Genomic DNA, 288,358 nt, shown 5'->3' with positions numbered 1-288,358 from the left:
TTGGGAGAGGGGAAATAGTAAAGAATGTAGTGAGGGATTTACATTCTATTAATTAGAACTGTCAACATTGCCTCTGTGGCCTTGAGAAAGAAGTTTCCTCTGTCTTCTGGCATCACCACAGAGTTTACAAACTAAAACCAAAAAGGTTTTGAAATCCATGCGTTTGTAAGTGTTGTCCTGTTTCCAAATCCTGTTTGAATAAGGACTGCTCTCATACTAAAGAAAAATATTTGCCATATGTGGGAGGCAATTTGTCATGTAGCTAAAATCTTATCAAATTAGAATCACAAAATAAATTATTAAACCAATTTCTTATCAACAAAGGGCAAAAAGAGACAGAAGAAAGAAATATAAAATACAAACAGTTCCCCAAACCCAAAACCTTAAACCAAATTACTTTTTCTGTCATATGCCTGTAGAAATGTAAGCGTTCTCCAAATCAAGATTACAAGAGATTTGCAGGGGTGTCCACTCTTTTGGCTTCCCTGGGCCCCACTGGAAGAAGAAGAAGAATTGTCTTGGGCCATGCATAAAGTACACAAACACTAACGACAGCTGATGAGCTAAAAACAAACAAACAAATAAACAAACACAAATCACACACACACACACACAAGTCCCATAATGTTTTAAGAAAGTATACGAATTTGTTTTGGGCCACATTCAAAGCCGTCCTGGGCTGCATGCAGCCTACGGGCGGCAGATTGGACAAGCTTGGATTACAGCATCATATTGGAATAGCAATGTTTCCTATATTGATAAAATGTAAGACTGCCTTACTATTGGGAAGCCAAGCCAAAGGACTTATAAGCTAATACTCGATTGGGTATTGGAGGCTATATAGAATTACCTTACCTTAGAAAACTCCACCAAAATGCTGTCAGGTAAATTTTGTATATTTCAAGGACTTGCTGATTCCTAGTTTAAACAGAATTTCCATTATTATCATCATCATTATTATCAGTAGGCAGGTATTTTATTTAAAAATTCATTTTAATCTGTAATATATAATTTATGTCCAGCTCTAATTACTGGTATACTTGAAAATATTAAATATATACAATCTATAGTATTACATTACTTAAACAACAGTTTGTATTTCCATACTACAGTCAGCATCTTGAGTTCCTTCTTTAATTAATATTAGTGATGTTTTAAAGCCCATCATCCTTTGTTGAATATTATTTGAATAATAGTGCTCTATGAGGATAAAGATATATTAAATTCCTATTGGGTTCAAAGCTGTAATATACCTTGTGGGACTCTTTAGGATAATTTATAAGTAATTATTTGACTTAATTTACTAGAATGTGAATTAAATATAGATATATATAATATATCTATTTTAGGTAACTTATATATTAAATATATGTCTATTATTAACAAGCACAAATACATTTGAATATATTTTGCTTAAAAAATCTACAGTTTTTTTAGTGTTTCATTTGTTAAATGTCTATGGCATTAAAATGTTGCTCTGTGAAGTTTTTAATCTATGGTAAACAGTGAGTAAATATTGTGGCACTGCATATACAGAAAAAATTCAAATGCATTAAACATACTGGTATGCTATGAACCTATTTAAAGTCTTAGAAAAGTGAAGACTTATTTTTATGCTGCTCAATAGTACATTAACAAATTAACATCTAGAGAAGTATAGCATCAAAGAGATAAAGGACCTAAGCTAGAAATAAGCTTTACCCAACAAACAGAAAGAAGTTTGATCAACTGCTTTGAGGAATAAAGCAGCTTAATGAGCTTATGAAGCTCATTCAGTCAACGAGGTCAGAGCCTAAATAAATGAGATGAGAAATAGGAAATTTAAGAAAAAAATATTAAGAGTGAAAAGATCACAACTGAACTCATAAAAAAGTTAGTAACATCAAAGGACAGAGGGTTAGTAACACAGGAACAAGGTTTGTGGTAACTATGGGGGGGATCACATTTTTTTTTTTTGAAAAGAAGAAAAAGTGCGACACAGATGTATTAAGAAATAAAGATGGTGAATCTTCTTGAGGAATAAACCTCAACAACTAAAAATAACGACGATGACAACAACAACAACAAAACACTAATACAACAATAAAACTAATATTTACCAGAAAAAAAAGAAGATACTACTTGTGTTCATAGAGCACTTTGAGTTTTAGGTAACATGCAGGTGCCTTTTAAATCTTCAAAAATATGGAGGGAATACTTCAGATAATGGAGCAGAAGGCAGGTCACTTACAAGGTTGGAGGTTTTAGACTGGCATTAGACTTCTCTGCAGTGACATTCAATGCTAAGATTACAAAATTCAAAGAAAAAAGTATAAACCAAAAGAGAGGATTGTTCTCAGATAAGAAATCATTGTAAACTATAAAATTCCAATTCTTGGAGCAAGTGTTATTGAGGATTACTCATATCCAATTAAGAAGTTAATCAGTACATATACTTTCCAAACTAGAGAAACCATAATCTCAAAAACAGGTCCATTCAAATATAGAACAAATACTTTTATATTTAGTGTGTAACAATTAGATAAATTATAAAGTAACAAACTAACAGATTAAAATATTGGTCTATATTTCATGTATCTGTATTAGAATGGAAGAGAGAGAGCCAATGGCCTATCCTTTATTGAAAATATTCAGTAAAAATTGTTTAAGAAAATATGTAGTTAAAAAATAATGTGTTCCACCTGTTAATGTCTTCCATAATATCTTTGTATAATCTTAGAGTTTTTGAAGATATATAGTGTAAAATACAGTTTTTCAAACTTTGAATGTTTTCAGCTATACCTTAATTTCATCTTTTCTGATATTTCAGGTAAAACATAATATTATTGTATATTTTAATTAGATTATATGTAGAAAGCAATCCATTTTTATAAAAGTTTGTATGCTTTTTTACTCATTATGCTTGGATAACTATCTGGAATCATTTTTAGCTGAAAATAATTATGTATGTAGCTGAGAAATGATATGTGTGATTTTTTATTAATTTTTTCTGTACTTATTAGCATTGGGTAAAATTTTCAGTCATAGTTTTGACATTATGCAAAAATTGTAAATGTAATTGTTATTTTATAATATGAATTATATGGTAGTAATATTATTATTATGTTAAAAATTGGTAACTTAAAAAGAGAATAAAAATTCACATCCACTCCAGCGAATATGTCCAAATTTGGAGAGCATAAATTATGGATTTATATATGATGATAGTTTACAACAGCAACTGTAATTTAATAAAATAAATGAACAATTTGTGAACAGAATATAGTGTTCCCAGATTAAAACATGTAGTTAAAAATGAGATAATTTAGCTTAACAGTGTTGAAGAGTGTCAAAGATACAGTAAGCACTAATACCTGTGTGAACTAAAGCCTATGCATGCATATGAATACAAACTATACACACACCTTGAAAGATGTAATATTTTCTGCTAAATATATTTGAAATATTAAACTCCAATTTTTGGTTATCATGTGTAACATGCCAATGCTGTTCATCTCTTCTCATTTATCAGTTCATAATAGGATTTTGTTGTTGTTGTTGTTTGTTTTGAGACGAAGTCTCTCTATTGCCCAGGCTGGAGTGCAGTGTCATGCATGATCTTGGCTCATTGCAACCTCTTCCTTCCAGGTTCAGAGATACTCCTGCCTCAGCTTCCCGAGTATCTGAGACTGCAGGTGTGCACCCATGCCCAGTTAATTTTTCTATTTTTGTAGAGACAGGGATTAGCCATGTTGGCCAGGCTGGTTTTCAATTCCTGATCTCAGGTGATCTGCCTGCCTTGACCTCCCAAAGTGCTGGGATTACAGGCATAAGCCACCTCACCTGGCCCATAATAATGTTAAAAATGAGAATTTTTGGCTGGGTACCTTGGCTCATGCCTGCAATCCCAGCAATTTGGGAGGCAGAGGCAGGTGGACCACTTGAGTTCCGGAGTTCAAGACCAGCCTGGTCAACATGGAGAAATCCCGTTTCTACTAAAAAATAGAAAAAAATAGCCAGACGTGGTAACGGGTGCCCGTAATGCCAGCTACTCAGGAGGCTGAGGCAGGGATAATTACTTGAACCCAGGAGGCGGAAGTTTCAGTGAGCCAAGATCATGCCACTGCACTCCAGCTTGGATGAGAAAGCGAGACTCTGTCTTGGAACAACAACAACAAATGAATTTTTATACCACTGATGTTTAGAATAGTGGTCAGTTAATGAGTACATCCCCTGCCACCTCAAAAACAAATATTTTACACTAATTGGACACAAACAAAAGCCAAGAGTTAGAAAGACAATGGCCTGGTAAATACAAGAACACTGAAAGATTTCATCTACTACACAACTGAAGTATTTTGTATTTTTTGTTGGCACATAATAATTGTATACATTTACTGGGTACATTTGATATTTTGATACATGCATATAATGTGTAATGAACAAATTAGGGTATTTAGGCTGTCTATCACCTCAAATATTTATTTCTTTTTTTGTGCCGGGAACATTTCAAACCTTCTAGCTATTTTAAAATATAAAATAAATAATTGTTAACTATAGTCACAGTACCGTGCTACTGGACACTAGAACTTATACTTTCTATGTACCTGTCTGTACCCATTAATAAGTTTCTCTTCACCCCCTCTCCCAATCACACACCCTTCCCACCTTCTGGTAACCATCATTCTACTCTCTGCATCCTTGAGATCAACTTCTTAAGCTCTCACATGAGTGCGAACAGGTGATATTTGTCTTTCTGGGCCTGGCTTATTTCATTTAACATAATGACCTCCAGTACCACCCATGTTGTTGCAAATGTAAAATGTCATTGCTTTTTATGGCTTAACAATAATTCTTTATACATACTTTTATTTATCCATTCATCTATTGACAGACATTTTGTTATTCCGTGTTTCAGATTTTGTAAATAGTGCTGTAATAAACATAAGAGTGCAGATATCCCTTTTAAATACGAAGTTTCTTTACTTTGAATAAATACTCAGCATTGAATTCCTGGATCATATGGTAGTTCTATTTTTACTTTTTTTGAGAAAGCTTTATACCGTTCTCCATAATGGTTGTACTAATTCACATTCTCACCAACAGGATATGAGTTTCCTTTTCTTCACAACCGTGCCAGTCTTTATTTTTTGTCTTTTTGATAATTGCCATTCTAACTAGAGTGATATCCTGGTTTGATTTACATTTCCCTGATGATTAGTGTTGTTAGCAAGTTTAAACTAGACTTCCTGGGACTGGGCACGGTGGCTCATAACTGTGATCTCAGCTTTGGGAGGCCGAGGCGGGTGGATCACTTGAGGTCAGGAGTTTGAGACCAGTCTGACCAACATGGTGAAACTTCGCCTCTACTAAAAATACAAAATTGAGCTGAGTGTGGTGATGAGTGCCTGTGTTCCCAGCTACTCAGGAGGCTGAGGCAGGAAATTGCTTGAACGTGGGAGGTGAAGGTTGCAGCGAGTCGAGATCGTGCCACTGCCTGAGCAATAGAGTGAGACTCCATCTCAAAAAAAAAAAAAAAAAAAGTACACACACACACACACACACACACACACACACACACATTTGTTGGCCCTTTGTATGTCTTCTTTTGAGAAATATCTGTCTAGATCTTTTTCCTAGTTTATATTTGGATTATTTGGTTTTCTTTATGCTGAGTTGTTTGGGTTTCTGACATATTCTGGGTATAGTCCCTTGTCAGATGAATAATTTGCAAAAATTTTTCTTCCATTCAATAGGTTGTCTCTTCACCCTATTGATTATTTCTTTTCCTGCACAGAAGGTTTTTTGAATTTAATATAGTTCCATTTATCTATTTTTTCTTATTACCTGTGTTTTTGTACTTTTAATTTATTTTATTTGTAATTATGCACATGCTCTGCAACTATAACTTCTAACAACACTACTGAAAGTATATCCTAGGGGGAATGGTAGGGAGAGGCTGAAGCTGACAATGCAGATTTACCCACCTACTTAAGCTCACAAGACAGCTATAAACTCTCAGAATGTCAATGACCATAGTCTGCTCATTATAATAACATGAAATGAGAGTGAGACTTGGGAATTTTTTCAAAGGCTAGCAACACATTTAATTATAGAATTCACATCTCTGTAAAGGTGGTTTGTCTTTATGAACAAAAGTTAATCCAACAAATAACATTCAAGAGGTTTTCTCTATATGCGTATGTGAATACAGATTGGAACAAAAATAATTCTTCCACATGTTTATGCAGAAAATAGGTACAGATTGATAACATTGCTCATAAAAGCCCAGATAAGAAAAATAAGGCCCCAAAATAAATCGAAACTTGAAAAAGAAAAAAATAAATAAATACAAACATTATATATAAAAGCGGAGAAAAACCTGGTTTATGTGAAAAAACTGATGAGTCATGCAATCATGAATCAACAGACCCTTTAAAGCTTCTTGTACTTTCTCATCTTCCTTCTCCTTTCTTCTAACACTGCTATCAAGGCTTAGTGTCAGAGACTGTAGTGACACCTAACAGGACACCACTCTCCTTCACTAAGTTTGACAAGATCATCTCCTTCATCCTGGAGATGAAATAACCAAGTTTGTAAGGTCTTTTCAGGTCACTGGACAAGGAGATTCTAAAGGTCTCTACATTATTTTTTATTAAAAGTACAAGTCTTAGTAACTCACTTGGGGCTGTCTATGGTGCCAGGGACCTACTAGAGCCAATGATAGTTATTGGGCAAAACTCAGCAAGTGGGATCTCCAGTGAGTTTTGGTACCATCGCTGGACAACAGTAGCAGCTAGGAAATTGCATCCCAGGTTTTGTTAGAGCCCCTTTGTTGAATCTCTAATCAGACCCGCCTAGCAAGCTCCTTGACTATCACAGATGCAAAGGATTGGCTGTGCAGCAAGTGTTGTCTAGGAAGGGCAGCTGTCCTGAGAGAGACCCTCCAGGTAAAGCCTTTGTACATGCCTATGATCCAGGTCAGAAAGATCACAAACAGATTTTGGCCAGGAGTGATACTTTTCAACAATTATTTAATTTTTGCACACCACAGACATTTTTAAAACTGAGATACAAATACTGTCCATAAAATACGGTAATCTTAGTGCACTGTCCAATTGTTTACATATAATTATACAATCACTGATTAAATCATGATTTAGAACATTTTTGCCACCCATGACAGTATTTATTTATTTATTTATTTATATATTTTTTAAACGGAGTCTCACTCTGTCGCCCAGGCTGGGGTGCAGTGGCGTGATCTCGGTTTACTGCAACCTCCCCCACCGAGGTTCAAGAGATTTTCCTGCCTCAGCCTCCCGAGTAGCTGGGACTACACGTGCCGCCAACACGCCCGGCTAATTTTTTGTATTTTTAGTGGAGACGGGGTTTCACCATATTAGCCAGGATGTTCTCGATCTCTTGACCTCGTGATCCCACCTCAGCCTCCCAAAGTGCCGGGATTACAGGCGTAAGCCACCGCGCCTGACGCCAACCACAGTATTTTTATGATCCTTGTCAGGTAATACCGCCCCTGAGGCACCCAGTAGTCTCAGTTCTATCACCTTATGATAGATTTTGTTGTGATTGTTGTTGTATTTAATTGTTGTTGTTGTTGTTTGCTTGGTATTTGTCATACGAAAGGATAATAAATGTGTTCTCCTTTTAACTGACTTTATTCAACATACTATCTGTGAAACATATCAATGTTGTTACAGTTTGTTCTTTTTTATTACAGTACACAGTGCACATAAAACAGGGTATGGGTATAACACATTTTTCTGTTCTACGATTATTGTACACATAGTAATTGTTTTCCATTTTTGGCTAAGTTAATAAAACTGTTGTGAACATATTCATTGCCGAGATGAGCACACTTGTTGCAGAAATGAGCATATTCATATATTTGTCTGTTTAAGATTTAATTTGCATTTCCATTATGAGTGATTTTTTTAAACATGGTCACTAGCCTTTTGGATATTCTATTTTGTAAAATCCCTGTTCACATCTTTTATACGTTTTATACTGGGTTCTTAGTCCTGATTTATAGATATTCTTCATAGCCCCTGCAAACAAAATTGAGGTTTTAACTGTTATCTCTGGAACTGATGGAATATGAAGACAAAAAAATAAATATATCAAGTGTTAACGAAGTGGGAAAAATGAATGAGAAAATTTCTGAAAAATTCAACCTGTGATATACACTAAGTGTCTCATTCATGCACATCTGTGGTCTTGACTTCACCTGAATGGCAAGCTATGTGAAACGGTATTGCCATTGTAGATTCCAAATGGGGCCTCATGCTCCTTAGATGGAGAAGAGGGACTCCAGTGTGAGCAGAAAACATGGAGTACTGTGTCAATTACTAGAGCTTCTCAATGGGATGGTTCCTTGTTTCAGCAGTTACTTCCTCCCTAATTTTCCAGAGGCCATTTCAAGTACCCGACAAAGACATCCAGAATTCCGGAGTAACAAGTGAGGTGGAGAAAGACGCACTTTTAGGGAAATATGATGACTGGGGTTTCACAGTGCTTAAGTGGGAGCTACTTGTCATGGTTAAAAACAAAAATAAACAAACAATAACAACAACAACAAAAACAGCCTGCAGCAGCAGAAAGGGCCATGTGAGTTAACTGGAAAGCCAGGCACCTAATAATAGTAGTTGTGCTAATTAGACAGCAAAGTTTCTACCTAATTTTGGAAAGCCAAAACACTGAGAAAAATGCTGAGAAAAACAGTGTCATGTGGTTGCCACCAACGATTCGGTTGGTGCAAAAGTAACGGTGATATTACTTTTGCTCCATTCTAATATATCACAATCAAACAATGTTATAGAGATTACCAAGTTGTGTCTTAAAATTCAGTAAGCAACATAAATATTGGACAAATGTGGACAAAATTAACTAAAGATGGTATTATGTACCTAAAATTAGGACACTAAAGTAACATATGTTAAATATGTTACATATACTTGCATGTATGTCTATTAACATGTCTGTACATACATATTTCCCGTATAATCATTTAAGCAATACTAATTTAAATACAGACAAATTTACTTATATTGACTATAAACAGAAATAAAATTTCTAATCAATATAAAATATTTCAATGAGAAAAGCAAGTCATTTTGTTTAAAAGAATACACTAGATAATGTTGCAACAGTGTCCACATTAATTCTAAATTATTACACAATTGTAATGCAATTTTATTTAGAATTCAAATGTATTGGATTTTATTACTATATTTGTTTTATAGTTTTTCCTGAAAAAAAGTTCTAACTATCCATTCAGGAAAATTTTTGTTAAAATTATAAGGTCTATTTGGAAGAAAAAATATAGTAGTAGAAGATAAACCCTATAGGATATTAACAATTAAAATAATGTTATTATATTTGGAAAGAATAATATTGATCTAAAATGGACAGAGTAGTGGGAAAATGGTAGAACAAAAACATATCCAAGAATATATGGGAACTTAACATTAAAGGTAGTATTTTACCTCAGTAGGAAATAGGTGGGATTATTTAGTAAATGGTTTGGGGGTATTAAGATGTTACAGGAAGAAATACGCTTAGATTTTATACATATTTTATATGAATAAATTCTAGTTTTATTGAAGATATTCACACAGAAATAATATTTCAATATTGAAAGCAAATACAAAGCATCCTTGTGCAAACTGTAGCTACAGATGTTTCTACAGTAGAATGAAAATGAAGAAGCCATGAAATAAAATATTTAATTATGTTAAAATGTATAAAGTATATAAAATACCAAAAAATCATATAGTGTCAAAATGACAACCAGTCAAATGAGAAATATTTGGAAGCCTACATTCCAAAGGTGGCTGAAATGACTTGGAATGCTTCCACATTCTATTTAAAACAAACTTACTACTCAATCAGCAAAAGTAGAATCTCAAATTTGGTCTTTGTATGTCGGTGAGAGACAACATTTCTAAAAAGAGCCATTTGAAAGGAGAAACTACTGACAGTTTCTGAGCAGAAAATGAACTTAAGAGACAGGAGCTGCCATTAAATTTAAGGAAGCCAAGAAAGAAAGTAATTAGATTATTGCAATAATTCTGCTATAATGGTGACTATGATTAGCTTTGTCCAAAGTATGTATATACAATTGTGCAGGTTGTTACTATTTAACCTCAGCATTATTGAAGTCACAAACTTCAAACTTACACGAAGTGCCATCGGTGATTTGGTGATGGCAGTGTAAATGAACACAATGGAGATGATGATAGATGACAGATAAAGATAGAAAGGAAGGAAGAAAGCAAGGAGGGGAGGAAGAAAAAAAGGAAGGAAGGGAGGGAGGGAGGGAGGGAGGGAGGACAGGGGAGGGGAGAGGAGGAGAGGGGAGGGGAGGGAAGGAAGGGAAGAGAGAAAGAGAAAGAAAGAAAATACAGGAAGAAAGGAAAGAAAGAAAAAAGAAAAGACAGAAAGAAAGAAATGATTAAATAGATGTTATGTATTACATATGTATAGCTGCATATATATGTCGTCTATCCTGCTTTTTAGGCTTAAAAAAACCGAAATTATACTAAGAGAATAAAGTGGATATGGCGTGATTAATGAGTAGAGTGAATAAAAGTCACCACTGAGGATTTCTGCATGTGCAACCAGTTGAATGATTTCGTCAGTTGTTTTCATATATATATATATATATATATATATATATATATATATATACATATGCCCTTTCCACAATACAGAATGTTACATACTTATTATTTGTCTCCTGCAACCAGAATAAGGGACCATGAAAGCAAAGATTATTTTTTCTTTTTTATTATTTTCCTGTGTCTGTCTACCTATCTATCTATCTATCTATCTATCTATCTATCTATCTATTTTTTTTTTCAAAAGGTTTTTGGACAACAGTTGGGATAACATGGATAAGTTCTTTAGTGGTGATGATTGCAATTTTAGGACACTCATTACCCGAGCAGTATATACTTACCCAATGTGTAGTCCTTTATCCCTCAACCCCCTCCCTTCCTTTCCCCCGAGTCTCCAAAGTCCATTGTATCATTCTTATGCCTTTGCATCATCACAGCTTAGCTCCCACTTATGAGTGAAAATATACAATGTTTGGTTTTCCATTCCTGAATTACTTCACTTAGAATAATGGTCTCCAATTCCATCTAGGTTGCCGTGAAGGCCATTACTTTGTTCCTTTTTATGACTGAGTAGTATTCCATGGTGTGTGTCTGTGTGTATACATATATATACTACTCAGTATTACATGTGTATATACGTGTATATATACACACACATATATATCATATATGTATATTTATCTACTATGTATCTATGCCATATTTTCCTTACCCATTCATTGATTGATGGGCATGTGGGCTGGTTCCATACTTTTGGAATTGCAAATGGTGCTGCTATAAACATGCATGTTCAAGTATCTTTTTCATAAAATGATTTCTTTTCCTATGTGTAGCTACTCAGCAGTGGGATTGTTGAATCAAACGGTAGGTCTACTTTTAGTTCTTTAAGGAGTCTCCACACTGTTTTCCATAGTGAGTATACTAGTTTACATTCACACCAGCAGTGTAAAAGTGTTCCTCTTTCACCAAATCCAGGCCAACATCTTTTTTTTTTTTTTTAATTTTTTGATTACAGCCATTCTGAAATTCTAACTCAAATCTGGTTTTCACCTGACAGATACAGATTGGTAAATGCAACTATTTATTCAAAATCTCCATCTTATTATTTTAAAGGCATATCGAACACTATCTGAAAGAGAATTTATGATCATCTCTCTGTGTTTGATCCACAGCCTTTTCCCCATTTTGTTGAATTTCACACTGTTCTCTTTAGCTTCTAATTAAAAAATAATCGGTTTCTGCTCTCTCTTTTCTCTCTCTGTATATATATATATATATATGTGTGTGTGTGTATGTGTGTATCTATCTCTCTATGTATCTATGTATCTATCTATCCTGCCATTTGTCCATTTGTTGAATCCTAAATATATATGCTAAAGTAATCAGAATGCTAATGTTTTAATTTATTATTATAAAAAAATAAAATTTAAAATTGGAAGGAATCTATTCTCTCTTTCTCTCTCTGTACTAGAATAACACTTAGATGGAAACATTTACATAGTTAACAGAAGAAAGAAGAAACAGAAATATATCAAATTTTTAGTAAAGTATTTGATTCTAAAGCCACTTGCAAAAATTTACAACCCCAGATAGACAAAATAAATTCCGAAAAAATTAAAGTAATACATGAAGACTAGATCTAATGGATACTAAAATTATTATATATAAGGCCAGAAAACTTCACAATGTGATACTAGGAAGTGAATGCACAGGATAAAAATCTAAAAAGAAAAAAAAACTCTGGTGGATATGGTGTATTATACATAGTGCATATATGTTGGTGAATGCAAGATATAATATTAAACACACGATTCGATAACTTCTTTAAAAAATGAAGATTTTTTTTTAAAAAGCATCTCTAAAATGTTTCATTTACAAAAGAAAATTAAAAAGCAGAGCCCTTATATATTTATTTATTTTTATTTTATTTTTTTATTATACTTTAAGTTCGAGGGTACATGTGCACAACGTGCAGGTTTGTTACATATGTATACATGTGCCATGTTGGTGTGCTGCACCCTTTAACTCGTCATTTACATTAGGTATATCTTTTAATGCTATTCCTACCCCTTCCCCCCACCCCACGACAGGCCCTGGTATGTCATGTTTTCCTTCCTGTGTCCGAGTGTTCTCATTGTTCAATTCCCACCTATGAGTGAGAACATGAGATGCTTGGTTTTCTGTCCTTGTGACAGTCTGCTGAGAATGATGATTTCCAGCTTCATCCATGTTCCTACAAAGGACATGAACTCATCCATTTTTATAACTGCATAATATTTCATGGTGTATATGTGCCACATTTTGTTAATCCAGTCCATCATAGATGGACATTTTGGTTGGTTCCAAGTCTTTGCTATTGTGTATAGTGCTGCAATAAACATACGTGTGTATGTGTCTTTATAGCAGCATGATTTATAACCCTTTAGGTATATACCCAGTAATGGGATGACTCAGTCAAATGGTATTTCTAGTTCTAGATCCTTGAGGAATCGCCACACTGTCTTCCACAATGGTTGAACTAGTTTACAGTCCCATCAACAGTGTAAAAGTGTTCCTATTTCTCCACATCCTCTCCAGCATCTGTTGTTTCCTGACTTTTTAACGATGGCCATTCTAACTGGTGTGAGATGGTATCTCATTGTGGTTTTGATTTGCATTGCTCTGATAAGCAGTGATGATGAGCATTTTTTCATGTTTATGTTGGCTGCATAAATGTCTTCTTTTGAGAAATGTCTGTTCATATCCTTTGCCCACTTTTTGATGGGGTTGTTTTTTTCTTGTAAATTTGTTTGAGTTCTTTATAAATTCTGAATATTAGCCCTTTGTCAGAGAGGTAGATTGCAAAAATTTTCTCCTATTCTGTAGGCTGCCTGTTCACTCTAATGGGAGTTTCTTTTGCTCTGAAGAAGCTCTTCAGTTTAATTAGATCCCATTTCTCAATTTTAGCTTTTGTTGCCATTTCTTTTGTTGTTTTAGACATGAAGTCATTGCCCATGCCTATGTCCTGAAGGGTATTGCCTAGGTTTTCTTCTAGGGTTTTTATGGTTTTAGGTCTAACATTTAAGTCTTTAATTCATCTTGAATTAATTTTTGTACAAGGTATAAGGAAGGGATCCAATTTCACCTTTCTACATAAGACTAGCCAGTTTTCCCAGCACCATTTATTAAATAGGGAATCCTTTCCCCATTTATTGTTTTTGTCAGGTTTGTCAAAGATCAGATGGTTGTAGATGTGTGGTATTATTTCTGAGGCCTCTGTTCTGTTCCATTGGTCTATACGTCTCATTTGGTACCAGTACCATACTGTTTTGGTTACTGTAGCCTTGTAGTATAGTTTGAAGTCAAGTAGTGTGATGCCTCCAGCTTTGTTCTTTTGGCTTAGGATTGTCTTGGCAATGCATGGTTTTTTGGTTCTATACGAACTTTAAAGTAGTTTTTTCCAATTCTGTGAAGAAAGTCATTGGTAGCTTGATGTGGATGGCATTGAATCTATAAATTACCTTGGGCCATATGGCCATTTTCATGATATTGATTGTTCCTATCCATGATCATGGAATGTTTTTCCATTTGTTTGTGTCCTCTATCATTTTGTTGAGCAGTGGTTTGTAGTTCTCCTTGAAGAGGTCCTTCACATTCCTTGTAAGTTGGATTCCTAGGTATTTTATTCTATTTGAAGCAATTGTGAATGGGAGTTTACTCATGATTTGGCTGTCTGTTATTGGTGTATAAGAATGCTTGTGATTTTTGCACGCTGATTTTGTATCCTGAGACTTTGCTGAAGTTGCTTATCAACTTAAGGAGATTTGGGGCTGAGACGATGGGGTTTTCTAAATATACAATCATGTCATCTGCAAACAGGGACAATTTGACTTCTTCTTTTCCTAACTGAATACCCTTTATTTCTTTCTCTTGCCTGATTGCCCTAGCCAGAACTTCCAACACTATGTTGAATAGGAGTGGTGAGAGAGGGCATCCCTATCTTGTGCCAGTTTTCAAAGGGGATGCTTGCAGTTTTTGCCCATTCAGTATGACATTGACTGTGGGTTTACCATAAATAGCTCTTATTATTTTGAGATACATCCCATCAAATCTAGTTGATTGAGAGTTTTTAGCATGAAGGGCTGGTGAATTTTGTCAAAGGCCTTTTCTACGTCTATTGAGATAATCATGTGGTTCTCGTCTTTGGTTCTGTTTACATGCTAGATTACGTTTACTGATCTGCGTGTGTTGAACCAGCCTTGCATCCCAGGGATGAAGCCCACTTGATCATGGTGGATAAGCTTTTTGATGTGCTGCTGGATTCGGTTTGCCAGTATTTTATTGAGGATATTTGCATCGGTGTTCATCAGGGATATTGGTCTAAAATTCAATTTTTGTGTGTGTGTTTCTGCCAGGCTTCAGTATCAGGATGATGTTGACCTCATAACATGAGTTAGGGAGGATTCCCTCTTTTTCTGTTGATTGGAATAGTTTCAGAAGGAATGGTACCAGCTACTCCTTGTATGCACCTCTGGTAGAATTCGGCTGTGAGTCCATCTGGTTCTGGACTTTTTTTGTTGGTAGGCTATTAATTATTGCCTCAATTTCGGAGTCTGTTTTTGGTCTATTCAGGGATTCAACTTCTTCCTGGTTTAGTCTTGGGAGGGTTTGTGTGTCCAGGAATTTATCCATTTCTTCTAGATTTTTTAGTTTATTTGCATAGAAGTGTTTATAATATTCTCTGATGGTAGTTTTTATTTCTGTGGGATCAGTGGTGATATCCCCTTTATCATTTTTAATTGCGTCTATTTGATTCTTCTCTCTTTTCTTCTTTATTTAGTCTTGCTAGCAGTCTATCAATTTTGTTGATCTTTTCAAAAAACTAGCTCCTGGGTTCATTGATTTTTTGAAGGGTTTTTGTGCTCTATTTCCTTCAGTTCTGCTCTGATTTTAGTCATTTTTTGCCTTCTGTTAGTTTTTGAATGTATTTGCTCTTGCTTCTCTAATTCTTTTAATTGTAATGTTAGAGTGTCAATTTTAGATCTTTCCTGCTTTCTCTTGTGGGCATTTAGTGCTATAAATTTCCCTCTACGCACTGCTTTAAATGTGCCCCAGATATTCTGGTATGCTGTTTCTTTGTTCTCATTGGTTTCAAAGAACATCTGTATTTCTGCCTTCATTTCGTTATGTACCCAGTAGTCATTCAGTAGCAGGTTGTTCAGTTTCTATGTAGTTGAGTAGTTTTGAGTGAGTTTCTTAATCCTGAGTTCTAGTTTGATTGCACTGTGGTCTGAGAGACAGTTTGTCATAATTTCTGTTCTTTTACATTTGCTGAGGAGTGCTTTACTTCCAACTATGTGGTCAATTTTGAAATAAGTATGATGTGGTGCTGGCAGAGCTTTATATATATAAACAGATAAAAAGAAAACAAAAATAGTAAGAATATATGAGGTTTTAAAAACAACAATAATAGTAACCTTAAAGCTTTGACAAGTCTAAATATTACACAAAACCTAAAAACAGAAAAAGGATGAATATTTCACTGTTATGTTTAATTCTAACAGAATAATCTCTATATCAGGATGCAGGAATCACAAAATATTTGTTTAATTTATTTGTCAATAGGAAATCACTTTAGTACCAGTTAAATGATACATGAAATATGTTTAAAATATATTATTGCCTGAAGGTAAGGTATCTGTTATATAAGGAAATCCCACAAGTTAATTACTAGGACCTTGCCAAATCTAAATGGGAAATCAGCAAACAATTTACATAGGAAGTTCACCAAAGAGGACATAGAAAATATTAAAATTTGTTTAAACTTATTCATCATAAGTAATGTATAAATTTAATTGGCAGATACCATTTTTCATCTGTCATCATGGCAAAGATAAAAATTGCTGATAAGATATTGCAATGTTACTATATAGGAGATACCAATACAGTCAACTTCACATGTGGGTATATAACTTTGACAACTATTGTTGCCAATTTGCCAGCGAAAATCAGAATTACAAAGCCTGATGGCATAGTGTGTTTGCTTAAATCCTTAAAGCGATGAATTGAAGTGTTTTTTCTTCTTCTTATACACAAAAATGTGTTTTGCCATGCACACACATGAAATTTTATAATACATAATTTGATGCATATATGTTCAATTACATTATCTTCTCTGTGACAATTATTGACATTTGTTTTCCATCATACTCCCACAAGGAAATAAAATCAGTTCTCATAGGGGAATTTTTTTTTCCGTAATGTCTGCTTATCTGCTTTTATCACATCGTTAGCCCTTCATCTAGTAATGTCTTTGAGAGGAATTCTCAAGCTTGAGTTCTCTCTGCTTCTGCAGAGAATTTTGTAGCCATCCTGATTTTTCCCAATAATGATGATTAGATATTTGTATTTATAAGATCAAAGGATTTTTTTTTAATTTTTCAAGTACATTTATTTTTAATATGAGGTAATTTCGAGTATTCCAAACCCACACCTTTGGCAATTTATGCTGGTAAACAATGTTCCCTTTTCTCTGTAGATGCGAGTTTATTTTTGGATTTTTTACTTTCATTATGACAAAGATTGTTCTGTTCTATTCAATTTGCTCATTTTGGTCCTTTACAAGTCATATTATAAATATACTGGAGTTGCATCTATCTTTCTGTCTGCCTGTATACATATCTATATATCTACATTTATGTAAATATGTCTATACATATATTTTGTTTCTAACAATTTTTTAAAACTCTGTTCATTTTCACCTCATTTTCTTGGAGTTCATAAGCCAATATTTTATGCTTCTAATGTTTATAGCCCTATTTTCCTTTTTCATCATTTAGAGTGTGATATCTTAATTTTTCCTTGTAATTTCTTCTTAAATTCTGCCAGTCCAGAGCTCTCTTCTCCTGATACTTGACAGTTTTTAAGCTTTTGTATATCTCATTTCAGCTGTCAGCTACACTGTTTTTTGGTTTGTTTAGGAAGTTTATTTAATCTACTATTTTTGTATTCTATTTCTTTCTTATGTTCTTCTAGTTTTTGTGTGTGCTGTTCAAGTTAATTTTTAAGTATAATACATTGTTTAATGATACGAATTCTTTTCTGACCAGCTATTGCAGAAAACATGTGACGTGTGGAGAAGGCAGTATTCAAGGTGAAAATGCTCATATGTTTGAATGATTTAGTTTAGCTCTTTATTTTCTTCAAGTCAAGAGTTTTACAATTGTAGAGATGTTCTCAAATTAGAAACTTCCTAAATAATAGACTTGCAATAATTTGTGTGTTTCCCTATTCGCTGCACTACCCCTCCTTTCTCTGTTATAGCAACAGAGAATAGCCCATGAGCTGTCACCACCAGCACTTATGTCATCGCTCTTGTGTTAAAGACAGTTTTTTTGTTTGTTTTCCCTCTCAGTCTATGCCACTTGCTTTAGAGAACTGTTCTCTTTTGGCTTACCCCAAGACTTGTTCGTGAAATCATCCTCTTTAGTCATCTTTCTGAAATCTTATTGGTTACCAAAGACATTCTGCAGCCCTTCCTCATATGTAGTGGTGTAGAATCTCCGGCTCTTGTTGGAAGCTTAACTTTTTGTTTCCTTCTTCTGGTTACGATTGCATTATTTGTTTGACATATAAGGTATAAAAGAGTCATCTCTTTGGTACCATTTATAAAATAAAATCCTTTTAATGTTTATCTGAAGGCTCACAGCTACAACTTTAGTGCTAATCTAACTGCATTGACTTGCCTCAAAATACGTCAAATACCAGAACTAGCATATGTCCCAGTACAATTTCATGTCGTATTCAAGTTTTTATGTATTATAAGCACATTTCGTATTATTACATGTACTTGGTGTAGTTAACAGAAAGTCATATTTATTTAAATTTTATTGACATTGATGCATCATTTGTAAACGGTAAAATTTGGAGGCTTCTAGGTTTGGTGCATCTTAAATTTCACGCAAGTCTGAAGGTTGCATGAATACCTGCTTTGCTGATGAATAAATTTTCGGGAAGGTAAGCCATCCCAATTGCTTGATGCTTATGAGACTATGTAATCTCATAGTCATACCCTTCACAGAAGTGCTCTGAGGAATCCATTGTGATAAAAATATGAATTGACCATGTAATATACATATTCACCATAGTTTCATTTGAGACTCTCATAAAAGCTATACATGTTACATCCACAGGCTAAATTAAATGTATAAATCATTTATACAACGAAGTGTTTTATGTCTGAATTCATAGGATTTCTAAGTGCCTAGAATACTAATCACAAGAAAGGGATTCCTATGTCTTAGATTTTGATGTCTTACATGAAAACATATATACAGGCTTAAAATACACATCTACATTAGAACTTAAAGTATAATAAAAAAAGAAGTATAAGTCTTAATCACCATGGAATATAACAATAGACATTAATTACATTCTAGTTCAATGGTCGAGATTAAGTGAGATCTGCCTTATTTACCTTCATGCATGGCTTTCAAATTTATAGGTTAAACAGACTTGCCTTATTTGTAATAAGGTGGAATAATTTTAGGTCTCAGAAAATGTCATTTTGAAAGTTACCATAAAATGGCATAGTTCCTAAGCAATTGATATTTCCAGCAAAACATCTGTGTTAAAGTCATTAGTAAATATCACATATCAAAAAATGTGTCTAGAAAATAGAACCTTTAAGAAATAATTAAGTTCTAGAAAGTAAGAGGTTTAGAAATATAGCGATGTTCAAGCATTTAAAATCAAAAGTAAATTTATCCTGTTCTAATTCCATCTGTTTTTTTATTTTCTTAATATTTACCCTCATGTCACTATATCATGGAGTGTTGTCTCATTATTACAATAGAAACTATATCATTCACTCTTGTCTTTATACTGCTCACAAGTAACAAAGACTATTATTTCTTAATGTATTACACAGAATTTGAGTTTGAGAGCTAATAATAAATTTATCTATGATAGCCCTAGGCTGAACATTAAATTTTTGTTACCATCCAGAGAGTTCGTCTTTTTTACATAAACAGGAATAGGATGGAGACACTATTTTATTTCCTCTCAAAGCCTAAAATAAATCAAAACTAATAAATAAGTAACTGATTAAATAAAACAGTAAAAACCATGTTTCTTGTATCTAAAGAGGATTGAACTCCACAAAGTCGTAATCTAAAGTACAAAATCATTCAGTCTCCAACAGCGCATCCTCCTGTTCTGAGTATATTTGCATATGGATGTGTATTTATGTGAGCACAAAGGGGCTTCACCTAGGACCTATACCTCTGAAATTATGGTTTCTATTATTACCATTATTATTAATGCCTTATTTTGAAATAGTTTTACACTTAATTAAAAGTTTCAGAATAGTACTAAGTATCCCCATCTACTCATCACACACATCACTAAGCATAGCTGTTTCCCACATTTGCTTTTTAAATAATGTATCTTTTCCTCAAATGTTGAAATATTCCAGAGTAATAGACATGATGTCTCATTACCTCTAAATGTGTCAATACTGATAGCCTAATAATACGGAAATTCTCTTACATCAATAAAATGTAATCTTTCTTTGTACTTCATAATCTTCATATTTTCTACGAGTTCAGGCCAATAAGAAGTTGATCAAGGAATGAATGGACGGTATGTGAAATGAAAACAGGAGTCGACCTGAAGTATTCCCATTAGCCAAACTGAGGGCTATTTGAACATTAAACAAATAATAACAGTGATAGACTATAACCTATAAATAAAATCAGAATCCAGGAGTTCATACTGATGTCAATAAAATGAATAAATAAATGTCATAGAATGGAAAGTTTCTTTTTATAGTGTAATTTCTGCCTAAAAATGCAAAAGCAATGATGAAAATAGGACATCACAATTTGACAACTACAATAGTTACAATACATGCTTGCAAAAGTCATCAATGCCTGCTAAAAGCATCAAGAATGTGATGAAAAATAAGATATTTACATAGTCCCAAATTATTTCCTGCAGATCCTTATTGGCGCAAAAGCATACAACAACAGTTTTGTAATGGAAAATCTTAACAGACACCACCTTAACCAGGAGATAAACACTATCACCAACAATGACATGTCAAATGTTTTAAAATAATGCACTGAGAAGGATACAGAGGCAGTTTCATGATATTCTGAATAGACATATGTAACAAAAATTTAATAATGAAAAAACATAAGAAAGAGCCATATTAAGGAACATTCTTCAAAATAACTAGTGTACACTCTGCAAAATACTCTCATTTTTAAAAATACATATTGGTTTTGTTTGTTTTGCCCTTTTTCCATGGTGGAACATATCGTTATTCCTGGTTCTTCACTGTTATTTTTCCCTTCTCATTGTATGTATTATACAGAATTGCTACACATAGCATAATGCACTCTAGATGTCACTGTGTGAAACTGCATTAATAGACCCCAATTTCAGCTCAGTTCAAAAGGTATTTACTGTGTGAACACCTAGGTTACAGACAATTTATCTTTCCCTTATCCATATAACAAAAACTCTTTCTTTGGCCTATCCATTACATTCAACCTTATAATATTATGATGACAATGATTCATCTCCCTTACTAGATTCTTCCTGTTCCAGTCATGTGAAATGTGAGCTCTGCTTCCCCTTCACCTTCCACCAGGATTATAAGTCCCCTGAGGTCTCCCAAGAAGTGAAGCAGAGGCCAATATCATGCCTCCTGTATAGCCTGTGGAAGTGTGAATCAAACCACATTTCTAAGGAGTTCATCCATGGTTCACTCACCTTTGTATTCCTAGTGTGCATAGATGGTAAATAAATTGAATTTTCAATCAGTGCCATATTTTTAAGTCTTGACACTTTCTCTTTTGTTGTGTACTAAAGCAGGACATGGGTCTTCTCATCATTTTTAGGGTCAGTTTATGTTTCCATATTATCCCAACTGCACTCAAAAGATTTACCCGCAGATCTAATTATTTCATCCCTGCAGTTGTAAACTAAGTTTTCGAAGGGAAACTCATGTGTATTTATCTTACCATTGATCATAAAGGCAGATATGCAAATATAGGTCAAAGAGGCATTCAAAGTTGGCCTCCCTGGAAGAGCTCAAAGCAATTCTTACAATAAATAATGTGGTACATGTAGTATTTTAAAATTGAATGCAAAAGCAAACTGGTTTTAAAAAGATAAAGAGCCCCATCTTTCACAAAGTTCCTCTAGAACATGCCTGAGATTGCAATCTCTTTAGGCTTTCTTCTCCTAAAGTAAGTGAAACATTTTTTTATTATGTGATTTTTCACTCTATTAACTAGTGATCAGATCAATTATGTACCCAACCATTTTTTTTTTTTTTTTCTGTTTGCAAGAAGAAGAAATTGATCCATTATTCTGTCTGGTTTGAAAAAAGGTCTAAAATAAATTTATATTTGGGAGTTTATTTTATTGTGCTGTTTTCTATAAGAAAATGCATAATTAGGAGGAAAATGTGCTAACAAAGATTCTCATGTAATTGTCCATATGAAAGGCTGATAATTAAGCCCAATACTGGTTACAGCTCACTTTTTCCAAAACCAAGTCCCTAATACAAGAGGCAATTCTGAGATACTGATTTTATACTTTAAGATAATAAAACTAGGTTCTAATTATTTCAGTGCCACTGAGTGGTCTATAGTGGGCATTAAAACTCATTATCTGCATTCATATGTTTTGTTGGTTGAAATTATCTTCCCTTATCCTCCCTACAGGTGTAAGTAACAAAATGAAGCATCTAGAATTTCAAAATTGTTCTGATTTTTAAAATAAAAATTAAACAATTAGAATAAAACAAGTAGTATTTTATAGAGATTAGTAAGTATGGTTATTCAGGGGTTGCATAAAATTAGAAAAATAATATAATAATATTTATTGATGAATTGAATTGTGTATGACATGGCTAACACAGTATCCATACAAATAATTTTCAACCTTGCATGTCCTATTGAATTCAAATGGATTCAGCAAGCTACAATTCGTGCGTTAAATACAGCCAAAAGTCCAAATCCAGCCAAGAGGCCTCTTTTGGCTTGTGATATGGTTTGAATCTGTGTCCTCACCAACACCAAATCTCATGTTGGGTTGTAGTCCCCAGTGCTGGAGGTAGGGCCTGGTGGGAGGTGACTGGATCACTGGGCTGGATTTCTCATGAATGGTTTAGCACTATCCCCTTGCTATGGTTCTCCTGATAGTGTGAGTCATTCTGAGAGCTGGTTGTTTAAAAGCCTGCAGCACCTCCCTCGGGGCTCTGTCTTCCTCCTGCTCCAGTCATGTAAAGTGTCGGCTAGACTTCCCCTTCCCCTTCCACTATATTTGTAAGTTTCCTGAGGCCTTTCCCCAAGTCTAGCAGAGGCCAACTTAACGCTTCCTGTACAGCCTGTGGAAATGTGAGCCAAACCTCTTTTCTTTATAAATTACCCATTGTCAGGTACTTCTTTATACTCATGTGAGAACAGACTAAAGCATCTTGTTTTTATAAATTAGTTTTTAGGATAACAATCACATCCATTCTTTTTGTAATGTCTATGGTTGCTTTCATGCTACAATGACAGAATGGAGGTTTTGTCATACGGACCAAGTGGCCTGCAAAACCTAAAACATTTACCATATTACCTTTAACAGAAAAAGTTTTCTGATTCCTGTATTAAAAGGAAATTTTCTGGCAAAATAGTTTCTGATGTCTGTAAATAGGTTACAGGTATTTGTTGATGATATGGAAAGCTTGATATAGATGCCAACTTGGCTTACATTTTCATAATAAGAAAGGATCTCTCTATTGCAACTTAGAAACCAATGTTAAACTAAAGAATTCCCATTTGATAGTGTAACCCATTCTCAAACTGAGTTAAGCAAATAAAACATTGCCACATGGGTATTGTTATTATATATGTAGAAGTAAATAAAATATTGCCAAATGGGTAATGTATATTATATATTTTCTAAAGGCTTGATCTTTGCAAACAGTTCCTTTACCTTATTTTTGCATTATGGACAATGCGATAGTTTAACTCACTGTAAAAATTTTAGTGCATTACTATTTCTTTCTACGCTTTTTAAAAACTAGATTTAGCTATATAACTTTTCAGTCACTGATGTGCACACTTATTTAGCAAAATCAATTATCCTTTCTATTGTAAATAAAGAGTGATAATCAGTTCAGGATACCACAAAGTAGGATTCCTGAAGAAATATCTTAAATATAAGGCCACTACTGAGGTAAGCCCTTGTACATTTGTGCTGGGGTTAGACCAATATCTTTTTCATTCGTGGTCATTAATTTTTATACTAAGGATTGAAAGTAATTTTTCTCTTTATATCTATAATGAAACATCTGCATATGAAAAGCAGAATTTAGTTTTTCCATTTTAGGGATAAAATACTTTTTGCTCATTGACTTTATGTTCAGTGTTGTAGTTGAAATGTTGGAGATTTTCTTGAATTTTCTAATTTGCTTTAAAATATAAATGTAACCTTATTTTTTATTTCATTTATATGCTATTTAAAGCCTTCTTGAATACTCCTGTGGAATTACATTTGAGGAATTGCTAATTAAACCCAATGGTTTCTCTAACCATCCATAACACTGAAACCGGAATGTGTAAGTGACTTCACTTCTCTTTGTAATACTCCTCTTTTCTTGAGCTGCTTCTACTAGTTACACAGTATTTGTAAAAATGGTACCTAAAAGAATAATTCTATTTTATTGTAAATATTTCTGGGAGTTTCCAAAACAATTGAGCTTGCACTCATTAGGTTGTAGAAAGGAAACTGAGAATAGAAAGTTTAAGATTACTTTTTTTTTAATCAAAATCTGGCTCGTTAAGATTACACAGGAATTTAATGACATTTCTTTGTTCCAAGTTAGTGCACTATCTTGCATATTTAAATAGGATTACAAGGACTGTCAATGTATTTGAACTGCATAACTAGTGCAATGTGTGTGACCTCCAAACTTATTCAGTTAATTTAATGAAATGGGCAAAATTAATACTACTCGATTAATTAGACATTGAGCACATATTTGTCAGCTTTTTCTGAATCAACTTGTTTCTTGTTATTATTCAAGTTACAGAATGTAAATTTAATAACTATTTTATTTGTTACTGGTTATATGTGTAAGAAGAGTCACATCTTCCAAGTAGAAAAATTTCACTCAAAATTAAATCACAGGAGACTCTATCTCAGCCTCCTTTAATAAAAGGCCTTCAGGTATACATGTAAATCTAACTTTTAAATAACGCTTTTTGGAATTTATAATTTTATTTTAGTTTTAAATTATTGCTTTGGTTTAGCTCTGGGATTTTTCTTCCTTAGAGGCATAATTAACTAATGAAAAATTGTTATTTCTCAGAAAGTAAAAAATAAATATAATATTTGCATACAAATGAGAAAATATGAAGTCAACAAGTTTAATAAAAACAATGGATTTAAATTACATTAGGGCAGCTTTACATATAGAACCTTCAAGAGAAGAGGCAAGAATTAATCATTGTTTAAAGGTATACAAGATTATTCAAATAATTTAACAGTATAAAGTAGTTTTTATTATAATAATTATTTTTTTCATGACTCCAAAACATTCCTTTCAATTACTTCTTAGAGCTAATATCTATATATATTTGTCAATACTTACAAAAATTCCAACAATTTGGACTCTCTAGTCCTATTTTATGCCCAACTTTTTAATTTTTTCTTTTCATTATGATTAACACTGCGTTTTACAAACTGCTTAAAGTGGAGGTTACCAGACTTGATTTTTCCTTCTTCCTGAATTGCATCACCTTTCCCTGTTGCAAACCTTGGAACATGGAAATCACATGGAACATTAGAAAACAGTCAAAAGTGGAGAGAGGGATAAATGAATTTGTGCCAATGCAAAAACGATAAACTTTATTTTTCCATGGATGCATCAATTTGGTAAACACACATATCGTGACGATGGGGTAGTGTATTAGGGATCTCAAGATATATATATACACACTATTAGTTTTGTCCTGCTAGAGAACATATATATATATATATATATGAACCCCCATATATATAGGAACTCTCTATATATAAGTACTCTCATATATATATGAACTCTCTTATACATATATATATAGGAGTTTATTATTAACTTACCCTATGACAAGTTTCCACCAATAGGCTGTCTGCAAGCTTGAGGAGCAAGGAGAGTCAGTCCGAGTCTCAAAACTGAAGAACTTTGCGTCCAGTGATCCAAGGCAGGAGGCATCCAGTACTGAAGAAAGATGTCGGCTGGGAAGCGAGGCCAGTTTCTCCTTTTCATGTTTTTCTGCCTGCTTTATATTCGCTGGCAGCTGATTCAATTGTGCCCAGCAGATTAAGGGTAGATCTGCCTTTCCAAGCCCACTGACTTAAATGTTTAACTCTTTAGGCAACACCCTCACAGACACACCTGGGACCAATTATTTTGTATCTTTTAATCCAATCAAGTTGACAGTATTAACGATCACAGGTAGTTAATTTTATATGTCAATGTAGCAGGCCTATGATTCCCAGTTGTTTGGTCAAATGCTAATCTAGATGCTGCTGTGAGGTATTTTGTAAATGTGATTAACATTTACAACAAACTTAACTGTAAAGAAAAGAGCTTATTCTCCATAAAGCAGGTGGGCCTCATCTGATCACTTGAATTCCTTAGTGTGTCCAGAATTGGTGGGCTCTTGGTCTCACTGACTTCAAGAATGAAGTCGTGGACCCTTGTGGTGAGAGTTACAGTTCTTAAAGATGGTGGGTCTGGAGTTTGTTCCTTCTGATGTTCGGATGTGTTCGCAGTTTCTTGCTTCTGGTGGGTTCGTGGTCTTGCTGGCTTCAGGAGTGAAGCTGCAGACTTTCGCAGCATTACAGCTCTCAAGGCGGCACCATCTGGAGTTGTTCCTTCCTCCCTCCGGCGGGAGTTGTTCCTTCCTCCCTCCGGCGGGAGTTGTTCATTCCTCACGGTGGGCTCGTGGTCTCACTGGCCTCAGGAGTCAGGCTGCGGACCTTCACAGTGAGTGTTACAGCTCATAACGGGCGGCATGGACCCAAAGAGTGAGCAGCAGCAAGATTTATTGCTAAGAGCGAAAGAACAAACCTTCCCCAGTGTCCTGAGCAACCTGCCACTGCTGGCTCTGGAAGCTTACTTTTATTCTTTCATCTGCCCCCACCCTCATCCTGCTGATTGGTCCATTTTGCAGAGAGGTGATTGGTCTATTTTACAGAGAGCTGATTGGTCCGTTTTGACAGAGTGCTGATTGATGCGTTTACAATCCTTTAGCTAGACACAGAGTGCTAGACGTAAAGGCTCTCCAGGAGGGGCTCATGGGGAGGCTCCAGCATGGGGGGCTGCATTAGGTGCGGAAACTGAAGTTTCCCAGGGAGCAAGGAATTCCGCCTTAAAAAGGTAACATAGAAATCTTATCTGAGTTTGCAGCCTGCCAGCCTGCCCCATGAGTTTGGATTCAAGACTGTGACTTCAACTCTTGTCAGTGTTTCCAGCTGGCTGGTCGGACCTACAGATTTCACACTTGCCAGACTCCACAGTCCCTTAAGCCAAATCGTTATAATCTCTCTCTCTCCCTTTGGTACACAAATATCCCAGCTCCTTTTCCCAACTTTGTTTGTCTACCCAATTCCCAATGAAAGAGTTTATATGTAATTTTGTTAAATACAATCGAAGGTTTTTTTGGCATAATATTTGCAAGTTAGAGTTAGGAAAATAGTTAAGAAAGATATCGGATAAGTGATGGAAAATAGGTCATACTCATGGATAATTGATTAAGTAGAAACACCAGAGAGGATAATAAAAATTTGACATTAACAGTTTTTAAATACCTTAAAATGAAAGTCTCTGATGAATATCGGCAATAGTCTTACTTAGCATTCTAAAATTATTGTCCAGTGGCAGGGAAGTAGAGCTTTCTGGGGGAAGTCCAAGACCAGGGCTTGGGTAGAGTTGGCATGTGGTGAATAACTACTTCTTGGTTCAGACATACGTTTTCTCATCCTGTCCTCACATGGCAGAGGAGATAAAAGATGTCTCTGGGGGCTCCTTCATAAGGGCACTTATCTCATTCGTGAGAGGTCCACCCTCAGGACTTAATGACCTCCCAAAGTCCCAAACTCCTAATACCATCACAGTGAGTATTAGGTTTCAGCGTATCAGTTTCGGGGAACATAAACATTTTGTCTCTAGCACCCATACAATTAAAAGCTCTTAGAGGTTTTCAGTAATGCTTTAAAGAGATCCTGCAACAAATTCTTTGGAGAGCACAAGTGTAGTGTAATTTTCTAATTAATGTATAAAACTTAATTATAGTGCAGCCTTTGAGTGTGTATATTTAGTGGGAGAGAATTACTAACACGTAGGTGATACACATTTCTATCATTTAGTTTCAAAAGTTTAAACTTTTTTCATCTTAACTCTTACTTTTCATGCCACCAGATCATACCACCAGATTAATTTGAAGCAAATTCTGTATATTTTATATGTATATAAATATTTCTTTCTTACAATTTTTACATTGCGATTTAATTTACCCTAAACATTGCCTGTTTAAATTGTACAATTGAGAGGTATTTATTTAATTTGGAGAACAGCTTTCAGTAGATATCTGTTTTTATATTCTGTATAAATCTTCCACCCTGTGAGATTACCAAATTTGTCCTATGTTTGTCTATTGAACCCCAAATAAAGGATCTGATTATTTGTTTGCCTTAGAGATTTTCATCTATGTAATGATTACTTTTATGTTACATTATCTTTTCTTAGAAGCTAAACATTTTTTCTGCAGCTCTTACTTAAATGTTGGTCAATCTATTTGGATTAGAGAGATCGACAGAGTTGAAACTATTATAGTTATTTGAAACTGTTCAGGTTGTGGTGGTGGTATCAGGTCTGTTGAATTTTACCTGTGCTATACAAAATTATACTCTTATTATTCTCTTACATAGTACTACAGCTTTTAGTAACTCCTAGATTTATACACAGTTTATAGAAAAATTAGAGAGTTTAATGCAATTAGTTAAGAGAGTGTAAATAATAAAGAAGAGAGAATACATTTAAAACCGGGTGTTTTGGAATTGAATTAATATACCATGTAATTCCCAGAAGTAAAATTGTTTTAAATTTTTAGTAAATGTTTTTAAGAGATCATCAAGCATTTAATATTAAATCCAGCAGGCAATTGCAAAAATTTAAACATGTACACAAAAATAAACATGTACACAAAAAGAAAATGTAACAAGCTGCACATTTCTTTCTTTCTTTCTTTTTTTTTAGTCGGAGTCCCCGCTCTGGCTCTGTCGCCCAGGCTGGAGTGCAGTGGTGCGAACTCGGCTCACTGCAAGCTCCGCCTCCCGGGTTCATGCCATTCTCCTGCCTCAACAAGCTGCACATTTCTATCATTTCGTTTCAAGAGTTTAAACTTTTTTCGGCCGGGCACGGTGGCTCAAGCCTGTAATCCCAGCACTTTGGGAGGCCGAGACGGGCGGATCACGAGGTCAGGAGATCGAGACCAGCCTGGCTAACACGGTGAAACCCTGTCTCTACTAAAAATACAAAAAACTAGCCGGGCGAGGTGGCGGGCGCCTGTAGTCCCAGCTATTTGGGAGGCTGAGGCAGGAGAATGGCGTATACCTGGGAGGCAGAGCTTGTAGTGAGCTGAGATCCGGCCACTGCACTCCAGCCTGGGTGACAGAGTGAGACTCTGTCTCAAAAAAAAAAAAAAAAAAAAAAAAAAAACTTTTTTCATCTTAGCTCTTACTTTTTATGCCACCAAATCATACCGCCAGATTAGTTTGAAGCAAATTCTGTATATTTTATATATATGTGTGTGTGTATATATATATAACAATTTTTATATTGTATTTTAATTTACCCTAAAAATTGCCTGTTTAAATTGTACAATTGAGGGATTTTTATTTTATGCAAAAAGGTTGTGCAATCATCGCTATTACCTAATCCCACCGTATTTTTATCACCCCCCAAATAAATGTCATACTCATTACGGCAAATGCTATGCCTATCTACTTTCTTTCTCTATAAATTACCTAATCTTGGCATTTTATATAAATAGTATTTTTGAGTCTGGTTTCTTTTACTTAGTGCAGTGGTTTTACACTTTATCCATATTTTTCTGTTTATGAATATTTCATTACTTTACGAACAAATAATATTTCATTGTATAGGTGTACCCCATTTTGTTTAGTCAGTTCATCAATTGATGGACATCTGTGTTTTGACAGTGTTTTGTCTGTTATGACAAATGCTGCTATGGAATGCAGTACAATTTTTTGAATAGGCTTATGTTTTCAATTCTCTGAAATGTGTACCTAGGGTTGCATTGCTGGTCATAGAATAACTCTAACTTTCTAATGTACTTTCCAAAATGACTGAAGCATTTTAAATTTCCATCATCAATGATGGAAATAAAGTCATATAAATAAGTACTTTACTTAATATCACAAATATTTACTTCTCTGTTTTCTTCTAGAGGTTTATCATTTAAGCTCTCACGTTTTGATATTTGATTCATTTTGCAATTTTCTTTTTGTGAATATGTATAGTGTAGAGTAAGGGTGTAATGATTATTTTGTATGTGGATAGTCAGTTGTACTAGCACTATATGTGGAAACCGTTTCTTTCCCCATCAAATAGTCTTAAAAACCTTCTTAATATATGAATTGATCATAAATGTAAAGGTTTATTTATGGATTCCCGACTCTATTCCATTGATCTATATGAGTTTCCTATGTGTGTACCACACTGCTTGTATTACTTTATGACTTTCCTAAACTTTGTGCCCCACTGTTTTTATTACTATAGCTTCATAGTAAATTTGATAATAAGGAAAAGTGAATTATCTAACTAAATTTTATTATGACTGCTTTGGTTCTTCTAGATTCTTTAAATTTCCATGTGAGTTTTAGGATCAGTTTATAAATATATTTAAAAAGCCACTAGAATATTGATAGAGATTGCACTGAGTTTGTAGATCATTAGCAGAAATATTAGTTATCCAAGGACATGTGATGTCTTTTCATTAATATCTTTAAATAATATTTTGTAAAATTCAGAGTACAAGTCTGACTCTCTTTTGTTAAACTTATCCCTAAGTATTTGTAGTTTTGCTATTGTAAATGAAATTATTTTATCTTTTTCAGTTTTGGCTGTTCAGTCTTAGGTGCAGACATACAACTGATTTTATATATTGACTTGTACCCTGCAAACTTGCTGATGTTGCTCTAATGGGTATTTTGGATTCCTTGGTGTACATATAAGATCATGTCATGTGAAAAGAGATAGTTTTCATTCTTTCTAATCTGAATGCATTTTACTTTACTTTCTTGTCAAATTGTCCTAGATAGCACCAAATGTACAATGGTGAATAAAAGTGGTGAGAGTGAATATCTGCATCTTGTTTCAGTTATTAGTGAGAAAACATTCAGTCTTTTACCAATTAACATTAACCCATTTATGCCTGAGATGGCAAATTTTGTATTTTTGCAATCAGACCTTGGTGATAACCTTAAGCAGTAGGCTATAAATAACTCTCACATCCTTAGCATTCCAATAATGGAACACTAGGCATAAACAGGGAAAGCAATATATTAGTAGAGAGCTTTTTATACTTGTCCTTTATTTGTTTGCAGGAAATTTCTTCTATTTCTAATTTGTTGAGTTTTCTTTTACCATGAAAATGCATTATATTTTGTCAAATAAAATTTTCTGCATTTATTAAGATAATAATGCCCTTTGTTCTAACAATATGGTATATTACATTGAATGTCATCTTCTGAGTCAACTTTGTATTCCTCATGTCTGAGAATTTCATGGACCTGGTGCACAAATATTTTACTGTACTGTTGGATTTATTTTGCTAATATTTCATTGAGAATATTTTGTATCTTCATAACAGATATTGGCTTTCTTTTTTTTGTGATATTTTTGTCTGGCTTTAATGTCAGAGTAATAGAAGCCTCATAGAATAAACTTAGAAGTGTTCTCTCCTATTCTGTTTTTGGAAGAGATTCTTAAGAATTGATGTTACATATTCATGATGTACAATCTTTTCAGTAAGCTGTTGGATATGTATTTTGTTGAGGATATTTGCATGTATATTCATAGAGTGCATAAGATCTGTTGTTTTCCTTACTTGTGAAGTCTTTGGCTTTTGGTGATAAGATAATCCTAGCCATGTAGAATAAGTTTGGAAGGGATTACTTCTCTTGTTTTTTTGGAAGATTTTTGAAAAAGATAATTGTATATTTTCCTTTAAATATTTTATAGAATTCCCCAGTGTAGCCATCTGGTCCTGGGCTTTTCTTTGTTAGGAAGTGTTTGATTATTGACTTAGTCTTTTCGTTTTCACAGAAGTATGTTCTGATTGTTCAAATTTTTTGAGTGATATGTGTTTCTAGGAATTTGACTATTTCACCTATTTCATCTAATTTTTGGTATGCCACTGTGCATAGTATATTTTAATAATTTTTATTTCTGTAAGTTCTGTCATATCGTTGCCACGTTAAATCCTCCTGTTAGTAATTTGAATCTTTATGCTTTTTTCTTAGCCAACTGAGCTACATGTTTTTCAGTTTTATTCATCTTAAAAAAATTTTTGTTGATGTTTAAAATTATTTTTCTATTCTCTATTTAGTTTATCTCTAATTTAACATTTAGTATTTTCCTTCTTCTTCTACCTTTGGGTTTAGTTTGTTCCTCTTCTTTCTCTGCATCATTGCCAGCATTTGGTATTATTATTGTTATTATTATTATTATTATTATATTAATTTTCATCATTCTGTTAGGCAAAGTGAGACATGTATTGTGGTTAAAATTTATATCTCCTGTATCATTGATGATGTTGAACATATTTTATATGTTTATTTGCCATGTGAATGTACTTTTCAGTGAAATGTCTGTGTCTTTTGCCCATTTACCTTTGTACTTTTTGTTCAATTACTGTTGAGTTTTGATAATTAAAAAAAAAATTTCTAAATGCAAGTCTTTTGCTGAATATATTGCTTACAAGTATTTTCTCACAATCTGTGGCTTTTCTGTTCATCATTCAACTTTTAGCACAGTAATAGTTTTTAATTTTAATGAAGTCCAATTTATCATTATTTCCCCTTTTATATTGTTCTTTCAATGTGAAATCTAAGAAGTATAGATTATCTTCCATCTCACCCCACTGCCTCCAGAAGTTTTATAATTCTATATTTAACTTCATTATGCTTGCATTTTGAGTTCATTTTTTAAATTATACTTTAAGTTCTGGGAAACATGTGCAGAACGTGCAGGTTTGTTACATAGTTATACACGTGCCAAGGTGGTTTGCTGCACTCATCAACCTGTCATCTACATTAGGTATTTTTCCTAATGTTATCCCTCCCCTAGCCCCCCACCCCACAACAAGCCCTGATATGTGATGTTCCCCTCTCTGTGTCCATGTGTTCTCATTGTTCAACTCCCATTTATGAGTGAGAACATGCATTGTTTGGTTTTCTGTTCCTGTGTAAGTTTGCTGAGAATTATGGTTTCCAGCTTCATCCATGTCCCTGAAAAGGAATGAACTCATTCTTTTTTATGGCTACATAATATTCCATGATGCATATGTGCCACATTTTCTTTATCCAGTCTATCATTGATGGGCATTTGGGTTGGTTCCAAGTCTTTGCTATTGTGAACCGTGCTGCAATAAACATATGTGTGCGTGTGTCTTTATAGTAGAATGATTTATAATCTTTTGGGTATATATCCAATAATGGAATTGCTGGGCCAAATGGTTTTCCTGGTTCTAGATCCTTGAGGAATCACCACAGAGACTTCCACAATGGTTGAACTAATTTACACTCCCATCAACAGTGTAAAAGCATTCCTATTTCTCCACATCCTCTCCAGCATCTTTTGTTTCCTGACTTTTTAATGATCGCCATTCTAACTGGTGTGAGATGGTATCTCATTGTGGTTTTGTTTTGCATTTCTCTAATGACCAGTGATGATGAGCTTTTTCTCATATGTTTTTTGGCCACATAAATGCCTTCTTTTGAGAAGTGTCTGTTTATATCCTTTGCCCATTTTTTGATGAGATTTTGTTTTGTTTTGTTTTGTTTCCTTGTAAATTTGTTTAAGTTCCTTGTAGATTCTGGATATTAGCTCTTTGTCAGATGGATAGATTGCAAAAAATTTCTCCTACTTTTTAGGTTGCCTGTTCATTCTGATGATCATTTCTTTTGCTGTGCAGAAGCTCTTTAGTTTATTTAGATCCCATTTGTCAATTTTGGCTTCTGTTGCCATTGTTTTTGGTGTTTTAGTTATGAAGTCTTTGCCTATGTCTATGTCCTGAATGGTATTGCCTAGGTTTTCTTCTAGAGTTTTTACGGTTTTAGGTCTTATTTTTAAGTCTTTACTCCATCTTGAGTTAATTTTTGTATAAGCTGTAAGGAAAGGGTCCAGTTTCAGTTTTGGCGAACCAGTTTTCCCACACCATTTATTAGATAGAGAATCCTTTCCCAATGCTTGTTTGTGTCAGGTTTGTCAAAGATCAGATGGTGGTAGATGTGTGGCATTATTTCTGAGGTCTCTGTTCTGTTCCATTGGTCTATCTATCTGTTTTGGTACCAGTATCATGCTATTTTAGTTACTGTAGCCTTTTAGTATAGTTTGAAGTCAGGTAGCATGATGCCTCCAGCTTTGTTCTTTTGGCTTAGGATCATCTTGGATATACGGGCTCTTTTTTGGTTCCATATGAAATTTAAAGTATTTTTTCTTTAATTTTGTGAAGAAAGTCAATGGTAGCTTGATGGGGGATAGCACTGCATTTACAAATTACTTTGCACACTATGGCCATTTTCACAATATTGATTCTTCCTGTCCGTGAGTATGGAATTTCCATTTATTTGTGTCCTCTCTTATTTCCTTGAGCAGTGGTTTGTAGTTCTCCTTGAAGAGGTCCTTCACATCCCTTGTAAGTTGGATTCCTAGATACTTTGTTCTCTTTGTAGCAATTGTGAATGGGAGTTCACTCATGATTTAGCTCTCTGGTTTTCTGTTATTGGTGTATGGGAATGCTTGTGATTTTTGCACATTGATTTTGAATCCTAAGACTTTGCTGAAGTTGCTTATTACCTTAAGGAGATTTGGAGCTGAGATTATGGGGTTTTCTAAATATACAATCATCTCATCTGAAAACAGAGACAATTTGACTTCCTCTCTTCCTAGTTGAAAACTTTCATTTCTTTCTCTTGCCTAATTGCCCTGGCCAGAACTTTCAATACTATGTTGAATAGGAGTAGTTAGAGAGGACATCCTTTTCTCATGCCAATTTTCAAAGGGAATGATTCTAGCTTTTTCCCATTCAGTATGAGTTAATTTTTATGTAGGTTGTCTGACTTTAGATTCTGGGTTTTTTGTTTTTTTTTTTTCTTTTTCTTTTTCTTTTTTTTTTTGCTTGTGGGTATCTCACTGCTTTGAGCAAATTTGTTGAAAATGCTATCATCCTCAGTTGAATTGCTTTTGCACCTTTGTTAAAACACTGTTTGACATAGTACAAAACTATTTCTGGCATTTTTATTTTGTGCTATTGATTTAGGTGTCTATCCCTTTTTCACTACTATATTCTTTTATTTACTAGAGTTGGCCTTAATATTGGGTAGAGTGATCCCTCCCACTTTTTTTCTGATTTTTCAATGTCATTATAATTATACAGATCTAGACCTTATATATAAAATTTAGAATAAACTTACTCTTAAGAAAGAAACATTGCTTGAATTTTGATAAGAATTTTATTTATTGGCCAGGTGCAGTAGCTCACGCCTGTAATCCCAGCACTTTGGGAGGCCGAGGCGGGCAGATCACGAGGTCAGGAGTTTGAGACCAGCCTGACCAACATGGCGAAACCCCGTCTCTACTAAAAATACAAAGCAAACAAACAAAAAAATTAGCCAGGCTTGGTGGCGGGCGCCTGTAATCTCAGCTACTCAGGAGGCTGAGGCAACAGAATTGCTTGAACCCTGGAGGCAGAGGTTGCAGTGAACTGAGATGGTGCCACTGCACTCCAGCCTGGGCAACAGCATGAGACTCTGTCTCAAAAAAAAAAAAAAAAAAATTATTAAACATCAACATCTGCACCATATTCCATCCTCCAATACATAAATGCACTATGTCTTTTCATTTTTTTTAGCACTTCTTTAAATTGTTAGCAGCAATTTATATAATTTGCAGTATATAGATTGTATTCATGTGTGGTTAAGTTTATACGTAACCTACATATTTGATTTTATTTGGAACAATTATAAATGCTATTGAGTTTTAAATTTTGGCTTTCATATGCTCATTTTTAGTATGTAGAAATGTAATTGATTTTTGCGTATTGACCTTAACCCCTGCAACCCTGTTGAACTCACTCATTGGTTCAATGAGGGATTTTAGTTGTTTTTCTTTTTAACATAGGAAATCATGACATCCTGAAATACTGAGTTTTTTTTTTTCCATCTTATTGCATGAAAGTTTTTTTTTGTTTTTCTTCTTCTTCCTCTTTTTATAGACAATCATGACAACTTCAAAAAATGAGAGTTTTATTCCTTTTCTTTAGTTACAATATCTTTAGTTTTCATTTATTTTTCTTTCTTATTACAGTTGGTAGGACTTCCAACATTGTGCTGAATGAAAGGTTACATATTTGTCTTGTTCCAAATATTACAAGGAAAGCATTAAGTCTTTTATGCTTAAGTATCATGCTAGTTGTAGATGTTTTGTATGTCTTCTTTATCAAGTAAAGAAAGAACCCCTCTGTCCTGGTTTGCTAAGAGTGTTATAAATGAGTGTTGATTGTCAGTGCTTTTTCAGATGCATTTATATGATCATATAATATTTTTTTCTTTAGTCTGTTGATGTGGTAGATTCCATTGATTGTCTCTCAAAGGAGGGACCAGATTAGTATAAATGGAATAAATATACTAGGTCATGAAATGCGGTTCTTTTTAAACATTGCTGTATCTGATTTACTAATATTTTATTGAGGATATTTGCACACATTTTTGAGTTTGCCTACTTTCTCTTAGCATGATACATTTGAGATTCTTTTTTGTTATACGTGTCTGTAGTTCATTTCTTTTTGTTATTTTTATTTCATGGGTAGATAGAATTTGTCTATTTTCTGATTTAGGGACATTTGGGTTTATTTTTGTAGCTATGAATTAATGTTTCATAAACATTTGCATAAGGTTGTGTGGAAACCTTTTTCTGCATTAAACATCAAGCAGTGGGATCCGTAGTTCATATGTTAAAAGTATAATTAAATTTTTAAGGAACTACAGAGTATTTTCCAGAGTTGACGTGCAATTTTGCATTCTTTCGAACAATATGTGAAATTCTCAGTTGCCTTTTCATCCAGGCCAGCTTTTGATACTGTGAATTTTGTTTGTTGGTTTGCATCAATTGGATCTATTCTTGTAGGAATGTCATAAGAGATTCTATTTTGGTATTAATTTGCATTTCCATAATTCCTAAAGTTGTTGAACATCTTTTGATGTGTTTGTCTTTTCGCTGCAATTTTTTAATTGTTGTAGTATAAATCATATATTTTGGTCCCCCTTTTATTAGCTTTGTTGCTTTATTACTAAATTTTGATGTTTCTTTCTATATTTTAAATACAATTATTTTAACAATGTTTTCTCCCAATCTATGACTTGCGTCTTCATTTTCTTAATTTTTTGAGCAGCAGAGGTTATTATTTCTTATGAAATCTAATTCACTGATTTGTTTTTATATAGATTATTCTTTGTTTTTTCTAAGAAGTCTTTGCTTTCCTCGAGGTTAGAAGCATTTTCTCATATACATTGTTCTAGAAGTTTTATAGTTTTATTCTTTATACTTAGGTATCTGATCCATTTTACATTAATATTTATATATATCATGTGAAATGAATTGGGGTTATTTGTGTGTGTGTCAAATTTATATTTACTTCGTTCCCAAATGCATAATATATAATGTATGTAAACATTATATATTACGTGAAAAATATAGTAAATAATAAAATTACTTATGATCTAGCCTCTCAAAAATCACCAGCTCTTGACAGAACTGATTTGAAAGTATCCTGACAGAACCTAATACAAGGACTTTCAATCAATGTTATCTTTCATGATGAGCGCTTCCGGGCTGTTCTTTGCTGCAACTTGACCACAATGTTTTAAAGATCTCAGGGCTCTGGCCACAAGACTTCTATTTTTTAATTATTGTTTCATAATGATCTAAGGTTGACTGTTATGTTATTAAATTTTTAAGCATTGTTTATAAACTTGATGTATCTACACATTTATGTACTGTATTAAAAATTGATTAAGACTTAAGGAAGCATGCATTTTTGTGTCCATTTTATTTTAAATTTCAAATAATTAGTATATTCAAGATGTCTCAGCCTAAGGCTTTCTCCCACCCCTAGTGGCTTGATTATGTATTCAATAATTTAAAAGACAAATCTCTTTAGAATTCTGGGTAGTGTAATACCAAGATTAAAAAAAATAATAATAAGCTTTTCTATGCAATTTAGAGATACAGGTATGGGGGTGTGTGTATAATACAACTATTTAAAATATTTAATACTCAAGTGTAAAACTAAAAGTAAAGAAAGTTTAGCACCGACAAGGCACATGTATACATATGTAACAAACCTGCACGCCCTACATGTACCCTAGAACTTAAAGTATAATAAAAAAAAAAGAAAAGAAAAGGAGAAATTCCCCATTCCTCATGTTTGGGTATGTGTTTTCAAATTTCCCATTTCTCATGATTTGTTATGTGTTTTCTTCGGAATGTAAATTCACCTTTTGGGGGGAATTAAGTTTCGGGCCACCAATGCCATATTTAAATTGTTTATAAAGAATGTTATTTATAAAAGAATAAAAAATAAAGCCCTGAAAAAAAAATAAAATAAAACATAGTTAAAGAGACAAGAGAGGCTGCTAAAAGTATCTATATATTACAATATTCAAGTTGGACCAAAGGCTGACAACGATCTAACAAAAAAAATGCTAATGAAAACTGTGTTTGCACTATCATTTGCATAGGAAGGCTTCTAGGGAATAGACTTCCAATGTAACAGAAAAGAATGTAGGCATTAAGAATAAGAGCATATCGTTATTCCAAAGAAAAGCTGACAGAGGAGAAATAGCAATTGTATTATTAGCCTTTGTAAATTATGACATTCACTGAAAAGTTAATATTTTCCTCTAATTCAAAGTCGCAGTTTTACCTAATACATTTTTTCTACTACACTTTTTCTTTAATCAATAACTTGTCTTCTGCTCATTGATGTGCATATCTGTTGCTGAGCCAACATCAAAATGATTTAATTAATGAAGATTTGTAAAACTTTGATATTATTTAGGCAAAGTTTACACAAAATATTTTATACATTTTATTTTTCATATGAATTTTAAATTTAAATTTAAGACTTATGAGGAAATACAATATTCAAATAAAATTATGCTATATGACTAGGGAAAATAGGGAAATCTAATATTTTACCACTTATTGTTTCATTTGCAAATTATTCATTAGTCTCCATTTATGGAAATAAAATTTTAGTTTATACCTTAGATTTTTTATATCAATAAACCACGTTTATTTTTGTTAATTAATTATGTGTTTATTATATAATTTTGAATGCTACTGTTAAAAGTATCTTTAATTTTCTGTCTTATTATTCTGAACTTATTATTAATATTAATCCACACTATTAATTCTAAATAGTAACCTCATAGATGGCCAAATGACTGTGCACTGCTATTTGTTTTCAATTGCTGATAATAAAAAAATAAAAACATCTATTTCTGTGAAAACAGTTAAAACATACAAATTTTTATATTAGTTTCTAAATAATCTATAAAAAGTGAATACTTATCCATTCAACCAAATGGATATATTTTAAGGTTGACTTAATGTACAAGTGGTCATGTATTTTTAAATATTTTATTGTTATTTTAAAATTTCATTTTTATCATGGTAATGCCAACTTTATTAATGATAGACGAGAAATTATTTTTCAACATGAGGTGTAAACCACTTTATTTTATCAAAATAATTGATGAAATGTTTGTTTGCTCATTTGTTTATTTTCAATTCTCATGCTCACTTTAAGTTTTGAAAGTCTTTCTGAAATATATCTTATAATACAGGCACAATGGAGGATCCCTTTATATCTCCCCACTGAGAAATAAAATCGTGAATAGGGCTCTTTTAGCTATTCTCGGGTATCTTATAAAAATACAGGTGCTTTACTGATTGTTTTTCACTGTTACATTTCAAATTAAACTCCTTATTATTCAAAAAGCAGATTCACCTGTGTGTTGCCATTGACAGACACATCTTCTCATGCTCCTCTTCCAGGCCGACTTTTAGGAAGTCAATGGACTAACCAAGTGATCCTCTGTCTTACTTCAACTATCACAACTATATCCACTTTCTTTCTTCATGCCCAAAATGAACATTTGCCCTAAATAATTTCATGAATTTAAATAAAAGTACAAGTGAATTTCCTATGAAATCATTACTTTTTTCCACTATTCTCATTCTGCAAAACATTTAATAAAGGTTCAATGTAATTATAAAATGCAGTGTTCTGTCTGTATAAACCAGTTAGCAAAATCATAGAATTAAAGAAAATGTGCACTGATTTCAAAATGAATTGTCTGCATTAATTTTCCTTGAGCAATTAACTCTATGTGCCTTGAATATAGGAGAAAATAATTAACAAAATGAGTAGTAAATATATGTGTATGTATTTCTGTTTGTATACCTATTTTATACATTAATAAATCTAAATGTAACACTAATAACAACATTTTGATATTGTTTAGGCATTAGTGGTTGAGCTGTATCCTAAGCTGAATTTTGTTCTTTCTATATACTTGTAGATTATTTTACAATGAAAATGTTATTCACACTTATCCCATAGATCCTGATAACAAGTCAAAGATAGCAACTTACTTAATATCAAAAGAATGTTAAAACTGAAATTTTGTCATGATATGGTGCAAAGAGTTAGGAGAACAGCTAAAAAAATGGTTATACGGAATGAATTAAAAGAAGTTAAAAGTCACAGAGGTATCTTTATATTTTGTTTAATTTTAACAAAAATATGAAACTGTTACGGAAAGATTCTGCTCTGATGAGTACCATCTGGTCTTATTTTGTTATATAACAATTTGCATAAAATCTATTAAGTTTTCTGTATTGCATGCTTCAGGAATTTAATAACCCAGAATTATGGATGATATATAGTACTTGGCAACAAACGTTAATAAACAAATATTGTATTTCTAGCTAGAAATGCATATAGAAACTAATATGTAATTTTAGGTAAAATGAAGCTATGGCAAATTGTTTTTATTATTTTTAGTAATTAATTTGCTCCAATTAAGAAGGTGTGATTTGTATTTCTGTGATTCTAATTCTTTAGAGTACTAAAGAAAATGAAGTTTCAACATTAACTTGGTAACTTTTAATGTGTATCATATAATTCTTCTTAATCTCTCTTATTCTCTCACTCATTTTCTCTTCTTTAAAACATAATGAATCCACATGAAATTCTCTATTAAATGTAAAATAAAAGCAAGTGCTAAAAAAGAAATTATATATACAAAGTATCTGCAGTGCCTTGTGTATAACAAAGTTGCTACTCCTTTTCATTCTGTTAGAAAGTTATTATTCTCTCTCTGTGAAATCTGAATTATTCCTAGATTTGGCTTCTTCTCAAGTAAAGAATACTGAAAACATATTTTCAGTGATTTTTTTTTTCTTTTTTGACAGTGTCTACCTCTGTTGCCCAGGCTGGAATGCAGTAGTATGATCTTGACTCACTGCAACTTCTGCCTTCCTGATTCAAACGCTTCTCCTGCTTCAGCCTCCTGAGTAGCTGGGATTACAGGCACATGCCACCCTGCCTGGCTAATTTTTGTATTTTTAGTAGAGACAGGGTTGCGCCATAGTCACCAGGCTGGTCTCGAACTCCTGACCTCAACGATTCACCCATCTCAGTCTCCCAAAATGCTGGGATTACAGGCGTGAGCCACCACGCCCGCTTATCACAGTGCTCTTTTAACATAATACCTACACATCAGATACATGTATGCTGTTTTCATATCGTACTAAAGGCAAGGTTATTAAACAATGCCAATGTATTCAGCCTTTTTTATGAGATCCTCTACCTACAAATTGCAAAGTTCTCTAAAATCTATGTGTATCTACTATCAAGATGATAGTACAGTACTTAAAAACATAGATTTTGGATTCATAGATCCCTATACCCAAGTCTGCATTTCACCTCAAGTTACCTGAGGGAACTGAGACAAAGAGTTTCTTTCTAATTGTATTTTTTTTTTTTTTTTTACAATATGAAAACCTAATACAAATTACTATGCACGGTTAATGTGTAGATTAAGCAGAATGGAAAATATGTTGTTATGCTTGGTCCAGAGAAATAACACAAACAATACTAGCATTTTTAAAGCCATTCATTTTTGTGTCTGTTCAAAACCGTGAAGTATTCTGTCTTTATAAACTATAACTTGTGGAACCAAACAAATAGAAATATTTGTAATATTCCTAAGACATATAACAAGTTTATACCATTAGAATACTTTATTTGATCAAACAGTGGTACAGTGAGAGGGTGTGTATGTATGAATGTGTGTGTGTTTGTACATATGCTCTCCTTTGCATCTGTCATACCCATTAGCAATAAATAAAGATACGTTACACAACAACAATAAAGTATTTTTCATAAATTTTTGTGATTTTGAATCAAGCAAATCTCATTATTTCAACCCATTTATCTTAGCTAGAATTGTTAATTTTGGAAAGTCTAATATAATTTCGCTTTTGTTTTTAAAGTTTTCTCTTAATTATTCACGTTTTATTCACTTTTGAACAGAATTTGAGAAAAATAGCCTCAACCAGCTAGTCGGCCAGCCAATCAACAACTCTATATTGAGTATCTGTTATGTGTCAGACACAGATGAGAACTCTTCAAGAAACAATAATGAAACAGTCATGGTTTCTACCTTCAAGAATATCTAAATTTAAACAAATATGGAAAAGTAAAGAAATACATATGGTGCAATAATATGACGTTCATATAAAAACTATGTAAAAGACATCAAGAGAACAGAGAGTAAGTGACTTTAATTACTGATTTAATAGAGATGTGATAGTCAATATAGTCTTTGAAGTATGAACAGGAATTCACATGGTGGAGAAAAATATGTTGTCTTTTTGAAATAACAACAACAACAACAACAAAAATAGAATGACAAGATTAGAAACAGGATGATTTCCAAATGGTAAGAAATTCTAATATATCTATACATTTGGTATTTTTTTCAAAATAGTAATTTATTACTCCAATATTAGTATAATATTCTCTAGAATGTTTACTTTTAGAAAAAATAAATTGAGAATAGTAAACTGTATGCAATAAACATTTTATAATATTATAAAAAACTACTAAATATTGAGTATCCTCATAGGATATTTGATAAGTGTTACTACTGTTTCCCTAATTTACATGTGAACATTCTATAGTATATGAGAGTATTTTATCTGTGATTATATAACTGATAAATGGATACAGGTGTATTCAAATTAACATGTGGCTTACTAAAACAAATGCATTTTCCCTTTACAATATACACTTCCAGATCTTTTTATTTAAAATTCTTTCATTTTATTTTCAGAGAGTAACTAACTTGATGGATTGGACAGGACTATTTATCTATATGACGTTCAATTCACTCACAGCAAATGTAGTGGCTGTCTATTGTCAGTGGCATTCCCTGGTTGTGAGCGATATTGCAGAAAACTAAGCCACTCCTTCCTTTGTAAGATAGGTTAGTACACAGGTAATTACAATGTGTAACCTGTACAAATGACCGTATCCTGCCTGTAACATAGTTAGTCATATTTCTCCTATATCTCTAAATTAAGCTTCAAGTGTTGAAACCCATTGTCAAATCAAACATTTCACTGAACAAAGTGAAACATGCATGAGAGACTTTATTCAAGAATGTTGCAAGGGGAAAGGGAACATAACTCACTTTGAAATTAATCCACTGAAGTGTAAGGCATGAGGATTTTTAAGTGCTAGTGTGAGTTATGGAAAACATATCCCGGAACTTTAGGGAGAGGTAGATCAATGGGATATGTTAGACCTATTCATTTTTTTTGGTTTGCAAATGTTTTTCTCTGTGATTAGACTTTCTGTATTTGCCAATAGGTACCCATTAAAGTTACACTTGTACCCTCCTGCAGACAGGGGAACTATTTTTTTGATGACTATATTTCAAAAGGATGACTTCCAGCTTCTTTAAAAATTATTCTTGAGTAGTAAAACTGGCAAGAGGTTTTTAAAAAGATTTACATCTCCAAAGGGCAGAGAAAAAAATTTACATATTTTCTAAAGTAAATGCTCTAAGAAAAGGGAGGTCAGGGCTGAGAGTCAGGGAGAAGCCTGTCTAAATTTTAGTCAAGCTGAGAAAACATTAAGCCCTTCTTGGTCTCAAAACATGTTAAATTGTCGGTAGGTACATTTCCAACGTGCTGTTTCTTTCACCCTATCTCCCTTGTATGACTTAAGACCCTTGGATACCTAAACCAAGCTCTGAACACTCATGTGTAGAAAAGTTTTTTTTTAATGCATTTTATTTAGACTATAAATTGTTGACCCATATGGTATATAAAATAAATATAGGGCCCTTTTTCAATTTGAGAAATTCCATATATATTAATATTTCTGGGTGTTTTTGTTTGCTGCCCTTGAAAATTGGGAAATCTGGTTATAGTAGGCATTTGTATTTGTAACTCCTGTCTTATATAATCTTATGAAAAGTCGTCCAACAACTCATAAGCAAGTTGTGGAAAGCCCTGGTGACTAATAGTCCATTGCTGCCATTTCTGACATTGATCCACTCCGTCATGTGGTGTAGCTGCTGTGTATGAACTAGATGCCTTTAAGTGTTCTTTGGTTTTCTCTATACCCACAACAGTGTGGTTGTGCAATAAAAAATCCAGTGATAATGTCTCGCACTCCCATTAGCCACAGTGAATACATCTTTTCCAAGTAGGCGTACCTGTGATCAAAACTTAGTGTATCTTTGTTATAGATAACTATATTTCAAAGTATATTTTAAGAGCCTTGTATATGAGAGGATATGATATACACCAGATCAGGTTCTTACTTGAAAGAGAGGTGCTTCTAGTCGAAAAACTGTTGAATAATGCACCAGTTTTATTTTATTTTATTTTGAGGCAGGATCTCACTCTCATTGCCCACGCTGGAGTGCAGTGGCAAAATCATGGCTCACTGCAGTCTCAACTTCCCAGGCTCAGGTGATCCTCCCCTTTCAGCATCCCAAGTAAGTAGACTTACAGGTGCACACCATCATTCCAGTCTAAATAGAGATGAGGTCTCACTATGTTGCCCAGGCTGGTCAGAAACTCCAGGCATGAGCCACCGTACTTGGCCATGGGCCAGTTTTTTATTGTTGTTGTTGTTGTTGTTTTTCTATTTTAAGACAGGATCCAGCTCTGTCGCCCAAGCTGAAGTACGGTGGCACGGTGCAGCCTCAACCTCTTGAAATCAAGTCATCCACCTGCATTAGCCTCCCAAATAGCAGAGATTACAGGCATGTGCCACAACACCCAGCCAATTTTTTTTTTAATTTTTTGTAAAGACGAGGTACCACTACTTTGCCTAAGCTGGTCTTCAACTCCTGGATTCAAGCTATCTGCCCGCCTCCACCTCCCAAAGTGCTGGGATTACAGGAGTGAGCCACCGTGCCCTGCTGTGTTTTAAATGGCACCATAATATGAAAGAGTTCCTCACTTATTATGTTTTGTATGATATTTTATGCCATGACTTACATGAAGACAAAAAGTTTGATTTTACAACCTTGGCAGAAGCTTCCAAGTTGTTCAAGATAACTAACTTTAATTATGTATACGATTGTATTGGATTAGACCTCTTTGTTAGCATCTACAGCAAGACAAGTTAATAGCTTCCAAGTTGTTTGGGCTAATTAATTTGACTTATTTATATGGTTGCATTTGATTAGACCTCTTTGTTAGCATTTACAGCAAGAAAAGTTAATAGAAGCCATTGTAACATAATTTGTGGCCAGTAAGCAGTCCACATGAACAAAAAGTCTTGGAATTTTAGTTAATCTACTGTAAGGTTTCGCTTCCTGAAATAGGCAAACTTATTTACATTATTACCTGATAGTATTCAGAACTGATGATAAAAACAAGCAATTATTCTCTAACATTAGTGAAATTATTTCAGTGGTAGTAAGGTAAGCATGGAGGCAATCTTTTATAAATGGGATCAATAGTTTACAGTATCCTGGAGTTATATATAATTATTAAATAGATCAATAAATAAATGAATGCAGAGGCATAATTATAAAAAGTCTCAAAAATTTGTGATTCAAGAACAAAAATTATTTGATAATAAGCTTATTCCTATAGAAAATATGCCTGTATTTTTAAATATATTGTCCTTAAAATAAATGAAGTATTCTCTATTTTTAAATGTATTGTCCTTAAAATAAATTGTGTTTTCTAGAAAATATTATTTTACATTTAAGCCTATGTTGGAGTCACAAAATAATAAAAATAAAACAAATATGCCAATATGCTGGGATAAATTGATCTGCGATCTATTACAAAGAAAATTTGAAGTCTTAATACAGCCCACTAAATTAAGCTGAGAATTCTATGATTCAAAATCACATAGATAATTCTAAATATAAATAATTTCTTAGAGTCTTCATATATAGGCAAAATTCTTTCATAGTGTATATAGTAGCCATTTTTAAAGCTGTGTATGGGGAAATCAATAAAAATAAGATTCAGAAACTTTCTGTAGTTTAATTTTAACCCAGAGCTTATAAGATTAAGCCTAATAAAATTGGGAAGACAAGAAAAAATTAAGTTTGTGAAACTGGTTCTTAAAGAGCGGAGATTTTCTGAAGCTCAGCAGGTATGTGATAGGATTATGATATTTTCATAGCTAGAAATATGATTCAAAAAATGTTTTCAACATGAAAGTGGGTATTATAATTGTCTAAAAACTCAGGATTTAAATATTATTCTAAAGTTATACTTTTTAAAGTGATATTACAATTTTGTATCTATGTGTTGGTGTTCATACGTTTCCACACAAAATGGGACACAGAAAAGCTACCAGAAGTTAATTTAAATTAAGTAGCATGGAGAAACAAAACTCCAAACCAGGATCACAGTCATGCTGACTCTGTGGTAGGGTATGAAATAAGGGACAATCAAAAAATAAGCTTTTCTATTCACTCTCATTTCTGTGTTCATTGTGTAAATCAATCAAATGGGAATCCTCATGTTCAAAGGTTAAAATACGGGTATAGTAAGTTTGTAGAAAATCTACTAAAACGTCTATGGTCATTATCAATCTTAGTTCTTCAAAATGCAAATGACAGAAAACTCATATTGGCTTAGGATAAAAGAGAATTTGTTGGATTAAATAACTGAAATGTCCCAATATGGGTACAGATGGATATTCAAAGGATTTAATAAAAACATGTGCTTATCTCTATCTATTAGCTTTGTTTTCTATTGTGCTTCCTACACTCAGACCGAGTCTTCCCACACTGCCCTAAGCTTACTGTCTATGATTTTGGCAACATCAGTAGAAGCAGATTGCTTATATTTACAACAGTTCCAACAACAGCTCTGAACTAAGTCCCACTGACCTAGGGTTGCATACTCATCTCTATTAGTCAGACTAGATAAGGCTTGCTGCAGTCGTAAATACTCAGCAAGCTTATCGTAGTTTAACATGAGAAAGCTTTATTTGTTGCTCAAGTCATGTCTGATGCAGTCATGCCATCTTCAACTTACGACTCATGCCCTTAAATGTCTCCACAGCAGACAGGAGAGAGGAACTACAGGAAAAGCACTGTTTACTGGTTTGAAAAGGTTTCAATCAATGGACCCTCCTGAATACAGGAGAGATGGCTAAATATACTTTCACGTGTGCCAGGAAAGAGGAAAAAGAACAGGGCTTCTTCCTGCCGTGTGTTTACTTTCCTAATCACTTTTCACAGAGGTTTGATACGCGAGTGAACCAGACTAGGGTAACAAATTCGCTCCTGAATGTGGGCAGAGGAAGGAGGGTCAACGCCATCGGCATTACAGGGTGTGTGGTGATAGGGAGAATTCTCAAAACAAGAGTAGCTTATTACTACTACAGAGTAGCTTTTCTAGCTCAGTGAGGAAATGGAGGCAGAGACATTACAGAGATTGACAAACAAACTGCCCAGATATATACAAGTTGTCTAGAGAAATATTACCTTCTCATTTTTATCAAATGGTAGCACAGTTTGTCACATTTCAGTTGTTGTGTTCTTTCCATCATCTCATCTTCCCCAACCAAATATTGATAATAAAGTTGATGGCTAAATAACTAAAATATGATTATAAAGATGTTCTGATGCTATACTTAATGATGCTATATTTCAGTAGGTATAATAAAAATGAATTTTCGCCAAGGAGTACTATTTATTTTCCAGAGAGCTGTACCCGATGTGTATATTTGATAGATTACTATAAACTACAAGTCATTTTTGAAGTTAAGAAATAAATACGTTTAGCTGGGCGTGGTGGCGGGTTCCTGTAGTCCCCGCTACTTGGGAGGCTGAGGCAGGAGAATCACTGGAACCCAGAAAGTGGAGGTTGTAGTGAGCTGAGATTGTGCCACTGCACTGCACTCCAGCCTGGGTGACAGAACGAGACTCCACCTCAAAACATTAATAATAATAATAATAAAATAAAATTTAAAAAAGGAAGGAATAAGAGGTATCTGAGTTACTGATATATATTCAAATTTGTGAAGATAACTTTAGATATTTTCCAGAATAATATGTTCCTAGAATTTTAAAGTTAAAAATAATGTGTCTGATCTGATCCACCAGGAATCTTATGTGTGAATGCGTTGTCTCTGACTGCATGCCACATGTATTGAATATTTGGTGACTGCAGTCTTTTTACATTTAGATTCAATCCATATACCAAAATATTAATAGCTACCACATTTTATTCATACGACTATTATCAGAGTTTAATGAAAATTGAGTTTCATCCAAAAGTTCTGATGAAATGAATAGAATGTTCCATTGACACCTAACAAATGTGTTGTGCAGACAGAAATCAGAAGTTCTGAATAGTCTTATATGGAAAGCTAACATCACTGTTTTATTTTTGTCAGGTCTATTATCTTGCCATTTTAATTTTTAGGTACTAAGTTGAATTGATCTGCTGTCTCAAACAGGGAAAATTTCGTCTTAATGCATTATGCAAATTATTTGCTAATCCATCATAGTCTCATTTAGTTCTTTAAAATACTATACAACAGGCTTATATTAAAAGCATGCACAGCTACATTCAGTCTGGATGTGCCTGATGTTACCACTTTTCCCCTGCCTCTAAATAATTATATATAGAAATGAGCTATCTGGGATCCTAGGGAGGCAGATTGTTCAGGGCCACCCGGGAGGGGATCCCATTGCCTTTGCTGTGAAGATATGGCATGGCTGATGCTGTGTTGTTGCAGGTATAGGAGAATATAAATATTTATAACATTTACTTAAGAGAGGTGCAGAAATTAGTAGTGTAAATCTTTGAAGAAGATGCTGCAACCTGAAGTATAAAAAGATTGTGGAAAGACAAGAAAGTAGCAGTGTTTCCAACTCTGACAAGACATTACCCGTATGAAGAGTGTCCCCAGATAGAAACGGAAGGACAGGCCGGGCATGGTGGCTCAAGCCTGTAATCCCAGCACTTTGGGAGGCCGAGACGGGCGGATCACGAGGTCAGGAGATCGAGACCATCCTGGCTAACGCGGTGAAACCCCGTCTCTACTAAAAAATACAAAAAACTAGCTGGGCGAGGTGGCGGTCGCCTGTAGTCCCAGCTACACGGGAGGCTGAGGCAGGAGAATGGCGTGAACCCGGGAGGCGGAACTTGCAGTGAGCCGAGATCCGGCCACTGCACTCCAGCCTGGGCGACAGAGCAAGACTCCATCTTAAAAAAATATATTTAAAAAAATAAGAAACGGGAGGACAGAAAAAACCACACTAATGTATATTCCATTTACTTGTGCTCTGTACAGACGATTACTACATCTTTGGTTTTAAAAAATTAAGAATAAATGTGTTTCTACTGTCTTTCCCCACCAATCATATTATATTTGAAAATTGTCAAGAGATATTCATTGACTTTTCATTTCTTTTAAAGCTTACTCCTGAAGGTAGTACACTTAATACCCTTTCTTGCCTTGTCTGAAAACTCACAGTGACCTCATCAGAGCTTCCTGAGCCTCTATATCTAACTTTACATTCACCAAAAACTTAGGCAATATGTTAGATGACACCACGAGGATGAAATAATTCAAATTCAGAAAGTGAGAAATTCTGAAGAATAAATGAGCCCATTTAAAAAGTGAATGAATAAATAAAAGGCATGAACCAGATTAAATGAAGAAGAAGCTGTAATAAATTAAATGATGGACCCCATTTGGATCTGGATTATATAAAAATGCAACTTTAATATTTCAAAAAGATGAACATGGACTTATTACAGAATACGAATGGACTATGTTTAATCTTTTAGGTTTGATAACGATACTATTATAGTGAAATCCTTATGTATTTGTATAATAGATGTATAATAGATACATAATAGATATAATAGATATAATAGATATATAATAGATATATAATGTATTTATTGAGAAAAAGAGTGCTTCAATGATGCTCATCATTTTGTTCATGATAATGTCATTCCTCAGTGGCAAAAGCCATGTGTAGTAGTACTTAACTGAGAAAAAACAAAATTATTCTTGATTATATCAGTCAATGTCACCACTGTGGCAATCGGAAGTGTTTGACAGGTTCAGTTACATGCACCAGTTGTTGCTATATTTCATTTCTATGAATAAAATATGTAAATATATACATGTGGATATATTGACACACATGCATACAGAGACATACATATTTATTACTTAAGTTCATTCCTTTTCATTTTGACTATTTCTTGAACATTGAAAAGAAACAGAAATTATTTGAATTGGCTACCTAAGAAATGCTGCTACAAAGTCTACAGGAAGAAACTGAACTTTGAAGTTTTGTCCCTGTTTAGAAAATTTTAATCCCATAAGGCTTGGGAGGATGTAGGCCACATTAGAAAAGCACAAAGAAAGAAAAGAAAGTGGAATTTTTACAACTTTTAAGATTCCTCCAAATTTTAATAGCAAGATGCATAAATCATATTGGAGGTCTATTTGTAGTGCAATTATTTACATATTAATCCCATTAAAATCCTTGAATATTTGTAAATAAATAACTAACATATTTGATACTTTAATATGAAGTTCAAAAAACACCCAGTATGTAGGTACTTTTAAAACCCTAAAAAAGCTTTAAATAAATGTTTAGACATTATGGGCAAGACTGTACCAAATGCTATGATTAATGTTACTAAACACTTTCTATTACAAACTTCTGTTTTCAGAACCTGACATTATTCTGAAAAAGTCTCGGTTTGCACGAAAGTGTTGCATGTTTTGCTTTTTTCACAAGGTGATTTTTATTCTCACATGTGGGAGGAAAATCTGTTCCTCTTTTCCAACAAGTGAGAATGGGGAAAAATATAATTTTTCATTGTAAAAATAATTTGCTACCTATTTTTATTGAAAGTAGTTCAAATGATGTGCTTATATAACTATTATAAATAATTTTGCACTTTTCATTTTGATTTTAAAAATTATACATAATCATTGTAAAACTATTTAGAAACAGAGAAGCATTTACAGAAATACAAAAACCCACACATAGAAATCACCATATTTCATATTTTTTTCTAGTTCTTTTCAGTCTTTAAAGATATATACATATATACTGAATATGTTAAGTATTGGAATACATAAATATATAGCAGCAAGACATGTTTTAAAATATTCTAAATTGTAAGTTTTAATGATTCCATAATTTGTTAATATAAGAGCTATAATTATTTAATTAATAATCAACAGTAGAACAAGTATTTTGTTTCCAATTTCCCATTATAAAAATTAAAATATATCATCATCTGCACCTATATTTGTGAGACTCAGTGTTTTTGCAGAAACTATTTTGAATTGAAAGACTGCTAGCTGCCAAATGATATATATTCTCTTATTTATTGATAATAAAACTAGTTTATTTTTCCCATCCTCCTTTACAATTAGGAATGGTCATGTGGTTAATTTATATTCAATCACAGGTTAGAGGAATTGATGGGTACCCCTTCCAGATCTTGTTCATAAATTCTCCCATGTATGATACTCCATGTTCTTTTTCCATCTCAAATGACTGGCCTGGTAACAATCAAAGTGACCTTGGAGGCATCTGTTGAATTTCATAGCCGCTGTGGGCTTAGATTTTGGATGACAAGGTGGAAAAGTATTCTGCTGGTCTATATACCTACCTAGAACTTTTACTTAAGAAAAAACCCTCTTGTCTTTAAGCTACTAAATTTTGGGGTATCTTTATTGAATTACATATTTTAGCCAATTTATTATGATAGGATAGACATTTTAAAAGCTGTGGTATTTAATGTCCCCATCTCAATGAGTTTTGGGATAAGAATATGTCCATGAAACCATCACTGCCATCAAGGTCATAAACGTATCTATCTCCTTGAAAAGTTCCTCTCACCCTCTTTATTACTATTTTCTGTTTGTTTGTTTCACTTTGTTTCTTTGTTGTTGTTGTTTTTATTTTTTAACAGATCACTTGATATAAGATCTACCATCTCAGCAAATTTGACATAAACAACATAATATTGTTAGTGATAGGCACTATGTTCTATAGATTCCCATAATTTATTTATCTTGCATAATTGAAACTTCACAGTCTTTAATTACTACCTCCCCATTATCTCTACCTGAGCCCCTTACAATCAGCATACTACAATCTGCTTCTATGAGTTAGATTCCTCAAGATTCCGTACATAAGTGAGTTAATGTGGAGTGTATTTTTATGTGTCTGGCTTATTTTATGTAAGATAATCTATATGATCTGAAAAGGCAAAGTTTTATTTTTTTAAGGCTGAATAATATTCTATAGTATGTATTTATCACAATTTCCATATCCATTCATCCATCTATGGACTTTTATTTCATTTCCATACCTTTGCTATTAATGAATAATGCTGCAATGAACATCAAAGGGCAGACCTCTCTTCAAGATCCTGATTTCTATGGTCAGAAATAGAATTTCTGAATTACATGATAATACTGTTTTTTAAGTTTTAAGGAACCTCCATACGCTTTTCTGCGATGTCTATAGCAATTTTCCAACATGGTACAAGAATTCCTTTTCTCCAAATCTTTGCCAATATTTCTTGTCTTTTTTTTTTTTTTTTTTTTTTTTAATAATAGGCATTCTAACAGGTGTGAGGTGATAGCTCATTATGGTTTTGATGTGCATTTTCCTAATGATTAGTGATGTTGAGCACATTTTCATATACCTGTTGGCCATTTGTATGCCTTCTTTGGAAAAATGTCTTTTTGGATACTTTACCCATTTACTAACAGGTTTATTGGTGGATTTTTGCTATTTAGTTGTATAATTTCACTGTGTATTTTGGATACTAACCCTCATCACATATATGATTTGAAAATATTTTCTATTGTTTACTAGGTTGCCATTTCATTTTGTTAAAAACTTTCTGTGTAGAAAGTTTTTACTTTGATTTAATCTCACTTGTTTACTTTTGCTTTTGTTGCCTGTTCTGTTTGTGATATATTGAAAAAAAAAAAAAAGTCATTGCCAAGACCAATGTCAAGGTGCTTCTCGCCTGTTTTCTTTGAGGAGTTTTATTGCTTCAAGTTGTGTATATATAAGTCTTTAAATGATTTTAGTTGATTTTAGTGTATGTTATCTTATTTGTTTGTATGCAGATATTCAGTTTTCTCAACACCATTTATTAAAGAGACTGTCCAATACCCATTATATATTCTTGTCATTCTTGTCTTAATTAGTTGGCTGTATATGCACGTATTTATCTCTGGACTCTCTGTGCTAGTGCATTGATCTAATTTTCTGTTTTATTCAGTACTATACAGTTTTTGATTAGTATGGCTTTGTAATATAATTTGAATTCAGTAAGTATGATGCCTCCAGCTTTGCTCTTCTTGCTCAAAATTGGTTTGGCTATTCTGCAGTTTTGATGGTTACTTCCATATAAATGTTTCTATTTCTCTGAAAAATGCAATTTGATTTTTTATAGGATTGCATATATTGTGTATATTATTTTAAGTAGTATGGACATTTTAACAACACCAAAGAAACACAAAATGTCACGAGAGACTACTGAGAAAAATTATATGCTAATAAATTGAATAATTTAGAAACATTGATTAATTTCCTGGAACATATAGCCTACCAAGATTGAATCATGAAAAATTAGAAAATCCGAACAGATTAGTAATGAGTAAAAAGATTATACATAAGTAATAAAAAATCTCTAAACAAAAAGAAGAGCTCAAAGTAGATAACTTCAAGGCTAAGTTCTACAAAACATTTGAAGAATTAACATAAATCATTTTTAAACTCTGCCAAAAAATATAAAGAGGAGGAAACATGCCAAACTTATTTGTACAAAGCCAGTATCACCATGATATCAAAACCAGGGAAGGAAATTGCAATAAAAGAAAATTTTATTCCAATATACCTGATATACAAAATGCCAAAATTCTCAACCAAATGCTAGCAAAACAAATTTAATAACACATTAAAAGCATTATACATAACATAATCAGGTGGACTTTAATCCTGGTATGCCAGGATGGTTCAACATAGGCAAAACAAAAAATGGAATATACCACATTAACATAATGAAAGATAAAAATCATTAGATCTTCTCAGTAGATGCAGAAAAAGCATTTAATAATTTAAACATCTTTTCATGATCAAAACTCTCAATAAATCAGACATAGAAGAAATGTACCTTAAGATAATGTGGGCTGTATATGGCAAGCCCATGGCTAACATGATACACAATGGTGAAATTCCGAAAATTTTTTCTCTAACTTCAGAAACAAAATGCTCTCACTAATTCTATTCAACAAAGTACTGTAAGTCCTAGCCAGAATGATTAGACAAGATAATGAAATAAAAGGCATTCATGCCCTACGTCCACCAGCACCCACATGTGAATGTAGGCCCAGTTGTCACTGCCCCAGTGAAATGTTTTTGCCAGCACTCACCATCAGATTGTTGTCGTCAGGGACAGGAACACCTAGGCCATTCCAGTGCAGCAGATGCTTAACTCTCTCTATGCAAGATGACCATCTCAAAGACACGTCGTCATCAAATTCACTAAGATAAACAGACACACAAAAATATCAAAGACAGCTAGAGAGAAGAGACAGGTCACCTACAAAGCAAACCCCATCAGGCTAACAGCAGGCCTTTCAGCAGAAAACCTACAAGCCAGAAGAGATTGGCGACCTATATTCAGCATCCTTAAAGAAAAGGAATTCCAACCAATCATTTTGTAACCAGCCAAACTAAGCTTCATAAATGAAGAAGAAATAAAATCCTTTTTTTTTTTTCTCCTTCTCAACTACACGTGGCACATACACTAAAATCAAACACGTGGCCATAAAGCAATTCTCAACAAATTTTTAAAAAATGAAATCAAACCAAGCACACTTTCAGACCACACTACAATATAAATAGAAGTTAATGCTAAGAGGAGCTCTCAAAACTATATAACTTCATGGAAATTAAACAATCTGCTCCTGAATGACTTGTGGGAAATAATAGAATGAAGGCAGAAATCAAGATGTTTTTTGGCAGGGCGCGGAGGCTCACGCCTGTAATCCCAGCACTTTGGGAGGCCGAGACGGGCGGATCACGAGGTCAGGAGATCGAGACCATCCTGGCTAACACGGTGAAACCCCGTCTCTACTAAAAATACAAAAAATTAGCCGGGCGCGGTGGCGGGCGCCTGCAGTCGAAGCTACACGGGAGGCTGAGGCAGGAGAATGACGTGAACCTGGGAGGCGGAGCTTGCAGTGAGATCGCGCCACTGCACTCCAGCCTGGGTGACAGAGCGAGACTCCATCTCAAAAAAAAAAAAAAGGAAACCAAGATGTTTTTTGAAACTACTGAAAACAAAGATACAACATACTAGAATATCCAGGACACAAATAAATCAGTGTTAAGAGGAAAGTTTATAGCACTAAATGCCCACATCATAAAGTTAGAAAGATCTTAAATTAATAACCTAACATCACACCAAGAGAAACTAGAAAAACAAGAGCAAACCAACCGTAAAGCTACAGAAGATAACAAATGACTAAGATGAGGCTGAACTGAACAAAACTGAGGTAGAAAAATCATTTAAAAGATGAAGAAAACAAATTTTGGTTATTTGAAAGAATAAATAAGACACATAGACCATTAGCTACACTAATAAAGAGGAGAGACGATCCAAATAAACTCAATCCAGAAATGACAAAGGCAAGAATACCACTGATCCCACAGACATACAAAAAACTCTCAGATACTATCACGAACACCTCTGATGCAAACTCGAAAACCTAGAAAAAAAGGTGGATGAATTCCTGGAAACATACAACCTTCCAAGATTGAACAAGGAAGAAATTGAAACACCAAACAGACCAAAACAAGTTCTGAAATTGACTCAGTAATTAAAAACTTACCATCCAGAAAAAATTCTGGACCAGGCCAATTCGCAAATGAATTCTACCAAATACATAAAGAAGATGTGGTACCAATCCTGCTGAAATTATTCCAAAAACTCAAAGAGGAAGCATGCCTCCCTTTCTCATTCTATTGGACCAGCATCTTTCTGATACTAAATCCTAACAGAGCCCCAGTGAAAAAAGAAAACTTCAAACTAATATCCTTGCTGAACGTAGGTACAAAAATCTTCAAGAATATGCAACCAAACCAAATCCAGCAGCACATCAAAAAGCGATTTCACCATGATCAAGTGGACTTTTATTCTGGGATAAATGGGGATTTAACCATATGCAAATCAATAAATGTCTTTCACCACATAGACAGGACTAAAAACAAAACCACATGATTATCTCAGTAAGTGCAGAAAGATTTTCGACAAAATTCAGCCTCACTTGATGTTAAAAAATCCCAGCACATTGAAGAATGTACCTCAAAATAATAAAAGCCATCTATGACAAACCTGCAGCCAACATCATACTAAATGAGCAAAAGTTGAACGGATTCTGTTTGGAACCAGATCAAAAACAAGGATGCCCACTCTCTTCACGTCTATTGAATACATTACTAGAATTCCTAGCCAGAGCAATTATTCAATAGAAAAAATAAATAAATTGCATTCAAACAGAAAGAGAGGAAGTCAAGCTATCTCTCTTTGCAGACAATATGATTCTATTCCCAGAATACCCCATGGTATCTGCCCAAAGGCTCCTAAGTATGATAAAAAACTACAGCAAAGTTTCAGGATACAAATAAATGTACAGAAATCAATAGCATTTGATATACCAATAACATCCAAACTGAGAGCCAAATCAAGACGAAAACCCCATTAATGATAGCCACAAATGAATAAAAATACCTAGGAATACAGCTAACCAGAGAGGTGAAAGATCTCTACAGTGAGAATCCCCTTACAAAACACTGCTAAAAGAAAGCGAAGATGACACAAGCAAATAGAAAAGATCCTATGCTTATTGATAGGAAGAATCAAAATATTAGATTGGTGAAAAAGTAACTGTGGTTTTTGCTATTACTTGCAATAAAAAAAAGACACAATTACTTTTGCATCAGCTTAATAGTTAAAATGGTCATAATGCCCAAAACAATTTACAGATTAAATGCTATTCTTATCAAATTACCAACAGCATTTTTTTTTACAGAATTAGTAAAAACTATTCTAAAATCCTCATGGAACCAAAACAGGACCTAAATAGCCAAAGCAATCCTAGGGAAAAAAAAAGAAAAGAAAAGGAAGCTGGGGGCATTATGTTACCTGACTTCAAACAACAATAGAAGGCCAGTGTAGTGAAAAGAGCATGTCACTGGCACAACAACAGCCAAATAGATCAATGGAATAGAATAGAGAACTGAGAAATAAAGCCACACACCTTAAACCATTTGATTTTTGACAAAGTTAACAATCACCAGCAAGCAAGAAAGGACATCCTATTCAATAAATAGTGCTAGTGTAAGTGGCTAACCTCATGCAGAAGATTGAAACTAGACCCCTTGCTTTCACAATATATAAAAAAATCAACCCAGGATGGATTAAAGACTTATATGGAAGACCTAAATCTATAAAAACCTTAGAAGGAAACCTAGAAAATACCACTCTGGACATAGGCTGTGGCAAAAGTTTAACAGTGAAGAGTCCAAAAGCAGTTGCCACAAAAACAAAAATTGACAAATGAGATATAATTAAACTAAAGAGCTTCTATACAGCAACAGACACTATAAACAGAGTCAACTGAGAACTTATAGAATGGGAGAGCATTTTTGCAAACTATTCATCTGACAAAGGTCTAATATCTAGAATCTATAAGGAATTTAAACAAATCAACAAGCAAAAAACAAACAACTCCATTAAAAAAATGGGCAAAATACATGAACAGACACTTCGCAAAAGAAGAGATACAAGTGGTCAACAAGCATATGAAAAAATGCTCAACATCACTAATCATTAGAGGAATGCAAATCAAAACCATAAGACACCATCTCATACTAGTCAGAATGGCTATTATTAAAAGGTCAAAAAGTAACAGATGCTAGCTAGGTTGCAGAGAAAAGGAAATGTTCATACACTGTTGGTGAGAATGTAAATTACTTTAGCCATTTTGGAAAGCAGTTTGAGGACTTCTCAAACAACTTAAAACAGAACTTAAGCAATCACCTTAAAACAACTTAAAAACAAACAACTTAAAAGTATTTTATTCGACACAGCAATCCCATTAGTGTGTATATACCAAAAGGAATATAAATTGTACTACCATAAGGACACATGCATGTGTATGTTCATCACAGCGCTATTCACAATAGCAAAGACACAGGACAATCTATATGCCCATAACAGTGGACTTGATAAAGAAATTGTATCTATACACCATGGAATACTATGTAGCCATGACAAAGAACAAAATAATGTCCTTTACACCAACAGGGATGCAGCTAGAGACCATTGTCATAAGTAAATTAACACAGGAACAGAAAACCAAATACCATGTATTCTCACTTATTTGTTGGGGCTAAGCTTTGAGTACAGATGGACATAAAGAAGTGAATAACACTAGGCCTTCTTGAGGATGGAGGCTGGGAGAAACATGAGGATGGAAAAACTACCTATCAGGTACAATGCTTATTATTTGGGTGGTGAAATTTTGTATATGAAACCCCAGTAAAACAAAATTTACCCATATAATAAACCTGCACATGTGTCTCCTGAATCTAACATGAAAGTTGGAAGGAAAAAGAAATATTTAACTCTACAAAGAAAAGAAATACTTCTAATAAAAGCACGACATTATGCCTTTAAAAAAAGAAGTAAAAAACATCCAACTCAATCCAAATCAGAAAGGAAACAGTAAAATTTGTGTTTGCAGATGACATGATCTTATATGTCAGTCTTGAAAGTTTCCACAAAAATAGTGATAAAACTAATACAGGATACAAAATTGTGAACAAAAATATCGACATACAAAAATCAGTAATGATTCTATACGTTAATAATACACTATCTAAACAAAAAATTAAGAAAATAATCCCATTTACAATAGCACCAGAAGGAATAAAACACTTAGGCATGCGTTTAACCATGGAAGTGAAAGACCTGTACAAAGAAAACTATAAAACATTGGTTAAAGAAATTGAAGACGACACAAATAAATTGAGAAATAATCCATGTTAATAGAGTGAAAGAATTAATGCTTTATTATCACAGTTTAGCCTAGCCCTACTAATACTTTCAACTGAATGCAAATGATCAAACTCCCCTCTGAAAGCTGTGTAGTAATTTATAACTAATGCAATAAGTTGTAATATTACCAAATCAACATTCTTCCAAATATTGTGTAGCTCATCGATCAGAACTCGGGTAGAATAAAGGGAATACAGAAAGATTACATAAGAATACTTTGCTCTGAGTTTATTAAAATACTGTTTACAATGGTATGGGGCACGTATGAGGAAACTACTAGAGATAGAATACTAGAGAGAGTAATACTTGTGCTTTACTACCCCCTGAGGTCTGGAAAGACAAACGAGGGAGACTCTTGCGATCTGTGACAGAGAAAACTGTGTTGACTAACTGTTTAATAGAAAGCCAGAAAGCAGAAAGAGCCAATTTTGATTTCGTTCATATTCCTCAGATTGGAAGGACACGGAAAAGAAGGTTAACAAGTGGATCTAAAGAGATACTCAGCAATACAGTCCTTTTGCCCACTGCACATACATTTTTATTTGTTCTGCTGGTTAAGAAATACATAAAATCTCCTCAACCTCTCCATTGTCCAGTGGTGGTGACATTTGGATCATAATTAATAAGTAACCTAAGAGGTAATTCACTATTTTTTTCATAGAAAATAGTGTACAGCAAAGAAAACATAAGCAAATAAAATAAAACAAGGCTACTTCTGTAACTAGCCTTTCCTACCCATTGGGTTCGCAGTGTGTCTGGTTGGGGGTCCTTTACCTAGGTGGGTGAACCTCAATGCTGTGGTTCTGTGCTGAGTTCTTGGTAATCACACCCCTAGTATTTACTGGATTACTGCAGTTTTACATTGACCAGAATTTAATAAGACAGTAATAAATGACACTCCAATTTCCTGGTTTCTGAACATAGTCATCATTGCTCTGATTTTGTAGCAGTATTCCAGTCTGTTGGGTGATTTACTCTGGCCTACAGGGGAATCCAAATGTCTGACTATTGGTTAATCTGCACTCTGAATTAAGCTGGCCAAGAGAAAGTCTCTCTTCTGCAACACAGGAGCTAGGGGGAATGAAAACTTAAACCTCACTCTTTTCTCTTGCTTTAAACCTCAGTCAATTCCCCATGCTTGCCAATGAGCTAGAAACCAGAGAGCAAATGTATCCTCTGATAAAGGCCTAACAGATTAGTATTTGTGGACAAGGAAGAGTGAGGTGCGAAATATAGATCAGAAGGAACAAAATAATGATAGAGTTGGCAATACTATTTTTAATATTCAATTTTAAATGATACTACATTCCTTATTTCATGTGCATTTCTTCAATTTTCAAGTCACAAAACTATTTTTCATTCATTTGTGAATCATTTTTCTTGGCATCTTTTAAAAATATTATTTTTGCAGTAAGTTCATGCTAAGGGACTTTCCATTTTGAAGCATTCCCTAATTATCTGGTCCATAGTGTCCAATATTTCATGAAATCAGAGGCAAATATTTTTCATACTCAAATCTACTTGTTTACCATTGTAGTTTTATTGTTTTGATGAATGAGTGCAATCTAGTAAATGTGTTTTCCTTGATTTTCAAAAATAATCCTAGACATCTCTTGGAAGTACCATAGGCATTCATCTGAATCTAAAATTAATATATGAATGACTATTTTCAATAACATGAGAGTACCTGCATTTAAGGGCTGAAGACTTCTCAGCGTAATGAACTGTTCCTTCATTATATCTCTCATTTGCTTCTTTTCTATTTCTATATAGCAGATTAAATATCATATTGTGAACTTGCCTGTCAGTCAATCGAGGCAGGAATTATAAGGCAGGTGCAAAAGTAATTGTGGTGCTTGATAATTTATTGTTGAATTATTAAATTAATTTGTAATTAATCGTAAGATGGACATAAACATGACTATGTTTTAATCAAACATTTGTAGAGTTAGTTCATGGATTCTAGAAAAAACAGCATCAATTTTTTAGAATATGTGAGTCTGTTTCCAGCAATATGGAGTGCTCTAATTTTAAGAATACAATCTGCCTGTCTAGAGAAAAATGCAATTCAAGTAGAATGATATTATTCATTCTCTGTCAATAGTTTGATGGAAAAATGTCCTAAAAGATCTCGCTCTAGACCTACTTACTAATCTAATTTGTAGTTTCAGCTTCTGACATGCAGGGAGAGCTTTAAACCAATGATTGGCAAAATTTGGCAGTTGACATATATTAGTCATCTTAAATTGCTAAACTGGCATTTTGGTTTATGTATTGGCCTCTTTTAAGTTTGATTAGTATTATTGTAAATGCTTTAACCTCATTACTTCTTGTTTAATGAGAGAACTTGAAGGCAGAATTAAGTCCCTCAAAATAAATCGCCAAATTAACCAAGTAAATAGTATCTTCCCTAGACACAAAATTCTCCTAGAAACCTGGGACCACTTATTTTCATATCTTTCTTTGTATCTTTTTCTTTATCCTTTTGATCTTACCTTTTCTCATTATTCTCATACATAATACTCTTAGGATGCCAAAAATCAAATAAAATTCATTTTAGATAATAAGATAATAAAATGTTCTGATTTTTTTTTCTTGATCTTTTTGGATTTCCAAAGGGAAGACATGTCATTCTTAACAACTCAAATTTTACACTAACACAAGCTTCAAAGAAAGGTAACTTATGCGTCTAAGGTAGACTCATGGAACCATTAAGACTTTCTTGGTCAAGTCTGGAAAATGTCTGCAGAGTATGTTCTGTTCTTTCTCTGAATGCTTTTAGCTTAGTTGTTGTTGTCAAATGCATCCATTACCCAGAATTTTAAAACTCTCTGGACAGCAAAAATTTCAATAAACGATTAAAAAATAAAAACAGAGTGAAATGATGTTGATCAACTTTCAAACTAAATATAGGATCTCTACAAATGAACATTATCTTCATGGAGAATCAACACAGAGTTGAATATCTGGACAACTGATGATGGCTTCCCCCACATAATAACTAAGAAAGAAAAAGGAAATCATACTTTTTAGAAAAGACTGAGTATTATTTGTCTACAGTATTGAGCAATCATAAAAACCAGTTTATAACCCATTACAATTCTATTAGTCAGCTGAAGCTGCTATAACCGAGTACCACAAAAGCTGCAACAAATATTTGTTTTCTTACAGTTCTGGAAGCCAGACATCCAAGATCAAGGTGCCAGCATGGTTGGATTCTGGGGAAGCCTCTCTCCTTGGCTTGCTGACCACTAAATTATCTCTGTGTTCTAAAATAGTTTTTATTACCTTGTTTCTTATCTGTATAGAGTGGCTAAAAAATGAGAAAATGCTCACAGTCCTTTGGATGATGTTTAGTATATATTTGTTTTGCCACCTTGAAATCTGCAGACATAATATGACATGTGTGCTCATACACAGGCAGGAGAAAAATAACTACATAGTTTTAAGTTTTCTGTCTTCTTTTTTTCTGTTCATCTGGAGAAAATCAATTATGGTTACTTTATATAAAGGTGTTAATGAACATAGATTATTGAGACTATGTAAAGTACAATAATTAAAATGAATATAAAATATGCTCATAATAAACTTTCATATCTTTCAGGAGAACTTGAAGTTCATTAAGATGTCATATTCAATAATATATGTTTGTATTATTTTATTTATTGGACATACTGATTATATTAGTTTTTTTTTTCAATTAAGGTACTGAAAAGTTACTGTCTGCTTTCAAGTTACTGTCTGCTTTGATAGTTATAATTATTTACATTACACTGTTTCATATTACATTATTTTTCATTATAATAATTTATAAAACAAATACAACATATATCTTAGTTTAAACACATATACGTATAGTTTAAATACATATAAATACAATACATATAGTTTAAATACAAATTTATATGGAGAATCTTGAGAGTAGTCTTAAAAATTTATAAATGTAAAATTAGAAGTAATATTTTACAAAATAATGAAACTTTAATATTACTTCATTTGAGACTTTAGGCCATAATTTAATTAAATAATTTAAAGTTCCTGATATTTAGAAAATAAATATTATTTTTTATAATTATTGATGTGCTTCCTGGTTTTAAAAATATTGCCTGTAACAATTTCTTATATATCAATATTTATTATTTATGTTCATATCATATCCTTTCTTAAAATTAGTTTTTAAATTTTGCCTTTCACAGATTAGATCTTCAAATTCAGATTAATAAGTTTGTTTGTATAGTAAGATAAGTAAAACTGCTAAGATTCTATGGCCACAGGAAAAGCAAACATTTACTTCTCTTTTACATGTATGTGTGTGTGTGTATATATATATACATACACACATTACACACATCTCTATATATCCATTATATGGATGTGTGTACATACATACACAATATGAACCAAGTAAATAGCATCTGCCCCGATACAAAATTCATATAATAGGGATATTATTTGTTTTTGTTAACATTCTTTAGAATTTAACTATTTCATATTGATTGTGAGAGCTGTTTTGTTAACTAAGACAAAGATTAGAGCAAATAGATATTCCAAAGAGAAGTGAAATCATTCTAGGTTAATTACATATAATGAAAACATCTTAATATAGCTATGTTTGATGTCTGTGTATTTCTCAGGTTAAAAGAAGTATACTCCGGTTTTAGGCATGGTCTGGCATAATGACTGTCAACAGATCAACTTTTATATTTAAAAAAACTGAGAAATACCTTTGTCAATCATTGACATCCATAATATATTTCACAAGATAAATTAAGGCCTCTGGAGATTTGTGAATGTCCTCTGTCACTTTCTCTCACATATCACTATCCATCACTGTTAACACTCTGAACCCAGTGACTCCTTTAGGGAAATATTTATGCCTAGTACAGACCTTAGAAGAATTTTTTGGGATAATCCTGACTTCATGTTTTATGTCGATGATTCATACCAAATGGTTGTCAAGAAGACTGTAAAATCATAGTTATAAATTCACTGTTTAACATTCAAACATCTTCCAGAAATTAAATCAATTCATTTGAATAAATTGTTCATCCTTACCTAAACTTTCCACTTAACAAAAGATAAAAATGCAAATATTTGTACAGATGGTAGGTATGCTTTTGGGTTGGGTCTTGATTATTTTCTTTGATTATTATTATACTTGACATTCTGGGATACTTGTGCAGAATGTGCAGGTTTGTTACATAGGTAGCATACATGTGCTATGGTGGTTTGCTGCACCTATCAAACCATCATCTACATTAGGTATTTCTCCTAATGCTATCCCCCCCAGCCCCACACCCTCTGACAGGCCCCTGTGTGTGATGTTCCCCTCCCTGTGTCCATATGTTCTCATTGTTCAACTCCCACTTATGAGTGAGAACATGTGGTGTTTGGTTTTCTGTTCCTGTGTAAGTTTGCTGAGAACGATGGCTTCCCACTTCATCCATATCCCTGCAAAGGACACGTATTCATCCTTTTCTTATGGCTACATAGTATTTCATGGTATATATGTGCCACAGTTTCTTTATACAGTCTATAAATGCCCAGTGGTGGGCATTTAGGTTGGTTCCAAGTCTTTGCTATTGTGAATAGTGCTGCAATAAACATACGTGTGCATGTGTCTTTATAGTAGAATAATTTATAATCCTTCGTTTATATACCCAGTAATGTGATTGCTGGGTCAAATGGTATTTCTGGTTCTAGATCTTTGAGGAATCTCCACACTGTCTTCCACAATGGCTGAACTAATTTACACTCCCACCAACAGTGTAAAAGTGTTGCTATTTCTCCACATCCTCCGCAGCATCTGTTGTTTCCTGACTTTTTAATGATCATCATTCTAACTGGCATGAGATGGTATCTCATTGTGATTTTGATTTGCACTTCTCTAATGGCCAGTGATGATGAGCTTTTTTTCACATGTTTGTTGGCTGCATAAATGTCTTACTCTGAAAAGTGTCTGTTCATATCCTTCACCCACATTTGATAGGATTTTTTTTTTTTAATTTGTTTAAGTTCCTTGTAGATTCTGGATATTAGCCCTTTGTCAGATGGATAGATTGCAAAAATTTTCTCCCATTCTGTAGGTTGTCTTTTCACTCTGATTGTAGTTTCTTTTGCTGTGCACAAGCTCTTTAGTTTCAACTGCATTTGTCAATTTTGATTTTTCATGCAATTGCTTTTGGCATTTTAGTCATGAAGTCTTTGCCCATGCCTATGTCCTGAATGGTATTCTGTAGGTTTTCTTCTAGACTCTTGATCATTTTTAATGCTTTGACAAAATAGGCTTCCTAACCCTATAGGATCACCAACAAAATAGGACAAACAAATTAAAATACATTTTAGATGACTTGCTGTTGCATAAGCCGCCATAGTGAAAGTGGAATGTCATTCAAAGCATACTGGCTTAGAATCCCAGTATCCTCTAGCTGATGGCCCCTTAAAAAGGAGTATTAAACAAACCAGTCACTTTCAGATATGCACCGTAATTATGAACTGATTTATTAGCTTATTGTCAGTATGGGCTGAGGTTTTTCCTTGCCGGGGAGTTATTATTTTAACCATAGCCAAAACCAAAACTTATTCATTAATTTTTTTCTAACCCGGAGAATTTCAAGCTAACTTTCCAATGTCAAGGATACAAATATCACTGGGACTATCACTGAATAACTTTGCATAGCCTTGCTTTGACTCAAAGTATCTATCTTCCATATCACACTCAATCCACACAGATTAAGGATACCCGGAAAACTCTAAAAAAAGGCAAGTGTGCACTTAGAACAGCTCCCTTGAAGAATTATCCTACTCTTCATGCAAGCTGAATGAGTTGCAATTCCAATTGTGGAATAATGCAACTAACAAAAGGGATCAACATTTTGTTTCTGATAATTATTTTTTGTCACAAATGAGCATAGGTCTGCCCAAGAGGCCAAATGAGCAGTTTATATCCATTACTCCATGTTGTTTTAGACAATCTCTTGGACCCTGATTTTTCCTTGGCTTGAGAATACCTTCTGTTGAACCTCCTGAAAAACCAATGATCAGGTAAAACAATTTATGATTAGTTTTATGAAAATGACCATGTGCCCCTGGAACAGGCCTAGATATTTTTTGAGATATGCTTTCCTGATCTATGTTTGTTAATTTATGTCTCTGCCTTCAGAGTCTATTATTAGGACTCGTAATTATTTTGCATCTGGAGATTGCTTGTATTGCTTTGTTACAGAAGATGATTGAACAACACATCCTACTGTCAAAAAAAAAAAAAAAAAGATAGAGACACTTTCCAGGGCAGCTTCTCATCTACATAATTCTGAACATTTATGGGATTAGACCATGTAAAATAAATTATGAGTTTTCTCAACCCTGGCCACCAACAGCAAGTAGCTCGGTTATTACTAACAATACTCAGAGAATGCACACAAAGATCAACAAGGCCCCTTTGTGACCACTTTGTGACCATCTCTGAAATAAAAGAGATATAAAGACTCTACATATTCAAAACAATGACCAGTCTTCATCTTCTGACTACTTCTCTTATACTGACATTAGTCAAGCTTCTTCTTGCTTTCTACATTAAAAAATAACAGGATAACCGATAACCTCATTGTCTCTGCTTCCGGCCAGCACTCAATCTAGAATGTGCTTGGTTTCCTTAAACCTTCCCTGTAAACACACAGCCCAATTCCGAATCCTATAAATAATCTCTCTAATTCTCCTCTTCTCAAGAGTGTCCTGGTATATTATGGGAGATAAAACAATTTTTTTCCTCATTCATTATGAGGTTCATGACTGAGAACCCTAAAACAAAAGACAGATGAACAAGACAAAAATATACACATTGATTCAATATACATTTTAGGTGACATGAGGGCTTTAGGAAATGAAGAACCATGTATTATTGTGGATAGTCATGCGGAGGAAGTATGACTGAAGGACAAAAGGGTATTATGTAACAGTAATAAACTGGGAAAAACTCATCAACGCCTATTTGCTCAGATTCTTTTCTGTGTCTCTGTGTGACATTTCTTCCCATCCCGTATAGGGCAGAACACCTGTAACATGAGGTTCTTCAAGAAAGAAGAAAGGGAGATTGTCAGAGAGTATCCTTCCTACGTTTTATAGTCTGTTTCGGGAGAAGGGGCAAAGGAAATTCCAGGTTTTTCATTTGTTTGTTTGTTTTTGTTTTTTTGTTTTGTTTTGTTTTGTTTTTTTGCTCTTTTCAGGAGAGGGGGAACAGGAGAAGCTCAGAGAGACCTTTCTGCTTCTGTAGTTTTCTCAGCTTCCTTCAGCTTAAAATACTTAGAATGCTAAGGTGCTATATTTGGGTGGTACCTTGTTCTGAGCTCCAACTTATACTGCTTTTGCTGCTGAAACCTAACTAGGTCTAACTTTAAATATAGTAGTGTTCTTGGTGATCTTTGGCTGTTGGACTTCTATATTTCTTAGGGCCTTTAAATGTTTTCTTTAAAATATTATATTTCATTTACTATTTTAAAAATATAAAACAAATAATACCTCACTAAAGACATGAAACCATTGTGCTCTTCATTGTGGTAAATATGAACGTCAAGAATCAACTTTGGCCACCAATTGGTAATTTTCTCAGGTCTAATAATGTAAGCTCATTTTCCATGTCTGTTCAGGTCTGTAATGCTTGCAAGTCCTCAAGTTTTACTCCTCTCTCCAATATCACCCTCTTCTGTAATCAATGCATTTCTTTACTTAACTTTACTCAGTTTTGTCAAAGTCCTTTGAGTTCAAGGACATGCATATTGAGGTGAGCTGTGGAGGTCATTTCAACCATAGGGAGCACAGAAAGTTATTTACAAAAGAATGATGTTCATGTGTAATCTTTGTTAAAAGGCAAAATACATTCTTTTTATTTTACTTAATATGTAAACATCTTTTTCTATAAAGGTATGGAAACATTTCACTTTTCTTTAGACGAATGTATCTAAAGAATGGTGTTAAATGGTGAAAAATACCATGCAACTTGAATGCATTCCATGACTATGAAATATACTCAGCTACACAATTTTGGAGCATGTTCCCCATATTGCTAGCTATGCTTGTCATTTCTTTTCTGATTGCAATGTCTTTTCTCCATCCTCCCTTCAGTCTGATGGCTAATTTGCTACACTGGCTTTGGCTCATGTGCTATCTCCTCCAGATATCTATCCCTGACCTCTTTAGACTGAATTAGTCTGCTCTTTCCTGTGATTCCACGATACTCAGTACAAATCTATCACCCCTTATACTTGCATTATTTGTTTTTCCTGAGTCTGATCTTCCCATGGTTAATGGGCTTCTTGAGAGAAATCTTACTCATTTTTGTATCTGCAACACCTAACTCAGTGATTGCAAAATAATCTCCCAGTAAAGGCATAAAAAATAAAAGAGTGGTATAAGCTCTTCCTATTTAAGAAGTAAAATTTAGTAGAGACAACCAGGTGCTTCTTATTTAAAATACATCATTTTGGAAACCTGACAAATACTCCCATATTTGCTATTATGACTGATTACGTGTTCCCTACAGCATATAATGATATTACTTTCTTTGTATTGAAAATGATTCTGTTGCACTGTTGAAAAAGTATCAATTAGATACTAATTAGTCTTGCTCTCTGCTTGTGGAGGGCTTGAGGTAAATGGGTGTGGAAGAGAACGGGAGTAATAATTAAGTAAACATTTAGGCAGTTCAAACCTTGTGCTCCGTGCAGATAAAAATGCAAATCGGGTTTGGAATATAACCTCCATACAGACAACCAGGGCAGATGCTAATGAATCTAGCATGTTTGTCATGAGTAGTTCAGTTTTAAAACCATTGATTTCTTTACAAAGAGAAGCAGTGAAACATAAACTAAAGTTGCCATGCTGTACCCAACCTGAAAAATTAAACGCTGCTAATGGTCCTTTGTAATACATTGTGAGAATAATGATTATGAAAAAGCTCAGCAGTTTTGATGAATCACTCTCATCTGCAAGAGGTCTTGACTTATTTGACAGAAGGTGCCTTGCATAGATCATTATAGAGAAGTGAGAGATAACAGCTATTGTGTTACATAATAGTGTAATAATATAACATTTACAGCATTTTAAAGTGCAAGTGAGAAATAATAAAAGTGAAGAATTTCTCAGTTAAGGAGAAAACATACCAGTCTGCCCTTTAGCACAAAGTCACAACCCACAATTAAGGGACTCATGATTCAGGGTAAATAGTGTGGCTGCTTGTTCAAAGAAACGGTCTGCACCAATTATTCAAGTCTTATAATATTTCTTTTGTTTTCTGTTAGTTAGAAATACGCAGTCTTTATGATGCCAGGATAACAACCCTCCTTAAAGCTCGTGATTTTATTTTCCACTTAAAAAAAACATGTCGGAAAACAATCACCAATCCTGTGAAATGTAAGCACTCTGGCTCAGCTGTCTTGTATATTCGAATCTAAGATGCCCCATTTCTCCATGTTTGTTTCCCTCTCCTCTCCAATTGCACCCTCTACTGGAATTATTATCTCCTTGGTTTGCAAAAGTCCTTAAGAGCTTTTATTTGCATGAGTCAGTCTCTCCTTGGAGTTCCTTCTCTATTTCCTATGTTTAACTAATTCATAATATATTTTCAAGTCCATCTCAAGTCTTATAAGAATGGTATTTTTTTTTTTTTTTTTTTTTTTTACTGAATGCTGGTTATGTGCCAAAATGATCTGAGAAGTTTGATGTATAGTATATTATTTAATCCTTACAATATCCTTGAAGAGGTCATAATAATTACACCATTTCACAGATGAGGAAACTCAGAAAGAAGTTACATAATGTCCTCTAGGTCTAATGTCTGGCAAACAGCATACTTTAAACTCCACTTTGATGGACCAACTACAAATATTCCCCTATGTCTTCCTTATGAAATTGTTAACATAGACTGGGAATTTAGCTTTTAATTATCTTATTACTATTTTCAAATAAATTAATTATATATCCAAGAGCAGACTACAAAATGGAAGAAATCATAATTTTATCTTTCTGAATTTCCAGAATATTAAAAATGTTTACTAAGACATGTTGAACTAAAAGGAAAAAGCTGCAGCATAAAATATTATTTTAAGGAGTTTACTTGAGACAAAGTGAGAACAGATGCTCAGGACACATTTCCAAATTGCCTAGGGAAGTGATCGATTTCACCTTTGCTCCAAGCAGATTTTTAAAGGCAAAGGAGGACAAAGAGCAGGTTGATACAAAGTTGATTGAAAGGAGTTCTCACTGGTTTACAGAAAAAAGGATGATTAGTGATTGGTTATACATTGTTGAACTGTAGGGCCTGAGTTATGACGTCCAGTGCATGGCATTTTATGGCTACTTAGCACTTCTTAGTCTGGAGTCCATATAGCAAGTAGCTTCAAGAGGTAATTATTTAGCTCAAGGTAGAGGCAGATGTGACTAATCATATTTTAAATGCTTCTACAAATCTGATAATTTAAAAGGGATTAAATTCCTCAGATTTTTTTTTAAAAAGCTTCCTTCTTTTCTCATTTTTCTTCCTCAAGTTTCTTTTGATCAAAATCTTTCTTCTCGAAAGCATTGATGATCAAAGTTCAAGTGTTAAATTGTCCTTCATCGCTGCAAAGGCTCACTCCTGGATAGTCCTGTCCCACATCAAGAAAGAAGAGAAGCTATCTCAATTAGGTATTTTTCTAGTGTACCCTGAAGCTGAATTGAGATGGCGTCACAGATTGACAAAAATGACACTCACTCAAGTCATTGATTTATATAGCTGCTGTCACTTGAATTATCTTTAGTGTTTGGAATACCATGATTTTAGTTTCCTTGGAAGAAGTAATACAATGAGTTATCCATAGCATCAATAATTTGAATAGTAGAAATATAATTCACGCATGAATTGCAATTGAAAAGAGACTTTGTAGGCGAGAACAAACCAAGAACCTATCCATTAGGGAGCCAACTAAAAATAACATGAAGAAAATTCAATTTTGGTTCTTCTTTAGAGACTTGTAACCAAAGGGCTTCTCTTACATTTTTTTCCAGATGAATTTCTGCTTCATAAGAAGTATTTATGTGTACACAGCAAGTATTGCCCCCCATACGTATGCCTCCTTGTTTAGCTAATATATAATCTAAGGCAATGTGATTTTCTAGAACAATGTTAGCCAGCTAATCAATAAATATTTGTTGAGCTGCAGTGGAGGCAGCAGTTTCATCAGCAATATTTCCCGAGGTTACAAAAATGTTCCTCAATATTGTTCACAGGAGAAACAACACCCCACAAGGAAAAACTGTTCTCCCAATAAAATTCATGGAGCTATTTTCTTGATGATCAGGCAGATAATTAGCAGATTTTCCTCCAAATAGAATCTCTGTCTAAAGTACATTGGTGGTCATGCTTACAGAAAAGTTCGAGGAAACCAGTACAGTGTTGAGTCTCTTCAAAGCTATACATACAGAGAGTGGTGACCAAATATCCTAAGAGACAGTGCTACTTGTAATTCCATGCCTTTACACACTTATAGACCCATGGACGGTGATCTCCTCCACGAGTGAAAATAAGTCCTGATGGAGGATAGATGAACGTATTATATTTGAGTACATATTTGGGGGCATTATTAAACCATGGGTTAGAAACATTAGAGCAAGGTTAGATTGAATCCTCCTAGCAAAAGGGATTGTTTTTCTTTTAATTTTTAAAAAATTATGATTTTTTTTTCACTGTCATTTCTGAGTAAGAACACAATCATTTGAAAACAAGATTCAGATAAGTTAAACTGAAACATAGGACAAGCGGGTTGGGATGAGTCAGCCAGATTCAATAAACAGGTGCTGCTTTGTATGGCTTCTAAGTCGTGATATGAATACAATCAGTAATACTGGTGAAATTTAGAGTAGGACGTACCAATGTGTTACTGTGGTTAAAAGTGGTTTATGGTTTATGGTAGCAAGCCCAGCATCTTGTCAAAGTTCCAGAAGTTGCAATAGTTTCTAACAATTATTCCTCCATGATGTAGTCAAATTTATTAGGGAAAGAAAACACTGAAACCTGATTATAGGCATTTGCCTGTGTATGTACACACAAACCATTAATAGGCATTCGTATGTGTACATATAACATAAATGTGATTGTAGGCACTTGCATGTGTGTATATACCATATGTGTATATACACATATATATCATATGATATCATAGTGTATATAAACACAAACCATTGCCATAATAAAAGTATAGTATATATTAAAAGAATTATATATGAGACAATTTTAACAAAACCCCCAAGAGAAGATAACCATAGTATGAACGAGATGCAAAAGCATAAATAATTCAAGAATAGGACACCAAATATTTCAGTTGTGGTAGGCATTAAAATTGTGAAGAATTGGTTATACAATCCTGATCCAGTATCTTGGGCAGAGGCAATTTAATGTAGATGTCAGCTGCTTGCTATTCTGGTCAGGAAGACTTCAGGTCAGCTTCAGTTGAAGATCTCCGGGGATGGCAGATGTCCACTCTGGTACGGTTGCCTTTTTTAAAATGAGAAACACGAATCCATGAGTCAATTCCCTTAAGTTCAGTGACACAGAAATTGGCTGACAATACCTGATATGGTCCTTCCAATGGGATTGAAGAGAATCTTATTTGATGTCATTGCTAGTAAACAAAATCTCCAGGTTGTAGGACATGATTTTTGTAATGGCTTTTTCTTCATGGAGCTAGCTGTTCAAGAAATCTCTTATTCATTTGGAGTTCTTAGTGAGAAGTTTTGTGAGACTTTAGCAATAAAAAAGGGATCACCTTTAAAGAACATGGGTCCATAAGCTTCTTTATCTAGAGATATGGGCCTTCCTATTATTCTTTTAAAGAGAGAGAGCTGGTGTTTTCCAAATGGGGTGTGTATTAGTCTGTTCTCATGCTGCTAATAAAGACATACCCAAGACTGGATAATTTATAAAGGAAAGAGGTTTAATTGACTTACAGTTCTGTATGGCTGGGGAGGCCTCACAATCACGATTGAAGGAGAATGAGGAGCAAAGCCACATCTTACGTGGCAGCAGGCAAGAGAGTTTGTATAGGGGAACTCCCCTTTATAAAGCCACCAGATCTCATGAGACTTATTCACTATCATGAGAATAGCATGGGAAAAACCCACTCCATGATTCAATTACCTCCCACCAGTTCCCTCCCATGACACGAGGGAATTATGGGAGCTACAATTCAAGATAAGCGTTGGGGAAGGACATGGTCAAATCATATCAGGATCAATCACAGGTTGAGGAGATCCAATGGGATAAACTTTGGCCAGGATAGGTTAATGACTGCTGTTATTTCACTAATTGAATTTTTTGAGTGTTTATTACACCATTGGTGTTTTCCCCAACTCCAGAGGATTAGAGGTGATAGGCATAATGGAAATATTGAAATATAGGCTAAATGTTGTAAATGGATCAAATTACTTGACCAGTAAATTGTGTGTTCCTTGGTCACTATGGAACTCAAATGGGATACCTCATGAAAGAATTGTTTCCTAATAACAATGTACCAGCTGCTTGGGTCATGGCTCATCAGCATGGGAATGCTTCAGCCCAAAGAGAGAACATACAAATTAGCACCTGAACATATTTGTAACACTGAGATACAGGCAGCTGGATAAAGTTCAACTGCCCTATCACAAAGGATCCTAAAAGTAAAGGAAGTGTTTCTATGAAGCATGAAGGGATTTTCCAGGATTATGTTTAGGACAAGCAGTACAGCAAGAATTAACCTTTGAGAAACAGTAGGGGATTGTTTCTAATGATATTGTTTTCCCTATGCTATCATTCTGTCTGTTTTCTAATAAGTCAGCTAGCAAACATACTGTAAAAGGGATAATTGTTTAATTTATTTGTAGATTCTGGATATTAGCCCTTTGTCAGATGGATAGATTGCAAAAATTTTCTCCCAGTCTGTAGGTTGCCTGTTCACTCTGACGATAGCTTCTTTTGCTGCGCAGAAGCTCTTTAGTTTTAATAGATCCCATTTGTCAATGTTGGCTTTTGTTGCCATTGCTTTTGGTGTTTTCGTCATGAAGTCTTTGCCCATGCCTATGTCCTGTGGTATTTCCTAAGTTTTCTTCTAGGGTTTTTATGGTTTTAGGTCTTACATTTAAGTCTTTAATCCATCTTGAGCTAATTTTGGAACCAACTCAAATGGCCATCAATGATAGACTAGATAAAGAAAATGTGGCACATATACAACATGAAATACTATGCAGCCATAAAAAATAATGAGTTCATGTCCATTGCAGGGACATGGATGAAGCTGGAAACCATCATTCTCAGCAAACTAACACAGAAACAGAAAATCAAACACCACATGTTTTCACTCATAAGTGGGAGTTGAACAATGAGAACACATGGACACAGGTAGGGGTTCATCACACAACAAGGCCTGTGAGGGGTTGGGGGACTAGGAGAGGAATAGCATCAAGAGAAATACCTAAGGTAGACGACGGGTTGATGGGTGCAGCAAACCACCATGGCACGTGTATAAACAAACTTGCATGTTCTGCATATGTATCCCAGAACTTAAACTATAGCTCTTTTTTTTTTTTTTTTTTAAGTGTAATTTAAGCCTTCAAGGAAGAATTGTTCTATCATAAGGTCCATAAAGTAAGCCTGTTTCTGGAGAAAACTTCCCTCCTTTATCTTTTCAGAGGTCTATTTCCTTCTTTAGAGCTCCTGCTTATGGTTCTTTTAATAACATTTTAAATGAATAATAAGTCTGTAAGGACATTTCAAGACATCTGTTTTCTTATGTAACCTTCAAGGCTGCATCGTTAGCTACAATGTCACCAAAATGATTACCCTTGTTCTCTGGAGTATCAAGTTTTAAATTACCAGGAATTTTGATGATAGACAGAGATTTTTGTTTTTGGATTGTGTTTTGAGTTCATTTGTGTTGCTATAAAGTAATATCTGTATTTCAATGACTTATGTATTTTAAAAAACAGTTTATTTGGCTCACAATTCTGCTGGCTTGAAGATTGGACGTCTAATGAATGCTACAGGCTACTTCTATTCATGGCAGAAGGTAAACAGGAACTGGCATGTAGAGAGGTTACATGGTAACAGAGGAAGAAAAAGAGAGGGGGGAGGTGCCAAGTTGTTGTTGTTGTTGTTTGTTTGTTTCTTAAACAACTAGCTCTTCTGGGAACTAATAAGAGCAATAACTTACTTATTACTCCAAAGATGTTATCAAGCCATTCTTGAGGGATTCATGCCCATGACACAAACACTTCCCATTAGTTCTTACCTACAGTATTGGGGATCTAATTTAAACATGAGTTTTGGAGAACAAACATCCAACCTGTAGAAGAGTACTTTCAAGAGGTCAGAGACTTGTTTACCAGTTCTGATGGTTTTACCTGAAGTGGTCAGAAATCCCTCTTGCACTCAAGCATCCCCAAATCATAGCATGTCTGAAGGCATGCTGCTGTCAGTATAAATATTAGTTATGTTATCTTTTGTCAATTAATAGGCATGAGTTAGTGTGATCAATTCTTTCTGTTGAGATAATTTTATATCTGGAAAGTATAACATATAGAGTATAATATATAATCTCAAGTTAGAAGCACTATGGTCTACTCAGCCCAATAATTTTCAGATTCATCTTTCAAATAAATTATCAGTGAACCAAATTACAAATTACATCACCATTATCTATATTTTTAGGCCCTGTCTATGAGTGATAGTTTTGTCAATTAAGGTGATGTAGTCATGATGTGGCATCTCGTTAATAGGCAAAGAATAAAGAATGGTTAGAACCACTGACATTCTTTACAAAATTAAAACAAAAACATTTTAAAATTTATATGGAACCAAAAAGGATCCTGAAGAGCCAAGAGAATCCTAATAAACAAACAAAACAACAACAACAACAACAGAAAAAACATTCACGCCATCCAACTTCAAATTATGCTGTAAAATGACAGTAGCCAATATAGCATGGTACTGGTACAAGAACATAGGTCTAAACAAACAAACAAAACAAAACAAACAAACAAAATCCATGCCACCCAACTTCAAACTATGCTATAAGGCTACAATAAGCAATACAGCGTGATACTGGTACAAGAACAGACACGTAGACCAAGGGAACAGAATAGAGAACCCAGAAATAAGACTGCACACCTACAACCATCTGATCTTCGACAAACCTGACAAAAACAGCAATGCAGAAAGGAATTGCTGTTCAATAAATGGTGCTGGGAGAACTGGCTAGTCATATTCAAAAAAATTAAAACTGGACCACTTCCTTACATCATATACAAAAATCAACTCAAGATGGATTAAAGGTTTAAATGTAAAACCCAAAGCTATGAAAACCACAGAAGAAAATCTACCCAATACCATTGACAACATAGGCATGGGCAAAGATTTCATGACAAAGACACCAAAAGCAATTGCAACAAAAGCAAAAATTGACAAATGGGATCTAATTAAACTAAAGAACTTCTGCACGGCAAAAGAAACTATCATCAGAGTGGACAAAAAACCAACAAAATAGGAGAAAAGTTTTGTAATCCATTCATCTGACAAAGGTCTGATATCCAATGTCTATAAGAAACTTAAACAAATTTACAAGAAAAAAACAACCCCATTAAAGAGCGGGCAAAGGACATGAACAGACACTTCTCAAAAGAAGACATGCATGGAGCCAACATATATACGGAACAAAGCTCAACATCACTGATCATTAGAGAAATGCAAATCCAACCGTCATGAGATACCATCTCATGTCAGTCAGAATGGTGACTATTAAAAAGTCAAGAAACAACAGATGCTGGCAAGGTTGTGGAGAAAATGGGATACTTATACACTGTTGGTGGGAGTGTAAATTTGTTAACCGTTGTGATAGAAAGTGTAGTGATTCCTCAAAGACCTAGACCAGAAATACCATTTGACCCAGCAATCCCATTACTGGGTATATACCCAATGGAATATAAATAATTCTACTATAAAGATACATGCATATATATGTTCACTGAAGCAATTTTTGCAATAACCAAGACATGGAATCAACCTAAATGACCATCAATGATAGACTGGATGAAGAATATGTGGTAAATATATACCATGAAACACTATGTAGCCATAAAAAGGAATAAGATCATGTCCTTTGCAGGTACATAGATGAAGCTGGAAGCCATTTTCCTCCACAAACTAATGTAGGAACAGAAAACCAAACACTGCATGTTCTCACTTATAAATGGGAGATGAACCGTGAGAACACATGGGCACATGGTGGGGAATAATACACACTATGGTCTGTTGGAGGGTTGGGGGTGGGAGGAGGAAGAGCATCATGAAAAATAAATAATGGATGCTAGACTTAATACCAAGGTGATGGGTTGACATGTGCTAAACCACCATGGAGTACATTTACCCATGTAACAAACCTGCAAATCCTGCATGTGTACCCCTGAACTTAAGAGTTGAAAATAAAAGCAACGATTAAGATCATTACGTGGGAAAATAGTTATGTTAAGGTGAGGAATGAAGAATTTCATGGAGGCCGGGCGCGGTGGCTCACGCCTGTAATCCCAGCACTTTGGGAGGCCGAGGCGGGCAGATCACGAGGTCAGGAGATGGAGACCATTCTGGCTAATAAGGTGAAATCCCGTCTCTACTAAAAATACAAAAAAATTAGCCGGGCTAAGCGGCGGGCGCCTGTAGTCCCAGCTACTCTGGAGGCTGAGGCAGGAGAATGGCATGAACCTGGGAGGTGGAGCCTGTAGTGAGCCGAGATCGCGCCATTGCACTCCAGCCTGGGGACAGAATGAGACTCCGTCTCAAAAAACAAAACAAACAACAACAAAAAACAAAACAACAACAACAAAAACAACTTTAATGGAAAGTGAGTCTATTAACAGAGTAATGTTGGGTATAATGTGAGTTCAGAATGGTTTTCGTTGAGTGGGAAACGGATGTGAGGTAAGATTTCAAAAACTATTTCCTCAACAGTTTTAAAGTGAGGTGGTAGCAGAGATCACTCTTAAGCAAGGTGGCATTTCTCTAGCAATTACCTCAGCTTATTGGCTATAATATCTAGAAGGTCGATTTCCCAAAGCGTTTCTCTGATCTTCATAAAAGAACAGGGAAAACAGAAAGCTGTAATTGGGATTCCTTAAGGCAGGGGCAGTTGTAAGACTATCCTTGATAATTTGTGTAGTTCTCAGTCTTTCTGGAATTCAAAAAAGAGGTTCACGCTGATCCAGTTTCAGGAGGGTGATTAAAGGCTGTATTATTAAAAATTTGGTATCCAGTTATGGCAGTATCCAGTCAATCCAGATATCCTTTAAATTGCCTTATTGTTGAGGGCTTAGGGAAGGCTAGAATGCCTTTAATTCTATGTGAGTTTATGAACAATCCTTCCTTAGAAATCAAATGTCCTAATTATTTTATCCAAGTCTGGCAAAATTAGAGTTTCTCTCCAGAAACGCTATGTCTCTTATATGACAATTGTTTTAAGAGATCATGTTATCATTCTTACAGGTTTGCGTATTCAGGGAACAAGGGAGAAGATCATACATATACTGGATGAACATATATCTCCCTAAGAAATGTACTTCAGCCAAGTCGGATTTCAATACTGGAGAAAAATAGGTAGGGCTCTCAGTGCAACCTTGTGGCACCGTCTAGAGGTACTGGTGGTCATCCCAAGTAAAAGCAAACAAGTATTAGCTCTCTAAGTCTGCTGAAAAACTTAAGATAATACTGTATAAATCAATCACAGTAAATATCTCACTGTCAGTAAGAATTGCTGTCAATAGAATATAGAGGTTTTATGCCACTAGATGCTTTGGGCATCCAGTCAGTATCATCAATGTTGTTTATGGGTCTGAAATCTTGTACAAAGTTTCAATCCTCCCATTCTGAGGGAAGGATCCGGGTATTATATGAGTACAAAGCATAATTATATCCTTTTTTATATAATATTTTATTATGGGTTTGGTTCATTCAATTGCTTCAGGCCTTAACAAGTATTGACTGATATTGGATAAATGTTTATTTAAGTTTGCTTCCACTTTAACGAGGTTTGCTGAATCTATTGTACCAATATCAGTGAAAGATAAGGATCATAAGTGGTCTTGTGAATTTTTAGTAAGTCATCAGTGTAATTTGTTAGTCCAAGTTTAGAAAAAGAAATTGTTGGATATGTGTTTATATCCAACAATTTTGCTGGTGCAAAAGTAATTGCTGCTGTTTTTGCATTGTTGAAATTTGCCGTTTGCTGTTGGAATACATTTTTTAAATAAACGTGTTATGTTGTACATCATTTTAATGAGCATTTCTTGCTTTAAGTTTTTTTGCTAATAATTTATTGCTTGTATATTTTATATTTATTTTAGACTATGGAAATGATGTTAGACAAAAAGCAAATTTGAGTGATTTTCTTGTTTGAGTTCAAACTGGGTCTTAAAGCAATGGAGACAACTCGCAGCATCAACAATGCATTTGTCCCAGGAACTGCTAACAAACATACAGTGCAGTGGTGCTTCAAGAAGTTCTGCAAAGGAGATGAGAGCCTTGAAGATGAGAAGTGTAGTGGCTGGCCATCAGAAGTTGACAATGACCAATTGAGAGCGATCATCAAAATTGATCCTCTTACAATTACAAGAGATATTGTTGAAGAACTCAACATCGACCATTTTATGGTCCTTTGGCATTTGAAGCAAATTGGAAAGGTGGAAAAGCTCCATAAGTCAATGCCACATGAGCTGAGTGAAAATAAAAAAAAAATTGTCGTTTTGAAGTGTCATCTTCTCTTACTCTACACAACAACAATGAACCATTTCTTGATCGAATTGTGATGTCCAACAAAAAGTGGATTTTATACGATGACCAGTGATGATCAGCTCAGTGCCTGGACCAATAAGAAGCTCCAAAGCACTTCCTAAGGCCAAATTTGCACCAAAAAATATCATGGTCACTGTTTGGTAATCTGCTGCTGGTCTGATCCACTACAGCTTTCTGAATCCCAGCAAAACTATTACATCTGAGAAGTATCCTCAGCAAATGGATGATATGCTCTGAAAACTGGAATGCCTACAGCTGGCATTGGCCAACAGAAGGGGCCCAATTATTCTCCAAGACAATGCCTGACCGCACACTGCACAACCAACGCCTAAAAGTGAGCTTGGAAGTTTTGCCTCATCCACCGTATTCACCTGACCTCTTGCCAACCAACTAGCACTTCTTTAGGCATCTCAACAACTTTTTGCATGGAAAACACTTCCACAACCAGCAGGTTGCAGAATATGCTTTCCAAGAGTTCATCGAATCCTGAAGCATGGATTTTTACACTACAGGAATAAACGAACTTATTTCTTGTTGGCAAAAATGTGTTGATTGTAATGATTCCTGTTTGTATTAATAAAGATGTGTTTGAGCCTAGTTATAATGATTTAAAATGCACTGTCCAAAACAGCAATTATTTTTGCACCAACCTAACGTTTCAGTTTTATTATCATTTTGTAGTAGTTTTGTTTGCTCCTTCCGTTCCAATTTGAATACATTTCCCTCATTGGGGGGTCAAAAAATGTATGCATGGTAAAGTTCCAAAAATTCCTTTCCTAAAAGTATATGGGAGCTGAGGGAATAAGCAGAAAGAAATCAAGGCCACTAAGTGAGCCTACCTGGGATTCTAAGGATTTGGATTTATGTGAAGTCATAGGTTGATTAGATAGCCCTACCATTTGTTTTGTTTTGTTTTAAACTTTAGTTTCTAGAGACAGAGCTGGAACCCAGTGGCAGGATCATGGCTCACTGCAGACTTGAACTATTGGACTCAAGAGATCCTACTATCTCAGCCTCCTACATAGCTGGAACTACAGGAGCGTGCCATCATGCCTGACTATTTTTTGTTGGTCAGGCTGATCTCAAACTCCTATCTTCAAATGATCCTCCTGCCTGAGCCTCCCAAACCACTGAAATTATAGATGTGAACCACTATGCCTGACACCCCTACCATTTGTATAATCTTTTTACTTCATGAAAGGGAACAGTTTAAATGATAGAGTTAAGAACAGAAAGGCTAGCTCCAGTGTCCATAAGGGAGTGTGTCTGCTCTTTATTTGTTAAAAATGTCTATTACTCCTTGGATATTAGTCAGAAGAAACAGGTCCTTGGAACAACCCTCTTCACTTGCAGGATCCTGTCTTTGTGTTTTTTCTGCAGTCAATTAATTGTTCTACAACAGTTTTGGAAATGGCAAGGTTTTTGGCAATAGAAGTAAACATCTCTTTTATCATTAAAAAGGAGGCACCTTTCTTTTCTTAAAAGGTCTGGTTTGACTGTTGTGGTTTCAAACACATAATCTTTGAGGACTTACTTTTTTCTTCTTTCTGAATAGTTTTAGAAAGTTTATCTGCCAAGATTACAAATTCATGGGTTTATATAGTTACCCAATCAAGCTGATGTCTTTAAAAAAGATAAGCAAGTCCTCAAGTAAGCCATTGAAGAAAGTAGAATTTATAAGGAAATAATTCAGATAACATCAGTGCCATTCTGGAATATCATTTAAAGGATTTTTCAAACCATTCAAAATAATCAAGCACATAATCGCCTGGTCTTCGAGTACATTGTTGAATTTTCCTCTAATGTATATTTTTAGGAAAGACCTGGGGAATGGCCTCATGAAGAGACATGGCTGAAATGTAAATCCTTTCATAGTCTGCTTCATTCTATTTTTTTTTAACCCTATTAAGGATTATTTAAATTAGACTTTTTTTAACCATTTAGTGCCCCTGCTTTCTGATATCAGCATATAAACTATTTAATAAAGGTCAGAACAAGTCCAGACAATTAAATCAAATATTTTGGAAATGCTATAGATCTTGAAATGAAATATTTTAGTTCAATTTTTTTCCAGGGGTTATACAAGATAGCAAGCTCACCTCTTCCTGTGGATTTTACCTTGAACGAGGCTGCCAAAACAGAAATTTCAGGGAAGTAGCAAGATACTTTGGGGGTTTCCTCTGATAGTGATTATAGGAAAAGCAAGTCAAGACAAGGGAGTTTAGATAAAAGAGAGTATAAAAGCACAGAGGTAGAAGGAGGAGCAGTTGCAGGTGGAAGAGAGAAGTCCTTTAGTATCATAAAATTCAGAAATAGATTCAAGTATTATTGTTTACCTCTTGAATAAGCAATTTTCTCAGAAAATTTTTAGAAACTTCTAGGTGCCATTAGAAGTAAGGGTCTTACTCAATTTGTCTGGCAATAAAGCCAGCTGTTTATAATTGTGCACATAAATAAATTATTTCAGGCATTTGAAAAGACCCTCATTTTCACCATTTCTGCCTGTGATTACCCCGGGTCATGTGGGTCTATTTTCCTAGATATTTACAAGAGGATGCTCCAAAGTGTTGTACATAAAGCCAACTGTTGTTTCTAAAGGAGGGTGTATCTTATAAGGCCACTCATATTTTGAAACTGGATTTTCAGAATAATTTAGGAGCTTTTCGGCCGTGACAATGTCCTGGAGTCTATTTTGGGTGGAAGCGTGCTGCCTATGAGCGTCACTCTTTTGGTGTCAGCCAAGAGTCAGAAATCATTCTCTGACATGTCTCAGACTGCCTCTAATTGCCAGAGGGAAGAGGCATTGCCTAAGTTATGGGGGACAAGTCCTTATATTATACACACCTGAATGAGGGGAAAAAAAAAAAAGCATCCCTTAAAAAATGTTCTGGTGAGGAACATCCTGTGAGGTCACATCCCATCCTGGAAAACACTCTTGACAACTCTGAAAAGTCCCTAAGTCACTTAAATAAACCAACTGGGTCAGGGGAAGCTATTGTCTCTTTCCTTTGAGGTGAGAGAACTTACCCTTATGCCTTTTTCAGTTTGGAATTAATAGAAACTGGTCACAAATAAGATCCTAAGTCCCAATTTCATGCAATGGAAACAGTTGCAATTTTATTTATTTATTTATTTATTTATTTATTTATTTATTTATTTATTTTTTGAGACGGAGTCTCGCTCTGTCGCCCAGGCTGGAGTGCAGTGGCCGGATCTCGGCTCACTGCAAGCTCCGCCTCCCGGGTTCACGCCATTCTCCGGCCTCAGCCTCCCAAGTAGCTGGGACTACAGGCGCTGCCACCTCGCCCGGCTATTTTTTGTATTTCTTAGTAGAGACGGGGTTTCACCGTGTTAGCCAGGATGGTCTCGATCTCCTGACCTCGTGATCCGCCCATCTCGGCCTCCCAAAGTGCTGGGATTACAGGCTTGAGCCACCACGCCCGGCCAACAGTTGCAATTTTAAAAGCCTGCTATATAAAGTTAAACCACCAATTTGCCAGTACCTTGACCCAGTACCTTGACCACTTCAATGTGAGGTAGAAAATGTAAAAGTTAGGTTTCTTTCTTTCTTTCTTTTTAATTTCCCTGAAACTCAAATGTCTTGCCCATTAGGCAAAGGTGGAAATCTTCCATTTTAGGAACAGAGATTTGAAAAGAATAGCTCAAGCAAAGTCTAAACCTTCAACTAAAGAGCAGGACTCATCCCTTACATTCAACTATTTCTTTCAAGCTGTGAGAACACAAGGGGTTCGCAACTGGTTAGGGGCCGAATCTGGAAGGAATGTCTGATGGTTTGTGGCAGGGGGCGGAGGGGATCACTTTGAACCCTTCTTGCTGTTTCAGAAATGTCAACCAAAAAGAAATAAGCTGAGACACAAAATATAATTGTAAACTGTTTACCTGAAAGAAGTAAAGAGAGCTACTAGGTACATACTTTAAAGTTGCTTATTTGGCCGTTATTATAAGCAGGTTTTCAATGCAAAAGAGGATAGGAAGTGGGCTGATACAAAGTTCTTTGAGAGAAACTCTCATTGGTTTAAAATAAATAACAATGATTAGTGGTTGGCTATACATATTTGTACTACAGTGTATGAGTCATGATTTCGGGTACACGGCATTTTATGGCTACTTGGCATCAGTTCAGAGCCCACATAGGAAGTGGCTTCAAGAAGTAATTATTGTGTTCAAGGTGAGAGGGAGATGTGACTGCTGTCACATTATAAATATCTTTTTGGGCCTTTTAATTTAAGTGACTCAGGTAAAAAGTCTTCCCCCCACCCACCTCAGGCACTTATTTCTTAGTATGCAGTTATAGGCAGATATACAAGAAAAAGTGATCAATTCTGGTTTTGAAGGAAATATTATCACTTTGAAACATAGTATATTTATTAAATAGGAAAACTAATGATCAGTTTGAAAATGACCATAATTTTAAAAACACAACGAAGTTATATTACCAAATGTTTTTTCAAAAAAGAAACAACACCATGAAAGAGTTTTATTGAATGTCTACAATGAAATTCCATATTGAGCTGGGGGCTGTAAAATCCCCAATGTGCTTAGAGTTTATAAGGAGAGGCAGATCAGTACGCCAGTGAGTAAAGTGCAGAATGACAAGGGCTATGAGAAACATGGGCATCCAGAGGTACCGACACAAAAGCGATGTGTAGCCTTCATAGGAAAGACTTCCTGGATGCTTGAATGCCTGAGATGGTCCGGGATCGCTGAGAGTTAGCCAGGGAAATGAAGTTGAGAAAAACATTTCAGGCAGAAGTAAAAGAGATAAAATAAGCACTGAGGAGGAGAGGTCAATGAACATTAATGGAAATGCAAATGATTTAATGAGACTGGACCAAGAAGGGCAAAGGTAGCAGTGGCTAGTGAGAAAGCCAAGCAAGGGGGACAAGTTCTGTGTCCTTGATTGTCTTTTCTGCCCCACTAAAAGGGTTTTAACTCTTCCCAAGGACTTTGGCAACTCAATATAATATTTTACAAAAAAAGGTATGCGATTAAATCTCTAATTTGTAGAATTATTCTGTAGAAATGCTGCAGGTGATTAGAGGGGTTGAAGAGTGAATTCTGCAACAAGATGTTACAAATCAAGAAGGAAGTAACAAAGCAGCAGGGAAGGATATTCAAAAACGACTTAGCAACCAGAAGCAATGGAACTCGGTGAAGGATTGCATTGAGAGAGTAAAAAAGAGCAAATCACAAGGAAAGAAATCCAGTATGTTAACTTAAGAAACCGGATAGATGTGAACAACTGGCTGAGATTGCAGAACAAACATACTGATGGCACACTGTGAAGATAAGATCAATTTGAATATTTATATTTGTAATGCCAAAAGGAGATTTTTAGCTGACAGTCTTGACCTCATAGTGGGATTTGACATGAGTTAAAGATATGGCGAGTATTCAGTATTTACGCAGGAGAGTGATTTCTGTCACCCAGGGAGTGTGTGCATAGCACAAAGAAAAGTAAGCCAGTAATTGATCCCTGAGGAAAGCAAACATTCAGAGGATAAGCAATAAAAGAGAAGGCAGAATAAAAAGTGGGCCAACACATGGAAGAATAATAAAGTAGAAATAGGGAGAGGAAAGCTGGCAGTCAAAGCTTTTTCCAGAAAACAGAACTACTCTGTGTATTTCAAATAGATGATTTTTAAAACTGAATTGATTGCAAATTTGTCACAAGAACTGGGAAAGCAAAAATAAAAAATTGAGGTTATTCATAGATTAATACATTCAATAAACCCCTACCATCCTTAGGCTAAAAGATCCAGATTGCCTAATTGCTCTGCTGCTGAAGCAGGAAGACATTCTACAGCTGTCTTGGCTGCTTGGGAAGAACTCTACAACTCTCTACCATACCACCACTGCCTTCCAAAAATCTAAAGGCCCACACAATTTTTCATACCATAATAGTGCGGACATATTTAAAGTAACTGAATGATGAGCAACATTAGTAGCCTCCAGCGAAATAATGCTACTAAGGCTACATTGATTCACACTAAGAAGGTAAAAGAGAGGGCCACAGGACTTCTTTCTTTTTCCCATTTCCCAGACTCCTAGTACCTTCCACTGGGGGCATCTATTAAGAAACAAAGGTTTGAGGCTTCCAACAGAGCAGAGGAAAATAAAAGTAGAATATAGACAAACAGACAAATGCCAGGTACACAGATTTTTAAGGATGGATGTTCAATTTAAGAGAATTGACTGAAGAATTTTAGTTTGATTGCAAACTGCCAGCAAAATTGCTTTCTGAAATGATGCGTTAAGTTTTTTCTCTTACTATAAGTGTACAAGCATGCTTTTACATGTTTGTCAATACTGGATATTATCAACTCTTTTGTCTTTCTAAACACAACAGATGAAAATAGATATCCAAGTGTCACTTTCATTTGCATTGCAACAGTTAGAAGCAGCTGCTAGTTGTTTTTCTTAAAATACCTGAGCACATTTCTGTACCATTTCAGTACCAATTCCGCTACATCCTTCTAAGGAAGACATGACCTCACGTGTCTGCTGATCTTAGGCAGTAAAATCATGGAATCGTGGTCATGGCAATAATTCTGTTTTCCAGCTAAGCTTTGTTCCTCTCAATATTTAGTGTCCCTCAAAGGTAGATCCTGATACAATGATTTGGGTGTAAATATTTTATTTAGTGAATGAACTCAAGAAATATCAAATGTACAAGGAGGAATATGCTTCAAACTTAGAAGGTTTACTAAAGTTCTTCATGGTGTTTCCTTGCCCAGAAGTAACATAGTAAAAGAGTGAGAAAGTGAGAAAATGAAGGGAAAGTTAGTAAAGAATGTTAATAAATTGGTCATTGCTTTAAGAACTTGACAATAAATCCCACAGGTGTCCCTTTAAAAAGTACTGAGCTCACAATGTCTCCCAAAATCTAAGAAAACTAGATTTTTTTTTTTCAATTTCTAGTCCTCATTTGTTGAGAGTAAACAATGGGGAGTTGACATGCTGATATTTCTGTGTATCAGTTGAACACACTTCTATGAACAGCGAACACTTTCAGTCATAAAAAGCTAGGAAGCCATTGAAATATATTGTAACTGTTTTTGAGTAAAAAGGAACCAAGGTAAAATGGGTGTACCTCTGCTCAATTACTCCCATTTCAACACACCCAAATTGAGTTCACTCTTCCCAGTTAGTGACTCTTCAGGACTGCAACTATTGTAAACACAATAGATGAAAATAGATATCCAAGTGTCACTTTCATTTGCATTGCAACAGTTAGAAGCAGCCCCTAGTTGTTTCTCTTAAAATACCTGGCACATTTCTGTACCATTTCAGTACCAATTCTGCTACATCCTTCTACGGAAGACATGACCTCATGTATCATGGAGAAATTTTGCCTCCAAAAAACCTTCAACTAGAAATTTGTGATCCCCATGCTTCAGCTATTCATAAAGGCATAACTAATTGTCATCATTTTATTCCTCTACCACAATTCTAGATTCACTTTCACCCTTATCCAGTATTTCTGCTGATCTAGGTTGCTTCTGCAGTTAAGTGACTGAGGCTTTCATTTCTGAGGGATCTGAGCCTTGATTATTTTTTCTGTGACAGTCCTTGATTGTCACAACCATTAACAGTCTTATGTCTATGTGTGGAAGCATCAACAGCCACCCCAGTAAGTCCTCTACATTACAGAATTTCTTCTCACTTTCCCATTATATAGCACTAACACCTGCTCCCCATGAAGATCAAGAAAATTATCCCAGTTGGTAGAGTAACTATTTCCTTTATCCTTACCAGAAAAATGAGCAGATAGCAAACATGTTTTTAGCTTCCATGGAATTCTTATTGTGTCCCTGATCTTATTGTTCCTTCTGTACTTGTAGAAAAGGTCTACTGTTCTATGGGTCTTCTTCAAACCACTTTCTATTTCATGTTCTAATCTTTCTCATTCCAGGAACCTGAACATTCACCCAGGGCCTTCCACACTGCCTGAAAGTTTTAATGTATTGTTACTTCTGGCTACAGTCTTGTTAAATGGGATACTATCTCTTTATCATTACATAGGCTACACTCATTTTAGCAGGTCCAACCAATATATCAAAGTAATCTATCCACTTTTTTCTCCTTGTCCATTAACTAGTCATAGGAATTTGCTAAACGTATATCAACAAAGCCATATGTATGATGTGAGAAAGGGAGAGTTCAGTGAAACCAGTATTGTTTGTTTGCTAAGAGTATCATAGTGAAAGACAATGTAAAGGGTGGTCTAAACAACAGAAATATACTGTCTCAAAGCTATGGAGGCTGGAGGTCCAAGACTGAGGTGTTGGACAATTTTAATTTATTTTTTTTCTTTTTTGAAATGGAGTCTCGCTCTGTTGTCCAGGCTGGAGTGCCCTTGTGTGATCTTGGCAAGCTCTGCCTCCCAGGTTTACACTATTCTCCTGCCTCAGCCTCCCAAATAGCTGGGACTACAGGCTTCCACCACTACACCCAGTTAATTTTTTGTATTTTTAGTAGAGATGGGGTTTCATCATGTTAGCCAGGACAGTCTTGATCTCCTGACCTGGTGATTCCCCTGCCTTGGCCTCCCAAAGTGCTGGGATTACAGGCGTGAACCACTGTGCCTGATCCCAATTTTGATTTCTTTAGAGTGGTGAGGGAGAATTTGTTCCATGCTTCTTCTCTAGCATCTAGTTATTTATTGGCATTCTATACCTTTCTTTGGATTGTAGATCTTCGACTTCATCTTCACATGGCATTCTCCCTGTGTGAATATCTATGTGCAAATATTCTCTTTTTCTAATGACACCAGTAATGTTAAATTAGAAGCCCATCTTACTCCAGCATGACCTCGTCTTAACTAGTTTTATATGCCACAATCCTATTTCCAACAAGTCACATTTTTGAGACATTGTGGGAAGGGAGGTTTAGGATTTCAATGTAAAATCTTTCCAGGGCACAATCCAATCCATAATACCCTCAGTAGATACATAGAGTCTACCTTCTCTTTTTGTGGATATGTTTGTGTGTGTGTGTGTGTATAAATGTATGCTCCCTACACTTGAGTAAGTCCACTCCTAAATGTATACATTATTGCACTGAATCAATGCCTTGGTGGTTCATCTAGCTAACGATGGGTAGTTCCGGTCAAATCATTTCTTTATAAAAACAAGAGTAGGTGCAGTGGCCTGTCAGGCATTGCTTTTTTGAATGGGCAAAAGAAATATGCTGCAGATGGTCTTGTTTGAGGATGCTAGGGATCTGCAGAAGGTCTCTCCTGTTAGAGCTTGCCAGAGACACCATATGCCATTTCTATCTACCACAGATATCAGGACTTTAGAGTCTACTGGGTTTTGTTGTTGAATGCAGTGCAGCTTGTATCAAAACCTGAGCCTGCTGTAGAACTTTTTCCTTCACTGGCTGTTACCCAAATATGGCAATCCTCTAAGTCACTGGTTAAAGCCGCATTCCCAGTTTCACTATGTGCTGTCTGAAAAATTCAAGGTGATCTATCTTCATGTACTGTGTCTCTTCACGGTAGGAATTGAAACATTCAACAACTTGTTCTATATCTGGGATAGGATGACTCCAAACCATTAGATATTAAAAATGTCACTAATATGGCAGAGCCTTAAGGTTTTGTAGGCTTTATCTCTCAGTCTTTCCAGGGTTTGCAGAAGACCTGTTACTTTTAACTTTGAGGGTGACATTAATCTCTCCTATACTATCTAATAGATTTTTGCTTTTTAAATTGACTCTTTGACTAAAGAAGGATCAGTTTCTGGGTCTTCAGCTTCATCTTCTTTTGATCATAATCTTACTACATAAGTCATGAAACTACCATGAGAATTATGATCATTGCTATAAATGTTATTTTATATTATTTAATGAAAGACCAGGGGAAAGGTCATGTGGTGGGTCCAGGGAACCACTGGATGCATTGTGAGAGGGACTGTGTACAAGAATCCTTTCGTAACATTCATTTATCCCACTATAACAGAGGAGCTGTGCTTGTGTTTTGGATCCTCTGTTATCAGTGCAAACTCACCTTCTAATCAATTGCTCTTGTAAGATCTGAATATTCTCTTTACTTAATGTATAGTATTTCTCGTAAATAACTGTAGATCTATTTGGTGAAAAATTAGATTAAAAAATTCATGCCTGTATCAAAGCATCTCATATATAATTACTACATACAAAAATTAGAAAGAAGTATATTAAAAAAGATAGGTTTTTCTGAAACAATTCACTTTCTATCCCAAATGGCATAGGACTTTCTCATTCAATCTTGCTCTGAGAATTGGCTCAGTTTTAAAGACTGGGTGAGAGATAATAACCCTTCATGAAGTCAATGACCTTAGCCCTGTGATTGACAACTCTTGATTTTTGTTGTTGTTGTTGTATAAGCAAAGTCGTATCCACGTTGGCCATCCATCTGTCTTTCACTGGGAACACTATGTTCTGTTATTCATTGCCACTGGTCCTGCATGCCAAGGCCAGCTGGTTTCATTCAGTCTTGCAGCCCATTATGACAGTTTTTAGCCATCTTGCCTTTGACAGTTAAATGCTGCCACCTGGTTCAACTCTTCTAGAACCTTGTAACTATTGAAAGTAGCAAACTGTTTCATAGAAATTTAGTTAACTCTTGTGCTTGAGTCAGCTACTGCTATATGTACACTACATAATATACAACTTCAAAACTCAATGTCTTGCAAAACTATCATTTATTTTTCTCCCTCACTGGTGTACAGTTTAGTTGGGATGGCTCCACTACACATTGGAGGTTGTTGGTTAATAGACTTTTAACTGGATCAACTCTCTTTAATGTTTACCTACATTTTTTTCTTGGACTAGCATCTACTAGGGACATAATTTCATGGTAATCTTGGAACACAGTGAGTAGACAGAAAAATATGTCTTCAGATATTGAATCAATACTGGCTCACTGTAATGTTTGCCCTCATTTTAGTAGCTGAACATGAATGTGTTTGCATCTTCCCATCTGGTGCATGTCACAATCACATGTAAGAGGGAATAATGTGAAGAATCTAGAATAATATTCCACACTATGTCTTGGTAACAATTATTTACTTTTCTTACAGAAATCAATTAAACTTATTTCCTCCACAGGATACTAAAAAGTCACATTGTATCAGGCTTGAGGCCCAGGGTCTCATAATCTTAGTCAGGTCTGGATAAGAATTATTCTGATCCAATACCTGTGAAATAAAAATAAAAATTATCTATTTCCCACATACCGAATTTACAATGGTGAAGAAAAGCGATATAATCACAATGGTAACCACATAATATTTACTGGTCCATAGCAATTCTGAAAATCCGTGGGTTAATGTGAGGTTCTGCTACCTTGAGTTCTGGATTATTTATTTTTATTGACCCAGATTTACTCCCTGAGAGTATTCCCTGGACCTTTATTTTTCATGGCTTTTGATTTTGCTTCTGGAAAACTCTTCAGTTTCCATAATTCTCCTTGGGCACAAGACAGTGGGCATTAGAAAACAGACCCTCCCTGGTGACTGAACATTTCAGTCAGTATGCTTTCTGTAGAGAATAAAATCAAGAACTAAAAATATTCTTACTTTCAAACAGCTACAGTATCTTTTAATTCAAGCTGCTGGAACTTTTTTCATATCGCCTTGGATTGCCACCAGTGAGATGTTGTTTTTTACAGTAGAAGAAAATAGATTTTTGGCATGGTGCGGTGGCTCACGCCTGTAATCCCAGCACTTTGGTAGGCCGAGGCAGGCGGATCACCAGTTCAGGAGACCAAGACCATCCTGGCTGACACGGTGAAACCCTGTCTCTACTAAAAATACAACAAATTAGCTGGGCACGGTGGCATGCACCTATAGTCCCATCTACTTGGGAGGCTGAGGCAGGAGAATCACTTGAACCAGGGAGGCAGAAGTTGCAGTGAGCTGAGATTGTGCCACTGCACTCCAGCCTGGGTGGCACAGCGAGACTCCATCCAAAAGAGAGAGAGAGAGAGAGACAGAAAGAAAGAAAGAAAAGAAAGAAAGAAAGAAAGAAAGAAAGAAAGAAAGAAAGAAAGAAAGAAAGAAAGAAAGAAAGAAAGAAAGAAAGAAAGAAAAGAAAGAGAGAAGAAAATGGATTTTTACCAGAGAGAGAGAGAGAAGAAAAATAAATAAATAAAAGTAGCAGCATCAGGTTAATATTTGCCAACAAGAACCAGGAGACTATGTGAGTGTGACTTTGAGAATGTTGGGTTTGCAGGATTGCAGAGAGTCAGGGGGTCAGGGGGTCTTCATGAGGCTGGGAGCTTCTGCTTCATCACAGGGATTTAAGGCTACGTCTGTCTCAGTCTCATGTGTCTCTCAACCTCCTGGGACCAGCAGGCTTTCTTCCACATGCTCTTCTCATGATGATGGCAGAGGGACAAGAAAGCCAGCAGCACCACAAGAGGTCTTTAACTGCCAAGGCTCAGGAGTGCCCCATTGCCATATCCATCAGCACTCAGATGGCCCAAACTTGTCTGGGAGTGAGTGAGACACTCATCTGGGGGACAAAATTTAAGGGGCTGCCAACAAACGTAGTAAGCAGTATTAAAAAAAAAATTCAGTGCATTTTTAATGCAAAAAGTTCTTAGATGAACAAAATATCAAAATTGTAAAGAAAGATAGGATCTCATCTTGAATTTTCACAGTCCTGTGTTACCTGCCTTACTCTAACCTCACCCTTCAAGTCATTCAGTCAAGCCAAAGCGGCAGGATGAGAAATATAATCCCTCTGTTGAGAGGGGATTTAAGGAATAGAATATTTTTGAACAACACTCTAACTAAAGTTACTAAAAAATAAACAATGCTTCTAAATATTTTAATGAAGAAATTATGTCTGAGGGAAATGTGAGTGATAAAATGATAATTCTAGTAATGAGAATCTGTTGGTAAGAGGAGGGAGACATGCTTGTATGAATAATGACATGAATAAAACCCCATATGAAGATTTCAAGATGTATTTTCAGATAAAGTGACTTAACTAGTTTTAAATTAAATGTTACTTTAGCTTTTATTTGAAAGGCATTTTATTTTTGGAAGGAGCTGACAAAAATTCTATTCAAACTGTTTCAGTTAAAAAATACTCATTAGTATAAATAACAGAATTGCAAGACTACAGTAAAACTTTCTAGACACCAAATGGGACTTAAGAATTCAAACTAGATGACAGGGCTGTTCTGTTTTAGCCTGTGGAAGGAGAAGTTATAGCTAGCAGCCCTGAAATTATATTCATCTAGACCCTTGATACAAAAGATCACTCTCTTCTCAGCCACACATCAAGCACTTCTAGAAAACCTCTCTCATTGGGTAGAGAAGTCAGAGGTGGTAATTTTTATGCAATAGCCGGGCGCGGTGGTTCACGCCTGTAATCCCAGCACTTTGGGAGGCCGAGGCGGGCGGATCACAAGGTCAGGAGATCGAGACCACGGTGAAACCCCGTCTCTACTAAAAATAAAAAAAATTAGCCTGGCGCGGTTGTGGGCGCCTGTAGTCCCAGCTACTCGGGAGGCTGAGGCAGGAGAATGGCGTGAACCTGGGAGGCGGAGCTTGCAGTGAGCCGAGATCGCGCCACTGCACTCCAGCCTGGGCGACAGAGCGAGACTCCATCTCAAAAAAAAAAAAAAAAAAAAAAAAAAAAAAAAAAAAAAATTTTATGCAATACAGAAGCATAATAAATATAGTAGAGATTCCTACACAATAATTTGCTTGGGATAGAACACCTTGTAAAATCAGGCACCTGTCACAGTGTCTAACTTTCAGAGCAATGTTTGAGCCTGTGCATGTGAAAAAAGAAATTCTAAACTTGAAGTTTAAGCGTGAGCCATCACTACGGGCCAGCACATCCATCATGCCAGCAATGTTCATCTTTTTCATGGATTCTAACAAGTTTCATTTTCAAATAAGGCGTTTTGAGGATTTGAGATGAGCAAGGAAGCAGGTAAGCCAATTAAATAATTCAGGTTTTTTTCCCACCAGTTGTTTGGAATTAGAACTCACCCCATGGACCAAGCATGCTCCCACAGTTCTTAAAAATCTGTAGCAATTTTACCCTCAAGTAATGAGCAAGAATAAAGTGTGAGAATAATTTCTATTAGTTCTGTAGGCAGGTACAGTATGATTTACTGGTATTACCTGTAATGCTTTATGGGGTAAACCTCTAGATCAAACCTCTACATATCAAGTCTCTCTAGCTTACCCCCTTATAATTTAAACACTTAAGACATTTAGTAGCTCTTGTGTCTTGTATTGACCCTATGTACACTATTAAGTACTTATGTTAGTCACAAGTAACATAAGAGATTTTTAGGAAGTCGCTTTGTTGGTAAAAGATGAAGTTGGTATTGCACCTAGGCAGTGTGAACCTATATGCTGCAATCCTAACTATGGGTCCCTAATTGCCACTATGTGCCTGTTGGTATTACGGGTTTGGGATCAACAGACTCCCAACATATTTACCCATGTTTAGGAGGGACCATCTTTTTTTTTTTCCAACTTTTATTTTCAGTTTTTGAGGTGCACATACAGGTTTGATACATGAGTAAACTGCAGGTTGCTGGGGTTTGTTGTATAAATTATTTTGTCACCCATGCTATGAGCATAGTACCCACATTTTAAAATATTCAACTTTTAACCACCTTCCCCCCTCAAGTAGGCCCTGGTGTCTATTGTTCTCCTCTTTGTGTTCATATTTAGTCTATGTTTAACTCCCACTTATAAGTGAAAATATGCAACATTCGGTTTTCTGTCCCTGCATTAAGTTACTTAGGAACGTCCTTCAACTGCATCCATGTTGTGCAAAAGACATAATTCTGTTTTTTTTTTAATGGATGCATAGTATATCATGGTATTTGTGCCACATTTTCTTCATCGAATCCCCTGTTGATGAGTATCCAGGTTGATCCTGTGTCTGTGCTCTTGTTAATAGTGCTCCAATGAACATCTGTATGCTTGTGTCTTTATGGTAGAATGATTTATATGCCTTTTGGTATATGCACAGGAATGGAATGGTTTGAATGGTAGCTCTGTTTTAAGTTATTGGAGAAATCTTTGAACTCTTTTCCATAGTGGCTAAACTAATTTACATTCCCACAAAAAGATATGTGTTTCATTTTCTCTGGCTTTTTAGTAATAGCAATTCTGACTGGTGTGAGATGGCATCTCACTGTGATTTTGATTTGCGTTCTCCTATGATTAGTGATGTTGAGTGTTTTTGCATGCTTGTTGGCTGCATGCATGTCTTTTTTGAGAATGTCTGTTCATGTCTTTTACCCATTTTTAATGGGGTTATTTGTTTTCACTTGGTGATGTGTTTCAGTTTCTTATACATTCTGGATATTAGACCTTTGTTGGTTGCATAGTTTGCAAATATTGTCTCCATTCAGCAGGCTTTCATTTTACACAGTTGATAGTTTATCTTGATGTACAGCAGCTCTTTAGTTTAATTAGGTTCCACATTTCTATTTTTTTTGTTGTTGTTGCAATTGCTTTTGGACCCTTTACTATGAAATCTTTGCCAAGACCTATGTCCAGAATGGTATTTCCTAGGTTTTCTTCTACAGTTTTTATAGTTTTAGGTCTTACATTTAAGTCTTGAATCCATCTTGAGTTAATTTTTGTATATGATGAAAAGAAGGAGCCTGGTTTTACTCTTCTGCATATGGCTAGCCAGCTATCCCTGCACCATTTATTGAATGAGCCATTTTTCTATTGCTTGTTATTGTTGACTTTGTTGAAGATCAGATGGTTATATGTGTGCAGCTTTTTTGGGTTTTCTAATTTTTTCCAATGATGTAGGTGTGAGTTTTTGTACCAGTGCCATGCTTTCATTTTTTTTTTTTTTAATTACTGTAGCTTTGTGGTATAGAGTTGAGTAGTGTAGTGTTTCTGGCTTTGTTCTTTTTTTCTTGAGATTGCTTTGCTACTGGCTCCTTTTACATTCATATTGGAGAATATAAAGACTAGCATGTCTTGGGGATAATCATCTTGCATAGAATCTTTCCTGGATTTTCTTAAATTCCTAAATTTCATGTCAACCTCCCTAGTGAGGTTGTAGAAATTTTTGTGGACAGTGTCCTATCCTCAAATATGTTTTTCCAAGTTGCTTGTTCTCTTCCCCTCTTTCTGAAATACCAATTAGTGACAGATTTGGTCCCTTTACAGAATTCCTCATTTCTCAGATATTTTGTTCATTTTAAAGTTCTTTTTTCTTTAGTTTTGTCTGACTGAGTTGATTTGACCCTTTCCTCACCTTGGCATATTCTTGTGATATTGCATTATAAAATGCTTGTGGTGAGTTTTTCAGCTCTAGAAAATCAGTCTGGTTCTTTCTCAGGATGGCTGTTTCATCATTCAACTCTTGTATCTTTTTATTGAATTCTTTGGATTGAGTTTCAATTTTCTTCTGAAACTTGATAATCTTTGTTGCCATTCAGCTTCTGAATTCTATGTCTGTCATTTTGGCCATTTCAGTCTGGTTAAGAACCATTGCTGGGAAGATCGTGTAGTCATCTGGAGGTAAGAAGAACCTCTGGACTTTAGGGTTCTGGAATCAGAGTTCTTGTGCTGATTCTTTTTCATCTGTGTGGGCTGGTGTTCCTTTAATGTTTGAAGTTTCTATCCTTTAAACGGGGCTTTTTACTTTTGTATTTTGTAATGTCCTTGAGGATTTGACTGTGGTATAAGTTGAATTTATTCAATTGACTTCATTTCTGAATGATTTCAGGAGGCCAACCTCAGTTCAGTTCAGTTCAGCACTCCTGGGCTGAATGTTGTAACCCTGGGGTGCTGGTTCTAAGCCTGTAGCTTTTTTCTGTGGCCCTTCAAGGTTAAGCACATGCTTCACTGGAGGGACCAATGTGTTTCCTGTCTGCTAACAATAACACTCCAATGACGGGTGCCAGCAAATGTACTTCGGCAGGGTTTCAGCATGGCAACAGTGGGTCCCATGTGCCTGCGCATGCTGGCAGTATGGTGGTGTTGGGGTCAGTATGCACATGTACTCCAGCAAAGCACGAGGGAGGCTACAGGCAAATCAGTGGTGGTGAAGCAACAGTGAGTGGGTTACAGGCTTGTGTGAGCTGGCGGGAGCCTCCCTGCAGAAGCCCTCTGACTGTGAGACAGGGTCTGCCAGTGAAAGTAATGGAGATGGCTGCTGGCAAGTGCTTCAGCTGGGCAACCGAGACCACACTGAAAGTGGATGTAGCCAGGCAGACTCAGCTTATCCACTACTGTCCTAACAATCATGCTTTCTTCTTCAATTTAGCACACTTTCAGTGCTTTCTATTGACATAGTCCAGGTATTTGTCCCCTCCAAATCTCATGTTGATGTTTGATCTCCAATGTTGGTAGTGAGAGATTTTGGGTGGTGGCGGTGGATCCCTTATGAATGGTTTGGTGCAGGCTTCATGGTAATGAGTTCTCACTCAATTTACAGAAACCTGATTATTAAAAAAAGCTTGGGGTTTCCCTCCCCTCTTTCCTCCTTTTTATCTAATCATGTGATTCCTACTTTCATTCTGCTTCTGCCAACAGCTTGAGGTTTTCAGCAGAAACATATACTGACGTCATGTTTCTTGTACAGCCTACAGAACCACGATCCAAATAAAACTCTTTTTTTATAAATCACACAGCCTCAAATATTCCTTCACAGCAATACAAATATACTAAGATATCTATCTATTAGTGTTCTGAGTTCATTGATTCTTTTATCTTTTACCCTACTTCTGTGTATAATCCCATAGCTATCTATTCCCTTCAAAATCAGATTAAATTCTAAGGCCTTTCATTTGAATCATTCTCCAATATAAGTGCCCTGCTTGTGGTGGGGAAAATATAAAACTAGGTTATATTTACCATCTACCTTCTCTGTGAACTCTTCAGGTTACTGAGCATCACTCAGAGAAATCTCAAAATCAAACATCTTGCTCCATACCAATCCACGCTTATAAAGTATAATGTATCTTCAATACTGCATGGAAATGACATCATTAATTCCTCATTCCCTTAAAGCTCAAATGGTAAACACTCATGCCAGTCTCAGTTTATGACCTCTCTTCCAAATATGATGAGATATCAGAAGCCATCAGACATAAAATCAGGAAGATTCTGGTTTGAACCCATATGTTTCTTCCCTCACTTCATTTCAGTGCAGGCTTTCGCCTTTATCATACAATATCATTCCACTTTTATCCTTAGGATGCTTTCTGAAATGAAGGAGTATAAGACTATAAGTAGAAAGAAAAATAAGACTGGGGATGATGGCTGGGTGCTTCTGAATGCCCACAGTTATTCATATGCCTATTTATTCAAAATCAAGTTAACGAGATTTTAGTGAGAGCTTATGACAGTGCTAAATGCTGGGGATACAGGAGTCAGCAAAAGCAATATTTATGACACAAACAAATGTATACATTGTTAAGGAAAACAGATAATTCACAAGAAGGAATCATAACAAAATACATTCTTGTAATAGATGATAAAAGGGCACATATTGGAAGCATTCAGTTATTCTTGTCAGAGAATTATACAGGAAATCCAATAACGTAAAGACCTAATCAACATGTAAAACTCCTGGAGAATAAAAAATAAAACAGGAAGAGAAGAATACACAAAGCTACAAATAGAGGATAGTGCTTGCTGCATTTGAAGAAAAGAACATAAACTAAAGTAAAATGAACAAGCAAACAAAACACTAAATGTCTGGAGCAGAGGGAAGAGAAGCAAGATCTGTCAAATGAGTAGGGAAAAGTCAAGGTCTAACCTACATGTTAGGTGCAAAATAGAAAAATGTAAATATGTTTCAAAGGCAAATAGGATATATTGAAAGATGTGATGTTAATCCAAGGAATCAGATGATCCTAGTGATATTTTCTTATTTTTATTTTTAGAAGATTTTTCAGAATCTTATTTTGTTTCACTTTTTCAACTTTTATGTAAGCCTCTAAATTTGCTACTGCAAATGCACTTATTTTATGGAGAAAAAAATAGACATTAAGAGGTTTATATAACTGTGTGTATCTGTATTAATACAGATATACAAAAATATATTCACAGAGCTGGAAAAATTGGATGGAAGTACATCAAATTACTCTCAGTGGTTGTTTCTGGTTAGTGAGTTAGATATGATTTTCACTTTAACTTTCTTGTTTTCTTTTTCATCTTAATTGAGGTACAATTAACCTCAATATATAAAATATATAAAACAAAATTTATATATATTTAAAGTGAGCAATTTGATGTTTTGATATGTACAAACATTGGAACACAATGAACACAATCCTGCTAATTAACATATCTATCACCTCACATAGCAACCATTTTCAAGTATACAACATATTATTATTAAATATAGCCATGAGGCTGCAGCTCAGATCTCCCGAATTTATCTTTTAATAGAAAGTTTATATCCTTTGATCAACATCTTCCCATTTCCCCCCACCCTCCTCCAACATCTCCTCATTTCTCTCATTCTGGATTCATGGTAACTACCTTTATATTCTGTTTCTGTGAATTTTCATTTTTTGGATTCCACATGTAAGTGAGATCATGTATTATTTGTCTTTCTGTGTCTGGATTATTTCAGTTAACATAATGTCCTCCAGTTTTATTCATATTATTGCAAATGACTGTATTTTTTTCGTTTAGGCTAAAAAGTATTCCATTGTATCTATGTCTATCAATGCCTATAAAATATTGTCTTTATTCATCTGTTGATGAACTTTACATTGTTTCCATACCTTGGTTATTGTGAACGATGCTGCAATAAATGTGGGAATGTAGATATTATTTTAAGGTTTTGATTTCAGTTCCCCTAGATATATACACAAAAGTGAGATTGCTGTATCATATGGTAGTCCTATTTATTTTTTGAGGAAACTTCATTTTTTTAAAATAATATTTTACCAGTTCACATTTCACCAACAACGTATAAGGGTTCCTTTTTCTCTATGTCCTCTCCAACACTTTTTAACTTTTCAATTTTTGATGATGGCCATCTTAGCAGATATGAGGTGATATTGTAGACTTAAATTACATTTTCCTAATGATTAGTATTGTTAAGCACTTTCCATATATGAATTTGTGTGTCTTCTTTTGAAAAATATCTATTCAGATCCTCGGCCCCTTTCTAAATTATTTGGATTTTTTTTTCTATTTTGGTTATGAAACCAAAAGCATAGGTATAAAACACAAAAATAAACAAATGACACTATAGAAAAGTAAAAAGTTACTGCATAGCAAATGAAATAATTTAAAAAATGCAAGGCAATCTTTAGAATGGGAGAAAGTATTTCAAACCATATATTCAACAAGGGGTTAATATTATTCAAACTATATAAATAACTCATACAAACTAAATGGCATTTTTAAAAGATCACTATAGCTCCAGTGTGGAAAAGTATTAGAAAAAAAAAGCAAAACAGTAGGAGAACGAGCAAGACATGCCATGTGTATTGCAATAGCAATTACAGAGAGCATGGTAGCTGATATTGAGGAGTTTTCTTTGAAAAAAAAATTGTTGTAAGAACATTTAACATGAGATGTACTCTTTTAACGAATTTGTAAATGAATAATATAGTATTATTAACTACATGCACATTGTTGTACAGATGATCTCTTGAAATTATTTATCGTGAAATACTGAAGATTCACCCACTAAAGAGCAACACTCCATTTCTCTCTGCGCCGTCCCCTGGCAACCACCATTTTACTCTGTTTCTATGATTTGATTCTTTTAAATACTTCCTATAAGTGGAATGACGCAGTGTTTGTCCTTCTGTGACTGGCTTATTTTTCTTAGTAAAATGGCCTCCAGGATTATTCATGCTATTGCGTGTGGCAAAATCTTCTTATTTTAAAAAAAGTAATTAATATTCCATTGTATTTATATACTAATGTCTTAACAGCAGATATGCTGACATATATGGAAAATTAACGTATGTTCAATCACAGGGCACAGGCGATATAAGTAGAGCTATGAGGAGGTTGTGGCAGTAACGTAGAACGTTTGAACCATGGTTTGCCAGAGGAATCAGACTAATCTGTATTTGATGTCTGAAAAATATGTGAGGTTAATTTAGAGAGCATTGTGATAGATTAGGAATGGATTTGAGTAAAAGGAAGTAGTATTATTTATTGACTCAAGTTTTGGACTTGTAAATCTGTGTAGGTGATGGTGTCCTTCAGGAGAATGCAAACAATAGAGAAGGCAAATCTTAGGTGGAAGACAAACTCATTAATTTTTGGTGTAGTCTGTATCCTTGCATGTCAAAATGTATATTTTTGACATGCAAGATGGAAGTTCTGATAAACTGCTTATGATAAATTTCTAGAGTTGATACAGAATACAATACAAATTAAATTTTAATCTTCTATAATTGTAATTTCATGGTTTTTAAACTACCATGTAATACTGTCTCTTTTCAGTATTTCCATTGTTATTTTTGAGATTATTTTAATTTTAACATTATTTACAAGGCAATTGCTATCACTGGTATAAACTTTGAAAATGTCTAGAAATGAATCAATAGTGTTCAGAAATCAAGTCTGTATTTTATCAGCATTGATATCAAGGTCAAAATTTTTTGATGCTTTCCTCCGTTTTTATTTTCAAGTTATCTTTATTTCACCAACAAACATTTGGAACACAGTAAGTGTTGCACTGTTATTTATCTTATGTAGAAAGACACATATTATCATGTGATGATTTTACACATATGTGTGTGTGTAATATTATATATACACAAAGTTATATATTTGTATATGTGTGTGTTTGTGAGTGTGTGTACATATGCATATATAAAAAGAATTCATTGTTAAATTTGAAACTGAGGTTCTTGTTCCTGAGAGCAGCTTTTTGGTATCTCCTGAGCAAACTGTCAATTTTATGCTAGATTTTGCTAACTGATTTTTTGAGATATATTATCTGCTCCTATCTTTTAAATTTTAAAAAATTATAAAGAGTTTTTATTTTTATATTTTAAATTATTATAATCAATGGATTGAAGTTGTTAATAGGTATTTGATTTTGAATAATTATTCAAATATGAAAATTAGTTCAATATCTGGGCAAAATATAAAAGATGATAACCTGATTGCAACTTCGTAGAAGAAACAACATAAAGAAGAGACAAAGATTCTCTGGAATAATTTCTGTGCAATTTCCAGAAATAGCAAAGAATGTTATTTAGAAATAGTGAAGATTTTCTTTGTGAAACTATATAATTATTATAATAAATTATGTAATAAAGAGGTTTTTGTTAAAATTGTTATAATTAATTCATTAAAAAATTATATAATAAAGAGGTTTTTGTTAAATTAGTTGTTTTGAAAAAGACACACTGGTACACTTTTTAATTTATCTTCAGTGGATATTCTGAAGAAGGTTCAACACTGATTATGCTGTTCCTCGTTACTAGCAACTTATCGGTTATGTATTGGTAAATTAAATATTTTTTTTCCTAAATGTATGATATGATGATTATAAATTATATTGTATATAAATCCAAATTTTGTTTCTGTTTTAACAGCAAGATATTTTAGTCATTCAGAAAAACTGGAAAGTATCAAAAATATGTAAAAATAACTAATTATAATGTGTAAACACAAAAGTAAAATAAATATTTGTTTTTTATTGTAAAGTCTTGATATTTCTTATGATTTTCAATACGTTTTATTTTCTTCTTATAAAACTGAGATATATAAATAATTAAAATATTTTGAGAAATGATAGTGCTTGAGATATGGATAACATTGTTGATCTACATTAAAATTTTAGATTTTTTAAACATGTATTTTTTTCGTTTAAGTTTTGCATGTCAGAAATTTTCCTACATTTAAGTTTTTTGGGGAAATTGTACAAATATAATATTTTTTCCATTTGAAACAATATAGGTTCACTGTGGTCATCTGCCTAACTATACTTTTAGATATTTTTCAGGGAATGTTAGTTGATTTATATGCTTAAAGACATTTCAGACCAACAATTAAAAACAAAACAAAAATAATCTGGCATTTTTAGGGAGAATATTTATTGTCATTTAAAGCACAAATAACATATTCATAAGACATTTTGTACATATTTTACATTTTTCACTCGATCCCAATTGCCAAGCTTTGTTTTTATGTGGAATATGCAAATAAATTTCTTATGATATTCTGTAATTTTCATAACAGTAATATTGTATATTAAGCATAAAATGGTTTCTTATAAAATATATTATCTTGTTGGTTTTGCTTACTGCCCATGTTCTGTAATATAGTCCTTTCCCGGAATATGTTTAACATGTATACAGTAACATATTTATCTATAAAACCTTTAGCTAATTGAAAGTATGAAAGGGCAATTTGAAATTAATATTCAGTAGAAGCTTTATCAAGTTGTTATTAAAATAGTTTAGCTTTATTGGTCAGAGTTGTCATTTATATGCAAAAGTGCTGCATAGGATGACAGCATTTATCATGTTGAAGAATAACTTTTAAATCGCTGACACAATTTTCTTGCAATAAATCAAAATGGAAAAATGGGCCTTCCATTTATAAACTTTAGAAAAGACATTTTACAAAGCCCTAACACTATTTTTAGCCCATATATATGTTGTTTGGCAACGTTTAAGGAATTAGTCTGCTTGGACAGGTATATTATAAAATTTTATTGCAATTTAATGTTTAAAATGAATACAGTTGAATGCTGATGATACATTTTCTAAACTCATGTGCTTCATCTTTAATAATTAGTGTTCCTTTTCAATAAAATAAAAATTGCATACTGAGATTTCCTTATATAAGTATTTTTCTATTTATCAAATGGCTTTCTTATTTACTTTTAAAAAGTCAGTTATATCATAACTTTAAAATTTATATGGCAAAAAGTATCTGCTAAGATATATCGATACTAAAGTAGGAACTTTAAAATTAATTAAAATCAGTTTTAATACGAGCTAGAAACACTAAAAGCAATTCATCAAAATGGAACATAAATTGTTACATTGAAATAAAAGAAAAACACATATATTTCTCTCATTTTATATTCCATAGTATCTTATAAATAAAGCACTTAGCTATATTCAGTCGATTTTTAGATATTTTGATTTAATAATAATAATCAGTCGGTAATTGTTTATGTTTACCCAATATTTTTGACATTTCTCTGCTCTTAAATGATTGCATGCTTTTTTCTTTTAATAGTTAATGATATTTTTCCTCTTTTCCTTTTTTTTTTTTTCCCATCATCATATATCTGAACATCTTCTCACCTGGCCATGGCAAATTTTCATGCTCAATTCTAAATAAACCTATCAACTTCAAATCTTTCTCTAAAATTAAATTAGCACAAGTCACTGCACTCTAGCCTGGGTGACAGAGCAAGACTCCAGCTGGAAAAAAAAAAAAAAAAAAAAAAAAAGAAAGAAAAGAAATTACTCCTGGGCTGGGCACAGTGGCTCATGCCTGTAACTGCAGTACTTTAAGAAGCTGAGGTAGGGGGGCTGAGTGAATCTAGGAGTTTGACACCATCCTTGTCAACAAAGTAAAACCTTATCTCTATAAAAAATACAAAAAATTAGCCAGACATGGTGGTTTGTGCCTGTGGTCCCAGAGCTACTCAGGAAGCTGAGGTGGGTGGATAACCTGAGCCTGGAAGGTCAAGGCTGCTCTGAGCTGTGATTGTGCCACTGCACTTCAGCCTAAGTGACAGAGTGAGATCTTGTCAAGAAAAAAAAAAAAAAAAAAAAGGAAAAAAAAAAAGAAAAACTACTTTGCATCTAACCCATTAGTTATTTCCTAACATAGTCAACAACAAAGAAGAATGTCTTCTAAGTAAAATTTCTGTAATAAGAAAAGTAGTATACTAAAGCGTAATAGTGAAACAACATAATATTAATAAACAACAAATAAAAAAAGCTCCTGTACAGGCATATGTTATTTTATTACACTTCACTTTAATGCACTTTTGTGTGTATTTTTTTTCCAAATTGAAGATTTGTGGCCACCCTGTGTAGAGCAAGTCTAACAACATGTTTTCAAACAACATATGCTCACTTCTTGTCTCTGTGTCATATTTGGTAATTCTCATGATATTTCAAACTTTATCATGATTATTGTATCTGTTATGGTGTTCTGTAACTAGTGATCACTGATATTACTATTGTAATTGTTTTGGAGCATCATATAAGATGGTGAACTTAACCAATAAAGGTTGTGTGTGACCTTAGTGCCTTACTGACTCAATGTTCCCCTGTTGCTCTCCATTTCCTCAGCCCTCCCTATTTTCTTGAGACACAACAATATTGAATTTGGGCCAGTTAATAACCCTTCCATGGCCTCTACATGTTCAAGTGAAAGGAAGAGTTATATTCTCTCAGTTTCAATCAAAAGCTAGAAATAATTAAGCGTAGTGAGAAAGGCATGCCTAAAACTGAGACAGACCAAAGACAGCCCTCTTGTGCCAAACAGTTAGCAAAGTTGTGAATACAAAAGAAAAGTTCTTGAAGACACTTAAAAGTTCTACTCAGTTGGTGGGTGGATCACGAGGTCAGGAGATTGAGACCATCCTGGCTAAAACAGTGAAACCCTATCTCTACTAAAAATACAAAAATTAGTTGGGCGTGGTGGCAGGTGCCTGTAGTCCCAGCTACTCTGGAGTCTGAGGCAAGAAAATGGCATGAACCGGGAAGGTGGAGCTTGCAGTGAGTCGACATCATGCCACTGCACTCTAGCCTGAGTGAGAGAGTCAGACTCCATCTCAAAAAAAAAAAAAGAATATATGAATAACAAAAAAGGTGAAACCATCTTATTACTTATTCTGATAACTTTTTGGTGGTCTGAAAAGATCAAACCACCCACAACGTGTACTTAAGCCGAAGCCTAATGCAGAGCAAGGCCCTCATTCCGTTTAGTTTTATGAAGGCTGAGAGATTTGAGGAATCTGCAGAATAAAAATTTGAAGCTATCAAAGTTTGTTTTATGAGGTTTAAGGAAAAGAGCCAACTCTATGACATAAAGTGCAAGGTGAAGCATGAATTGCTGATGTAGAAGCTGCAGCCAGTTATTCAAGATATCTAGCTAAAATAATGGATGAAAGTGATTCCATTAACCAATATATTTTTAGTGTAAGTAAAGTTGCCTTTTATGTAATCTAGGACATTCATAGGGAAGAGAAATTATTGCTTCAAAGTTTTAGAAAACAGGCTGACTATCTTCTCAGTAGCTAATGCAGTTGGTGACTTTAAGTTAAAGCACATGCTTATTTATAATACTATTCTGAAAATTCTAGAGCCCTTAAAATTATGCTAATTGTACTCTGTCTGTTGTCTATCAATGAAACAATAAAGATTGGATGACAGCACATCTGTTTAGTGCATATTTTAAGCCCATTATTGAGACCTACCACTCCGAAAAAGGATTTCTTTTGAAATGTTACTGCCCATTGACAATGAACTTTATCATACAAGAGCTGTGGAGGAGATTTACAAGTAGATTAATGCTATTTCCATGCCTGCTAACACAATATCCATTCTGCAGCCCAGAAGGCAAGGAATAGTTTTGATTTTCAAGTCTTATTCTCTAAGAAATACATTTCATAAGGCTACAGCTACCATAAGTAGTAATTGTTCTGATGGATCTAAATTGAAGGCCTACTGGAAAGGATTCACTATTCTAAATGTCATTAAGAAGACGGTAGAGTCAAAATATCAACAATAACAGGAGTTTGGAAGAAGTTGATTTCAGCCCTCATGGATGATTTTGAGGAGTTGAAGGCTTTAGTGGATTAAGTAACTGCAGATATGGCTGGAAATAGCAAGATAATTAGAATTAGGAGTGGAGCTTGAAGATATAACTAAATTGCTATACTTTCATAATAAGACTTGAATGAATAAGAAGTTGCTTCTGATTGAAGGGAAAAGAATGTGGTTTCTTGAGATGGAAACTGCTCCTGGCAAAGATGCTCTGAAAAGTGTTGAAATGACAACAAAGTGTTGGGGAAACCCACCCCCAATATTTCAGTATAGGTTCTTTCTATTTTCTGTAAGTGTCGGCTAGCTGAGAAATAAAGAGAAAGAGTACATAGAGAGGAATTTTACAGCTGGGTCGCCAGGGGTGACATCACATATCGGTAGGACCGTGATGCCCACCTGAGCCTTAAAGCCCGTAAGTTTTATTAAGGATTTCAAAGGGGAGAGGGTGCAAGAACAGGGAGTAGGTCACAAAGATCACATGCTTCAAAGGGCAAAAAGGAAAACAAAGATCACATGCTTCTGAGGAAACAGTACAAGGGCAAAATCAGAAACTCCTGATAAGGGTCCGATGGAGATCACAAGACAAAGGACAAAAGCGCAGATCAAAAGGCAAAGGGCAAAAGCAGAATTACTGATAAGGGTCTATGTTCAGTGGTGCACGTATTGCCTTAATAAACATCTTAAAAAACAGAAAACAGGGTTTGAGAGCAGAGAACCGGTCTGACCTCAAATTTACCAGGGTGGGATTTTTCCCTACCCTAGGAAGCCTGAGAGTACTGCAGAAGACCAGGGCATATCTCAGTCCTTATCTCAACCACATAGGACAGACAGTCCCAGAGCAACCATTTATAGACCTCCCCCAAGGAATGAATTCCTGTCCCAGAGTATTAATATCAATATTCCTTGCTAGTAAAAGAATTTAGCAATATCTTCCCTACTTGCACATCCATTTATAGGCTCTCTGCAAGAAGAAAAATATGGCTCTTTTGCCTGACCCCGCAGGAAGTCAAACCTTATGGTTGTCTTCCCTTGTTCCATAAAATCGCTGTTATTCTGTTCTTTTTCAAGGTGCACTGATTTCATATTGTTCAAACACACATGTTTTACAATCAATTTGTACAGTTAACACAGTTATCACCGTGGTCTGAGGTGACGTACATCCTCAGCTTACGAAGATAGCAGGGTTAAGACATTAAAGTAAGACAGGCGTAAGAAATTATGAAAGTATTACTTGGGAACTGGTAAATGTCCATGAACTCTTCACAATTTATGTTCCTTTGCCACAGCCCCAGCTGGTGCCTATATTCGGGGTCCCTGACTTCCCTCAACAACAAAGGATTTACAATGTTACATAAACTTAGTTGCTAAAGCAGTAGTAGGGCTTGACAGGATTGACTTCAGTTTTGAAAGATGTTCTACTAACAGTAAAATGCTACCAAATATTGTTGCATGCTACAGATAAATCTGTCATGAAAGGAATACTCAATTGATGTGGCAAACTTCATTGTTGTGTTATTTGAAGAAATTATCACAGCCACTCCAAGCTTTAGCCTCCACCCCCAAGTCAGCAGTGACCAACATGAAAGCAAGATTCTCCACCAGCAAAAGTATGACCTGCTGAAGTCTCACAAGGTTGTTAGCAATTTTCACAGTAATGTATTTTATATAAGGTATGTATTTTGGTTTTTTTAAGACATAATTCCAACAGAACACTTAACAGTCTAAGGATAGTGTGAACATAACTCTCAGGTACTAGGAAACCAAATTATTTGTCTGACTTGGCTTTATCATAATATTGCTTTACTGCAGTGGTGTGGAGTGAAACCTGAAATATCTTCAAGTTATGGCTATATATATTTAGCAACATTTCCAAAATAATTGTTTGCATTACATTTTGACAGTCCATAGATCTGTGTCTTTCAATATTCCATAATTCTCAGAATAGGTGTTAATGATTGCTAGCCATCTATGAGCTATAGATTGTGAAAAAAATTAATAATAAATATACTATACCCTAATAAATATAATTATATTGATAATGACAGCTTATCAATGTAAATTATGCTATTCATTATAATATTCTACCAAGATCTCTATTTTTCATAAGTGCCAATATGCATTTTTTTTTTACATTTTCTTGTTTTTAATTTTTATCTTTTATTTCTAATAAACCTTAGCTAATGTTAATTCACAATTAGAGGTTACTAAAATGATACTAGTGTTTTTTTTAGTTCTCTCTGTTTTGGATATTTGCTTTAAATATGATTACAAAAGTGATAGAAAATAATCTTTCTTTGAGTAGACCTTCAGATTTCATTACATAATAAGTTAAACATAGATGGCATTCAAATGCTGGGCTTAGATATTTTTGCTTGGACAAAATGTTCATCATTTTATTTTTGTTTTGTAGAAATAATTTCTTCTTAATCTTCTACATTGTTTGTATAAGCTTTTACCATACTGCCATTAATATATTATATTTTCCTTAAGTGGAAAGAATAGAAAGAGTCTTTGGCATTTGAGTCATGACCCACTTTTTCCCCAACCACCATCAGCTCAATCCGATGGCAGTCCTGCCCTGAGATGTATGCAATAATACTAGAATTGCTCTATCTCCAGGTTCCAGTCTAAAACTATTAATACTAATTTCTCCCAAGGAGAAGTAGGCTACAAGTAATTCTCATCTCCCTAACTCCATGGTGTTAAGTTGCTATTTCAGGTAGGCACATATAAGAGGTCTGGATTTTTTACCTCCAACAAGAGAATAGACTCTACCCTAGACAGAGCAAGCTGAAAATAATCAGACTCCAATCACTATCACTCCAACCTTCTAGTAAGTCAGAGTTTCCACAAAGGAAGATGAAAACCGATAGCAGAGGCTACTGTTCCCACCTGACACTGCTTATAAAGCCAGGGTATCATTCCATAACAAGTGGGTTACTGTCTTCATTCCCAGTTCTTGAGTAGTGGCTCAGAGATTTTGTCCAGTAAGATATTCAGGCTGTAAGAACAGTTTTATGAATTAAAATTTTTTGCCCCTTTCCCAAATATTACATGTTAAACTCCTAAATCTCAATATGATTGTAGGCAGAAATAGGATCTGTGAGGAGGTAACAAATATTAAATGAGGTCATTAGGGCGAAACCCTAAAGTGATAAGGCTGGTGACCTTATAAGAAGAGAAAACAACACCAGGACTATTTTTCTATCTCTTTTTCTGTATCTCTCTGCCATGTAAGGACATAGCAAGAAGGCAGTCATGTGCAAGCCAGAAATAAATCTTTCACCAGAACCTGAACTAGTTAGTACCTTGATCTTGGACTTTCCAGCCTCCAGAACTATGAAAATACATTTCTGTTCTTTATACGCATTTTCTAGTATTATGTTTGGGTAGCCCAAGCAGACTATTACAAACAGAGGCTGCCGAAGCTCTCCCAAATAATTAACTTTATTTGTGGCAGAGTATGGAGAAGTTCAAACCTAAGGGAGTACTCTAAAACAACAGAAATTTTCTGGTAAGCAATTAAAAGAAGGCTAGTAGTTCCACAAGAATAACAAGCTAAATTACAGATTTATTAGAAAGCTACCATAATCAGATAAAGAGACAGCTAAAAAGAGCCCTTTTGGGGTTGGAATAGGACTCAAAAACTAGGATCAAAACCAGCTCCACAAAATGAATAGATGTAATTAAATCAGACTGAGGAACACTTTCAGCCACAGGACAGTGTTGAGGAAAAAAGAATAATCAGTTGACAAGTAGCAGATCCTAAACGCTTGGTGTAGGAAGACAGTTTTACAGAGATATCATGGGAAAAGACCATCAAAGACAACCCATTAAAACCACTGTCATCCCAAGGCAACTGTACTCATGCTAAGGGCTATACCTTGGGATGAGTAAAATTAGGAGCTTCAGACAATGAGGGTAATAGACTTCCATGGAATGGTCCACCCAAGTCACTAAATAAATAAACAAGTGAAGGACACCAAAAACAACCCCAGAATTAAAGGAAGGGAGCAACAATAACATATTATCTTAAAATGTTCGCATTTTAACTAAAAGTATAAGACATGAAAAGAAACAGGAAAGTGTGACCCATATACGATAAAAAGCAGACAATAGAAGCTGTGTTTCAGAGAGCCCAGAAGGTAGGATTGGCAAACAAAATTTCAAAGCTGCTCTTATAAATATGTACAAAAAACTAAAGAAAACATCAATGAAAGAACTAAATATAATGATAATGGGTCATGAAATAGAAAATATAAAAAATGACTCAATTTGTTAAAAACTAATTATAATTTTAGAGTTAAATAGTGTAACTAAAATGAAAATTTTATTATAAAAGCTCTTGAGATTTAACTAGTTAAAGAATCATCACACTTGAAGATAGGCCAACAGATTATGCAATCTGACTAACAGAGAGAAGAAAGAATAAAGAAAAATATAGAGAAAGATTTGAGACACTCTAGTGGGCTAACATATGCACACAATGGGAATGAATATTAGGGGATGAGGATAGAGGGAATGCAGTCAAAAGAAAGAGAGAAGGAAGGAAGGAAGGAAGGAAGGAAGGAGAGAGAAAGAAAGAAAAGAAAGAGAAAGAAAGAAAGAAAGAAAGAAAGAAAGAAAGAAAGAAAGAAAGAAAGAAAGAAAGAAAGAGAGAAAGAAAGAAAGAAAGAAAAGAAAGAAAAGAAAGAAAAAGAAAGGAAGGAAGGAAGGAAGGAAGGAAGGAAGGAAGGAAGGAAGAAAGAAAGAAAAGAAAGAAAGAAAGAAAGAAAGAAAGAAAGAAAGAAAGAAAGAAAGAAAGAAAGAGAAAGGAAGGCTGAAATTTCCCAAATTTAATTAAAAGCAATAATCCATATATCCATGAAGGTCAATGAACTTCAAGTAGAAAAATTGTAAAACAATATACATAATTATAGTAGAATTGACAAAGGCAGACAATATCAAAAGTAGCAGGATAAAAACTACTCAATAGATAGAAGGAAGCCCTCAAAAGACTTAAAGCTGACTTCTCATCAGAAATAATGGAGAACAGAAGGCAACAGAACATTGTACTACAGTGCTAAATGAAAAAGAAAATGAATTTATCAACCAAGAAGCTTATTGCAAAGCAGACTGTCTTTCAAGAGTTAAGAGGAAGCAAAGACTTTACAGAGAAACAAAACTGAGAAATGTTGTTGCTAGAAGACATACATTAGAAGAAATACTAAAGGCATTTCTACAGGCTAAAAGCAAGTGACCCCAACAATAACTCAAATCCACATGAATTAATTATTTGTGCTGGTAGTGGTAATTATGTAATTATAAATAAAATATAATCTCATATTTTATCTCTTATCCTAATTGATTTAAAAGCTCTGAATAAAACACTATGTATGTAATTTTACTGGTGGGTGCCTTAAAGCATTTGTGCTGCTATAATAAAATATCACACATCATGTAATTTGTAAACAATAGAAATTTATTCCTCACAGTTCTGGAGACTGGAATGTCCAAGATAAAGGCGCTGGCAGGTTTAGGGTCCGGAAAGAGTTGGCGTCTCTTCTTCTAAGATGGTGCCTTGTGACTGGAACCTCTGTAGGAGATGAATATTGTGTTGTTACATGGCAGAAGTAATGGACGGACAAAAAGGGTCTGAGCTAGTTCCCTCAAGCTGTTTTATAAGGCACTAATTTATTCATAAGGGTGGAGCCTTCAGGACTTATTATTTCCCTAAAGTCCCTATATTTCAATACCACTACTACAATGGAGACAAAATTTCAACTTGAATTTTAGAGGGGTCACATTCAAAGAATAGCATTGGGCTTAGAAACATAGAAAAAAATATATTTAATAAGAAAAGCATAAAAGATATGGATAGGAATAAAGCTAAAGCGAAGCAAGAAAATGAAATCAGATGATAACTTGAATCCACAAGAAAAATGAAGACAACAAGAGATGGTAAATAAAACAGTTAATGTAACAAAATCTATAAACATATACTTAAAGTCTTTCTTTGATCAATGTTTCTAAAAGACATAAAATGATTTAAAGTAATAATTGTAGAATTTTATTGTTGAATTTGTAACACATATAGACGTAATAGTCACAGCAATAGTAACACAAAAATTCAGAATCGGGAATAGATCTATATAGGAATAATATTTCTATATCTCACTGGAATTAGCTTATTACAAATATGAAATAGATTTTTATAAGATTTATAAAGTAAGCCCTAAAGAAGTTACTACATAATATTAATAACTCAAATATGTAATAAAATTTAGTTTAAAAAATTGTTATTATAAAAGTATTCAATTGATGCAAAAGAAAGCAGTAAAAGATGAATCAAGGAAAAACAAGCTATGAGACATATAGAAACAAAAAAATGTAAACTGGAAGACATAAATCCAACTGTATCAATAATAACATTAAATGTGAATGATTTTAAACAGTTCAATCGGAAGGCAGAGGTTATAAGACTGAATTTAAAAACACGAGCTTGAAATATATTCTTTCTACAATAATCCCTTTTTTAAATTTAAAGATACAAACAGTTTTAAAGTTAAGAGATGGAAAAAATATATCATTCAAACAATAAGCATGTGAAAAAATTGTATAGCTATACAAATATCATACAAAATTGTTTCTTAAACAAAAACTTGTTAATAGAGATGAGTAGAGACATTTTATTAATAAGCAAGTGAATCAAATCAAAAAGATAGAATGCTTTATATATAAACGCTCTCAACAATTAAGGTCCAAAATATATAACGTAAAATCTAACATTATTGAAAGGAGAAATTTATAATTTAGGAGAAATAATAATCAGATATTTTAGTACCATACTTTGAATACTTGTACAAATAATCAGGCAGAAAATAAACAAACTGAAGGTATGAATAAGACTATAAACCAAGTACATTTAGTAGTTATTTACAAAGTGTGTAAGTATTAAAGTATACTTTTCTAAAAATAAAAGTTATGACATTATTCCTTTAAGTAACTTTCTCCTTCATACCTATTTTGGAGGCTACTTGATATGAACCAACTTTCCACTGACGTAATTTTAAAAATATTTTGTTTATTTTATTTCCAAAAATAATCATTTTTACCATTCTATATTTTAATTCCCTAAATCAATCATCTATCATTGTAATAATCTATAAATTTAGTAAGCTTTATTTAGAACACTGTACTGTACATTTTTATAATTTTATTTGGTTTATTTGTATAGTTTTTTCTAAGATCCCCTATCTATTCTTTATTATGAACATAATATTCTTTCTGTCCATGAACAAATTTATAATAGTGTCAAAGATACATTTTATTTATTCTAGGTTTCTTTATTTTTCATAAGGCAGTACCCATTTTTTATTTTAATTTTTATATCAGACAGTTTATGGTGGTTTATCTTCCTTGTAGTGGGCAGTGGTTAAAATATTTACTCAATTCTTTCTGTCTTCCACCCATTGTTCTCCATCGCTAACGGGCATTTACCATATCTGTGTGAATTTCAGGGATTAGTCAGTGGTTAATTTATGCAAAAACTTTCTCCAGAATTTCCTCTTATTATGTAGGTGTCCCTAGAGCCCTAAAATCTGTCTTCCAACTTTTTAAAGTAGTAACACGGTGTATTTCTGACTGAATTTCCAGCCTTTCTGTATTGTGAGGAGTGAATGAGAAATGTCCTCAAGTGAGAAGTGGCATAACTATGTTATCATCAATGGTAGTTTTCCTGTTTGTGAGTCTATCTTTATTTACTTTTTTACTATCTAATTTAGACAAGTAGAATATAGACATATTCTACTTTCTACTACATTTTGTCACCCTCCAGGGTCTTCAAGTATTTTTAAAATTTTGTTCAATGTAGGCATGTGTATGTGTGTATATGATATGTGTGTTGGAGTTTCAAGAACATTGGTTTAATCAAACTACTCGACTATTATCAGAAATTTCTTAAACTCATAAATAAAATTTTAGTGAACAGTACTGAATTTTTTTTTTTTTTTTTTTTTTTTTTGAGACGGAGTCTCGCTCTGTCACCCAGGCTGGAGTGCAGTGACCGGATCTCAGCTCACTGCAAGCTCCTCCTCTCCGGTTCACGCCATTCTCCTGCCTCAGCCTCCCGAGTAGCTGGGACTACAGGCACCCGCCACTTCGCCCGGCTAGTTTTTTGTATTTTTTAGTAGAGACGGGGTTTCACCGTATTAGCCAGGATGGTCTCGATCTCCTGACCTCATGATCCGCCCATCTCGGCCTCCCAAAGTGCTGGGATTACAGGCTTGAGCCACCGCCCCCGGCCAACAGTACTGAATTTTTTCCAAGCATTTTTTTTCTTCAAACATTACTATATATAATGGTCTGTGAACTACTGATTCAAGGTCTACAATTTAGTTATTTCAATCACCTATAAACTGAAACACTTTCCAGCATGCACATATAAATAATTTACATAACTCTGCATATTTTACATCATTAATATTATTGGGTGTCAAAATTGTCATTTGTAAAGTTAATTTTTGTAAAAAAAAAAAGAAAACAGTTATAATCTCTTCTCCCTTTAACACACACACACGCACACACACATACACAGAGTTTATTTGTGATTGCCTTGTCATCTAATTAAATAAATTTGTGATGTAGCTTTTTCAAAAAAATCATGTTTGAAGAATACATATAATCTTGGACTCCTTTTTTGTTGTTAGAATGTTTGCTTCTTGCTGGACGTTGTTTTGTGCTTTTATCATATCAAATGAGAGGTCGTTGCATTTTAATTGAAGATTACTTTGGAACTTTGATTACTTTCTTCTAATTTTGATGATTTTGACAATATGTTATAATATATAGTGCAATGTTGACTGGAGTGAATCAGAGAATCAATATACTGTAATTTTAAGGCAATAATATTACATACATATATTTTTAATATTCAAAGTTGTGCTTTTATTTTTATTTTACAAAGCAGTTGCACTAATACAATTATTTAGTATACATTAGTTATTTCTGACTCAAGACTTATTTATTATTTATGTTGATAGCATTTAAAGACCAATATTTACTTTGCTGTTTTCATCAAAAAATTATATTTTAAAAACCATTTATGAATAGCTTATCTGGTTTCTACTAACAGAAGACATACCATAACACAGCAGTTGCACTGAAAAAAAGATTTAAGACATAAAAATAAGTCAAACCATACTGGAACAAATAGTAATAAAAAGAAATATTTAAAAATAATGGATAACTTACATGACAATTTTAACTCTGTTTATTCAAGGTTCACTAAGGTCAGTTGTACAGTGGAGTCTTTTCAGGGAATGTGAACACCTTCAAGGTGTATTTTGAAGAGCATAAAAATATCCAAGGGGATTAAAAAATTTTATTAATTAAATAATTTCACATCATTAAATATGTGAAATATATATGTGCAAGATTAAATCATCTTTTCCTCCGACTTCACCAAGAAGCTGGTTGGCAGATCATTGCACTGTTCGAGTATCCCCCACTGATGAATACTGGTAGTTATTAGCCATAAAAATATGAGTGTAAGAAAAATTATTCTGTAAATATTATTCATCTCTGTATGTTTCTCAGTATCATAAAGCTTTCAGAACTGCCTCATGTTCTGCAAGTATGACATTGACATTTTAGTAATAACACTTATTGTTCTCTTTTCCCTTTATACCCATTTTACATTTGTTTGAAGCAAAAATTAGTAATAAAAATTATTTTTTCTGAAGTGCATATGAAGTATAAGCTAAAAGTGTAAGATAGAACTATAATAAAAATTGCATTTGTCTTAAAGCTATCTCTATATGTAACAAACTGCATCCTAACTTACAATGTAAACAAACCGTAGACTATCAAGTGGCTGAATCTCAGCCAATCATAGCAGCCAAGCTTTAGCCAATCACGGGCTGCCAATGGATTAGACCATGTGCATTTAAGGTAAAAGTCAAGCTATAATCAACCAAACTGTTGCTATATGTCACTTCCTTTTTCTGTCCATAAATACTATCTCCCCACATTGCTAGGTGGAACTGTCTGAACCTCTCCTGGTTCTGAGTCCTGCCTGATTCCTGAAACTTTCTTTGTTCAGATAAACTCTGCTAAATTTAATTTGTCTAAGGCTTTTCTTTGAACAATTTGGCATTATAAGTGGAATCCAAAGTAGACCTCCAGTGACCCACAGGAGATCCAGGGGGCCAAGTAAGTGAAGGTACTGCTGGGCCAATTGGGCCTATAGCTTTCTGGTAGCAACCGGGGTCACGGGCAGATTGTCTCCGAATGGAACTTCACAAGCTTGTGTTTTGAGCATTCTGAGTTAGACTAAATTTGGAAGTCACAATAGAAACAAGACTGGGTCTATAGGGAGGCTTCAATTGTTTGATTGGGTGAAAGAGAAACTGGACTTTGTTCAGTAGGTAGATAAGGTTGCTAAAAGAAAGGAAATCATGGGTTTATCTTTATCAAAGGATGGTGAAATTTTTCACCTGAAACTCCAGCCAATTTCATTTTAAGAACATAGACTCAAAGCCTGTGCTTGTGTAGAGAAATGGGTAAACTGTGCTAAAAGTAACTTGGAGTTACAGAGGCCACAATGAGGAAATGTCTTACCAAAGAAAAACAGGTGCATGTCATTATAGCTAAAACAGCTACATGAACAAGAAAATCTACTAACAGATATTTTTAAACCCAAACTGAGAGATCTCAACTAAAGAACCTGTTCTCTGAGAAGTCTGCCTTTAATGTAATTAGCCAAGTCATTGGATAAAAAACTGTCCACTCTTACACCAGCAATCTGATGGATCCACTCCCTTTGTCCTAGACTGCTTCCCCACTTGAGAAAGCCCCCAGAGGTTTTACTCCTGGGACAGTAATCAACCAATCCATCAGAGAGAAAATATAATATTTCTGTGTTGGAGGTTTCAAATCAAGACCAAAGTCTCTGTGTGTGAACCTGTTTAATTGACACATGGATGATATTTATAAGAATGTTTAAAAAATTTAGTCATCTCTGTTTTCTCTGTTTCATCCTGCATCTCCCTTGGGAAACTTTCAATTGACTGAAACCTCACTTCTCAAACTCCTGCTGACTATGTGCTCTTCCCCTTGCTCATATTGTCATAATCTTTGCTATGCTCTAAAACTTATTCTTGAAAAAAAATTGATTTGTCTGTCATTCAAATATCTTGAAAATAAACAAATATCTTGAAAATAAACAAATAAGGCTGGGCGCAGTGGCTCTTGCCTGTGATCCCAGCACTTTGGGAGGCCTAGGTGGGCAGATAACCTGAGGTCATGTGTTCGAGACCAGCCTGACCAACATGGCAAAACCCCATTTCTACTAAAAATACAAAAATTAACTAGGCATGGTGGCGCACACTTGTAATCCCAGCTACTCAGGAGGCTGACACAGGAGAATCACTTGAACCCGGTAGGCAGAGATTGCATGAGCCAAGATCGCGCCACTGCACTCCAACCTGGGCTGCAGAGTGAGACTTCTGTGAAAGAAAGAAAATAAAGAAGGTAGGAAAGAAGGAAGGAAGGAAGGGAGGGAGGGAGGGAGAGAGGGAGGGAGGGAGGGAGATAAAATGAACAAATAAACAAACATGAGCTTTACAGTGTACATGCTGAGTCTAGACACAAAATGCTTGTATTCTTGTACCTGGCACGTGGCTGAAATAAATAGTTTCTGTCTACATGTTTATTATGTCTATATATATGACATATATGTGTGATATTTTTCTATCTTCTTATGATATTGCCAAAATCAAATTGTAAAGGAGTTCCATTTAATTGGCTTGAAGAAAAACATGTGCTTATATAAATTGTTCTCTCAGGAAAATAAAAACTAATCCAAATGCTCTTCAGGTTCATGTGACTTGGATCATTTACAGCAAATAAGGATAATGTTGGTTTGATTAAAACAGGCATATCTTCAGGGTTGTCAACATTAAATAGAATACAGACACAGGGTCGAGCATAGTAGTTCATGCTTATAATCTTGGCACTTTGAGAGGTGGAGACAGGTGGATCACCTGAGGTCAGGAGTTTGAGACCAGCCTGGCCAACATAGTGAAACCCTGTCTCTACTAAAAAATACAAAAAATTAGCCTAGTGCGGTGGTGAGTGCTTGTAGTCCCAGTTACTTGGGAAGCTGAAGCACGAGAATTGCTTGAACCTGGGAGGCAGAGGTTGCAGTGAGCCAAGATTGCACCACTGCACTCCAGTCTGGGTGACAGAGCATGACTCTGTCTCAAAAAGCTAATACAGACACAGGACTTTTCCTGCCTAGATATACTGGTAAAATAAGTTTATGTTGCTTCTGTATTACAAAATTTGTCAGCAAAATAAAAACAAAAGGGGGAGAGAAAATGGGTAGCCGCCTAATGTCTCATATCCATAAGCAATCCAAGCATGATTGTTAAAAACAAGTAAGTTAAATAGATGTAAATAAGATAAAATTCTCATGTAAAAGATGTCCTCCCTATATCAGAAGATAGTAACATTCTTATTATCAAGAATGAAAACTTGAGGCTGAGGGAAATCTTTAAAAACAACAACTTAATCCTCAAGCCTAGCCAAAAGTACCTGAGGAGATGGAGGTAAAATTCTCTCTCCTCTACAGTTTCTTATTACAGGGAGACTAAAAATACGTGGGATCATTACTAAACAGGCTCTGTTCCACACTGACAAATTATACCACAAGAAAAATCATGCTCCTAAAAATTATGAATTATATAACCCCTGAATTGTTGGTCGCCTCTAACCATGCAATATTTTGATAACGGAGCCTTGGAAAAATACTACTAGAGAATTTTTACTGGTGAATTCCAATGAAGAAGGCATTCCACATGGAACTGTCATTGTGTCTAAGATATATTATTATTTGTGCAGAATTTAACTACCTACCATATGTGCAGGCAACTATGTGTCTCAATAAGCGAAAAATAAGTGACCAATGTGGATTAGAAATTCTAAAAGCACCTCTGTCACTCAATAACCAATTAGAAATTAAACATTGGTCAACGCCTTTTAATTTTTACTATGGAATAAAGAGGAAACTGTCAGAAAGAATAAATTCTTTTAAATGAGCATCTTTGGAGGAGAATGCTTCTTCCCTGGCTTGGCATACATGTAAGTAAATTTATAATTCGAAATCTATTTCAAACATTACCTGCTGTAGCTGACTCTACTGCAAAGACCATAGTTGCTCAGCAAACTTAAAAAATTAGATTGCTAACGTTGTTTTTAATATCAGGATTGCTTTGGACTGTGAGCCGAATGGGGGATGGTGATAGCTAACACTTCCTGCTGCAATTGAATAAATACATCTTGTATGGTTAAAAACTCAACTGCAAGAAATCAACAAACAAGTTACTTGGTCTATACAAGTAGATTCCTCTTCCAGCTGATTTGTGATACGTTTGATTTTGATTGGTTCAATTCCTGGGGGTCCCTGTTAAGAAGTATATTTTAGTCTGTTAGTATTAGCCTTCTGATAGCCAGTATAATAGTTTCCCTGATGTGCCATATCCTCTCACGTATTAAATTATTGTATGCAGCCAGCCATTATATATCAAATGGTCTCATAAGCATTAATGAGAACACAAAGAAAACTTAAAGAAATATTTAACTGACCTCACGTTGGAAATTTTAAATTCTATACTGAGAAATTGTAATACTGTAAAATTTAAATTCTATACTCTCTTACTGTCTTTTTGACAGTGACAGAGAGTAGTGTCAGTGTCCAAGGTTATTGTCACTGTCTTAAAGTTGAGAAGCTGACTAAAAGGGGGAAATTTTTTAGTTAATTGGTTTGGTCTAAAGCTGTCTCTATACTTAATAAACTAAAACCTAAGTTAGTGTGTAAACAAACTGCAACCTAACTTAAGAGTATATTCTTGTAACAAATAGCTGAGTCTCAGACAATCACAGCAGCTGAGCTTCAGCCAGTCACAGGCTACCAACTGATAAGACCATGTCTATATATGAGGTAAATATCAAGATGTAACCAATCATGTTGTTTCTGTGTGTCACTTCTTTATTCTGTCCATAAATACTGCCTGCCCACATTGCTGGTTGGAGTTGTCGGAACATCTCTTTGTTCTGTGTCCTAAACTCTGCTAAATTTAATTTGGCTAAAGTGTTTTTTTGTTTGTTTGTTTGTTTTTTGTTTTTTTGTTTTTTGTTTTTTCCTAAGAGAAGCTAAAATCACTGAGCAATTTAATTTTATGAATCAGACAATAATCTGCAATTACAGAAGTTTGTTTTTATTTTGTGTGATCTATGATAAGTACATCAGATATCTATGAAGCACCACTAAATAATGAGAGGGTAGAAGATAGTTTGATTTTTATATTTATTATGAGAGTAAAATGTTTGTATAGATATATAAGGTGACATTTATAGAAAACTGTCGTTGACTCAGTACTTACAGTTTTCATTAGAAATTAACAATAGTAAGCATACCTTGTGAGTTTTTAAATAACAACAGAATGAAATACATTCTGGCATTCAGGGAAAAATTTAAATTGAAAATAAATTTGATAGTTTTGGAACATATTCAGGGTTTTTTAAATAAAAAATTTATAGCAAAAGATACAATAAAGAAGAAAAAGAAACATCTGGCAACTTACTGTCTAGAAGCAGTGCACTGAGTATGAGTTATCAACATGGAGTTTTAGTTAGCAAAACAATGAAAGACATATAAAATATATAGAAAACATATGACTATCATATAATTTTATTTAGTAATTATAGCTATACTAAATATCTCTATTCAGTTACAGTTTCTACAACTTAGGATAAAACAGGATCATTTGGGAAAGTACAAAGAAGAGTAATAAAATGATTAAATGATCATTATTAAATGCTATGTATATATGTATGTTTTATATTTTAATATAAATTTATAAAATTAAGGGATTTTATATTATTCAACCATAAAATGAGTAGTCTTTGATAATGGTGGACTACTCTTACATCCTATGCAGAGAAGTTGAACCTCTAATGCAAACTTAGTATTAATTGTATTACTGATCTTGCTTTAATTGAAAAGAGTAGTAGTAGCAGCAGTAACAACAAACAATAAAAACTTCTCATTCAAAACCAGACTGTTTCCTTGTTGAGTTGTTTCTTACCACCTACATTTGCACATTGACTTCCAGCATCACTAAACGTGCTTGTACTCTCACTTGTCTCACAAAGTCACTGGGAAAACACAGAAGTTTTGTCATGCCTTGTCACTCAGCACTTCTTCTTCCATAGTCATCAGTCTTTAAGGGTTCTCCTCCTTCAGACTCTTCTTCCAGACCTGGGGCAAATATATGTCCACTGTTCATCACAAAAGCACAGTGTCTCTTTATCGGAGTCGTGGAAAGCTCTGATGATCCAGAGCAACTCAGAGACAAAAACAGCATTATCTTATCCAAATAAGCACATTCCTTCTTTGCCATGAGACTCTCAGTCTAATGACAAGCCTTTAGAAACCAATCTGTCTCATCTGGACCACAGAACAGAGAAAAATATTTGTGACTATTCTCTCAATTCTCCAAAGGGTGGTACTAGTATTATGCTAGGTGCCCGGAAGTTTTATTATATGTAATAGATAGACACTTTAATACATAAGTCTTCATTCTTACTGAATCACTGGCAGAGAAACTCTAAGCCTCTATGTCATGCTTGTAACGTTTGTCAGTTAATGTTCCATATTTATCTGAATATTGACCCTGAAGGTTGGGGGTCTGGGAGAAGATTCTGATTAACCCCCTGTTGATTATTTCCTTCCTACTGTCTATCAATGGGAAGAGACAAGATTATCTTTTCTGATCTCCTTTATAATTTGGGGGGGGCAACTTCCCCTGTATCGTATTCCCTTTCCTCTGCCCTGAGGGGTAAGTTTGGGACAGACAGCAGACTCTAGATTCCTCATAACTAGTGGGAGTGTCTGAATCTGTACATTTTTGAAGAAGCTGTATAGGTTTGAGTCAACCACACATGATTTTTGACAAAAGACTTTTAGAATCAACCCAAATGTCCATCAGTGACAGACTGGATTAAGAAAATGTGGCACATATACACCATGGAATACTATGCAGCCATAAAAAAGGATGAGTTTGTGTCCTTTGTAGGGACATGGATGCAGCTGGAAACCATCATTCTTAGCAAACTATCACAAGAACAGAAAACCAAACACCGCATGTTCTCACTCATAGGTGGGAACTGAACAATGAGATCACTTGGACTCAGGAAGGGGAACAGCACACACCGGGGCCTATCATGGGGAGGGGGGAGGGGGGAGGGATTGCATTGGGAGTTATACCTGATGTAAATGACGAGTTGATGGGTGCAGCACACCAACATGGCACAAGTATACATATGTAACAAACCTGCACGTTATGCACATGTACCCTACAACTTAAAGTATAATAATAATAAATAAATTTAAAAAAATAATAAAATAAATAAATAAAATACAAAAAAAATTAGAGAAAATAAGAATATATTAGCTTAATATTGACTTGACAGTCCTCAAACATTCACCTTGTAAGGCAACTATATGACTTTTCAATATATAACTATATTGAAAATTTTTGAAGCTCTATATAACAATTTATATTAATCAGTGTGGTGGGACCCCAATAAATTACCATGCTGATTTTCACACATATTATAATTTGAAAATATCTCAAAAAACCAGAGGATAAGTTTTCATATATTCTGTTACAAATGGTTAGGTCCTGACAAGTTTCCAATTTTCTTTGAGTTTTGTTTTCCTCATCAAAAAAAAAAATAGAAATAATGACCTGCTTTGTTTCAAAGTATTAAATTCATAAAGTATATGTTTTTTTAAAAAAAGACATATAAAGTTACAAATCACTTTTTAAAAATTCTCATTTTCTTTAAACTTTTGAATAAGGTGGGAAGTCTCCTCTTAAGCATGCTTGAACATTCAGTATCATTTTATTTGGAGAAACCACCGGTAATTAGTTCAGATTTGGAATTCATTGTCACAGCTTGTACTTTCTAAGCTCTCACCCATACGAACTGCACTCATTTCCTTTGCACAGCTTGACCTTTTCTAATTAATGCACAGGATTGCCTAACTGCAACGTGCATTGACGTGCTGTGCCTATCAGGAGCTGAAAAAGTTTCAGCTCTATAAATTTCCCAAAGCTTTGCATTGGAAAAACAGATCTTTAAATTTTAGTTTGTTGGATAGTACTCAAATTAATCTTGGCTTATTATTTCCTATTTTTCAGAAATGAATATTATCTACTCTCTTTATTAATATTCTTATTCTCCTGAAATCCATGTAAAGAAAATAGCTTCATTCTTTATGATTATCCTTTTGAAATTGTGGATGCTCTTATTGTTGATAACAGAGGAGAGTGACGCATTTAAAACAAAGTAAGGTGACATAAATAAAAATTATTAGGATCATCCAACAGAAAGGAATAACTTAAATCAATATAATTAAGTCATATATCTTATGTGTTTTCTTTCTCAATTTCTTTTTATTAAAACATCCTAGGTGTAGAACTGGTCTTTTCTCTTAGTTCTTCACAGCCAAGCAAAGGATAAGATTTAATTAAAAAATGATTGACGATTGAAAGCAAGATAAAACAGACCCTAAATTACAACTACTACACAAGTCCAGGCATCTTTAGGGTCACTTAATGAGCTTCTTTTCTGGCTTGCTTTTTGCCTCCCTGCATATGGTGGATGTTAAACTGTGTATTTCTTCCAAGGCCTTCTGGCATCTCTTCAGAGTTCAGGTAACGAATATTCAAGAATACCAAGTGATCATAAAACATAGGCACAACACAGAAAATTTGTAAGTATCCTTTTTATTTTCCTCTACCCTCTTATTACCAACCAAAATTACAATGGATGACCCAAGCAATTGCACCAGCTTTAACCTATGACTTCTCTTATTCCCTGGCACATCCATGTATACATTTACAGTTTAAGAAACAATTCAATAAATGAATATCTTTTGATGGAAAAGAATATATACCGGGTTGTGATACTAAATTGCTGAGAGCTGACACTTACCTTGCCCTTTCCTTAGAAACATATCCACCGCTAGGAGAAAGATGCCCTGAGAGGCAGGGAGGTAATTGCTGTCTATTTTGGATGAGCTCAGCAAACTGCAAAATAGGAATATCACTACCGTACATCTTGTAAGAAGAGGAAACTGAAATTTATACCCAATGTCTGGTCTTCTTTTGAAATGAAAGAAAATGTTAACAGAGTCTCAGATAAAGGGAGTATGACAAAATCAACATTTTTTTTTGCATTTAAATTTTCAAAGATTTAATGATGTGGCATAGTATTCACATTATATTACTAAGCAAAATAAAAGGAGGTAATGAAATAGTATACAGAGAAATATTATTTTCATGGAAAATATTACATAGTCACACTTATACATGGATCTTACATGTCCTGTTATCAAAATCTATGTGTATGAAATTACTTTTCTTTTAATGCTTAAATAAACTGTATTTAACTTAAATTTAATTACTGTATTTTAATTTATATGAAATGGCATTTCCACCAGCATGATTTTTGTTTCTTGGCACTGCCACCACTTCTTACTTTTGGATGGTCCCTTGGGATGACTCATTCCAGCTTTCCATCCACCATGTTCACTACATTAACCCTGTGGTCTCTGCCATGATGCTTTTGCTAGTCACCTTCTGTGACTGATGCCTACCCCTCAGAGGCTGCCTGAAGGAATCTCTGAGAAGACACTGCTAATAGTGTCCCTCATTAAACCCCAACTTCACGACAAGTGTGCTCTGTCTGAACTCTCTTAAATCTGCCATGCTCAGGAGAGAGGGCAGTGCTGGATTGCATGTAGTGCTTACTGGATCAGACCTTTCCACACCACCCTGCCACAAATTGTCACTTAGGTTTCTAAGCAACCCTCATCATTTCCATTGCCTACTAAATTCATAAAAGCAAAACTTTCAACTTTTCCTTTTCAATCTTGACTATAGTGTCAACAAAGCAAAAACAAACAAAAAATTCAAAAAACTAAAAAATATACAAAAATGCATTGTCTAGTTAAACATAGAACTGTTTAGGTACAGAGCTGTGCACATTTATATTCTGTTTAGACATTTGGTTATTTTTGTCTCCTAGTAGTCACCCAAGAAAAAAGAATTTTTGAAATTAAAATAAGATATTATTCTAAGTCTTAGTATGTAATCTAACAAATATCAATATAAATTTTCTTAAACTATAATACAAATGTCTAATTCAGATTAAGATAACTTCAGTTTCTTCTCTAAAATTGTGAATATATAATTACTTCAAATTTACATAATAGAATGGTCATTTCAGTCGAATATTTTTTCTCAAGTAAAGAAAGGATATTATCAATTCAGAGAAAAGAATAAATAAAAAAAGTCTGGAAGAAAATACAACAGATTGAAAGTTAAACGAGTTGTCTCTGAATTATAGAAGTATAACTTCTATTTATTTATTTATTTATTTTATTATTATTTTTTTTTTTTGAGACGGAGTCTCGCTCTGTCACCCAGGCTGGAGTGCAGTGGCCGGATCTCAGCTCACTGCAAGCTCCGCCTCCCGGGTTCACGCCATTCTCCTGCCTCAGCCTCCCGAGTAGCTGGGACTACAGGCGCCCGCCACCTCGCCCGGCTAGTTTTTTGTATTTTTTAGTAGAGACAGGGTTTCACCGTGATAGCCAGGATGGTCTCGATCTCCTGACCTCGTGATCCCCCCGTCTCGGCCTCCCAAAGTGCTGGGATTACAGGCGTGACAAATAACATACATTAAAATAAAAAACATTATTAGAAAATGATTTCATATTTATATGTTTCAGAATTGTGAAAGTGGGAGGGGGAATGTTTGCGAATGTTTGCGAATATTTGTACTTAGCCTGTCTGTTACTGCAATTTAGCATTCCAAGCAGTGGGATACGTGCTGTGGAGAAGGGTGTATATTCTGAAGCTTGAGTTTAATTTCAGCTCCAATTCTTACCGCACAACTGCTAGCATTAGCATTATTTGGGCTTCTGATATCTCATCTGAAAATAGTTACAGCGAAATAGTTCAAAGGTTTTTAGCATAGTTAGCTGATTCACTATGTGAAAATTTTTATTTAGGTAATGTTGGAGATTATAAAGAAGATCCAATACACTGGTTTTGTGCATAGGCCAGTGCATGAACTTAGTGCTGAGCTTAGTCCTCTGTTGAGTGCGTTTTGATGATTAAGTTTGTGCACTTAGTTCGCTTCCATGATTCTGAACATAGACTCTTACATTGCAGAATCTAGATGTGGTATTTTTTCTCTATCTTTAGAGAAGAAGAAATTTCGATGTATAATATGTTTAGACAATTTTTGAAGTCCCCATATAATTAAATTGTCCTATTTATACATTTTCTCCCAATGCATAAATAGCTGCCACAACTGGTGTCATTTCTCAGTCTTAAGTTACAACCCAGTGCTCATGCTGCCTCGTACAAACCGTGTACCACAGGGCAGCCATGCCACCATAGCCTCTGGAGATATATCCTTCCTCCTTTCTTCAGCAATTAGGACAGGCTTTTCTGTGTTAATGTCAAAATCAACTTACTCTTTTAACTTTTACTTTCCCTGCACATTGTTTTCTTCTTTGCATTAGGCTGCATTACCTGATATAGCTTCAGATTCTTAGCCCCGATCAGGCAGCCGTCTCTCTTGGGATTCCCTCCTGTTGTGATCTGCAGCCGGCTGATTACAACAGTCCGCTGTTCTTGATGGGAAATTGAACACCCCAAGGAGCCTCTGCTGGTCTGGTAGAGTAGCTAGAGCTTTTCCTGGTGTTTCTCCCATTGGATTCTCTCTTCTTTAATTAAATATGATTGGTAATACACACACGGCCCTCAGTGCTCCACCATTCTGTTGGGAAACTACCCTGCAATCAAGAATCAAGCCAGGTGAAATAAGAGTGATCTTTTTTGTTTGTTTGTTTCTTTGTTTAATAGCTTCTCCAGAGACATGATTAGTAAAAGCTACGATCATGTGTAGTAGTAAGAATACTGGGAAGTAAGGAAGCAGAAAAAAAAGTTAACTTTTCTCTAAAAATCTTCAACTACATCTACAGTAGTCAAATATACTATGTAACTTCTGGTTTAGGATCATTTCAGTGTGCCTCATGAATCTCTCCAAAAAAGTACAAATTTCTCAAGGAGAACTATATTTAAAACAGTCTGTTTCCAGGACCTTAAAAGTGTAGCTATGAAAGGTTGTTTGATACCATACTTTCTTCACTTATCCTGGTTGCTTCTTTTCAGATATGTGCAAAATATTTGAGGAGGAATAGCAGTGAGAGCTCGACAAGTAATGCCGCTGTAACAGCTTTAGATATGAAAGGAGTTAATATTTTTGCTAGTGCTTTTGTTTCTAACATATCAGAAGTTTCATTCCCTTTAACCTTTGCAATCACCCTCAGTCTTTCATTTGAGAGTAAAAAGAATATAATGTTCTTGTGAATCAAGCCAGAGTGAACACTGTTACTCTGATGACTTGAATGTGTATATAATTTTATATAATTATTTCTCATATAAAAATTGATTTATTTTTTTTAGCCTTTCAATATCTGTGGATAATGGCATCTTTGAAAAATGTTGCTGCTTGCTAATTACTTTGTAACATGTCATCTAGGTTCCTACAGGGTACTTGTGCAAATGCAGCTTTGTTATGTTTTGCATTCCTCCTCTGCCCCTCCATTCCTACCAGGTCACTTCTTTTTAGCTTATTATAGATATTTGGTGCATGTAGAGCTGGGTGTGTGGGTTGAGATCATTCTGCCTTTTTATATATACAGATGAAAGTGGGAACAATAGTAGCAGGTAGGTTCATGATGACAAAAATAATCCTGCAGTATTTGGGTCCAGTTTTGATTTTTTATTATATTTCATTTTTAAAGTTTATTTTGCAGTTAACCAAAAGTCAGTAATTCAAAGAGTCAGGGAAAATAGAGTGCATTGATTGCCACCATAATAGGAATTCTTCAACACAAAGAATGCTGAAAATATCCCGGATATGGTGTGTTGCAAAAACAAGAAATTAATTGAGAAATGAGAAATGATGGAATATTGCCAAGAAACATAAATATGCCTCTAGGAGGCAAAGCCATCCCCTGGGTTGGGGTTCCCAGGGAGAGATGTGACGGAAGCCAAGTAGAGCAGGGCAAGGCCAGTGATTTCCTAGATTCCTGGGCCAAAGTCGTGGAATGTAAATGTGTCATGGCTCTGTTGCATTAAATGGAGCTCTTCCTTCAGGAAACCAGATAATTATCCATGTTGACCTCCCAGGGTCTCATAAGTCATAAAATTAACACTTAACCTAGAAAAAACTTGAATGTCCATCAACAATATTATATTTGAATGAATTACAATGTATGGATACTATGCAGCCATAGATCACAATTTTGTCCACATTTTTAGTATACATAATTAGGCATCTATAGTTATGAATTTTTATCCATATCTGCATACACAAGTAAATGTCTAGGACATTTTTTCCAGTAGCAAAAAGGAACAAGTTCAAAAGATAATACTTTACTCATATAATATGATTATGGTTTATCAAAAACTTAGAAAATGTCTGTGAAAAGTGAAGGAGAGAGAAAAAGAGAAAAACAGGAGAAAATAAATTTCAGTCTCTAAATATTAATTTTTTGGTGAGAAAGTAAAGAATGTAGGCAAATTATTTCTGATGATATGTAATAAACCTTTAATTCCCAATTAGAAATATTTATTTTTTAAATTTCATTAAAGAATATGTGAAAATAGAAAAATCAAGAACGTATTTTATTATTCAATCATATTTATAATCTTTGCGATACAGGATCTTACAATTTCTTTTAGTAAATTGGTCATACTTTACTCTTTTCTTGTATTTTGTGTTTCAATGTCTTCAATTTATTTTATGTATCAGTGATTTACAACAGGGTTTGTTTGGGCATAAATTGAGAAATGTGCCTGATATCTGACTGAAAGCAATTGTGTCAAATTCATACACTCAGCATGCAAGTAACATCACTATAAACATCTTTTATAATAATCACACTGACTTTCAAACTTAAACCGTACATCTCCTACTGATTATATTTTTTTGAATATAGGACATATGCTTAAACCTTCTGAAAGTGCTTTAAATAACCATTCAAATAAAAGTGCATAATCTTACAAGAGGTGATAGGTTTAGGAGTATCAGAAATAATTGTATATGTAATTTACACATTTGGTAAAGTGTCGTTCATGTTAAGAAACTATGTAGGGTATGGGATGTGTGTGTGTGTGTGTGTATGAGAGAGAGAGAGAGAGAGAGAGAGAGAGAGAGAGAGAGAAAGAGAGAGAGATTATCTTAACAAACTTTAAGAACAAAGAAAGTTTAAATGATTTTCCTGGCTAAGGGTACATTCTCAGTGCTTATGACTTCTCAATCAAAGGATTATTAATGAATCTGAAAGGGTTACAAAATTGAATCTAAAATGATCTTTTATATTCTCTTCATGAAGTTGTAATTTATATTTCATTATGCATTAAAATTAATAATAGTACATTTTAGACATTTGTTACACTTGAGTTAATATAATTATGTAGTCTTTATAACAAATGCTACCCACCACTGTTCTCCAACTCCTATCACTCGATAAAAAATTAACTGGTAATTTGAAAAAAGTGATACATGCAGACACACACACACATATACACGCACAGGGTGAAGTTTAATTTTTAAGTTACAAAATCATGCATAGTGTTCTTTCTTTGTGTTGAAAATATAATCAATTTTGCTAGTTCTGATTCAGATGAATTAGTTCTTCATAAGCTTTGATGGGGATATCGCTTAGTAGATTAATGTAACTTCAGCCCATTACACATAATGGTGGTCAAATTAATTCACTAAAACTTTGACGACATTCTAGATAGTAAAGCAAGAAAAAATTAATCAGCTTGGGGCTGTGCATCATATTACATGTAGAACTGAATCATATGAGTGTAAATTATGCACATTATTTCTATGCCATTTCAAAATAGTAGAAAGTATAACATGCAGTTTCACCAGTGTAAATTATGTAATTATTGGACTGTTTCATTATATACCAATTCTATTATAAAATAATCAAATGGTTATAAGAAATTGTGCAATCATGTTCCTTATAACTGAAGGTAATGTACTTTGACACATTCATTAATGAGAGCACTTTAATTTCAACTATAAGAAAGAAAAGTATTACAAAGGTATTTGGTAAAATAGGTTAGCAACATACATATAATTAAGTAGATAAATTTTCGTCTGTTAAATGTGTTAGTTGCGAAGATATTATGAGATGAATCCAAAGATGCAATCATAAATTTGTTAAATTTTGTTTAAAACATATATTTTTTATGACTTTGATTCAAGACCATTATATTCACAGTTTCCACTATTTCTGATTCACTAACTTGGGACCTATCCCACTGAATATGACAGAACAGTGGAAAGCATTGCAGAATAAAGCAAAAGGCCCTCTAATTTCAGACAGATGCTCCCCTCAGTTTGTTTAAAACTTTGGGCAATTCACTGAATCAAATATCTTTCTTAAAGTATAAATGGAAATAGAAGAATAAACATCAAAATCTGAATAAATTACATGGCAGAAAACCCATGAAAAATATTTTTCCTGGAGCTCTTGACAAATATCTATCAGAGGGTAAGAATGCTTCAATGCTATTAAAATTAAAAAGAATACCAAATTTGGTCTCCACATTGTCTATTGTTTACTCAGTATCAAGCTGTGTTTTGAACATATGCTATGTTTATGTAACATTTGTGTTTTATTACCATCTTCTCAGTCATCTATTCACCCATCCATTTATTAACTAATTCATTCATTTGTAGTGTGCTGTATCCTAAAATATTAATATTTGTGCTATTCTTGAACATCTTTATAAATGTTGTTCTACTCACCTTGCTCTAGATGGATTATGGTTGACTTTCTGAGAATGTAGAGATTAAAGCCATAAATATTGATATTTTGACTACCTACATAAGCTCATGAAAATAAACTACAAAATACCAAGAGAATCAAGAAATAATGTATTCTTTTGAAATGAAGATAAAGGTATACCTTCAGCTATCCCTGCTGTTCCACTGGAGACTAGATGAGGGATTTGTAGATTGGGAGACATGAAGAGAAATAAATGGGTCATGGCTTTAGTTGAGGTCACAGCAGGAGCTGAAAACAATAGAGTTTCTCAGGTGATCAAAGGAATAAAGAATAGAGAAAAGGATAGGCTGCTGAACAAGATTGATCAAGTATCAGAGTCCAATGGAGCTGAACCCGCATCTGCATATCACCAACTAGCATTGAGAGTGCACCTCTTGTTTCCCATTATGATCTACTGGAGCTATTCTACCCTTTCGTGTTGGTAAGATCTTCTCCCAAGAGTTGGCACCAAGTCATGTTTCTTGCATGTTATGGATCATGCAAGAAAACTACCCCTATGACCTGAGACCTGGCTAAGATAATTTAAACCACTCTGTTTGTACATCTGCCTCACCCTACTTGTTTGTAATCACTCAGGAAATATGAAATGTCATTACAGAAGTGTTTTTAACTAAGAAAGACTCTGATGAAGAGCAAAGGAAAACATCACAACACCTCCTTATTAATGAAACACTTTCTTATTGCTCATTCAATAAATATATTTTGGTCAACCTTATATCTAAACCTTGGAGGAACAAGCAACACTATGAGAATAAAGCCCTTGATCCTAGACTTGCGAAGAACTGACTACTGCCAACAACCTGAGTGAGAATGAAAGTAAATCCATGCCCAGTAGGTAAACCAATGCTTGAAATCTGTTCACAAAAATTATGAAAATAAATATGTATTGATTTACAATACTAACTTTATGGCAATAGATATATATTGTAATAAATAATACATTTTCTCAACTTTTTCATGTTGAGTTTTTCATTAATAGTGACATTTAACTGATAGCCATTCATGAAATGTCCCCCATTGCCATTTTAAAGTGCTTATTACTGAAATGCATGCCTCGTGCTTATATACAGCAATATGTCACAACACTGCAAACAAAAACAAAAACATCCAATAAGCTTCAGGATAATATCTTTTCTAAAATTAAATCATAATAACATCTGGTTTAAAACAATACTTATTTATGGCTTATGAGTCCATGACCATTTTATGTTGTCTCCAGACACAAGATGCAACCCTCCCCAACCCAACATTTATTTTTAAGTTGAAACTGATAATAGAGCATACAAAAGAGTATCATAAGGCATATTACTCATACAATGAGCTTTTGCGGGAGAGCAGGGCAGGAAAAGCTTTGAAACTGGTCTAAAAGTGGCTCAAGAGTGCATGGAAAGGAGCCTGCTTGGAGTTTTTATGGTGGGCACAGAGTGGGGCCAGGGCCAGCTCTCCATCTGTGTGCAGGGGATTATATGGTTTGATTTCCTGGCAGCTCCACAGGAGGGAACATGCAGATAATCTCATCAGCTTTCTCAGATTAGAGGCAGAAGTGGGAGAGGGAGGTTTGAGACTTAAAGTAGTGAGTGAATATCCAAAAATGGAGTTAGCTTTGTGGCCATAAGTTGTGTGTTGTTTGGTTTCTGCTCTGCTCTCTCTCTCTCTCTCTTTTTTTTTGTCTGGAGTTACCTATAGGTAGCTCTGCTGAATGCTGGTAGAGAATCCACATGCTTGGAAAACTGAGTTCCTCCAGTAGCTTTACAATGGTAAAATACAAAGGGAGAGGGGAAACACTAGGATATTGGAGGACTGTAGTTTGAAACTGGAACTCGACAACTTCATGTTATATTAACTGAATTAAATTATAAGGCCTGTTTAGATTAAAAGGGTGGAGGAGACTCCTTTTCTTCATTTAAAAAACCATTGCAAAATCAAGGGGCACAATTACAGGGAGTGGGATAATTGGAGACATTCTTATAAACAATTAACTACAGAGCAGACTCAAAAAGAAAAATTTGTGTTTCACTTTATTGTATACAAATTTCAGCACATGGAATTCAACAGAAGCAAAGGGAAAAGCATCAGTTTACATGTGACATTCTGCCCCTGATTTACACTATCAGGATTGTAGTAACCAGAAATTTGAGTAGCCATCTTTTTACAATGGAAGTTAATTTTCAATCACTGATTTCTTCCTTGAAGAATATTGAGTAACAGTACCTGACAAACTGTGGCTGAGTCCTTTTAAATTAAACTACTCAGAAATAGCAATATCTAAGGAAAAGAATGCTGAGCAGGGCTAGGGGACAGTGAAATTTATAGAACCCTTAATTAAACTAAGACTTCGTAACACAAAAAGTAAGATTCCTGGAGTGGTATATCAATGGATTGCATTTTCTCATGTATTTGATCAATTCAAATAATTAGAAAATGAGGCAATCGTGTTAGGGATTTCTCTCCTTTGTAGTGCATGTCTGAATTCAAAGAATATATGCTAAAAGTAAGAACTTAATTGGCCAAACCTAAACCTACTCGAAGTTTATGATTTAATAAGGACTCTCACTATAATACCATAAATTAAATCTAAGCCAAGTTCAAGCTTCACAGGCTGTCCACTGGGAAATATAATGCAATGACATCACTTTATCAAGAAATTACTGACATGATCCATATGATCAAGGAGCTTCTGAAAAGACATTTAAGCATAAGTTAATAGATTATTTTAGAAAAAAAGGAAAAGATAATTTGACATAAAAGACAATCTGGAATATTGTAATAATTAAATTAATCGATTAAACAGTAACCTATTTAATGGCAAATTAATAGCAGCAGTCTACTGAAAATTGAAAACAAGAAAAGAGTGCCCACGACAATTATTTAATGATGTCCTGGAAAAACTAGAAGAGCAATGAATAAGATTGATAAATATTGGCTAGTTGTTCTGATTAACCAATTATATGGTTGTCTACCTGGAAAGAATAAAAGTAGCAAAAATATCATTATGACATATATAATATTATAAAGTTTTGGTGCATTACTTTTGTATAACATATAATTACAAAAACCAATAGCTTTCATTTACATTATCAGTAAGATCAAATTTACATTTGTTTATAAAAAGGTATAAACTGAAATAGAATGAATATTTCAGGCATTAGAATAACCTGAATAGGAGGATTTTTCTAGAAGCTATCTCCATCATGAATATACAGTACTGATCAAAGTATAATAGAACAATGAGATTGAACATGTGCCTAAATGTTACTATAAATATTTCTGAATCAAATATCTGTACAGATATATTATATTACCTAACTCTAATATATTTATCAATTATGTAATGTTATTCAAAACTCAATACAGGCATAAAGAGATAGCAGAAACCAAACATGTTTGAAAAATGCAGAATATTTGTACTATCATGTATTTAAATATATTATTGCCTTACAAAAATTAAAACAATGTTGTACTGAAACAAAATATAAGTCTATTAGAACAATTAAAATAATAGAAAGTGTAGTAACAGAGTATTGTTTAATATGAAATAAGGTAAGAGAATGTATTCATGTGTACACACATACGTAGACCTAGACAGACACACACCTAGACTATGACAGTGTTTTAAAATAGATATTATTTTTCTATTTTATATAGTAAGTACATAATATAATATGATGTTAAAAGAGTCCATGAAACATTACAATTTATTATTTGTGCATACTGAGCCTTCAGATATTTTTAACATTATTATTTATACTCTGTTATTCATTTTTTCCATAATGAATACAAAATTTTACACTTTCATTTCAAAAATAAAAATTTAAAATATGAAGACTTATTGAGAAAAGTAATCATATTTGAAATATTAAAGTACAGTTTAATTATCTGAAACCAAGAGACAAAATTTATACAAAATTTATACAAAACCAAGAGACTAAATGATTTTGTACCTGCATAAGAAAACATTATGCTTGCAGACTTCCTTGGTTTGAGACTGTTTGGGATATGTATCTTTTCCTTTATTTATATTCATGTCACAGACATATATATCATAGAAAGGAAAAGAGGCCTACAGAGTGAACAATTTCCTAGGAAATAAAATAAATTTGAATGTTCTAAGAATGGAAATCATTTTATAAACTAGTGGCTCTCAAAGTGTGAGGCAGAATCCTTTGAGACAGACTCAAAGTCAAATCTATTTTCACAAGAATACTAAAATATTATTTTTTGTTTTAACTCCTATTGTCTCAAAATTGTAGCTAGAGGTTTCTAAAAGCTGCACGACATGATAGTTTAATTGCTCATATGATGTGTGGAGTTTGTGAAGTATTGGAAATTGTGTATTCTTATGTGTATTTCTGCGTTTCCTAGAATATTCTGAGATAGCAGCTGGATAGAGAGAGAGATAAGTAGAGAGATATAATATTTAATGATTAACTCAATTTTCTTTCAGAGTTCTTATTGTGCTCTTACTAGCTATTCTTAATTATAACAATTATCTCTATAACCTCATTATCATCAAATAAATATTTTAAAATCCCAGTGTGAAATACTGGGAAAAATACAACAATAAATATAGTTTTCTCGTTTTGCAATATATTTAAATTTTTTTCAGAACTTTTATTTATCTAAAGGTGTTATTTCAGAATTTTATGTGTATTTTCACATAATTAAAAGTAGACATTTTGTGTAAAAAGAGAGATTAAGCCAGGCACGGTGGCTCATGTCTGTAATCCTAGTGCTTTGGGTGACTTGAGGCAGTAGGATCACTTGAGGCCAGGAGTTGGGCACCAGTCTAGCAACAGAAAGACCCCAACTCTACAAAAAGTAAAGACATCAATGGGTATTGTTTTGTGTGCCTTTAGCCCTGGCTACCGAGGAGGCTAAGGTGGGAGGATTTCTTGAGCTCAGGAATTCTAGGACACAGTGAGCTCTAATCATGCCGCTGTACTCCAGCCTGCACAACAGAGCAAGACCTTGTCTCTATTAAATAATAATAATAATAATATAAAATAAAAAAATAAAAAGACAGGTGAGATGACTCGCTTTCTCAACCCACACTTGCATCACCTATGTCTAAAGATTTTGACACAAGATGAAATGAACACATCTGAGATCTCTACATTACACATAAACATGATCTTTGTTTAAAAAGCCAAATATTGTTTTCTCTTTTCAAATGAGAAATAAGAGAGCCACTGATGCATCTTACCAGAGTATAATTTATGTCTTGACCTTGTGTGCTCATCTTTCCAACTTTCTGTGTTAAGAATTAGGGGCCGGGCGCAGTGGCTCAAGCCTGTAATCCCAGCACTCTGGGAGGCCGAGACGGGCGGATCACGAGGTCAGGAGATCGAGACCATCCTGGCTAACACGGTGAAACCCCGTCTCCACTAGCCGGGCGCGGTGGCGGGCGCCTGTAGTCCCAGCTACTCGGGAGGCTGAGGCAGGAGAATGGCATAAACCCGGGAGGCGGAGCTTGCTGTGAGCCGAGATCCGGCCACTGCACTCCAGCCTGGGTGACAGAGCCAGACTCCATCTCAAAAAAATAAATAAATAAATAAATAAAAGAATTAGGAAGTACACTTCAAAGACTTCTGATGGTTGTGTCTAGGAAAAGTATAGGTGTAACTGTTTGCATTGCGAGCTGAAGTAGAAACTGTTTGGAATGGAGTAGAAACTGGTTTTTTTAATCAAGCAAGACCAGTTTTATTGAAATAATGACTTGACAAATAATGATAAATGAGACTATGGTATTTTACAAATATTTTCTTGAAAATACAAAATGAGCCACTCTCTTCCAGGAAAACGATTTTGTGTGCTCCTTGCTAATGACAAAATAAATGTCTTGGGAAAAAAATTAAAGTTTTGGAAACTGAGCTAGTGACATTTCAATGTTTTTTAAAAATAACATTTTTATTTTTGATAAGTAAACTTAAAAACAAAATTCGTGTTTTTGATTGATTTTTTTGAAATCAATGGTGATATTTTAAAATGTGATACCAACTTTTGAAAGAACTGTTTAGCTAAGTTACACAATGTTTTCCAAAATAACCAATGACAAAAAGTACCTGGGTAGGCTGGGCGCGGTGGCTCATGCTTGTAATCCCAGCACTTTGGGAGGCCGAGGCAGGCGCATCACGAGGTCAGGAGATCGAGACCATTCTGACTAACATGGTGAAACCCTGTCTCTACTAAAAATACAAAAAAAATTAGCCAGGCGTGGTGGCGGGCGCCTGTAGTCCCAGCTACTCTGGAGGCTGAGGCAGGAGAATGGCATGAACTCAGGAGGCGGAGCTTGCAGTGAGCAGAGATCGCGCCACTGCACGCCGGCCTGGGTGACAGAGCAAGACTCCGTCTCAAAAAGAAAAAAAAAAGTACATGGGTAACGATCCATTCCATTCACAGAGGAAGAGACATATTAATTTCAATATATTTCAATATAATTGAGTATGGAGTTATTATATTTTCAGATTCCACTTCTCTAGTTTTAGCTTATATCAGATAAATATCTACAATGATCACAGAAGATTATAAATTGCTTATCCTTTTCCTGAATTTCCTTTATATCCTTCAGTTCGTACACGTTTTGTAAGACATTGAAGGCACAAACGGATATAAGAATCAAGCTATCCTGTATTGAGCCGAATTTAAGTAGATTTTTCTATTCTTTCTTTTCTTTTTTTTTTTTTTTGAGACGGAGTCTCTGTCACCCAGGCTGGAGTGCAGTGGAGTGATCTTGGCTTCCGCCTCCTAAGTTCAAGTAATTCTCCTGCCTCAGCCTCCCCAGTATCTAGGATTGCAGGTGCGCACGCACCACTGCACCCGGCTAATTTTTTGTATTTTTAGTAGAGACAGGGTTTTCACCATGTTAGCCAGACTGGTCTCTAACTCTTGACCTCAACTGATCTGCCTGACTCCGTCTCCCAAAATGCTGGAATTAGAGGCGTGCGACTTGGCCAAGTACATTTTCAAAAACATAAAACAATATCATTCCTCTTACCTTTTTTTGTTTGTTTGTTTTTTTGAGAGGGAGTCTTGCTCTGTGGCCCAGCCTGGAGTGTAGTGGTATGACCTCGGCTCATCGCAACCTCCACCTCCCAGGTTAAAGCGATTCTTCCACTTCAGCCTCCCAAGTAGCTGGGATTACAGGCATGCACCACCATGGCCGGCTAATTTTTGTAATGTTAATAGAGACGGAGTTTCGCCATGTTGACCAGGGTGGTCTTGAACTCTTGACCTCAGGTGATCTGCCTGTCTTGGTCTCCCAAAGTGCTGAGATTACAGGCATGAGTCACCGCACTGGGCCCCTCTTAGTAATTTTTTGTTGCTTTATAAAAGATAGCTTTTTAAATGTGTTGTTTATGTTAGTAGGTAATAGGCTTATTTGTATTTTAAAATTAATTTATAAATACATATTTTAAAAATATCATTTTAAAATTTTCATTACAATTAAAATTGATAAATATATACCACATGGGTATATAGTAGATGTATATATTTACGGGATACATGGGATATCTTGATACAGGCATACAATGTGGAATAATCACATTGCAGTAAATATATACCATGTGTGGTATATTTATTAAAATAAATAAACATATTAAAATGATTGTAAAGATATCATCTAATTTATGATTTTAAGAGTAAAGGATGTATATTAAAAAGTATTTTCACTTACATCAGTTGGGGGAGCATTTCAGTTGGTACAGGAGTCTGTGCATTTCCTATGGTAGCTTAATTAGACATTTTATATTTAATATCAATCATTTTATAATGGTATCACAGCCTTTTAACTAAGACATTCTCTGTATCATTAATGCAAGCATCAAGCAAAATATCTGTATGCATTCTTACATTATGTCATTTATATTGTGGCTGTTTTAATCTTTTACACACAAAATTCTTTCAGCAAATATATATTTTTAAATCAACATTTCTCAAAATTTTTGGTCTTGGGAACCCTTTGCATTCTTAAAGAGAGAAAATAATCCCAAAGATGTGTTTACCATATTATTTTTGTTATTTTAAAGTGTACAATAAATTATCGTTGACCGTAATCACTCTGTTGTACTTTCAAATGCTAAATCTTATTTATTCTAACTATATTTGTGTAACCATTAACCACCCTCGCTTCCGCACCCACCTCACTACCCTTTTCAGCTTCTGGTAACCATCATTTCTACTCTCTGTCTCTCTGAGTTCAGTGGTTTCAATTTTTAGCTTCCACAACACTGTACTAACATGCAGTTTGTCTTTTTGTGCCTGGCTTAATTCATTTAACATAATTTCCATCTGTGTTGTTGCAAACGACAGAATCTCATTTTCTTGTAAGGTTGAATAGTACTTTTTTCGGTATACATACCACATTTTCTTTGTGCATTCATCTGTTGATGGACATTGAAGTGGCTTCTAAACCTTGGCTATTGTGCATAATGCTGCAATAAACATGGGCATACAGCTGTGTCTTTGACATAATGATTTCCTTTTTTTAGGTATATACCTAGCAATGGGATGACTGGATCACATGGTGGTTTTACTGGTAGATTTTTGAGAAACTTCCATACTGTTCTCCATAATGGATATACTAACTTACCCTCTCATCAATAATGTATGAGGGTTCCCTTCTCTACCTCAGACACATTATCGGCAGCATTCATTATTGCTTGTCTTCTGGATAATAGTTGTTTTAAATAGGATGAGATAAAATCACATGGTAGTTTTGAATTGCATTTCTCTGATGATCAATGGTATTGAGTACCTTTTCGTATACTTATTTGCCATTTGTATGTTTTTTTTGAGACATATCTATTCAGATTTTTTGCCCAGTTTTTAAACAGATTATTAGATTTTTTTCCTATTCAATTTTCTGAGCTCTCTATGTATTCTGTTTACTAATGTTTTGTCTGATAGTTTGCAAATATTTTCTCTCATTTTTTGGGTTGTCTCTTTGTTTCCTTTGCTGTGCAGAAGTCTTTAAAATTGATATGGTCTTATTTGTCCATTTTTGTTTTGGTTACCTGTGCTTTTGAAGTGTTACTCAAAGAAATCTTTGCTCAGACCAATGTCCTAGAGAGTTTTTCCAATGCTTTCTTTTAGATGTTTCATAGTTTGTGGTCTTAGATTTATATCTTTAATAAATTTTGATTTTTTTTTGTGTGTGTAGTGAGATAGGGGTCCAGTTTCATTCCTCTGCATATGATACCCAGTTTTTCCATCACTGTGTATTGAAGAGATTGTGTTTTCTCCAATGTATGTTCTTGGCATCTTTTTCAAAAATGAGTTCATTGTAGGTGTGTAGATTTTTTCTGGATTCCATTCATCTGTGTGTCCGTTTTTGTGCCAACATCATGCTGTTTTCATTACAATTGCTCTATCGTATAATCTGTAGTATAATTTTAAGCCAAATAATGTAATTTCTCCTTTCTTTTTTTTTTTTTTTTTTTTGGCTAAGAATGGCTTGGCTATTCTGGGTCATTTGTGGTTCCATAAAAATTTTAATATTATTGTTTTCTATTTCTGTGAAGAATGTCATTGGCATTATGATAAAGATTGCATTGAATCTGTAGACTGATTTAAGTAATATAGACATTTAAACAATATTGATTTTTCCAGTTTATGAACATGGAATAACTTTTCACTTTTTGTGTCTTTTTAAATTTCTTGCATCAATATTTTATCATTTCCACTACAGAAATCTTTCACTTTTTTGGTTAAGTTTATTCCTAGGTATTTTGCTTTAAATGTAGCTATTGCAAGTGGAATTACTTTTATGATTTCTTTTGTAGACTGTTTGCTGTTGGTGTATAAAAAATGCTACTGATTTCCATATGTTGATTTTGGATCCTACAATTTTACTCAGCTTGTTTACAAGATAACTTTAATATTTGACTGCCATAGTCTGTTTTTAAAAATAGTAAAGGTAAAAGTAAAATAAAATTTAATGATTGAAGTTTCCATCATAGATGATTAAAATAGACTCATAATGGTAAAAAAAATAGTTATGCATTTAGATTCTTTTAAATGTAGGACTAGTCAATATCTAACAAAATGGGCTAAAAATTAGGGCTACAAGTGAGTTTTTAGGAATAATGTAACATGCTCTAGTGTGAAGAAAGTTCACCGTCTATTGGGCTGTGATTTAGCCTCCAACCTCTTACTCTCAGGCTCATCTCACTACCCACTGTTGTTACCAATACAATAGTGTATCTAGGTTTTGTTTAATACAGAATGACTCAGTTTGCTGTGTTGCCTCCAAAACTCCAATTCATTGTAGAGAGTCCCATTTTCAAGCATTTCTGCCAATTTTGCTGATGATACAGCTATTTTTGTTTTTTAACCTCACTGTTGCCAAAATATTTTACTCAAAGAGATAATTTTAATTTTTATTCACTCTTTATTATACATTCTTTGCTAGAGAGAAACACAGGTTTAAATCGGATGATGATTGTCCTGTGGAAGAAGACAATCAGAATACTAGAAACTGATTATCTTAGAATCTTCTCTGACACCTATCTTCCCCTTTTGTTTCTTTGAACCAAACTTGTGCTTCATCTGGGCTTTTCTCATAAAATCAGGTCATTGTCAGATGAGTCTTTTGGTTCATTCTAAATAGTGAGCATTGTTAAGTTCTTCAAAAATTTCTATAGGTATCTAAATTCTTGGTAAACGCTATTTAGACCTAGTGTTTAAAAAATACAATCACCTCCAATGACTAGGAGTAAGCAAGTGATTTTGGAACTTGTCTTTCAATGTATCATGTAATATGTGTTTTATTGGTGTATGAAAAATAACTTTCTAAAGAAGGTATAACTGCCCTTTCTTAAATATATTTGCTGTATTTTACTGACTTTGTGTTGTTGTTTTTGGTTGTTTTTGCTATTTGAATATGTGTTTTTATGTTCTGATAGGCTAACTCTATATGAAAAGGTTAGATTATTTTAGTTTAGAACACATGCCGATTACCTTTTTTATTTTACTAAAAAAAATCTGATCTATAGTAAAGCACTAAAAATGATAGCTATTTGCAGCAGGAAATTCTAAAAAATCAATTCCATAATTTTTTTCAATTAACTTTGACAACATAAATTTGATATATTTACATATTAAATAACATATATAGTATGAAAACAGGTTACAAAATATAATGAAATTATTGCTCTGAGCCTATAAGAATTATAAAATTAATGAGCTTATGGAGGTTATTTCATAAATTGTATTAATACTTTATTTGATTTGCCAACATTTTGGTTAACACATTTGAAGTCATCTTCCCAGGTTAGAGAACCCTATAATGTTCTTTCAGTGTACTGTTCTTTTCTGGTAGCAATAGTACCCTCTTTTTAAAGAATGATTAGTTTATATGGGACAGGAATGATTTTCCCTTCAGAGTTTGATATTATCTACGCAGATCTTCACAATGCTCTAGTTCTTTGTGGAAGAATCTTTCTAGATATTGCTTCAATTTCTTCATGATTGTCCTACAGCACTTATTTCTCACTCATTAAATTATTTAAGGGCCATTATTCTGTCTATCACATAAGAGATGGAAGAAGGGTCTATAAATAAATAAGGAGAATGAAAACAAGTTTTCGTCCACCACAGTCTTTGAAAGAATGGTTTTTAATTCCAACCTTGCCTTAACACATCATTTCCCAGTGTTATGATTAGTAGTTATAGTGTAACAAAAATATAAATTTATTAGATACGAGTTACAGTGAATGGTGGCATACAATTACAGCTTCCACGAAGTATATTAAAAGATTGGCATTTTGTGAAGAGTTATATTCCAGAGACACTAAAGTACTTTTCTCTATTTAAGTTATGTGCGTGAAGAAAAGAGTTGATATGATAGTGATGTTTGTTCAATGTTCATTGAAGATTCAGGGTTTCTGAAATGGGACATAAGTTGGCTACTGGTTGTCATTTGAAAAATCTGTGTTCCATTTCCGGATAAACGTCACTTTTATAAACTTGGTTGAGATATTGTCTCATAATAAAAATCAGGAAATAAATATGTAATAATTACTCCATATCTAATTGCCATACTGTCAATAGAACACCTGCTACATATGGTACTAATTATGTATATATTGAATGAATGATTGACTGAATCTCATGAGAACTAATTTTGCCTGAACATATGCTATAAAGATTAATTACAAGAAATCTGTTAATGTTTTTCAAGGGCATTCTATCTATGTAAACAAACTGAGCTTATTACTCTGTCATTTAAATATGGCATTAGGACAATACAGTCATCTCATCTTTCTTTGGTTCTAAGATTTGGGGTCACATGCCTAGTAAACCAATAGTTAAATGAGACTGGAATTGGATTGTTTTGGTAAATAAGATTTCGATTAAATTCTTCAGATTACATTACTCAGATGTGGGGTCTTATTAATATACATTAATATTTTGGTCAAATTTTCTGATCTATGCCAGATTTGTCTCTGATCCAAATTTTGGATTTTAGATTTTAGAGATCAAAGCGATTCATTTGGACAAATCCATACTTAGGAAGTTTCAGGTTCTGTATTCAACATGAAATGGAATCCATAACACATCATATAAGAAAGAACTGACCCTATTATTATGAATCCAAAACTGGCTTTTCATAAAGTATCATATTTCAGGACTGATAAGCATGCAGAGCTGAATAACATAGCGATTAAGAATTGTTTATTCCAATCAATTGTTTTATTGGCCAATAGAAGCCAATAAAATAACCTATTATGTAGTGATTGTTAAAGAGATCTATGGTTGTCTATGATCCACCTAATATTTTGAGAATCACTTTCTAAAACTGGCAAAACAGTTAGAGCTCTTATGATGCTCTCATGGTAGCCTTGCAGTCTACCAAATTTAAAATACAGTATTCATGTTAGGGGAGGAGTTTTCAACAAACATGTGCTGCAGTAATATGAGAGAGAGAGAAAGACAGAGAATGAGAGAATGAGTAGGACAACTGTGTGGAGATGAGTGTATGTATGTGTATATATGTGTGTATATGTGTGTGTGTGTGTCTTTCCACAATCCTAGTAAAGGAAGGTTTTATTTTGGTTTAAGGCACATAAAACTCAGAAGTCTCCCAAGAGAACAGATTCATATTAATGATATGTATCCATTACTTACTTAGTCTTTACAGGTTTGTTTCTACACTAGTTTGGAGGAAGAAGGAGAGTTACATACAGAGGAAAGTAGACTTTAATATAAGTCCATTGCAGTTACTCTCATGCTACAAATGCTCTGCAGTATTGTTGGCTTTTCTAACCTATAAAATCCAACATGAGAATCATGCTCTACAGAACTCAGATGCTCCAAATTGGCCTATTGCATAAAAACAAATTCAGTGCTTATGCATTTTTTAATTATGTTTACAAACAATGAGCTTAAACCAGCCACCTAAGCCTAGAATTGAGGTAGACTTTTGTATACATCATACCATCCAGGCAACAAGAATTTGTTTCATTGTTCAGTGTTGATCAATTATGTCGACCATCACAGGGAAAGAATATGGACTCAATATTTGTTTTCCACTTAAATTATCTGAATTGCAACTTTAGAGTTGTTTAAGATCACCAATAAGGAATTTAGGCCTGCAATGTATCCTGCCTGGATAAATTACAATTATTATGGAACAAGTTCTCTGAATTTTAGTTAACACCAAAATAAACTTTCCTAAGAGTCAGATATTTTTATTTAGTATTTAATCAAATTAAATGCTGTCTAAATTGAAAAGCATTATTTATAAATTCTTATATGATATTGTTTGGATTTGTGTCCCCACCCAAATCTCATGTTAAATTGTAATTCCCAATGTTGGGGGACCTGGTGGGAGGTGAATGGATCATAGGGGTGGATGTTCCCGTTCTTCCCACGATAGTGAGTGAGTTCTCATGAGACTGGGTTATTTAAAAGTGTGTGGCACTTTTCCCTTTGCATTCTTTCTCTCTCTTGTGGCCATGTTAAGATGTGCTTGCTTCCCTTTCACCTTCCACCATGATTGTAAGTTTCTTGAGGCCTCCCCAGCCATACCTCCTTCACAGCCTGTGGAACTGTGAGTCAATTAAACCTGTATACTTTATAAACTACTCAGTCTCAGGTAGTTACCTATAACAATGTGAGAATGAACTAATACATAATGTGTGGCAAACACCTAGCATAGTTTTGGCCTTATTATTTTCAAATATATACTGTAACAGAATGTAAATAAATATTCAGTAGGTATAAATCAAGCTACTTAGATTTTCCTAAATGTATTCTTAACCATGTTAGAAGCTAAGTTGGTTAAAAAAAAAATCGATGTTTTTATGTCTACATAAAGTAGAATTATGTAAAACAGGTTATATTTAACTGCTTGTTTTTTGGTTTGCTGTTCTTGATTTTTGATTTTTTTTTTCCTGTATCTATGTAGCAAATTTTGAATAATATTGATTTTTAAATTTCATATACATATTCTAATAATTATAAGATTATTAGATATGATTGATGAACAACAATAAGCTGTGAATATTAAGGCACTGATTAATACAAATCACAATCAATTTTAATTTTAAATAACATTATTGAATACACATTTTTGTTTTTATATGTACAAACTTCTGTCTATACATGAAACACATAATTCTGTCTGATACAAACAGGTATGTATGTGTGTGTGTATATATATGCACATATACATATATATAAGTAACAAACATATGTTTTATTGTTGCAATTTTTCAGATAAATAAATGAAATTCACATTTGTTGACCAAAGACCAAAGAAAATTGTTTTTTTCTTTCAATTTTTACTTAACAATAACACATTTAAACCAAGATCTGCATGCTGAAAAAAAATGTAGTCGTTTCAATGCATCACCCTGCTTCTCTTTAAGATAATATCCACACCTTTAAATCTAAGAGGTAATATTTGATTTTGTTTCTGATTGATTCAGAACTACTGGGTTTTATTTTAATCTCAGAAACAGCAAGGTATTATAATTTTTATTGCTTACATTAAAAGTCTAGGGAATTACTTGAGTAAAGATTAGGTTTCTGGTACTACAGTAATAAATATTATGTATTTCTAATCCAAAGTAGATAATTCTTTTCAAATATATATTTTGAGGATCCATAATTAATTTCACAGGCTTTTGTGATTGATTTGTTAAAATACTTTACAAATTAAAGCAGTTGATTTAATTTTACTGAAATTTGACATTAATAAACTATTTCCTTATCACTTTTTCTCCCATTTAAGACACTACTTTCTCTTTTTTTTTTCTCATCTTCTCTCCTTTTCTTCCTTCCTCTCTTCTCTCCTCTTCTACTCTCTCTCCCGTTAGATATAAGCAAAAAACTTTTTATGTGTTTCTATAGTTAAAATGTTTTGGGGCAATTCTAAGCTGTTACTGAGTGTTAATTTATGCAATTGAATAGCTTCCAAATAGCCCAACAGACATGACTGAATTTATTTTAGTACTGGGAGAAGTTACATTTTTTTTTTCCTAAGACTCTCAAAGAGAAATATAATGGTGAATAGTTAAGTGCAAAACACAGTCTATAGTTAGTAAATCCATTTATAGACTGTGTCTTTTTCCCTAAATTGAATATGCTATATAAACATAAAACGCTTCTCTTAAAGGTTTAAAATCAAAGGTTAAAAAATAATAGTCATGATTTAAAGTCAAAAGTAGAGGCATGTCAGCTCTGTTCAAATCATTCAAATATATTTTAGTTCAGTTTATTTCAAATTCATGACAGATAGGATATTATTAAAAATACCTTCGAATCCTGCCCTACTTTCTGGGGCCAACTAACTTTAAAAAATCAATGATGGCCAGGTTCCGTGGCTGACCCCTGTAACCGCAGCACTTTGGGACGCCAAGGCAGGTGGATCACCTGAGGTCAGGAGTTCAAGACCAGCCTGGCAAATGTGGTGAAACCCCGTGCCTACTGAAAATACAAAAAAAAAAAAAAAAAAAAAAAAACCACCAGCCAGGAGAGATGGCAGGCACCTGTAATCCCAGCCACTCAGGAGGTTGAGGCAGGAGAATCGCTTGAACCAGGGAGGCAGAGGTTGCAGTAATTTTAGATCGTTGCACTCCAGTCTGGGTGACAAGGGCAAAACGCCTCTCAAAAAGCAAAACAAACAAATAAACAAACAAAAATCAATGCTAGGGCATCACTTCAGTGGGAAATATGTCTAACCTCCTTATTTTAAATAATTATATTTTCCTTGTATTGAGTTTGTAGGAGGAGTAGAATCAGTTTATTGATTCACAAACTTTTTCCTAACAAACCAGCTGTTTCTAGTATTGTTGGTATGAAAGGCATACGTGATTATCTACATAACATTTGTTTCCTTTCTTCTATGGAGAGCTTCTATTTGTCCACACCCTTGTCATACTGAGAATGGCAGAGTAGAATGATGAAAAACAAAACAACGAACCCTACATAATGCATGCTGATTTTAATGCTTATGAATTAACACATGTTAAAATAGCCATACCTCCAGATTTTGAAGTGAGCTAATGAATGTCTTCCTGTTCAAACCATTTGGAGTTGGGATTCTAATATTAACCTTCATATATATCCTATTGGAAAGTGTTAGGTGTTGTGTGCATTTGGGTTTAGAAAGGCTGATGTTTTTTAACTGTCATAAATATAAAACTAAGCCATCTTCTTTTAAAATTACATTAAATTTTATACTAAACTAAATGGAAGCATAAAACAATGATTTTTAAAGGGGTTTTTATAACTGTATTTGCTCTAGAGGCATAATGTCTAGTCTAGCGAAAATTGGTACTCTGAATTTTAGTTATAAACTTTTCGTGTTTTCTGGGATAATCCTTGATTATAAAGCACATGTCAGCCTTCAAGTTTGTTTTGTTTTGCCGATATTTGCTTAAAAGTAATAAAAAAGGCAACATTGATTATCTACCCTAATTAAAATGAGCCATAAAACTCCACTTTTATTAGACTAAAATGATGAAAATTATCAATAATCCTATGAAGATTGTAAATGCAGTAATATATTACTCTCAGAAGCATTAGACGTGAAATGCAAGTATGTCAGGGCAACGCTGTGCATACTTGGTGCCTGTGCAACTTACGATCTGATACTGATGGTTTATAATACAGATTACCTCCAGGATACCTAGCATGTATGCTGGAAATTAAGTTTGGCTTAGTAACTTTTTTTTTTTTTTTTTTTTTTTTTTTTTGAGATGGAGTCTTGCTCTGTCGCCCAGGCTGGAGTGCAGTGGCTTAATCTCGGCTCACTGCAAGCTCCGCCTCCCAGGTTAAAGCGATTCTCCTGCCTCAGCCTCCCAAATAGCTGGGACTACAGGCACCTGCCACCACGCCCGGTTAATCTTTGTTTTTTAATAGACACGGGGTTTCATCATATTGGCCAGACTGGTCTCAAACTCCCGACCTTGTGATCCACCCGCCTTGGCCTCCCAAAGTGTTGGGATTACAGGCGTCAGCCACTACGGCCGGGCAGTAACTTTTTTATTGTTCTATTGCTTCACTTGTTTCACTTGTACTTCTCTGATTAGGGACCATCAAATTGCCCGTGGGGTTCAGATCGATAAAATTCTGTGGGTGGTTGTAACAAAAGTAAATACTGAAAGAAGTATTTCTTTTCTGACTTTTTTTTTTTTTTGGTAGAACTGTTTCTACATTCCACTTGACTTCAGCTAAAGAAACTGGTCTGTAAAAACGGTTTTTAAAAAATTATAGACTGAAATGTCACTGAAAGGGCTACATTTCCAAAGTCAGCCTCTCTAAATGACCCCTAGGTCCCGTGTGCAAAAAGTAATCGCCCTCTTTTCTGCAACGAAGAATTTTATTAATTCTCAAAGTTTTATAATCTTTATATTCAGTATATTACCTACTGTATCCATGACTTACTTCTTAAAAATCAGGGCAGTGTTCAGAAACTGATATCTGACATTTACTTGAATGAAAAAAGGTATCATTTAGCCTGAACTTTCATTTTGATCTTTCCATACCCTGATTTCATTCCAATCATTTTTTGCTGCTTTATAGGCTCAAAACTAGTATTCACCAAACATGCTTATTTTTAAGTGACTCATCTAAGAAATAGAATTTATTTATGCCCTCGATGCCCAAAATATAAACGCTGTAATATTATATAGTTTTTCTAACAGCAGGGTGATTATAACTAAAGATCTAGAGCATGCATTGGATCCTGTGACATTCTGTACTTATGGGATGTAGTTTAATGTGAATGAAATTAGTGAAGCCTGAAGGTTAAATTGACATTTAGGTGCCAGATACAAACTCTGGGTGCTATACTCACATGGTAAAGAGATGAAGTAAATAATTGTTTTAAAAGGGAATGGTCAAGCTCTGTAGTTTCTCTCACTATACTTTAATATGCATACTAGCCTTTCATTTTTCCATTTAGACATAAAGTCAATAAATATATGACCACCACTAATATACTAATTTTCCACAGCAAAAAAAAAAAAAATCGATAACTTTACAACTGACTCCTATATTTGGATGAATAACTGGAAGACTCCATAACCCTGAACAAAATGTCTGTGACTTTAATTATGTACCTGACTTAAAGAACTTATTGGGTGGTAAAATATTTTAGATGCAGTAAGTTTTAAGTGTAAATACTTAACTCTTAAGGCTATACATTTGACACTCAAAATTGCAAATTATTATTATTGCATAATTTCTTACTTTTGTGGTAAAAGATAGAGAAATCAAATAGAGTTTAAAAAGAGATGGGTTGGGTAGTTTTAGAATATATATTACATTTTTACTGAATTTCCATTTTTATGATACCTAGTTTCAATATATTTACTTTCAGACATAAATATTTTTACATATAATCTTCACTGAATTGAGACATTCAATGGTGTTAAGATGAAATTGAAAATGTTTATATTTATAATAAACACAGGAAAAAACATAAATATCTACAGTATTAGCTTGCACATAATGATAGACATACAAGGAATATCTAACCACAATTCAACATAGGTCTAATGATCTTTAAAGCCATTATTATAATCCTAATTTTTCGTTGTGTAAAATAACGTTTCACAATTTAAGTTTATAATCTAACTCAAGTTAGTTGCTTTTTTCTTTGCCAAGTTCTGAATTATTTTCAGCATGAATCATAGCTGCATTCTGGAGGCTCTTCCACTGTTTTGGGGACCTAATTTGAAATTCCTCATAAGATAGTGGATGGATCCATCCATTTTAAGATACGCATTTGCAACTCATTAAATTCCAAGCATTTGGTGAAATTCATGATGAGGAATCTGCTTCCCTAATTCCCATAAATAAGTAACCTTCTTCAATTCCTCAATCACTTCCTAATTATGCCGCTTATATTTCCAACGCTTCACACTCTCGAAATTCTTGTAATAGTCATCAGTTTACAGTCACCTGTCTGTTTCAATTTTTGTAAGTGCAATAATTGTGTTATTACTCACTCATTAGTTTGTCCATTACTCATCAAAAAAGCCTCATGTACCAAGATCTTCAATAAATATTTGTTGAATAGTTTACATATTTTGAAAGTAGAGAATGCCTTAATGGCATTACATAATATTAAGGATAAGCTTTTGAAAATATATGTGTTCACATTCTCCAGTATTTGTGGCCTAGAACATTTGTTTGATAATTTATAATTGTGAGTTGAATTCTCTAAATTCTATGGTTCACTTAAATTTTGACTTAATTGCATTCATTTTGATTACAAGATTATATTTTGCAAATATTTAATTAACCATTTTTGGATAAATGTTTCCAGGTGTCGATTCTTAGTTGTGTCTTGCAACATTTTTCTTCTCATCCCTGTCTAGTTAAACTCATTTTGTACATCTTAGATCTTTTAAGAGGTATATTTTATAAATATTAAAAGACCAATAAACACTAGGAAGAGTATAAAATGATTGGTATGTATCTTATGGCCCCAAATTATAATTAAAAAAGAATTATAGACACCAGAAAATATGTCCTGATTATTACTCATGTGGTTTTAGTAAAAAAAAAAAAGACAGAGAGAGAAAACAAATACCTCAATATCTAAGCAAGAAGAATAATGTCTCTTCAAAACATAAATATTCAATGTCATGGGTACTTCAGGTCAATTTTTATATTGATGTATAAAGCATTCTCACCTTTTCACTGTGTTGGAGTAAAAACTTTTACATTGTATTCAAAGATTTTCACAGTCTTGCAAATTTCTTCTGAGTTAGTGAATGAGTTTTATTCGGGTATTTTTAAATATAAGACCCTGGTTGTCAAGTTCTGTGTCCTGATAAAGTAAACTTAAAAAGAAAGAATTAGGGTTATATATATATGGATTTAACCAAATGTGATAAGCCATTCATATTTTCCCAAAGAATCCTACTTACATAATATACTCAGTTACAACTGGATGCTTTTATTATTAATTATGGCTAATGATGGTGTTCCAAAAGCAAGCTATATCTTAAATTGTAACCTGATTAACAATTGTATTCATCCTATAACATTTTAGTTAATGATTTTTGTAAAATGGAAGATTTCTATTTTTGTAGTTTGTAATAGTGACCTTGAGTCCGTAAGAAGAGTTTTCAAACAAAACTCTATTTTAAGAATATAATGAATTGATTTTACAGAAAACTATCTGAAGTGATATATCAAAACTATGATAAATAGCAATACATTATATCAAGGAGCTTGTCTTATGGTCTGTCACTATGGTCACTCTTTGCCTCCATCTGATTTAATATCCTATTTAGCATTTTAATTAAGAATTTAGAAGTGCAAGTAAATGGAATATTAATAAGGTTCTCATAAGATACAAAATAGAGAGGTGCTACAAACTATTTCAAAAACAATAAAATGATACACATAGACATGATGAGGTTAGTAGCAGGGACAGTATAGAACAAAATGAAATCTGCTTTAGAAAATATGAGTTAATATGCATTTCAAAAATCAGGCATGTAAGTTTTTCAAAAAAATATTTAGTCAAAAAAATGGAAAAAGGAAAGAATATTGTACCTAGAGAATACTTGGACATATTGTAATATTATACCTTAAACAAAGATGTTACCAGAGTTCAACCTTAGAAATTAAGATCTCAATTGGTGAGTAAAATACTAAATTCAACCCAATATTTGGAAAGTCTTGGACAGGAGTATAAATTAAGATCCAGATATATGTGATTAAATAATTAAAATATGTACACAAGCTAAAACACATTAAAAAATAATATTCTAAGGCCAGACATGGTGGCTCAAGCCTGTAATCTCAGCACTTTGGGAGGCTGAGGTGGGCAGATCACGAGGTCAGGAGATCGAGACCATCCTGGCTAACACGGTGAAACCCCCTCTCTACTTAAAATACAAAAAATTAGCTGGATGTGGTGGTGGGCACCTGTAGTCCCAGCTGCTCGGGAGGCTGAGGCAGGAGAACAGCCTGAACCCGGGAGGCGGAGCTGGCAGTGAGCCTAGTTCGCATCAGTGCACTCCAGCCTGGGCAACAGAGTGAGACTCCGTCTCAGTAATAATACTAATACTACTACTACTAATAATAATAATCTATTTTCCTACCTTAAAAACATATATTTAAAGTCACCCGAAAAGTCAGGGATGAATTTTCAATACCAATCCTCACCTTTACGATTTCTTTCCTGAAATTTGATGATATGAGTAGAACCAGCATGTGGACTCCTAGAGCCCTTACCTCAGTCTCATCTTATTAGAGGCTCTGTAGGACAAATTGTCCCACTGATTAGTCTCAACTTGAGGCCTAGGGAAGTTTTCAGTATTCATTGACTGCAGCCTGCCCCCTATGGTGGAGTATAACTTATCAGTCAATCCGGTGGCTTCTATTTATACTATAGCAAAACTTTGAAATAGGGAGCAGCCGTGTACCATTAAAAGCAAACTCCCAAGGCAGCTGGGATACACTGTTCCAGTACAGGGAATCCAAATGGGATACCATTAGTCTCCGTCATGGTCACTCATTGTACTCCTCAGGTCTCCTGGCTTCTCACGTTTGGTTTGTTGCATCTAAACATGGCTTCTCTAAGATGTTGGCAAGCCACAATTTCTGGAAAACTTTAAATGTAACAGTTAGTTCAGTCAATGTCAGCATGCACTGCTGCAGTTGGTCCAAAGCCATAATTAATACTCATCATGTACCTCTTCTGCTATCCAGTCAAGAGTCTCTTCAACTAGTACTTCTTTTGGTCTATGTAGTTGCCTTGTGAGGAGATGTAGGGGACCTTACCCCTGAGGGTTTTACGCCCTGGTTACCATGCACTTATCAGGCGGTGTTGCTTTACCGGCCTATTTACAGTTAGAACGAGGCAGAGGAATACCACTAAACACCTCCTCACTTCGAAGTACATTTTGCCTTGCCCGTATTAGATAACAGCAGCTTTCATAAGGATTACAGTTCATTACCTTTTTTAGCATGGTAACTTCCTTCTGCACCTGCTGGTCTACTGGAACAAAGAGCCCCAAATCTCCAGGCAGCAGTTATAGCTTTAAGTCTAGTGATACTCTTACTACATCTCCTTGTGGAAGTGACCCACTTTAGACTGAGAGAGCATAATGATGAGAGAACAGGAAACACAAATGCCTCAGGTGGTCCCTGGGTGTACTGGTGAGTGGGATCACTGATACTTCCACTCCTTCATTACCAGACTCGTGTATTCCATCTACTGGAAAAAAAAGCACTATATCAGGGCAACTGGTTTAAGAATTATACCACATTCTCAATGAGAGAATCTCATCCCTTTATTGTTTCATTTTCAAGCTGGCTTCTCAACTGTTTTTTCAAGAGGCTTTTCCCCTGCTTTATCAGAGAAGCAGTTTCAAGATAGTGTAGTTTCTGGCTGAACTGTGGTCATGTGCACACCATTGCAGCACGTATGCTATAAAGCATCATTGGTTTGAAAACTTTAGTTAGAGGAACTTCCATGTTGGTAAATCAGACATGGGATAAGTATTTAAACAGTGGTGCTGGCTGAACAACAGCACAAAGAAAAAAAAAAAAAGCCACTTCTAGAGTACATTACAGTCATGTTTAAGATGAATCACTACCTTTTCCAGATCCTAATGAGTTCATTGTAATCAAATTGACACCAAATGTTTTGCTGTGTTCTACATGTGCTTTATAATGGACTGAGCACCATCCCCTGTTACTGGCAGATAAAGTACTCAGTAGCAGCCAGACCTAGATCACATTAGCATGAGAGAAAATCCATGTTACTGGACCCATACATAGTCTCTATGCCACCATGACTATATTTTTCATGATTTCATGGTACAAACACTGGAATACTTAAGGACAAAGACTGGCTAGCATTTAATGACTGATGTATTATGTGCACTCGGTGATTCCGTGCTCTCTGATGGAGATTAAGTTGTGATGCAGATATTTGAACACTATAATTTTATGCTTTACAGGTACATCGTTGTGACTTCTCCCCAGACTGCCCTTATAATCTTGCACATATTTACCCCAGGTTAAATCTATTTCCACACAAAGTGGATGATCAGGTACACTGCTCAAATTCTGCCTGCTGGGGGTATATCCCTCTCCATTGGCTTTCAGAGCCACGCCTACTTGGAACAATTGTGCAGCAACACGTCATGACATGCAGACACATACTGAGCTAACTCATCCTTGCACTAATTTTGGACTTTCTCATCCTCCATCATCTAGGTGTAGGATATCTCAGTGAGGCCATAGGTGTCATCTAACAGAGAGGTATCAGTGCAACAGTGCAGGATGACATAGGAATTTAATGATCTGCATGTCCCAGCTTACATGTGACCTCTGTGCCCTCTTGGGCCACTTTTTAAATGTATCACTCTATTTTACAATGGATGCCTTATGGGCTCATCTGAACTTACTTTTAGTGAGCAGTCCTGGCTGCATGGAGAACTGATGGCAAGTTTCTAAGAGGGTATAGTAGCAAGATTTTCAAATGTTTACAATTATCTGCTAGAGATGTCAAGATCTTGTGCCATACTCTAAGGGTCAGTGTGTAACTCTCCTATTAAGCCTTGTCGTTGGCTTCACACAGCCTCATCTCTTACCGGATGGTATGGTTTGGATGTTTGTTCCTTCTAAATCTTATGTTGAAATATGATTCCCAATGTTGGAGGTGGAGTCTGGTGGGAAGTGATTGGATCATGGGGCCAGATCCCTCATGAATGGTTTAGCATCATCTCCTTGATGATGAGTGAGTTAATCACTCATTAGTTCACAGGAGATCTGCTTGTTTAAAACATTCTGACACCTCCCTTTTCTCTTTCTCATGCTCCTGCTCTCACCAAATGACAAGCTTCCTTTCTTTCACTTTCTGCCATGATTGTGAGGTTCCTGAAGCTCTCATCATAAGCAGATGCCAGCACCACACTTCTTGTACAGCCTACCCAACAAAGAGCCAAAATAAATTGATTTTCTTAATAAATTAATCAGTCTCAGATTTTTTTTATAGCAATGCAAGAACAGACTAACTCACGAGAGACACCTGTAAGACCATGGGATCAACTTATTCATATGGCCCAAGTGGAATGGCTGCTTCCACTGTAGTGTGGACTTGCAGTCGTGTACATTTTTTGCTCAAAGTCACATGTAAGCAGTTTTCAATTAAATGTGATTTAAATGGATCATTACTTACAGCCCTGTCTTCCAAGTGTTCAAAACACTGTCGCTGAATCTCAAAGAGGTCTACCATTTGTCGTGTTTCTTTCTGAGTGGTGAGAAGTACAAATGGCACTGTCTGGTCTTTAACTTTTCAAGGGATGTCCCAGTATTCCACAAAAATATTGAGTCCTCTAAAATATCACATCTGTGGAAGATCCCTGTATAACTTTATGGATTTTCTTACAGCATACCTAAATCACCTGGATATTCTGCAAAAAAACCACATTGAACATCTAAACTGATAGTGTAATGTTAATTACACCTGATGAGAGGAAGTGACAAGTACTTGGGACGCCATGATCACACATAGACACACACACACACACCAAACGAGTGTAATTCTTGAACAAGGCAACTCCCATTTGGCTGAAAATTAACAAGTCAGTAAATTTTCTGGAAAAGGATGAGAATCTCAGATTTCATCAGACAACATTTAACAGCAGCTGGAAAATAGGTAAATTGGACTGATAAAGGGGAGCCACACAGAGCACCAACAGTGTACATGCAACACAGCTATGTAATTAGTGATCCAGGACTGAACTACAGGTATTCTTGCTCAAACCACTATTTTTATTGTATAATGCATGTAATATATATGTGTGTATTGGGCATATGCTAAAAATTTTATTAAATCTTATGTGCTAATAAAACTACATATGAGTGACAGACAAAAGAGAAGGTTATGATTTCTTTTTTTCTCTCTCTCTTCATGTAAAAAAAGTATGTGAAACACTTGACAAGGAATCTCAATAGAACCAGGCTTTTTTTTTTTTTTTTTTTTTTTTTTTTAATGGAATTTCACACTGTTGCTAGGCTGGGGTGCAGTGGCACGATCTCGACTCACTGCAACCTCCACCTCCTGGGTTCAAGTCTCAGCCTCCCGAGTAGCTGGGACTACAGGTACGCACCACCATGCCCGGGTAATTTTTTGTATTTTTAGTAGAGACAGGGTTTCACCATGTTAGTCAGGATGGTCTTGATCTCCTAACCTCGTGATCCTCCCGCCTCAGCCTCCCAAAGTCCTGGGATTACAGATGTGAGCCAATGTGCCCAGCCGGTGAAATGAAGTGTTCTTGATATTCAAGAAGAAGGAAAATAGTAAAGAACACAATGATGTGTACCTTTTGAATCTAGACTTCCATTTAGAAAGCTACTATGCAAGTCCTTTCCAACAACTTTTTCAAATGATGTAAGAATTGCGTCCCATGATCACTCTAGCTGAAAAAATCCTGTCAGATATACATTTTTATATCTGTAGGTTACCACATGCAACAAATGTTGCGAGTGGTCAATAATAAATCAAATTAAATAATTGAATAATATAAACAGTAATGACTTAAATGCTTATATGTATGTGTGTTTGCACCGGTCAAAGAAAGACATGCATATAGATGCAAATATATAAAACAACATAAAATGCAAAAAGACACTAAAAAGCTTTTAATACAAAGCAAAATTTTCCAGCTCTGCCATGATTTAAAATAATACACTTAAAATAAGATTTCTGCATTTAATAACTATAAATACTATATTTTCTAAAAATATAATTTAAAAATATACTTCCAAAAAATAATAATTTATTTCATAGGCAGGCCCCCGAATTTCAACACTTCTTTATATTTTTATTATTTACACTTCTCTTAGATTCTTTAAAAATTTTGTAGATAATGGTTGATGGATGCAGCAAACCACCATGGCACATGTATACCTATGTAAGAAACCTGAACGTTCTGCACATGTATCCCAGAACTTAAAGTATAATAAAAAAAAAAAATTCAGCTCTATGAAGATATAATTGATAAATAACACTTACTTAAGGACATTTGGTAAGGTTTGTCATGTGTATATACCTTTAAAATCATCACCACAATAAAAATAATGAACTTATCCATCATTCTCTAAAGATTTTTTATATCCCTTGTAATCCTTCCTTCCTGTCTCTCCTCAGACCTACACATATTAACAGGAACCACTAATCTGTTTTCTAGGGTGATAGATTGGTTTTCATTATCTAGCATTTTAAATACTTGGAATTAAGCAGTATGTAGACTTTTCCATTTCTGGTTTCTTTCAGCACAATTATTTAAAGATTCATACACTTTTGCACGCATCAATAGTCAATTATTTTATGGTTTAATAGTATTTTATTGTGTAAATATACAATAATTTGGATTTCCTTAACCTACTGATGAACATTTGGGCTCTCAGTTTTTGCACATTACATATAATATTGTGATAAATGTGCAATTATTTGTGTGGACACATGCTTTCATACATTTTGGACATATTTTATTATAATTATCACAGTATGTTTCATATTTTCATGCTACTTTAAATTGTATTGTATTTTTTATATTTATTTATGAATTATTTATTTATTTTAATTGATAATATATAAATATAATTTATTTTTATTTTGTAATTTGTATATTAATATATTAAGTATATTGATGTTAATATATTAATGTATATTAATATGTTAAAATATTAATGTATATTGATATATTTGTATATCAACTGCAGTTTTGCTAAAGTTACTTTGTTGGTAGATTCCATAAAAATTTCTACTCAGATGATTACAACACCAGCACGTAAGAACAGTTTTACTTTTCAAAGTGGATGCCATTTATTTATTTTTGTTTGTCTTACTATATTAGCAAGAACATCCAGGAAAATGTGTAGGAATTGGTGAGAAGTGACATCCTTTCCTGGTTTCCGAACTCAGGTTGTATTAGTCTGCTATAAGTACATACCTGAGACTGGGTAATTTTTAAAGGAAAGAGGATACATTGACTAACAGTCCTGCAGGGCTGGGGAGTCCTCAGGAAACTTACAATCATGGCAGAAGGGGAAGCAAAAATGTCCTTCAGATAGTGGCAGCAAGGTGAACTGCAGACTGAAGCAGGGAAAAAGCTCCTTATAAAACCATCAGATCTCCTGAGAACTCACTGGCTATCACAAGAACAGCAGGGAGGTAACTGCCCCCATGATTAAGTTACCTCCCACCAGGTCCCTCCCAAGACATGTGTGGATTACAGGAACTACAATTCAAGGTGAGATTTGGGTGGCGACACAGCCAAACCATATCACAGGGGGAAAGCCTTCAGTCTTGCACCATTAAGTACGGTGTTTTCATTAGATTTTCCATACATTCTCCTCGTATTCCTAGTTTTAAGAGAGTTTGTATTAGTAATGAATGATGGATTTTGTCAAATGTTTTTCTTTGTCTGTGGAAATGAGCATAGGCATAAGGGAGATTTATTTCAGGGAATTGGTTTATGAGGTTGTGGGGAATTAACAGCATATTTTCTATCAAACAAACCAACAACAGCCTGGGAACTCAATGGCAGGTGCTTGTGCTGCAGTCTTGAGGCAGAATTTATTTTTCCTCTGGGAAATTCAGCTTCATCATTAAGCCTTTTATTTGATAAGATGAGGACTAAAAATTAGCTGGGCATGGTGGTGCATGCCTGTAGTCCCAGCTACTCGGGAGGCTGATGCAGGGGAATCACTTAAACCTGGAAGGCAGAGGTTGCAGTGAGCCGAGATCACGCCACTGCAATCCATACTGGCAATAGAGTGAGACTCTGACTCAAAAAAAAGAGAAAAAGATGAGGACCACCAAGATTACTGGAGATAAACTCCTTTATTTGAAGAGAACCAATTGTAGATGTTAATGGCATATACAAAATATTTTCACAGTAATACGCGCATATTGGGTAACAGACATAACTTTGAGATATTGTGGGTTCAGTTTCAGACCACCACATTAAAGTGAATATCACAGTAAAGCAGGTGTCACACTTTTTTTGGTTTCTCAGTACATGTAGAAGTTATGTTTGTTATGTTTACACTATAGCTTTGTCTATTATGTGTGAAATAGCATCGTGTCTACAAATATACATGCCTTAATTAAAAAGCTTCATGCTTACACATGTTAACTATCAACTTTAGTGAGTTGTAATCTTTTTCAGATATATGGTCTTTCTTCAACATTGATGGCTACTGACTGATCAGGATGGTAGCTGCTAAAGGTTAAGGTGGCTGCGGCAATTTTTTAAAATAAGAAAGCAATGCAGCTTGTTGCACTATTTGACTCTTCCTTTCATGAAAGATTTATGTGTAGCATGTGATGCCATTTGATGGCATTTTACCCACAATAGAACTTCTTTCAAAATTGAATGGAGTCAATCCTTTCAAACCTTGCTACTGACTTATTAACTAAGTTTATGTAACACACTAAACTCTTTGTTGTCATTTCAACAATGTTCATAGCATCTTCACTATGAGTGCATTACAACTGGAGGAGCCTTTTTTTTTTGTTCATCTATAAGAAGCACTTCCTCAACCATTAAAATTTTATCATGACATGACAGCAATTTATTCAGATCTTCAGGGACCACTTCTAATTCTAGGTTTTTGTTATTTTCACATCTGCAGTTACTTCCTCCACTGAAATCTTGACTCACTCACAGACATCCATGGGGTTTGGAATCCACTTCTTCCAAACTCCTGTTAATCTTAATGTTTTCACCTTTTTCCAAAAATCATGAATGTTCTTAATAGCATCTAGAATGATGACTTCTTTCCACAAGATTTTCAATTTTCTTAGCACAGGTCCATCAGAGGAATCATTATTTATAGCAGCTATAGGATTATGAAGTACATTTCTTAACTAATAACACTTGTAAGACAAAATTACTCCTTGATCCATGTACTGAAGAATGGATGTTGTGCTGTGCATGCAAACAACATTGATCTCTTTGTAGGGCTCTTGTGTAACTAGGTGCATTGTCAATAAGCAGTAATATTTTGAAGGAAATCTTTTTTTCTGAGCAGTAAGTCTCAAAAGTAGGTATAAATTTTCAGTAAACCATGCTACAAACAGACGTGCTATTATCCAGACTTTGATGTTTCATTGATAGAGCACAGGCAGAGTAAATTTAATTAAGGGCCCTAGGATTAATGGAAAGATGAATGAGCATTGGCTTCAACTTATCACAAGCTGCCTTAGCCCCTAACAGGAAAGTCATCCTGTCCTTTGAAGGTTTGAAACCACGCAATGACTTCTCTCTAGCTATCAAAGTCCCAGGTGACATCTTATTCCAAGTGAAGGTTGCTTTATCTACAATACGAATGTGTTATTTAATGTAGCCACCTTCATCATTTATCTCAGCTAGATCTTCTGTATAATTAGCTGCAGCTTCTATATCAACACGTACTGCTTCATCTTGTACTTTTATGTTATGGGGACAGCTTCTTTCCTTAAATCTCTTGAACTCACTATGATTATCCTTAAATTTTCTTCTGTAGCTTCCTCATCTCTCTCAGCCTTCACAGAATTGAAGAGAATAGAGCCTTGTTGTAGGTTAGGCTTTGGCTTAGAAGAATGTTATGGCTGGCTTCATCTTCTATCCAGATCATTCGAATTTTCTCCGTATCACCCATACGTCTCTTTGGTTTTATCATCATTCATAAAGTTCACCGGAGCAGCATTTTAACTTCCTTCCAAATTTTTTCCTTTGCATTTACAACGTAGTTAACTGATGCAAGAGATCTAGTTTTTGGCCTGTCTTGAGTTTTGGCATGCTTTCCTCACTAAGCTTAATCATTTCTGAGTTTTGGTTGAAAGCAAGAGACTTGCAACTCATTCTTTCCCTGGAACATTTAGAGACTATTTTTATATTATTAAATGGCATAATTTTAATATGGCTGTGTCTCAGGAAATAGGAAAGCCTAAGGAGAGGAAAAGAGATGGTGGAATAACCCGTCAGTAAAGAAGTCAGAACACACAGAACATTTATTCATTAGATTACCATTGTATATGGGTTTCGTCTGTGGAACCAAAGCAATTACAATAGAAACACGGAAGATGACTGATTGCAGATCACCATAACAAATACAATAATCATTAAAAATGTTGAAATTTTGCAGGAAATTACCAAAATGTGACACCAAGCTGCACAATGAACACATGCTATTGGTAAAATACCAATAAACTTTCTTGATGCAGCATTATTACAAACCATTAATATGAAAAAAATACAGTATATGTGAAGCACAATAAAGTGAAGGGCAATAAATAAAAGGATGCTTGTATGTGAAAAACTGGGGACTATATTCTAGCCAAGTTGCTACATAATCCTGGCAACCACTTTTACCTAACAGATTTGAATATATAATTCTTTCTTTTATGATTGATCCTACTCTGTAAATGATTGTCCTATTAGGTTAAATTCGAGCTCCTTACCTTGGTTACTGAGATGCTGACACTATTTTCTTCTATGCTCTGTATTTTCCTTTAGCTTATGCTTTATCTGTGCTCTTGCTCTAATCTCTTGAAATCCTCTCATCTCAATGGATCAGAGATCGATTTGTTCTTCCTTTTAATTACGGTTACACGTACCTTGTTATACATTTAGAACTTAAATTATATCCTTAAAATATCCTTTGAATATCTTTATACATGGTTTCATGAAATTGCAATCTCTCCATGGGCCAAGGCTTATGAATCCTGTGTCATCCAGATTCCATACCAAGAGAAGTTACACGCAGTAGACATTTCTAAAATAGTTTTTTAATTAACATTATAGAACTTGACAGAATGCCATAATACTAGAATTTTACTCTGATAAATGAATAATTAAAATTGTAATGAACTATTTTTAAGCACAATGGTTTCAAATACAGGTTATTTTCTTCCTGACCTCTTCTTTCTTCATGGGACCACACAGAAACACTTTATATAGTATTGCCAGCTTCCTTTTTCATTGAAATGAACCTAATAAAATTGATAACATCTATCAGAATGGTTCAAGAAAAAAGAGTCACAATTTGCTTTGGCAAATATAACTTTTAAAAGTAGGCCAGGCGCGGTGGCTCATGCCTGTAATCCCAGCACTTTGTGAGGCCGAGGCGGGAGGATCATGAGGTCAGGAGTTCGAGACCAGCCTCTACTAAAAATACAAAAATTAGCTGGGTGTGGTGGTGTGTGTCTGTACCCAGCTACTAGAGAGGCTTAGGCAGAAGAATCGCTTGAACTCAGGAGGAGAAGGTTGCAGTGAGCTAAGATTATGCCACTTCACTCCAGCCTGGGCAACAGAGTAAGGCTCCATCTCAAAAAAAAAAAAAAAAAAAAAAGAACAAAAAAAGTAATAATTGTTCTTTTTATAGGCAGCTTAAAACAATCATTTGAAATTAGTTCAATATTGTATGACATTGTATTACATATGTTATTACTTCTAATGGAACTATTTAAGTGTAGAAACAATCACTCATTCACATAATGTACCATTTGTCACAAGATGTGAATAATAATAAAGTGCTTCCTAACAAGTACATATGATCAACATTCATCAGGATAAACACAGAGAGTCGGGAAAAAAAAAGAAAGAAAACAAAAATAAACATACCATGAAAACATCCACCAAGCCTACAACTAAATTTATTTTCTAAAATAATGCTAAATAAAAATATTAATAAATATTAGAAACAGATGGAAAGAGATACATTACATTAAGGGGAAAACTGTACAGATAAATCACCACTGTGCCTGGTAATATTTGAAAATATTTTTCTCACATTGAAAATTTGAGCAAAATTTGAGTAGTAAATATCAAATATTACTACCAGTAATACCTACTTATACTACTAATAATATCCACTATGTACTTAGTTAAAATATGCCTACACTAGCCATATGCAGAAGACTGACACTGACTCCTTTCTTACACCATACTAAAAAACAACTCAAGATGGTTATTGTTTTCATATAAAACCTAAAACAATAAAAACTCTGAAGACAAACTAGGAAATACCATTCTGGGCGCAGGCTCTGGCAAAAATTTCATGACAAAGTCTCCAAAAGCAAATGCAACGAAAACAAAAATTGACAAGCGGGATCTAATTAAACTAAAGAGCTTCAGTACAGAAAAGAAACTATTAACAGAGTAAAGAGATAACCTCCAGAATGGGAGAAAAGATTTGCAAATATACATCTGACAATGGTCTAATTCCACAATATATAAGGAATTTAAACAAATGAGCAAGCAAAAAGCAAATAATCCCATTAAAAAAATAAGCAAAGGACATGACCAGACAATTCTCAAAGACGACATTCATGAGGCCAACAAATGAAAAAACGCTCAACATTACTACTCACTACAGAAATGTAAATCAAAAGCGCAACAGGATACCATCTAGTACCAGTCAGAATGGCTAATGTTAAAAAATTTTTAAAAAAAATGCTGTTGACGGTGAGGCTGTGGAGAAAAGAAAATGTTTAAAGGTTGTTAGTGGGAGTGTAAATTAGTTCAGTCCCTGTAGAAAGGAGTTTAGAAATTTCTCAAAAAAATTAAAATAGGACTATGATCTATGATTCGACCCACAAATCCCACTATTGAGTTTACACCCAGAGGAAAAACTACTATATCAAAAAGATGCACCCACTCAAATGTTCATAGCAGTTCTAGTCTCATAGTGTGTCTGGAATTGGTGGGTTCTTGGTCTCACTGACTTCAAGAACCAAGCCGTGGACCCTGGGGGTCCGGAGTTTGTTCCTTCAGACGTTCAGATATGTCTGGAGCTTCTTCCTTCTGGTGGTTTCCTGGTCTTGCTGTCAGGAGTGAAGCTGCAGACCTTCACAGTGAGTGTTACAGCTCATAAAGGCAGTGTGGACCCAAAAAGTGAGCAGCAGCAAAATTCATTGTAAAGAGTGAAAGAACAAAGCTTCCACAGTACAGAAGGCGACCCCAGGGGGTTGCCCTTGGCTGGCTGGGACAGCCTGCTTTTATTCCCTTATCTGCCCCCCCCCCTCAACATCCTGCTGATTGGTCCATTTTACAGAGAGCTGACTGGTCTGTTTTACAGAGAGCTGATTGGTCCGTTTTGACAGAGTGCTGATTGGTGTGTTTACAATCCTTGAGCTAGACACAGAGTCACAGAGTGCTAGTTAGCTAGATACAGAGTACCAATTGGTGTATTTACAAACCCTGAGCTAGACACAGAGTGCTGATTGGTGTATTTACAAACCCTGAGCTAGACACAGAGTGCTGATTGGTGCATTTACAATCCTTGAGCTAGACACAGAGTGCTGATTGGTGCATTTACAATCCTTGAGCTAGATGTAAAATTTCTCCAAGTCCCCATCAGCTGGCTTCACCCAGTGGATACTGCAAGGGGGGTGCAGGCAGAGCTGCCCGCCAGTCCCAGGCCTGCACTCTTCAGCCCTTGGGCTGTGGATGGGACCAGTTGCCCTGGAGCAGGGGGTGGTGCCTGTAGAGGAGGCCTAGGCGGAGTGGGAGCCCACCGCAGGGCGGGAGCTCAGACATGGCGGGCTGCAGGTCCTGAGCCCTGCCCTGCGGGGAGGGGGCTAAACCCCGGAAGAATTTGAGAGCAGCCACGGCCGGCTGGCCGGCACTGCTGGGGGACCCGGCACAACCTCAGCAGTTGCTAGCCCGGGTGCTAAGCCCCTCACTGCCCTGGGCCTGCGGTGCCAGCAGGCCGCTCCATGTGCAGGCGCCCCGAGCCTGCGCCTGCGCCTGCGCCCATAGGAACTCACAATGGCCCGCGAGCACAGCCCGGGTTCCTGCCTGCGCCTCTCCCTCCAAACTTCCCGGCAAGCAGAGGGCGGCGGCTCGCGCCTCAGCCAGCCCAGAGAGCGGCTTCCACGGTGCCGTGGCGGGCTGAAGGGCTGCTCAAGCGCCACCAGAGTGGACACCAAGGCCGAGGAGGTGCTGAGAGTGAGGGCTGCTAGCACATTGTCACCTCTCAGTAGCAAAGACACAGAATCAACCAAGATGCCCATTAATGGTGGACTGGATAAAGAAAATATGGTACATATACACCGTGGAATACTATGCAAGCATTAAAGAAATGAAATGATGTCCTTTGAAGCAATATGGGTGGAGCTGGAGGCCCGTATTTTAGTGAATTAATGAAGAAACGGAAATCCAAATACTGCATATTCTCACTTGTACATGGAAGCTAAATATTGAATAAACATGGGAACAAAGATAGGAACAACAGGTAGTGGAAACTACTTGAGGGAGGAGAGAGGGAAGTGGGGTGTGGGTTGCAAGGCTACTTATCCGGTACTATACTCACTTCCTTGGTGACAGGGTCACTTGTACACCAAGCCTCAGCAACATGCAACTTAACTATGTAACAAACTTGAACATGTACTCTCTGAACCTAAAATAAAAGTAGGAAAAAATATATACCTAGACTTTCTTGGGCCATTACATATATTTTATGATTAAATGGCATATTCAGGAATATCTGTAGATGCATATCTTTTAGAATTCTATTCAGGACTTGATTTTGTTCTCTCTGGGAAGAGTGAAAACTAAACATAGAATATGCACACACATACATAATGCACGTGTATGGATAATACCTACATTGGTGAGGGCAGAACTTATTTACTCAATCTACTGATTCAATTGTCATTTTTTCCCCACAAAACACCTTCACAGACATACAAATAATGTTTTATCAGCTACTTAGGCATCCCTTAAGCTACTTAGGCATCCCAGTCAAGTTGACACATAAAGCTAACCATCACAATAGTCTTTGTTTCAAATGGATGCTCATTCTGACTTCCATTACAGGTAGCATAATCAGTTTATAGCAGAAGGCATGATTGGCTAACCTTAAAATATGGAATAAAAAAAGCAATGAAATCATAATAAATCAAATTTCCTTTTGCTATAACAAAAATCTTAATTAAAACTATACATGCATTGGCTGAATTTTAAAGTGAGTATAACCAGAAAATTTTACATTTCAAAGCAAATAACAAATATTCAAACACAAAGTAGTCAAAATTCCAAACTCACTCAAAGTACTGAGAAAATGGCTCTTTTATTTTGTTACTTTTTAAACTTTTGTCGTGGTTCTTGTTTACATCATTTTATTTTCAAATAATTCACCTAAAATTGTACATCTATACATGTGTATGATTCAAAGTTCAGTGTAGAAGGCTACTGTCAACATTGTGAAAATAAAATAAAATAAAATGATGAGAGTATGGCTACCTGCTTTTGAAGAAAATGCTCCTATAGTTTTTGATGTTTTAAATTGTTTGGAAGATATTGAAATAGATCTAGTGAGAAACTAAGACTTTTTGTTTGCCATAAGATTAGTAATTAGCTTTATTTTTTATTTGCTTGTGCTTTAGAAGAAAACACAAGAATACCATAAATTTTGGAGAAATTAATCAAAATCCCTAAACTATACTAAGGGGTTTTAATCTATAACTTATCTCTTTTTATTAAAGTTTTTTGAATAAGTAATTTTCTCAACATCTATGTTTTCTTATAATATAGAATTATTAATACAATTAATAATGCTTTCACAGCAATCAGAGTTGTAAAATTATACCAAAAAATGCATGTATTTGGAAGTCTCATGTAAATATATTTATATTAAACATTTTAAATTTAATTTCTAGCTTCTTTTAACTTTTAAGAGTTTACCTAGAAAGAAAAGTGTAACTAAGGCAGAGAGACAAATTAGAGTCGATGATCTCTTCAGGACAACAGCAAAATAAAGTTGAAAAAGAAATAAGTGGGACAGCACTGAATAGATGTAAGAATCATAAATAAATATACACAGAGTTAAAGAATAAAAATGTTAAAAAATAAAGAACAGATAATTTTTATAGGTGCAATGATTCTCATCCTAAATTTCTTTATTTCTCAAGATTACTATACAAAGAATTCTCTATGCCCTTGTGTCTCCATTTCTATTCAAACTCATTTTCCCTTTCAGTCACTGCTTTCCCTGAGATTTCTCCGGTCACCTCTCTGTGAAAGGAGTATTGATTGAGTGATAAAGCAAATCCAGTTATACAGCTGTGGTGATCTCATTTCACAAAAGAGTCTGGAGAAATAAATGTGTCCTTAGAGTAAACTTAAGATCACTTAACAGTTTTGAAATCCTGAAATGCCAACCAAAAGAACATTTCCAGGGGAAAGAAATGGCTAAAAAGAGCATGAGTCGAATAATGCCAAAAGACAGAAAAAGCAAATGTTCAGCCTAGAAAGAGAATCTGGACGAAAAGAAAGAGTGACCAATGATGTACAAATTTCCTCTGAAATTTTTCCGTGTTAGGAACTAGGCATGCAATAGGATTCAAGATATATTTTTTTAAGGGATACCAGGATACAGTTTATTCTCTTTTTTTGTTTTCTGGTGTTCCATCCTTTTTATCTTTGTTTTGAAGATATATCTATATCCATTTATTTTGAAGATATACTCAACTCTATTTGTAATGTCTTCAGCATGTGGATTTCATTAAAATATGATCACAGTATCAGAACTACCTTGAATAGAGATGGTTTAAGGGAATAGGAAAACATGAATTTATAGTAGAATCAAATAATTGAATCTGGGGGAACCTGCCAATAGTGCAATGGACATTTGTAACAACTCAATGGTCCAATTTGGGAACTTAGGGCCAAAGAGTAAAATCAATTATTGCAGAAGCTTCTTAATGTTAGCAGAATGGGAGTGTCCAGATCAACATGAAATCGCACCTAGGACAAGTCAATTATGAGAGCGATGATGGGATAAGTGATGGAAATGGGAAAGCAGTGATCAACAGTTGATTAACTTGGCATGTTAAGCAAACAAAAATATAAAAATAAAGCACATTAGCAATAATACAAGTGATGTTCCAAAATTCTTGTCTATGTTTACAAGGTCAGATGAGAGCCATACTTCCTAGCCCCCACAGTGTGAAATAAGATTTTAAGGGAATTTAATGTCGTCGTCTTTGTTTTTTTCTTAAACAACTGACAAGGACCCCAAAACACCCCCATGATAATTAACATTCAATTCATTTTTTCAATTTCCTCCTTCATTTTCTTTATCTCTTTGCATGAACCAGACAAATCCTATTTCTGTATGTTGGACCTTTGTCTATGCACCTAAAATTAAAATTGTTTCAGACTGTCTTAGCACCAACTAGTTTCCTATGAATAATATGTCTTCTCAAAGGGTCCATTCATCCAAAATATAACACTTTGTGGAATCAAACTTTTGACAATGTCGCTTTGAGTGTTATCAAAATAAATGTAATGATAATAAAAGTAACTACAACAGCACACTTAAGACTGTAAATCATGATATAAAAATCTTGAGTATTATACAGTATCTAATTTGACAACAATAGGGTAGGTGGTTCAGAATCATCCTCCTGCTGAAAACTAGTAAAGCTAGACTATATATGTGTGTATATGCAACACATATGTACTCACATACAGAAACAGGTGTGTCTACTTGCATGGCCTTAAGAATGAGTCCCGGCTTATAACTTCAGGTTCCATGCCTCGCTTGCCTTACCCTCATCTTGACCCCATTAAAACTTCAAAAAACCAAAGACAAACTCATAAAATCATATAGAACAACAGGACAGATTTCCAACAAATTATTAAAAAAATGAGTTTGTCAGCTTATTAATTGACATTAAAAATTCGATCACAGACAATAGTAATATAAAATATTTAAAGTACTAAAATGAACTATCAACCTAAAATTCTATACCTATTGACAATATCCTTCAAAAACAAAAGAAACAAGAAAATATTAACAAACAAAACCAGATTAACTTTTTATTTTTAACCTCATATTATTATCTTTAAACCTCATATTACTATCTTTAAATGAATTAATATGGAAGTTTTGAGATGCAACATAAAATAAAGGGCAGCAGAAAGTATAAAATGTGCTATTTCTGAATGTATACTACTGTCAAAACAGATTTGTGGAGTTTAATGCACGCTCACATAACATGACACACATACACATAGGTGCACACTAGATGGATATAAATACAAAGATAGACAGGTATAATAGAAAACAATAGTACCATATGCAATGGGAGAATGGAAATTCCAATCGAAATTTTGTGATGTTATTTAATTACCCAGTAAGTTGAAAAAACTATAGAGGCAAATTAAAAACTACAATTAACCTCATTAAGAAGCTTAAAATAATGTATAACTACAAAACCATATCAAGGTAAAAAGCAATTTAACAATCCAAATTAGAGTAAGGAAATAAAGGCATATGGTAAAGATGTGGCAAATAAAAAGTAAATGTTAAAAAAATATATCCATAATTATAATCCATTCAATTAACTAAATTTTATAATTAAATCAAAAACATTTTCCAGAGGGAATATAAAGAAATAACTAACTCTTCATAATTTATAAGAAACCAACTACTACAAGATAAGAAAAATGGAAAACAAATAGGCTTGAACATATATAGCATGTGAGCACTAATGAAAGCTAGTTTAACTCTTGTAAGTGTGATGAAGGCGGCTTTGGAGAAAGATTTAACCAAGGGAAAAGCAATGTTACACCTTAATGATCAAAACTTAATTCTAACTGGTTTAATTTGGCATGTACATGCATTTAATATACAAAAAAAAATTTGAAAACTAAAATAAATATTCAAACACATAAAAGTTAGTTTTTAACATACTTCTCTCAAAAATTTTTACAGCAAGCATATTACAATATTAAAAAGACGTAGAATTTTACAGCCTAATACACAAATTGACATATATGAAATAATGCATCCTACAACTGAAAAGTACGTTTTTTCAATGTATTCAGAATATTTAACTGTAATTTGCTTGGCCACAGAGTCAGCCTCATTTAATTACAAATATTTTAAAATATGTGCTATGATCTCTCTATATATGGAATTAAGATACAAGAAAAGTAACAAAAAGTTGACTGAAAAATAAATCTCCAGCTGGGCGTAGTGGTTCACGCCTGTAATCCCAGCATTTTGGAGACTGAAGCTGGTGGATCACCTGAGGTCAGGAGTTCAAGACCAGCATAACCAACTTGGTGAAATCCCGCCTCTATAAAAAAAACACAAATTAGCTGGGCAGCATAGTGGGTGGCTGTAATCCCAGTTACTTGGGAGACTGAGGCCAGAGAATCTCTTGAACCTGGAAGGCAGAGGTTGTCGTGAGCCAAGATCATGCCTGTGCACTCCAGCCTGGGCAACAGAGCAAGATTATGTCTCAAATACATACATATATACATACACACATACATATGTACATTCCCATGTGTTTGGAAATTAAGCAAAACAGATGACTAACTTATACATGAAAAATTTAGCCACCATATATAAACAAAATAATTTGAACTGAATGCTACTGATATTATTTTATGAGGCTAATATAAATTTGATTTAACAAGCTAAGGCATTTTAATTATTAAAGATAGATGAAATATACCAAAGAAAACATTAGCAAATCTAATACAGTGAAACACAAAATTGTGAAAAAAATCTTGCCCAAATTTATTTTAATTTAAAAGTCCACATTTGACTTGCCACAAGAACTGAATGTATTCACCCAGTTAATATTATAAAATAAATCTATCATCATCTCAATATAAGCAGACAATGTTGATAGTTAACATCTATTTATGGTTTTTAAAAAAATATTAGAACATTCAGAGACAAAAGGATCTTTCTGTATTGAAAACAAACTAGATATCTATTAATAACCTATAGAAAACAATTTTGTCAGCAATTCATTTATTCTCTGAAATCAGGCAATTTTAAGAATGTTAGCAATCTATGAATTTTACCAGTGTTAAATATTTTACATATGGTCTCAGTGTTTGTAATGAGAAAATAACAAGAAATCAAAGTTAGATAGATTGACCAAGAAATGTAACTATCTATAACTATCATTGTTCTCAGAAAATTGTGATTACAGTAGCAATATTATTTACAATTTAATTATAAAAATTCAGTTAATAAATGACTTCAACAATATGACTGATTTTTTTTCCCCATAGGGTGGAAACAAAGCATTGGAAAATAAAATTTTCAAAAATAATACTGCTCATTTCATTATTAAACTACTGGTAAAAAATCTTATGTCTCTACTAAAATACAAAAAAAATAGCCAGGCGTGGTGACACGTGCCTGTAATCCTAGCTACTCGGGAGGCTGAGGCAGCAGAATCACTTGAACTTGGGAGGTGGAGGTGGCAGTGAGCTGAGATCGCGCCACTGCACTCCAGCCTGGGTGACAGAGCAAGAATTCATCTAAAAAAAAAAAAATTATGAAAGATATGGAAGATATCTACAGAGAAAGTTTTGAATTATCACAAAGTTAAAAAGAAAAATAATTGAAGAATTTACAATATGTGTGAATGAAAACTCAGTGTTGTGATAATTTAATGCTCCTCAAATTATTCTAGCAATTCAAAAAATCCTAAATTCCCGAAGTTTTTATTGTTGTTTATTTTTCTGTGTTTTGCATAAAGAGAGTGGCTAGTTCTACAATTTACATGGCAATGTAGAGGGATATGATTATTCAAGACAATATTGAAAAAATACAACAAAATCAGAGGATTACCTCCTCTTACAAATACTACAACATGCTATAATGTCACAGCAAATATTGAGTATTTGCTATCATTTCATGAGTATCAGGAGTCTTGGTGCAAGAAGCGACAAATAGTCCTGTGGAACAGAAGGGAAAGTGTGGAAACAGACCAATGCATTTATGTACAGACAGCCTATATCATAGGAGGCACAGAAGAGCAGCCTGGAAAGGACCGTCTTCTCAAAAATGATGTTATATCAATTAGATATTATATATCTATAAAATAATACAGAAAAAATAGCTCCTATCTCACAAATAAACTAAATATTTTAAGTGAATTGTAGATCTAAATGTGAAAAGTAAACAAAAACTTCAAGAAAATAATTTAAATGATTTCACAATTCTGAGGCAAAAAATGACTTGAGACAAAAAAAAACCCACAACATCAAACAGAAAGAACATAATTGCAAATTACACCATATTAAAGAACGTTGACTCTTCTTCAAAATAAAATAACTTTAACTCAAGAATAAAGGCTATGAGAGAGTAAAACAGGCATTTTCCTGTTCCATTAAAGATGGACAAATATCCCAGCACTTTGGGAGGCTGAGGTGGGCAGATCACGAGGTCAGGAGATCGAGACCATCCTGGCTAACACGGTGAAACCCTGTCTCTACTAAAAATACAAAAAAAAGTTAGCCTGCATGGTGGCAGGCGCCTGTAGTCCCAGCTACTGGGGAGACTGAGGCAGGAGAACGGCATGAACCTGGGAGGCGGAGCTTGCAGTGAGCCGAGATCCAGCCACTGCACTCCAGCCTGGGGGACAGAGCGAGAGTCTGTCTCAAAAAAAAAAAAAAAAAAAAAAAAAAAAAAAAGATGGACAAATAAATGCGTTACATTAATATCATAAAATACTATGGAAGTAAAAATGGGAAAATGAGTTACGCACAACCACATAAATTTCAAAAATATATTAAGATTAGAAAAACAGATGCAAAGATGCAAAGGTATGCATGCTAAATATTTCCAAAAGTGTATTTTCAAAACGGGAAAAACTTGTCTATTGTATTAGAAGTCCAGATAATATTTACTTTGGGCAAGCAAAGAACAGATAGATACTGGGAAGAAGAAAAGGGAGAATTCAGTATTATTGGCATGAATGTACTTTTTGACCTGACCTAGGTGATGGATAAATGTCAACACTCAGGCTGTTATAACTTATTGATACTATTCCTAATGAACTTTGTACTTTTTATATGTTATAATTCAATAAAAATAAATTAGTAAAATATCAAAAACTACTATTTCCAGCCCCTGTTCTATGATCCTCTACATATAGTAACTCACTTAACACTCACCGATCTATGAGGTAGATGTAATTATGCCTGTTTTAAAGAGTATAAAATAAGATACAGAATATTTTAATAAGGAAGTTGCTGAACCAGAAAGTAAATCTAGACATTTAGTTGCAAAATATGTCCTGATAGCGACAATATTTTACTATATTTCAAATTAAAGGTTTTCATTGATAAAAATCTTTCCAGTCTTGTGTCCCATCTCCTTTGTCTCCCAAGTCTCAATTTGCTTATTGGAGGAGATAAGTTTTAGGTCATGCTTTTCCCTTTCTGTACCACCCACATATCTGCAACACTCTGTGTTTATACATGCTTATAGTTTTTTTTTTTTTTAATAATGGCATCTCAAATATAATTTTCGTAATATTTAAGTTTAAATGCTTTATATAAAATCATTGGCCATATTTATACTTGAACAAAAATACTTTTGTATCCCAGGAGAAAGCAAACAACTTGGAAAACATATTTCAGGAAATCATCCATGAAAACTTCCCCAAACTTGCTAAGGAGGCCAACAGTCAAATTCAAGAAACACAGAGAGCTCCCACAAGATTCTGCACAAGAAGATAATCACCAAGACACATAATCATCAGATTTTCCACTGCTGAAATTAAAAAAAAAAAAAGAAAGAAAAAAAAGAATGTAAAAGGCAACAACAGAGATACAGCAGGTCATCCACAAAGGGAACACCATCACGGTAACAGCAGAGCAACCAGCACAAACCCTAAGGCCAGAAGAGATTTGGGACCTATATTCAATGTTCTTAATGAAAAAATATCGTTAACCAAGAATTTCACATTGAGACAAGCAAAGCTTGTTAAGCGAAAGAGAAATAGGATCTTTTCCAGATAAGCAAATGTTAAGAGAGTTCTTCACCTCCAGACTCAACCCACAAAAGATCTTGAAAGGAGTACTAAAAATAGAAAAGAAACATTGTTACCAACTAATACAAAAACACACTTAAGTACACAGACCAGTGACACTATAAAGCAACCTCACAAACAAGCCAGCATAATAAGCAGCCAACAACACAATGACAGGATCAAAGCCACACATCTAATACTAACCTTGAATGTAAATGGCTAAATGTTCCAGTAAAAGACAAGTGACAAACTTCATAAAAAAGCTGATCAAATGGGGCCGGCCGTGGTGGTTTATGCCTGTAATCCCAGCACTTTGGAAAGTTGAGGCGGGCGGATCATGAGGTCAAGAGATCAAGACTATCCTGGCTAACACAGTGAAATCCCGTCTCTACTAAAAAAAAATAAAAAAAATTAACCGGGCGTGGTGGCAGGTGCCTGTAGTCCCAGCTACTTGGGAGGCTGAGGCAGGAGAATAGCATGAACCTAGGAGGTGGAGCTTGCAGTGAGCCGAGATTGCGCCACTGCACTCCAGCTTGGGCAACAGAGCAAGACTCTGTCTCAAAAAAAAAAAAGGTTGACCAAATGTCTGCTGTCTTCAGGAGGCTGATATCACATCAATGACTCTTATAGGCTCAAAATAAAAGGATGGAGGAATTATCTACCAAACAAATGGAAAACAGAGAAAAGGGTTTGCAATCCTAGTTTCTACAAAATAGAATTTTATTTTTATTTTTATTATTTTTTTGAGACAGTTGCGTTCTTGTTGCCCAGGCTGGAGTGCAATGGTGTGATCTCGGCTCACTGCAACCTCTGCCTCCCGAATTCAAGCAATTCTCCTGCCTCAGCCTCCCGAAGTAGAAGTAGCTGGGATTACAGGCATGCACCACCATGCCTGGCTAATTTTGTATTTTTAGTAGAGAGGGGATTTCTCCATGTTGGTCAGGCTGGTCTCAAACTCCCGACCTCAGGTGATCTGCCCACCTTGGCCTCCCAAAATTCTGGGATTACAGGCATGAGCCACCGCCCCCAGCCCAAAACAGACTTTAAACCAACAAAGATCAAAAAAGGCAAAGAAAGGCATCACATAATGGTAAACAGTTCATTCAAAAAGAAATCTAAAGATCCTAAATATATATGTACCCAACACAGGAGCACCCTGATTCATAAAGCAAGTTCTTAGAGACTTGCAAAGAGACTTACACTCCCACACAATACTAGTAGGAGACGTCAACACTCCATTGACAGTTTTAGACAGATCGTTGAGACAGAAAATTAACAAAGATATTCAGGACTTGAACTCAACACTGGACCAAATGGATCTGATTGACATCTATACAGAACTCTCCACCCTAAAACAACAGAATATGCATTCTTCTCACTGAAACATATACATACTCTAATATTGACCACATAATCAGACACAAAGCAATCTTCAGGAAATGTACTCTTAGACTACAATGCAATAAAAATAAAATTCAAATATAAAAATTTGCTGTAAGCCATAAAATTACATAGAAATTAAACAACATGCTCCTGAATGACTTTGGGGGTAAATAATGAAATTCAGGCAGAAATCAAAAATTTCTTTGAAAGTAATGAGAATGAAGAATCTCTGGGGCACAGCTAAGGCAGTGTTAAGTAGGAAATTAATAATTCTAAATGCCCACATCAAAAAATTAGTAAGATTTCAAATTAACAACCTAAAATCACAACTGAAAGAATTAGAAAAGCAAGGACAAAGCAACCCCAAGGATAGCAGAAGACTAGAAATAAACCAAATCAGAACTGAACTGAAGGAAATTGAGACATGAAAAGCATTCAAAAGATTATGGAATCTGGTCTTTTAAAAAACAATCAATAACATAGATAGGCTACTAGATAGATTAATAAAGAAGAAGAGAGAGAAGATCCAAATAAATACAATTAGAAATGACAAAAGAAATGTTACCATTGACTCCACAGAAATAAAAATCACCATCAGAAACTATTATGGGCCTGGCGCGGTGGCTCACGCCTATAATCTGACCACTTTGGGAGGTCAAGGCGGGTGAATCACTTGACCTCAGGAGTTCAAGACCAGCTTGGCGAACGTGGCCAAACCGCATCTCTACAATAAAATGTGAAAAATTAGCTGGCATGGAGCTGAGTGCCTATAATCTCAGCTACTTGGGGACTCAAGGTAGACGATCACTTGAGCCCATGAGATAGAGGACGTACTGAACGACGATCATGTCACTGCACTCCAGCCTGAGTGACAAAGTGAGAGACCCTGTCACAAATCAGAAAGAAAGAAAGAAAGAAAGAAAGAAAGAAAGAAAGAAAGAAAGAAAGAAAGAAAGAAAGAAAGAAAGAAAGAAAGAAAGAAAGAAAGAAAGAAAAGAAAGAAAGAAAGAAAGAAAGAAAGAAAGAAAGAAAGAAAGAAAGAAAGAAAGAGACTACTACGATCACCTCTATGCACACAATCTAGAAAACCCAGAAGATATGAATAAATTCCTAGACACATACACACTCCCAAGACTGAACCAGAAAGGTATTAATTCCCTGAGAAGACTAATTATGAGCTTTGAAATTGAGTCAGTAATAAATAGCCTACCAACCAAAAAATTTTTAAAAATAAATAAAATAAATAAACAAATAAAATTAAAAAACACCTCAGAACCTTAGGACAAGATGGATTCACAGCTGAACTCTACCAGATGTATAAAAAAGCATTGGTACCATTTCTACTGAAGCCTATTCCAAATAACTGAGAAGTTCCTCCTCCACAACTGATTCTATGAGGCCAGAATCATCCTGATACCAAAATCTGGCAGAGACACAACAATAAAATAAATTTTTAGGTCAATATCCTTGATGAACATCGATGCAAAAATCCTCAACAAAATATGGGAAATTGAATTCAGCAGCACATCCAAAAGCTAATCCACCATGATCAAGTAGGCTGTAAGTTTGGTTCTATATATGCAAATCAATAAATGTGATTCATTGCATAAATAGAACTAAAGAAAAAAAAAAACTCATGATTATCTCCATCGATGCACAAAAGGCTTCCAATAAAATTCAGCATCGCTTCATGTTAAACATTTTCAACACACTAGGTATTGAAGGAACATACTTCAAAATAATAAGAGCCATCTATGACAAACCCACAACCAACATCACACTGAATAGGCAAAAGCTGGAACCATTCCTCTTGAAAACTGGCACAAGACAAGGATGCCCTCTCTCGCTGGTCCTATTCAACACAGTATTTGAAGTCCTGGCCAGAATAATCGGGCAAGAGAGAGAAATAAAGTTCATCCACACAGAAAGAGGGTAAGTAAAGCTATCACTGTTTGTAGACAAGATTATTCTATATTTAGAAAATCCATAGTCTCAACTCCAAAAGCTGCTTAAGCTGACAAACAACTCCAACAAAATTTTAGAACACAAAATCAAGGTACAAAAATCGCTAGCATTCCTATACACCAACAGTCAAACTGAAAGGCAAGTCAGGACTGCAATCCCATTCGCAATTGACACACACACACACACACACACACACACACACAAAGATAAATAGGAATACAGCTAACCAGAGAGGTAAAAGACCTCTACAATGGAGCTACAAAACACTACTCAGAGAAATCAGAGATGACACAAACAAATGAAAAAAACATTTTATTCTCATGGATAGGAAGAATCACTACCATTAAAATGGCCATATTACTCAAAGCCATTCATAGATTCAATGCTATCCATATTAAACTACCAATGATATCCTTCACAGTACTAGAAAAAAAACTATTTTAAAATTCATATGGAACCAAAAAAAGAGCCTGAATAACCAAGGCAATACTAAGGAAAAAGAACAAAGCTGGAGACATCACACTACCCAACTTCAAACTATACTACAGGGCTACAGTAACCAAAACAGCATAGTACTGGTACAAAAACAGACACATAGTCCAATGGAACAGAATAAAGAGCTCAGAAACAAGGATACACACCTACAATCATCTTATTTTCCACAAAACTGACAAAAATAAGCATTGGAGAATGGACTGTTTATTCAAAAGGTGGTGCTGGAATAACTGTCTAGCCATATGCAGAAGATTGAAACTGGACCCTTCCCTTACACCATATACAGAAATTTTTTAAAAAGCTTAAATGTAAAACTCAAAACTATACAAACCCTGGAAGACTACCTAGACAATACTATTCTGAACATAGGAATGGGCAAAGCTTTCTGTACAAAGACACCAAAAGCAATTTCATGAAAAGCTAAAATAAATAGGATCTAATAAAACTAAGCTTCTGCACAGCAAAAGGAACTATCAACAAAGTAAACATACAATGTACAGAATGAGATAAAATATTTGCAAACTATGCATCTGACAGAGGTCTAATATCCAGGATCTATAAGAAATTTAAACAAATTTACAAGGAAAAAACAACCTCGTTAAAAAGTGGGCAAAGGACTTGGACAGATCATTTTTAGAAGAAGATATACACATGGCCAACCATCATATGAAAAATAGCTCAGTATCACTGCCCATTATATAAATGCAAATCAAAACCACAATGAGATACTATCTTGTATCAGTTAGAATGCCTATTATAAAATAGTCAAAAGTTAGTATGCTGGTGAAATTGTGGACAAAAAGGAACATTAATACACTCTTAGTAGTAGTGTGAATTAGTTCAACCATTGTGGAAAGGCACGTGACAATTACTCAAAGAGCTAAAACATAACTATCATCTGACCCAGCAATCCCATTACTGGTGTATACCCAGAGGAATATAAGTCATTCTACCATAAGAACACATGCACACTAATGTTCACTGCAGTACTATTCACAATAACATCATCATGAAGTCAACCTAAATGCCTATTAATGACAAATTGGATAAAGAAAATGTGGTACATACACAGCATGGAATACTATGCAGTCATAAAAAAGAATGAGATCTTGTCTTTTGTGGCAACATGCATGGAGCTGAAGGCCATTATTTTAAACAAACTAAGACAGGAACAGAAAACCAAATACTACATGTTTTCGCTTATTAGTGGGTGCTAAATAATAAGAACACATGTAAACACATGTTGCTAACAGACACTGGGACTTACTTGAGAGTGGAGAGTGGGAGGAGGGAGAGGAGTCAGTAAAAATTACTATTGGCTACTAGGCTTAGTAACTGGGTAATGAAATAATATGTACAACAAATCTTCATAACATGAGTTTACCTATATAAAAAACCTGTACATGTACCCCTAAACCTAAGACAAAAGTTGAAAAATAAATAAAAATCAATATATGTCCCTGAGAATACTACCTTTAGAATTCAGCTCATTATATTGTTAAAAATTGGTTGAATTTTTCTTTCCTAATAATTCATTGAGCAGGATATGTACAGATACACTTGCTGCGTGAGTTACACTAAAGTTATTGGCAAATTGCTAGTCCGTGGAAGTTCTGGAGTTAATAACACGTGCCACACTACTTATCCAATAGAAAGTATAACTGTGCTCTAGTGTTTACCTATTTCTCCGTGTGACTAATAATACATACCAGTGTAGCATTTGCAGAAAACAGGATTAACTTGTACAACCTCATCCATAATTTGAATAGATTGCACTAAACAATCTTAATAATAACTTTGAAACTGAACTTCATAAAATTACAGGCTTTCGAGCCTCATTATCATGTGACTGCAGTTTCATCTAATTGACACTAGGTGGAGTATATATTAAATAAATAACGTTTGACTTGCGGCCAATATTTTCAAGTGCTTTGACTTTCAGAGAATCCCAAGACAGCCATTCTTCAAATATTTGATCATTTTTGATTTATATGAACTTAATTTAAAACCAAAGTCAGAAATAATTAACATACTTATAATTACTAAATTTGAACTACAAGAATTATAAAAAAACTATATGATGAATTCCCAACAGAACATATTCTGAGCACTTTAAATTATCTCTGTGATCTTGGCGAGATTTTTTGCATATCTAGGACTCTCTTGGGTAAAGTTACATTAGTGTTTTTTAAAGATATTTACTAGGAGAATGCTTTTGAAGGAAAAAAAATAATATACCCACACACAAAGCTATTGATGTTTAGGCTAAATTGGGTGTGGAGTATACTTGCTTCTCCCTTTCCTAGTCTTCCATCTGATGTCATTTCAGGTGCTGCTGCTAAAATCAAATTTTCACAAAACACTCTAAAAATCACTGACCCTCACTTTTCCCTGAAGATTTCTGATGAAATATTGTTGCATTTCCTAGGTAATTGCTGCCCAAACCTGCTAACTTTAGCATTATCTGGAGCTTTGTAAAAAAAAAAAAAAAAAAAGATAATAATAATACTGATGCCTGGGTCTTACATCAGAGTACATAAACTGAATATGTGCAAATGGACACCAAATATTGTTACTTTAAATACTTTCTCCTCTAATTTGGGTGTATATTATATACATGTAATATTATACATGTAGCTTTAACTCTTTAATGCCTTTAGAAATCTGACTTTTTTATTAAGCTCTTGTTTAAGTCCATTCTCACACTGCTGTAAAGAACTACCTGAGACTGGGTAATTTATAAAAATTAGACTGAGGAGTCCTCACGAAACTTATAGTCACGGAAGAAGGTGAAGGGGAAGCCAGGTACATCTTACATGGCAAGAGGACAGAGACAGAGCAAAGAGGAAGTGCCACTTTTAAACCATCAGATCTCATGAGAACTCACTCATTATCAAGAGAATGACATGGGGGAAACCGCCCCCATGATCCAATCACCTCCCACCAGGTCTCACTCTCAACATGTGAGGATTACAAATCAAGATGAGATTTGGGTGGAAACACAAAGTCAAATCATATAATTCTGCCCCCAGCCCCTCCCAAATCTCCTGTCCCTTTCACATTTCAAAACTTCTAGTGCCTTCACAACAGTTCCCCAAAGTTTTAACTCATTCCATGATTAATTCAAAAGTCCAAATCCAAAGTCTCATTTGAGACAAGGCACGTCCCTTCCACCTATGAGCCTGTAAAATCAAAAACAAGTTAGTTACTCTCAAGACAAAATGAGAGTACAAACATTGAGTAAATGCTCTTGTTCCAAATGTGAGAACTTGGCCAAAACAAAGAGGCCATAGGCCCCATGCAAGTCTGAAACCAATAGAGCATTCATTAAATCTTAAAGTTCCAAAAAAAATTCTCTGTGACTCTAAGTCTCACATCCAGGGGACACTAATGTGAGATGTGGGCTCCCAACATCTTGGACAGCTCTGTCCTTGTGAGAAATAAATCAAAGAAGATTATTTTTACTCTTCAGAGTACAACCCCCACAGTTGCTTTCTTGGGCTGGCATTGAGTGCCTATGGCTTTTCCAGACACATGGTGCTAGCTGTCAGTGAATCTGCCATTCTGAGGTCTAGAGGATGGTGGCCTTCTTCTCAGAGCTTCACTGGACAGTGCCTCAGTGGGGGCTCCAACCCCACATTTCCGCTCTGCATTGCCCTTGGAGAGGTTCTCCATGAGGGCACCATCCTTGCAGGAGACTTCTGCCTGGACTCCCAGGCATTTCATACATCCTCTGAAATCTAGGCAGACTCTCCCAAAAATCAACTCTAATCTTCTGGATACCCACAGGGCTAACAGCACATGGGAGCCACCAAGACTTGCATTCACTGAACCAACAGCCTGAGCTGTACCTTGGCCCCTTTTGGCCACTACTAGAATTGGAGCAGTGGGATGCAGGGTGCCTTGTCCCAAGATTACACAGAGCAACCAGAGCCTGGCCCATGAAACCATTTTTTTTCCTCCTAGACCTCCGGGCCTATGATGGGAGAAGGTTCCTGGAAGATCTCTGAAAAACTCAGAAGACATTTTCCCCATTGTCTTGGCTATTACCATTTTTTTCTTGTTATTTATGGGAATTTCTGCAGCCTTGATTTCCTCCCCAGAAAATGTTTTTTTCTTTCCTACCACATGGTCAAGTGGCAAATTTTCCAAACCTTCACCCTCTAATTCTCTTTTAAGCATAAGCTCCAATTTCAAGCAATCTCTTCTTGAACACATGTGACTGTATGCTTTTAGAAAAAGTCAGGTCACATTCTGAATGCTTTGTTGCTTTGAAATTTTTTTATGTGAGATATGCTGACTGAATCATATCTCTTAAGTTCAAAGTTCCCCAGATCTCTAGGGAAGGGGAAAAATGCTGCTAGTCTCTTTGCTAAGGCATGGCAAGAGTCACCTGTACTCTAGTTCCTAACAAGTTCTTTATCTCCATCTGAGACCACCTCAGCCTGGATTTTATTGTCCATATCACTACCAGTATTTTGGTCAAAGCCATTCAATAAGTTTCTAGGAAGTTGCAAACTGTCCTTCATCTTTCTTTCTTTTTCTGAGCCCTCTAAACTGTCCCAACCTGTGCTGGTTACCCAGTTCCAAAGTCACTTTCACAATCTCAGGTATTTTTATTGCAATGCCCTACTACCTCAGTACCAATACCTTATATTAGTCCATTTTCACACTGCTATGAGGAACTACCTGAGATTGGGTAATTTTAAAAGAAAAGAGGTTTAATTAACTCACAGTTCTGCATGACTGGGGAGGCCTCAGAAAACTTACAATCATGGCAGAAGGTAAAGCGGAAGCAAGGCACATCTAATATGGCAGGAGGAGAGAGAGAGCAAAGAAGAGAGTTCCACTGTTAAACCATCAGATCTCATGGGAACTCACTCACTATCAGGAGAATATAATAGGGGAAACTGCCTCCATGATCCAATCACCTCCCACCAGGTCCCTCTCTCAATACATGGGGATTATAATTTGAAATGAGATTTTGGTGGGGACACAGAGCCAAACCATGTCACCTCCATAAATGACTCAAGTAATGATTACATTGACAAATTTACATGTAAGAATATATAGAAAAGATTATATCTCTAATTATATTATTATTATTTTCTTTGACACAGAGTCTTGCTCTGTTACTCAGGCTAGAGTGTGGTGGCACAATCAAAGCTCCCTGCAGCCTTGGACTCTTGGGCTCAGGAGATCTTCCCCACTTAAGCCTCCCAAGGAGCTAGGAATACAGGTGTGCCATCAAGTCTAGCTATTTTTTTAAAATTTTTATAGAGATGGGGCCTCACCATGTTGCCCAGACTGGTTTAGAACTCCTAGCCTCAAGCAATCCTCTTGCAATGGGCACCCAAAGCACTAGGATTACAGAGATAAACCACCACAACTGGCTTCCATTTATACAATTTATGCCCAAATGTGGACTGCTGAGAGACTTAGCTAAACATGTGACTATCCATGATCAGGTAAGCCTTGTCATACATAATAGGAGTAGAAAGAAGAGGCTAAACCCAAGCCTTTTTAAAGAGACAAAACGACAGCAATTCTTCCTTTGTACTTCATTTACATTTATATGCCTCATATATGTTATTTCATATTGTTACATTTTCATGCACCTTATTATTTTCTGGAATTCTTTTTAATCAAATTTTAAGTTTAATAAAAATCTTAAAATTACTGATTTTGCTTTTTGTTTAGGTGATCAGATAATTTTAAGACAGAATTATAAGAATATATACATTATATTGGGAAAGTTATTGCTTCAGTCACAAAATATTGAGCAAATTTCTTCATATTGGATCATGTTTTTCTCTTCATTTTAATATTTCAAGTAAAATGGTTCCTTCAAAAATAATAAAATTGACCCTAAATATATTGAAATTATTACAGATTTAACTATGACAGAATAATATAATCAGATGTCAAAATGTTAAGTAATACTAGTCACACTGACATGTGAACATATAAATAGAATGTATTAATCTTTATTATGATAATTTTAGTATATGAACCATCTTTTAGAAGCAATACACACTTGCCTTTTAAAAATAGTCACTTTTGAGATTTTTAAAGCACATATCTCTTAAATTACATTGGATAAATTTATTATACCTGTTTTTTAAATTCAAATATGTATTAAATAAACGCAAAGTATTGAAATATTTGGAAATTATAAGCAGTAGAAAGTGTAAGGTGATAAAATCCATTGACATGGTTTGACTGTGTCCCCACCCAAATTTAAATTATTTTGTGTCTCCCAGAATTCCCTCGTGTTGTAGGAGGGACCCGGCGGGGCAGGGGTGAGGTAATTGAATCATGGGACCGGTCTTTCCCACGATATTCTCCTGAGAGTGAACAAGTCTCATGAGATTTGATGGGTTTATCATGGGTTTCTACTTTTGCTTCTTCTTCATTTTATTCTCTTGCTACCACCATGAAAGAAGTGCGTTTTGCCTCCCACCATGATTCTGAGGCCTCCCCAGCCATGTGGAACTGTAAGTCCAATTAAACCTCCTTTTCTTCCCAGTCTTGGTTATGTCTTTATCAGCAGCATGAAAATGGACTAAAACATCCATTTTATGTTGTTTGAAGTCAAAACTAAACCATGGAATTTGTTCTACATTACAGATGAGTACAAGCTCCTCCATCCTCACTACAAACTCTCCTGTGTCATAAAATATGAGAACAGCCCACCATCCTGTCCCCTTAGACAAATTCAAGTTATTTTGCTCTGCATCACTTTTGAATGAAACCCCTGTAAAGAAATTTATACCACAGAATTTCTGCCAAATTCATTAATTTTAATTATCTTTTGACTTTTATATACTTTAATGATTTAAAAAGATTGAATCAACCACTAATTTAGGGAAAAGGTAAATACAATACAAAGATATTTTCCCCTGGAACCATTTAAGTGTGGGTTGCTACCATAAAGACCCATTACCCAACTTTAGTTTGTATTTTCCACAAATAAAATTTCTATATTGAATGACCACAATACAACCAGTAATATCAGAAAACCAACTTTAAGGCCAGGCATAGTGGTTCATGCCTGTAATCGCAGCATTTTGTGAAGCCGAGGCAGGTGGATCACGTTAGGTCCGGAGTTTGAGACCAGACTGGTTAACATGGTGGCACCTCATCTCTACTAAAAATACAAAAGCTACCCAGGTGTGATGACTTACACATATAATCCCAGCTACTCAGAGGCAGAAGAATCATTTGAACCTGGAAGGCTGAGGTTGCAGTGAGCCGAGATCGCACCAGCCTAGGTGACATTGCACTCCAACCTGGGATACAGTGAGACTCTGACTCCAAAAAAATAAAAAATAAATAAATAAAAAAGAAAATCAACATTAATACATTACTACCGTTGACTCCCTAGACTCTATTTAAGTTTCAGTGACTATCTCAATAATGTCCTTCCTAGCAACTGATCCACTTTACAGTGAAACATTCCATACAATTGACATGTTTATACTCTTTCAATATAGAACATCTTCTACCTTTTGTTTTGACATACGTGACCTTCACACTTTGATGATTATAAGCCTGTTACTTTGTAGTATATCCCTCACCTTGTATTTGTCTTCTCTTTTCTCACGGTTAGACTCACGTTATGCATGTTTAGTGAAAATATCACAAAGAGATGCTGTGCTCTCTTTACATGCTCTCAGGTGATGCATGTTTTTGATTTGTCCTGATGATATTTACATTGATCACTTGATTAAGATATAGCTAGCTAGGCTTCTCTACCGTAAAGAAAGAAACGCTCTATAAATTTACCATTCTTAGGTATTTTAGAGGAGTCTATTTTGAAACTATGTTTCTAATTAATCTTTTAATATGTACATTTATTTATTTATAACAATATGGGCTCATGCTTTTCTCTTTGATTCAATGAGTAGTAATCAGTTTTCCCATTAATTAATTAAATTCTCAAACTGACAACAATTTAATCTTTCAGGATGACCATATTATCCTTTAACATTGTCTTAATTTTTAACAATATATATTCCAGGATCATCTTGTAATTTTTCTGTGCCAGCCCCAGAATCAGCCCTCATTCTTTTCAATGGAGCATGTTATTGAGAACCAAGATCTGGGGACTCAGTGTCCTCATTGCAATTAGGGTATCACTTGTACCAATTGCTTGGCCCCTTCCTCTGTCTGTCCGTTTGTCTGTCCCTCTCTCCATATATGTATACATACACATTTATATTGATTTTTTTTTTAGATTCCATGATTTCATTACTGATACATCCAGTTTAATCATCAGGCTTCATACCTGTTTAATTCCATTCCATACTTTTAATCCTTTCTCTGGCTTTGAGAAATTTGTCACCTGGTTTTGTTTTATTTTTTCAACTTACTTTCTTATTTCATCAATTCTCTGTTTAACCAATGTCATATCTCTTCCACCTTCTTCCTGACACAGATTCCTCTTCACCACACTTGTGCTCTGACATCCTGTGCCAAAATGACATTTAAAATCCTTAATTACATGAGAAATGAAGAGAAAAATACAACAGATCAAAAAACAAATGCTTAAAATCTTGCATCATTGTAACACTTCGAAGTTTACTCCAGTATTTTTTTCTCAAAAAAAGTGAAACAATGTATGTGACAAGGATAGAGCAAATGTTTTCTAAACTGATGATAGCTCTGAGAGCTTTACCCCAAGTCACATTTGTTTGTGTGAGAGATTTGAAGATCTATCATCTAGTTGTCAGTCCCTAGCATGTCCTGACACTCAACTTGTCATCTCTTATTCTGTGCAGTTCATTCATGCGCTCATGCATTCAACAAATGTTCACTGAGCACGTATTTGAAACTGAAGATGCCAGGGATGTACAGTTAGTCCTAATCCCTCCACTCTTGCACCTTGTCTTAGAATGGTGAAAATAAAAATAGAGAGAAATAAACAAATGATAATAGTGTGATGGGTTGTGCTGTGCATTATGTGGGAAGCATTTTTCTGAGAAACAAAATACCTATGGAGACCACATTTGGATTTAGTTGTACAAAGACAATTTCTTTAATACAGTGATATACAAAATTATAGTAAATTGGAAATATAGGTAGAAATTGAAGAAGCTTTATTTTGTCCACTATAGTGTATATGAAAAACCACTGATGTATTTCAAATGAGAAAAGGACAGTATCAGAATTATATTTTATAAATAAAGATCTGCAGTTCTGTAGGGTACACATTACAGGATATTTTAGCTTAGACCAAGGGTCATCAGTGATGGCCTGTAGCTTAAATCTGACACACTGACTGTTTGTGTAAATAATATTATATTGGAATGTAGCCATCTCAGTCTGTTTTCTGCTGCTAGAACAGAACACTACAGAGTAGGCAATTTATAAATAACAGAAGTTTATTTGGCCAGTGCTTTTGGGTGCTGGGAAGTCCAAGAGTTTCTTACAATTTTGGGTTGGCAAATGGTAAGGGTCAACCTATAGTGGAGGGGCAGAAAATGGACAGGTGAGAGAGAGTGAGAGATGGCAAGAGTACATGAAGTAGAGAGGAAAAGACGATGAACTCCCAAGACAACAGACCCAGTTTTGAAAAAATGGCATTTGCCCATTTAGGAAGATGAGGTCTGCTGGTTTCGTTGACTCACACCTGTAATCCCAGCACTTTGGGAGGCTGAGGCGGGCGGATCATGAGGTCAGGAGATCGAGACCATCCTGGCTAATATGGTGAAACCTTGTCTCTACTAAAAATACAAAAAATTAGCCAGGCATGGTGATGGGCACCTGTAGTCCCAGCTACTCGGGAGGCTGAGGCAGGAGAATGGCGTGAACCTGGGAAGCGGAGCTTCCAGTGAGCCGAGATCAGGCCACTACACTCCAGCCGGGGCGACAGAGAGAGACTCCATCTCAAAAAAAAAAAAAAAGAAAAAAGGAAGATGAGGTCCTTAGAAACTAATAGCCTCCAATAAGCTCCATCTCTTAAAACTGCTACAATGGCAATGAAATTTCCAAATTAAGAATTTTGGGGGGCACATTCAAACTGTAGAAGTAGCCATCCTCACTTTTTTGTATATTGTATATGACTGCTTTTTTCACTCCAATGGCAGAATTAAATAGTTGCCACAAAGATCCAATGATCCACTAAGCCTAAATATTTATTGTATGTATCTTTCTAGAAAATGTCTCTTGACTCTTGGTTTAGGCAAAAAATAATAGTAGCTGGTTACCAAGGTTTTGGTAATATAAATGGAAACACTTGGACAGATTTGAGATCTAAATTGGTAAAGATGAAAATAGAAGATAATTCCTAGTTTTGCAGATTTACATGTTGATAAATTGTGGTATTTTTTACTGCGATGGTGCCATGATTTTTATATTTCACATTTCAATTTTTCTTTTCCTTATACTTTCCATCTCTGTTCTGAAATTTCTCATGTGTTTACGAGTGTTGCCCTCCTAGCAACTTTAACATATGAATCCCAGTTATTTTGTCCCACTACTCAGAAGTTGAGCAGGTTTGGGATTTTGTCTTTGTCTTCCTTGCATTATTACCTTCAAATATCTTCAGTGTCACCATGTGCTTAATGTGGGCTATGGTTTTCCAAAGGATTTCCTTGGTCTATGCTTAGATTTAGGTCTTCATTATGTGCTTGTACCTAGAGGACATCATTCCATGCTCTTTTTTCCCTCCCACAGCTATAGATTGCTATTGTTTGTTAATTAGTGCTGGCTAACCTGGTGGGGGTTGAAGAAGGTGAATTTTCTCTGATGTCCAGTTTTAGTCTCAGTCTTAGGCAGATCCTGTGTTACTAAGTCTCAGATGTGGGGTTTCATCAGGGTTTCTGCCACTTTCATATCACTAAGAGGCTTCTGATTCTCTTGGCAGATACATATTTTTTCCCTTTCCCAGGGGTAGAGGACTTTTTTCTTTTCCTTTGTCTCCAGCTATAGCAAAAATTATCCTGTTCCCTCAGAATAACAATATTGTTGCTCCTGTCCCAGCAGTTTAAAGCTTTTGCTCCTTGGAAGAAACATGACGTAAACAAGACTTTCTCCTTCTTTCTGCAGTAGCAGCTGCTCCCCTTCTCCAGTACAGCTCTGTGGAAGCAACTTTTTCCAATCTCACTACCTGCCCCCAGCTTCGTTCTTTCTCATGAGCACCTAGCGGAGGTCACTGGAGCAGAGCCTGAAAGTAGACGTGAATCCCCCTATGACTGTGGCAATGAGATATTTCATGCTTTCACAGTAGCCAGTATTGGTACAGCCTTACAGTTCAACCACTTATTTTAATCATTATTGTACAATCAAGACCCCAAATAGTGGGCTTATTGAAAACAGGAGGCATGTAGTAACTATTTTTAAAAAATTAACCCATATTTTACTGATATTAATTCATTATATGGTTATATAATACATTTCAATAATTTCCCTATATGTGAGAATTCTAGTTTTTAATTATCACGAAATATGGTGCATTTGTTTTTTTGTGAGTGTTCATTCTATGTTTGCAGTTAAATTTATTTCTGCAGAATAATTTTCCAAAAGTAATATTACTTGCTTGAGCATATAATAAGCACGTTTAATTTAATTTAAAAATATGCTTCTGGATAATATTTCTAAACACTATAGCATTTTACAGTTTCACCAGTAACGTACGAGGACTCCCATGTGCCCTGCTTTAACAGGCACTGGATACAATTACATTGTTTGATTTTCCAAACTATTCATTGATATTGTAGTATTTTTGATAAGCTTTTCCCTAATTAAATAAAGACTTTTTATATGTCAGTTGGATATTTGCATCATTTTCTGTGGAATTTGTGTTTTTAATTTTGATCAATTTTACATAGGATTATTTCATTTTTTTATCATTGTTAAAGGTATTTTAAAATATTGGTATCTAATATTCTCCATTGGATGCTTTCTATATCTACTTTTGACTTTAATCTTTGGGCTAAATCTTATATAATTATAAATCTAATACCAATGTATAATGGGAGAGGATGAATATACAAGGAGACCTATTATTAGTCTTTTTAAAAATATTAATTGGACAACATAGTTGTAATATACCTGGAATATCTTTATTACACTCTTCTTTAAACTTTGGTATGTGTCCATATAGCACTTTTCATACCAAAGTTTCTACCTGTTTTCAGTGGCCTTTTCAGATAGAGATCAAAGGAAGACTATGCAATATAGATCCCTAACACAGAGAAAAGATCTGAAGCAGGAAATCAAAGAAGTTCCCCTGAGATTTCATTTTCTCATTTATTCTCACTGTGCTGAAGAATAAAAATGTTAAATTCCAAATTCTAAGGAAAAGATTAACCAAATATTGCACCGTAACACGTTCAGTGTTCAGATTTTAATCTACCAACAAATTGATCATTTAGTATTTTCATAATTTTTCTGTCACCGAGATTATGACTTTATCTGCCTTTTTCATATATATATATATTACAAATATGTATGTGTGTGCTTGAGTTATTTGAAATACTGTACTGCAGACCAATATCTTATGCAAATTGTTTCATTTAATCCTGATAGTAATTTTGAGATGTGAATAATCTTTTTCCACATTTTACAACTCAGAAAAATACCACAAAAGGCTGTGCCACTTTCAAGATTACACAAAGACTAGAATAAGAGAACTGAGACTAAAAGTCCATTGTTATATTTTTGAGTGAATTTATCTTTCCAAACATAATTGATCATATTGAGATGACTACTTCATATATCAATCACAGAGATAATGTTGATTTCTTTCAATATATACTTGCATGTTACTTCCTGTCTACATTACTACACAGTTATTCTGATGCAAAGACGGTCACCTTCCTCCCTGCTACCAGGCAAACTCTTCTGCCTTGCCTATTATTGTATTCCAATATCTGGCATGGAGCCTGGATTCAAATAGAGGAGTTCTGTAATAAACGTATTTGAACAAATGCTATTAATGAATGTCGAACGGTACAAGCATGAATAAAAATAACAAAAGCCTTCTCTTTAGTGGCTAGAAATTGTTGCAACAGTTTTAAAAGAAAATTTATTCCATATATGCTTAATTGTGTTTTTCAACTACTACAGAAATAAAGTTACCTATGATTTTATCTTAGTTTTGTTAGTGGATTAAATAACCAGGACACATACGAAAAAATCAACATTATGTTATCACTGCAGAGTATCTCATATATTGTTTATTTAAGCATATATAAAATTTGTATGCCTTCAAGCCTATAGTGAATTAAATAAACATTATATATAGTGTATAGCTAATGTAAAATAAATTAAAAACATTAAAATTTTAAATGCAGCAGGGCGCGGTGGCTCACGCCTGTAATCCCAGCACTTTGGGAGGCTGAGGTGGGTGGATCACGAGGTCAGGAGACAGAGACCACGGTCAAACGCCGTCTCTACTAAAAATACAAAAATTAGCCCGCGGTGGCAGGCGCCTGTAGTCCCAGTCACTTGAGAGGCTGAGGCAGGAGAATGGCGTGAACTTGTGAGGCGGAGCTTGCAGTGAGCCGAGATCGCGCCACTGCACTCCAGCCTGGGCGACAGAGAGAGACTTCGTCTCAAAAAAAAAAAAAAAAGAAAAAAAAATTAATTGCATGTGACTAATTCGTTATCTGTATCAGTATAACCCATTCACTACTATAAATTATCCAGCTTGTTAAACATTTTATTTAACTAAATTTTAATTCACTTATTCTTCCTTTAAATGAAAAAATAAAAATATTCAATTTTTACATTAAATAATCCAAGTATATTATAAAATACGAACTCAATTATTAAAAATAATTTGATGGTTTCTATAAGTTTTGTACATGATTGTATAAGATTTACATGTATATGTATAAATATAGTCTAATTAAATCATCAGATTATGTTAACAAATCAAGTTGTGAGAAACATTTTTTTCTATTTACCCGTTATAAGACTACTATGTAACATTTGTATTCAGTAAAATCATAAGTCACAATCTATTCTGCACTTATCATTCTAAACCTGCTAAGATTTATCAAAAACATTTGTTCTAGTTATTCAGAAGTAAAAACATTTTGGTTTATTTTTCTTGAGTCAATATATATATATATTTTCTTAAACTAAAATAACTGTCTAAAAATGCTTGATTTTGGGACACAAGAATATATCTTTTTATAATATGTCTTTTCTCTGGGAACTCGAAGGCCATGTTTGTAAATAAAATAGAAATAATCAACATATCTCGACTTAAATTATGATTGATAAATTCTAAAGGAAAGATAAATCCAAAAATTATGATGAAACAAACAATGAAGAATATTTAAAAACTACTAAGATGTATTGATAATTATAAAAAATGTAAAAGTAGACATGGATTATGTTGAACTGGCTATATATGTTTATAGACAGATAAGGGTATAATTTTGGAGAAGGTAGAAATATATATTCATCTGGAGGAGAAGTATATTTTATACAAAAGGACAACAGTGTTTTGATATATGGTATGAGGGCAAAACTAGGTTGTACATTATACAGTTTTTAAAAAGACTATATTGACTAATAAGTAGAAAATAGACACTATCTTAAATTGCATTAGCCTTTTTAAAGTATCACAAATGGGAACAAATATGCTCACAAGAAAATCTCCTAAAAGAAGTGAGTACATTCTCTGATCAGTCCTTTGCTCCTAATTATAACATAATGGTGGATGTCTGGAGTGGCAACTGATTAAATTTAATAATCTCAATTTCAGTTAAATAACAGAAGCATCATTAGGGGAATAAGTGGAATGTTCATAAACCAGGTCATTATTATTGTTTAATATTCATTATTTATTTATCTAGGGCTAACTTAGCATCTTGCTTTTACAAGTGTGTCTGTATAATCTATATTAGGGAAATAATAAGACAATTTAGACCTTTAAAAAGTTCTCTAGATGGCTACATTCAGAACCTTCAAAAATTGTCCTAAAATTTTATTTTTTGGTTTTAAAAATTATTCTATCACTGAGTCTACAAATATTTATTCAAATTCCTCTTAATGGATGTGCTGTAATCCAGCCACTAGCACAGTTTTGAAGAAAGATGACATTGTGTGCTTTACTAGATTGGGTGCTGATGTCAGAGTAAAAAGTATACAATTAAAATGCTCATTAATTCTTTAATTTCAGATAGTGATAAACATAGAACAAATAAAGCCAGACAATTGTTTCCGGGAGCCAGAGGTCAAATCTATTTGGGTGGTTATGGAAAGTTTTGATGAGCAGGTGAGGTTAGAGTTAAAATCTCAGTAACAAGAAGGACTCAGTCATGGGTAGAATTGGACTCAGACATTCCAGACAAAGGAAATGAAAAGGACAAGGCCCTAAGCCAGAAATAAATTTAGAGTAACACTGTGAATTTTAGCATGGATTAAACATAATGAGGAAGGGATGGCTGGCTATTGACATAAACAGAAGTAGGAAATACACCCTATCTTCTTGAGAGTGGTGATCTAAAATATTTAAGGGCTGGAGGAACAAATATGCTTCTATGGGTTGTCATGAAGTATCACTTTAAGTTAAAGCATATTTTCCTCTGATATAGCTTGAATATATCCCCATCCAAATCTCATTTTGAATTGCCATGTGTTGTGCAAGGAACCTGGTGGGAGGTAATTGAAACACAGGAGCAAGTTTTTCCCATGCCATTCCAGTGATAGTGAGTAAGTCTCATGAGATCTCATGGTTTTAAAAATAGGAGTTTTCCTGCACAAGTTCTCTCTGTCTTTGCCTGCCAAGTAAGACATGACTTTCTTGTCCTTGCCTTCCACCATGATTGTGAGGCTTCCACAGACATGTGGAACTGTAAGTCCATTAAACCTCTTTTTCTTCCCAGTCTCAGGTATGTTTTTATCAGCAGTATGAAAACAGGCTAATATAGTAAACTGGTACCAGTAGAGCGGGGTGTTGTTGAGAAGATACCAAAAAATATGGAAGTGACTTTGGAACTGGGTAACAGGAAGAGGTTGGAATAGTTTGGAGGGCTCAGAAGAAGACAGGAAAATGTGGGAAAGTTTGGAACTTCTTAGAGACTTGTTGAATGACTTTGCCTCAAATTCTGATAATAATATGGACAACGAAATCCAGATTGAGGTGGTCTCAGATGGAGATGAGGAACTCGTTGGGAACTGGAGCAAAAGTGACTCTTGTTATGGTGTAGCAAAGAGACTGGTGGCATTTTGCCTCTGCCCTAGAGATTTGTGGAACTTTGCACTTGAGAGAGATGATTTAGGGTATCTCACAGAACAAACTTCCATCAACAAAGCATTAAAGAGATGATTTGGTAGATGTTAAAGGCATTCAGTTTTATAAGGGAATCAGAGCATAGAGGTTTGAACAATTTGTAGCCTGATAATGCAATAGAAGAGAAAATTACATTTTCTGAGGAGAAACTCAAGCCAGCTACAGAAATTTGCATAAGTAACGAGGAGCTGAATGTTAATCCCCAAGACACTGGAGAAAATGTCTCCAAGGCATGTCAGAGGTCTTCATGGTAGACACTCCCATCACAGGCCTGGAGGCCTAGGAGGAAAAAATTGATTTGTGGGTTGGGTCCAGGGTCCCCATGCTATGTGCACCCTAGGGATTTGGTGTGCTGCATCCCAAACACTCCAGCCATGACGAAAAGGGGCCAAGGTACAGTTAGGGCCATGGATTCAAATTGTGCATGCCCCAAGCCTTGGCAGCTTCCATAAGCTGTTGAGCCTACAGGTGCACAGAAGTCAAGAATTGAGGTTTGGGAACCTCCACCTAGATTTCAGAGGATGTTTGGAAATGCATTGATATCCAGGCAGAAGTTTGCTGCAGGGGCAGGGCCCTCATGGAGAACTTCTGCTAGGTCAGTGAAGAAGGGAAAGGAGGGGTCAGAGTCCCCACACAGAGTCCCTACTGGGGCACTACCTAGTGGATCTGTGAGAAGAGGGCCACCATCCTCTAGACCCCAGAATTATAGATCCACTGACAGCTTGCACTGTGCATGTGGAAAAGTTGCACACACTCAGCACCACCCCATAAGAGCAGCCAGGAGGGAAGTCATACCCCACAAAGCCAAAGAGGCAGAGCTTCCCAAGGCTGTGGGAGCCCACCACTTGCATCAGCATGACCTGGATGTGAGATATGGAGTCAAAGGAGATCATTTTGCAACTTTAAGATTTGACAGTCCAGCTGGATTTCAGACCTGCATGGGGACTGCAGCCCTTTGTTTTGGACAATTTCTCACATTTGGAATGGCTGTAGTTACCCAACTTCTGTACCCCCATTGTGTCTAGGAAGCAAATAACTTGCCTTTGATTTCACAGGCTTATAGGTGGAAGGTTCTTGCCTTGTCTGAGATGAGATTATGGACTATGGACTTTTGAGTTAATGCTGAAATGTGTTAAGACTTTGGGGGAATGTTGGGAAGGCATGAATGATTTTGAAATGTGAGGAAATGAGATTTAGGAGGGGCCAGGAGTGGAATTTTATAATTTGGCTGTGTCCCCACCCAAATCTCAACTGAAATTCCCATGTGTTATGGGAGGAACCCAGCGGGAGGTAATTGAAACATGGCAGCAAATCTTTCCTGTGCTGGTCTCATGATAGTGAATAAGTCTCACAAGGTCTGATGGTTGTAAAAATGGGAGTTCCCCCGCATAAGCTCTCTTTTCTCTTGTCTGTTGCCACATGAGATGTGCCTTTCACCTTCTGCCATGATTGTGAGGCCTTCTCAGCCACGTAGAACTGTAAGTCCATTAAACTTCTTTCTTTTGTAAATTGTCCAGTCTTGGGCATGTCTCTGTCAGCAGCACGAAAACAAACTAATACATCCTCTAACCAAGAAAACCACAGCAGCTCCTATCCAGATTGTGCTAGCAACTTTTTCCAAGTGAGTGTTTATATTTCATACCATAATGAGAAATTCTGATTTTATAATTTTAATGAAAACATAGAAACAGAGCATATGTTTCACAAATTACATAGTTATACTCTGTAATTTTGACACTTTGTAATATTTAATAGAGATACCACATGCTTTATTCCTTTGAGAATTTGTGTGTGGTTGAGAAAGGCACACAAACCCTGCCTAAGTCTACACTGGGTAATTATGGATTGTTTGGGCACTTGTATTCTGAGGAATGGAAAGAAATGAACTGAAGGCTAGAATGGCTCTTCCAGAGTTTATCTTAAGAAACATAAAGCCACTAGTTATTCTACATTCTTAGGTAAGCCAATAGATATTTTCTTAAGACAGAGTCTTGCTGTATTGCTCAGGCTGTAAAGCAGTGGTGCAATCTTAACTCACTGCAACCTCTGCCTCTTGGGGTCAAGACATTCTTGTGCCTCAGCCTCCCAAGTAGCTGGGACTACAGGTGTGCACCACCACTGCTGGTTAATTTTGGTATATTTAGTAGAGAAGTGGTTTCTCCATGTTGACCAGGCTGATCTCAAACTCCTGTCATCAAGCAATCCACACTCTTTTTTCTTTCAAAGTGCTGGGATTATGAGCATGAGCCACTGTGCTTGGCCACCAGTGGATAGTATTTTAGTTGATTATGTCTTGAGATGTCCCTGATGAGTTATAAAAATGTCATAAGCTTTGGCTCTGGGCGCGGTGGCTCAAGCCTGTAATCTCAGCACTTTGAGAGGCCGAGGCCTGTGGATCACTTGAAACCAGGAGTTCGAGACCAGCCTGGCCAACATAGTGAAACCCAGTTTCTACTAAAAATACAAAAGCTAGCCAAGTGTGGTGTTGGGCGCCTGTAATCCCAGCTACTCGGCAGGCTGAGGCAGGATAATCGCTTGATCCCCAGAGGCGGAAGTTGCAGTGAGCCAAGACCCCACTATTGCACTCCAGCCTGGGCAAAAAGACCAAAACTGTCTCAAAAAAGAAAAATGTCGTAAGTTTCATAAGTTACTGAAAATCAGGTAACAACATGCTAAGATTTTCTGCACCAATGTAGAATTGAAATATGATAATTCTCAGAGTGTCACATTGAGCTAATAAGGTAAGTTGGAGAAATGTTGATGGTCACACTACCTTCTGATTCAGGATCCTTTCAGTTGCCAGTTTTGCCAATTGCGTATTACTTCACTCAGAATAAACTCTAGGATTTTCTGTAGTGCCTCTTTGTGCCATAGAGTCTGGAAAGGAAAGAAAAACATTTCCAATATTTTCTCAAAGCTAAGATCCTCAGAGTAGACACACAAGATATAAATGCAAAACTGAGCAATGTGAGATAACATTCATCTGGGAAGAGGCCATCTCTTTTCGAGTAGAGCAGTAGTAACATATGTTTTTTTCTGGGGATGCCACAGTGGAGTTTCTAGTACACAGTTCCCATCACCATGGAGGTTGCAAGTTGGACAATGATATAGCACAGTCACTTTTCCTGATGGGGAGACTCAAAGTTTTTTGCTTCTCTATTCCATAAATTCTAAAACTTAATAATCTGTAATATATTTCTGTACGATTAAGCTAGTTAGAGATTGCAACACAATAAACAAATCTGCAATAGAATAAAACAGTTTCTGACAAATCAGATTATATGGCTTAAGCAAACAAATTTACTGAGACATGAAAATATAAAAGCAAGTTAGTTACGTTCAAAAATGCCTGGACCCAAAGTCTCAAACAGTGTTTGATTTTCCTCCTCTACTTCCATGTAGTGTTCACTCTTAGGCACTATCTATGTGGTCTCACAACTCAAATCTATGCATCTTACAATCCCAATAAAAAAAAATACTTTTACCCAAATGTAATTAAATTTCATGCAACTCATTCTCACTGGATTAAGTGTCGTCCCAGACCCATCCCAAAACCAAGTACCATGGCTAGGTTGTAAAATAAACAGACCAGTGCAAGGCCATGAGCCCACCTCCGTAGCAAGGATGAGCAGGGCTTCAGTCCCATTTGGACTATATATATGAGCATGAAGAGGGATGGTTTTTTGAAAGAAAGTAGCTATTACCAAAACAGAAAATGGATGCAGGGCAAGAATATACAAGCACACAAAACCCTCTCCCAACAACCTCCCTCACTATCTTTCACACACACACACATATTACGTTAAGAATCTCGGCCGGGTGCGGTGACTCATGCCTGTAATCCCAGCACTTTGGGAGGCCGAGGCAGGTGGATCACCTGAGGTCAGGAGTTCGAGACCAGCCTGACCAACAAGATGATACCCCGTCTCTACTAAAAATACAAAAATTATCTGGGCATAGTGGCGGACACCTGTAATCCCAGCTACTCAGGAGGCTGAGAAAGGAGAATTGCTTGAAGGGGTGGAGGTCAGGGGAGGAGCTGAGATCACACCACTGCCCTCCAGCCTGGGTGACAAAGTGAGACTCTGTCTCAAAAACAAAACAAAACAAACAAAAAAAACCTTAATTTCAGAAAAAAGGAAATTCAAACATTGTTGATAAAATCTATGTGTTTTGATATATAATGTCAGTTATTGCAAAACTTACATGTCATTTATTGCAAAACTTAAAACACGAATAGGTTTTGTTTTTGTTTTTTAAAGAGGAGTGTTACTTAAAAAGCTGCAATTCTAAAAAAGTCTTGATATCTAGAAACCCTCTCTATGGCTTAATTATTTTAATTACTATTTATGAAATAAAATATTTCTAGGTTTATATCCAAAATCAGACACTTACTAATGTATGACCTTTAATAGTATAATATAAATAAACTATGGTTTATTTAGTTTCAAAATATCAGTAATAGCACTGTTGACTGAGCTAGTGTAAGAAATGAGGTAAATTCCTTGGGAAAATTTAACTGCCTAATATATAGTGTCTTTGGTCACGATGACTATATATAATGGGGGGGGGAAATAAATGTATTAATTGAGTAAGTGAAAGGTGATATCCCATAAAATTAGAATTTCACAAAGTTCAGTATCATAAAAAGTTGTGTTCTATTGTTTATATGATGTGCCTTATATATTTCTTGAAGTTTAAATAATTATTTATTAATGGGCACTATATGACATTGATTTGTATATCTAAATTTGCAATATCATGTAGTAGAATCTCAGCAAGTACAGATAACGTGTATCAAACATATCAGATTTCTTCCTCAGCCTTTCTGTGGCCACAAGAGCATTCGTATAAATCGAATAAAATGAATGAACATTATTAATGTGTTAGTCAGTATAAGTAAGGCATGAGGAGCTTAAAATACATTATATCATGTCCTCCCTGTGGCGTGAGGAGCTTAAAATACATTATACCATGTTTATTCCACTAATACTATTTTGTGGTGAAGTTAAAGCTAAATTAACCATGTGTGACAAATTTGATGGCCTAAAAGAAGCGACTAAAATCATACGAGAGATGTGAATACAGTTGCCATTGTCTTGGTAAATTTGTGGATACAGTTCTGTTCAGATTATATATGAACTGCATGAATCTAAATTCATCATTGTCATCTTCTGGAAATAATTTCTACTTTGGTAATGGATATGATAGTGATAAGTACGAATTTAAATTAAACAAATAATAAAATTAAAAAAAAATACTGGGCACAACACGATGACCTTAAAGAAAAAATGTAGATACATATATGCCTTTAAAAAAATTTCATCAAAAATTTCTATAGTGAAATGAGATACCAATACAAATCTGAAAATAATTAAATCACAAGTAGAATATAGTCATCCTTTCACATACACGGGATTGGTTACAGAACCCAAGTGATAATCCAAATCCATGGAAACTCAAATTCCTGACATAAAATGGCACAGCATTTGCATATAACCATTGCTCATCCTCCGGTATACTTCAAATCATCTCAAGATTATTTATAATATGTAATTCAATGTAAATGCCATATAAACAGTTACACTGTATTTTTAAGTATTATTATCTTTGTATTATTGTGTCATAATTTTTATTGTGTTTTTAAAAAATACTTCCAATCCATAGTTGGTTGAATCTGTGGACGGGGGGACCTGTAGACTCCCAGCAAAAACTGTACGTGAATATAGAACAGTAATCAGAGGCCCCCAATGTGTCTTTCCTTCCTGCTGTACTTATCCTTTACCTGCTCTGAGCACTTAGTCTTGTCACTCTTTGCTCTCAGATCCTACTCCATTGAAACACAATAAATGAACAAAAAATGGAAGGCAAAGGGGAATCAAAACCAGAAGCAAGTCAGAAGAGTGAAAAGAAGAAACATATTTCAAAGCAATGTGGTTTTGGATAAAATAATTTGGATAAAGGCAAAATAATGATAACAAAGAAGTTCGCCCTAGTATAAAATAAGGAAGCCAGGAATAAGCTCTAGAATCTAAAATTCTCTAGGAAATAATAATATGTCTCTTAGTCACAGTTGCAGGCACTCAATGTCTTCCTGGAATATTCCCAGTATTTCTCAGCTTTTTAATTACAATGTGTGTTTAATTATTAAGTGTGATTTTACATTATATAAGACACAATGTACTAAGAACAAGGCTAAAATGATAAATAAAATGGGCTAATTCTTATTAAATTGGCTTATAGTGATTGGGAGGGGATTCTGATACCCTAGATGTAAACAGTCATGAAGGTGCAGTGTTGTTAGCAGCCTATAGTGGACAAAGTATCCATGTTCTCATTCCTGAAACTGAGGAATATGTTATCTCATATGACAAAGGGAAAATAAGTTTGCAGATGAAAATAATTTTGCTAACGAGCTGATCTATAAACAGAAAAATTATCCTTCATTATTCTGGTGGGTCCAATGTAATCAAACTGGTTCTCATAAATGAAAGAGAGGGGCAGGAGAGTCAGTCTGAATCATCCATGGTGAGAAGTAAATGCCACATCCATTGCTGGTTTTGAAGATGAAATGGGGCCACCAGCCAAGGAATGAGGGAAGCACCCGGAAGCTGAGAAAGCCAAGGAAATGAATTCTATCCTACAGCCTTGAGAAAGGAACACATCTCTATTGACACCTTGATTTTAGCCAAGTTAGAAATGAGTCATATTTCTGATCTACAAAACTGTAAGATCATACATTGTTTTAAGCCACCAAATATGTGGTAATTTGTTAAAGGAGCAATAGAAAACACAGCCCATGGATTTCACTGAGGAGTCACAGAAGCTATCTGAGAAATAAGCGCCATTTTAGCAGACAACTGAATGCTCCAAATATTCTGGGCAGGACGCAATAAGCACATTGTACAAAGTAAATAGGAATAATTGTGCAGACAATGGAATAGGAGAGAGAGCAATACACATTTTGAAAAACTAAAAAGAAGTTCAGTGTAGCTGTATCTGTTGTACTCTGTGTGGTGTCTACTGAACAGTAGCAGGAAGCATCCGGAAATGAAAAATTAGAAATCTGAGAAAATGTACGAAAAGATAATGAGGCTTTGAAAGCCATGATAGCAAATTTAAAATTATTTCTAACAGCACAGGAATGTCATGGCACTTTTTTTTTTTTTGAGATGGAGTCTCGCTCTGTCACCCAGGCTGGAGTGCAGTGGCCGGATCTCAGCTCACTGCAAGCTCTGCCTCCCGGGTTCACGCCATTCTCCTGCCTCAGCCTCCCGAGTAGCTGGGACTGCAGGGGCCCGCCACCTCGCCCGGGTAGTTTTTTGTATTTTTTTTTTTTTGGTAGAGACGGGGTTTCACTGTGTTAGCCAGGCATGGCACATTTTTAAAAGGGAGTGTGTGTAGGTGTTAGGGGCAGGGTGATCAAATGTTCATTCTAGACATTTTGCTGAAGCTGCTCCTGAAAGAGGCTGGCGAGGGCCGCTAAAGTTAGGAGGCCTTGCACTAACCCAGGACAAAGTCACAATCGAAGTCTTGGCTAGGACTGTGACAAGTAGGATCCAGGCATGGGACTTGAAATCCTCAGGAGTTGCCTTGTTTTTTCGTTTTTTTCAAGAAGGAGTCTCGATCTGTCACCCAGGCTGGAGTGCAGTGGTGCAATCTCGGCTCATTGCAACCTCTGCTTCCTGAATTCAGGCGATTCTCCCGCCTCAGCCTCCCAAGTAGCTGAAACTACAGGTGCCCACCACCATGCCCGGCTATTTTTTTGAATTTTTAGTAGAGACAGGGTTTTGCCATGTTGGCCAGGCTGGTCTTGAACTCCTGACCTCAGCTGATCCACCCACCTCGGCCTCTCAAAGTGCTTGTATTACAAAGGCGTGAGCCACCATGCCCAGTCCTGTAGTTGCCTTTTCTTTCAATATCTTGATTAGAAGGAGGCATATGTGGCCGGGCGTGGTGGTTCAAACCTGTAATCCCAGCACTTCGGGAGGCAGGAGGTGGGTGGATCACGAGGTCAAGAGATCCAGACCATCCCAGCCAATGGGACGAAACCCCGTCTCTACCAAAAATACAAAAAATTAGGCGCCTGTAGTTGTAGCTACTTGGGAGGTTGAAGCAGGAGAATCACTTCAACCTGGGAGGCAGAGGTTGCAGTGAGCCAAGATTGTGCCACCGCACTCTAGCCTGGGGACAGAGCAAAACTCTGAAAAAACAAAACAAAACAACAAAAAAAAGGAGGCATGTGGCCCCACCTGAATTTATATCCTTAGGCTTAAGAAAAATGTATCCTGACATAGAAATAGACTAGCTGTCTAAAAATTCTCAGCATATTTTTTATGCACACAAACTCATAGGTGTTCACTCCAGTATATGAGTTATAAACAAGTTTTTACTTGATATTTTGTAGAATAAGCCAGAGTATTTTAATAGAAGTCAAAATGTCCTGCTTCTATTTCCATCCTGTTATTGAATTACTGTCAACCTCAGAAAAAATTTGAATCTCTTCTGGGCCCCTGTTATCGTTTGGGGGAGATTAGACAAATTGAATGTGATAGTATAGGTTAAATTAAATAAAATAGGTAATATTTGATCGATTTCAATTTATAAAATCGGCAAATTTATATAGCTCCGCTTACTATTTTTTTCACTTAAAATAATCACATGTAATTTTTCAACATGGTAGAGAACCACAAACCAGGACCCCTGTTTTTAGTCTTAAGGTCAGTGGAAAACAAAGAAACATGCCTCTATATTTACTTAAAAATGATTGATGAAGACATATCTAAATATCTATAAATTAAAATTATGTTTTTCTATTACAAATAACTCATAACACCAGCTCTTTAATTCTGCCACAATTGCAGATGCCTTAGGCACATCTCTAAGGGTAGATTATTGTTTAATAAATATGTACTATATTCATAATTATAGGAACAAAATGTTAAAATTAATTTCTTGGACATTTTTTTTTCTTTTTGTAATCTTAACAATGTGGAGCCCTATGTTCATTATTTCTTGTAATAAAAGTACTCAAGAATGCCTTAGGTAATTGACCTATAATGGTGATAATTTTCTCTCTGCCTGAGAAAATTACTTTCAATTTTAAATTTCTTCCTAATCTTATGGGACTGATTCACCTTGTCAATTCACTTGTTTTTGATTTCCCATTTTAATTAGTCTCAATTTAATTACAATTGATTGAGTTGAAATATGAAACATAAACTCCCTGCACGAATAGAAAAATATCGTTTTCTCAATAGGCATCAACTTACATGTTAGAGAAAAATATACAAGTAACTCCTTTGCATGTGGTTTTGTACATGAACTTCCAAGTTTATTTTCCAGAGATTTTAATAAATTGATTTTTTATAAGAACAATAACATCATCCCTGGGGTCTAAGTTACTCTTCTTCACTCTTCTTTTGCAGACAGAGAGCAAGACCAAGAGACAGAGAGAGAAAACCTACAGGTGATTCTTATACATGATCAAAGTTAAGAGCTAGAAATTCTATACATTTATTCTCTGTCATTAATTCCCTCCTCCATTTTTTAGTCTAATTAGAATATGTTGATATAGTTAAGCACCTTTTTAAAAACATAATTGCAATTAGACAGTGTTAGAAAATTAGGTTTAATTTGTTTTTTCTTTCCCAGCTGATTATCACAATAGCTGTCATTTATCCTTATTCTATGTTCATCCATTTTTCCCTGTTGTATAAATGAGATTTAAGGAATTAGTGCCAAAATAGTATTTTTAAGAGAAAGTCTTATTACACATTGCCACGTGGGAGACATAAATCCAGGGCAATTCTACCAGGACAGCAACCTCTCTTTATTCCCCATCCTGCCTCAATACCAATTTATCCACTTAGTATTCATTCCCAATTGTGAAAGAATATTTTAAGTTTTATTATAATACTTTTTATAAGATTCCCAAATTATGAGTATAAAAATGTTTAGTAGAATACAATATATGTGAAGATTAGTATTCAATATCTAGTTAAAACAAAAGTATAACCATGACTTTTTAATTACAATTGCAGTTGACTGTCACACTATCGGGCAGTGAACAATCTTAATATTCTATATATTTTTTAATTTTTATAAAATATGATCAGTTTTCAATGGAATACTTTTTTAAAATTTCAAAAACTGTTAATCTGCTAAAATGAAAGGCATTATGAATCAAGAAATACAATTAAGCAGACTTGGAGGTGAACGTGTGTGTATTCTGTAAGTAATGTATTTTGTATTACATATGTATAAAATAAGGTGCTTATTATAAATCAACTCTTCCATTTTCATGTGTCTAAATAAATGTTATGCATTTTATAATGTTTCCTTTGCAAGTATATGTAGTTTAAAAAAAAGTATGGCCAACTAGCTTTTGACAGCTCTTCGACTGAATGGTTCTTACAGATTTTACTTGTTTTCAACAACAGGCAAGAAGAGATATCATGAATGAACTCACATTCACAATTGCCACAAAAAGAATAAAATACTTAGAAATACAGCTAACAAGGGAAGTAAAGGACCTCTTCCAAAAGAACTACAAGCCACTCCTTAAAGAAATTTGAGATGACACAAACAGATGGAAAATCATTCTACGCTCATGCATAGAAAGAATCAATGAAAATAGCCATACTGCCCAAAGCCACTTATAGATTCAATGCTATTCTATTAAACTATCATTGATATTCTTCACAGAATTCGAAATAGAAAACTATTTTAAAATGTATATGGAAAAAAAGACAATTCTAAGCAAAAACAAAACAAAAACAAACAAAAAGGACAAAGCTGAAGGCATCACACTACCCAACTTCAAACTATGCTACAAGACTACAGCAACCAAAATAGCATGACACTGGTACAAGAACATAAGCCAAGAAAACAGAATAGAGAACCCAGAAATAAGATGGCACGCCTATAACCATCTGATCTTTGACAAACCTAACAAAAAAAGACATGCAATGGGGGAAAGGATTCCCTATTTAATAAATAGTTCTGCCTGGCCATCATGGTGAAACCCCATCTCTACTAAAAATACAAAAAACGTTAGCCAGGCATGGTGGTGTGTGCCTGTAATCCCAGCTTCATGAGGCTGAAGCAGGGGAATTGCTTGAACCCAAGAGGCAGAGGTTTCAGTGAGCTGAGATTGTGACACTTCACTCCAGCCTGGGCAAAAAAGCAAGACTCCATCTCAAATAAATAAATAAATAAATAAATAAATAAATAAATAAATAGTTCTGGGAAAACTGGCTTGCTGTATGCAGAAAATTGAAACTGGACCCCTTTCTTCCACCCTATGCAAAAATCAACTCAAGCTGCATTAAAGACTTAAATGTAAAGCTCAAAACTATAAAAAGCCTAGAAGATAATTGGTGCAATATAATTAAGGACATAGGCATGGGAAAAGATTTAATAATAAAGACACCAAAACCAATTGTGATCAAAGCGAAAATGGACAAATGGGATCTAATTAAAGAGCTTCTGCACACACACACACACAGTCATCAGAATGAACAGAAAACTTACAGAATGGGAAGAAATGTTTGCAATCTATCCATCTGACAAGGGTCTAACATTTTCAGCATCTACAAAGAATTTTTAAAAATTTTGCAAGAAAAAAACAAACAACACTATTAAAAAGTGGGCAAAGAACATGAACAGATATTTCTCACAATAAGACATACATGTGGCCATTAAACATGAAAAAAGGCTCAACATCACTGATCACTAGAGAAATGTAAACCAATACCACAATGAGATGCCATCTCACACCAGTCAGAATAGCAATTAAAAAGTGAAAAAATGCCAGGTGCAGTGGCTCATGCCTGTAATCCCAGCACTTTGGGAGGCCGAGGCAGGCAGATCACAAAGTCAAGGGATCAAGGCCATGGTGAAACCCCATCTCTACTAAAAATACAAAAATTAGCTGGGCATGGTGGCATGCACCTGTAGTCTCAGCTATTTAGGAGGCTGAGGCAGGAGAATTGCTTGAACACAGGAGGCAGAGGTTGCAGTGAGCTGAGATCACACCACTGCACACCAGCCTGGTGACAGAGCGAGGCTCCATCTAAAAAAAAAAAAAAAAAATAGTCAGAAAGCAACTGATGCCAGTGAGGTTATGAAGAAAAAAAATCACTTTTACACTGTTGCTGGAAGTGTAACTTAGTTTAACCATTGTGAAAGACTGTGTGGCAATTCCTCAAAGACCTAGAGGCAGAAATACCATTTGACCCAGCAATTCCATTACTGGTATATACTCAAAGGAAAATAAATCATTCTATTATAAAGATACATGCATTTGTATGTTCTCGCAGCACTATTCACAATAGCAAAGACATGAAACCTACCCAAATGCCCATCAGTGTCAGAGTGGATAAAGAAAATGTGTTACATATAAACCATGGAATACTATGCAGCCATAAAAAAGAAAGAGATCATGCATTGCAGGAACATGAATGGAGTTGCAAGCCATTATGCTCTGCAAACTTACACAGGAACAGAAAACCAAATACTGCATTTTCTTACTTACAAGTGGGATCTGAACAATGAGAACACATGAGCACATGATGGGAAACAACAGACACTGGGGGCTTTCAGAGGGTAGGGGTTGGGATGAGGGAGTTTGTGAAAAAGAATAGCTAATGGATGCTGGGCTTGACATGTAGTTGATGGGATGATCTGTGCCGCAAATCAACACGACACAGGTTTACCCATGTAACAAACCTACACATCCTGCAATGTACCCCTGAACTTAAAATAAAAGTTGAAAAAAAAAAAAAAAAAACCTAAGAAGAAACAAACATAAGTAAGTCTCTTTTAGCAAAAGGCATTCATTTCAAAATTATGTGTTGAGATATATGTTTCTGGGATGAAGGATGCAAGAGATCAAATCCTACCCTTCTGGCACTCTTTGTTTAGTGGAAACAAATGTCAAATTAAGTTTGCAAAATGTTCAGCAATAGTAGATTGTTTGAAGATTAATTATAAGACAGAAAGTAGAGTGCTGGTTGCCAGGGGCTGAGGGGAGAGGGGATTGGTGAGTTGATATTTAATAGGTATGGGATATTTCTTTTTTAAGATGAAAATAGTTCTGGAGATAGGTTGCAAAACCACATGAATGATACTTAACACTACTGAACTGTACACTTAAAATTGATTGAGGAGATAAATTTTATATTACATATAGTTTATGACAGTCAAAATTATAAAAAATAATTACAGCACTTTCATAAAATGGACCAATATACAGTGTTTAAAATATAAAACATAAGAATACCAAAAGACTATAATCCATGTGACACCACAATTAGAACTTCCTAAAACCTAATAAAATAAAACCTGATAAAATAGAAGAAGAGAGAAGAAGAAGAAGGAGGAGGAGGAGGAGGAGGAGGAAGAGGAGGAGGAACAAGTGGAATTAAAATTTTATCAGGAAGTCAAATAAATTCAAAGAACTAAATGTAGGAATAAAATATGGACTGGACAAGTGACTTTTTTTTCAGTAGAGATGGGGTCTCCACATATTGCCCACGCTGGCCTCGATCTCATGAGCTAAACCAATCTGCACCTTGGCCTCCCCAAGGGCTGGGATTACAGATGTGGACCACCATGCCTAGCCCATATCACTACTTATTTTTTTTTAATTTTATTTTAAGTTCAGGGATATAAGTGTAGATTTTTTACATAGGTAAATTTGTGACATGCAGGCTTGTCACACAGATTATTTCATCACCCAGCTATTAAGCATTAAGCCCATAGTTATTTTTGCTGATCCTCTCCCTCCTCCTCATCTCAACCCTCTGGAAGGTCCCAGTGTGTGCTGTTCCCCTCTATGTATTCATGTGTTCTCATCAGACAAATGACTTCTTCACTACCATTAAGATATGTACTGAAGAGAAAAAGGTGATTAGACAACCTTCCTGTCTTAGTCCATTCAGACATCAATAACAAAATACCAGAGACTGCGTGGCTTAAACAACAAACACTTCTTTGTTATAATTTTGGAACCTGAGAAGATTAAGATCAAGATGCCAGCAGATTCAGTCTGTTGAGGGCCCTCTTCATGTTTATAGGTGTTTGTCTTTTTGCTGTAACCTCATATGAGAGAAGGGATGAGGATGCTCTCTGTTACCTCCTTTATAAAGGCACTTACCTAATTAATGACTGTTCATCTCATCATGACCTAGTCAGTATCCAAGAGCTCCACCTCCTAATACAATCCCACTGAGTGTTAAAATTTATACATGACTCCACATCACCAAAGAAACAAGTTATAAAAAAAGCTAATAAACAACAGATACACAAAAACTTCTCAGTCTGATATCTCCTATTGAAGAATTATAATAATGTACTTTTGATTTTGCCACATGATTAATAACTTACAATCCCCCAGATGCTGAATAAAATACTAAAATATTACATGAAAATATATTTTTTCTCTTTGGGAAAAATTAGAATAATATCAGAAGAGTAATTTTCTATAATATATTTTAGATAATTTTCTCCATTTTATTATCTCCATTACCATTATCATTTCAAGAGGAAAAAGAAAAGACAAGAACAGCAACACATTGCTGTGGTTTGAATGTTTGTCTCCTCTCAAATTCATGTTGAAGTTTAGTTTCCATTGTAACAGTATTAAGAAGTAGAACCTTTCAGAGGTCCATGAAAGTTCTACCCTCATAAATGGATTAATGCTGTTAATTAAAGAGTGAGTTCTTTATAGATGAATATTTCAGTTCCATCTTTTCTCTCTTTCTCCACCCCATCCTTGCCCTTCTGCCATGGCATGACACAGTAAGAAGTCCCTTGACAGATGCTGGTAGCTTAATCTTAGATGCTCCATCCTCCAGAGCCATAAAGCAGTAAATCTGTGTTCACTATGAATTTACCAGTCTGTGGTATTCTGTTATAGCTGCACAAAATGGACTAAGACACATGTACATGTTGCCATAAACATAGTACCAAAGCTTCAAAGATTTGGAGATTAGAGCTCATATTAATATTTTAAATAAAATAAAGAACATTAACACTTAGAGGCTAACACTGTACTAATACTAAAATTTATCTAATCCAGAGATGAATAGAAGGAATTTTTAGAAATATCTTGAAACAAAGGAAAATGGATATACAACATAATAAAATCTAGGAGATATGGCAAAAGCAGAACTGACAGGGAAGTTTATAGCAATAAATGCCTATATCAAAAAGTAAAAATAAGCAAGCTAACAATAACACCTCAAGGAACTAGAAAAGCAAAAACAAACCAAATCAAAATTAATAGAAGGAAAGATATAATAAAGATCAGAGCAGAAATAAAGGAAATGAAGACTAGAAACATAATACAGAAGATTCAAGAAATGGAAAGTTGGTTCTTTGAAGAGATAGAATTGACAAATCTTTAGCTGGACTATGAAAAAAGAGAGAAAACCTAAGTAAATAAAGTAAAAAACAAAGCATAATAACTGAGACTTCAGAAATACAAACAACCATTAGAGACTATTGTGAACAACTATACACTAACAAATTGGAAAACCTAAAAGAAATGGATATATTCCTAGATACATAAAACCTACCAAGATAGAACTATGAAAAAATTGAAAATCTCAACAAGCCAAAAATGAGTAAGAGATTAAGACTAAAGAGTCTCAAAAAAAAAAAAAAAAAAAAAAAAAAAAAGAAAAGAAAGCTCAGACTTGATGGTTTTATTGCTGAATTCTACCAACCATACGAAGATAAACTAATACCAATGCTACTCAAACTCTTCAAAGATATTGAAGAGGAGGGAATAACTTTTAACCTCATTCTATGAGCCCAGAATTACCATGATAACAACACCACAAAGGAACACACAACAAAATAGAAAACTACAGGCCGATATCACTAATACTGTTTGGCTCTGTGTCCTCACCCAATCTCATCTCGAATTGTAATCCCCATGTGCTTAGGGAAGGACCTGATGGGAGGTGATTCGATCATGAGGGGCAGATTTTTTTCCATGCTGTTCTTGTGATAATGAGTTCTCATGAGATTTGATGGTTTAAAAGTGTTGCACTTCCTCCCTAGCTCTCTCTTTCTTCTGCCACCATATAAGATGTGCCTTGCTTTCCCTCCTGCCATAATTATAAGTTTCCAGAGGCTCCCCAGCCATGGGAAACTGTGAGTTAATTAAACCTTATTTTATTATAAAGAACCCCATCTCAGGTATTCTTTACAGCAGTGTGAAAATACTAGCAAATTGAATTCAGTGATGCATTAAAACGATAATACACCAAGATCAAGTGGGATTCATCCCAGGGATGCAGAAATGTTTTAACATATGCAAATCGATAAACATAATACATGATATTAACAGAATCAAAAACAAAACTATATACTTATTTCAATAGTTGCCAAAAAAGCAATTGATACAATTCAACATCCCTTTATATGACAAAAACCCTCACCAAAATAGTTACAGATGAAAAATAACTCAAAATAATAAATATCATATAGGACAAACATACTACTAGCATCATAATGAATGGGGCAAAATTGAAAGTCTTTCCTGTAAAGTCTGAAACAAAGCAAGGATGCCACTTTTACCACTTTTATTTAATATATAGTACTGGAAGCCCTGGCCAGTGCAATTAGGTATGAGAAAAAAATAAAGGGCATCCAAATTGGAAAGGAAAAATTCAAATTATCTCTTTGTTTTCAGGTGACATGATCTTATACTTCAGAAACCTAAAGACTCCACTAAAAATTTTTACAAATGATGAACAAATTCGGTAAAGTTGCAAGATAAAAAAATCAATCTACACAAATCAGTAGCATTTACATGTGGCAACTACAGACAATCTGAAAGGAAATCAAGAGAGTAATCCCATTCACAATAGCTACCAAAATCAAATATTTCAAATACATCTAACAAAAAAAAGATCTATACAAAAAAAGCTATAAAATGCTGATGAAATAAATTAAAAATCACAAAAAGAAAAGATATTTCATGCTCATAGAATGGAACAAAGTTAATATTGTTAAAATGACAAAACAACCCAAAACAATTGTACAGATTTAATACATTACCTATCAAAATAATAATATTCTTCACAGAAATTATTAATGAAGTTCTAAAATTTATCTGGAATTACAAAAAACTCCAGAGAGCCAAAATATCCTTGAGAAAAAGGAACAAAGCTGGAAGCATCAAACCAACTAACATCAAAATTTACTACAAATCTATAGAAATCAAATGGTACTGTCATCAGACACACAGACCAATGGGATGGAATAGAGGACTCAAATAAAAATCTATGCATTTACAGCCAACTCTTCTGTGACAAAGACACCAAGAACATATAATAGGGAAAACTCAGCCCCTTCAATAAACGGTATAGGGAAAAACTGGATGACTATGTGCAAAAGAATAAAACTAGGCCCCTGTTCCTCATTATACACAAAAATTAAATCAAAATGGATTAAAGACTTAAATCTAAGACCTTAAACTATGAAACTACTAGAAGAAAACACAGGGGAAGTGTGGTAGGTCTTTGGTCTGGGAAAAGTTGTTTTGTGTGTAAGACTTCAAAAGCACAATCAAAGCAAAAATTTAAAAAAAAAATAGGATTCTAAAAAGCTTATGCACAGAAAAGGAAACAACCAAGAAAGTGAAGAAAGAGCCTACAAAGTGAAAGAAAATATTTGCAAACTATCTATCTGACAAGGGCTTAGTAACCAGAATATATAAAGAGCTCAAACAATTCAATAGCAAAAAAAAAAAAACCCACAAAAAACAAGAGCAAAAGCACCCAAATAATCCAACTTAAAAATGGGCTAAAGTTCTTAATAGGCTATTTTTTTCAAAAGAAGACATACTAATACCTAATATAAGCATATGAAAAAACATTCAACATCACTAATCATCAGAGAAATGTAAATCAGAACCACAATGTAGTATCACGTTGCTTGACTTAAAATGTACTGTATCAAAAACACAGACAGTAACTGATGTGGGTTAGGATGTGGAGAAAGGGAAACCATCTTACACTGTTGGTGAGAATGTATTTTAGTACCACCACCATGGAGAACAGTATAAATGTTCCTCAAAAAACTGAGAATAGAACTACCATATAATCCAGCAATTCCACTAGTGAGTATATAATCAAAAGAAAAGAAATCAATATATCAAAGAGATAGCTGCACTCCCATGTTTACTACAGCACTATTCACAATAACCAAGTTAGGGAATCAATCAAAGTGTCCATCAATGGATGAATGAAGAAAATGTAGTACATAAAGACAATGGAATGTTATTTAGTCATGAACAATAAAATTCTATCATTTGCAACAAAATGGATGAAATTGAAGGCCACTATGCTAAGAGAATTAAGCCAAGCATAGAAAGACAAATATTGTATAGTCTCACTCATATGTCAGAGCTAAAAAAGTGGACCGCAAGAAGCTAGAGAGTAGAATGATTGTTATGAGTCTAGGAAGGCTAAGGGGAAGGGGAAATTGAGGGAAAAAAGAATATAAATATATTTATTACCACTGAAGTGTACACATGAAGTGGTAAAGATGGAAAATTTTATATTATATGCATATCTTACTTTGACCAGTAAATACAATTAAAAAATACATACACTTAAGATAAATACATAAAAATAACTGCAAATAAAGTTTCCATAAATAAAATAAATAATAAATAAAGCACATGAATATTAGAAATATTAATATTTGGCCTTGAACCAAAGAGGCTAAATCTGAAAATTAAAAATAAACAATGAAATAACTATATTTGAAACTAAAAAATTCCATCACACACAGACCTATGAACAAAATAATTTTAATGCTTTGTTAAAAAAGAATTAAAAGATAAGATTTAAGATTTAAAAACATTACAATTTAAAATCATTAGCTACATAGCCATGTATTAAGGCTAAATCTTCACTCAGAAAAAAATACATATCCATAATATCTTACATTTGTAAATACACCAAAATGGGAATATATATATGAAATTTTTTCCAAAATAGTTAAAAATTATAAACAATTACATGGTAAAGAATAATCTATGGAAGAATAAAAATAAAATTAGAAATGAATGAAATGTTAAAAGTTCATTACTAAGTAAGTGCTCAATAAATAAACTGCTAAATAAATGCCAAAATCTAACCACCTGAAAACCTAAATTTTTGTCTCTTCCTCAAAAAATGCAGTAATACAAAATGAAATGAAATAAAAACACAAATAGAATTAATTATAAATGAAATTAAGTTAATTATAAATGAAATTAAGTTAATTATATATGAAAGCAAAGAAAAATCAGAAACACCTATCAAAAAGTAAAATAAATGAGCAGTTTACACACTTAAAAAATATTGTTCATAATACAAATGAAATTAATGTCTTCAAATAAAAATATAGAGTATAAAAATATACTGAAAGGCAATAATAAAGCTATGTATATTGATTAAGACACTGAAAATATCCTGAGGAGTTTTATTACATTCACTTTTACCACCTACCACTTAAAGCAATAACATATTTTTGATTTACCTTTTCCAAAGACATAGTTCTGTTACGAAAAATGTAAGAAAAACTAATAACAACAAATAAAACAAAAACCAAGAATGTGCCGATGTCTTACAAAACTATATTAACGAAAAAATCATTTTAAAATATTTTCACAATGACACTATTATAGACTCAGAACTAGTACATAATTCTCAAGTTGTCTTAATTTTGATTATGACTCTTGTTATTAGTAATTGTGGTGATATAATGCACCATAGCATTCATTTAAAAGAAAAATATATAGTCGTCCTATTAGTTATACATGTATTTTTGATAAAGTATGTTGCTCAAATTCAAATTAAACTAAACTACTCAAACAAAAATTACATACTTTTAGTAAATGAGAGACGGATGCATAAGTAATTGCTCTCTGGATTGCAATTGTCATGCAAAAAGGTTACTTTTTGTTCTCCTTACATCTCTAGGACTGCCCCCGGATCAGCCCCAGCTACATTGCACAACTTCCTGTGAGCTCAATCATTTTGACACCTCTACTTCTTACCATCAATTTCTTGCCTTTTTTTTTTTTTTTTTTTTAAATCCCACAGTCTTTTCCAAAGTCTAGGGAGCTACTTGATCAACACTGAAGCACAGCAAAGTTAAGTTTTCCAGGGCAATCCTCAAGTAACATAGGATAGGAGGCAATGGATGTAGGTCCAGGACTTTTCCTTAGGATGGGCAATTCTTAAGGTCATTCTTTATGCTTCCAAATAGTTTTACAAGAATTGAGCTATTATTTCCCAAGTAAAAAAAAATCCCCCAAATACAACCTAATACTAGCTTTGTATTATGCCTTTTCTAAGTCTTTCTATTTCCTCATTCCTGTATGGGATCACCTTCCAAATTCAAACGAATAGGTGATGTGGGACTGAGATATGCACCCAAGTCGTTGTCTCATAAATGACTTTCAGGGAACCCAAACTAACATACGTGGCAATAAACTGGTTTTAGGAAAGAGACCATCATTATGGAATTCCGGAACTGGACCTTACTGGCTAGATGACAACAGGTTCCTATCATTGTTAATAAGTGAGTAGTGACGTCTCCTCTATTATGCTATTATTTCAAAATTACAAAGACTTTAAATTTTAGTCTATTGCATCATATATGGAAGAAAAGTTTTGGGTTGTCCAGAAACTATAACAGTTTAACAATTTTAGAGCAACAGGAATTATAAATACTGTAGAGTTAGATAATTTTTGTCGACTTATCTTAAAAGCCTTGAAAAAAGCAAGTGGCAGATTCATGTCAGCCAACTATTAACTCAGTTGGCAGTGAAATCCAGAATCCCTCCATGACAGTTTACAGAGTCTCTCATCTTTTACAGTCAGAAGGCAGATTATTAAAAGTCAGACATGCAACTTAATTTTAAATCTGCAGAGTTGCCAAAGGAAGTGTATGCCAAGCTCACCGTGAATCCTGTGTTACGATCGGGGGCCTCCTAAGCAGGAGTAATTCCCTTAGACATCGAATGGGGATGATCTGAAGGGGTAACAAAAACCTCCTAATTCTAAAGTTCTCCTAAAACATCCAGATTACCAAAAACAAACAAACAAAATCCTCTTCTTACAGGAGAATGGTAGCCACTCATTGTCTGGAGATGTTAGAAATTCTAATCTGAGGCAGAAGTTCCTGAAGATGATGCTTGTCCTCCTCTAACCCTGTTCCTATCTCTCTTAAGACTTCCAGACCAATCACTAGAGTCAGATTACTCCCTGAAGATTTGTAAGTCCTGGCAAACACGTATTAGCAGGAGCTCAGGGAAAGTGTGAGGGAGCAAATTTTGAGAATTTTTGACCAGAAGTGGGAGATATGGCTCAGATAATCATTTTCCTGTGAATCCAAACTTAAGGTTCAGGCAAGAACACCAGGAGAGGAATTTTTTAAATGTTGCTGCTGAGATGGCTTTTAGTAGATGAGTTGGAGATGCTGTCCTCATTTCACAAAGGCTATCAGCATGCACTATTGATTAGGACATCCAACATCTCAGTAACTGTTGTCATGATTTGGCCAGAGTTGTTAGTACGAAAAGGTGCCATGAAACTATTCTGCCAAATGATAATGGGACAATATTATTTTCAAATATCTCAGACTAGGTGGTAACATCTATCATTAGAATTAATATGGGTATGGTAACTGAATTTAGCAGCAATGCCAGAGGGATAAGCAGGATGTCTTTTATATAAGAGTCTTTTATGATATATAACACTGATTTTCCTAGGGGTGAAATGGATAGCCAACCAGGATGTTTATGGTTTTGCAATTAGAACAAAACCTGAACTGGCAAGCAAAAGACTAGCATTAGCTGCTGTGATGAAAAACCACCATTTCTCACCCACCTACCCAGACTGAGCTGGTTCTCAGAACCGGAGCCCATCTCTTGAAGTGAAGTCATAACAACCTTGCGGAAGGACTCTACAATGACAGTACAAGTACCAATAATAAATATTGAGAACCTACAGCCTTATACCTCAGTGAATGTATACAAAGAAAAGAACACTATTCAGAACTTTTAAGAGCTGTTGGACTTGAAGTCTGAGATTTTATTGATACAACATAACCAAATTCCCTCTTCAGTTAGATTGAGTGCTCATGAATAAAAAGTACTTAATGGACACATGATTGAAATCAGATTCCAGTCCATAGTTATCTCCCCAGATGCTAAGTGCACAGTTGAGATGGATAGACTTAGTTGCTCAAAGAACCTGCACATTGGTTACCTGATTTCTGTAGTAATATGTACTCATAGGATTCATTATGTGTTGCATATTAAGTATGATCAAATATAAATCCTTGAAGCTTCCCCAACCCTTTCCTACCCAGGGCAAGAAATCAGAAATAATACTTAATATCAGAATTAAATTACATAGATTCATACTACCTTCAAACAATTAATGAATTGGTGGTAGTAGTGATTTTCTTTATTCCCCTGTTCAATTTAACTGTAAGATCACTGGAAAAAAAAAAAAAAAAAAAAAAAAAAAAAAAAAAAAAAAAAAGAGCTGGTAGTGGACTGCTGTAAACTTAACCAAGGGTGAGTCTAACTTACTGTTATTATACTAGATTTGGGAATTTTAATGGAACAGATCAATTTTAGTACTTTATATGTGGCAATAGTCTGGAAAATATGTTATTTTGTTCTTTTTGATCTTCATTAATAGTAAAGATTTTAAAAAACATTTTATGTATATGTGGAAAAACAGTATTAGTAGGAGGACAGGAAAAGTGCGTGAACACACACCTTCTCCTAGGTCTTAGGTATATGTCAATTCCTTTGCACTCCAAGAGAGTATAGTCCGCAGAGGCCTTGATCAACTTTCCATTCTGGGAAATGTTATGATAATCCAATAAATTAATGGCATTGTGCTAATTGAACCTAGTGAATAGAAAGTGGCAAGTGCCTTGAATGTCTTAGCAAACTACAACACTAAAGTAGACGAGAGCAAAACTTTAGGGTCCAACAATCTCTGGCATTCTGGGGCATCCACTCTAAGGTAAAGTTTGTATTATATACTTTGCATAACCTACCACTAGGAAATAGACAGAAGATTTTGTAAATATATTTGACTGTTGGAAACAGCATCTGTAGCTTTTGGGAATGTTGTTTAAACTTTTATATTACATACTTAGAAGAAAATATTTTTAAGCGGGTCATTTGGAAGAAGAGGGCTTTGCAGCAGGTTTAGGTTACAGTGAAAATGGCCCTTCCCCTTAGAATATAGTAGGGTGCTAATAGTACACATGGCAGCCAAGACCCTGTGAGAAACCCCCTGTGGAAGAGTTGCAGCAGAAACCACTGGGGTTCTGTATCTGTTCTCTGCAGCAGATAACTCCTTGCTATTTGAAATGCTGCTTCTGATGTACTACAAGACCTTAGTAGGGACTGAGCGCTGGATCTTAGAATATCAAGAGATTATGAGACAATGGCTTCCATCATGCACCAAGAATCAGTCTATCCCATAATAATAATAATGCATTTTTAATCTTCTCAAAGTATATCCAGAGGCACTCATGACCTAGACCCTCATGTCACCAGCCATTGTTTCTTTTTAATCTCTTCCTCTGATCACACCATGACCTCATGGATAATTCATTTTGATCAAAAATGAAGAAGGAAAAGTTTTGTACCTGGTTTGTGGATGGATTGATTGAATATGTTAGTGCTAAATGATAAATGGACCATTGGCACACACAATCATAATGAGAATTAGCCTTAAAGGCTCTTTGGCAAAAGGATAATCCTCCTCATGGGCCAAGCTATGAGCATCACATTTGGGTTTCCATTTACATGGAAGGAAATTTATTGGAATTACAATGTGTTTAAATGCTTGGATATGGATGAATGACTGACCTGATTGCACATAGACCTGGATGGAGTAAGACAGAAAGATCAGATGTACAAAGAAGGGACATGTGGATGGATCTAGAAAAGTAGAAATAAATTATGCATATCTTTGGTTTTCTTTTGCTTCAATACTTGCCTGAGATCATGCATAACAGTGGCCACTGGACAACTGAAGCTATGTGCCCAACCTGTAAGCAGTAGAGACTGGGATTAAGCCTTTGATAATGTTCCATTCATTATATGAGAGCAAGCAACCACTTAGAATAAGTCAGTTACTGGACACTTTCAATTCTAGAAGTGGGTCATAATTCATCTTTGCTGAAACAAACTCTTATTTTAAAATGTATTTATGTTTTTTTGTTCACAATGTCTTTGCCAATACTATGATTTGGGAGCTTACTGAAAGCCTAATTTAATTATATAATGTCCTGCATAATATTACTTGAGGTCAAGTAATGCATTTTATGGTAGAAGAGGTATAACAATAAGCATATAATGATGGGGGCCTTCTGTTCCAACCATATGCCGTATTTATCAGCATAACCCAGTCTAATAAGATAATGAAATGATATACTAAAGTTTCAGCAGAGATGTCAGCTCAGGGAAGGTACCCTGCAGTGGGTGCCAGTCTCTAGGATGCAAAATATACCATATACAACGGGTAGTTAGCATACACAGTTTGAGAAACCAAAAAAGTAAAAAAATAGGAATGAACAATTTTTATATTAGTTTTCTTATGCCAGTAGACCTGAATCAAATGAATGAATTACTACATTGGAAGACAAAATTATGGATCATTATTTTGAAATACTAAGATGAACAATTTTCTCTAGATATAATTCTATAGAATCAGGGCAGGTCATTATCTCTAGATCTCAGGGAATCAACTGATGTGCCCCTTGCAGTGAGGTTGAATAAGCAATTATTGCATCAAAAATTGACTAGGACTAGTCAAACATGCCTGGTTTATTTCATGATAGGGAAAATCCAGAATAGCTGCTACAGTAGCTAAGTTCTTGGAAGAGATGGAAACGTGTTAAAGAAAAGGAGATGGGCAGGATATCAATTTCTGCCTTTGGGCCACTTATAACAGCAGATACTGTGGTTTATTTCTTTAACATTTTGATATTTTCAGAGCTCAGACCCAGCCACCAGTTTCAAAATATATGACAGAGAAGAATTTACTGTGTAACAGCATAATCAAACTCCGAGAGCCCTCACACTTGATACTCAATATCACATCGCATTGGCCCTTTTCAATTTCATCCACAATGGAAGTGGACAACTACTGGGGGACACAAACTCCTGTTTATTACTTGAAGACCAAAAAAAATATTTCCCTGCTTTTTGTCCCCAGGACTTTTCCCAAAGCTGAGAATAGTCTGCATAAATACAGTCTATAAATATAGTAAATTTAATGACCCCCAAGGTAACCCTCAAATAATGAAAGATGGAAGTTAGTGGATAAAAACTCCAACCTCTGCCTTTGTATTCCTGGCAGAATTATGCTCTCATTGACTACAATCGGTAACCTCTATTACAGAGCCTTATATCAGTTTTTCATTCTTACTTATCTAATGCTCTTCTCTGTCACTCCTCCTCCTTCAGAGTATTTGCTAAACTATCTGCAACTAAGTTCTTGTCTCAGATTCTTCTTTTAAAGAAATATAAACTAAGATATCTGTGTTTTATACTGAAAATCTTTTCTAATCCAAGAAGAGTAACATGTAGCAGCTTTCATGAAAATTTTATTGAACAAAGAAGTTATATTATGTAATACCAAAGCCAGAATTGTATGTAACGGCCAAACACTAAAAGGGTTTCAATTTATTTCAGAAGTGAGAGAAATATGCTTACTATCATCACTATTTTTAATATTATTTTAGAATTAATAGTAAATGCAATAAAAAATATAATTGATATGTAATGCTATGTTATGACAAAGCATCCCAAAATATAGTCTCTTTAAATAACATAAATTTATTATTTCCCAGATTCTTCAATCTGGATTGCACTTGGCTCTTCATGATGACTGCTGAGATTAGAATATCCAAGATGGCTCCTCCACTCACGTGTCTGGTGCTTCATATGGAAGAGCAGAAACAACTGGAGGTTATTCAGGTCTTTCCCCTCTCTCCATAAGGTAACTTTTCTATGTGGCAGTTAGATTGCCCTAGCTCATACTATGGTGTCTCATGATGGTACATTTCTTACATGGCAGCTCATTTCCAGAATAGAGAAAGCAAATGCTTCTTCATATGAGTGAGGGCATATGTACACAGAGAAGAGAGGAAGTGATGACAGCCATCTTTGAAGATTATCCACAGCAACTCTTATTGAAAGAAGAAATTTCATCATTGCTTTTTAGAAAATAAGTTGAAAAACTGAGAAATTCAAAATGCAAAATTTAAAATAACTTTTGTGTGGTAGCCAGATACATAATTTATATATAGAATTGTGGATACACTTAATAAAAATATAACTAAATGGAAATATTATATGAGACTTTGAGTTACACATGATAGATTAAGCATAACTCCTTCATGCCATTTCTTTTGCAATTGAAAGGATATATTTAAAATTTTCATAGCAACTATATTTCTAAAATATTTGAAAGTAATAGGGAATATCAGTGGAGCAATATTGATACATTTCTGAGAAAATTGGAATTATATTGATTAATAATCCATTGCAGGAGATCCCATATAAGGCACATTCACAAAATTTTAGCAGCTCTATTTTAGAGCAAAGCTCCCAAATTTTAAGCACTATGGACACTATGAAAAAAAGGAAAGATGGAAATCAAGGTGATTAATTGAAGGTGCAGCCAAAATCAAAATTATCCTTAGGGTAAAATAAGAGAAATACTCTCAAAAGAAGGTGAACACACTTCTTTGAGGAGTCCACTGCTTCTAGAGTGGATATTGTGATGCCAAAGAAACAACCTTCATATTTTATCTCAAATCAGTTTTATCTAATATGTATTACCATTGTTTTCTCAAACCAAGGTTTCAGAAAAGAACACATGTTGTGTTTGGTTGCTATGTCTTACAGAGTTCATTATATTACAACTGCTCTGTTTCTCCATGACCTTTTTTCCCCATGCCATTTATTTGTTAAAAAACATTGTATATGTTTGTAAATGTGGATGGATTTCTACAGTCTAAAATTTTTCTTTTATATTCTCATGTAATTTAGTATGTTCCCAATTCATCCCTATTCCTCTTAATAGGCATGTAGAGACTTGATTAGATCCAAATAATTCTTTGCTTTTGTTGTTTTGATAAGATAAATTTATAGTTGATTCTTTGTTCCATCATTTTTATTTGTCCCTCCATTGGTGATATAAAGACTGGCTAATGATTTCATGCAGTTTCACTGTGCCAACCTTTCAGTGAATGGTTTACATAACATTAATGATTAATTTCTGTATCCATTATTTATTATTGTTAAAATGTATTAATTTTCTAATTCTGGCATTCTTTATGCACTTATTATTTTTGAGTTCTGAATAGGAAAAAATATTCTCATCAACTATCTTAATACCCTGAAACAAAACAAAGACAGAAAAATGCTTGAGTTTTTACCCAATTTTCAGAGAAAAAACATCTGCACTTCACAGAATATTATGTTGAAGAAAACATTTCCTTTGGGCATTTAAGAAAGCATTGTTAGTATCAGACCACAACAAACAGAAATTGAGGGAAAAAAACTTATATGAGCTGAAAATGAGTTGAAGGAGAATGTTATCATTTTGCACCCTTAAAAAGGGGAAAAAACCTGAAAATGGCGAGATACAATAAAAGTTAAACTTGTGTAAAAAAAGTTTAAATCTCTAATTTTTAAGAGTAAATCGATTCCTGAAGAAAATTTATTTGTTGGTTTCTTTTTTTTTTTTTAATAAATCCTCTTATTGTGGCTTATGACTTACACAGACCCTTCATGACATGTTTGAACTTTTTTATTTGTCCTGAACATCTCTTTCTTAAACAACCATTTTATTATAGGAATAAATCTACCATATAATATTGTTTCTCATATAAAATTATTTCTTTTTAATCTTTCTTACCAAAAAATCATTATTTTTAAAATTTTCTTTACGTCTCTCTTATTTTCTGGTTTCTTTTACACAGTTTTTACCTAGCTTTAAATAAGTTTTGAAATAGAAAAAACTGGTTCCCCTTTTTAAAAGGACACACTTTTTTTAGAAAGAATGTTTTCTAAATATATATTTATAAATATATTTTATAATATATAAAATAATTTGGATATGTATAATATATAATATATTTTATTATATATCAAGTATTTATAATATTTAATATATTTTATTGGAAAGTATCCATATAATAAAATACCTATTATTAAATTTAATACAACTTTAGATTCTAAATTATGACTAGTTTTTCTACATGTATTTATACTATTACATTTACCTAATTATTTTATTTTAATCATTTACCTGCCTAATTTGTGAAAACTGTGATAGTCATTATTTAAAATTATAGAACCGCCATTTCAAAATTATAGCTGAGACAATGAAAAAGATCTGACCTAACTGACTCCATCTTGCTTCCAACCTCAAGGCTGTTCTTGTTCATTCCTAGGCCTAGGCTGACCTAACTTTGGGAGTAAATTAATTTATAATTTAGGTTTGAAACAAAGACAATAACAGTTCCTTCCTAAAATAAACCTCACTGCCTGTGGACTAGATTGCCTAAAGCCACAAGATTAGAAGTTGTGGTAATCTTACTAAGTGCAAGATGTAGCTATTGTTATAAAACCAATATCAACGTCTTGTTTATTAAAGATTACACAAGTAAAGATCATTTTGCTTTGGGCTCAGATTATACATTTGTAAACCTGATGCCAAATTTTGACATATTATATTATTTGGCAAGAATAACTAATAAATTGCTTGATTAAATTTAAACAACAATGTCTGCTGGCAATTTTTAAGACATTTCTAACATTACTTAACCAATAATTTTAAGTCTAGCTTATTTATTAAATATTTTACTTAAGTTACGTTAACTTGAAAAAGCATTTCACTAGTTTTTTCCCTTTTCCTGATAAAGTATTTGATTCAAGTGCTTTTATTTTCTTAAGCCAATGAATTACAGTTCTTTTATTTTCAGCAGTGAAATGTCGTGTACACAACACATAAATACATAAATGTATTAGGCATGAAATACATAGAAATACATCTTATAGATTCATGATAAACTTTTTTTTCTTAAACTTTCAAAGTCTTGGTAACATGTTTTACTACCCTAGGTAGTTGTTAGCTAAATAGCCTCAAATTTGCATATTAAAGGAAATAACTCAGTTGAAAATCCAAGAGCAAAATTTACATCATAAGATTCAGTGAGACAAATTCTGATGTGCTAGAGTGAAATTAAAATAGGTTTAATTGCCAATTGAATATAAAATTATAGAATTATGAACACACACACACATACACACACACACAGAGAGAGAGAGAGAGAGAGAGACAGATCCTAAATCTTTTACTCCATAACTTTAGCCATGAGATAAATACAAATTCACTGACTTACAAGAAGAACCTTTTGGAACCAAATAGTGGTTTTTATCTTAATGAAAAAAATAACAGCAGATTTAAAGCAGCCAGAAAAGAAAAATAGAGAAAAAGATAACTTAGGAAGTCTATAGTTTGCAGGTCAACCTTAGGGCTCTTTTACTTTAAGGTAAATGTGCACAAAGACCATATTACTTCCATTTTACATAAACTCTGGCAAGTAGAAATACCATAAAACCTATGGAATGCTTGAAAGGGGGTCATTCTCCTTGTTTTCTCCTCATTCTTAGATTCTTTTCCAGTCTTTTTCTTAAAAGGAAGAATTGAGCTGTGGCCCAGGGTTTTTGTGTGGCGGATCAATGTGTGCTGCTTGTGGGCAGGACTCCACAGTGTATCAACACTGAGTCATTTCCACCCTCTCACTTGTCTCAGTTTCTCTCTCCAGAGGTCTATGACCTTAGAAAACACTCAAAATGGCAGGTGATCAGCCCTTATATGCATTTCCTGGACAAGTAGGTTTTTTTATTGTTGTTGTTATTGTTGTTTTGAGTTAATTTTTGTTGGGGATTTCCCTGTGGGGCTGCTGCACATTGTGGTGGTTCAACTACCCAGACAGTTCCATGAGGCCCCCAGTCACCCAGGGGTGCCTCTTGGCTGGGAGGAACAAATGCACTTTCTCTTTGGAGTGGAGAAAACTCAGCCTCTCATTTTGCTACGAAAACAGCAGTTCAGTTCCCCACACCAATGCACATAGAGAAGCTGAACTGAGAGTAGTTTGGGAGAAAAAGCATTAGAGAAGACCCCTTAGAATGTATCTCCAAACTAGAATTAGAATCCTTAAACAATAACTTCGTAGGGGAGAGAAAAAGACAACAGCCAAGACCGCTTTATTTAAATTCCTGCTCAGCCACTCCTACTTTGCAGCTCTCATCTGCCATTACACATGCCAAGTTCAAATCCCCTCACAGTACAAGGTAATCTCTGTGATTCCCAAAGCCAAAGAGGCCAGGTCATGCAATACAGGAAAACAGAGCTTTAGACCTAAGAAGAATCTGCCCATGACTCTTGAAACTCCACAAAGAAAACAGAATACCCCCAAGGAGGTGAATTCTTTAAAGGGTTTCAAGTCTAGGCGTTTTGGTACTACAGATGGCAAAAGGGGTAGGAGGTATAAGGTGGAACAGAAACTCAGAAACTAAGTGCATGTTTTCCCTCCTTTGCAGTTGTGAGGAATGTTGTACAAATTAGAGGGACTTAGTTACCCAAAACTTGGAATTCTCACTCAGATTTGACCAAATCAGGTAAAATTGGTCAAATCTGGTGGGTGAAAATCCAGAACAAACAACAACAGTAAAAACCCAACAATATGATCACTGAGTGCTCTAATGGTAAGTAGAAATTAATAGCAGCTGGTTGTTAAACTTTAGCCAAGACAAAACTCCAATTCAGGTACTTACCTAGGGATGGGTCTCAGGCTGAAGGCTGCTTTCTCCCATTCTAGAAGCAGGAAAACAAAAACAAAAACAAAAACAAAACACAAACTCATCTTCTCTGCTAAGAGGGAGCTCAAACGCCATAAAGAAGTTACCTGCTTTCCATTGTGATGGATACAGGAAATCTTGCCTTCCTTGTTTGGAGCAAGTAAAACTCCAAAATAGAAGGGAGGTGTACAGCAAAATAAACTTTAGATCTTGACCAAATTTTTGGAGATCAGAGATTCTCTGGAGGGGGTGCTCCTAGACCTCTGCAAATTCTCCCACTGGTTTGAACCATAAAGTTAGCTCACGCTGGTGAGAGGAGGTGCCAACTGGGCTTCCTGGGTGGAGTAGGAAGCCCCTGCTCAGAAAGCTGTGAAACTCACTTATTTCCTGCATCAGGACTTACGTCAGTCCTGGATGAATAATATTGAAGATATATGCTTAAAATATTCTTAACACCAGGACTTGTGCGTGTGTTTTCTTCTTCAAGAAAGCTATAAACAGCTAAAAGTTTGCTGTAAGTTTCCCTGTGTTCTCTCTCCCTTCCCCATCCGCGGAAACTAAAGTAAAAGAAATGTTAACTTCCCGTTTTTCTGCGACCAGCAGACCTTATCTATACTCCCTATTCCAATTCCTTGTAAACATACTTTGTTAAGTCCTATAAGATTCTGTCTCCTTTGCCATGCTGCTGCAAGGTCATAAAGTAGATAAAACCGAAGTTGCAATTCTGGTTTTCCTCAAAATCTAAGATATATCACAAAATAATTTACTGCCTTTGTTTCTCATTCCGGTAACATCTTCCTGCTGCACATATTTCCTGCCTTAACGAGTTTAAAAGGCAATCACCCAAAACCAACAGTGCCTACCCGTTCAGGACCCCTTCCACGCTGTGGAAGCTTTGTACTTTCACTCCGCCCAATAAAGCCTACAGCTTTTTCTCTCTATCGCTCCGTGTCTCTATCGCTCATGGAGGGCAGCCGCCACACCAATTCTTTGGCATGGCTAGGCAAGAACCTTAGGCGTTACACGGGTATCAAGCACTGATAGATTTGCCAAAGGTCAGGGGCATCTCCACCCAGAATTCCTCTGGGGTTACCAAAATGTGAATCCCCAAAATCTAAGACAGATCTCAGTGAATTTAGAAAGTTCATTTCACCGGCAGGGTGCAGTGGCTCAGGCCTGTAATCCCAGCACTTTGGGAGGCCGAGGCAGGTGGATCACGAGGTCAGGAGATGGAGACCATCCTGACTAACACGGCGAAACCCTATTTCTACTAAAAAATACAAAAAAAAAAAAAAAAAAAAATTAGCCTGGCATGGTGCAGGCGCCTGTAGTCCCAGCTATTCGGGAGGTTGAGGCAGGAGAATGGCGGGAACCCAGGAGGCGGAGCTTGCAGTGAGCCGAGATCGCGCCACTGCACTGCAGCCTGGGCGACAGCGCGCGAGACTCCGTCTCAAAAAAAAAAAAAAAAAAAAGAAAAGACAAAGAAAGTTTACTTCACCAAGTTTCCAGACACGCGCCCATGACGCAACTCAGAAGGTCCTGATGACATGTGCCCAAAGTGACCAGAGCACAGCTTGCTTTTATGCATTTTAGAGAGACATGAGACCCCAATCAATAAGTGTAAGATGTACATTGGTTCAGTCTGGAAATGTGGGAGTACTTGAGGCAAAGGCGGGACAACTCGAAGCTGAGAGGGGGCTTCCATTTCATAGGTAGGTAAGAGTGGTTGCATTCTTTTGAGTTTCTGATTAGCCTCTCTAAATGAGGCAAACAGATAGCATTCATCTCAGTGAGCAGAGGGGTGACTTTGAATAGAATGGGAGACAGGTTTGCCTTAAGCAGTTTCCAGCTTGACTTCTCCCTTCAGCTTAGTGATTTGGGGGCCCCAAGATTTATTTTCTTTTCGCAATAGTACACTATACATACTTTTATCTATATTGCATTCATCATTGAACAATATATTTTGGAGTTAACTACTTAGTAAATTATGGAGTTTATTCCATTTTCCAGCAGTACAGCATACTTCTTGATTTTTCATTGTTTACTCAGTTTCCTAAGCAACGTAATTTATCCAACCAGTAAACCTAAACAGCATTTAGGTTGTTTCTGGTCTTTTGCTATTTTAAATAATGCTGAAATGAATGTTCATAAGTCATTTTCTATTTTTTGTCAATTTAACTTTGAATAGATTCCCAGGATTCTGAAATAGGTTTGCTGGTTCAAAGGATAAAGGAATGTACAATTTTGATAAACATTGCCAAATCCCCCCTAAAGAGTGATATGCCAGTTTGCATTTCCATAGTGATATATAAATGTCCTTGTGATCTACAACTTCAACCTTCAGATTTGTAAAAGCTTGAGAGATCATGAATGATATTCAAATGAAGTTTTATTTGCTTTTCTCTTATTATTATTGAAGTTGAACATATTGTCATATGTGTAAAAGCCACTGACATTTCTTTTTCTGGCATTTAATATTCATACAATTTGCTCTTTTATTATGATACGTTGTTGGCTTTTTCCTGATTAATTTTAGAAGCCCTTTATAAGTTTAACAGTCATTTTCTTTTAAAGAAGTTGCAATTTTATTGTTCAGTTTGTGATTTGTCATTCTTATCTATGGTGTTTTTGTGATGAAATATTTAGTATAATCAAATTTATATTTTCCATTACTGTGCTGAATTTTGAATACTTATTAAATTTTACTACTTGTGCATTACTAAGAATTCACTTATTTACTAATTTTTCTAGTAGCTTCATAACTGAAATTTTATACATTTATATATTAATCTGCTTACAATATATGCTAATGAAGAGATGAGACATGGATCCAGTTTTTCCTTCTAGATCCACCCAGTTATCAAAACATCAGTTATCTTTTTCTCATTGATTTGAGATGCCTTGTTAGCGTACACTGAATTTCCAAATATAATTTGTCTGATTCTGGGTTTTCTACTTTATTTCATTGGTATGCCTGTCAGTTCTGATGTTGATACTAACCTGCTTTAACTATACAGACTTTTATTATATTTAAAAGCTTGGTGTGGTTCGCTTCCCCACATTGCTTTTCTGAATTTCCTAACTACTCTTTTAAACAATTCTTCTGAATAAAATTTACAATTGGCTTCCTCAGCTCTTAAAATCAAAGTGAAAATATTTACTGGAACTGAATAACTCATCAATTAACTCAGAGGGAATTTCTATCTTTTTAATATTAAAACTTCCTATAGAGAAACATGGTTTATTTATTTATTTATTTATTTACATGTTTTATTTTTTTTGAGACGGAGCTTGGCTCTGTCACCCAGGCTGCAGTGCACTGGTGTGATCTCGGCTCACTGCAATCTCTGCCTCGTGGGTTCAAGTGATTCTCCTGCCCCAGCCTCCCAAGTAGCTGGGACTACAGGTGCATGAGACCACGCCCAGCTAATTTTTGTATTTTTAGGAGAGATGGGTTTTGCCATGTTGGCCAGGCTGGTCTCAAACTCCTGCCCTCAGGAGATCCACTCCCCTCGGCCTCCCAAAGTGCTGGGATTACAGGAATGAGCCACTGTGCCCTACTGGTATCACTTTTTTGTTGATGAAGTTACCGAATTTTCAGTAACATTCATGATTTTTTTAAAAACACATTTTAAAATATATTCAGAGATAAGATGTTATTAAAAACAAATTAAAGGACAAGGAAAAGAAGGGCTGGAAGGAAAACCGGAGAAAAGGCATTTAACTAGAGTAAAAATACCAAGATGGGGAAATCTCAAAGGAATGTTCAAATACAGGGGGCAAAATAAGATGGTACATACACTAAGTTCACAAAAGCAAGAATAGGATAAACCCATGATTTTTAGAAATAGGAATAAAACAAAATACCCACCTATATCACTGGGATATTTCAGATCACCAGAGATTGTTTTTTAATCCTTAAGAGAATTTGGTGCTTGTTGGTATTATAAATTTGATTAAAAAATACAAGATTATTGAATAAGAAATTATTGAATAAGAATCTAATTGTATTAATATCATGTTAATAATCATGTTAGTTGTTTTGATTAGCAATTGTGTTAATATAAAATTAATATTATTTTAGGAAAAAATGATTCATATATACTTCTTATTTCTCGTTACACAAATAACTGGTCCTTAGGACAAAAGGATGTCTAAGTTCAACACAACAGTTCAATAAGAATCATAAAATGATGGCTGCATAGCAAACATAAATAGCAGATTCATACGGCAGAATCAGTAGAAGTTTTTAAAGTTGGATGATCTTAGGCATCTTAATGATTATTTAACGATTAGAAAAACGGGCAAAAAGAAGAAATCATGGATGGGGAAGTGAGGAACAGCATTAAGCTATTTTGAACAATCGATGAAGTGTGAGAAAATATAATCTGTTAGATCTCAATGCTTAAGACACTCTCTGAATGATATTAATAAAAGGCTTTTGTGATAGATCAATTGAATTTGCCTGATTGTGCAGAATGTAAATATAATATTAAAATTAAAAGTAATATTTAAAATATTAAGTTAAAATAATATTAAAATCTTTCAAATTGATTTTCTATTCTCAGAATAAAAATAATAACAAAATTTATAAAAATATATAAAGGTAATGTAACTATTATATATATTTAATTATAAATATAATAGTACGGCTGACATATTTGCAATGGAAGATAGAAATTAATGGGGAACATAAGGCTTCCGTTACCTTACTGAACAGCAATCAAAGAGTAAGTTTTAAATTTTGTAGATAATAAAGCAGAGATTTTGTTTTAAAAGTAAAAATCTTATTAATAATCTTTGTGATCAAATAAAAGTCAAGGGGTGAATTAAAATTAAAGGTATACTATGAAATTTGTGAAGGGAAGTTGGAAGAAGATGGTTTCTTAGTATAATTCTTTGTCTTTTATTGAGGGAAGACATTAAATACCATGTCATGTTTTAGGAAGAAATCATGGTACAATAATATATTTGAGAATTCTATAACAAAAATCATTATATGTGTTGCTTAATGAAGGGGATATGTTCTGATGTGTTCTTAGGCATTTTTGTCACTGTAGAGTATAATTACACAAACTAGATAGGAGAGCCTATTACACACCTAAGCTATACAGCATAGCCTATTGCTCCTAAGCTACAAATTTATACAGCAGACTACTCTATTAAATACTGTATGCAATTATAATACAATTGTATTTGGGCATCTAAAAATATCTAAATCTAGAAAAGGTACAGTAAAAATATGGTATAAAAAAATGTGATACACCTGTATAGGATACTTACCAGGAATGAAGATTGCAGGACTGGAAGTTGCTGTGGGTGAGCCAGTGAGTGAGTGGTGAGGAAACATGAAGGTCCAGGCCCTACTGTATACTTTATAAACACTGTACATGGAGTCAACACTAAATTTATTTAGACGTTTTTCTTTCTTCAACAATAAATTAATCTTAGTTTAGTATAACATTTTTCTTTACAAACTTTTTATGTTTTTAACGTTTGTTTTGTATTAACACATCTTAAAACACACACACGTTGTACAGATGTAAAACAATATTATTTTTATATCCTTATTATTTGTGTATTTGTAACATTTTTATATATTTTTTAATATTTAAATTTTTTTGCTAAAAACTAAGATACAAAAATACACATTTACCTCAGCCTAATCAGGGTCAGGATTATCAATATCACTGTCTTCCGCCTCCACATCTTGTCCCCCTGGAAAATCTTCAAGGGCAATAACATGCATAAAGCTGTCATATTTTATGACAACAATGCCTTCTTCTGGAATACCTCCTGAAGGACCTGCCTGAGGCTGATTTACAGTTAATTTTTTTTATAAGCAGAAAAGTATAACTTTTCAAAGTTTAACACTAAAATAATGATAGAAAGTATAACATAATAAATATACAAACAAGTAACAGTAATTTATTATCATCAAGTATTACATAATATACACAATTACATGTGCTATACTTTTAAACAACTGGCAGTGCTGTAGGTTTGTTTATACCAGCATCGCCACAAACATGTGAGTTATGCCTTGAACTGAAATGTCAGAATGGCTACAATGTCACTAGAAGATAAGAATTTTTCAGCTCCATTATTATCTTATAGGACCACTGTCCTATATGTGGTATGTTATTAATTGAAATGTTGTTATACAGCACGTGACTGCACTTAAAAAAATAAATGGTGACCATGCCAGAGAGTGGCAAGTGTATTAAGAATAAAAAAGTGGATATTTGTATACAATAAACATATACAATTTATGTCAATTTAAAAATTCAATTAAAAAAGAAAAGAGTTGATGAGGGATAAAAGGTTCAATGAAAAAATGGGCAAAGGAGGTGAACAGGCATTTCTTAAAAGAATACATACCAGTGACCAACAAACATAAGAAAAAATAATAATTAACATCACTAATCAGCACAGAAATGCAGATCAAAACCACAATTTAATACCATCGTACACAAATCAGAATGGCAATTATTAAAAATTTAAAAAACAATGAAAGTTGGTGAAACTGTAAAGAAAAAGGAATACTTTTAGACTGTTAGTGGAAATACAAATTAGTTCATCAACTGTGGAAAGCAGTTCAGAGATTTCTCAAAGAACTTAGAACTACCATTGAACTCAGCCATCTCGTTACTGGGTATATACTCAGAGGAAAATAATTCATTCTATTGATAGGTGACAAAGTGCTAGCAGCCCTCATTCTCAGCGCCTCCTCGGCCTCAGCGTCCACTCTGGTGGCGCTTGAGGGGCCCTTCAGCCTGCCACAGCACCGTGGGAGCCCCTCTCTGGAATGGCTGGTACCAGAGCCTCCTCCCTCTGCTTGTGGGGAGGTGTGGAGGGAGAGGCGCGGGCGGGAACCCGGGCTGCGCTAGCGGGCCAGTGTGAGTTCCGGCGGGTGCCGGCTCGGCGGGCCCTGCACACGGAGCGGCTAGCCGGCCTGCACCGCCGGCCCAGGGCAGTGAGGGGCTTAGCACTTGGGCCAGCAGCTGCAGCGGCTGTGCAGGGTCCCCCAGCAGTGCCGGCCTGCAGACGCTGCACTCAAATTCTCACCGGGTTTGCCTGCCTCCCAGCTGGGCAGGGCCTGGGACCTGCAACCCATCGTGTCTGAGCTCCTCCCCCTGCGGTGGGCTCCCGCGCGGCCTGAGCTTCCCGGACGGGCGCCGCCCCCTGCTCCGTGGCGCCTGGTCCCATTGACGGCCCAAGGGCTGAAGAGTGCAGGCATGGCTCGGGACTGGTGGGGAGCTCCGCCTGCAGTCCTGTAGCTGATAGTTTTATAAGGTGTTTTCCCTTTCACTTGGCCCTCATTCTCTTTTTTCATGCTGCGATGGAAGACGTGGATTTTTTCTTCATCTTCTACCATAATTGTGAGGCTTCCCCAGTCATGTGGAACTGTGAGTCAATTAAACCCGCTTTACTTTATAAATTACCCAGTCTTGGGTATGTCTTTATTAGCAGTGTGAGAACAGACTGATACACCATCTATCTAGGGCTCTCTTCTATTTGAAATCTTAGTCCCACATTTTGTTAAGCTTAATGCTAAACAAAATGACACGGTTTCAAAAAAAAAAAATCTGAATTTGAATTATAAATAACATAGTTTCAAATAGAAAAAAAAATCTGCTTTAACATTTTAAAATGACAAATTTTACTTAAACAATTTAATTAGTATTAATACTAATTTAAAAGCATTTCATAATTTTTTTACCCAGAAAAATTATTACTTCATGGAAAATTTGGTTTTCTATTGGAAAACGCAATAATGAACCAAAAATAATATGAACAAGAAAATACACAATAAATATTTTTAATACATTTCCAGCCATTGTTTTAGAGCTTTTGCCTTTAATTTGTCCAATAATTTTCTCAAAGGTATTGTTATTTGTCCTTGCAGATTAAAAAATATATATCAAAACACCCAAAAATGTCTAAGTATTTCCCTCTTTTTGTCCCTCCCTCTTCTTCCTAAATAGACTCTCTGCTCATGGTCTGTCATTAAGTTCTACTATTCTTAAATAATAAATGCTTATCTCACTCTTGATCTACCTCTCTCATTTAAAAAGCAAGAGAACAATTTTCTCTTGAACTGTTAGTTCAGTGAAAAAGAGCTTACATAACAATGCACACAATTTCTTAATGCTAGCAAATTTCTGTTGCAGAGATAAACACACAGATAAATGATGGCTTGATGACTTTGATGCATTTAATATTTCACTCACCTAGTAACACTTTACTCATGTTAGATTCAAGTCTTGGAGATCACAATTCTATAATCATGTTGAGATAAAATTAATTAGAATGAAATAATACCTATTCTTTTTCTCACACCACACATGCAACTAATTAAGCTTTATCAAATGAAGTTCAACAATATTTTCTTAATAACATACACAAAGACATATTCCAGCAACACCCTTTCCAACGTAATAAGGGAATTACAATATAGACATCTGCATTATAAATATTTCAAAAGTAAATAAGAAAGGAATTATTCATAAGCAGGCAGAGAAAAGTAGAATAAGAGAAGGATGGCTTGACTTGTTAAACTCTTCTCCATCCTTAATTCCTCTACCATATACTTGTGAAAAGGAAAGAGAATTCTAGAGACTGAGGGAATATTACATGAAGGGCAGCAACCAATTTAGAGGCTCAAAAAATAGATGTGCTTATTTTTAATAAATATTAAATATATATAAGCTACATATTATTAAAGATGATTTTTATAATCATCAAAATTCATCCTGAATAAGACTATGCATAAACATGTTTTTAAAAATGAGTGAATATATTTTAAAAGGAACAACACAGATACACCATATATTATAAGATACACTTCATGCAGAGGTTTATTTACTTATTTATTATTTTACTTTAAGTTTCAGGATACAGGTGCAGAATGTGCAGGTGTGTTACATAGGTATACATGTGTCATGGTGGCTTACTGCACTTATTGACCTGTCCCCTAGATTCCCTCCACTAGATTCCCAACCCCCAACAGGCTCTGCTGTCTGTTGTTCCCCTCCCGGTGTCCATGTGTTCTCATTGTTCAACTCCCACTTATAAGTGAGATCATGTCTTGTTTGGTTTTCTGTTCCTGTGTTAGTTTGCAGAGGATGATGGCTTCCAGCTTCATCCATGTCCCTGCAAAGGACATGATCTCATCTGTCTTTATGGCTGCATAGTATTCCATGGTGTATATGTACCACATTTTCTTTTTCCAGTCTATCATTGATGGACATTTGGGTTGATTTCATGTCTTTGTTATTGTAAATAGAGCTCCAATAAACATACATGTGCATGTGCCTTTTCAGTAGATCATTTATATTCTTTTGGGTATATACCCAGTAATGGAATTGCTGGGTCAAATGGTATTTCTGGTTCTAGACCTTTGAAGAATCATCACACTGTCTTTCACAATGGTTGAGCTAATTTACATTACCACCAACAATGTAAAGCGTTCTTATTTCTCTGTAGCCTTGGCAGCATCTATTGTTTCTTGACTTTTTAATAATCGACATTCTGACTGGCATGAAATTATATCTAAGTTTGGTTTTGATTTGCATTTCTCTAATAATCAGTGATGTTGAGCTTTTTTAATGTGTGTTGGCCACATAAATGTCTTATTTTAAGAAGGGTCTTTGCCCACTTTTCAATGGGGTTGTTTGTTTCTTGTAAATTTGTTTAAGTTCCTTGTAGATTCTGGGTATTAGACCTTTGTCGGATGGGTAGATTGCAAAAAACTTCCTCCATTCTGTAGGTTGCCAGTTCAATCTAATAATAGTTTATTTTGCCGTGCAGAAACTCTGTATTAGATCTCATTTGTTAATTATGGCTTTTGATGCAATTGCTTTTGGCGTTTTCGTCATGAAGTCTTCGCCCATGCCTATGTCCTGAATGTTATTGACTAGGTTTTCTTCTAGGGTTTTTATGATTTGGGGTTTTACATTTAAGTCTTTAACTCATCTTGAGTTAATTTTTGTATAATGTGTAAGGAAGAGATCCAGTTTCAGTTTTCTGCATATGGTTAGCTGGCTTTCTCAGCACCATTTATTGAGTAGGAAATCCTCTCCCTATTGCTTCTTTTTGTCAGGTTTGTCAAAGATCAGATGGTTGTAGATGTATGGTGTCATTTCCGAGGTCTCTGTTCTGTTCCATTTATCTATATATCTATTTTTGTAGCAGTAGCATGGTGTTTTGGTTACTGTAGCCTTGTAGTATAGTTTGAAATCAGGCGTGATGCCTCCAGCTTTGTTCTTTTGCTTAGGATTGTCTTGGCTATACAGGCTCTTCTTCGGCTGCATATGAAATTTAAAGTAGTTGTTTTGAATTATATGAAGAATGTCAATGGTAGTTTGATGGTAATAGCATTAAACCTATAAATTACTTTGGGCAGTATGGCCATTTTCATGATATTGATTCTTCCTGTCCATGAGCCTGGAATGCTTTTCCATTTGTGTCCTCTCCTATTTCCTTGAACAGTTGTTTGTAGTTCTTCTTGAAGAGGTCCTTCACATCTTTTGTTAGCTGTATTCCTAGGTATTTTATTCTCTTTGTAGTAATTGTGAATAAGAGTTCATTCATGAGTTGGCTCTGTGTTTGTCTATTGTCAGTGTAAAAGAATGCTTGTGATTTTTGCACATTGATTTTGGATCCTGAGACTTTGATGAAGTTGCTTATCAGCTTAAGGAGTTTTGGGGCTGAAGCGACGGGGTATTCTAAATATAGAATTACATCATCTGCAAAGAGAGACAATTTAACTTCCTCTCTTTCTATTTGAGTACACTTTCTTTTTTGTTGCCTGATTGCCCTAGTCAGAACTTCCAATACTATGTTTCATGGGCGTGGTAAGAGAGAAGGCATCCTTGTCTTTCACTGGTGTTGGAAGGGAATGCTTTCAGCTTTTGCCCCTTCAATATGATATTGGGTGTAGGTTTGTCATGAATATCTCTTATTATTTTGAGATATGTTCCATCAATACCAGGTTTATTGAGAGTTTTTAACATGAAGGGATGTTGAATTATATCAAAGTCTTTTTCTGCATCTATTGAGATAATCATGTGGTTTTTGTCTTTTGTTCTGTTTATGTGACGGATTACATTTAATGATTTGCATATGTTGAACCAAACTTGCATCCCAGAGATGAAGCCAACTTGATTGTGGTGGACAAGTTTTTTGATGTGCTGCTGTATTTGGTTTGCCAGTATTTTATTGAGGATTTTCACATCATTGTCCTTCAGGGATATTGGCCTGAAGTTTTCCCTTTTCTGTTGCATTTCTGCCAGGTTTTGGTATCAGGATGATGGTGGTTTCATAAAATGAGTTAGGAGGCTGGGTGCAGTGGCTCACGCCTGTAATCCCAGCAATTTGGGAGGCTGAGGTGGGTGAATCACGAGGTCAGGAGTTTGAGACCAGCCTGGCCAGCATGGTGAAAACCCTGTCTCTCCTAAAAATACAAAAAATTAGTCAGGCATGGTGGCATGCAACTGTAGTCCCAACTACTTGGGAGGCTGAGGCAGAAGAATTGCTTGAACCCGGCAAGTGGAGGTTGCAGTGAGCCAAGATTGCACCACTGCACTCCAGCCTGGGTGACAGAGTGAGACTCCATCTCAATAAATAATCAAATAAACAAATAAATAAATAAATAAAATGAGTTAGGGTTAGGGAGGAGTCCCTCCTTTTTAATATTTGAAATAGTTTCAGAAGGAATGGTACCAGCTCCCCTTTGTACCTCTGTTAGTATTCGACTATGAATCCCTCTGGTCCTTGGCTTTTTTTTGGTTGGTAGACTATTAATTACTGCCTCAATTTCAGGGCTTATATTGGTCTATTTAGGGATTCAACTACTTCATGGTTTAGTTTTGGGAAGATGCATGCATCCAGGAATTTATCCATTACTTCCAGATTTTTTAGTTTATTTGTGTAGGATTGTTTATAGTATCATCTGATGGTAGCCTGTATTTCGTGGGGTCAGTTGTGATATCTCCTTCATCATTTTTTATTGTGTCTATTTGGTTCTTCTCTCTTTTCTTCTTTATTATTATTCTAGCAGTCTATTTTGTTAATTTTTTTTTTTTTCCAGAAAAACAGCTCCTGGATTTTTTGGAAAGTTTTTCATGTCTCAATCTCCTTCAATTATGCTTTGATTTTAGTTATTTCTTGTATTCTGCTAGCTTTGGATTAGTTATATCTTACTTCTCTAGATCTTTTAATTGTGTGTTAGGGTGTCGATTGAGACTATTCTAGCTTTCAGATGTGGGCATTTTAGTGCTATAAATTTCCCTCTTAACACTGCTTTAGCTGTATCCCAGAGATTCTTGTATGTTGTCTCTTTGTTCTCATTTATTTCAAAGAACTTCTCGATTTCTGCCTTAACTTCATTATTTACTTAGGAGTCATTCAGGGGCAGCTTGTTCAATTTCCATGTAATTTTGTGGTTTTGCGTGAGTTTCTTAATTCTGAGTTCTAATTTGATTTCACTGTGGTTTGAGTGACTGTTTGTTATAGTTTCCATTCTTTTGCATTTGCTGAGGAGTGTTTTACTTGCAATTATGTGATCAGTTTAAGAATAAGTGTCATGTGGCACTGAGAATAATAATGTATATTCTGTTGATTTGGAGTGAAGAGTTTTGAAGGTATCTATTAGGTCCACTTGATCCAGAGCTGAGTTCAAGTCCTGAATATCCTTGTTAATTTTCTGTCTTGTTGATCTATCTAATATTGACAGTCTTGTCAATATTAGATATATTGACAGTCTTGTCAATATTAGATATCATGTCAATATTAGATATCTTATTGATCTATCTAATATTAAAGTCTCCCACTATTATTGTGTTGGAGTCTATCTAAGTCTCTTTGTAGGTCTTTAAGAACTTGTTTTATGAATCTGAGTGCTCTCATATTGGATGTGTATATATTTAGATTAGTTAGTTCTTCTTGTTAAATTTATCCTTTTACCATTATGTAATGCCCTTTTTGTCTTTTTTTTTATATTTGTTCATTTAAAGTCTGTTTTGTCAGAGACTAGGATTGCAACCCCTGCTTTTTTTTTTTTTCCTTTCCATTTATTGGGTCAATTTTCCTCCATTCCTTCATTTTGAGCTATGTGTATCTTTGCACGTGAGATGGGTCTCCTGAATATAGTACACTGATGGGTCTTGACTTTTTATCCAATTTTACAGCCCGTATCTTTTAATTGGGGCATTTAGCCCACTTACATTTAAAGTTAGTATTGTTATGTGTGACTTTGATCCTGTCGTCATGATGTTATCTAGTTATTTTGCACACTAGTTGATGCAGTTACTTCATAGTGTCATTGGTCTTAAAATTTTGATGTGTTTTTGCAGTGGCTGGTACTGCTTTTTTCTTTCCATATTGAGTGCTTCCTTAAAGACTTCCGGCAAGGCAAGACTGATGGTGATGAAATCCCTCAGAGTTTACTTGTCTGGAAAGGATTTTATTTCTGCTTTGCTTATGAAGCTCAGTTTGGCTGGATATGAAATTCTGGGTTGAAGATTCTTTTCTTTAAGAATGTTGAATATTGGCCCCCACTCTCTTCTGGCTTGCATGGCTTCTTCTGAGAAGTCCAATGTTAGTCTGATGGGCCTCCCTTTGTAGGTGACCTGGCCTTTCTCTCTGGCTGTTTTCCAGCTTGTTTCTATTCTGCCTACCTCCTTCAGGTAGTCCAATCAATCATAGGTTCAGTCTTTTTATGTAGTCCCATATTTCTAGGAGGATTTGCTCATTCCTTTTTATTCTTTTCTCTCTAATTTTGTCTGCATGCCTTATTTAAGCAAGGTGGTCTTCAAACTCTAATATCCTATCCTCTGTTTGTTTGATTCACCTATTGATACTTGTGTATGTTTCATGAAGTTCTTGTGTTGTGTTTTTCAGTTCCATCAAGTCATTTATGTTCCTCTTTAAACTGGTTATTCTAGTTAGCAGCTCCTCTAACCTTTTATCAAGCTTCTTAGCTTCTTTGCTTTTTTGCATTGGGTTAGAACAGGCTCCTTTAGCCCAGCAGAGATTGTTATTACCCATCTTCTGAAGCCTACCTCTGTCAATTCGTCCAGCTCATCCTTCAACCAGTTCTGCGCCCTTGCTTTAGAGGTGTTGCAATCATTTGGAGGAGAAAAGGCACTCTGGCCTTTTGGTTTTTTAGCGTTTCTTCACTGATTCTTTCTCACCTTCATGAGTTTGTTTAGTTTAGATCTTTGAGGTTGCTGAATCTTGGATGTAGTTTTTTTGTGGAGGCTTTTGTTGTTGTTGATGCTGTTGTTGTTGCTTTCTGTTTATTTGTTTTTCTTTCAATGGTCAGGTTCCTCTTCTGTAGGGCTACTGCAGTTTGCTGAGGGTTCACTTCAGGCCCTATTCATCTGGTTTGCTCCCGTGCCTGGAGATATCACTCAAGGAGGCTGGAGAACAGCGAAGATAGGTGCCTGCTTCTTCCTCTGGGATCTCTGACTTCGAGGGGGACCAACCTGATCCCAGTAGTATCACTCCTGTGTAGGGTGTCTGACAGCCCCTGTTGGGTCTCACCCAGTTGGGTGGCATGAGGAACAGGACCCGTTTAATGAAGCACTTTGTCCTTTGGTGAGACGAAGTGTGCTTTGCTGTTGGGAAACCCACTTGCCTGGACTACTTGGATTCCTCAGAACTACCAGTAGGAAAGGCTAAGTCTGCCACTCCTCTCCCTAGGAGCTCAGGCCCAGGGAGATCAGAGTTCTGTCCCTGAATCTCTGGCTGGAGTTGTTGGAGTTCCTGCAGGGAGGTCCTGCCTAGTGAGGAGGGATGGATGGATCAGGGTCAGGCCTGAAGAAGTGCTCAGTCTGTAGTCTGCCACAGCTGGTGTGTTGGGCTGTTGGGGGGCACCTCTTGGGACCAAGCTGTCCAGCCTCCCTGGCTCCACCAGGGCAGAAGCGCAGCCTGGAGCTATAGAGGGGACTGCCACCCTTCCCCTGCCCAGGGAGCTTAGCCTGTTAGGCAGCTATCAGTCCCAGTGCTGTCTGCTGCCCCTCCCCCAAGGAGCTCAAATGGCTTAGACAGCAGGCAGCTGCAGCTGCGGTGCTGGTTGTCCCTCCTCCGCAGGAACTTGGAAGTCTTAAGCAGATTATAGCTGAGAGGCTGTTGAGAATCTGCATGGCTCCAGAGTTGGGACCTTAGGCCCCCGGGGGCATGAGTTCAAAAGCGGGATCTTTTGATCTGTGAGTTGTACAGTTCTGTGAAAAAAGCACCGCTTCCCCAGCTGGGTAGCACACTCACCGCCTCTCTTGACTGGGGGGTGGGCGCCCCCTACCCCATGTGACTCTCAGGTGGGCTCCCACATCACACTGCTCTTCCTTCCTCCCGTGGGTCATACCAGTTGCCTAGTCAGTTCTGATGAGAGAACCTGGATCCCTCAGTTGCCGGTGCAGGATTCTCATGTATTACATGAACACATATACATATGTGGGAGCTTCTGATTCCTGCTGCTTCTAGTCGGCCATATTGTCCCTGCCCCACCTCACTGAGGTGTAATTATTTTTAGTTATTTTTCCTTAATTTTAAGTGCTGGAAATCTGAACTATTTGTATTTAGTTTATAATTAAAATAGTTTGTAACAACTAAACTTATACGATGTTTTGGCTTTTCCCATGTTAATCATAGTTTAAATATTGTAATACAACTTTTTATTTTTAATACGAGCCTATTTAGTTAAATTTATTCAGAATATTCTGTTTTGTATTTATCCATCGCATAGTTCTAGAAATTAAGGGAAGGAAAACCTAAAAATTTTGTTTAAGAGCTCACATTTCTTAGCTCCTAATATGCTAAATTAATTTGCAGTTGATAATTAATTGTAGTTTAAGTGTAAAACAAACTAATAAAATATTATAAATAATATACAGTTAAATTTTAAACATTTTCGATTTTCTATTAGAATATTTTAAACACAAACTTAGATTTTAATGTACCTTGTATCATATTTTTACAACCTCTATGTTTAATGTATACTGTAATGTATACTTACAGTAGGGTTATAATTTACTAATTTTTTTCGCAAACATCCTTTTCAAACAATCATGATCTATTTACTTAATGTGTATTCAAACAGATTATACTATACCTTTTATTCTGAGTGATTCATACAGCTATTATTTATTAGTTTGTTTGTACTTTATTTTCACTATTGATGCACTTTCAAACCTCCTTGATTTTGAGGGTGACTTCTATGCACTACTTCAACTGAGGTGCCTTAACCTCTGGATGTGGCTTTTCTAAGCCAATGCGAGATAGGAGTAGAGAAAATTAAGGTACATGCTACCCTGGTTGCTCTCCTTGGTAGGCCATGGTTTGATAGTGGCTGCTTGGTAAATCTTATGCCATAGTGACTACATTTTATTGTCTGCTGTAGCTTCTGCCCTAGCATAATGTGGACAACTTCATTCTACATTTACCCCTCAGTCTTAAGGGTAATAAAATTTTCCTTTCTGTTAGTCTTAATTCTATTTTATATACCTTCTCATATCTAGTGTAGAATGCTTTTATTAAACTGTCTTCAACTATCCCTTTTTTCCAATGTGACACCTGTTTCTTGCTGGGATGCTGACATTTTCAAGTATCTAATTTTGGAAAAACTTAAGTTCAAGATATGTAGTAATATGGTAGCATCTAATGTTATCTTAGATCAGCTGGTAATTTAGAAGTAAGTAAATAGTACTTTGAAAATGATTAATGAAATATATATTGAAGTCTTGGAAAAAATGAGCATATTAATGAAAGTCTATACAGGTAATTAAAATGAAAATAAAATACCTTAGAGGATTCCAATAAAATAATGCCTATGTGTCTTTAGAAACACAGGTGAATGACGCCAACAGATTTTTCAAAAAAATGATAAAAATCATTTTTTATGATTTTTCAAAAAATGATAATCATTTTTTATGATTTTTAAATGATTTTGTATTAAAATCTAATATGAAAAATGGTATTAGACATCATTTTTGGTATCTAATGATACCAATAGATTTTTCAAAAAAAATGAAAAAAATGGTGAGTTTTTTTTTCTTATATCTGACTCCATATTCAAATAATGGTAACATGATACCATTTCTTTTATTTTAATTTTATTTTGTTGTGTCAAGAACACTTACCATGAGGTCTGCCCTCTTAACAATTTTTAAAGTCTACAATACTATACCGTTGACTACAGATACAGTGTGGTAGGGCAGCTCTCTAGAACTCACTCATCTTATTTAATTGAAAGTTTATGCTCTTTGATTAGTAGCTCCCCATTTCCTCATCCACCCAGCCCCTGGCAACCAACATCCTGCTCTCCGATTCTATGAATTTGACTATTTTGGATAGTTATTTATATAAGTGGAATTGTGTAGCATTTGTCCTTCTGTGATTGGCTTATTTCACATTATTTCATAAGGTCCTCGAGGTTCATCCATGTTGTTCCATATTGCAAAATCTCCTTCTTCTAAAAGGTGAATAATATTCTGTCATATGTATGTATATACCACACTTCTTATCTTTTTGTATATGGTAAGGTATTTAGGTTGTTTTTATATCTTGACTATTGTGAACAGTCCTGAGAGTTTGTCATATGTAGCTTTTATTTTGATGAGGTACATTCATTACATGATTTATGGTTGAGGGTTTTTTTTTTTTTTATCCTAAAAGTGTTTTCAGTTTTGTCAAATGCCTTTTCTGCGTCTGTTTAGATGACCATATGGTGCTGTCAATGTGGTGGATTACATTTATAGATTTGCATAGGTTGAACCATTTTTGCATTCCAGCATTAAATGCCACTTAATCATGATATGACCCTTTTAATATGCTGGTAAATTCAGATTGCTAGTATTTTGTTGAGAATTTTTACACCTATGTTTATCAGGGAAATTGGTCTCTAATTTTATTTCCTTCGAATGTCTTAGGCTTTGGTATCAGGGGAATGCAGACCTCATAAAATGAGTATGGAAAACTTTTCTTAAATTCTTTTGATGAGTTTGAGAAGGATTTGCATTCTTTCTTCTTTAAAGGTTTGATAGAATTTAACCATGAAATTATTAGGTCCTAGACTTTGTTTTGATGTAGGATTTTTTATTACTGATTCACTCTCCCTACTTGTTGTTGGTCTGTTCAGATTTTCTTCATTATTCAGGTTGTATGTTTCTAGGAACTTATTCAATTATTTTAAGTTACCAATTTGATGACTTATAATTGTTTATAGTACTCTCTTATTTTCTGCATTTCTGTGATGCAGTGATACGGTTTGGCTGTGTCCCCACCCAAATCTCATCTTTAAGCCCCACGTATTGTGTGAGGGACCCAGAGGGAGGTAATTGAATCATGGAGGCAAGTCTTTCCCATGCTGTTCTCAAGATAGTAAGTCTCACAAGAGCTGATGGTTTTATAAGGAGAAGTCTCCCTGAACAAGTTATCTCTCTCTTTTTGCCTGCAGCCATCCGTGTTAGATCTGACTTGCTCCTCCTTGCCTTTCACCATGATTGTGAGGCCTCATAGCCATGTGCAACTGTAAGTCCATTAGACCACTTTTCCTTCACAGTCTCAGACATGTCTTTATCAGCAGCATAAAAGTGGACTAATACATGTGGTGTCAGGCATAGTGTTTCCTCTTTATTTTTTTAATTCATTAGAGACTCCTCTTTTTTTATTAGTCTAGCTAAACTTTTGTCAATTTTTTAATATTTTTAAGTAACCATTTCTTTATTGATTTGATTTTTGTCTGTTGTTTTTTCTAGTCTCTATTCCATTTACTATCTAGTCTCTATGTCTTTGGTTTTTCTAAACTCTACATTTTTTTATTCCTGCTGATCTTTGTTATATTTTTTCTTCTACTAACATTGGGCTTTGTTTATTCATCTTTCTCTAGTTTCTTGAGATGTAATGTTAGGTTATATACTTGAGATTTTTTTTTCTTTTTTAGTGCTAGTATGTATAACTATAAAGTTCACATAGAAAAATGGGACAGAGTGGAGAACCCAGAAATAAACCCACACACATATGGTTAATAATTAATTTTTAACAAATAAACCAGGAATACACAATGGGGAAATGATAGACTCTTCAATAAATAGGTTGGTAAAACTGGATATCCACATGCAAAAAAAAAAAAAAAAAAAAAAAAAAATTGAACCCTTCTCTTACACTATACATGAAAACTAATTTAAAATGGATTAAAGATTTAAATATAAAACCTGAAAACATAATACTGCTAGATGAAAATGTAGGGGATAATCTCCTTGACACTGGCCTCAGCAATAATGTTTTAGATTTGACCTCAAAAACACAAGCAATGAAAGCAAAAATTAAACAAGTGGACTACATCAAACTAAAAAATATTTTGCATATAAGAGGCAACAATCAACAAAATGAATAGACAACCTATGAAATGGGAAAAATATTTGTAAGCCATATGTCCAGTAAGTAACTTAAAATCTAAAATTAAACAAGGGCAAGAAATCTTAATAGACATTGTCCCCAAAACATACAAATGTCCATCAGGTATATGAAATGATGCTCAACTTCACTAATCATCAGGGAAATGCAAACTAAAACCACAATGAAATACTGCCTTGCACCTGTTAGAATGGCTGTTCAAAACCTAAAAGATAAATGTTGCTGAGAATGGAAAGAAAAGGGAAGTCTTTTACAAGCAGACTGTAGATTGGTACCGCCATTATGAAAAACAGTATGAGTATTCCTCAAAAGGTTAAAATAGATTTTCCATGTGATACCACAGTCTTGCTTCTAGCTGTGTATGCAAAGGAAATAAAAACACCATCTTGTAGAGACATGTGAATTCCTGTGGGAGAGTTATTCAAAGAGCCAAGCTATAGAAATGGTGTAAATATCTATCAACAGATGAGTTGACAAAGACAACATTGGTATACTTCCACCATGAAACATTATTGAGCCATAAAAAAGAAGAAAACCCACCATTTGCAAGAACATGGCTGAAACTTGAGGGGCTTATGCCAAGTGAAATGAGCCAGACACAGAAAGATAAACAGTGTGCATAATCTCACTTATTAATGGAATCCTAAAAAGGAAGTTGAACTCATAATAATGAAGAGTAGAATGGCATTTACCAGGGAATAGAGGGCTTGGGGGAAAGCGGAAACATTGGGCAAAGGGTACAAATCTTCAGCTACAATATAAATAACTATGAGAGACCAAATGTCAGCCTGGTGATTATAGTTAATAATAACATTGCATATTTGTAATTTGCTAAGAGCAGATCTTAAGTGTTCTCATCGCACATACAAAAAAAAGTAATTATGTGAGGTGATGGATATGTTTTTTTTTGTTTTGTTTTATGTTTTTTTTTTTTTTTCTTTTTTTTTGGGGGGGACAGAGTCTAGCTCTGTCGCCCGGGCTGGAGTGCAGTGGCCGGATCTCAGTTCACTGCAAGCTCCGCCTCCCGGGTTCCCGCCATTCTCCTGCCTCAGCCTCCTGAGTAGCTGGGACTACAGGCGCCCGCCACCTCGCCCGGCTAGTTTTTTGTATTTTTTAGTAGAGACGGGGTTTCTCCGTGTTAGCCAGGATGGTCTCGATCTCCTGACCTCATGATCCGCCCGTCTTAGCTTCCCAAAGTGCTGGGATTACAGGCTTGAGCCACCGCGCCCGGCCGATGGATATGTTTATTAGATTATGGTAATCACTCCACAATGTATACATACATTAAAATGGCAAGTCATACACACCAAATGTGTTCAATTGTCATCTGATTTCTTAACAAAAATATGAAGTTATATAATTATATAAAAGATGATAATAGAAAAAAAATTTTCGCTTGGTACATTCTTTCATAAAGGCTTTAGTGCATAACTTTCAAAGATTATGTAAGTTTTGCTTTTGTTTTGTAATAGTTAATAAGAAAAGAGGGGATGTAGAAGATTTCTCAAGTTAATTTCAAGAAAAGTAATTTCTTTATACCTGAAAGTGCAATATATTTGATTATCCAACTTGTAAACACAATTTTAAGATATATTTACCTTTGAAAATAAAAGTAAAAAATGCCTCTATTCTAAAGTCTAATTTTAAATTAAAATTTAGTCAAAATAGTTTTGATTATATTTTTTCCAGCTGTACTAAGTAAAGTATATGAGGATGATGCAAAGGGGGGAAAAATACATCAGCATCCTGAGCGATCTCAAACACAGGGAGCACAGGAAAACAAACCGTGCATTTAAAATATCCAGAGTGCTTTGCAGTGTTTATTTATCCTAGGAGCCACAGCTCTTCAAATCTAATGATGAAGTAGGTGACCAACCACCAGGAACACTAATCTTCAATCAACCCATATTTGAAGCATGAAATTCCCACCCCAGGAAGATGATTAGTTAATTTAATGGCTGTAGAACTGTCAACTAGGAAATGTGTATAGAAGAGTAATTTAGAATATTGCTGTCTGTTATTACTCTCACAATTTGAAGAATAAAATGTCTTTTTATCTGGAACTTACATAATAATTTTTCCAACAAAATAATTCCCAAATAGATCACATAGAAAATGTCTCTTTTAATATGCTTCACAATAGTAAAATTATAACGTCTCAATTGATTTTTTAAAATAAATTTGAATAATGGTTTAGGTCATTTGATAAATATCACCTTGTAACTAATAAGATGAAACAAAGCTAAATAGGACCAATTAAAGCACGTGATTTAAATATCAGTATGTGGTGAGTAAAATAATCATCCAACTACCAATAGAAGATTACTCCATTAAGTACTATAACAAGTGTAACACTGTTCCTTAAAAAAAGTGCTTTATTATGTTCATTTAAGATTTATTTTAATGTCAAACACAAATAATTAGATCTTTAAATGAACAATTTGGGAGTTAAATCCATTGTTTCTGATTTTTATAGATTTTATGGTCTAGGAAATCTATACTAATTTGATCCCATTTAACTGTAAGAGTTTTACACATGTTGCACTCTACTAGCTCACAGGAAAATTATTTTAATTGACTGAAAGAAAATGAAAGTATTATTTCATGTAAAAGTTTATTATATCAAGGAAATGATTTCGGTCAGAAACTAGAATCTATATAAAGTCAGGTTTTGAAAATAAATAAAGACAGATCTTTTTTTTTTTTTTTTTTTTTTTTTACATCATTATAAAGGACCTAAATTGCAAACAACTATCCCTAAGACCAGACCATTTTCTTCTGGAATAAGTATGATATAAAACTAATGTTGCCAATTTTATGGCTTTATATTTTGGCATTTAATTCTTGGGAAATTTTTAAACCTTTGCAGAAACTGTGCAATAAATCTGGTCAACTTAAACTACCGAAATATTTCAATACATTATAATTAATGTTCTTAAAAATCTTTAATTATTTGGAGGTGGTATTTTTTATTTGATACAGATAAGATTATACTTTTAAAGAGTCTATTATTCTGTTTGATTATTGCTAATTAATAAAAATTGAAGGCTTTATTTTGTTTTCATTTGATTCCAGTTTCTTAACATGATTTATTATGCTATTTATATAGATGCAAACAATTATATGACAAGATTATATTTAGAATGCATGTATTAAAATATGAACATGATATTACTGAGTTTATTTGAAATGTTCCAACATATTTCCACTATTTATACTTCATACATGTCAAAATACTGACATTTTAAACTCATATTTTCAAAAGTTTTTTTTTTTTTTTTTTTTGAGAGACAGCATATCACTCTATCACCCAAACTGGAGTGCAGTGCTGGTCACCGTTCACTGCAGCCTTGACCTCCATGGCTCAAGCAATTCTTCCACTCAGCCTCCACATACTGGGACTAGCAGTATGTGTTCATGCCTTACTAATTTTTACTTATTATTTTTTTTTTTGTAGAAATGAGGTCTTGCTATGTTGCCTAGGATATTTAGAGGATATTTTTTGCTTTATAAAAGAAAGAGAAGTAGAAAAATAGGCCCTCATTAACTTCTAAATTAAAATGAACATGTTACACTGCTGAGAGACAAATGGGAAATCTTTGGCAAAGGATACATTGTAATATTGAATTGAAATTAGAAGTTATGTTTCTGTAACTATATGTTCAAGAGGTTAAAAAAAACTAACATATTTTGCTTTATAAATTACTAATCAAACCATGCAGCTTTGTAATATTAGAACAAACTATGGTGCTGAAATCCAATGTTAATAACATTAGAAAAACTGAGTTGCTTGTACTGTGTGTATTTGATTTAAAACTAACCTATTTTATTTGATTGTGGTGTACAGGTATAATGTGACTAGTCTAATCACATTTTGGTTTTGCTTTTTTTTTTTTGGTAATTGTATATAGATACTTACTTTAATATTTACTCTATCATTGAGTAGATTATTGGACTATTTCTTCATACATTCCAAGCAATTGAGAAATAAACAATTCTCAGAAAAAAAATGACTCTATTTTCAAGTGAGAGACTGATGTTTTTCAGTCTGTCATATGAAATATTTGGGCTTCTTGTTTTTCTCCTACCACACTACCCACTTCTTTATCCCAAACATTATTTGACTGACCAACTTTGTGAAGTGTAATTGTTATGAGTGAGGTATTTAGAGTTCACTAGGAGGCTGGGGAGACATGGAGATGGGGTGAAATGAGTGGTTGGAGCCAGATTGTGAAAACAGTGGCTCTCTCACTGAATTGTACCCCAAAGACAGATGTAGATATAAAACATATAACCTAGACTTTTTCTCACTCTCTATGGAGACCCAACCAGTTAACTAGTAAGTTTACAAAGAGCAATGATGGGGTTTCTAAGAACATTACCATTGTGAAATAAAGATAAACTAAAGCTGTAATAGGTAAAAGAGTAGCAGTCTCATTAGTGGAGAGGGGATTGCTTGAGTATTGTGGTTTACACGGTGAGCTGGTTTTGTCTGTATTTGGAAAAGATGAAGACGTGGTCTTGTTTCGTCTCCCTTCATCACAACCTCCATAAATCAGTACTTAACAATTTGCACAGATTTTAAAATGTTGAGACATAATGATAACCCGTAAATTCTAATTCAATTTGTTACCTAAAAGAAGCTCTTACTTATGCTCAGTTTTCCCCCTCTCAGTTGAACTTTAGATAGTGTCCCTAGTTTGTTTGTGCTGGTGTGTGTGTATGTGCTTTACACATGGGTTTTGTGATGAACAATATTAGGTGTTGACTTGATTGGATTATAGAGATCCAGAAGGCTTGTAACGCATTGTGTCTGGGTGTGTTTATGAGGATGTTGCCAGAGGAGACTGACATTCAAATTGGTGGACTGGGAGAGGAAGACTGAACTTCAGTGTGGGTGGACAGCATCCAATCATCTGCCAGCCCTGCTAGAACAAGCAGCTGGAGAGAGGTGTGATCACTTTGCTTTACTAAGTCTTCTGTCTCTTTCTTCTTTCTGTGCCTGATGTTTGCTTCTGCTTCTCCTGACCTTGGACATCAGACTCCAGGTTCTTCGGCCTTTGGACTCTGGGACTTGCACAACTGGCTTCCCCAGGGCTCCCTGGTCTTCCACCGCAGACTGAAGGTTGCAATGTCAGTTTCCCTGGTTTTCAGGCTTTCAAACTTGGTCTGAGATACTACTACTGGCTTCTCTCTTTCCTCAGCTCACAGACAGCCTGTTGTGAGACTTTGCCTTGTAATCATGTGAGACAATTCTCCCTAGTAAACCTTCTTTTGTATATACATATTTTCTATTGGTTTTGTCCCTCTGGAGAATCTCAACAAATACAGGGGTGTGTGTGTGTGTGTGTGTGTGTGTGTGTGTGTGTGAATCTTTTTCTAACAATTTGCCGTTATCTTGTGGTTTCCCCTTCTCCACTTGAGTTTTGGCAACCAGGATGAACTACAGGCTAAATGTGTAGATGCCTCCTTTCTACTTTGGGTCACTTACATCTTTCCTGTAAGTGGGTTCTACAGGAATCCTAAAGAAACTCCCATACTTTCTAGTTCCCTGATTGGAGAGATGCCTTCTGGGACAGCTTTTCCAAACTGCCTCTCAGCTGCCCTGGTAGGTTGTCCAGCCCTACTGTTTCGTGTTGCTGAAAACCTCTCTTGAGCAATCAACTTTTGTAGCAAAGTGGCACAAACCCAAGTATACTCAAGGCTCATGGAGGACTCACAGCCTTGCCCCAAATACTAACAGTGCATGTTTCTCCCCTGCTTCAACTCTCGGTTGCAATGCTGTAATGCTTCCCTACCCCATTCCCTTTTAAGAAAAATTTTATCAAAAAGAAATAAACTGGTTATGCTGACATTCAGCATTCATCCTAGGTGTGATTACCATGAAAACCAGTTCACTTGACTTTTATGGATGGTCAAAGGCACCACGTGGTAGGAAAGACAGGGGAAAGAACACATTATTTTCTTGGCATACTAACAATTCTCTCCATTTTATTTCTGACTTTTTTCTTTCTCTTTAATACACATTATGTACATTTATTAATATTAATCTATTTCTGTATTTATCTATATATAAACTTATATCTATATATCATTTTTGATATTAATATAAATGTAGATATATATGTTACATATGGTACATATTATATATCTATGTAGATATGATGTGTCATATATATCTATATATTTGCAGTATATAAACATATAGACATTGATATGAGTATACATAGATATAGATGTATATATTATATATTATATTTATATACATGAAAATGAGATAAATGAGAAATATGGATAGATATAGATGTGTATATTATATATATTATATTTATATATATGAAAATGAGATAAATGAGAAATATGCTATAATATGCTATATCCTATGTCTGAAATGCTTAAAGTCAGCAGTGATTTAAATTTCAGATTTTTTTTGTTTTGAAATACTTTCATTATACTTAGTGATTATCCTTAATTCAAATTTCCAAAATCCAAAATTCTCCAGTAAGCATTTCTTTGATTGTCATATCTGTGTTCAAAAAGGTTTAGATTTGGCCGGGCTTGGTGGCTCGCGCCTGTAATCCCAGCACTTTGGGAGGCCGAGGCGGTCATATCACGAGGTCAGGCGATCAAGACCATCCTGGCTAACACGGTGAAACCCCATCTTTACTAAAAATACAAGACAAAACTAGCCGGGCGAGGTGGCCGGCGCCTGCAGTCCCAGCTACTCGGGAGGCTGAGGCAGGAGAATGGAGTGAACCTAGGAGGCGGAGCTTGCAGTGAGCGGAGATCGCACCACTGCACTCCAGCCTGGGCGACACAGCAAGACTCCGTCTCAAAACGAACAAAAAAAAGATTTAGATTTGGAGCACTTTGAATTTTTGGATTTGGGATGCTCAACCTGTATTTTGTGATAGTGATTGTTACTGCTCTTAATAAGTCCTGCAGGGATGAGTCTTATACTTTATTCTCTTGTATCTTTAGAAGGTGAAGCTACTTAAAATTTATTATTTTTAGTTTTAGTACTTTATTTACTATTCTAGAATAAGAGGTACAATTCTACTTAGGAGATAATGTTACTATTTTCCCAGTCAAGGAGTTTCAAATGTTTCTATGTCATTCCCTTTTGATAGCATTATCTGAACTATAATTGAATCTTCTTCTTTTTTCCCTTAATATAAGCTTATATCTATACCCTACTAATCATATTCCTTGAAGTGATTGTCTCTTCCCTGCATTCTTGTAGTTTTCATTATTTTTCCCATATCTAGTAGCACTCAGTTTGTGAATATTGGTTCATTATATTTTCAAAAATTACACCTCTGTTTGTATTACTGTCACATACTGCAAAACAATAGTTCAGTGAACATCAGACTGCATATAAATTGTGGTCCCCTAAGATTAAAGTAGACTTTTATTATATAGGTGTATATACAGGTCTACTATTTTTAATCCTTTATAACATATTTTACTGTATTTTTATATGTTTATATACACAGATATTATTGTGTTACAATTATCTACAGTATTCAGTACAGTAATATGCTGTACAGGATTGTAGCTTAGGAGCAATAGGTTTTCTAATCTTGCTTAAGTCTGTAGTAGGTTGTATCATCTAAGTTTTGTAAGCACACTCTATGTTGTTCACACAAAGACAAAATTGCTTAACCAGTAATAAAATGATGCATGACTGTATATTTATCTCCATTATAATGAAAGACATTTTACTTGCATTCAAAATGAATTTAAATTGTTACACCCTCCCACGATCCAAAGTCAAACCACTCTTCTTCCTAGAATGCAAACATAAAATTCATTCCTAAACATGCTCTTGCTTTCTAATCTCAGATGCACTTTTGCTATTTATTTGCTATTTTTATTATTTCCTCTGCCCGTGTCCACTTCATATTTTGTTTTCTATTAATACGTTATCCACCGTTCCAAATCCATCACAAATTTCACAACCTACAGCTTTGAAATGATCTCACATTTCCCTTTAAATCTGATATGGCAGTTAGTGCCTCTAATAGAATATTATGTTATGCCATACAGAATCATTACATTTGTCCTCTTATTTCTCAACTAGAATACATGTTTTTTTTTAGAAACATTCAGTGTTGTGTCTCTAGGCTTGTCCAGATACTAATCTTCATTTTCATAAACTATCAAAGAATAATTTAAATTAATGAAAACTGGAACTGTATTTTCTTTATGTATGTGAAATGCTAAATAATATGTATTTCCATTTTGACACACAGTTATCTCCCTTCCAATTTGGAATGGTTTCTCTAAAATTATTTTTATCATTTACAAGTATATTAATGCATATTAGTATGTCACATCTAAGGGAAGGAAGTTAGAAAGTTGCTGTTAGCAGAAGCCTGTTCAACTTTTAATTACCTTCTCCTAGTTACAGATAGAAATGCTAAATGGTTAACAATTTATGAAAAAGACTATATCAGCAGCAATGTTAGTTTTTCATATAATGCCCTAAGAAAGGTTTAAATTTTGGAGAACAGAAGAGTAAATAAATTTTACAAATAAAATTAAAATAATATTCAGAAATCAAAAGAAGTGTTAATTAACACTTTAGGAATAGTATTCCCTTCACAGGCATTTATATAACTATACATGAATATGATATAATATGACAGATGTATCTATCAAATAAGTTATTATACCTTTTTTCTATTGTTCAAATCACTATGATGATCATAGATATGCTCCAGTGGAAATAAATACACAAACCTTAGTAATGTGAGATGTGTGGGATGTGAGAGAAGGAGAGAGACCGGAGGAGCATAGATGGTTACAAATTATCCAGAGAAAACATTCTAGGTCCTTTATTGGGGTCTCATTTGTTTGATTGATTGATTTTTAAATGATCATTTTTAATTGAAAAATTATATATATTTATTATGTAAAGCATGATGTTTTGAGACATGTATGCCTTGTAAAATGACTAAATTCAACTAACTGACGTACACACTACATTACATACTTAACATTTCTAGTGGTATCAACACTTAAGATCTCTCTTAGCAATTTTCAAGATTATAATACACTGTTATTTACTATAGTCACCCTGTTGTACAATAGATCTGTCGAACTTATTCTTTGGTGTAACTGCAATATTGTGTTCTTTGACCAACATCTCCCCAGTTTCCCACCTATAGCCCCGGGTAACCACTATTCTACTTCACTTTTGTGAGTCTGACTTTTTAGATTCCACATATAAGTGAGATCACGCAGTATTTCTATTTCTGTTCCTGCTTTATTTCATTTAGTGTAATGTCCCCAGATCCATCTATGTTATTGAAAATGACAGGATTCCCTTCTTTTTTCTTTTTTAAGACTGAAGAGCATTTCATTGTGCATGTATATTACATTTTCTTCCTTTCCATTTATTTATTTATTTATTTATTTATTTATTTATTTATTTAGAGATAGAGTCTAACTCTGTCACCCAGGCTGGAGTGCAGTGGTGCAATCTCAGCTCACTGCAAACTTTCGTCTCCCGGGTTCAAGCGATTCTCCTGCCTCAGCCTCCCAAGTAGCTGGTACTACAGGCACATGCCACCACACCCGGCTACATTTTTTATTTTAGTAGAGATGGGATTTTGCCATGTTGGCCAGGCTGGTCTCGAACTCCTGACCTCAGGTGATCGACCTGCCTTGGCCTCCCAAAGTGCTGGAATTATAGGCTTGAGTCATGGGGCCTGGCCCATATTTTCCTTATTCATTCATTTGTTGTTGGTCATTTTGGTTGATTACATATCTTGACTACTGTGAATAATGCTACAGTGAACATAGGAGTGTAGATAACTTCTTTGACATGCTGATTTAATTTTTTTATGGATATACACCCAGAAATGAGATTGCTGGATCATATGAGAGTTCGATTTTGAATTTTTGAGGAGTACCCATACTGTTTTTCATAATGGGTGTACCAACTCATCTTCCCACCAACAGTGTGCAAGCGTTCCCCTTTCACCATATTTTCCTCAACATTTGTCACTTTCTATTTTTAATAATAGTGATCCTAACAGATTTGAGGGGTTATCTCCTTGTAGATTTAATTTGCATTTACTTGCCGGTTAGAGATACTGAGCATTTTTTCATACACCTATTGACCATTTGTAAGGTTTTGCATTAAGGACTTGATTGATAAAGAGTAGAAACAATAGCCTCGGAGAATACCAGAAAAATTGTTATATTCCAGTTAGAGAGGAATTTCAGTATGAGAGACGTACTAAAAACACAAGCTTCAAAAACAGTACAGAGAATCCACATATTTTACTTGAATTGTGTAAACTGTAAAGAATCAGCGAAAAACAGCTAATGACCAGGAAACAATTAATTTCAAGTGTTTTTTGGAAATGTTACAGATGAGAAATGTATTAATCCATCTAAACTATAGGTAGAAGTAATTAATTCCTCTCCCAAATCATAACTCAGTTGGGAAATGCAGAGGATTCAATTGTATTCGTACTCACTCTCAGCAAAATCTCAGTACTGTTACAGTGAATCCAGTCTTCCCTCTATTTCATCCATTTCTTTGGACCCAAAGATCTCACATCCTTTTCACTTACATTTTCTGTTCTGTTTTCTTTTCTTTTCTTTTTTTTTTTCTTTAACCTATTCCATTCTTAACATATTTTATTTTCTCAGCTGAGAGTGTAGTTTTCTTCTACTCTCAGAAAAATACCACTGCATATGCATAGGTTTCGATAAATTGTGGGAAGAATTCCACCATAAATAGGACTTCTTTCCATTTATACGTTAATCCCTTTGTTTCAAGGGGTTCATGTCTCCATATGTCATTTTGGAAATAATTCATGTAATATTACACTGTGCCTCCTTCATGTTACTTTATCTGGAGGTAAAGGAACCAGGAACTAAGATGTAATTCAGCTTCCAGACTATTTTCTACATATGAATTACCTGCATAAAGTGGTCTATGATGTCCTAAGATCAATGCACGTAGGTCCGCCTTGTAACTATTTGCTTGTCAATTGCCTTCATGCAAAGGAATTTAAATTGCTTGGCAGCCAGGACTGCATATCTTTAATCATCAAAAACCTAGTTTTAAAAATTCTGCTCTGATTATTCAGGTTTCAGGAAATACCGTTTACCCTTGTTAATATGTACGTATATAGAGAATTAAACATTATTTTATCATAACTTTTTACTCTGTTTGTAGATAATTTATCTTATTATCTAAGAAATTATATATGAGTATATTATATATTATTTGTGTAAAATACATAGAGAGATCCCCACAAACAATATACACTAACACATACACAATTATTGTTTTATCTGTCAATGATATAAAATATTATTTACCTAATTTGCAGGCAAATGCAGGGAGTATCAGTGAATTTAACCCACATATAAAGGTACTATATATCTCAGGATTCGTTTATAAGATGCACTACTTCATATGATTTTGCTTAAGAGCTTATTGCTAAAACATTAGCACAATTTTATCTCTTTTTAATTTGCTTAGATCATTATAGGCCTGCAGGCTGCCTAGGATGTTGAGGTCAACCCAAGGATTGGATTGTGCTGCTGTTGTCAGCACTTCAGTTTCCACTGAGATCATTCAGTTCAATTTCATATTTAACCTTTGACTTCAAGCTTATCTTCATCCAAAATGCTTTGCAGACACTTTGAAACAACACATCATTTACATATCATTGCCCCAGTACAAGCCAAAACCATAGTTATCAGGATGTAACAGCAGTGTGAGTTTTACTTCAAGGACACGGGATGATGTTTCTTCTGAGCAAATTAAAAAAGAGAGTTTCCTAATGGACCCAGGGACATTTAAGACAGTAGAATAAATATGATAAAATCTTGAATAAAAAGTTCTATTTTAATAAGAAGTGGATAGCTAATAAGAAAATGGAATTGAATATCTTGATATTCATTATTACTACATTATATGAAATCACGCTGTAATGATTTCATCTTTATAGAAATCAATATATTCCTTCTCTTTAAACATTAATATTTTATGAAAGGTTTAATGTTTTGGATGTTCACTACAGAAGACAATGTTATTTGCTGATGGATAGTGAAGAAATATGTTAGCACATTAAATAACGTACTAATTGTTTCAAATATGTTAATGATGTTATGAACTGAAAATGTCTTTATGCTATTTCTAATGTGTTTATGTTTAAAATGCTTCTAATTTTACTGTAAACAATGTAATCTGTATAAGATGGCTAATTAGAAAAAAGTCACAAATATTCTTTTCCTACTTATTGAATTGTAGAATTTAAAATAATCAATTTATTTTGGATTGAATGGGTAAAAATATAAATGGCACCGACTGGTTCTTTCCTCTGCCATTTTTAAAAAGTTTACATATGCCTCCCCCCCAAAAAAATACACAGATTCTAATACCATTTTCTATAGAAATTTGTCTTTCTGGATTTTTATTTATTGATGTCTTAAAATTCTGTGGATAATAGTTTGCTTGGAAATAACAATATTTACTAATTTTAAACAAAACACATTAAATGACAATATTGGGTATATTTTCTCCTAAAGCTATATAGATACATTTAAATTTTAATCACTTGGATCATAGAGCCTAATGACCATATTACTTCCATTATAATATTTTGAGTTACTTCTTAATAAAAATTTTAAGTAAATTTAATTTTTTAGAATTGTTTATAATTTACAGAATAATTGTGAAGAGAGTGCAGACAATTCTAATATACCCAATTCCCTACCTTTTCCCCTCTATTATTAACATATTACATCAGTATGGTATATTCATTCTTATTAATGAACAAAAGTTAATACATTATTACTAACTAACCACATTTTATTCAGGTTTTTTTTTGTTTTGTTTTTTTACCTACAGTCCATTTCTGTTCCAGGGTTCTATCTAGGATACGACATTATTTTGTGTTGTTCTGTCTCCTTAGGCTCCTCTCCTCTTGATAGTTTCTCAGATTTTTCTCATTTTTTTTTACTTTGGCAGTTTTGAAACACACTGGTCAGGTGCTTTGTAGAATGCCCCTCAGTTGATGTTTGTCTGGTATTTTATTCATGATTAGACTGGAATTATGCATGTTGGGAGTGGAAGATAACTGGGTTAATACCATTCTCATCGCATTATAGAAAGGTTACTTACTATCAACATGAGTTTTCACTGTTGATGTTGATCCTATTCACATGACTGAGGCAGGCGAATATTATATATTACATACAATTATTATATGTATTATATTTACATATGTAATTATTATATGTAATATATAATCTAGAATATATAGTATACATAGTATTGTATATTATATATTATAGTATATGTGTAACATATACTATATATTATAATACAGCTTATATTTATGCTGTATAAATACATATTTTATATTTGTATATAATATATTGTATAATTATATAACATTGCATTTAATATATTAATGTTTATATAATATATAGATTATATATTTAATATATTATACATATATAACATATATGCTATATATAACATTTTTATGTTCTATATATTATATATGCTATATTCTATATATAATACATACTATGTTATATATGGTATATATAACATGTATTATAAAAATATAGGAATATATTTTTATATGTGATATATTTATTTCTCTAATATCAAATTTAAATTAACATCAAATTAATTAATATAGATTCGTATATAGTATCCTATTTTTTCTTCCTTGTTATGTCTTTTTGCCATTGAAATATCCTTGTGTTTTTCCTCATGTTTATAATTAATTAACACACAACTTTTAATTTATCAGTTGTGCTTTTTACTACTTTTTTACATTTCTTACTTGTTGATTAATTATAATTTATTAATCAATATTATTTAATTGTTATTGTGTTAAATTTATTTATCAACTCATACTTAAGTAATTTGAGTATAAATTTAACTCTAAATGCAACTCTAAAGACATTTTAAACATTGATAGATGCTAATGTCTTTTTACATATTAATAGTAAACTTTAGTTGCAAATCTAACTCTGGAAGAAAAATTTGTAAGCTACTATTTCATATATTAGGCTTGTAAAAAATTTTAATATTATCACATTGTTCACAAATACTAAAATTGCTTTTTTTTTTACTGAAATATGCATTTTTCCTTGTTTTCTTAAGGTATTATAATTTTAATGTCATATATTAATTTGTAAATATGTTTCTATGCAGAGAGTAATGTAAAAACATATATACCATCAGCTGTGTTTGTGTGTGTGCAACTACATATACAGAGAAACTCAATAAATCAAGATAATTATATTTTTCAAATAATATAGATCAGTGTTAATTTGTCAACTTGATTTTTCAAACACTAGGAAAACTCTTTGAATGAGAAGTAACTCATACCTTCTGAGAGCATTCAGCATTTTTTTAACATCCACATGTCTATATTTATATATGTTGAGTATACATCTATGCATATACATATAAATATATATCACTTTTATATATATTAGAAATTATTTTAAGTAAGTAGCACATGAACAGTTTAAACTTATACTTCAAAGACAGATTATATATTTTACTAATACCACATAATCCATTTTGTGTCTTTTGAGGATTTCCCTTTAATTCCACTTTGATATCATTATTATTATTATTTAATATAGCTATGGGTGATAGAACTTGTGAAAGATGAGAACGTGGTTTTAGTTTTGCTTTTAGATTCCTGTTGAGGTAGATTATACAAGAAAGATAATTAAACTTAAGTATCAATAATTTATTTCAAAGGAAGTAGACTTGAAAAAGTATATGATGCAGAAAAATGTAGATTTTTTTTAGAGACAAAGAGTAATTTGTTCTTTTCTATTAATAGTTACTCTTGAGGAAAGTGTAAACTTATAAACAAATAATTAGATAATGAAATAAAAAAATCCATAAGTAAAAACAAATAAAGAATTGTGGAATGCGTACACACACTCTTTGTTTACTTTTTTCCCCTAACCATACTACCCAAATAATCCTGTATATGTTTTTCACATTTTCTTATATATCCAATTTATGCTTTCAGAAATTAAATAATTAAATCTGCTTTATTTCTAGTAGTCATATAATTTTACCTTAAATCTACCTATTTGATTTGTTTTATAATGATAAAATGTTTTGGAACAATTTGAACAATTTGAAATAAAGAAAAAGTCAGTTTACCTTGGTGTGTGTCTTTCTATGAGATACTTATTATAGATTGCTCATTAATTCACAAATAAAAGGAAACACATATTTCATATGTTTCATGTTTATTTCTCAAATGGTATCATGATGTGTACACAGAGATTGTTATTTTCAATGTGTAAAGCTAAGTTAAATGGCCACGAAACATTCTATTACTACAGTGAATACCTACACACGTAGAATACAAATAAAGAAAAAAACATTATTTGTGTTGTTGAAGCCACCTGGATACTATCTCTGGTTGCACATGTGTTCTTGCTTTCAGAGTTAGTCACTGTCTTGAATTTGTTTGTTGAGTCGCATGTACTTTCCTATACATTTATTATGTGGTAGTTTTACTAAATAATCTATGTATTATTTGCTTCTTTTATTCTGTATGTAAGTCATGTCATATGGATATTCAGTATTCTCAGGAATGTTGCTTTCTAAAATCCACATTATGTTTTAATGATATATCCTTTACCTAACAGACCTATAATGGCCGAACTTGAGGTGTTGATTTGCAAGGCAATACTGATTCGCCTTAAGAGCTACCCCTCAATCTCACAGCCTCAAGACATGTCACTAGATTCACGTTTCAGCCAGCCCCACAAAGGAAGTTAGGTATTGTGATTCATGAGTTGTAGCATACATGCCAATAATTACAAAATAATAAACAGAAATCTGGGAATAATCATGAGAAACAATCTTACAGGTGCCAGCTTAGGGTGAAAGGGATGATGTAATGTTGGATCAGGCTGAAAATACTGACAGAAAAAATACATACATATATATACGTAGAGATATATATACACGTAGTTATATGTGTGTGTGTGTGTGTGTATATACAGGTTCCGCCTATTAACCTAGGAGCTGGCAGCAGCTCTAACAATTAGTTGGTTGACTGAAATCTAAACCCCAACCATAATCTCCATTAAAAGTCAGGCATTAGAACATCCTTAGTGTACCGCAGAAGGAAGTATCCTCAGGTTTAGGGATATGAAATGCTGAAGCAGATTTATTATGTTGAATCTACTCACTTATTACTAATTAAATCCCAGAGGGTACAAAATATATTGCCTTTATTCAGGCTTTGGAAAATGCATTGATAAGACAAGAACCAGCATCTTTCTAAGTCTTTATAGTGGTCTTCAGGCCAACCTCACGGACAATGGTTACGGATATATATCCAGTTAATGGTGAAAGACTGAAGAGTTTTAGCAACATTCTACTACACCTGAAGTACAAGATATTTGGTAAAGGGGTTCAGATATTAACATCGAATAATGTAAGCCTGCATTCTTCTCTAGTTAGATTTTTGTTTGCTTTAATTTTTAAATTTACAAATAATATGTATTTGTGGGTTGCATGGTAACATTTGGATACATACAATGTATAGTGATTAGATCAGGGTGGATAGCATATCTATAATCTCAAACATTCATCATTTCTTTGTGTTGGAAATCTCCAATACCTTCTTCTAGCTATTGGAAACTATATATTATTGTCAATGATAGTCATCCTACAGACTTATGGAACACCAGAACTTATTCCCCCATCTAGCTATAATTTTGTATTCTTTAACAAATCTCTCAATGTATCTGATTTGGGGAGGTCATTTTCTTTTTATCCACCAAAAGCTGTAGCTTTTCAACCTTTGGTAGAAGTTTTTGCCATCAGTTTCCCACCTGCTTCCACAAAGGTAATGTTTTATTATTTGTTTTAATCCTAACGCTTGGTACTTCCATTCCTAGAGGCTAGAGTCCTTACAGTAGAATTTTTTGGCATGAGCTATTCTGCCTTTTTGTTTTTGTTTTTACTTTCATAGAATTTCAAGACTGTGGTGCATTTTTGTTTTTGTTTCCCCAAAATGGTTGTAGCAATTCATGTTTCTATCAGTAACGCCAAAGACAGTTCTTTACTGGATGATTCATTTCTGACAACAGTTTGATTCATTTTTTATATATATATATATACACACATACACACACACACATTAATTATATATATACAGACACACTCACACACATAAATACTAAAATATATATATATACATATCTGTGTGTCCATATCTACAATTTTTCTTCTCCATGACTTCTAATGAATTTGGCTATTTATGTGTTTATGCTCCTTTTGGCATTTTGATATGCTTGAGAAGCAGACCATGTTCTTCTTCTCTTTTTGTTCTACTTGAGTGATTCTAAGTGAATTATGGAAACTTTCTGTATATTCCTCTTTGTTCATACATTCATTTTTCTTTTATTCCCCTAATTGAATTATGTCTAACTACCTATTATAATACCTTATTTCCATACAAAAACTTTATTTTTCGTATTAGCAAATATTTTGCTTTCTATTATAATTAAACTATTATAACTCAAACAATTAAAATCTTTACTATTAGAATATGCCTCTAATTTCATATGTGTTTTGCTTGGATTTTGCCCAGTGGTTATTTTCTTTTAGTTTGCAGAACTGTTTGATATGTTTGGAATTTTTAACTGTCAAATGTGATTACCTTTTCACTTACACTTCATTTATATTTGTAAAAATTACTAAATTTTCACATATACTTTATTTTAAGAGCTTTATGTTTTCAGGTATATGAAAGCTTTGAGAGTGCCCACACAATACTTGTATAATGTTATTTCCTTGACAACAGCTGCTAAAATTTAATTATGTGTTTTAAAATTTTGTATACTACCTATGTTTAGCTTGAAGATTTTGACTTTAGAACCTTGTAGTACAGTTCTTGTTTCTCTTTTTAGTGACAATTATGCTTTGTCTCTCAAGCACACTGCTAAACCACTGCTGACCTCAGAGACAGGAAGCTAAGGACATTAGGTATTACTAGTAAAGACAATAGAATTAATCAGATCCACTCCTTAAACTTTGTTGTTATTCATAACCTTTTCACTTTAGATAGATGCCAAGAGCAATTATTTTTAATACACAATCAAACTTTTAATTATATAGGTGTCTAAATAAAGATATCAAAACAAAGGAAATAAAAATCACTATTTCTATGATGTCTCCTACACGTGTAGATGTAATCATATCATCTTTACTCTTTTAGGATGTGTTTTTAACTTGTATTATATACTTTAGTATATAACATAATATGTCAATATAAAGTATAATTTTACTATTTATGTATTATTGTAACTTTTTTTTGCCGAAATACCTCATCCAGTAGCTTTTATTAGATATTTATTATATCTTAAATTATTCTCTGAGATAAAGGTGCAAATTATTGTCCACATACTTATTTATTAACTTAAGAGTAATTCTTAGATTCTGATTCCACAACCATTTTTGAGACTTTTGATATGCATTGTTAAATTTCTTCTACAAATAACTGTATTATAGTGGCAACCTGTGGTGGAAATAATTACATGTTTTTGTCTACTTTATTTGGAACACCAGATTGGATATGTTAATAATAGGTTTTAAAAAGCACATGCTCATGAAAGATTTTGAATAGTAAATTCACATAAAATCAGAGTGACTTACAATCCCTTTCATTTCTTACTCCCCACAAATATGAATTTTTTGATATTTTTAATTTAATCATATTTATATTGCTTGGTACAGTATATATGTTCAATATATTTTGAATGAATGAATAGTTAACTTCTGTGGTTCTAGATCTCAAAATTTTTTTCTAAAAAGGAGTGACACCTTCCTTTCTAAAGAGAAACTGTGTTTCCTACCTGAAAGTTCAATCTTTTCTTGAGTTTAAAAAAATATATTTGAAAGACCCTCAATTTTTACACAGTTTCACAGTTGTACATGGCAAATGTAAGATGAAATAGACTTTTTGTCATACAGAAATAGCTCCTGATAATCCTTTTGACCTACCTAATGCTTGCTTCTGCCTTCCGGATCAGCTCACTAAGTTTTTCAAGCCAGCAGCCTGGTGCATCTCTCTGAAATGAGACGTTTTGAAGAAATGCCTCTATTAACCACTGCAGGTAAAGCCTGCTCTCAGCTCTCATCAGTCTCTGACAGTGGGGCTCAAGACATAGTGCAATACTCCACTCATTCATTCAAGCCACACTGACTTACAAAACATAAAGCAGGTCACTCTTTCCCAAGTCACACATGGTGAAGGTTGTCTTATATCAAAAACTGCTAGTCTTACTTTTCAGTACCTCCAGTTCACAGATGGGCACACACTTTGCAGAAACTCTTTTTTTTTTTTTCTTAATACATAGCCAACAGCTCTGTGAGCTATACCTGGCCATTCTGTGACCAAATAATCACTCTTCAGTGTTCATCTAACTGTAATGAGGTGCTTAATGATTCCATCCTCTCTCACCATGATGGCAAATTATGTCTCAGTCACTACATTGCCCCTTTGCTTTCATTCACCTTGATCATTGTGACCCAATTCATTGAAAGAATTTCTTATTCAATAACATTTAATTACAAAGAGATGTAGCTGTGAAACTCTTGCCCGTCTAGGCAAATTTGGACTATTGCATTCCTGAAATAGCCAAGTTCTTTGGTGAGGAGTAACATGGAGGCATACGTTTATGGAATTTTTTTCTGTGTTATTGGTGTGGCCTGATCTACATGCTCTTATTAAAATGAGTACATTCTTGTCTTGCAAAAGAGAATATCCACATGGTTATTTCCAGGCCAGAGGGAGACTTTCCCAAGATAAATTGATGTGTCATTTATGGATAGAAAATTTTTAAAAATGACTTTTAAATGATAAAATGTAGTATTAAAGTTTCTTCTCAACAAGATTTTTTTTTGTTGTTTAGACAATGAATTAATAAATAGAATTGCATTTTTCAAAAACAAAACAAAATGAAAAATAATAATAAGAAGAAAACTCATTGCTATTTGGCAAGGGAATTTGTGTGTTTATTTGATTAGAAAAAAATTAATGATCTGAATGAGAGAAGCTCAGATTAACATACTAACTAGATTTTTAGACTATTTATAGCTATAGGTAACCAAGTACTTAGTGGGACCTTTTGTGGACCTGTGGCCATGTTTTCTTTATTCCTATTCTTTGTCCTTAATGGGAGATGAAAACATTTCATAGCCACCCTACAAATAAGGAACTCATTTATCAATGTCACTGGAAAGTTTATGTGTCTAGAAATTATATAGCTTACATCAACACATATCATGAAACAAGGCACTATTTGTTATAGAACTTTCTATGCTAACAGAGTATACATATCAAAAACAAAATTTGTGAAAGGTCATTTTCTGAGAAAAGTAAAGCATTAAAATACTTAAGTAAACAAAGTAGGCCTGTTTACAGATGTATTTTTACCTTATACTGAACTTTGGGATAACAGCTTGGTTATTATAAGTAACATTTTTACATCCCGTTAAATGAAATATTTTTCTTGATTACATTTAAGTTAAAAAAAAATGGATGGATAAACTAAATTTATAACCTCTGCAGCTGAATGACCTGGTAAACAAGATCAGAAGTATAATATTCCTTATATATCTGAAAAAAAAAAATAACTTTGTTATTTGAATACCAGGTAAGGATGGTAAATTGAAACTAGTACACTGCTTATGTTTGAGGACATATTCCTGGTATATTAAATTTTATTCAGATAGATATTGGAACTCAGTAAAGTACTCAGTAAAAATAATGTTAATTTGGGATTTGAGGAGCAATATTTTTTTTTCTCCTTAGAAAATAACATTTTATTCACACCTTTCAAATATGTACACCTTTTATTAATTGAATAATTCATTAGGAGAATAAATAAAATAAAATAACATGTTGAATTTTATATAATGGTGAAAATTTGTAAAATTTTTAAACGGTATTTTTCAAGGAAAAATTAAACATGAATAATTTCAAATTAACATATGAATGCAACAAATGCTTTTAAGGCTTTATTAATTGGCTCCATTCTTTTATTTGCTTGACCTATTATTACAATTTCCATAAAATGTATAAAGAATTTAACAGCGATTTGCTCTAGTATAATCAACTAAGTGTCATGAGTTAAACATGGAAGTCAAAAATCAAGTACTAAAAAAGAAAAGAATAACAAATATACTTTTCTGTGAAAATGTATAAGGTTTAATTATTCATTTTTGATGGATTGGCTACAATATATCAGTCATTTTTGAAGCCTAGAATACCAGTGATAATAAGATTCACATTTAAACACCTTTAGTTTTGGTTACGGTGGCAAGATGACTGACTACACACAGCCAGGATGAACATCTGCCACCAAGGGACCAGGACATTGGGATGACAGGCCCACTTCTACCAGATCTTCAGAGGGAAGGCATTGAGAGTGGATGGAGAGAAGGCACAGATGCTGGACTGAAGGGGGAGACCCCCCACAACCACCAAGGAAACTTGAATTTGAAAGGAGAGATGCTTAGAGAACTGGTAAAGGCAGAATTCCAGCCATAGCAGAACCCAGAGGTTTTGATGTGGGAGTGTTTGTAGTGGAACACAGCCAGGGTCTCCCATCACCATAGGCACGATTTGCTCCCATAGGAGACTAGCGGAAACTGTTGGACCTGAACTCTTCAGAGTGGGCTTGCCCATGAGACGAGGCCAGTCCAAACTGAGCACTTCTCAGTCTGCTCTATCCACAAGGTCATCAAATAGGATAACATAAAATTTTTAAAAAGCCCATCCAAAGGACAGCAACTTCAAAGACTGAAGGAACATCAACCCACAAAGATAAGAAAGAGCCAGTGCAAAAACTCTGATAACTCAAAAAGTGAGAGTGCCTTATTTCTCTCACAAAACCATACTAGTTGTCCAGCAAGGGTTCTTAACAAGGTGACTGAATAGGCAGGAATAGAATACAGAATATGGACATGGGCAAAGAGCATTGAGATTCAGGAGAACATTGAAACCCAATCCAAGGAAGGTAAGAATCACAATAAAATGATACAAGACCTAACAGACAACATAGCCAGTATAGAAAAAGAATGTGACTGGTCTGATAGACCTGAGTGAACAAAGATCACACTACTAGCATTTATAATGCAACAGCAAATATTAGAAGCAGAATAGACCATCTTTTCTCATGATGAGAAAAGAATCTCAGAGCTTGAAAACTGGATTTCAGAAATAAAACAGACAAGAAAAAGAAAAAAGAATGAAAAAGAATGAATAAAACGGACAAGAAATATGGCATCATGCAAAGAGACAAAATTTACAACATATTGACATCCCTGAAAGAGATCAGGAGAATGAAAGCAAATTGCAAAATGTATTTCAGGATATTATTCATGAGAACTTCCTGAACCTAGCTAGAGATACCAACATCCAAATTCAGGAAATGCAGAGAGCCCTCACAGGATACTTCACAAGAAGGTCATCTCTAAGGCACATAATCATCGGATTCTCCAATGTCGAAATGAAAGAAACAATGGTAAAGGCAGCTAGAGAGAAAGGACAGGTCACCTACAAAGGGAAGTCCATCAGACTAACAATGAGCCTCTCAGAAGAAACCTTACAAGCCAGAAGAGATTGGGGACCTAATTCAACATTCTTAAAGAAAAATATTTCAAAGAAGAATTTTATAACTGGCTAAACTGTACATCATAAGTGAAGGAGAAAAAAGTTCTGTTTCAGACAAGAAATTCAGAGGGAATTTATTACCAGGAAACCCACCTTCCAAGAGTTCCTGAAAGAAACACTAACTGTGGAAAGGAAAGCCCATTACCAACCACTACTAAAACACTCTTAAATACAAAGATCAGTGACACTATAAAGCAACCACACAAAAGTCTGCAAAATAGCCAGCTAACAACAAAATAATGGAATCAAATCCAAACATATTAATACTAACCTTGAATGTAAATGGGCTAAATGACCCACTTGAAAGGCACAGAGCGGCAACCTGGACAAAAAGCAAGAGCCAACAGTATGTTGTTTTCAAGAGACCCATCTCACAGGCAAGAACACTTACAGGCTCAAAACAAAGGAATGGAGGAAAATCTGCCAAACAAATGGAAAACAGAATAAAAGCAGGTGTCAGAATCTTAATTTCAGACATAAGAGACTTTAAACCAACAAAGATCAAAAAAGACAAAGAACGACATTAGATAACGGTATAAGGTTAAATTCAACAAGAAGACCTAACTACTCTACATATATATGTATCCAACACAGGAACACTAGACTCATAAAGCAAGTTCTTAGACACTTTCAAGGGGACTTAGACTCCCACACAAAAATAGTGAGAGACTTCAATACCCCACTTGACGATATTAAGGATCTGAACTCAACACTGTTCCAAATGGACTTGATAGCCATCTACAGAACTCTTCAACTAAAACAACAGAATATACATTCTTCTTACCACCACATAGCAAATACCCTAAAATTGTCCACACAATGGAACATAAAACAATCTTCAGCAAATGCAAAAGAACCAAAAATATATCAAATACTTTTTTGTACCACAGACCAATAAAAACAGAAAACAAGACCAAGAAAATTACTCAAAACTATAGAATTACATGAAAATCAACCAACCAGCTTTTTAATGACTTTTGGATAAATAATGAAAATAAGACAGAAGCCAAGAAGGTCTTTGAAACTAATGAGAACACAGAATTTCTGGGAAACAACTAAGGCAGTATTAAGAAATAAATTTATACCACTAACTACCCACAATAAAAAGTTAGAAAGAATTCAAATTAACAACCTAACATCACAAGTAAAACAACTAGAGAAGTAACAGCAAACTAACTCCAAAGATAGCAGAAGACAAGAAATAACAAAAATCAAGGCTAAGCTGAAGGAGATTGAGATAAGAAAAAAAATTTAAAAGATCAGCAAATCCAGGAGTTGTTTTTTTGAAAAAATTTTAGTAAGACAAACTACTAGCTAGATTAATACAGAAGAAAAAAGATCCAAGTAAACACAAATAGAAATGACAAAGGGAATGTTGCCATAGACCCTACAGAAATACAAAAGAAACCAGAGACTGACTACTAAGAATATGTCTATAAACAGAAACTAGAAAATATAGAATAAAGGATAAGTTCCTAGACACATACACCCTCCCAAGGTTAAACCAGGAAGAATTTGAATCCCTGAAAAGACCAATAATAAGCTCTGAAATAGAATCAGTAATAAATAGCCTACCAACAACAGCAACAACAACAAAGCCCTGGACCAGATGGATTACAGCTGAATTCTACCAGATGTCCAATGAAGAGCTGGTACCATTCCTACTGAAACTACTCCAAATAATGGAGGAGGAGGCACTCCTCCACAACTCATGCAATGAGTCCAGGTTCATCCTGATATCAAAAGCTTGCAGATACACACACACACACACACACACACACACACACACACACACACACTTCAGACCAAAATTCTTGATGTACATTGATGCAAAAATCCTCAACAAAATGCTAGCTAACTGAATTTAGCAGCACATCAAAAACTAATCCACCATGATCAAGTAGACTTTATCCCTGGATACAAGGTTGGTTCAACATATGCAAATCAAATTAATCAAATAAACATAACTAAATTCAAAAACCCACATGATTATCTCAATTGATGCATAAAAAGGCTTTTGATAAAATTTGACATCCTTTCATGTTAAAAACTGTCAATAAACTATGTATTGAAGGAACATACCTCCAAATAATAAGCACCAACTATAGCAAACCCAAAGCCAACATCAAACTAAATTGCCAAAAGCTGGAAACATTCCCATTGAAAACTGGCACAAGATAAAGATGCCCTTTCTCACCCCTCCTATTCAGCATAGTATTGAAAGTTCCGGCCAGAGCAATCAGGCCAGGAAAAGAAATAAAGGGCATGCCAACAGGAAGAAAGGAAGTCAAAATATTTCTATTTGTAGACAATATGATTCTATATCTAGGAAACCTCTTATTCTCAGTTTAAAACCCCTTAAACTGATAAATAACTTCAGGAAACTGACAGGACACAAAATCATTGTATAAGAATCAAAAGAATTTCTATACATCAACAACAAACAAGCCAAGAACCAACAACAAACAAGCCAAAACCAAGAATGTGATCCCATTCAGATCTGCCACACACACGAAATAAAATACCTAGGAATAGAGCAACCAGGGAGGTGAAAAATCTCTAGAAGGAGAATTACAAAGTACTGTTCAAAAGAATCAGAGTTGACATAAATAAATGGAAAAAAATGTTATTTTCATCGATAGGGAGAATCAATATCATTAAAATGGCCATACTTCCCAAAGCAATATACAGATTCAATGTTATACCTATCAAATTACTAATGATATTCTCCAGAGAACTAGAAAAAAACTATTTTGAAATTTATATGGAAGAAAAAAGAAGCCTGCATAGTCAAGGTAATTCTAAGGAAAAGAACAAAGCTGGAAGCAGCACGTTACACAACTTCAAATTATACTATGGGGCTACAGTAACCAAAATAGCATGGTATTGGTACAAAAATAGACACATAGGCCAATAGAACATACTAGAGAGCCTAGAAACAAGGCATCACAGCTACAATCATCTGATCTTCCACAAAGTTGACAAAAATAAGCAATGGGGAAAGGACTCCTTATTTAGTAAATGGTGCTGGGATAACTGGCTAACCGTATGCACAAGATTTAAACTGAACCCCTTTTTACACCATATGCAAAAATCAATACAAGGTGGATTAAAGACTTAAATATAGCGCAGGCATGGTGGCTCACACCTGCAATCCCAGCACTTTGGGAGGCTGAGGAGGGTGGATCACGACGTCAGGAAATTGAGACCATCCTGACTAACATGGTGAAACCCCGTCTCTACCAAAAATACAAAAAATTGGCCAGGCGTGGTGGCGGGCACCTGTAGTCCCAGCTACTTGGGAGGCTGAGGCAGGAGAATGGTGTGAACCCATGAGGTGGAGCTTGTAGTGAGCCGAGATCACGCCACTGCACTCCAGCCTGGCCACAGAGTGAGACTCCATTTCAAACAAAACAAAAAGACTTAAATATAAAACTCAGAGCTACAAAAACCATGGAAAATGACCTGGGCAATACCATCAGGGCATAGGCACAGGCAAGATTTCATGAAGAAGATGCCAATAACAATTGCAACAAAAGCAAAAATTGACCTATGGGTCCAAATTAAACTAGAGAGCTTCTACACAGTAAAAGAAACAATCATCAGAGAGAACAAACTACAAATTTGGAGAAAATATTTGCAAACTATGTAACTAGCAAAGGTGTAATATCCAACACCTATAAGGAACTTGAATTTACAAGAAAAAAATCCCATTAAATAAGTAAAGAACGTGAACAGACACTTTTCAAAAGAAGACATGCAGGTGGCCAGCAAGCATATGAATAAAAGCTAAGCTGGGCACAGTGGGTCAAGCCTGTAATACCAGCACTTTGGAAGGCCGAGGTGGGTGGATCATTTGATATCAAGAATTCGAGACCAGCCTGGCCAACATAGCGAAACCCCATCTGTAACAAAAAAATTTTTAAAAAAATGAGCTGGGTGTTATGGTGCAAACCTGTAATCCCAGCTACTCAGGAGATTGAGGCAGGAGAATGTCTTGAACCTGTGAGCAGAAGGTTGCAGTGAGCCAAGATGGCACCTTTGAACTCCACCCTGGGCAACAAGAGGCAAAACCCCATCTAAAAAAAAAAAAAAAAACTCAACATCATTGATTATTAGATAAATGTAAATAAAACCACTATTATATATCATCTCACACCAGTCAAAATGTCTATCACTAAAAAGAAAAAATAACAGAAGCTGGCAACATTGTGGAGGAAAGAGAATGCTTACACATTGTTTGTGGGAGTGAAATTAGTTCAGGCATTGTGAAAAGTAGTGTAGTTATTCCTCAAAAGCTAAAAGCAGAACTACTATTAAACCCAGAAATTCCATGACTGGTAAATACCCAAAGGAATAGAAACTATTCTGTCATAAAGACACATGCATGCATTCATATGTTCATTGTAGCACTATTCATAATAGCAAAGCATGGAATCAACCTAAATGTCCATTAATGGTTGAATATATAAAGAAAATGTGCCATATATATGCCATGAGATACTATGCAGCCATAAAAAAAAAAAATGAGATCATGACTTTTGCAGAAATATGAGTGGAGCTGGAAGCCATTATCCTCAGCAAACTAATGCAGGAATAGAAAACCAAATACCACATGTTCTCACTCATAAATGGGAGCTAAATGATGAGAACATATATTAGTCTATTTTCATGCTCCTGATACAGACAGCCCTGAGACTGGGCAATTTAGAAAAGGAAGAGGTTTAATGGAGTTACAGTTCCACATGGAGGCCTTCCAATCATGGTGAAAGGCAAGGAGGAGCAAGTCACATCTTATATGAAGGGCAGTAGGCAAAAAAAGAGCTTGTTCGGGGAAACTCTCATTTTTAAAATTATCAGATCTTATGAGACTCATTCACTATCACGAGAATAGCACAGGAAAGACCCACCTCCATAATTCAATCACCTCACACCGGGTTCCTCCCACAATACATGGGAATTGTGGGAGTTACAATTCAAGATGAGATTTGCATGGGCCCACAGCCAAACCATATGATTTCAGGCCTGGCCCCTCCAAAATCTCATGTCCTCACATTTCAAAACCAATCATGCTTTCCCAACAGTTCCCCAAAGTCTTAACTAATTTTAGCATTAACTGAAAAGTCCATAGGCCAACGTCTCATCTGAGACAAGGCAAGTCTCTTCCGCCTATGAGCCTGCAAAATCAAAAGCAGGTTAGTTACTTCCTAGACACAATGTGGGTATAGGCATAGGGTAAATACAGCCATTCCGAATGGGAGAAATTGGCCAAAGCAAAGGGGCTACAAGCCCCATTCAAGTCCAAAATCCAGCAGGCCAGTCAAATCTTAAAGCTGCAAAATGATCTTCTTTGATTCCATTTCTCACATCTAAGTCATTCTGAAGCAAGAGGTGGGTTCCCATGGTCTTGGGTAGTTCTAGCCTTGTGGCTCTGCAGGGTACAGCCTCCCTCACAGCTGCTTTCACGGGCTGGCTTTGAGTGTCTGTGGCTTTTCCAGGTGAATGATGCAAGCTGTCAGTGGATCTACCAGTCTGTGGTCTGGAGGATAGTCACCTTCTTCTCATAGCTCCACTAGGCAGTGCCACAGTAGTGACTCTGTGTGGGGGCTTTGACCCCACATTTCCCTTCTGTGCTGCCCTAGCAGAGGTTCTGCATTAGGGCCCTGCCCCTGTAACAAACTTTTGCCTGGCACCAAGGCATTTCTGTAAATCTTCTGAAACCTGGGTGGAGGTTCCCAAACCCTGATTCTTGACTTCTGTGCACTCACAGGCTCAACACCACACAGAAGCTGCCAAGGCTTTGGGCTTGCACCCTCTGAAGCCATGGCCTGAGCTCTACATTGGCCACTTTCAGCCACAGCAGGAGTGGCTGGGACTCAGGGCACCAAGACTCTAGGCTGCACACAGCACAGGGACCCTTCACCCAGGCAACAAAACCATTTTTTTTCCTCCTAGTCCTCCGGGCCTGTGATGGGAGGGGCTGCTGTGAAAACCTCTGACGTTCCCTGGAGACATTTTCCCCATTGTCTTAGGAATTAACATTTGACTTCTCACTATTTATGCAAATTTCTGCAACTGGCTTGAATTTCTCCTCAGAAAATGGAATATTATTTTCTATAAAATTGGCAGGCTGCAAATTTTCCAAACTTTTGTTCTCTGCTTCTCTTATAAAACTGAATGCCTTTAACAACAGCCAAGTCACCTCTTGATGAAATAATCTGTACAGCAGACCTCCATGACAGAGCTTACCTGTATAACAAACCTGCACATGTAGTCCCAAACCTAAAGTTTAAATAAAAAATAAAAATAAAAATTTTAGTTTTAATTCATTTTCTGCCTATGAGTAACACTCTCATTATATGTGGTTTTTCAACCATGGGATATTACTAAAAGAATAATTTTGATTTTTCAGATTTCTTTGGGAAATAGCATCTCAGATAATAAATGTTGATTGTTTTCTTATAGGTAAATACATATTCACTAAAGGGTCATAAATGCATTAAATACATACTTCCAAATAAGGAGAATAAACGAGTTTGATTCAGTTATTTATAGTAACACAGAAAACAGAAAATAGGTTCTCATTGGATAATGGCTCATACTCATATTTGAATAAAAATATTTAATATTTTAATGAATCAATAAATTTTATCTATTTTTTACTGTTTTTTAAATGTTTCCATTTGGACTTTTTTTTTCTTTCACTTTCAATTATATAAATCAAAAATTGTCTTAAAGAAACAAAGCTATTAAGCATTTTTTTTTACTTATTCCCTAGTTAGTATATATTTAATTTCATAACACCCATTTTACACCTCACTATATATTGCCTGCATGTTCTTATATGTGGATATCATCACTTTCCCTCTCTTCTTACTTATAAATTCACTTTTCTTAAGTCACAGAGAGAAGACTGTGTTGCTTACTTTCATGGTAAACCTCATCAAATGTGATCATGATTCTCATCATTTTCTATCTTTTACACTCAAGTTCATTAGTTACTAAATATATGCATTAATTGCTACAAGATCAATGTAGACATATTTATGAACCGACAATGTGTGTTTTACACTTATCAACTTTTCTATAAATATATACATAGCCAAAATCTCCATTTCATGTATTTAGCTGAAAGGCAAGTTGGTAAGATTTACTTTGAATTAAAATGTTCTAGCTGGCACTTATTTTAAAAGAGTGTGACCATCTTGGTTTATGTTATGTCTATCCCTCACAGCCAGATCTCCAGTATTTTGAAGTAGTAAAGTATAAGGCATCAACTTCTCAGCATGCATTGCTACTAAAGTTTTTCTTTTTCTGTCAATAAATCTTACTATAGATACTGCTTGGACTACATTATATTATTTTCAGTACCTCCCACTCCACTGCCAATCCCTTAATTGCCTCATTATCCAATTAAAGTAACCAGCACTCTTTAGAGAGGAGTAGTAAGTGGTCTTGATACAGAGAAAGCCAGTAAGTGTGTAATATTTAACTGATTTTTGGAAAGAAACATTAGTTTTTAAATGCTTCGACTAATGTAAAATTGTGCAGAGACCAACCTAAGGAGGACTATCATGTATAATATTTTTCAAGTTGTGATAATATAAACTTATAAACACATACATGTGCATAACCATATGCAGTTGATTCAATGAATCAGTGTGTAGTTCATGAAAATAAATAAAAATATAATATAAAGTGTATTAATTTTTTTGTGATGCATACTACTGTAGCATCCAAATCTTTATCATAAATATTGCATATGAATCAGTTTAAATTATGTATCTCCTATGTTCAAGATTTGATTGACCGCTAGTTTACTAGTCCTCTGTTGTAAATTTTAAATGGCAAAGGAAAATATTTAAATCAGAGTACTAATTATATTTGGGGAATATTGTTTTGCATAAGATAATGTAACACATGACATGATGAAACAGCTTAGTAAGACAGTATAAAACGTTGCGAAAACAAAAACAATTTGTAAGGCTAATTTTAAAATTATTTTTGAAAGTGATCTGGAATCATGAACCTATATGCATTTACCTTTGATAATATGTAGAGATAGATATCTCTATTTGTGTTAGCAGAAACAGATGGATAGAGAGTAAATTGTGTAGAGTCCAGATAGTTCTAGAAACAGCAGGATCTGTACTAAAATAGGAATTCATACCAGTTAAGTCACACTCCAAATTCAGACTAAATGGAAAGTTCAAGATTGTTGCATGGTGAACACTCTTAGGAAAATTTTATTTTGAATGCATTTCTCATTTTGGAGGTAATGCATGTAGGAGACAAGCAGAAGGTCAGAGCAGAAGAGAGGAGATACCTGAACTTGTATCTCTATGTCCGAGATTTGCTGGATGCTTTCAAATCTTGCCAGGCTTGGACTCTTACATAACAATCAAGTGAAAGTAATATTCCTTGGGCTTTTTCAAACAGGGAACAAAAATATCTGAGGTAGCTGGAAAACAATACTGCTGATAGAATTTGGTATTTTGCTATAAATTTGAAGCTGCCTAAAGTCATAAAACTAGGTTTCCAACTAACACCAGTGGCGATTTGGAGAAGAATTGTACTTTCTTTGCTATCATTTTCTTCTTAATATACTTTGGTCAAGATTTCATCTTACACTTCCACTAATTGTTTCTTGGAAGAACTCCTCAATTATTTCCTAATTATAGAGACATTGAGTGGCCGGGCGCGGTGGCTCAAGCCTGTAATCCCAGCACTTTGGGAGGCCGAGACGGGTGGATCACGAGGTCAGGAGATCGAGACCATCCTGGTTAACACGGTGAAACCCTGTCTCTACTAAAAAATACAAAAAACTAGCCGGGCGAGGTGGCGGGCGCCTGTAGTCCCAGCTACTAGGGAGGCTGAGGCAGGAGAATGGCGTGAACCCGGGAGGCGGAGCTTGCAGTGAGCTGAGATCCGGCCACTGCACTCCAGCCTGGGCGACAGAGCGAGGCTCCTTCCAAAAAAAAAAAAAAAAAAAAAAAAAAAAAACAGAAACATTGAACTAATTTCATTTCCCAACTAATATTTCCATTATGAACTTCCTCTTATTATTGCCTCTGTCTTGGCTTTTGATCATTCTCAGGAGGTCCCCATCTGCCCTCCCTTAAATACTGATGCTTCTGTTGTCTCATGTTATGTATTCATGTAGTTTCATCACAATACTGCATCCTTATATTTCGTGAACCCCAGTAAAATGGATCCAACATAAATGACTCCTGGATATCAGCAAGTCATTATATTACGCACTCTACTCACTAGCAGTAACACAGAGCACCTTTCACTTCTATTTCCTCTGAAAGTCTGGCATTTTCATATCATCAGTCAAAGAAGGTAAAATCCGGTAGTTGTCTTAGACAGGCCTCATTCTCATTCCACCTATGTCAACTTTGCCACTTATTTCTTTACATGTACTTTTGTAACATTTTTCAACACTCATTTCGGACTTCTATTTTTATCCTCTCATGAATTATTATAATAGATTCCTAAATTTTCCCCTGCCTAAAATTCTATATCTAAACAAACCAATTCTCAGCACTTTAGTTATATATAGTTTCTAAATTTTCTACCCATCTACCAGCATTGGACACATACACTCTGCCTTTTCACCTGTTATTGTAGATAAGAACAGCCTTCCAATTCCGTGTGAGATATCATTCACTATTGCCTATTCCAGAATGTAATTCCAAGTATTCTCTCTGCAGTCTTATAGTTTTTATTGTCTACTGCATTAATTTTATCTGCATGACAGCATACTGTTACCTTTATCTTATCCTAAAACCTTCCCTTGACTTGACCTTTCTCTAAAACTTAGTGCTCTGTTATATCCCTCTGATCCCCTTTACAGAAAATTTCCTTGGTATCGCCTATACTCTGTGACTTCTATTCCTCCTTTCTTAATCTCTCTTGAAACTCTGGAATAGGTAGACGTATGCTCCAGAGAATAACACTTTCACTCCCTCACTACCAATGCCCTTTTCCAACTTTACTCTTTCCCACATACCATGTTCCACTTAATAGCAAAAAAAAATTATTGATAATTTTTAGTTTTTATTTCTGTATCTTCAGGACATAAATTCTATTTGCCCAGGTTTTGTCTATAGTATTTACTGACTTTTCTTATCTCCTATGACAAATCTGGAACATAGAACAGGTTCAATAAATGTTTACAAAATGAATTTATATATATATTTGTGACCATAAAACTGCCATATTTGAAATTCATCTATGGATTTCCTTAGGTACACAGAAGTGCCTACTTCTTTCTATGGCTACAAGTTTTTTTACATGGGATCCTAAAAATTTTCTCTCAGCCTATTCATCTTCACTTGTTTTCAAATTCCTCAGATTCATTCTTTACACTGCTGTCTTGTCAAAACACTAATAATTTCCTTACTGTGTCATATTTTTTTCATTCACCAATGACCTTATTCAGAAAAATCCTTATACTTGTAATTTTTCTTCCATAGCTAGCCCTTACTCTTAGTAGTCTTGGCATACATATTTATCTGACATGCTTCATCTCTAAATACTTGCATGGCCTACCAAATACATCTGATTTTGTCCTCCATTGGATACTCATTATGTTCCATTCAGTTATCTAATGCATTATTACTATACCTAAATAAGTACACTTGGTCATCAGAAATAAACATTGTATATCTTTGTGTCCAATATAAGACACAGTATATTAAATTTATTCAATTCCCGACAATTAAATTTGAATATATTGAATATGTTAAGGCTACATCTATATGTCTACACTTAGATTTGCATAATTATTTATACATGTGTCAGCCACGAATATGTGCTTGTAAGTTCTGACTATGGAGAGTACTGTCAATTGACTGATGGCTCTAGCTGCTGTACTTTGCAATTTATCACTGTGTTCACACTAACGCCCCACTTCACACAACACTTCATCCAAAAACTGAGCATGGCAGAGACATTAAGTTCATTTTGTTCCTGGGAGACATGAGACTAAACTGAGAGGTGACTTTGGATTAAAAATGGCCTTCCTGGACTCTTAGACCTTCTTTGCACTGTAAGATCTCACTCAATCTTCCTTTTTTTAAATCACTCTCCTTCATCTGAGATCTGATCTATATCATAGTCTGGTAGCTCTCCCAGTCTTTCTTGGCTCTTTCCCCATTTTCCTCCCTTAATCAATCACATGGACAACTAATTCGGTCTAGGAATCTACTTCTTAGAGGATTGAGACTAACACAAGTGATATCTGAAATGTTTCAAGAATACAAGTGATAAGATATGGAATTAGGGACTGGCTCAGGCATCATGCATTACAGGTAGGATACAGTTGCTAGGTTAGGTGCAGATTATTCTGGCACAAGGTAGTGTCTCAACTGCTAAATATTCCACAGGCAATTACTTTAGTAAAGTTCCAGTAGAGGGGACTTCTGTAGCATGTGTGACATCCAAAAAATATTTGCAGTAGAAGGAGCAGTGCCTATAAAGACCAAACAACTGGTTGCTTACTGCTATGTTATATTGATGTTATCAGAAGGATATTAGGACTCTGTGGACCATACACCAAGAATTATAACAAATAGTCAGCATCTGTGGACTGGAGTCAGGAGAATATTCTTAGGATTGAATCTTGAGACTTTTTTATCAAAATATAAGAGTAAGTAAGGAAATATTGATTGAATCGGGGATCCTTTTTCAGGGCATAGAACTTAATATACTAGGAGCAAATTCAAACAATTGAAAAAAAAAAAATGTTACTGCCTTGGAAGCCTGGGAAAAGCAATGGCTAGCAATAAGTGAGGATAAATTGTCCGAGCTGCCCTAGGAGATAGCGGAAGAAGGAAGAACAAGGTTAAGGGAAGTAGGTATTCTGGTTTGGATATATTATATAAGGTCAGAACACCCATCAGAGATTTATGTTCCGTGGGAAAGACCAAAAGGCTCATCATTCACGAAGACCATGAGGTGAGGGAGCACTAACATCATGAAGTTTTTCTCTGCAGACCAGGGCTGACATAGGAGGGGCAGCCACAAACCTGGATGATGGGATCCCAATGTGATAGAGTTCAAGAGTCAACACTTAACTGTCGGGAGGCTCCAACTACTGTTAAGACTGGCAAGGTCAAAGGGGAAGACAACGGGCTTAACTGACAAAGATTTGTGAAGATGGTTAATAGTGTATGGCCTTGCTAGGGGCAAAGTAGAGGAGCAGCCCACACACATGCTGCTTAATTTGTCACCAAGTGACTTGTTGGTCTCTGTGAGCAATAGCGCATACCTTACCCAGAGCTCAACATCAATCTGTCGTGACAGGTTGAATTCTCACAGGCACAGTAGCTAGACCAGCCTTGATACGTGGGACTTCTTATCATGGGACCACATTAAACTTGGTCATCTTGGCTGCTTAGTTCATATGTTCATAGTTCCACTTCACTGACAGAAGTAATAGAGGTGGATTTAAAATTCATGAATTTATATTGATATTTAAAATTCATGTTTATTATTTTAAATGCTTATACAATTTTCTTGATTTTGAATTTCCATTTCCTTATTCTTTTATACTGAAAAATCTAACTTTAGTATAATTACCTATTTGTTATATCTACAGCTATCTATATTCAACATACATGTCTAATTTCAAAGTAATAATAACAGTGTTACTTTCAAAAATATGATGACAGAATAAATTCTGAGATGTATTTGCATTTTGTTTGACTATAAAACATATTCAACTAAGAATAAGAATACAGTAGTCTAAAGACATATGAAATAATTTTTATCCAGTGTGATTATATAAACAACTTGATATATAGTTATATTCATTTGTTTTGATAGCCTTTCAATTTTTACGAAATGTCTTTTTTTCTTGTTGCTTTAATCATCAATAGCTTCATATGCTATGTTGTCACTATGATGTTTTAGCTGAAATTTCTTACATCTATTGACTTAATGAACTGTTTTCTAGAATTATTTACATACAATTTAAAAACATACGTTGGTCATATATGTTCCTGTTTATTTTTCATAGGTTCATATGTGAATAATTTTAACAATTATTAAAAACTGGGAGTACATAACTATATAAAAACCATGCAGGCTAAGAAATATTAGAACTGTCCCTTCATGCTCCTCCCAAACACTTGTCCTTCCTTCCCAAAGTGATCACTAATTTTACTACTTCTAATGCCATAAATCCATAATTATTTTTGATTATTTTTGACATTCATAAAATAAGACTTCTGGACACATAGTAGTACCCATTATACTGGTATAAGCAGATGTTTATTTTTTATTTACTTTTCTGTGTAGTAATGTATTTTATAAACACATAATTATTCTTCCATTCATTCTGTTGTTCAAAGGTTATATTCCATGTTTGGATATGAATGTGTTTCAGATGTCTTTTGCTATAAATATGCATGCATATCTTCTAATTTAGCAGATAACTATTAATGTATTTTCCCATAGTCTATACTAACTTACACTATTCTGGAAAAAATATATGATAATTATCTTTTCTTTCCTTTCTTGCAAACTCTTGATATTGTGAGTCTTCTTGGTTTTTAATCTTTCTTTTTGATTTATAGTGTTATGTCATTGAGGTTTTAATAGAAATTTCCCTGGTGATTAACATAATGGAGAAAGTTTTCATAGGTTTACCAGCAACTTGTTTATCTTCGCTTTTGAGGTAACTCTTTAACCCTTTTCTCTATTGAATTTTCCATCCTTCTGTAATTAATTTATAGGTATTCTCTGCACCTTCTCGATATGAGACATTTATGGCCTATATGTGCTACAAATAGCTTCTGTTACATGTTACTGGCAGAACACAACAAAATAGAAATCCAAAAACAGATTTCCACACAGCTGGTCATTTGATTTATGACAAAGAACAATGGAAAAGGTTTGACTTTTCAATAATGGTGCTGAGTCTTTTGGATTCTATAAGAAAAATAAAAACAAACAAACAAGAAACTTGACCCTTATACATGCCAAAAATAAAAATCAATCTAGGTAAAATGGTAAAATAATAACACCTCTGAAAGATAATATTGGGGAATATCTGCTGACTTTGGAGTAAGGATTGGTTACTTAAACAATAGTATGAAGTAGAAAATTGATATGCGTGGCTACATTAAAATGAAGAAAGTTTCTCACATTTAAATGCAAATGGAAAACCACAACAGAGCAAGAGTAGCAATACTTATATCAGATAATAGAATACAAATCAAGGACTGTATAAAGAAATAAAGAAGGTCACTATATAATGATAAATGGATCAATTTAGTAAATAGATATTACAATTTTAAAAACCTATGCACCCAACATCAGAGCTCCTAAGTATATAAAGCAAATATTAACAGCTCTGAAGGGAGAGATACACTGTAATACAGTAAAAGTAGAGAATTTTAACACCCCACTCTCAGTGATTACAGATCATAAAGATAGAAAATCTATAAGGAAACCTCAGAGTTAAACTACACACTAGACAAAAGAGTCCTAACTGAGACTTACAGAACATTTCACCCAACTGCTGCAGAATACATATTCCTTTCATCTGCATATAAAACATTTCCAAAATGGACCATATCTTAGGCTACAAAACAAATCTGAAAAAATTCAGAAGCAGTAGAAATTACATCAAGTATTTTTTTCCGATCACAATGGAATAAAACTAGAAATCAATAATGAGGAACCTCAGAAACTTCACAAACACTTGGAAATTAAACAACATGCTTCTATTTTTTTTTAAATTTATTTATTATTATTATACTTTAAGTTGTAGGGTACATGTGCATAACGTGCAGGTTTGTTACATATGTATACTTGTGCCATGTTGGTGTGCTGCACCCATCAACTCGTCATTTACATCAGGTATAACTCCCAATGCAATCCCTCCCCCCGCCCCCTCCCCATGATAGGACCCGGTGTGTGATGTTCCCCTTCCTGAGTCCAAGTGATCTCATTGTTCAGTTCCCACCTATGAGTGAGAACATGTGGTGTTTGGTTTTCTGTTCTTGTGATAGTTTGCTAAGAATGATGGTTTCCAGCTGTATCCATGTCCCTACAAAGGACACAAACTCATCCTTTTTGATGGCTGCATAGTATTCCATGGTGTATATGTGCCACATTTTCTTAATCCAATCTGTCACTGATGGACATTTGGGTTGATTCCAAGTCTTTGCTATTGTGAATAGTGCTGCAATAAACATACGTGTGCATGTGTCTTTGTAGCAGCATAATTTATAATCCTTTGGGTATATACCCAGTAATGGGATGGCTGGGTCATATGGTACATCTAGTTCTAGATCCTTGAGGAATCGCCATACTGTTTTCCATAATGGTTGAACTAGTTTACAATCCCACCAACAGTGTAAAAGTGTTCCTATTTCTCCACATCCTCTCCAGCACCTGTTGTTTCCTGACTTTTGAATGATCGCCATTCTAACTGGTGTGAGATGGTATCTCATTGTGGTTTTGATTTGCATTTCTCTGATGGCCAGTGATGATGAGCATTTTTTCATGTGTCTGTTGGCTGTATGAATGTCTTCTTTTGAGAAATGTCTGTTCATATCCTTTGCCCACTTTTTGATGGGGTTGTTTGTTTTTTTCTTGTCAATTTGTTTGAGTTCTTTGTAGGTTCTGGATATTAGCCCTTTGTCAGATGAGTAGATTGCAAAAATTTTCTCCCATTCTGTAGGTTGCCTGTTCACTCTGATGGTAGTTTCTTTTGCTGTGCAGAAGCTCTTTAGTTTAATGAGATCCCATTTGTCAATTTTGGCTTTTGCTGCCATTGCTTTTGGTGTTTTAGACATGAAGTCTTTGCCCATGCCTATGTCCTGAATAGTACTACCTAGGTTTTCCTCTAGGCTTTTTATGGTATTAGGTCTAACATTTAAGTCTCTAATCCATCTTTAATTAATTTTCATATAAGGAGTAAGGAAAGGATCCAGTTTCAGCTTTCTACTTATGGCTAGCCAATTTTCCCAGCACCATTTATTAAATAGGGAATCCTTTCCCCATTTCTTGTTTTTGTCAGGTTTGTCAAAGATCAGATGGCTGTAGATGTGTGGTATTATTTCTGAGGACTCTGTTCTGTTCCATTGGTCTATATCTCTGTTTTGGTACCAGTACCATGCTGTTTTGGTTACTGTAGCCTTGTAGTATAGTTTGAAGTCAGGTAGCGTGATGCCTCCAGCTTTGTCCTTTTGACTTAGGATTGTCTTGGAGATGCTGGCTCTTTTTTGGTTCCATATGAACTTTAAAGCAGTTTTTTCCAATTCTGTGAAGAAACTCATTGGTAGCTTGATGGGGATGGCATTGAATCTATAAATTACCTTGGGCAGTATGGCCATTTTCACGATATTGATTCTTCCTATCCATGAGCATGGTATGTTCTTCCATTTGTTTGTGTCCTCTTTGATTTCACTGAGCAGTGGTTTGTAGTTCTCCTTGAAGAGGTCCTTTACATCCCTTGTCAGTTGGATTCCTAGGTATTTGATTCTCTTTGAAGCAATTGTGAATGGAAGTTCATTCCTGATTTGGCTCTCTGTTTGTCTGTTACTGGTGTATAAGAATGCTTGTGATTTTTGCACATTAATTTTGTATCCTGAGACTTTGCTGAAGTTGCTTATCAGCTTAAGGAGATTTTGGGCTGAGACAATGGGGTTTTCTAAATATACAATCATGTCATCTGCAAACAGGGACAATTTGACTTCTTTTCCTAACTGAATACCCTTGATTTCTTTCTCTTGCCTAATTGCCCTAGCCAGAACTTCCAACACTATGTTGAATAGGAGTGGTGAGAGAGGGCATCCCTGTCTTGTGCCAGTTTTCAAAGGGAATTTTTCCAGTTTTTGCCCATTCAGTGTGATATTGGCTGTGGGTTTGTCATAAATAGCTCTTATTATTTTGAGGTACGTTCCATCAATACCGAATTTATTGAGCGTTTTTAGCATGAAGGGCTGTTGAATTTTGTCAAAAGCCTTTTCTGCATCAATTGAGATAATCATGTGGTTCTTGTCTTTGATTCTGTTTATATGCTGAATTATGTTTATTGATTTGCAAATGTTGAACCAGCCTTGCATCCCAGGGATGAAGCCCACTTGATCATGGTGGATAAGCTTTTTGATGTGTTGCTGAATCCGGTTTGCCAGTATTTTATTGAGGATTTTTGCATCGATGTTCATCAGGGATATTGGTCTAAAATTCTCTTTTTTTGTTGTGTCTCTGCCAGGCTTTGGTATCAGGATGATGTTGGCCTCATAAAATGAGTTAGGGAGGATTCCCTCTTTTTCTATTGATTGGAATAGTTTCAGAAGGAATGGTACCAACTCCTCCTTGTACCTCTGGTAGAATTCAGCTGTGAATCCATCTGGTCCTGGACTTTTTTTGGTTAGTAGGCTATTAATTATTGCCTCAATTTCAGAGCCTGCTATTGGTCTATTCAGGGATTCAACTTCTTCCTGGTTTAGTCTTGGAAGAGTGTAAGTGTCCAGGAAATTATCCATTTCTTCTAGATTTTCCAGTTTATTTGCATAGAGGTGTTTATAGTATTCTCTGATGGTACTTTGTATTTCTGTGGGTTCGGTGGTGATATCCCCTTTATCATTTTTAATTGCGTCGATTTGATTCTTCTCTCTTTTCTTCTTTATTAGTCTTGCTAGTGGTCTGTCAATTTTGTTGATCTTTTCAAAAAACCAACTCCTGGATTCATTGATTTTTTTGGAGAGTTTTTTGTGTCTCTATCTCCTTCAGTTCTGCTCTGATCTTAGTTATTTCTTGCCTTCTGCTAGCTTTCGAATGTGTTTGCTCTTGCTTCTCTAGCTCTTTTAATTGCGATGTTAGAGTGTCAATTTTAGATCTTTCCTGCTTTCTCTTGTGGGCATTTAGTGCTATAAATTTCCCTCTACACACTGCTTTAAATGTGTCCCAGAGATTCTGGTATGTTGTATCTTTGTTCTCATTGGTTTCAAAGAACATCTTTATTTCTGCCTTCATTTCATGATGTACCCAGTAGTCATTCAGGAGCAGGTTGTTCAGTTTCCATGTAGTTGAGCGGTTTTGATTGAGTTTCTTAGTCCTGAGTTCTAGTTTGATTGCACTGTGGTCTGAGAGACAGTTTGTTATAATTTCTGTTCTTGTACATTTGCTGAGGAGTGCTTTACTTCCAATTATGTGGTCGATTTTGGAGTAAGTACGATAACAACATGTTTCTAAATGACCAATAGGTCAATGAAGAAACTAAGCAGAATATTTAAAGAATTTGTTAAAGCAAATAAAAATTAAAATACAACATGCCAAAATCTATGGGATACAGAAAAAAAAAAAAAAAAAAAAAAAACAGTACTTAGAACAAAGTTTGTAGCAACAAATTCTCATGTTTAAAAAGTAGTACTTCAAAAAATCTCAAGGAACTAGAAAAGCAAGAACAAATCAATCCTTAAATTAGTAAAATAAAAGAAATAATAATGATCAGAGCATAAATAAACAGTTGAGACATTAAAAAACAATATAGAAGATGAATGAATTAAACATTTTTTCTTGAAAAGATAAATAAAATTTACAAACCTTTGGCTAGATGAAGAAAATAGAAGAAGCCCAAATAATATCAGAAACAAAAAAGGAGACATAACAAATGAAAATAAAAAATATAAAGAATCATTATATCCTGTATGAACAACTTACACCAACAAATTGAAACACCCATAAAAAATTAATAAATTCCTGAACACATGCAACCTACAAATATTGAATCTTGAAGAAATAGAAAACCGAATTATACCAATAACTAGTAATGAGATTGAAGCCATAAAAAAGGTCACAACATGATGTCTGTACTGCTGAATTCTGCTAAACATTCAAAGGAGAACTAATACCAATTCTACTAAAGCTGTTCAAAAAAATTGAAGAGAAGAAAATATTTCCAAATTCATTCTATGAGGCCAGCATTATCCTGATACAAAAATCTTGTATTTTGCACAGACATGGGTGGAACTGGAGACCATTATCTTCAGTAAAATAACCCAGAAACGGAAACTCAAATGTTTTCACATATAATCAGGAGATAAATAATGTGTTCACATGGACATAGAATGTGGAATAATAGACATTGGAAAGAGAAGGGCAAGAAGTTGTAAGGAGGATGAAAAATGAAATATTACCTAATGGATACAATGTACATTATTCAGGTGATCTTGACACTAAAAGCCCAGATTTCAATCATTATGTAATATATTCACATAACAACACGGCACTTGCATCCTTTAAATTTATACAAGTAATAACTTTAAAAAACAGAAAAAAAAATGCTGGGTGCAATCATTCATACCTGTAATCCCAGCACTTTGGGATGCCAATGCGGACAAATCACCTGAGGTCAGGAGTTTGAGACCAGCCTGGCCAACATGATGAAACCTCGTCTCTACTAAAAATACAAAAATTAACTGGGCATGGTGGAATGTGCCTGTAATCCCAGCTACTAGGGAGGCTGAGGCAGGAGAATCTCATGAACCTAGGAGATGGAGGTTGCAAGTGAGCCAAGATCACATCACTGCACTCCAGCCTGGGCAACAGAGCAAGACTCCATCTCAAAAAACAAACAAACAAACAAAAACAGAAAAAAATCAAATAAAACTAATATCTAGATGAAC

At 34.7% G+C, this 288,358-nt stretch overlaps 2 long non-coding RNA genes across 3 annotated transcripts in view; both read right to left on the bottom strand.

The window, feature by feature from the left end:
• LOC105472984 (uncharacterized) overlaps positions 1-489 on the bottom strand; it is a 10,975-nt gene extending 10,486 nt beyond the window's left edge. The window contains exon 1 of the long non-coding RNA XR_981971.2: positions 398-489. This is a non-coding gene — a long non-coding RNA (uncharacterized lncRNA). The remainder of the gene's footprint in view (positions 1-397) is intronic.
• Positions 490-132,382: 131,893 nt separating this feature from the next.
• On the bottom strand, positions 132,383-280,795 carry LOC105472985 (uncharacterized). Of its 2 annotated transcripts, XR_011624326.1 has the most exons (5): positions 265,031-265,086; positions 198,406-198,509; positions 187,668-187,849; positions 186,565-186,687; positions 132,383-132,483 (listed from the first exon to the last, which is right to left on the bottom strand). It is a non-coding gene; the product is annotated as an uncharacterized lncRNA (long non-coding RNA). The 2 variants fall into 2 exon arrangements; XR_011624327.1 differs by lacking the exons at positions 132,383-132,483; positions 186,565-186,687; positions 187,668-187,849; positions 198,406-198,509 and adding exons at positions 226,565-226,579; positions 274,956-274,988; positions 280,742-280,795 and having other exon boundaries at positions 265,031-265,098.
• Positions 280,796-288,358: the final 7,563 nt, after the last annotated feature.

The sequence above is a fragment of the Macaca nemestrina genome, chromosome 6, assembly GCF_043159975.1.
Source record: "Macaca nemestrina isolate mMacNem1 chromosome 6, mMacNem.hap1, whole genome shotgun sequence".
Classification (NCBI taxonomy): domain Eukaryota; kingdom Metazoa; phylum Chordata; class Mammalia; order Primates; family Cercopithecidae; genus Macaca; species Macaca nemestrina.
Note: the sequence above shows the minus strand (reverse complement) of the source record. Positions and strands in the feature narration are given on the sequence as shown.